Here is a 288,358-nt window from a genome sequence, read left to right as displayed (position 1 = left end):
AATTGTGCCTCCTGCATTTCAAAGAGGTTTGGTAATGATTTTTTTGTTTGCTTGTTCTAAAAACATTATTGTATTATAGCAATATTCCACCATATTCTTGCCAAGTTTCTTATTAGTATCAGCAGCTTCCAATACAATCTAACTCTCCCCTCTGCTCAGCAAGCTCTCTTCTCAGTGGATGATGAAACTTGGCATGGATAAAGAGTAAATCTTATTAGCAATGCCCAGATGTGCTGTGCAAGGACTCGTACATGATCTGTGGTGCTAGAGGGAGATGTGCAGACTGATTACAAAAGGGGATTTTGGAAAGGTTTCGCCTTTGTGGTTGCTCAGTCAGCACGGGCAAAGTTTCCACATCTCTCTTTTTAAGTGTCTTGTGATAAAATCTGCTACAGTCCATCTTGATTTCCATGCATAGGCTACAGGAATTTAGGAAAGCGGGACTTTCCTTTTTCTAGTTTTTCATTATTTGGAATACTGATGTTTAGCATTTAGAAAGTACTTTACTGTTTCAACTCACCGTCTAATTAAATATCTCTGTGAGATACTAAGTCCCCTAAAATATAGTAGTTGTTCAGACACAGTACTGCACAATGAAACCTGATGTTCTGCACTTCTGTTCTAAAAATAGGGAATTGCTGGAATTTCTCACAATATGATAGCACCAGGGAAACACTGACTTTCTGACAATAATGACATTAAGTGATACTCTTCCTGAGGTTAGGGGCCCAGTTCTTTATGATGGAGTCACTACTACTGAGCAACATGAAGAGGCTCTTATGTGTTTGAATGCTATCAGGTAGTGTCATTCCCAATTTTGCCTACTGATCCAAATTCCCCAGCTGCCTAAACTTCTTGCAGGCTCCTGAGCTCCATCTGGAACCAAATGCAGAAGTTGTTGTAAGGAGAGTCTGATCCCATTTCAGATGTGACTGTGGGCCATGCCTAGAACAGCCTCTTCTAATGTGTCCTGACAGTCCCTCCTGGTGTGGCTCAGAGCACACGTGGAATTCTGTCAGCAACAAACTGGTTGGTTTGTTTATTTGCTGGTAAACTAAATATCAGCCTTCATGTTTTATGGGGCTCTGCCATGGAATCACAACACGGCTGGATTTGGAAGTGACCTCTGGAGGACCATCTGGTTCAAACCTGTGTTCAAGCAGAGCCACTTACAGCTGACTGCCCAGGATCATGTCCAGATGGCTTTTGAATATCTCCAAGGGGGAAGACTCTACAGCCTTCCTGGGCAATGTTATCAGCTTGGTCACACTCACAGTAAAAGATTGTTTTCTGAAGCTCAGATGGAGCCTCCTGTATCTCAGTTTGTGCCCAGTGCCTTTGGTTCTGTCAGCTAAAGGTGATGGAGTAACCTGCAAGGAATCAACTAGGTGGAAGCCAATCAATGTATTTAATTCCATTTTCCAACTGAAAGTGTGTGGCACAGGACCATCCCTCACAAAATCTTGGGTTCATTTCAGGGAAAGAAAGATGTGAGTTTTGCAGCTGAGCTGTCTTCAGCTGGTGACATAAAATGTATCAGTCACCTCTGGATGCAGGGTTTGCTATCTGCCATGTCTGTTATACCAAAAGTTTAAAGTATTACCTTCGCTCAACTTGACAAGATACTTTCTTCCAAATTTAGCCTTCAAACTCAGAAGTCTCAGCAACAAGTGTGATGACACATGATGACAGCAGTAAGGCTGCAGCAAAGCCAGTGCTGCAGTGCTTTTAGTGTCACCAAGGCTGTGATATCAGAACTTGTGCAACCAGCAACACGCAGCCACAAATGCAGTATGCCACATGAGCATGGATAAACTTCCAGAAAAGCCATGGGATATGCACTGCAGTTGTAGGGTTGCTGGGCCATAAAGAGAGGAGGAGACAGAAGCAAAACCTTACGCAGGTGCAGTGCTGATAACTGCATCCACTTAAGGAGAGCATCTTGCACTCATGGGTCCAGATTTTTAACCCCCATCAAACAAAGTAGCTCTATTAAAATTAACACAATGCTGCTTCACACTGTGTGAGGATCTCCCTATTGGCATAAATCAGCCTTCAGAAATACAGGCTCTTATTTATTTTGCTGACTCCTGCCCCAAATACAACTTTTGCTTTAGCAGAGCCCTGCCTATCCCTCTGGGGAGCTGCATGGTCCTATAACCACCAAAAAGCACATGAGCAATTACTGCTGCAATGGGAAAAGAAAGATGTAAAAGAAAATTTGAAAGTTTCTACAAAACAAAAGTGCATATCCTAAACCTGCCAATTAAAGACAAACCACAACCACTATTTAAACCACCTTGCTTATAGTTAAATTACAGAACACTAATGTTTTGTCCCTGGCAAGTGTGAGAGTTCTGTACTGTGGGATTTTATGAGACATAACCAGAGTGAGGGAAATAGCTCTGCTCAATAGTTGTATAACAATAACCAAAGCAGGAAACTACCATTAATAAAATTCAGTTAGAAACACACCTCTTCCAGATTACTCAAGGTTACTGCTCTTTCCATTTTCTTGTTAATTTTTGGAAATATAGCCATCTTTTTCCAAAACTTTACACAAAGAAAACTTTTCCTCAGACCAGTTATTCTTATATTGCTCAAGACCAACATGTCTGCTCTGGTGAGATCAAATGATGTCAAGGAAGATGAAGCCAAAATTTCCAGGAGATAAATCACTCACTACACTTCAATATAGGAACAGGTTTCTGAGCATACTGTCGAAATGACTTCATTCAGAGAATGGAAGAATAATGGCACAAAATTAGACCAAAGGTTCCCCCAGTTCAGTATCCTCTGTTCAGCACTAGGAGAACATAAGTACTATTTTAGGAAGGACTACAAAAAGCAGGATAAATTCTGGATGATCTTTTTCTGAAATAATCTTGTAAACTCAAGCCAGGTAATAGCTTTAAAGGGCTGACATAAAGGGTGAAGGTAGAGCATCTTGTTCAGTAGCCACAAATGCATTTCTACTCTGATTTTGCTCAGGCTGGTTTTGACACCCATTCTGATCTTGGCCTCCTCAAAACCCTGTGGTGCAGTTTCAAAACCCTGAGTTTCAATTATGTGCTGTGGGGAAAGGTGCTGTTTTAAGCTTGTATTAAAGCAAATTTATTAGCGCTTATAAATTCACTGGGTGTCCTTTACTTCCTGTGTTGTAAGAAATAATGAATAGTCATTTCCTATTCACTTTCTGTTCTCCACATGTCTTCTATACATCCGGATAACATCTCCTGCCGTTTTTTTTTTTTTTTTTGGCCAAGCTAATGAAACTATAGAGTACTTCCTTGTGTATAAACCACTCTATACCTTAAATGACACTTGCACTCCTTCCCTGTAGTCTTTCTAGTTCTTTGCAATAGTCGAGGTTGAAAATGCACCAGGAATTTGTACTGTATTATGATGGTGGTTTCTGTCCTATTCTTTTTTTTTTTTTTTTCTGTAACTCTTAACATTGCCTTTAACCTTTTCATCTCTGTGCAACACTGAGCTGATGTTTTGTAACGTGGACAACTGGAGATTAATGCTACTATTAGACTAAATATTATGAGCAAAGGAAAAGGTGGAAGATTAGAAAGGAAAAAGAAACCACAGTAGGAAAGGTGTCAAGAGATTATTACAACAGGAAGTAACTGGAAGAACATTTTGGACAAATTGTTTACACAACAATGCATTGTTAAATACCTGCTAGTCTGACAAATTAGCTGCTGTTACTTCTGTAACAAGGTTTAAATTTTTCTTGATGCTTAATGAATGAAAAGACCTGTGAAGCATATTTTACTGGAAAAGTCCTATAGAGGCAATGCAGAGCACGAATGAACAAAATCATAATGTTTTCTAAACTACCAACACCAAGCCGTGAAATATATATTTTTAAATATTTCAGAGATGCTCATTAATCTACCAATTCCCCAGTGCACGTCTCAGAAGACAAGTTGAGAAAAAAAGGCAAAATACCAAACAAACATCCCCCCCCCCCAAAAAAAACAAACCAAAACAAAAGCAAACCAAACAACCCATGCAAAAAACAAGTATTTCAGCTTAAACATTAAGCTTTGAAGGAATACATTTCAACCACAGAGTGCTGGATCTACAACCTCACCCATGCAGATGCTGAATTTTGAAGAAGATCAGCCCTTTTCCTTACTGTCTGGAACATGCCTTCACTTTCTTGCTGGAACCTTCAAAAGTAAATGGCTTGAGGGTCTCTCTTGATCACGGCCAGTGCTCAAATTTCTCTCATATAAATCTGACACTTTCATTCTCCTTACTGTTTTGTGTAAATTTTAAAATACATCCTTAGGAATTCTGAAAATGGCCTCCCCACTGAACTGGAATACTAGAGCAGAAGAGAAGGCTATTTTGCCACAAATGTGCAATTAGCATTTACAGGCTCATAGCTATTGTATTGATAGCAGACATCTCAGAACACACATGATGTGCCACCTAGATTTAGAGGGAACACAGATGTGCACAGAAAACTGAATCTGGACTTTTTATTCTCAAGCCTGTTGGGGATGAGACAAGATGCAGCGGACAAATAGGAAGGGTTCAGGCAGAAGAACAGAAATAATGTTAGGAAAGTGCTGGAATGAGAAAGAAATGCAAACACTGACCAGTCAACTCCAAAGAGAGACTTTCCATGGACACATACAAGTTGAAGCCAAACAAACCACAGTGCTGAACTCAAACAGTTCAATTGCTGCCCAGTGCATCAGTCTAAATGAAGGAAATGCTACTTGATGGATGACAGTGGACTCCACAGCTCTTGACAGCTTTGGAGAGGAGAACTGAAATTGCAGGAAGATGTCTTTCTGAACACAAGAGTTATTATTTGCTATTGATCTTCCTTGTTTACTTTTGTAGCTGGCATTGTAGCTTCTGCATACTTAAAAATCTCTACAAATTCTTTTGCTGACTTCTAGGAATTCATCAGGTCTGAGGGAAAAGTCAGAAGTTTAAAACTTTAAATCTAGAATTAAGCAGCTACAAATGTGCAGCAAATAAAATAAATGTAGACATTGGATAAAATATTAACTAAAATTACCTACTACCTATCATTTTGTAATTATACCAGTTCTTTAGATTGTTTTAACTACAACTATTCTGTACTAAGATAGACCTTAAAATGCAAAGTGATTTCAATCCCAAACATCGTTAATTTATCTTTTGTAGCATTCCATAAAAGTTGCAGTCACCTCTGGTTTTTTTTTTTTCCTTCCAGCAGATCCTGACAGGATAGAGCATGGTCATTGGAATAATATGCCTGTCAAGTATAGCCTGATTCTCATTTAGAAGCAAAACAAAATAGCAAGCCATTGTCTTAATTTGGAATGAAACCTAAACAAATAATTTCAGAGACTCAAAAATGATTTGTCAGGCTTTCCAGTCATGTTTTATTTCAAAGTTCTTTGTTTTCTTTTCAGTGCAAAATAAGACAAAGAAATGCTGGAGCCAATCACCCTCTTCCCCCAGTAATTCTGGTCTACTTTTTCAAGACTAAGAGGAAGGGGAAAAACAGAAATCAGCCAAACTTTCAGATGCTTATATGAGTTAAACTACCAAGACTTGACAGTTTCTCCACTGTGAGAGCAGCGTGAAAGAATTTGGACTTCTCTGATATGCTCTTTCTTTGTTGTGACAAAAAGAAGCAGACAAAGATGTGGGCTATTCTTTTTTGGTTTTTTGTCAGCTTTTCTTCTTGATGTTATATTGTCTCGAAGAAAGATAAACAAAGACAAGACTAGTATGAATTTCAGGGCACTTCCTGAAGAACTTTGTGTTCAAACTTGCATCGTGTGCATCATCAAGAAACTGCTTTCCACTTCTCCATGTCTGTGTCTGTTAATCCACCCACATTGCAGTCCTGTAAGATCATACACATTTATGTCACTCAAAATTCTCCTGCTTCCAGTTCCATGTCAATCACAGTTACTCCCTGTCTACCCTGGGTGGCTGTCAATCTGTTACCAGAGCAGAATCACTTTCACCTACTCTTGAGAATTTATGCCTTTCATCACGACTGTAGAACAGATATATCCTTTGCTAATAACAGGTGTTAGCAGTGTAGTCATACAGTGGTCTGGGTTGGAAGGGTCCTTGTTCTGACACACTCAAGGGTTATTTATTTACCATTGCTTCAATTGTATTTTCTTTCTCATCATCCTCCTTTAAGCAAGTTACTTTTATCGTAGCACAGAATAAAAAAAAAGCCTTATTTCCCTGTTCAACTGCTGTCAGCAGTGCACTGATAAACCCAATCTATTTAAACAACTGGTGGCTTGCTGTAGAGTTTAAACCTTTTCTATAAATGGAGATAAACATCTCAAATACTACATGCTTGGTTACTAGTTGTGTGTGTTATCAGCCAGCACATAAGCAGAGAAAACTTGCTATCAATTTCTATTTCCACTTTTAAAAATCAAACCAACTCCTGGGGGCAGTTAGCTAGAATTCCACTTTGTGAAAACAGACAGAAATCGACTGACTTCACTGGGTCAATACCTCCTCATTTCACCCGAAGACTTGGCTTGCCATTTCAACAGAGCTAAGAGATATCAGACCTGTCTCTGCATGACTTCAGATACACTTCACTGACACGTCATGAAGCTTCCTTGTCATGTAAGAATTTCCTGATGAAAACTGCATTCCCTTCCTTAGCTACTGGAGATGCCCTGGCTGTGATCACACAGTGTCTTCTCCCACTCCAGATATGACTAGCTCTTTCATAGCCTATTACACAATAGTGCAATGCAGCTCATTTAATTTAATTCTTAAGGGCATTAACACAAAGGATATGATAAAACACAAGGCATTCATTAGAAGCACTATGAACAGCAGTAAAACTGTCAACTGGATCAAAGACAGCCATCTCAAAACAGCTTTTCAACAACAGTTATGGGAAAACATTACAAATATTCTATAGTTTTCAGAATACTTTTTTTTAAGCATGAAAGATGCTTTTTAGTTGATCTGGCCTATGAAATAAGTCCTTTTTTTTCCTTAAAGGTGATCAGAGAAGCTTGTGAGTGGTCACTGAAGGATGTTGTCTTCTTGCTCTAACAGCACAGAGGATCACCTATAGTTGCAGTAGAAGCATTGGTGATATTACTACATGCTGCAGGGAAAACATCCTACTCCTCCTGAGCCCTTGTTGCGGAGGAGAGAAAGATACAATCAACACTTTTGTCTGTGTTAAATATCTGTGTCTCATCATCTGAATTTCTCGCGGCTACACAGGCAATTATTTCCTGTCTTAAGTATTTTACAAACATTGGCACTTGGGCCAACAGGTTCATTGCACACCTATACCAGTCAAATACATTGCAATTTGCAACTACCTTGCCCTTCTTCTTCCTCTCAACACTTAAAATGGATGAAATGATATCCTCATAACAACCAGAGTGACTTGTGTATGAACATTTGTTGTGTCATTTATAATTTCTGTGCTTCTTTCTCATCCTAGCATTCAATGAAGGTGAGCAGAACACTTCCACTCTCACAATATCATCAAACTATTTTGCCAGAAGCTCTGCAGATGAAAGGCCACTGGTGGTTAACAGCGCTGTCAGTGGTGCCTGGAGCAAAGAGAACTCTTTGCTTGTCCATAGGCATCTTTTATCTTTCTATTTTCCAGCTTCTCAAGTTCACAAGCTTATCACTACATCACGTATCACAAAGCAGAGAGCAATACACTGAAGTATTGTTCATGAAACTCAGCCCCTAGAGACATCCAGTACACCATGGGGGGCATTTTCCAAAGACAATGAAGACTGGTTTGGGAAGGATGTGAAGCAGGGGAACTTTTTTGGAAGTAGACGGTCATAGGGAGAAAAGAACACAGAAAAATAGAATCAAGGACCCGAGCCAACTAACATGAAAGGGGATTTAAGGCCAGGATGCCTGAAAGGAAAATTCTTATGTTTATTGAAAATAAATTATTGTGAATATTTTTAAGATCAGTTTTGCACAGTGTTAGCATAATGGAAGCAGTCCCAGGAACTGAGTTTTCTGTATATGGATTTCTGACAGCTGACATGAGCTAAAAATATCTTTTTATGTGGGAGCAGTTCAACTTCTCCCCAATATGTTCTGTGCTCTCCTTCCTTCTACTTCACTGGGAAATCACTCATCTTCTTTGAGGACAGTCCACCTCTGCCTCCTGCTGCCTTGTCTTCTGCACTTCCAATCAAAATCCTCTGCAACATCACCATTGATGCCACCAGGAGATGGCTTTGACAATAACAGGCATGGGGTGAAAGAAGTATTTGTAGTGGGAACTAGTCAACTATCAAGAGACCAAGAACCTATTTTCATGGCAAAACGAATGCTTGTTTCCTTAGAGATGAAAAATGAGGAGGAGTCAGATGAAGGAAATCTCAGTGATTAGAAAGTGAATTGCATTTAGGATTTTTTTTATGTATTCAGTGAGATTTCAGTAACTGTTTACATTCATAATGAAGACATGAAATTGAAGATATGAAACTGAAGGCTTAGCTTAGCTGTAAATTGGTTTTAGGTATGCGTACAGGAAATGTATACAGAAGGAAAAAATCCTATTGAATTTTATTCCTTTCCTCTGACTATAAAAACAGAGGAGAATGTGTTACTATTAATTGTGCATATAAAACAGGCTGCAAATTTCTTTCCAAAAAGTCTGTGAAAAAACTGTGGGTGGAGGTGGTGGTGCTGCAATGACAAAAACGTTCATTTTTACTCCGATTAATGCAATAAGTCATCACAAAAGCTGCTGCAGTAAAAACCAGTTAAAGAACCAAAAGAATGGGAAAAGCTTAACTATACATAGCACTGCAGTCCCCTAGCATTTATCCTGAAGAGAGAAATAATCTTTCTATCATATTAGAAAGCCTTCAATAACTTGAATTGAATGCAGGAAATTGTCATTCTGTTCTATATATTGTTGCTTATCTCTGTTATTGTCAATTTGACTGTATCAGATATAGATTCCTGCCCTCACCACACAAGAAAAGCATAGAAAATAATCTAGCCAGAGGAAGGGATTCAGCATAAATAACCTAACAAATGAATAAAAAAAGAGCAGATCGCTCACAGGTCATCTGCATTAATTATACTTCTTATATATCTCACATACCCCAAATTTTATATGTTGCCATCACTTGGTATTAACTGCAAACTGAATCATCAATCTCCTATACTAGCAGTCATATTATCAGCATCTAGAAAACAAACAGCTCTACATCTCTCTGCTAGATATACACTCATTTGGCAATAAGCTCAAATCAAGACATTGTCTTCTCCAAACTGTTTGTTACTGTCTTTTTGGTGGAGATTATGACCTATACACTCGAACCTTGCAAAATAAAATATATGAGTATTTTCCACATGCTTCAGTGTGAAGCCAGCTCATTAGCTTAAAGAGGTGATGGTGTTTTGGAAAGAATTTAGCTGACGTAGGAATATCCACACTTGAAATGTGAAAAGGTGTTTTTGTGTTATAAGAAGTAGGGAGATTTTAAAATGTTTTAAAATTATTATAACTTTTTAAAGTTAGAACTTGTATTTTGACAGGTTATTATAAATTAGGCTATTGGTCTTGAGCTTCTATCCTGATCTTCACTAAACTTCTTTTCTGTACATTTTGCTCCTGATTACCACTATGGTAAAAAAAAACCCAAGCAAGAACTCTAGGAAAAAAGCTAGTGATGAGGAAAGTAATTTATTTAAATAATGACTTGTACTGTGGCAGCACTTAAAGACTCCTATGAGGTCTTCACTTTGCTATGAGCCATGATTTAAAAATCAGTCTTTGAAAAGCATTATTTTGTTTTGTGAGAAGGCAACAGGAGAGGAAGGGAGCAAGCAACACGATTTTGATTAGATTCATGAACAGCAGAATTGTCTGTGGCTGCCTGAACAGCTCTTTCCTGAGTTGCAGGCTACTGGTGAGTACCTAATTACACTGCTAGAAACAACAACAGTACAAACAAGAATACTTGTACTTCAGTCAGGTTTTCTGTGCTTACAAAATGGTGGAAAAGTAGCATTGCTCTTATTTAAAGTCATTCTAGCTTTGTGAATGCAGCCCCCAGTGCCACTTCTTGTGCAGTCTAGTAAGTGCTGTGTGTATTTCCTCACAAATGTGATCTCAGAACTTCAGCTGTATCCCTTAAGAACAGAGAAAAGGTATAGTTCAATTTTTAATAAGCAGCAGCCACCTGAAATTGGTGCAAGCTGCTTAGCTCCAGATAAAGCTACAGCAGTTAAACCACAGTTAAAACCTCAAAGAGAGAATGGCTGAGAATCAGGAGCACATCCAAAAACCCTGAACATTTAATTGACTCTCCTGATACACCATAAGCAAGGTATGACTATGGTCATAGGAAACTTAAGTAACCTTTATTTTGTTTTCTTCATCTTTCTGTTCTTTGAAAACTAAATTAATTTCATCGCTCACATTTCCCATGCTGGAGGTTTGCTACCTGCGGTGCATTGCAGTAAAATTCAAGTCTGGCCTCTTTAACAACACAAAAAAATGGGTTATAAATGAAACTGTTGTATTTCCCAGGGGTAACTTTTAAAACAGATCTAGCAGCTTACTTTTGCCTTTCTCTGGCACTGGCTGCCACTAGAAAGTCACCAGAACACAAGTTGCCCTGCCTTAAATTACCCATAGCAGAGCACTTGAATTTTACCTCTCGAATTTTAAACTGCTCTTCCCTTAAAGAAAACCCACCATGAGCACTGGAGAGAGCCCCCAGACATCATACTGAGATGGCATTTTTTGTTTGGTTATGACTAAAGCGGAGACTTCTCTGCTTCTATGTTTTCCCCAGCACCTTCAGTGGCTGCTCTGCAAAAACAGCCCTGAGTTTGCCAGCAGGCATCTCTTTGAAGGGAGGAATAGCCCTAAAGCCAGGGCCTTGGAATAGAGCTGCAGTGAGAAGTCATTCTTTCAGCTGCATTTAGAGATGCATTTTTTTTTTTTTTTTCATGTACCAGTACACTAAAGAAGTATTTCTCTGTGTAAATATCAGATTTCTACCCACTGCAAGTTGGGGGCAAGTCAGACCCTGCAGCCTTTCCTGTAATATTCTCCTCAGACTCAGCATAGGTGAACTGTGGTAGTCAGACCACTGGCCTGATCTCCCAAGCTTTCTCCTAGAACAGATAAGTTTGATGCTACAAGTGCTGCTTTCTTCAAGGTAGGCAGTGACAGTAAGATTTTTTTTTTAATCTTAAAAATGTCCAGAGCAGCTAGACTTTTCTCTGACTTAAACCAGATTCAGATACTGAAACTTGTAGTCTAAGTAAACCCACTGTCCTACCATGCTCCTTGACCTAGTTATACTCCGGGGTTCTTTTCTTATTTTAAAAGTTGCTATGGATTTGTTGAAAATTTTGGCTTTGTTGGGACATCAGTGAGATTTGAACACACATTTTTTTCTTAATTAATTTTCCCAGCCCATGAGACAAAGAAGATGCTTGAGGATGACAAGCATCAAATTCATTGACCCTTGTCTAAGATGCACCAAAGCTTCTCAGAGCCTTAGGAGCCAGAAAAAGCAACTTTGAGACACTCAGGCCCTAACTCGAACACTCCACTGCAGTAGTGCAGCAAAAAGAGAACTGCATAAAGCAAAATTATACTGCTTTTAGCTTTCCTACGTCTCCTTGCTGGCACCCAGCCTATTCTAAGATCTGTCACAATAATTTCAGAGTTAGTTTTCCTTGATGTCAGAGTAGCAGCTGAACAATTAATTCTTCTTTATTTCATTTTGAAAATGAAAAAAGATGAGTAGCAAACTCTTCAACTACATTATAGGCAGCTTTTGCAAGCAAAGAAGTCAGATCTATTTCTGTTTAGATAAAACAGAATACATTTCTTCTGAGGTAAAGAAAACAATAAATAAGTGGTTTTTAACTCCCTGACAGGGTAAGTGCAGTGAGCTGCTCTGTAACTTGTACTATGAAGCATTTAAAATAATTTCCAGGTACCTTTGAGAGACAGAACTGAAAATAACTGTCTAAACAACCGAATACTTCCATCATCAGTGTTGGGACTAAAGATGCATTTTCAGATCACATCCCCAGCACTGTGCTTCTCTGAGAAAGACTCTCCTCAGTTACACCTTTTTGTTCATAATATAAAAAAGGTCTGAAGTGACTGTTGAGCAATACTTAACAGCTAAAGACAGAGCCAAGCCTTCCTTTAATTTTAACAGATGTGTTAAGTGCAGAGATCTGCTCTGCAGAGAGCATTTGTTCAGCCTGCTGACTTCCTGTGGGTGTTTGGGGATCTGCAGCAGGGTGCGGTGCAGGGTACCAAGCCTGACACTGGGCTGCACAGACGAGCTCCTGAGGCTGCAGAACCAGCAGTGCCACATCCCCAGGTGGCTGACTCAGGGCTGAAGAGCCCTGCTCTTTCCATGCCACCTCCTAGGAACAGCTCTGTCTATTCTGGCTGCCAGCCAGGCATGAGGAAGCAATTAGAGCGGCGCATAAAATCCAAATGTGAGATTTGTCTCTGTAATCCCTGTCCTTGCTTACTGAATTCTTGCTACACAAATGGCTGACCTGACTCCTAAAATATATTTGACATCATGGATTAAGGCAAGTCACCACTAGCTAAGGATCTTGCAGTCACAGAAAGATCCTTGGACACGGATAAATCCTGTTCTCTCTTTCCTTTTTTCCACCCCCCAGTAAAAAAGGGCTGGCATTAGGGTTGCATGAACAATTTCCTCCAGTTTTTTCCACGTGCAGAACAAAAGTTTCCTTCATCTGGTCCAAACCAAGTTTCTTAAAAAAAAATAAAAAAATAATTGAAAGTTTAATTCAAACCAAAATATTTTTTCCTTTTTCTGGGCATCTTTAACCAAAATGAAAGCAAAGGAAGGGGATGACTATGAACCTTAACAAATGTGTTCACTTAAGTGTTCACGACTGAAACACAGTTCACAATATAACTACAGTTATCCCACTTCTCAGATTAGTGCCAGACAATTCACCCCTAGTTTTTGGCTTAGTGAATACTTCAATTGTCCCATGCAAAGTAGAAAAGTCAAACCAGGAAATTTCTGAAATGTATTTGTTTGCTAGTCTCATAGAGCTTCTCCCTCACATCTAGGATTCCCCTGTGGGTTTGGTAGGTCTCCTTGGGTAAGAAAAGGAATTTTCTTTTCTTAGATGATCCTGGGTAAAAATGGAAAACACTAATTCCTTCAAATTCCCTGCACAGCAAATTCAATGTTAATTCTAGAGTTGTTTTTAAAAGATAAAATGGATTACTGAAGAAAAAGTCACCAAACCTTTATCTCTGTACTCACTAGACAACAAGATGTCACCAAAGGGAAAAAGTATCCAGGAACTAACATTTGTAGCGTATACTGTCGGTAAGATTAATTTCATGACCTGTGGGAAAAGTAGTAATTTATGCCAGCAGGCATCCAGCTTTGTGTTCAAACAGTAAGACTATTGTAAGGAGTAATTTTTATTCCTGGTCACGGATAAGTGAATTGTGACAGGTTTCTCCTGCCCATCACAATACCATCTATACCTTGTGGTTGCTTTCAGCTACTGCTCCTCTCACAGGTCAGTGTATGATTCTTTCTTACCCCTGTTGATTATGGTCCCTGACTTCTGCTTCATTTGAACATGTGGATGTTAATTTTATCTTAGCACCTGTGGATGTGCACAAGACCAACCTCCAATGTTAACCACACTGTCACGAAGACTGTGTTTCTGTTCAGCTCCAAGAGGTGAACAACAGATTTGTCACTCAGAACCGGAGCCTCTTTGAGTTTCTAACCCCTTAGCTACTAGAAAGCTTTGCATCATCAGGTGGCTGATTTGGTGGGTAATTTGGGCAAGAAGCTAGTTAAGCAATCCAGGGAGTCTTGCCTTCCACCCTTATCTGTGAATAAAGACAAATTGGAAATGACTTGGACCTTTCTGTTGACACATCAGGTATCACTGAAGATTTCACTATATATATTACAATGAGGAGGGTTTGCATTTTCCTTTGTTCAGCCCAAGGCAGGCAGCTCTGGACACTTCCAAAGCTTCCAGGAGATTTTGCTGAAGCCTCCTAGCACCTGCAATAACTGCAGGGGCTGTTTGAGCATGGATCCTGCCTTTGGGGCCCACGTGGGAGCAGCGCTCAAGCAGGAGGTGATGGCAACATAGCAGTTCCAGGGAAGGAGGCAACACTGGGAGGTCTTTGCCCAGAGAAGGGAGAGCCCTGCGTGGGCAAGATGGCAGAGTGTTATTTACAGCACTTTCACACTCCTGTCTTGTGATAGACAAACAAACCTGTGCTTCTCACGAGCGGGGAGCATGTGAATGCACTCGAAAAGAGCATCTGAGGCTTCACGTGCCACGAGAGGCTGAGAGCTCTGGGTAAACCCCTGCACCCCTTCTGGCCACGGGCAGCAGGTCTTACCCAGCTCCTCCTGACACCTCTGGCTTCAGAGACCTTTTCTAGTGAGAGAGACAAAAGATGGTTTTCAGTGGGAGCTCCTGCATCCCTTTGGAACAATTTCATATTCTCTCTGTTATTTGCTTCCTGTTGTGAGAGAAGGATATTGCTTGAATACCTTCAAGTCATTAGATTTATTTTTTTTCCCTGATACCACAAAATACACCTCTCTCCTGTCTGGTTGTATACCACACATTCAGTTAAAGAGGGTATATGCTTACTTCTATAAACACTTTTTTTTTTTTTTTTTGCTTTGCTTTTACAGGCTATAATTGCTTTCCAGTGTCCCACTTTGCTGGCTTGTGCTCCTGCCTTTAACTGAAACTGAACACACTTCATTTGATAGCCCACTAATCTTCCACTGCAGCACTGTCCACCGAGTCCCAAAGAGATAATAACACTTCTTGTGTTTTTGGTTTATGCTAAATACACTTTGCCAAAATTAAATTCCTGCCAAGTAGCAGAATCTGTAAGAACTGCAGCTATTCTTCTCGAGGTAAGGTATTGTCTTGGCTTTTTTGTTTGTTTGTTTTTCATAATATAAATAGCTTTACACTTGGAGGTATTTTTGTGTGGACTCTGCCCTCTCCATTTTCTGCAGTATCTTTTCTTACAGCACTTTGAGCTTTCTTGAGAGAATGCCCAGCCTTTTCTTAGAAATGAGACACTAATTTTATAATGACCTGTTGCACACAAGAAGTGCAGCAGAGCTGTTCTTTCTCTACAGATGTGCATTTGAACCTGTCTTGGTCTCTCTCTCAACACAAATAAAATTAGCATCTCAAGGACATGATCTGTAAGCAGCTGTATGGGCTAACAAACTTCTCCTTTTAACCATTAGCTTTGTTTCTCTGATGTCTGTCTTTTTCTTGAAAAGGCCTTGAAACCTAACTACTGCCTAATTTTTCATGAAGGACATCAAGAGGTGGGCAAAAATATGGATTGCTTCCTCAAACCTCAGATGTCCCAGACTTTGCACCTTTGTGCAAATGTAATACCTTTCAGATTTCTTGTACATGGTTTCATAACTGAGTTTCACTATTTGAGCTGAAACTATTTAATACATCTAGTGCTTTAAACCCAGCTATTGTCAGAAAATAAAGATCTATTCTGATTGCCTTCCATTTCTGGCATCCATTCCTTGCAGTAACATAGTTCTGTTTAAATTCTTTCCAACTGTCATCCATAATTTTAGGAAAAAAAGAATAATCATCTTAGATGAGGCTTTTAATGGTGCCATTTTTTCATTTGTGGAATTTTTAAATTTCACTAACTCCTAGTACTATTGTCACTCAGCTGTCATTTAACATTAATACAGATCTGCTTCATGAGTCTCTGATTAGAATTGCATACCCTGAGCTGCTGCACAAGAAAAGTGACCTAATTGTTTCAGGTGGCTGGGCCAGAGTTTCTTAATTCACTAAAAAAATCAGGGCTAGAAGGCAGCAGAAAGAATGGCAGAATACTCTGCCATTTCCCCTTCTCCTGTCCACATTTTGAGTCACCCAAAACAAGTGCACTGAGCCCTAATACTTGAAGTTTGGTGCACTGATTAAAACACACCTTTTGTTCTTTTTGAGAAGATTTGCAGAAGAACAAAGTGAGTAGTAGTTAAACTCCTCCTGGTTCCCCTTTCCCCTGCAATCCCACCATGGAAGCCTAAAACTAGATGCCTAAAAATTTATAAAAAAAATTTATACAAAAGGAATAAGTATTTTCAGTAGTGCCTGGCAGTCACTGGCTCACCCTGGTGCAGTGTGAATGCCATGGTCAGCTCTGCAGTGCAGGTCTCAGGCTGTATCCCAGAGCTTTGGATACTGCAACCTGAAGTGTCCTGCACAATCCTGTCCCTTGGATATTGAGATCAAAGCACACCCTGGCTCCTTCCTGCCTGGGCTTATAAAAAGGAACCCACAGAATAATTCAGCACCCCAATTTCCAATCATCTGATATTTAATAACCTTGATATTTTCCCAATAGGCCTGTTCCCCTGCTCGCAGAAGGTGACAGCTGCCACCTCTCCCTTTGAGGACAAAGTTCAGGACAGTCTTTCACAGAAACTGTAACCACCCCTTCACACACAGTCTGCTTTTTTTTTTTTTTTTTTTTTTTCCCCCTCCCAGGAGGTTTATAGAGCTTCACAGAATTGCAGAAGCTTGTCTGATGTACATTTGCCTGCTTAACCATCTTTGCTGTTCTCTAATACCAAAGGAAATTAATGTTTGTGGGAAGGGAGAAGAATGAAGATGGAGGAGGAAAAGTGAAGGAGGCAAATTAAATGAAGGTGGATAATCAAAGCCACCTTTCCTGATATCAGATGTTCTGTAGGAAAGTTTTGGGTGGCTAGGCTGCAGGTACACTACAATGTACTAGCATAAGGACTAGAGCCCAGTGAAGAACTACAACAGAAAAAAGGATCAGCATCTGTGAGATTTCTCAGACAGAACTCTACTGTTAAGAGGTTATCCTCACCCACTTCACACCAGATTCACCCCATGTAAGAAAGCCAGAAGGCATCAGCTGGCATATATGTATTGTTACCTAACTGGAAGACCTTTGGATGTGTTTTCTGCTGAAGCTGTAATGTGCAGGTCCAGAGTGAAAACATCGACCCAAATTTAAGATGATTAAAACTTTTTTAAAATGTGTAGATTTGTACAGTTATTTCATATCTTTCCCTTACTGGAGGGATATCATTGCCTTATCTTTGTGTAAGATAGAGAACAGAGAGAATTAAAACCCTGCCTCAAATGAGATTTCTGGTAGGACATTTGCAGTTACTGTTAAAGGCCATAACATCTCTACCTTTAAATCAGTTAATTAAGCAATTCAAATTCCCCACTGTATCAACAGTTTAGTACTACAAGCAATTACTACACTGGCCTTTCTATTATCTCTGAGCTCTATTTCTTTCAGCAATATAATTATTGAAGGCAAGATTTTCTTCACTTTCACATTTTTAAATCAAGAGAGATACTTTCTTTTCCTTTTTTTTTTTTTTAATCCCTAGTCATCCTTGCTGGCTCTGCTTTGTAATCTTTAATGGGATATGTCATATCAGGCTACTGGAGAAATTGCTTACAGAGACAATCTCTGAAAAAAATCCAGCTTTCTGAAAGCAAGCTCCAGATAGCAGCACATGAAGAACAACACAGTGTGTGCCTGTAATGAAAGTAAATCAGCAATCAAGAGGAAATAGCAGCTCAGGTCTGTCCAAACCACACGCGCAGGGACTCACATGGCATCAGCTTGTGCAGCCCAGAATTGCATTACAGCTATTAGAAGAAACTCCACAGGATCACTTGTCATCTCCTGCATGACAAATTGAGCTGTCTCCCCATACAGGATAGTTTGTCGTTATTCTAAAGAGGCCTTGAATTGAATATGAGCTCTAAGTCACATGTAAATTTGGGCTTGGTTCTTCTGTAGCCAGAGCACTCCATGAACACCATCAAACTGTGCCACAGAAGATGCAACTTTGCTGTTGCAGTGATGCATAAAGTGACAGGGGATATTCTGGGTTTGGAGATGCCAGTGGAAGGTCTGAGAAACTCCTTGCATTGGGGTCTTCTGCACATCAGCCATGACAAGCCTATACCTCTTATGATACCTGTGTTGTCTCAGTCAAGAAAAAATAACTGAGAGAACCTAGTAAGGGAGAGAAGCCCCATCAACAGACTTCCTGCCATTTAAGGGAAAGGAGGAAAAAATACTACCATATGCTATATGGCTTTTGGATTTCTGCAGATGGTACCTTCTGGTGCACAGTTCAAAAAAAAAAAAAAAATGGATTTTACTCAATTTTTACACAGGTCCTATGAAATTTGCACACATCCCTTGTATGCCAAGTAGGACGAAGTATATTTACTCCTCTTTTCAATTTCCCACACTTGCCTGCATACCTACAGCTGCACATTTTGTTTTATTCTCTGTCATGGTGAGACAGCATGATGTTGTGGGGCAGCCTCTGGATTCATAGACTGCTCTTTAGTCTTTTTATGCAAGCAGCTTCCAATAATTCTTGCTCTGGGAGAGTTTTCTGTGCGGGCTGGAAATCTCTGCTACCTTCTCCACATGGCTCTGAGTTTGCTAACAATCACATTTAAGACCATTTGGTGCCAGCAGCTAACTTCCAGGGCTGCTCAGTGAGTGTGCTGTATTCAATGTGGGATGAGTGGGTGGAATGTTTTCTACTGTTTTACTTTTTAGGGGAAAATAGAACTAATCTGGTGGTTTTAACAGTTGTGCTGTCACTGGTATGGACACAGTGATGATGAACAAATTGTTCAGTCTTGACAAGACCTTCATCAGCAACAGCAAGATTGCTCATTAGATTTCACAGCATACACACTTCAACTACATTCTGTGCATCTGTGGTACTGTCAACTGATTAGGACTTTTCTCATATACACACACACACATCTTCTTTGACTTCAAGCTTTGTTGTTGGTGGCTTAGTTTATAAACAAACAGAAGCCTGAATCTTGCCATTTTACTTCATTGCTAATGCATAATACTCTGAGCTCTGTCTAGAGCTTAGTGTGTTGATGGGTATTGCTCCATTAAGAACCACAACAGAATACTCAGAAAAACTTTTTTTTTTTTTGCAGGAGGCTGAGCAAAATCAATTTTACTGGTTGATTTTAGTTTTTCATTTCCAAACTAGGATGGGTATTTGTCTACATGACAAATGTTTCTGTAAATCACCTGTATTATGATGCTTTAAAGCATTTACCATTTAACTGTTGGAAGTAAAAGGAACTACACAACTAACCAAAAGATTTCGTGCCACTCCACAGTTCATTACATCCATTAGCAAAAATATATTTTGCCCTTCCAGTAATGACAGGTCCCTTCATATATGAAAAGCCAGTGTTCAGGGCTAACTGTGGGTGGACAAAGAAGTGTGCCATTTTACAAATTCTTTCAGTGAGGGCCTTGGAATTACCTTCTCAAATGACAGAACAAACATGTGAGGCACGACATCTTCCTTAACACTGAAATATTTCTCCAAAAAGGTTTCAAGATCATTGTCTAAAGAAGCAGCAGAATACGTTTTCCTCAGGAAATAATAATAAAGCACATTCTGTCATCCCGTGGATTCATAAAAATCCTGCAATGAAGGCTTTCACCAGGAAAAACCAGCTCTGAATGACTTTCACCTTCTCCCGGGATTCAGGTGACCTAATGTCTTTAAGCCAGTTACTGACACATGGCATAAATGCCACTAAACTTGGTAAGAGAGTTATTTTTCCTGAAGTTTCTGGAAAGGTTCATTGCTCTCTTTCTGATGTAAAAAGGAATTGAATCAGCTGTTATTCCTGTTGTCTAACCAAGACTAGCAGACCTTTGTGTTTCAAAAGATCACAGGATGATGAATCAGGAAGAGATGAGAGGCCTGGGTTGAGAAGCTGCAGATTAATTTGCAGTAATTTGATCACTTTAGGTTGCTTCCTAGAGTGTTGATCATAAAACCCCACAGCAGTGACACCATGGAAGTACTTATTTTTCTCACTCTGAAATACACAAGGAAAACCTTTTTCAGCAAATCAGTCACTGCGTTGGAACACCATAATGGCAATACTGGTTCAATAGCTAATGAAAAATGATTCATAAAGAGTTATTGTTATGCAGATCCTGGATTGCAGCCCTCTGGCATCTATTTTTGGTGATAAATTGGGTTAAAATCTCACCTTTTTATTTCTTTTTCTTTTTATTTATTTTTTTTTTCCAAATGCCTTTGCAAGAAAGCTTTCTCACAGTTTTGCTGGTCAGGAACTATTAGCACCAAACAATCCTCTGATCCTATTAAAAGTTATCATCTAGGAACATCTTAATCCACTGTGAATGGATAAAATTTTCCTTATCTTGACAGTGTCATACTGATACTGAATAATAACAATCAACTCCAGTAGTTACAAAGCATTTCTAAAAAGTGTTCAAATCATAAAAAAACAATGTGTTTTTCAGGAATATTCTACCACTCCTGTTTCATAATTGTGTTTGATTTGTTTCTTACCATTCTCTCTGAGCTAGTGAGAGTTAAATAAAATTGCTAAGAGATTCCTGTCCTCTAAACTGTATTTGCAATTTTCCCATGACAAAGAAACCCTCACTGTCCTCCTGGACATAAATTTTGCACAGTTCTGTCCTGGCTCAGATGTAATGAAGCCATCAGGGTCTTCCTGACTGTAACTAAGTTACAAGAAGAAAAGCCTCCATTCTCTGTAAACACAGACCATTTAGCAGGAGAATAAGATAGTCCAAACCATGGCAACTTAGCTATCCATCTTAAATACAGCTATTTTACTGTATGTTTTTAAATTCAGTAATAAAAGAAAATCCCAGGGAGTGCTAAATCATTCTCAACTTCATCAGAATTCACTAAAAAGAGCCTTTTTAGCTGTACTGCCATGTTTCAGAAAGAAGCAAGAGTGCTGGCATGATAAAGTGCTATTGCCTTCATGTCACCCCACACTTAATTTTTCCAAATTGATTTATCTTGAGAAACTGCAACAATTACCCCAACACAATGTTTCCTGTATTGTTATGGATTGTCAAGGCATGTTGGAGAATGATGTGTCCCACTGCTGCACTAGATTATTTTTTTTTCTTTTACTTGCCTGTTTCATCAATATTACTACTTGTAGGTAACTTTTTGGCAACAGGGCTCTTTAGACTATACAGCAGACTGAATGTATTTCAAGCCTTTCCAACCTGTTGAACTGCACCATAACTAACAAGACTTACATAATTTCATTTATTAGGCAAGGAGATGGCCTTCAAGTAATTTATCTAGCTGAACTAGAAAATTTACTCTTCTAAATTTCTGAACATGTAAAGGCTTATTGCAATAGTCAATAGTATTAATTCCCCTCTCACTTTTTTCATAAATTTGCGCAAAATTCTCTATTGATATGACTGGAATTGGAATAATATATGGGGAGCAATGCTTAATTTTTATCTCATTTGGTGTATTTTACTTTCTTTCTGTGGGGTCAGTGCCATTCTGGCTAGAAGTCTGTCATGCAGTTTTATTCCAGTCGCACATTTCACATTGCACAAAAAAAAATATCTAAGTTATCTTAACATTCAACATTGCAGAAGACCAAAGAAGAGATTTTGGTCACTCAAAAGGCCACCTGGGTTCACTTAGGAGTAAGAAATGAGTCCTCAACAGTCACTGTGTGCGTAGGGGGAAGGGAGTGACATCACTGTAATATAATACAGTACCATATGGTTTATCAGCAGGTCAGGCTTTATCCTCTGATCACCCCAGTCATGATTCAACAACATTTTTTTTTTATATTTCAGACCAATCATATCAGTGAGGAAACAAGACTCTTCCGAGTTTAATATCTTAGAATTCAGAACTCATTCTGAATGCATAGAATAAGCATAAACTTAAGATTATAGCCCTGTAAACTCCATATCCTGATTAGTTAAGATAGTTTAGTGGTGAATATTTACAGATGAGACACCCCCTCTCTCCCAATTTAAATACATCAGAAGGACTGTCCTGTGAATCGCAATATTAAATCTCATTTTTCTAAGGTAATCCAGCGCCAGAATAACAAAACAGAAACTCTTTTTGATTCTTCATGTTCTATTAATGGAAAATAACCCCAGATGTAGCAATTTATGTGCAATTTGCTATAGTGATTGCAATTTGCTGTTCATTTCATTTTCCCTTAAATTATTCTAAAGAACTACTTGATGGCAGTCAGTTTTTCCCCAGTCATGGCATGGCACAGCTGGAGCAGACACTCACTGTGGGAATCTCAAATCCTCCTCCTCCAGAAATACAAAGGAATTCAACAAGATCTTCAGTTAAGATTCTTTAAAAGAGTAACCTGCCATGGCATAACAGTCCTCAAATGGTCATGTAACAGGCAAAAGAGGGGGCAAAAAGGGGTTTTGTAGTAGGAGGGAGTCACAAAAAAAGTCCTTTTGGAACCTGCACTGGGATATGCCCCGCTCATCAGAAATGATCTAGGAAAAAACCCTATCATATAATTGCAGACTTTTCTGAGAAGCATAAATTAATAAAATTGTTAGACACAAAGACTGGCCAAAAAGAGCTGCCAAAATACTGAACAGAAATGTTATAAAAAGGCAGAGGAGATATAGTGTAGGTAAAGCACCTCCCATGAGCAAAACCAAAAACTTTACAAATGCTGTGAGTAGTATTGACAATCACCCCTTTGAAGCAAGGGCTTAGTATCATAAGAGAACTGTGAACACACGAGTTCATTGCTCACCAGTGGATGGAAAGCAAATTTAATGGCATGACCAATTAGGAAAGGAATAGAGACCAAAGGGGATCATCATTTTGCACCCGTACACATTTATTGCGTGCCCACATTTTGCATTTTGCATCACGTTCTGATGTGTCATTCTCCCGGTGCCAAACTATCCCCAGAGTCATGAAACAGAACTGTGAAAGCTAGAGAGAGGCATCAGACCCCCCCAGGTAAAATAGTAAGTAAAGAATGACTTCAATACAAAAGCAAACAAGAGTGACATAAAAAAAAAAAAAACAACAAATGGTTGCCTTTTCAGTAAGGCATAGATGATGTGTGGAACTCCTTGCTAAAGGAGGTTACGGATACCAAAAGTTTACCTAGATGCAAAAAGTGATGGAGCACATGCTCCATGAGTATCACCGTATCTAAAAACATCACCTCTGTGTGAGAAAGTCCCTGAGCAGCAATGGGTCTAGCTGGTCATCAGGTTTGTCAGGTCAGATGTTCTTCTGGCACAATCCAACTTGCAGATTACATCAAAATACATTATCTTTTTTATGTTGAGACACTACACCCTGACCCACGTGATTAAAACGTCCCCCGCACCCCATCTGTGACACATTCCCTTTCTGTGACATTATTTTCATTTACTGCTTTGCAGGTGCCACTTCCTGCCCTTCAGAGACAAACCAAAGTACTTCTTAAGCAGGGGGTTTAAACAGAAAAGGAGATAATGTTGCCTCAAACCCAGCTTCCTATGTCACTCCGAATCCTCCTTCTGAGAAACAGCAAGCAAAAGAAAGACACACAACCCATCTCACTCGATCCTTGATTGGCAGTGCCAAAAGATGTCACGATTTCCATCAAAACCCACAGTCAGCAATCTCTTTCCACACAGCAGCAAAGCTTCTGTGAAGACCATCTAGCTTATTTCATTCAATGCCTCTCAATTTGTGGAAACCCTATATTGAGCAAATTCTGAAGCCAGCTCCTTCCTCTTGGGACAGTGTGCAGGCATCTGGCAAATCTCTCTATCCTTCTCCAGGGCAAGGGGAATTTACACAGTCAATGCTACATGGATTTCTTAAATCTGCCCACTCTCAGTCTGCTTCTTTGGGCCTGCTGGATGAGAATTCTCTGCTAGCTCAGCTAAGAACATTAGCCCTTCACAGTTTAGTGTCTGTTATCAGCATCACCTTTTGTGCTGTAGGCAATTCTTACTGTCACCCCAGGTGAGTACAATATTGAATATGCTAAGTTGCTTCAAGGCAGTTCAGGCTGCCCAAGGTTTAAGTAATTATTATAATTTAAATCATCATCTTTCAACAGTAGGTCTTTTCAGTAAAGGCTAAAATCTAATAATGAAAATGAGTAACAATAATCTTTAGCAGAGCATTTCAAAATCATCCAGTGCATTTGTGCACATTCACTCAGATGGTTTTAACTGTGTGCAGAGGCTCTGGCTTACCAATCACAAACCTCTTCAGTTACTGATGCTACATCAGCAGCTTCATCAGGGACACAACAAGCCCTTCCTCACCCCAGACTCCTCTGTCCTTGAGGGAACCCAAACCTTAGTTATTTCTAGACATTAAAGACTGAAAATGTTCAAAATGACAGTGTTTAGTTTGGCAAAGTGAGGGTTTTGTTAGCTGAGCTCAGGAAGTGCCTCTTGCTTTCTCCTTGCCACAGCAGAGCACCATTCACCACTAGGGACTGGCAGCAGGGCTCAGAGCACTCCTGCTGCTGGAGGAGAGGGCGCTCTGCCAGAGAAATTTTCACATCCTCCACATGGCTGTTCTGTAGCACGCAGAAAATAATTTCAGAGCATCCTAGGGAGAGTGGCCACTCTGAAGATGCTGAAAGATGCACTTTATTCCAGTAGAGAGACATTACTGCCAGCAAGAAAATTCTGTACATACCCAGAATAAAAGAGAAGCCATTACCATAAAAGTAGAGAAGCTTTTGTCTCAAACAGACTGTAAAAAAAAAAAAAAAAAAAAAAGGCATCCTGTATCATTACTGGCACTAGGAAGTACACAGTCAAAAAGCTGATATTGCTTGCTGGAAAAACCCAGTGTAACAGTTCAAATCTACAACTATCTGAAATATTTTTGAAATTAAGAAATGGATTTCTATTTAAAGTATGAATATTATTTTAATAGGCATAATATTATGATAAAAATACTTAATCTCACAAAATGATTTCATCTGATCTGCTTTCTCAAGGGAGTCAGACCAGTGCCTTGCATTGCACTATCAGCATATGACAGTGTGGCAAGGGCAGATCGCTGTCCACAAGGACTCTGTCATGTCTCCTAGTAAAAAGGAACCATAAAACTTTTCTAAAGGAGACCTCATTGCATTCCCTCACAGGCAGGGAATTATACCTGTTTCAGACATGTTCCTGCATCCCAAAGAAGAAATATTCGAGCCAGCATAATGATTAGCTAAGAGGCTGAACACATCCCCAGCTGGCCCTAGGAGGCAGAGGAAGGATATAAAGATGGTGTTCCCACTTGCACAGTAAGTCCTCAGTGTAATCTTGTCATTGGGCTGCAAGGCAGCGCTCACAGGAGTAGTGTAGGAGATAAAACTCACAGGTGGAGAGGGAGAAGAAATCATATGTGACTCCCAAAGCCAGCAGCTGCTCTGCCTGTAAATATGCACCTGGATATGGTACTGTTTAGTATGCCATGGGGTGGGTAAGCACTTTGTGGGATGTAGGTGAAGCCAACATCAAGCCTGAGACTGTGCCAAGGTCAGTATGGCACACTGTGACAAGTGAGACCATTGTGCCTAGACTTTGTGAGGATTTCTTTTTTATTTTCTGTAGGTGAATGGCTGCTCTGGGAAACAGAAAGCAAATCCTCATTAAATCTCTAGGCACTTTTGCTGACAGCAGCTCCCATTTAACTCCCAACCCTCCTTCCCCTATTCTGATACCCTCAGGCTGCCCTTAAGAGATGAATTTTCATTGCTCTTCAGTGACAGGCCCTCAATCCCACAGCTGTCACCAGCTGGTGGAGCAGCTCCCTCTGTCAAATCACACACTCCACCCTGCAGCTCACAAAACTCCATCTGATGGAGCCTGTGAGAGCTCCCTCCTTCCACCGAGAGAACAGCTCCAGGGTTTCTGCAGACTCCACTGCCAGTGTGTTGTCTAAAGCTTTTGGCATTTATAAGATATCACCCCTGTGGAAGGTATGGCTGATGAGAATTTGGCCTCCCCTCTCCCTGAACAAAAAGATACCCGAAATAAATCCAAGCAAAGCGCATTTACAGGGCAGGACATGGGGATCTAATGATACAGAAAAGATGAAGAGAGAACAAGCACAAAGATGATTATCCTGATTCTAGCCCCCTCTCTTCATTCTCTATTAAAGCAACAAGCCAGATGTGGTTGTGCAAAAAAAAAAAAAACCCCAAAAAAACAAAACAAAAAAAAAAACACCACAGCCAGACAGTTCTTCTGCAGCACACACAGTTTTCCCCTTCTCATACAAAACTACTGGCAAATATTTTTGCTCAACATTAATCTTTCTCCATGACCCAATTTCTACCTCCTCCACAATTTAGGATATTTTGGCAAATGCCTGTAATTTTTATGAATTAAAGTAAATGTCAGAAGGAAAGCTGCTCCTCCCATTCCTCTCAAAGAGCTGGAAATAAAACCCCATTTCTAAAGTTATAAAGCACAACTCTCCATTTTGGAAAATTGCTAGAACAAGTTAAATTAAAAACATTAAAAAATGTTTCCAGAAGAGTTTCTGTATTGCCTCAAACTAAATCAAAGACCAACATAATCTATATCCCAATATCATTTTTTGCAAATGTTTTTTCCCATAGCAGACTCAGTCTGCACACTCATTTTAATAGCAGTGGCTTAATATTTTATACCTTCTCAGATAGATTTGTAACCGTAGAATTCTTGAAAGAGAATTTTTAAAGTCAAACTGGTTGCAAGCTGAACTAACTGTATTGCATTGATCCCAAACCTCTAGAAGGCTAAGGAAAGAAAACGATTTCATGTTTGGAAGTACAAAACTACAGAAACAGGTACCATCCATCCCCATTCTTAGGGTTCTCATAGGGTAGAGATGGACCCTCTCTTATCAGCCCCACTTATTTTTTTTTCCTAGTTTTCCTCCAAGACAGTTATTGCTCCACAAAATGCAAGGAAAATAGCTTTCCCCAGCTGGACAAGAAGCTTATATACCTTAACTCTTTGTCCCTTACAGGCTGCAGTTTTGTCACTGTGAGTACTTTCTGAGACCCATAGCAGGCCCCTTCTGATACCTGCAAATGATTCCCTCAATCTGAATTCAGCTCCTTTTGATTAAGAGGGATAAAAGACTTATGGGGAAAAGAGAAAATGTTAAAAGACATGAATGTTTCCCCAGACAGTGTGATGGGACTGAAGCCAGAAGGGCACTGAACCAACCAAGTATTACAGCTCTGAAAGTTACTTGGGGGTTTTTCTTCCCTTCTGTCCTTAACATAGTAAACCTTATATGCATGCCTTAATTTGGAACTCTCAGAGGAACTGAGCAGTTTGGGGTCCCTCCAGACACTCTAGTGGGACAAATTATTAGAGCAATGACATATGTTTTTTCTACATAACTGTAGAACATACATAACTCTTAAATGGTTTCAAAGAACAGAGAACACATTTTGAAATACAACATATTTTGAAATTCTCATTTAACAGCGTTGGGCTACAACTTCAGGAAAAAGACCTCAGTGAGTCTGTGATACCAGATGAACATTTCTAGTCTCAAGATTAATTACATTAATGGCCTAAGCAAAACTAATCTCCTCTAACCCAGACAAATTAGTGTTTCTGTGTGGCTCATTAATCCCTGCTTCTTCATCTGAAGAGGCCATGTTACCAATATATGCAAAAGAACAGCATGCTAGGAATATCTCAGATTGGAAGTCCTGAAAACAGTAGAAGCATTACCCAGCTTTAGACATCTATGGTAGCTCTATTTTGTGCTCTTTCCACCTTTCAGTTGAAAGAAGTAATTTTCATCCATGACTCCCCCCTGCCAGTTTAAAGAAGCCTAGAGTATATCACCAAATGCTATGATCTTCTGCAATCCCATTGAGAATAGAAAAACAGGAATTTAATGAAAAGCTGTGCACTGCACATTTCATCAGAGAAAGCTGCTGACCCCATGACAAAGGAGGAATGAACCAGCACCTGTAAATCTAATGACCTTGCCACTGACATTGATTCATTAATAAGAGTTAAGGGTCATATTGTTGACAGACCTTCATGTATGGTTTCGGTAAAAGGAGACTACTGAAGAAACATTTTCTTTACCCCTTTCAGTCTTTCTTTGGAGGTTGGATTGTCCTGTCCCTGCCAGCTCACCCAGGTACAACTCCTTGAGTGAAGGAGCAGCCCAGCGCTGAACTCAGGTTCACCTCCAGCCGGCTGCTGCCTACAGCACAGTACCTTTGTACACCAAGGACATGCCTGGATTATGCCCCTCAGCCCTAAGGACCAGAGCATCAAGCATGGGACCACTCAAAGTGCTGCTGGGATGGTGCAGAAGTTACAGTATAATTAAGTCACACTCCTGGTAACTCTTGATTTAAAGTGACTTCAGTCCTCTCTCTAGGTGTTTGATCCCAGAGGCCTGAAATCCTCAGTGTGGTTGCTACTGCTAGCAAATCAATTGCTACTGTCAGATATTGTATTGATTCCTGTGGTGCAGTGCCTGTGAGCAGCAAAAGCAAAAATGCCAATTTCAATTACTAAGCAAAATAGAAGATCTCTTTGTAATTAGATGACAAGAGGAAGATCACCACTAGCGACATTCTGGGGAAGAAAAAAAATCTCCAATGTCCTTAATTTGCAAAAAGGACAGAAACCTTTAGATTTCTACACTAGGTATATCCACCTACATTGTTCATTTTTCCACATTGTTGAAATAAATGATAAATATACATATAAAGACATAAGTGTGTGTATATATATATGTATATAAATAAAATTATGCCATAACATACCCATCTGAATGAATTCAGACCAGAGAGAGAAGTGTAACAGTGTGATTTTCCCTTTAACTCCCCGATGCTGCACTAATTTTGGTGAATCAATCACATTCTTTTGATGCCCTCCATCATCTTTGTACCATCACTGGCATCATTGAATTTAGCCTGACAAAGCACTTCCACGTGGGAAGTTCTCTCACTGTATATCCTGGAGATGAGTGGAGCTGAAAGAACAGGTCCAAGAACAACACAGTCCTTTGGCAAACAGGAGAACCATGTCTAAATCCTCAGGCCTCTGATGTCACCCTATCTCAAGGGGCAACCCACACTAGAAGAATCACATCATCTCCTGGCAAAGAACTGAAAAAAAATTATTCCCCCGCCTCCCCATCATGTTTTTGGCCACCTCTCCCAGTGACATTTTTTCAGCCTTAGCTGTGCCAACACTGATGACCTTCCCTTAGGAGCCCTCTTTCCCAATGTCTGGCCTCAAAGGATTGTGTTGCACCATGCAATGAGCCAGCCCTGACGATGGCAGTGACAATGCCATCCCCAGAGCAGGGGACAGCAGCAGAGCAGACTGGAACAGAGCCTCCTTGCCTTGGCCCTGGGGACACTCTGGGGACACACTGATATGTGTGGATGGGGCACAGGGCTGCTCAGCTCCCTGTTCCTCTGGGCTGCAGCTGGGATATGACTGCTGCCCGTGCAGGGCTGGCTTCCACAGAGGTGACAGCTACCAGGACACCTGCAGGGACAGCTGTGCCTCCCTGTTCTCTTGGCAGATATTCCTGCCTGTGGTTTAATCTACCTGGGGTACACCTCTGTGGGCTGCAGCTGGGCTTCCTGCCACTGCCTGGAGAAATCTCAGCTGTGGCCCAGTGAGCAATGACACTGTGTGAGGTGGCCATGGTGGAGTCACCAGCGCCAAGGTGGTCGTGGGCAAGGAGCAGAACACAGATGCTGCAATGGGGATGTCCTCTTGTTTCTTGGCATGGGGACAGCTGCAGCCCCTGGCCTTGGCTCTCATGTCATACCACAAAACTACTCCTGCATCTAAACTGTAGGACTGTTGTGAGTGGGCTAAGCAGCAAGATCCAAGGAAGGCTGCAGGGCATTATGCAGGGAAGAAGACCCACTCAATTTCGTGTTTTCTCTTCTGCTGGAAGGGGATGTAGGGAAAGCAAGAGAAAAGCAGGCTGGATATGCATCAGCTCTTATTAAGAGAAAGAATACTCCAGGCTGCTTTCAGCAGCTTCTGATTCAGCTCAGAGCACAGCTGCAGGGGACACAAAGCAATGCTGTGAAGGGCAACATCTGAGGTAAAAGAGATACAGAATACCATCTGTACATCCCCATACTTTCTCTTACTCCACACTCCCCTAGCCCTCCTTCGCCAATTTAGTCAATATATTCCTGGCTAGAAGCTGCTGTATGAAAGGAAAATGAGGAATATTTTTCCCCTGCAGTATGGTTTCATTTTAAAAAATAACATTGCTTTTTTTGATGTAGCAACATCAACAAGGTACACTGAAAATAACATACATAGGAAAAAAACCCATTCTTTTTCATGGCATTTCAGACCCTTGTGCTGGTCCTTGCTCCACTTGTTGAAGAACTGTTGTACAGAGTTGAAGTTATTTCTGAGAATGTTAAAGCAAAAGAACATTTTCCTGAATACACTTCACAGAAATATTACATGCAGGAAATTAGTTTAGAGATCTAAGGAAATCTGCAATTAGACATTAATTTTTCCATTGAATGTAAAACTGGACTAAGGTTGTTTACAAATTCCACTACCTCTTAGGCAGAGTGCAGCAGTGCCCTGCCAAGGGAGAAGGGCTCAGCAGAGCTCCCCAAACTCACAGGCAGTGCTAGGAGAACACACAACCAGTTTGGACCCAAGTGTTCAGCTACTGGAATTTGACATTATCTGTCTGCAAAAGTGCAGCTTCAACAACTGCCAGCTCTATAAACCAAGAGGCAAGGCTTACATGGTTTGGGAACATCAATCCCTCTACCATAGCCCAGCAGCACCAGCCTAAGGAACAATTTTTGGATAAGATCTTGAAGGAGTCTTTGCTGTTTTCCAGAGTTTGCTCAGTGGAAAGCTAAGCAGGTGAGTATCAGATGCTCTGAAAAATTCTACCTTTAAGGTCTGCAGTCAGGATTACAAACATTTGAAAATGCCTTGACAAATGATTAAAAAACCCCCATTGCCTAAGCTGATCTGAAGTCATGCTTCATGTCAGTATATCATCAAGGATCCTTGGGAAAAAAAAAAAAAAAAAAAAAAAAAAATATTCTAGTCCAAGCAGCTTTTCAGATTGAGCCTGAGAAGGAAGTGTTTGCAAAATGCAAGCTGCACAGTTGATATTAGTGTTTCCTTTAATCAAAAGAGCTTTCAGTTGCCAGAAATATGGTTTGTTGGCCACATATCACACAAACAAACAATCAAGAGAATGGGCTTTGTTACTGAGGGGATTTAGAAGGCTTTAAAATTGGATGAAAAGCCAGTTAAAATCATTACCACGTAGGCATCCCCAATTCTCCAAGCTGCACACACATGTACACATGCAGTTGTGCAGTCATAAGGGCCAACTGGCTGAGAGACAGTATAAGACAGTATTCCACTTTTGCAGGAATGTTTTCTTCAGAGGCACAATATGTTCTCCTGACAAGGAAGGATTATACCACACATGATTAAGAGTACCTCATTGCAGCTCTCATAAAAATTGGTCTCTGACAACACCAGAGTTGTTTAATAGCACTTGACATATTAGAAGCACACACAGTATTAGCAAGAGTGTTAACAGTCTTTGCTAAATAATCTGTGTAGCTTTATCAACGAGCAAACACTGCAGATGCACCAAAATCTTTATATGATACGCTTCACATATGTGAGCAAGAATAATATTTTCAAATCCTCTCTCAGCTGTGACATCTTCTTGTAAGATGGATGTGCCTAATATCAGTGGAAAACACTTTTTGCCAAGGGAAAAGACTCCTTCTCTGATAAGCTTGAGTTCTAATGGAGTGAACAATGCTCATTCATAGCCTAGTCCGCACTTGTCCCATCTGTATTAGTTAAACACTTAGCTGTTAGGCAGTATGCTTTTAGGAGCTCCCACTTTCAAGGTCATATGGCTTCAAGCAAGCTCCTTTAGGGAGACATTTGCAAGGCTGAATGAATCAGAATTCTTGCCTAAAGACCGACACATTTCCTGTTTGACATGCATGCATTGGTGGGTTCAAGACATACATGATATAAAGGCAAAGTACCTTTCCACTCTTTGCTTTCCCAATGTCACTGGGAAACGCTCCATTTAGCAAGACTTGAACATATTTTCTTTAGCCTAAGGACAGCCTGAAGCCTATGTCTACCCTGGAAGATTTGGATTTATTTTCTGGGGCCACACAGCAAATATCCTCAGTGAATGATCCTTGTGATGGCCAGACTTGCTGTAGACTGTAGCACTTCATACTGATAAAATTCATATCTGCACTGGAATCCTTGAAGGACTAAGAAGCAAATTTACCCACTGGACCTAAAGCCAGCCAAAAATTAAAATATGGTGAAAGGATGTGAACAGGATACCATTCAGGCAAAGATGCAGCTTGTCAATACAAAGGCTCACTCACTAATAACTTTTCTTGGGTGAACATCATAAGTTGGAGTTCCAACTGGACAAAGATAGTATAGAATTCACAAGAAATTCAAATGTCTGTTTTAAACTTATTGCAGAGATGACTCAGAACATTCTGGCACAGGTTAAGAGATGCTCCAGTCTGAACTTAGCAACCTGGCAATTGACTAAACTGCATCAAAAACTGAATCATAGAATTTTCAACCTCTAGCTCTCTGTTGTTTCATAGCACCAACCATCTAGTAGCAAGCTGCCCCAGGATCACCACAGGAGATGTGTTGGCTCATCATTGGCTTGGAAAGGGGCACTGTTAGATGCATCAGAGATTTATACCTGATCTGCCTGGGCAGGTCAGCTGATGACACAGAAGGAAATATTACCTTGCACACCAGAAGACACACTGATACTCCTATTTGCAGTCAGATGAGCTCATTCTGGGATGGAATAACAAAGGAAAACTCCATCATGATTAGCAAGCGTGTGCCTCAACCCACTCCTACCAAGCCAGGCTGGGAGCCTCAGCACTTTACTCCCTGGTGCTACCAGTGAAGGGAAGCCTTTCCAGTTCAGATCCTAAAACTGTAAGACAGTGCCTGTACATCAAGAGAGTGAAACACTTCTGTACTTGTGGGAATCATTATCCACAGGGAGAACAAGCTGCTCACCATGTGACAGGGCACTGCCTGTGCTGTGTCACAGGAGCAAGGGCAGCAGTACTTTCTCCAAGTCCACTGAGCAGCACTATGGCTCTTGCTTTCAGATTCACCGGTCCCAGGGGTGCATTCAATGTAATTTTGCTAGTTAAGAGTCCTCTAGGTGAAAAGAAAAATCCAGTTTCTCTTTTGCCTTGCCTTGCTGGCCCCCTCTCTCCCCTGCTCAGTAATGCAGCAGGACACTCTTTGGAGGCCAGGTGCTCCTCGGCAGCCAGTGACATGATTTACATTTCTATGGCACATTTCACACTAATGGATACCAAAGGACACTTCAAAAGGTCTTTCACAGAGAAAGTCTTACACCTGGGTTATGATAAAACACTGCAGCATGTAAGTATTGCAGAGTAACTTTATGACAAGCAGCAGAGATGAGTATTACATAGCTACAAAGGCAATTCTGGAAGGATGAGTGCAGTTCCTTACAGTGGTTCTGGCCAGTACTTCAGAACCATTCTTACAAAAGGGGGCACAGAGACCTCAGTAGCTGCAAGATTTTGTCTTAGAAGATAATGTGTGATGAGCCAAAAAAAAATAATTCAGAGAAACTGGAATTAGCAATAAATCCAAAATAAATGAGTTCCACTTACTGGGTTGGTCCTCACCACAACCTATCATAAGCCTATGTCTTCCCCTCAGCACACTCTCATCAGGCCCATAATGACTTCTGGTGAGATCCCAACCCAGCTCAATGCAACGTGTCTGGAAGTAGAGGGCTAATCCTCTGCTGATGTACACAGAGGAGATGTCACTGGATGATGAAGTGGGAGCAATTTACAGCAGCTGAGAATGTGTCACATAAGGAAATCAGACTTAAAAGAAATGTGATGGCAAGGGTCCTAAACATTTTCAAAACACTGCTGTCAGAACAAATCTCAGTGTACAAAACCCTTCTTTGAGAAGTTGTCAGAGACCCAGATGGGTGACTGGCTTATTCTATCCTTCCTGGAACACTGTGCACTGTGATCCTTTTCAGTTATTATTATGCCTGTACCCTAAACCCCACTGTGAGGAGTCTCTGGTATGACATCATCCCCAACACTGAGCTTAAAATTGGCCAAATATTTGCTGAGCTTTCTTTCCCTCCCTGCCTTGGTAGGTAAAACTTTAGCTTAAAACTTTTGTTTTTCATTATGTCTGTGAAATGAAGAGTTTTAATGAAAGATGGAAAAACAACCTGTAAAAGGCAATTAATAAAACACACCAGCAGTCCCAAGACTGCTCAGAATACTTCATTCAGCGACGCATTGAGACAGAACCTCAGCAAAGCTACTAAATAGCATGACAAAGCAAAACCCAGGAAAAGGCAACTTGTGGTTTTTAGCATCTTTTATCCAAGTGCTTTGCAGCCATGTATGCATATTATATGGGGATCATTCATCTAGCTGAAATATAGCTGGCTTCACTTCAGAACTAAGTTGTATAACCACAGACAATAAAACTATATGGCAAAGTCAGAGAAAATGAAAAGCAGCTGTTCTAGTTGGATTACAGAACAACTGCCAAGTCAGCAGAATGCCACTCTCACTAAGTGAAATTCAGAAGAACATTGAGGGTTGCATTCAAACTCGTGGGGGAGATATTACGGCATCACTAACGACCCAGCCTTTGAGTTTATCTCTAAGTGAATATATAGTACCTCTGCCAACAAAACGTCTCTACTAGCATTAGAGAGGGGCCAGGTGATACCCATGAGTGATCAACATCCATTTCTGAAACACCTCATTTCCTCAAAAGTCTCCTCAAAGTTTAACATCAATCACTGCAACCTGGTGGAGCAAGAGCCAGTATGAGCATAGCCCGAGCACAAAAGTGCTTCTAACACTTCTGTTGGGCCAGGAGCACTTGGAGTTTCAGAGAGGGGCCAGTCAGGCTACAGGATGTGGTTGCTTCTACTCTTATTACTGTGGTTAATAGTGCAATGGGAATGAAGTCACTCATATTGCCAGTGTGATTACTTGGAGAAGGTGGGACTATATCCCAGCTATGGATCACATTAGTTAGTTAAGGTGCATGATCCCCTCTAGCTTCTGGAGCTTGGATATCTGCACCATGGTTGCTGACAAGCCACCACACTCATCCAAAATAATGATGGCAATTGGCATTATTCATATAGAAATTTTCTGTTGCATTCTCCATCACAAAATACATGCTACAGGCAGGAGCCTTGCTCTTAGGTGGCTCTTTGTTTTCCTCACTGCATTCAAGTGCCCAGCTCTCAAGTATTTGCATCATAACAAGTTTCATGTGTTCAAGTGGCCAGCTTTATTCAGAAACCTTTGATGATGGATGACTGGGGGAGTCAGCTTTGCTGAAAAGCCCTGATTCTGGTGATTGGCCATTTCAAGCCTCAAAGTGCATTGAGTTGTAAGTGGTTCCCGTGTAGAGGTTTTCCTTTGCAAATAAAGGTTTAAAACATTAGTGTAACATCACCCACGATACAGTAGAACCTAAATCTACTTCACAGAGCAAAGGTAATAGCCCAGCATTGGGAATTTCCTTTATCTTACAATACACTTCACTTCTAATGGCCTATCACAGCACTGAAGCCAGAACTCCTCTTACAGGTAGCCCCTTGCCTCTTTACACTTTCAGCAGGCTCAGAAGATTACAGAAACATAAGACAGCAGAAACACACAGTGCTATTCATCCTTCCTCCCAGCCAGAGGCTACCCAAGCAAGCCACTTTGCATGTCCTTTCCCCTGAGAATGTTGCATAGCAAGTGGCAAGAAGTAAATGGGATACCTGGGCTGGTGTTTCATCGCAACACTCCCATCTATTGAGGAACTGGCTCACAGTGAGGTGCAGGCTCTGCTGAAGCAATAGAGCTTTCTGCCATCTTCATCTCTGTCCTTGCCTCCTCCAGCCTCACAGCACAATTACAGGACAGCTGCAGGTATATTTGCCCTCTTTCCTTTACACAGTCTGCTTCTCTTCCTCATTCACAGATATATCAATAAGGTGACTGTTTTTTGTGGTTAAAATTATATCCCCAGACATTTTAAACCTGTAGTTAAAGTAGATTTGACTAGTCTGAACTCACCTTTGAAAAATAAATAAGAACATGGAAAGGTGCTGGAATAAAAGCAATCACAATCCAAGACTGGAGGTCTCTGCTATGTTTAGAGAGACTTTATCTGGAAATAAGAGAGCCCTTCCGATTCAAGGAAGAACAACTGCTGTGTGACTCTTTCACTGCCAAGTCCTCTTGTAATTTCTCATCTCCATGTTGGTTTTCTTGATCCTAAAAGCCATCCCTTTCCAAGCTATTTACGATGGCACACCACCCTGAACACAGAAAATACCTCCTAAACCAGGGAGCTTACTGGGACAGACATGAGTCAGTCAGCACCAACTGATAAGGAACAATTCAATACAGTCTATTCTGTACTCTCTGGCCCTGGGACACTAATCCAGAGGCTAATAAAGCAGTAATCCCTAGCTGATCCACCGGCTCTCTTTCCCACATCATTACTCCAGGTTATATCTGCTCTCACCACCCTAAATCTCCCTTTCCATCCTTCTTCCCCACCTTGCATTGTCGTCACGAGTATGACATCATTACAGCCACCTTTCAAGACCCACAAATGGAGGCACTGATACTCAGTTATTTCAGCCTTCCCTCGATAATTACTGCTAACCTAAAGCACAGGCTATTTGGTTTGCTTGTTGAGCTGGTGGGGTTTAGCTTGTCTCAGAAATACCCTGGTACCCCAGCATGGAAGCTCCTTCTGGTTCCCAGGGAACTGCTGAGAGACACAAAAAAAAAACCCCAAAAAACCCCAAACAAACAAACAAACCAACAACCAAAAAAAAAAAAAAAGTAAAAAAGTGTTCCTCTTCCAAAAAACTGCTCCCCCTGCCTTTACAGGCACCCCAACCTGCCCCTGACAAGGAGATAGATGTACAAATTATCCAACTCGAAATTCTGGTTGCAACCTTGTAATCTCCATTTATTCTGTCAGCTGCTTATTCATCCGTAACAGGAAGCTCTAAGCCTTGTCGTGGATCAGACAACCTCCAGTTCAATTCATCGCCCTGTAAACATCTCTGGCAGGCAGAAGGAAGGGAAGAAGACACGCAGCTCCCTGGCAAAGCATTGCTCTACTGTCCCAGGTCAAGCCCTTTCACACAGCTTGGTCTTCCTGTGACCACTGCCTGATGCTACAGAGAAGGTAAATGATGCAAAAGCATTGATCTGTATTAGTCTTACCAGGCTTCTTGTAAACAGGATTTGCCCAAGGATCTGAAGCATAGAGTTCAGGAGTTCAGTGTAATATCAGTAAATGTTATGTGTTCCAAAATATCTGGATTTTCTCAGTCAGCTCTCACACATCAAGCACAAATGGATCTTGCAGCGGTCTTGCTTTCAGTGGTGTGCTGGAACAGAGAGTTAGTTTTACAGCATGCTTTTACTTAGCAATGATCTGGACCTTGGTTCCAAGCTTGCCATCTTTTAATTTAATCAGATGTCCTTTGAATAAGGTGCTGTATTTTAGGCATGCCAAAGAGGCTGATATGGGGAGAGCTAAAGTGCTGCTTCTCACTTTTGGAAAAGCTCACCACTAGAATTTATCCTGAGACATAAGAGCCAAAGAACAAAGACAAGAGGAGCTTTAAAAGGACACAGGAAAAGAGATACCAAATGGTCCCAACATCCATCAATGTGTAAACACAAATTATTTGCTTTCAGCAGGAGTCTCAGGGTGTCAAACACTTTTGCTAGCAGTGAGGACAAGGGTTACAGGGTACATTACTACATTTCAGGGTAGGCTGTTCTGAACTCTTTTCCCTTGATTTTGGGGTTAAGAAAGGCTTTCAATTTTTCACATGGATTTAACTTTACTCCAATTTTTGTAAAAAAAGCAGCACTCAAAATGATCTGTGTGCTTCAAATCACAAACAAATTCATGAGACACAATAGAGCCACAGGAGTTGCTCTCATTGGTAAACTGTTATTTAAAGAGAACTGAAGCTGACTGTAGTCCTCATTTTTCCATCTGTCCCTCCTGCATCCCTTTCTTCTTCCCATCTCTCCACAAGATAAGGAAAAAGGACGCGCTATAAAAATAAACAGGTTAAGATGTTTCAGCTACTTCTTCCCTGCAAACTAAGAAGAAATAGAAATGCAAAAGTTAGTACACAAGCTATCAGCCTGTCCTTCCTGCCAATTCACCCCAGCTCTCAAACACATCGTCCCATCATCCTATGAGGGTAGGGAGACATCATATCCCTGCTGGTCCAGACCTGAACCTAGGAAGGAACCTGACGACCTGGGAGTACAGGCATCTCACACAAAGGGACATCACAACATCTTATGGCTCTTGAAATAAACAGAACAAAAATGCTGAAACACCCCCAGGTCTCAAGTTGCCACCTCTTCGATACATTCTGTGGCTGCTAACCTGCCTGCAAACACTTCAGCTTCAAAGCAGGTTGGCAATTCATCAGCCAGCTGCACCCTCCCACGTGCCTCTTTCCTCTTGTCCTGCAATGAGGAGAACTTGCCAGCTCTCTCATCTCTCTGACAAGCACATAGGACCCTCATGGCTCCAGCCACACCTCCTGGTTACCTGTTGGCCCTCAAAGTGACCTGCCTGCATTTGATGGCACTCGTGTGAGCTGAGCATGAGGAATGGGATGAAGCCATGCTGCTGCACTGATGTCTGAAGCTGTAAAAGTCAGCCAACCTCTTCTTACTCTATTGCCCATTTCTCCCTCCAAGAGACTAAACTTGTGATGGCAACACAAGTTACCTCCCCATGAACACTTTGCATCAGACCAACCACTCCTACTGAAACAGCTTCTGTCCTTTAGCACCTGACTAGCTCATTTGGGATTACAGGCACAGCCTATGTTTGCTGCATCCCTGTCTGTAAGCTCTTCATGGACCCCTGGCAGCATGAGGGTGCAGCACACAGAGATGGCAGAGGGCTGGAGAGAGGGGAAGGCTAGTAGAGTGCTGACTAGGCTGCTCTCCTGAAAGGACAATGACAACCCAGGATTCATCCACTGCAGCTGCTCCCTTTTAAATGCTTGACTATTTACAGAAGAAGAGGAGAAATAATGAAATTACCTGCTGGTTTTTTTTTGGTTTTTTGTTTGGTTTTTTTTTGTTGTTGTTGTTTTGTTTTTTGCCATCAGGTTTTCTTCTAGAGAAGAGGCCAGCCTGGCAGCACCCAGGCTGCCTCCAGCCCTCTGTTTATAGCCAGCTGGCTGAGGCACTGCAGGTTTGTGTGTACACACACATCTCACCCACCTCAATACTGCCCAGCAGAAGGCTAAGAGAGGAGGTACGAAAGTCAGAGGCTGATGAAGACACTGTTTAATACTGCATTGATTTTTCTGACGTGGCACTGACAGATCTAAACCCAAGCCCAAAGCTGTTAAACCACTGCCAAATCTCAGCCTGATGTTGAGGACTTGTGCTGACCTGGGCTGGACCCACAGCACAAATAAGCCTGAGAGGCTTGATACCTCCCCTTGGAGGATTTATCATCTGACATTTCCCTACTAGAAGGCAACCTGATGCATTAACTTAAACCCCCAGGGGTCATGCAATAAAGCTGCTTTTCCTGAACATTCACCTTCACCTCCAACATTGGCTGCAAGAGAGTCATGGCTTGGCAAGCTTCATCTCATAGCTGAGATCACAGAACCAATTAGATTGGAAAAGACCTCTAAGATTATTAAGTCCAACTGTTAATGTAGCACTGCCAAGTCTACCATTAAAACATCTCCCAGGTGCCCCCTTTACACATCTCTTAAATACCTCCAGGGATGGTGACTCAACCACTTCCCTGGGCAGCCTGTTCCAGTACTTCAGAGTCCTTTTGATGGAGAAATTTTTCCTAATTTCATATCTACCCCTTCCCCAGCACACTTGAGGCCATTTTGTCTTGTCACTTGGGAGATCAACCCCCATCTTGCTGTGGCCTTCTTTCAGGTAGTTTTAGAAAGCAGCAAGATCTCCCCTGAGCCTCCTTTTCTCCAGCCTGCTCAGATCCCACTCTAGTGCTTTCTTCCCTCAAGCAGATCAACACTCCTGCCCAGCTTGGTGTTGTCTGCAAATTGACTGAGGGAGCATTCAGTCCCCTTGTCCAGATCACTGGAGAAGATTTTAAACAGACTGGCCCCAGTACTGAGCCCAGTGGAACACTGGTGAGCAGCCACCAGCTGGAAGCAACTCCATTCACCTGGGGCTGGTCATCCAGCAAGGTTTTTACCCAGCAAAGTGAACACCCACCCAAGGCACAAGCAGCAGTTATTTGGCTTCTTGGCCTTCCCCTTGATCCTGACCCATAAACACCCAACCCTATTTTCACCAACATTAAGGTAGTTTAAATATCTTTCCACAAGTCTGATGGACTCCTGTGCAAAGATCCTTTCCCTTTTTGAATCAGGTGTACTGCATCTATCACCAGCAGGCCTGGTGTTATGTAAATTAATCCATTATCAAAATCTGAAAATTCTGCCAGCAGGAACTGCATTGATCTGCTGGCTTTCCCCATTTCTTCCCTCATCATTCTCTGCAACTAGAAGGATAAATGAGAGCACTACTTGTGCTCCTGATCCCTTAACCAGTTGCCCCCAAAGTCTCTCTTGACTGCCCTTGGGTTTGTAACTTGATTGCTGCCTTCCTGAAAAAACAATAATGGAAGAAAATACAAGGGCCACATCAGGGTAGGAAAATTTTTCTCTTCACATCTTTAACCCAGGTCCCAGGAAGGCAGCATAATTCCCTAAGTGTGTCCAGTCTGCATATGGGGTCTTCTACGATTTTTTTTTTCCCCTCAGAAGGGAGCGTCCTATGAGAATGACCAAGCCTTTCACAGAGAAGGGGTTTTGATGCAGGGTGGAGGCTGATTTAACCTGACACCTCCAAACCAGATGAACCATCATCTCTCATTATTATTTGGCTCCACATGCTGAGCCTTGTACCTACTGTGCAAGGACATCTTGAGATACAGCACAGCTGAAGCCAGACATAGCCAGGATGGATTCCCAAGAGAATCCAGTTTTCCTCATCTCAAGAAGGGGAGTAAAAAGTGTGAGAGAGCTTGTTTTACCCTTTCTTGTCTGTCTAAACCTGAACATCCCCTTGTACAGCTGTCTATTCTTCCTTGCTTTTGCAGGCTGTGCACACAGAATCACATTCCTGATCTCCAGGTTACATTTATCATCACTTTACAACCGTCCTCAAGGGGAAAGCTGAACCCCTGCTCTGCTGAGCCCTGTGGTTCGGAGTAAATGCAAGAATGTTTACTTTGCTAAGCAGTCCCACAGGTTTGTTCTGCTCTCAGCCCCATGACGTTTGGGGTTTAGAAGGGACACAGACCCCTGGAGGAACAGGGCTATCAGCTCCTCCCCAGCTTTTGAGCTAGAAAAGCATTTACCCCAAGGATATCTTCTTCTCCGTGAGAGGGTGGCAACAACTCTCCAACAGGCTAAAATACAGATCCTTCAAGCTCCCACCCTTACCTTCAGCTGACAAGAACTCTCCCTGGTCTCTAATCACCAAATTGCCCATGGGGTTTTTCCACGTTCCCCCCAAGCTGTGGAGTCCTCTGTAAGCACAGGCATTTTGGCAGGCACTGATGGATGCTGACTGTGGTGAATGCATGAAGAGAACCCCAGCAAGGCTCAGTGGCTTGGAAGAGTTTTCCTCAAGGGGACAGACTAGTACAAGCACAGGATTGTTCCTGTCAGGCAGCTCATTTTCCTTACCCCTGTCCAAGAGAGTGAGAGAGCATCTCTGCCTGCATTAAGGTGGCTGCACTGCTTATCATTTGCCAGCAGGCAGAGTTACCTTGGGGAAAAATGCAAAGCATGGCAGGGCAGGAGAGGAGAGGAGAGACTCTTTTAAAACACTCTTGTGTTTTGTTAAACAAAGTTATATGACCTCTGGAGGAAAATCTATACCTAATTAAAAGTTTAGCAAGTCCAAGGACAAAGTCAAGACTACAGAAACCAATTGGTGGAAATTTGAGACTTATTAGCCCTTAATATACTAATTCACAATACTTCTGAGAGAAGAACATGACCCAGAGCTGCACAGAGCATCTGAGATACTGCTTTTTGGAGGATCAGGTGAAAAGTTCCCAAGTTGTTGGTGATAGCAGCCATTGCTCATTCAGGAAAAAAGACAAAAAGAAGCTGTCCAGCTATTTAGCTATTTAGAAACAGACAATTGGAAGAAAACAAACAAACAGTGTCTGCCTGAATCAGTCTTAAAATCACCAAGGCTGGCCAGCCTGAGCTTCCACGGTAAGCATTCCATTCCAGGAGCTTAAAGCAAATGGTGATGGCAATTTTGATGGAGGGGTGAAGAGAAAGAAAGAGCAGGATGGGAGAGGCAGACAGGAAGGGAGGGAAGCACTTCCCACACATACAGAGCAGGCTAAGGCTGAAAGAGACACAGAGCTTTGGGCAGCTTTCAGGGAAACATGTTCCTTGTCAAAAAGGAAAGCTGCACCAAGGACAGACTGTCCTCCACTATCAATTACTTACTGAAAGAACCCCTGCACTCCTGAGCCTGTTGTTCAGGTCTGAAGGTGGAACTGGCTCTGGAAGGGTTTGGGCAATGCTGTGACACCTGTAGCAAGCACCACAAAGCAAACCCCAACAGAAGGGCTGGGAATGTAACTCAGCTGAAGGGAGACAAAGCTGCCACTCATTGAACCAAAGAGTTTCTTAGGTTGGAAAAGTTCTTTAAGATCATTGAGGTCAGCTGTTAACCCAGCACTGCCAAATACACCACAGCTAGACATCTTTTAAACCTGCTCAGCACGTCCATCCCCAAGCACAGGGCACACAAGATCACAAATGCAGAGGAGTAATTGGAGGGGTTTACTCTGGCCCCCAGTAACCCCAGAATCCACCTCTAAACCCTTCCAAGGCCAGTGGCAAAGATGGACACAAAGGATCAGCTCCCCCATCCCACTGAAACAGTCCCAGCACAGCAGTCTCATGGCCTGGTTTTGTACACACACCACTGGGAAAGAAAAAAAAACAGCCCAGTTTTCTCTGCTGCTTGAGCATCCACCCCTGAGTTACTGAGAAATGACCATCCCTTGTGCAATGGAGCTCCTCAGTAGCAGCAATAGCAGGAGGCAGACACGGCATCCCCCCCATCAGCACCCCTGCAGCACAGGCAGACACACAAACTTACCTTTCACTCCTGCCTTCACTAACTGTCTTATTGCCATAGCAACTGTAATCCTAGGTCATGCAGCTAGGAAAAAAGAATAAATATAGCACAAATGAAGATATACACTATCACCAAACACAGCCTCAGTGGTAGAATCTAATTTTCATTAGAGGCATAACAGTGGCTTTGCATAATTATACATGTATTAATGCCCAACATGCCCATCTTCAGTGGGAATTCATTAATTCAGTTTTAAACAAAAAAGATTGCTCATGGCAGGTTAATTTTTTTTTTTTAATTTTAAAGCAGAAAATATTTCTAAAAGCTCAAATCATACTCTCACAGCTTTTCCTTAATCCTGAGATTAACAGAGAAAGGAAAACACAAAGATTAAGGTGGCTCTGAAGTAAAAACATGGCAAAACACATTACAGCAAACTTTGCTGCTTTTGAAATGTGAGGAGAGAGAACAAGCAATAAAAAAATTTGGCCAGATGTTGCACTGTACCTGGAATTGAGTCCCCAAGGAAAGCATCTCACAGCCTTCGGTGCTCGTGGTGAAAGCAACACAGCAACATCATGCTGAGAAGAGCGGCCAAACACAGGTTTGGTTGGCACCAGAATTTACTACACAGCTTGAAGTCAGCATTTACAAGAGGAGGTTTTTTTTACTCTGATGGCACAGGTATGAGATAGCAGGACCAAGGGACAGCCCCAGCCAAGCGCACTGTAAAGCAGAAAAACCTCTTCCTCTTCATCTTTCCTTCTTTAATTTGCCCCTCAGGTTCCTTCATCACCGGCTAAACACAAACACCCTGAGGCAGGTACCTTATACCCCTCTTCATCACTTCTTCCAGGTGGGCCTCGTCTGAGTGATGGGGAGCCCTTGGTGCTGGTCAGACCCCACCTTTCCTGTGTATGGGGCAGTGCCTGGGGGCTGGTTATTGTCACTTCAGGTGCCTGGGACTTCACAGTGAGCTCTTTTATTGCAAGCAAGCATGTGGTTCTAAGGATGCTGCCAAAGTCCTGATCTGGTGCATGCTGGACTAAATAATAAAATAAAAGCAGTGTCCTAAGGAGATATCTTTTCTCTAACTTCATCAATAACCTAGCTAGGAGACAAGGAGAATCTGCTATTGGGTTTTGTCTCCACAGGGGCTTATTTAATTCCTCACTTGCTGAAAAGGCAAGGAGAACTAGGACAAAGGGAAGAGGAGGGCTGGGCTTGAGCAACGGGTTTGGAGGAAGGAAAAGGGGGAAGTGCAGAATAAATGGAAAGACAGAAGAAGAGACAGAGAGAGGTCTGTCCTAACAGCAACAAAAATCTCTGATGGCTGTCAGTCTCTGGTTCCTCTACCCCTTATGTTGTCATCAGTACACAGTTCAAAGCTCAGCCAGTGTGAGGGAGAAATCTCCCTTCTGACCCAACCTTCTGCAGGATGGAGAGGGAACTCAGTGCTTATCTGTCCAAGCCTGTGTCTGTCCTGGCCAGGGTCTCATTGTCCTTTCCTTTGCAGTAGTGAGCTCTCCCTGACATGAATTTTTGGGATGTGCAGCAGATCTAAATATGGCCCCTTCACTCCATACTGACAGCATCTCCTGCCCCTGTCCTGGAGGTACCTGAGCCATGGAAGCCCACCTGTCCATGATGAAAAGAGAAATAGCAGCTTGCTTCAGATGCTGCTGGTCAAAAACAGATTATTAAAAAAAAAACAAACAATTAATATACACCTCTGACACACTTGTACCTGTTATGTCTGTCCTCCTCTCTTGAGTGCCAGCCTAGACAGAAAAGGAGCTTTTTAGAGAGGAGAGATGGGGCCTGGCAGAGGGTCCTGCTGGGAATGAGCTGTGAGCTCAGTGGAGGAAAGAACCTACCTTCCCTCTGTGAAGCTGTGCTCTAGGTGTGTGGGGGCTGTTTGCCCAGGCTACCCAGGCTTTTGCCTGACCAGAAAGCAGCGTCAGTATTAAAACCTCCAGAAAAAACAGGGTAAGTGTTCAAATGTCTGTGATAAAGTTTACCTGTGGGAGCATGAGATATTGTGTCTAAACCAGAGAAAAGATTCAAAATCTTCTCTGAACTGGTGAAGAGAGCAAAACCAACCACTCTTCTGATTTTCATGGTTTTTTGCAATTACCACCTCTGGCTGCCAAAAATAGTAAGTAGGCTCTGGGATGGGGAAATGAGACAGAGAGGGACTTGCTCCACCCCTGGAATTATTCAAGGCCGGATTGGACAGGGCTTTGAGCAACCTGGTCTAAGTGGAAGGTGTCCCTTCCGGTGTAGGAAGGAATTGGGATATTCAAGAGGAACTAAAATATGACCTAGGGAGCTGGTAGAGACAAGCTTTCAGTCCCAGAAATGTTGTTGTCCCCTGCTTCCTTCCCAGTGGCTCCTGCAGGGTTGATACAAGTTTGGTCTCTCCCTAGATGTTCCTTTCCTGCAGATATCCCTGCACATACAAATCCCTTAACACAGGAAACCAAGCCCCAATGCCCCTCCTGTCCCATTTTTTACCCCTGTTACCCACTGTGACTCCACTGTGCTGTGGAGCAGCAGGGAGAGGTACAGCTCTGCTGGGAAACACAGCAGTGTGGTCCCCTCCCTGCAAACATGGTCGCTGAGACACTGAGGAAAAGCAAAGCAGTAAGGATTCAAGGGACACAATCCCTGTTCCCCTTTGGAGGGACATTTAAGCCAGCTGAAGAGGCAGAGGGGATGTGTGAGCATATCCAGCAGGATGAGCTTTATGATTTAGGCAAACAGTGTAAATGCTCAAGTACTTTCATCTAATACCATCGCTGGCACTCTCACAAATGGACTCTCCTGCCCGGCCGTGCAGAGCAGTCTCAGATGCTGTCTCACAGCAGGGACCTATGGAATTCCATCCTTCTGCCTACAGGCACACCTGGAAATCTTGCTCGTGCAGTGTGGCCCTCTCCTTCTGCCCTGCCTCCTCACCAGAGGGGACAGGCAAGTGATGTTCAGCCTGTGTCACGGTGGCTGGGGTCTGTGTGCCGTGCATGGCTCCTCGGAGGGTGGTGTCATGGGGTATAAACATGAGGCAGGGGAGCAGGGCTTTGTTCCAATGTTTCTGGTCAAACAGCAGTTCCTGACCAGACAGAGAAATAGAAGTTGTGACAAACCTGCACTTCCCAGCCCAGCGCTGAGCTGAAGCTGATGCGTGTTCATACCAGGGTAGGGGCTCTCCTACCCCTCACGGGCTGTCACATGTTCCCACAGCAGCAAGGCAATCACATTCCTCCTTCTTTTTTGTGCACACTGATTAAAATTATGCTCATCATAAGTACCTCAGATCGAGCACCCAGCCCTTTAATTGCTGCAATGAAGGATATGAATATAGGCTATTCTGAGGCCAGCAAAGCAGAAAATTAGCATTTAGCATGAAAATGATACCCCTGCATCATCACTAGTGGAAAGCAAACAACACAACCAGCCAGGCTGCCTCTTTCCCTCCCTACCTGCATTCTTGGACTCATCCAGTGCTGCAGCAGTCCCATTGCTTTCCACACGCATGGGGCCTGTCCCTCTGAGGCTGCCACCAGGAGACAGGCAGGGGTTGCAAGGTGGAACCTGCTTGCTGACTCCGAGCTTTTGATGAAGCAGGTTTCTACACTCCTGCTGAAATAATCCTCCCTCAGATGTCAAAATGCCACATTAGCTGCTGCTGCATTGATTCCTGTGGTATTTACAGTGCAGAAGAATACAGCAGCGAGCGGGGGTGAGGCTGGAGGGAAGAAACACCCCGGTGTGTCCTGTCCCTCAAGGTCAATCATCCATTGTAGACAGGAGTCAGATCTCTTCCTCTAGACCCTTAACTCTCTCCATCATTACTGCAAATTCCCCTCAGGCCCTCTCACCTCTTTATTATCTAGGCTGGTTGGACACAAATAGACATTAAAATGCTGTGTCCACAGAAGCCTAAAAGGAAAGGCTGGTTTTTTACCAGTCAGGCTGGGATGGAGCCATCATCTGGAAGATGATAACTAACCTTCCACATCTGTGAGCACCACAAGGGTGACTTCTGTGCTTTCCCAGCCCAGCCAGGGCTCTGCATGCTGGTGGTTTCTGCCACAGGGAGAGCTGCCATTTCCCTGGCCTCCCGTGTGTAGGTGCCTGAATATCCTTGCCCAAAAGGCAGAGTATTTCAACATGGATCTGTGACTTCTTTGGGTTCTGGAGCAAACCGATGATGCTGAAGTGCCAGAGCTTCAGTTCTGAATAGCAGATGGAGTAGCAATTTACGTGGCATGAGGAGGGTGGTACCCAACAGTGCAAGTGCACACACACACACACACACAGGGTGGGTCCCACAGCCCCAGGTCCCCTCATGTCCCACCATGTGATCTGCTGCAGCTCCCTGCCAACCCAATGCCCCTCTTTCCCCTGCCCACAGAGGCAGGTTGGACTAGCACAGGTTGCAGCCCAGCTGTGCCCAGCCCCTCAGGTTATCACACTTCGAGGTTACCCCCTGTCTCAGGCTCGAGGTGCATGGCTGGATGGGGCTCACTGCCCTGGGGCAAGCAGAGACCTTTGTGACTCGCTGCAGACAGCGTTGCCCAGACATTGTCTGTCTCAGTGCTGTGGGCACTGCTGGTGAGCAGTGTCTCGAGTCAGCAGTTTGGGCTGTTTACTGCTTTAATATATCCTTGAAAAAAAGAGACCAGTGGGAGATCTGTTTATAAGCCACAATCACCCTGAAACAAGTGTATGCCTACGCCCACGCACATACACAAAGCAGCAGTGACTATGGAAGCATACGAATAAATATTGAGCAGACACCGAGGGATTTTCAGAATAGTGTAGCTGTTTTTTTTAATTCAATGCCATGTTGTTTGTTGTCGGCTGCTATTTTTTTTTTTACCTTTCTGAATTATTTCCTATGCCTGGGCTTACAATAACAGCAGAAACTAATCAGTGGCCAGTGATGATTAACAGTCTCTCATGTGTTATTAACTCTACATTCGAGGTAAGGTAATTTCAAAAATCTGTGCCAAGAAATATTAACGTACAGGGAGGACTGGTCAGTTGTGTGTATGTAGAGGGTTTGTACACACAAAAGCAGATCTTTTATCCACACCACCCCGTTTACACTGCACTCAGCTTTTCTTCTTAGAAATATCTATTATTAACTAGAATATGTGTAATACATCTTTACATAGTTCATCTTGAAATGAACCCTTCATATGATTCAGATAAGGAGGTGAGAAAAGAAGTGTATAAGTGGAAAAGTAAATTAACTGTGTTGGTGAAGAAATTGAAAGGAGAAACGGGATCACCCACTTTCATTGCTATCCCAGTGATTATTAGATGCAGCTAAGGATGACAGTGGTAGTTTTAGAGGAAAGTCCACTTGGTACTTCATTCCCAAAGCTGTGATAGCTCAAAAGCAAGTCTTATACCAAGGACTTGTAGGGTAATAAAAATGCTTGCCTGTGCATGGACCATGAACTTGAGTTCGTGCGTGAGGCTTCTCCTTTTGTGTGGGTGGCTCTCTCCTAAACAGGCACTTTTCAATTTAAGAGCAAATATTGCGTTAAAGATGTTTCACTAAAAAACAGTTTCTCTTCAGACTGCCATCCACAGAGCCTGTAGTATCACTGATCACTTGTTTTGAAGCAGAATCTTAGCCTCTCCAAGTGCTTCTGAGTGAAGGAAGGGTGGCTGCCCTGCCTGCTTGTGCTGGGTCGTTGCTTTTTGACGATACTCTGCCAGACTCTGTGAAGGAACACTGCTATTCCCTTAGCAGCATAAGAAATAGAAGAACAGAAAGAAAGTTGTGGCAGCAGAACTATGAAAAATCCCACCTCACTGTGGTCAGCACAAGCAGGTAACTTACAGTACAAAAATTTCATCCAGGATGAGTCAGCTGGAGGAAAGAAAGGCAAGAGCTGCTTTGATTTCGTGGTGCACTATGTGCACCGATGCTGCCCCAGCAACCAGAAGCAGAACAGAACAAAATAACAAACCACAGCTGCAGCATCTTTCAAAGTTCTCCAAAATAATACAGATAGTTAAAGCAGCATTAGACAGAAGGTTAAAGTGCTCCAGTCTCTGAAAACATCCTTGGTAAAACAGTGCCTGTCCCCCTGCTATCATTCTGCTCTGCAGACCATGAGACAAAGGGAGAGCCGTGTCTGTCAACTTTGGTGACTACAAACAAAACCACTAAGGAAAAAGATTTGTATTCCTCTGTGTCCACAGCACTGCACAGCAAAGGGGGAGCGTGAGCTGGAGCCTGCTCTGCTTTTCATGGCAACAGCCCAGCTTCTCATGGGAGCAACTGCATGAGGTGTAGAGTCCTCCCTGCTCTTACTGATGTCATGTGCATGAAAGATGTCAGCATCAGCGCTGCTGACACGCAAAGCGAGGCTGACAAGGAACCCTGCCGTATGGCTCATCTTTGCAATCCCATCGCTGGCATAAGGGGAAGGGCAGATTATTGCTTATTGCTGCAGCTGATGTTGGAGCAAAAGCAGAGGTGTGATGCAAATCAGTGTCTGGGATGCTGGTTTTTGTGGGGGAGAGAGAGCTCCTTCCTTGTAAACTGAGCACATCTGCTCTAGAAGTGGCCAGGAGGCATAAATATTGAATAGCAGATTGCCAGCTCCAGCTCTTGTGTGACAGGATCTTAGTAAATGTAAACAGGGGCTTGGAAATATGCAGAAGAAGGAAAAAGTGCTAGAGAATAAATATGTGTATATTCATTTATTTCTTATTTCTTCTATCTCATTTTGGTATACATCTATATATATATATATATATATATATATATATATATATATATATCCACCTAAATGAGATAGAAGAAATAAGAGATAGCTGTAAGACATAATGATTTCCTTCTGGAAAACAGTCCCTAGCAAGGAACACAAATAACATGGAAAAAAAAAGAAGCAAGGCAAATCTCATGAAGTATTTGTGAAGAGCAGGGAATGAGGATACTTGGAAAGTCAGTATAGATAGACACATATAGATAAACTGAACTGAGTGGCACACATCCAGGTGCCTGACTTTGCAAGGTACCAACCTCTTCCTACAAGATGCACTGTATTCTGCACCTCAGCTAGTTAAAAAATCCACAGGGTTTAATTTTCTCCTTCTCTGTGGAATTCTTGTGATGACCCCAAGGGAACCAAAGACACTTACCTCCACATCTTCCATAATAAATGTTGAGATTTTAGTCACATTGGCAAAAAATAAATCTCTGCTTCTGATCCAGTGTTAGGGTATGCAGGGCATATTTCCTGCAGGCACCTCACTGCCTGGGGACACATCTTCAGTGCCCTGTCAGGGGGACAACTGGCCTGGGGTCTTGAGAATTCTGTCACCAGAGGCCAACCAGGCCACAATACCTTTGTGATACCCTTTGGGAGCATTTTGAATGTGAGAGCCATTTTGGTGGGAAAAGTACAAAATTCCTTGAAACACTTAAAGGTTTTCTGCTTTATGTTTCTTCTATTTGAAAAATTATTTTCTTGCTCAATAATGCTTTCAGTTCCTCCCCTCCCACCAAATCCTTCTCAGCTTGTAAGAATTTCACAGAGGGTTGGTGGTGTGCAGTCCTTTATGCCAGCCTCATAAAAACCTCCTAGACAAAACAAAAAAGAAAAAAAACCCAAAAGCCCAAATGAACCACCCTGCTACCTTTCCTTGAAAGAAAAAAGTGGCCACATTGGCAGCTGACTCCTATATACCTAGTTTCATAGAGAACTTTTGGTAGTAGTAAGGAAGACAGATGAAGATGTAGAAGACACGACAAGTATACCTAGTGGTATGCATCACTCATTTGGCTGTGCTGAGTCAGTCTCTGGGTTCAGAAAAAAAAAAAAATTCTGAATACAGGTGTGTTTTCCATGAGCACATTGGAGCAGTTGAGGATTCCACATTCAAGAGAAGGTGGGAATAACAAGGGACGAGCTGTGCTCTGCAGCTGCAATGAACAACATTAAGAGGCCCAGAGTTCACGGTGAGAGAGGAAAATTTACAGGGAGGCCTTAGGAAGAAAAAAAGACTAGAGAAATGTTTAAAATAGGTAGAGGAACTACCTGGTGAGCCAAAGTGAAAGGAATTAAATGCACCTTTTGTGTTGGAGCAGCAGCAAGAGCAGGACACAGCAGCAAGGTGTGAGCTCCAGGAGGGACTCAGCGTGGAGCAGGGAGAGGGACTGCTTCCACTGGCAGATGCGGGGGACAGCTGGGCACAGGGCTAGTGTGGCAGCAGGACAAAACAGAGCAACATGGGGATAACAACAGCAGCACCCTGGCAGGAACTGCCTGTGCGCCAGCCCCTTGTGAAGTGGGAAAGGAGTATTAGAGGCTGAATTTGCCTGGGCAAATCCTAAGATGCCCTCAGGTGTTGTCTGGGAGTGGGCGGGTGATGACAGAGGTTTATCCATGTGCCAACAGCCAGGCATAGCTGGGAAAGGCAGCTCTTGCCAGGAGAAACTGCACAACCTGAAGCGCTGCAGAAATCCCCAGCAAAACCACAAAGTTCTTGCTGGGGTTTAGTGTTCTGCCTCCTCTTTGGGAAGGATAGATGTTTTCTGCTTCTTATTGAAACAGTTAGTAAATAATTAAAAGAGAGAGAGAGAAAATATTCTTTAAGGATAACTTAGTCTTCTGTTTCCATGGCAACCTCCTTCCTAAGCCAGGAGCCTTTTGCTCCAGTCCTACAGCCGAGGGTGAAAGTCCTTCTGCAAGGAGGTGGGCCAGGTGCCATGACCCTGCTGGGAGGTGAAGGGGAGACATTCTGCAGAGCAGAAGGACTGCCATAAACCCCAAACCACAGGAGAAACAAAGATGTCACTTCCAGGGACCGCCAGGAATAAGCCCAGAGATGTCCATCCAAGGGGCTGTAGTCACCCCATGAGGTCACCACCACCATCTTTTTTACCCTTCTTCCCTCCCAGCTACGCCAAGTACAGGCCATGCTTCTCTCATGATCAAATATTGGGGTAATTTCTAGCACTCCACCAGTCTCTGATGTTTCTCCTATTGCTCAGTTGAAACATTTCACAGCCCATACAACTGCAGGACAGCTTGGAGTCCCATCTCTGTGTTCTCTTATGGCAAACTTCCAAGGAGCACTCTGTGCATTGAAGTGTCTGGAGTTTGGATGGGTTTTTGGCAAGCTCTACCTCTGGCTTCAAAGTGGCTCTGGGTTTGGGTCAAAGCCTTGTGCAACCCAAGTTCATTGTTCAGCCACTTAGGGACTGACTTCCTCCCCTGAGGATGTGAAACCACGTGTCGTTTCCCTCCTCTCTGCCCACGGGACAGCAGGCAGGGGCAACTCACCCAAAGAACCACCAGTGCAAAAAAAAGCGTTTAAAGACCCTTATTATTGCTTTAATAAATCTGTACTTGCATCCTTTCTGCAAGGACAAGGACCCAGGCTCTCCTGTCCTCTGCTCACAGGTCTGACCTCCCTGCAAGTCAGCACGCTCTTGCAATAGAGCAAATGAATGAAGTCCACACTTTTATTATCCTTTTCCTGGCTGCAGGTCCCAAGTGATGTGCTTGCTGTTTGCAACCCTGGTTTGTAAGATGCAGCAGCTGCTTTAAAGTCAGACAGGTCACCATCAAATCAGAACATCTGTCATCCTGCCCTCTTCACAATGCTGTATGCCAGCTGGGAGATGCCTGTGAGGGCTGCAGAGGCCCTCTTGGTCTGACAGAAAAAATGGGACAGGAAGCCCTGCTCCTTCTTCTCAGCTCTCTAAACAATCTCGTCTCCATTAGGCTGCTGTCATCACCCTGCTGCCCTTCCCAGTCTGTCTTCTCTGATACATGTGAGTGGAACATCCCTGGGGTGGTATATGACATCCAAAATTCTTTGTTCCACTCAGGTGGCTGGTTTTCCTACCTACTTGCAAATCTGGGACGGGTACAAAATCTTGGAGCTGCTGCAGGAGGAGATCCAGGCTGGGCCTACCAGGAAGGAGACCTGTGCAGTTGTACAGCTGGAAAAGCAAGGAGGGATGCAGCCTCTGGGAGCCTTGTTGCAACCACGGTGGGAGAGGATCATGCTGGACAGAATGCTGGATCCTGAGGCAAGTCATGGTCATTCTGCACTCACCCTCCACAATCCTCCCCACTCCCACTGCAAGGCAGAGACAAGGAGAGCTGCAGTTCTCCTTGTCCATCTCACCCACCTCTCCAGCTGGTGAGCCAGTTGGCCTGGACACAACACACATGAGCATCCTTACAATGGCATGCACGCACAAACACACACACACACACACTCTCTCCAATCACCATTCGCTGCTCTCCATGTCCATGGCTGGCTCTGATCAGGACTCTGGTCCCAGCTACACTGATGCAAACCAGGAGAATGCCAGAGGATGATGCTAGAGAGGAGACAGAACCACACCCGAGCTGAGGATGTCCTTACAGGGAATTCCCACTGGAACTTGGAACAGGGTTAGCCCTCACCCAAGGGACTGACTGTGTTTTGTGTTGTTGAAGCCCCCTTTGCTTTTATGTCTTTTTTAATATTCTAGGTTTTTTGTATTCTTTTAATATATAGCTATAGATACAAAAATAACAGATCGGTTTCTCTAGGGATAATTTTTGCACCTTTGGGCTTCTAAAATAAAATATCACAATTACTGCAAATAAAAGGGGGAAAAGTTCAATTTACTCTCCCCTTTTTACCTTCCCCTTCCCTTCCACCCTGCCTCTCCCACTCCAAATATCCCCGTGAACCTTGTAATTCTCTACCCTTTGTAGTTTTCTTTCTTTGGAAATGAAAAACCCAAACCCAACAAAACAACAACAAAAACAAGCCACGTAGCCTCCATCTCTCCTTTCACGAGCATGCCCACTGTGCTCACACATTCCCTTCAAAGCAAGGCTTTTCACCTCAAAACGTTTCCCTGTGGTCCACCGCTATTTGCTTTTCTCTGTTGCTGGGGCCAGATTTTCACCTGCTGTAAATCAGCATGAATTCACCTCAAGCCAGAACTCTGCTGCTTCACACCAACAGCAGGTTTTGCCAATTTATTCTCCCCCTGAAGATCTGGCCCACAATTTTTAACCCTGGAAATGGAAGCATGGACAATAAAGAAGTTCCCAGAAACACACCAGGCAAGCCCCAGATGCATTCTCCTTGCTGGTCACCCTGCTTCCCTTCCCTTCACCCTACCCTTATTGGTTTGGTGTAGCAGCTCCTTCAGGCCCTCCCTTTCTCTTGCTCCTCCTTAGCACTTTCTGAAATTCATAATCTCTCAGTAAAAAAAATAAATAAATCAATCTCTCTATATATGTATATGTATATAACTAAAGAGCTACCACGTAGCAGTCACCTGGCTGGAGGGTCCCGTCCCTGCCAGCCCCATGGCCTTTTCTTGTCACTGTAGTCTCTGGGGTGATGGTCCAGGTCTTGCCCTCAGGCAGGACTGCTCCCGTATTGCTTGCACTCTCCCACACCTCTGAGGTACGGTACCAGAATATTTATTTTATATATATATATGTATATATATATATATTTACGTATATATATATATTTATAAATTTTCGTTCGCCTGCTTTCCTTTCCTTGCAAATCCTTTGGAACTGCTGCCAGGGAGAAGCCAGTGAAACACGCTCCCCGTGCCAGCGGCCGAACGCTCCCTCCCTGCACCTCAGGGACCCTCATCTGTTCCTCTTGCTGACTCCATCACCCAGCTCCAGCTCGGCAGGGAGCGGGGAGCTGCGGTCCCCTGTCCCCAGTCTGCCGGGGCCATCCGGCTCCTCTCCTTCCCTGGGCGAAGGGGAGTCCTTGCAGAAGTCCGTCACCCAGGAGGGCATCGAGAGGAAGCCCCGAGGGTCCACGGTGTAGAAGGGCTTGGCGTGGTGTGCGGCGGGGCGGCGGGGCGAGGGGCTGGCGTGGAGGCTGCTGGTGCTGCTGCACTTCTTCACCGGGGTCAGCCCCGGCGGGGGCGGCGAGAAGAGCGAGGTCAGCGAGAGGCTGCTGAGCGTCTCCGAGGGCTCGCTGTTGTTGCCACCCCCTCGCAGGCTGCTGCCCGCCCCCTCCTCGTCCGAAGGGTCCATGGAGTCGTGGTGGGTGCAGCCGGGGCTGGTGCTGCCGCCGCTGCTGTGGCTGCGCTGGTGGCGGCACAGGCTCCGCAGGCTGAAGAGCCCCCGGCCCCGCAGGCTGCGGCGGCGAGAGGCGGGGGGCGAGGGGGCTGCCGGGGGTCTTTGGCTGCCTGCCGCCGGCACGGGGCACAGAGCCACCGGCAGGTCCAGGGCGCAGTGCGGAGAGTCGCTGAGGTTGAGGCTGTTGTCCTCCAGCGTGGTCTGCAGGCTGCCGGCCGAGCTGCTGCTCCGGCTGTCCAGCGACGCGGCGCTCTCGGGGCGCTGGGGAGCGGAGCACGGAAACACAGCTCTCAGCGAGGACACGGGCACTGGGCGAGAGACTTCGCCTTATCGGGTTTGGGGGTACTTCGGGGTGGGAAAATAAGCCACGATTACAGAAAGGGGGAAAACTCCGTTCCTCTCTCACTCTTCTCTGCTGGGGAAGGGAGCCGTAAACCAGCCAGTGCTACAAAGCGCCAGACATGCAGCCTGCCGCGGGGATTTCCTTATGGGTAAGGAGGATGAAAGGTTTCCATGTTTTGAGCTAATTTCATTCTGCTTCAAGATGAATCTACCCCTCCCACCTGAAGTGCTCCACCAAAGGGAAGGGATGCTGTGTCCGTGAGCCCTGCAGCACCCACCACTGCTCTGCCCCTGAGCAGTGATGGTCCAGGAGGCAGCAGAGCAAAGGTTCCCTGTGGGTCCTCACTCATGGCTTCCCTATAAATCTGCCACGCAGGGTGTGGACACGTCTATCAGCTGAACAGGAATCAAGGGACCTTTGTACAGACCTCCTGTCATTAAAAAAAATCAGCAATATCTTGGGGAAGAAAAGAAGCCCCATGCTTCTTTTGACCAGCACTAGCAGCAGCTACCCTTTCATTTAGGGTAGAAAGGTGGGGTGCCCTTCCAGCAGAAAGAGGAAACAGCCTCAATTTCCTTGTATCAGGGCTCATCTAATTAAGCTGCATTTTAGCTGTTTCTAGGAAATTGGTCTCCACTATGTGATCATCACTGGACACTACACTGGGAATGATGCATGTAGGACTGGAAGCAGTCTCCCGAAGCAGTCTCCATAGTTATAAATATACAGTCTGTGTCAAATAATCAGAAATTTACTAATTTCTCCCTTATAACAATTCAGTACTTTTGTCCCAGTGGTGTGCCAGCTCCAGGGCTCTACCTCTTTGTGTCTTAACTTAAACTGGAAGTTTCAACGCTGCAAAAGCTCAGTCTCAGACCAAGGCTAAATTTATCCTTGGTGAATTTATACACATTTATATTGTGTCAACGGTGTCTGTCATATATAGCTGGATAGCATATGATTTTATTTTTTTAGTTTGTCTGGAATAGAGTGCCTCTGTTCATGGAGTATCTTCCAAGAACAATAGCAGGGATCTCTACTGGGATTTCATCTCTGTGTATTCTGCACTTCAGAGACACCTGATCTCCCCCTCAGTGCTTTTATTCTCTTCTTTTGTTAGTGAGAAATAGCTGCCTTTTCAGAAAGAGATGGCACCTTTCTGGGACGTGAGTTAAGTGGGCAGGGCACAACAGTGAGCTTAGGGACACAATGTGTGGATGGGGCACTAAGGGATGTGGAGGATCCAGGTGGGAAGAAGGTGCATAATTTGTAGTCACGGTGTTAAGAGGACCCGAGGAGGCTGTGCCGCTGTCACCTCCCTGGCCCACACCTCGGCTGCTGTGCATGCAGGTGTCTGCAGCACACCCAGTGCCAGGGACCCAGGGGGGAGCTACAAAGTGATGTGATTTCATCTTCATGTGGGGCCCCTTGCAGCTGCCAAACTATTTGTGGATCCAAAGCAGAAGAACAAATAACTTCACGGGGTGACAGCTAGCCAACACCACTTTGTTGCACTACCCTCTCTCCGCCCCTACTCTCCTGCATTCTGCAGTCCACTCTGCTCCTCCTACAGATCCAGGTTACACAGCCTGTGACCACAGTTGCCTCCCTCCTTCCTCTGCCCTCCTCCTCATTCAGCCCCCTCTGTCTGGGTGGGATGTGAAAATTGAGTTTTCCTAGCAGACAGAACCAGAAGTTCCTCACCTGACGGAGAAGTGAGCAGTTCACACCTGGAGATCTCAGTGATGCCCACGAGCCTTGCAGAGAGATCTTAGGAGGGTTGCGTGGACACGAGACTTCCTCAGGCCCTGTTTGGGTGGCAGAGATGGCTGGGTGGAAAAATTCTGTTGGTACAGGTAACAGAGGGGAAGATGCACCTGTAGAGAAGGGGGTGGGAGGGACTGACAGAGCATCAAAAGAAAGGGGAGGAGAACAGAAATAGAAGGGAAAATAATAAAAAAGTTTAAGAATCCTCTGATTTTATATTGTGCCTTTACTGCTGTTACACAGAGCAAAGTCTCAGGTCCAGTGAATAAGGGATATAGAGGAGCATGCACCCCTGGCCAAGAAGCCTCTGTCTGGTGTTCAGACTAAGGATCTCACTTTTTGCACAAAAACCTGCACCACACCAGGAACACCTAACACAGCTCAGAGCCATAAGGTAACAGGCCAGCTCTGCTGTTGCTCTCACAGAGAAATTATGAGCTATAATGCCTTGATTCAAGTATATATCACTGCCAGAGGACATTCATCCCAGATCCTGCAAGGCAAGGGATAAAGGGAAATAAATTAAGTGGTGATGTGGGAAAGCTGGGGAACACAGGAGGCCAGGGCATGCTCAAGAGTAGAACTGGAGCACTTCCACCAGGGGCAGACACGTGTTACATGTTCCCTGAACCTTTACTTGGTCTCAGGGGCCAGCAGTGTTTTTCTGTGCTGAGAACAGTTAATCCAGCTGACATGTCAGGAGAATCTGTCCCCACTCATGTTCTCTGACCATGCATGGTGCACTGCTGCAAACGGGGATCAGCACTTTCACAATATTTCAGAGCATCATGTCTGAGGGAAGATAGAAAAACTAGCAATAAAAATGAAGGAACTGCTCCTCCCCCCATTCCTGAAGCAAATTATCAATCTGAAAGCTAATTCTTGGTTAGTGTAACCCCAAGTCACAATAACTCTCCTGGCAGAGGGAAAGCAGGGGAAAAACAGACCTGAGCCAACCCAGAGTTTCAGCAGACCTGGGGAATGAGAGCCCTGCTCACCTTTGGTACTTTCATGCTTTAGCCAAGACTGAACTGAGTTGAAAGGAGGGTTCTCCATTTCACACAGGTAACTGTCTGGGTTTGTAGAGCCATCCTCGCTGGATGATGGAAGCAGGCATTCCCCCAGATTGTCTGCCCCAGTGGAGTCAGGGTTGTCCTGGCCATCCTGCTGGAAAAAATAAGTGAGGACAAAGCCTTGTGAAGTTTAATGGAAGATGATAGAGCAGACTTTAAAGCCTCAAGAAGAACTGATTCTGATAATAACTTCAAGCTAGCTAAGAGATGCTCAATTTTCCAGCCCAAATACCTTTTGACTAATTCAGAGGAAGTTACTAACAGTAGTGAAGAGAACTTTCAAATGCATGTATTCTTTTGTTCTCCTCAAATCCTACTCCACAGTATGTCTCTATGGAGAAGCTCTTGGAAAATGATCAGAATTATATTCCTCAGCAGGGACACCTGGATGAATACAGAGCACCTGAAATGAGCAGGTGCATGAGTACAGCACATGGTGTAAGATGCCCATGGCTGTCTGAGGCTAACCTTGATCTCCTTAGGATTCAGCTGAGCAGCATTTCGATTGTCTGACTCATCTCCTAGAAGGATGGAAGAGGACTTATCTGAGTTGAGGGATAACGCTTCCATTTCAGCCAGCTGGACCTGCAGGAAGGGAAAGGAGCTGTCAGAGGTCATGCACAGAATCCACATTTCAAGCAGTCACACTGTTGATGGTGGATAAGTGAGAGCCTGTGGACCCAAGATCAATTTTAGGTTATATTCCTTGGATATATCAGGAACTGCCTAACCCAGACCTGGGCTGGGCAGGAGAATTCACTTTTTAAGAAAGGTTGAATATACGATCTGCAAGCAGGCTGCTACCAATACATGCTCCTCTAGTGCCAGAATTGAAGAAACGAGTCCTGTATCTGTCACAGTGATACAGCTGACCCAAGGCCTTGCAAGTAAAGCCAGGCAGGCAGAGGGGTCCCTCAGGCTGGGGCCAGGGCAGCCAGCTCTGCTGAGGGATGAGGAGTAGACCCCTCTTTCTGAAGGCACCGCAGACAGCCCTGCTTAAACATGAAGGTGCTTTCATTCCAGGAAAAGTCATGCCTCTTGCAGTCCATGCCAGTAACATGCTTTTCATAATCTCTTACCTTCATTAATGAAACCCTGTTTCTCTTCAGCTCTCCTGCATCTTGCCTTTCCCCTGTCCTCTAACCTACCCAAGATCTTACCTAACACCGTCTTCCATTCTGTTCTCCATCTCTAAACTCAACCCTCCCACACACCCACACTTGAGCTCTCTTGCTTTCTGAAAGCAAGTCTGACCAGTGCATCTCTCTCATTCTTGTGCTTCAGCTCTGCTCCAGTCCCATGCCTGACCTTGCTTCATTATTTTGGCCTGTTTAATACCACATGTGCCCCTCTCCCATCCTCTTTTCTCCAAGCTTTTAAATCCCCTCTGCCTGACAACTCTTTCTCACATTGCCTAAAAAGCATATTTTTCTACCAGCCTAAGCCATTACTCTGTCCCTCCTGTGATTGGATTTCCATCACTGGTCTCTAGAGTGCCAGAAGTTTGCACCACCACCAGCTAATTCTTGAGAGCTGTATTCTGGGTTGTCTCAGTCAGGACAGCTTCTGGCCGTGTGTTTGTGTTTGCAAGAGGCAGGTACAGCTCTGGCTCCATGACAGCAGGTGAAACGTTTGGAGAGATGACTTTTGAGCTGGAAGTTTAGTGGCTTGTGCCAATGCCAGAGACTGGAAGAGGTCTCCGTCTGAGGGATAATGCAGTTTAAACAAACGGAACGGAAAACCGGAGCTGGATTTAAATAAAGTGCACAAATGACATCCCTATTTGAGAAATTATTCTGATACAGGAACATGGTGCTGTTCAACCATGGAGAAAGCCAAAAACCAACAACTGCTCCTCAGAGCATGAATACACAGAGAGCCCACAGTGAATTTATGCCAGGGATGCTACGCAACCACCAGTCAGCGACAATTCCTGTAGAGAAGCACAGCCTTCATCCAGTCCCACCTAATGTGTGTACTCATCTGTTACTCTCCCAAATGCTTGCTATACCAAAACAGCCTTACATTGCTTGTAGAGACGCGAGCATGACACGTGGTAGCATCTGTGACCACCTCTGCCATCTTTAAAAAAGGATTTCAACAAAAGCCAGAACAGTCTGTTTGTCACTGAACCACTTGCTTGAAAATTCTGTCCACCCTGGGATCTACACAAAACCCACAATCAACAAAGTCATGACTAAATAAACTGCAGGTGTGGAAACGCATTTCACTGGTGCTCATTGACAAGGTCCTACTGTGGCTAAACACACTTCAGTCATCCATATACAGAAGTCTGTCAACCACCCCAAGAGTGAAAGGATAGAAATGACAAGAGAAGAGTTTAGCACCATGAAAAAAAGGAGATTTTGTTCTTTTTGTTTCCCTTAGAGTAGAATATTTTAGAATCTGCTGACTAAAGACAAGGAACAAAAGAAATATTTTAAATTCCAGTGGGGGAGAAGGGGCTGTTCACTAGACCCCAATCCATGAAGCCTGCCAGGAACATCAGCCTGAGATACCGAACCATGTGCACATATCCCTGAGAAAGTGTGCAGGTATATCTTTAAAAACAGACCCATGATTACAAAAATCCTTAACCGTACAAATAATTGGTTTGAAAATAAAGGATCAGGAGCGTAATTGGGAAAGGCGTTGAGTGCTTCTGCTCAATGCCACAAAAAGCTTAGCACACATTGATGAATTTGAGCATATGTTTAAATGTTGTGTCCATCCACCGTGCTCAGCATCTCGATGAATTAAACTACCAATGCAATTGGAGGGGACATTTTTGGTTAATGCATGATTTTTGTCAGAAGGGCAGTTGGAGGCTGACAGGGTGGACAGCAAGCATACTGGGTTTTTTTCCACTTTTTTCCATGCACTTAAGAGGAGTAGATAAATAGTTTTTGCCCATGTAACTCGCTGTCCATTGCTTCTGGGACTGTACAATTCAGTCTGTGTACGATACTCATTTGGATATGTTGATGTGCCAGAGTACATGCTAAATTAATGATTGTGTTCATTGCTGATGTTAGCTAGGACTCCATATAGTGATTTACTATTGAAATTTCCTCAGATTTTTTCTACTTTGAAATGTGAAGAGAAGGTCATGATAAGTCCTGGCTTAAAATCCTAAGGTATAGCTCTGACTCATACGATCCAAAATATGATTTGTGTTTTATACTAAACTCATTCTTGCGTAGATAATTTCTTTTCAGTTCCACATTTTAGATGCATTGAAATACCAATTGTGAAAGTAATTTATGGCTCTATAGCAGCCATTACAAAGTATGATCCAAGAATAATTCTTCAGTTGTGATAATTAGATAAAATTCTTTGCTCTGGCTGTGGGTTGCATTTGAAGATTTTGCTATCTAGTTTCTTTGCTGGAAAGGTAAGAAAATGGGTTGTTGTCTTCATTCGTGGGGATACTGACGACTATCTGTGAGGTTTTCAAACCAGCTGCAAATGACTTAACATGGGGGAAATCATTCTGGAATGCCTGAGGAGATCTCATTTGCTGAGAAAGCTGAGCACGAATTGCTCAACATAAAGACTTAAGTAAAGCAATGGAAATTGCAGTTAATTGAAAACAAGTTATTTGGTTGCATTAATGCAGAATTCATTTGTGAAATGTCTCAATAATGATAAACTACAGCAATGTTTGCATTTTGATGCTTTGAAAAGGAAGCAATGGGGGAAAGCAGACAGCTGAGAAGCTGAAAAAATACCAGAGCATCAGAACTAGGCATCTGAGACCAAACAAAATATTGCTTTCTTCAAACATGAATAGAATGATCTGCCGATAAAAGCTCTTTCCCCAAGTTTCCTTGTTTCTTTGTAAGGTATAACAACATATCAAGTCAGTCATGGGGAAGGAGAAGGTGAACTTGGCCACTGATGTACAAATTTACTGTCAGAAGACCCACACTATTGCTACAAGTCTGACCACACAAAATCAGAGCACCTACATACAGTAAAATTATTTCAGAACTAAATTAGTTCTGCTACTCACTTAACCCTTCCCAGACTATTTTGTTCCTCGAGTTTCACAACCTGAAAAGACTAATTGCTTAGAAAAGAGTTTTCCAAAGCATGTACCAGCTTTAGTAGCTCAAGCCTAAGCCATTTGTTCCTGCTCTTAGCAACAACCCATTTGTCAGCTAACCAACTTTCACAGTGGGCCCATTATTTAGTTTTTGCTCAAGCTAATTAACTGGTTTTCACCACAAACCAATCCTTGCTCACAGACATGACTCTATTCAACAAGGCAGTTAAACATGTGCTTAATTGATCGACCTCAGTAGGGAATAAGAAAGCACACGCTTAAAAACAAGGACAAAACACAAGCTTAAATCTCCCACTGCATTGCTCCTGAGTGGTCTCATTGGGGTGAGATCCTCAGAGTTCTCTGTCCAACACGAGCCTGAACCTAGACTTTTCTTGCAGAATTGAACACAATAAGAGCTGCCAGGATGCCTTCATAGTCATTTCTCCACAGGTCATTCAGTCCCTCCTGACCCGTGTCCTGTCACGTCTCACTTTTCCACCACCTCAAACATCCACGTGTGGCTGAGGAGGGCACACCTGTACTAGAGGCAGCACCAGCACTTCACAACAGAGAACAAACACAGGTCAACAAGCTCTACTGTCTACACGATCTATAGTGAGGACCACACAGGGGACGACCTGTGGGCACGTGGGTGTGGGCGTGCAGGTCTGGGGGGAAGAGTCCCCTCACACATCCTCGTACGCAGGTTACCTCTTGCTTGTCATGGTTACACTTCTCGCACATGGCCGGCGAGGAGTAATGATGGAAGACGGAGCCCGATAGGTTATCGATGATCATTAACTCCCCGTCGAAGGAGTCCTTAATAATTAAAGAGACACTGTCCAGCCATAAGTTCTCCTAGGGGACAAGAAAGGGGGGAGGATGGGAGAGATCATTTTAAGAATGTCGAGTTTTTTGCTTTCAAGTTTCACGTGAATTTGGGTCTGGGTTCTCCACCCTGACTCATCTGGAGCAGCATCTTGTTCTGCAGGTACTTGCACAGTGTCACTGGGGGGAACATTTGCTCCACAGTGTGTGTAAAGGTGTCAGAGTTCAATGGAAAAAAAAAATAAAATAAGGAGGGACAGTCTTCACTCACTTTCAGTGCTCTGCTGGATTCACTCACTCTCAATCTGCCATTTCTCCTGCACTCTTCTCCTGAGCTCCCCTCTCAAATTTGCTCCTGTCACACCTTTAGCTGATTTGTTCCAACCCTCCTCTGCTGGCCCTCAGGTTCCTACACCTTGATGACAATGAACAGGACACACTGCTGTCATAGCCTTGTCCCTACATGATCCTATGAACTCAAAAGTCTACTGCTGAAAGCAAACCTTTCATCCTGAGGTGGAAGACTCTGCTACTGCTAAGCCCTCAATCATCTGAGCTGCCCAGCTAATGCCCACAGCTCCTTGCTGCAGTCTGGTTAGTAAGTTCAAAAGTGTACTCACCTGGGCTGGAGAGTAACATCTCACGCACAGATGTCCTTCAGGATCTGTTCTACCACCACCTCCTCCTGCTCCTTTTCCCTGTCCTGAATTTGGAGAGCCTGACTTGTGGGAGCACAGCCCATGAGTAATTTCCATCTCAAGCTCAGCATCCATCTCTGCATCCTCCTGGGCCTCCTTGTTGCTGTCGTCGAGATGTTTCATGAGCACAGCTACCACCACATTGATGAGGACAAACTGGGCTGTGAGCACAAAGCTGACAAAGTACAGTGGGGAGATGAACTGCAGGTTGCTGAGACAGCTCCGGTCATCGTGGCTGCAGTCACGCAAGGTATCCTTGAGGGAGAGTTGGGATAAGGAGGGAGGAAGGGAGGAAGGAAAGGAAGGAAAGGCTAAAGTAAGAACAGAAGCTTGGCTGTTCTCTCTGTCAAAAAACACTGATGCCATTGGAAAGAACAGGGCAAACACTTCTAACACCCCATACCATTTGGCAAAATGAGGTCCCCAAAGAATCTGGGGGACTCTCTGTTCATATGCTGCTTGATTCAGAGGAAAACCATCCAAAGGCATATGAAGCAAACTTTTAGACTATGGCATGCTGCTGCCACTGTAGCCCCACACATGTGAACAAGACCAAAAACCAGAAGGCTGGTACTGCCTTCTCCCATCTATTCTCAAAAGCACCATATGCGATGAAAGAACTTTGTTTTTTCCATGTCCTCCAAAAGAAGTATTTGTTTTGTGTTTTCCTGGTAGCTCTGCATGGTGAGTGCCATGTCCAACACACGTGTCCTGTGCTCAGCTTTGATAACAGTCCTGACTACAGTGGATATTCCCTCCTAGCCTAAATGATTTTCTTGTTCCTCCCAAGGAAAATTTGCACTTTTCTCAATCAGATGTCTCTAGGACTAGATGAGCCCATGGTGTGTAAATTACCATGGTGGGGAGAGAAACTCTGGACCAAGCAGGGACCTTATCTAGCAACCCAGCTTCTGTGTTCTGTTCCCCTTCCCTTGCTAGCCCAAGCTCTGCTGAACAGACCATCAGAATTTCTCTTTCCCCACAAGCAGGAGATGCTTGACTCCAAGTCCCAGTTACCTTCATGATCCCATTCCAGTTGTCACCTGTGGACACCTGGAAAAGTGTGAGGAAGGCCATCCCAAAGTTCTCGAAGGTGGCGTGGCGGCTCATGCCCTCACAGGGATTCTCATCGTTGCACACTGAAAAAAAGGGGGAACACAACACTCAGGGGAGGACATACCACCAGCCCTGAGAACAACAACATGAACCCACAACCTGAAGACCTCAGGTAATGATTGGTATCAGCACCCTGTCCAACAGTTGGCTGTTGGCCATCAATATGGAAAAATCCCTGATGGCCCAGCCTCAGGATATCAGGCAGTGTAATTCTGTTGCTCAGGGGGATCCTCCCAGCATGTCACTGGGCTGCCTTTCTTCTTGATCAATATTCCATGGCAAGAGATGTAAATAAGCTTTCACAATTTTTTTTTTTATAATCTTGAAGGCGATGTCAGGGACAGAGTGCAGGAAAAGCAAGTGTTTAAGAATGTAAGAGAAAACAGAGACTGCTTTTATTTGTTAGGCTGTTAGGTCAACAACAGTTTAGAGGGAAATTCCTCTTATATCAATTATGCATAAGGGAGAATAAAGTCCATCAAATAACTCGGTGCCTTTATTGGAGAGTTCTGATATTGAGAAACCCCAACCAGCATGTCTGTAGCTCACACTGAAGCATGGTCTGCTTGAGACTTACCCAGTTTACCAAAGAGCTCCACTCCTAGAGCAGCGTAGATGAAAAAGAGGAGCATGAAAAGGAGTCCAAGGTTTCCCACCTGAAAGCAAATGGCATCATCAGCCTATCCCAAAGCCTATTTCATCTGTACAGAAAGTGTTTCTGCATTTCCAAGTCTGAAGAGAACAGCAGTGAAATCCCAATGTACAAATACAACCAAACCATTGCTCAACACTTGAGAAATGTTCAATGATGGCTCCAGTTGCCATCAGGGCTGGGGGAGGAACAGGTAGGTGGGAAGAGAAGGCATGGAAAAATTGAGGACTTAATGGGTTTTTTGAAACATTAAACAGATTCTGGTCTGAATGCATGTGGTCACTGGGCCTACGTTAGGATCATCACTTCAGGAATCTAATTTAGTCACTGCAACTGCTGTGCCATCCAAATTCGGGAGAGAAATAAATGATTCAGCCCACCCACTCCCCTGGACTGCCACATCCTGGCTCCCTACATACTCACTGGAAGGAATTATTTCTGATGATTAAATTAGGCACCATAGTAAATGCTGTGAAAACAGTGCTGGGTCTGTGTCTACAGGGTGTTAAGGAAAGGAAGTTAATAAAACTTAGCTAAGGACTACATTTCCAAAGGGCTATTTAAAATTAAAGCTCATTGACTACTAAGAATTGCTGCAGTGCAACAAAGACAGGAAAGGAATTGAAACAGGACAACTGGAGATGCCTTTTATGCCATTAGCAAGCCAAAATCCCTGATTTGAGTCTGTGCTCTAGGAACAAAAAGAGAAAGGTCAGGAAGAGGATAAAGTGCAAGGGAAAGGACAGCTTATTTTAAACTACTTCTTTTGGCAAAGCCAATAAATCTTGGAGAATAGTATTAGAGATAATTCAGTTGTCCCCTGAAGACCCAGTGTATAAAATATGGAGACTAGATTCATTCTTTTAATGCTGAAACGGGTGGATTTTAGACCTTTAAGTTCAGATTTTTACAAAACTGTAAGTATGGAGAGGTTTTCTTTTTTTATCCCTGCTACATAACTTTATAAAGCCAACCTATTATAGGAGGTAGCAAAAGCCAGTCAATAGGAAGTCATAGGCTTTGATGCTGGAGGGATTAAGTATTGTTATTATCTTCCAGAGAATACCTAGAGACTAAACTTTCAGACATCTGCTTGCTTTGGAGCAGGTATTACTGACCTCCAAAAGACCTGGCCTACAAACTTGGTTAGCAAAGGAGCCAACAGGTAGGCAAATGGGACACAGAAAAATCAGAAGTGATAAAGTGTGGAAAAATATACTTGTGGTTTGTGGGTAGGACCAGAAACAGAAACTCACAGGTCCCAGCTGCGCTCTTTGCCATCGTGAGCAAAACACATAACTGTCTGATGACTCAGTTTCTCTGTCTACATGACAGAGATATGAATATTTCCTCTTCTTTTATTTATTATCTATATTTTGAATCTCACCATTTAAGTGAAAATATATTGCAGAGTTCTCTTACCAACAGTTTCTGGATACTATTTCATCCAGCTCTTAATATCTGTGTGCATGTAACTGGGTTTCAGAATAAGCAAGCCACAGACATGCAGATGCTGGATCTGAAGACCTGCTCTGTCCTAGATCCTTGCCTGAGAAAAATCATCTGTTGTGGCTCCTGGAATGGAAAAGAGCAAGGTGCAAAGAAGCTGCACTGAGCCAGTCTGTAGCAGCAGAGCCAGAACTAATAAAAATTTACATTCCAGATCTGCCTGTAGTAAGAACATCCTTCATCTCTCCTCCCTTCTATTGCCCAGAGTATTTCAGCCCAAAACTATCCTGAATGATGTTGTATATCCTACACATTAATTATTAATATTGTTGTTATTACCACTATTAAAATAAACCACAAATAATTATTGTTTAACAAAAAGCGTGGAAGATCAGACAGAGCTCAGGATCCATAAAAGATTGCTGAGTTTCCTTTTCAACTTTTATGCCATCATATTCCTCTAATTCAGATTGACATTTATTGTTACCAACACCAGAAGTAAATTCCCTGAGTAACTACTCGTGCTGTTTTCAGATTGATTCCCAGCACATCATCACTCACCAGCACTGGCACATTAGCTGATAAATCAACTGACAAATGCCCATGCATTTTGGTAACACACAGTAGAGTTGCCTTCTCAGGGCCTGCCAAGGGTCTGATGTATGATCCACAGAGCCACTTGGTGCTGTTTCTCCTTGCTTAACAATTCTCCCTCAACAATCCAAAAGGAAGGGGACCAGACTCCCTGACTGCTCATCCATCACGGGGGATGCTCACAGTGGGCTTGAAGCCTGTGTAAAGCACCATGTCAGCATCTCGTTTGGGAGCAGCTGCCACTCACAGCTCATGAGATCCTTCTGTCTCCCTGTCTTGCAGCAGACTCTTAACTGCCGGCTGTGTGAGCCACAACAGAGCGTGTCACTGCTTCTCATGCATGAGACACTCAGAAACACAAAGGGATCCAGGAGGAGAAAAGAAGAAAAAGCAGGAAGGGGGAAGCACTGACTAAGGAAAGGAGAGTGCAGGCACATTCAAGGAAGGTGAGTGGTGCAGTGACAGAAAGATGTCCTTTACTCCTGAAATGGCTGCCAATCACTCTTCCCTTCTTATGGAGAGGGGAGAAAAGAGCAAAGGACTAGTTGCAAGCAGTTAGACACTAGCTAGACATGATGGGAAGAAAGCTACCCTTATCCAGGGATCAAGCTTTATTTCTTCCACATGCAGGAGAAGACAGATGTGAGGTGAGCTGTAACCCCATGAATGACATGAGAATTTGGACATGACCTTCAGGCAGCTCTCTGCACACCACAGTAGACACGACCCATAAGAATCAACCCTTTGGAAAAAGGGACAGAAGAGGAGAGTCTTTTTGGAAGATATGTTACCTGTGGCAGGGCTTGAACAACCGTATCCAGCAGCGCTCTCATTCCCGTGGCCATCTTCAGTAGCTTCAGGACTGCCACAACAAGCACAAGACAAGTGTCAGTCAGACTAAGCTCAGAGGCATCTTTTGTGTGCCTCACTAATGACAGTAGCACAAGACAGATGTCCTGTCCCTCCAATGCCCTAGAAAAAATTGACTTTCCCCTCATTCCTCTTCTTGTTTTTGATGGTACAAGTTGCTCCTTTTCCTCAAGCTCATATCCTTTTTACTAAATATTTTGTTTCTGCCCCTCATGTCTATTGGGCTGCTTCAGCCTCACCCAGACACTCCAGCCATGTACTTTTTCCCAGGAAAGTGTATCCTAATTGTCCTTTTGCTTTGATTTTTCCTTCCATCACTTTCTTTTCCTTCAGCCATCACTGTTATGCCGTCTTGGCACACCTTGGCCACCACCTTACCTGTGCAAATTTCAACATGCTTGGTGGCCTCTGCTCCCCACACCACTACAACAGTTGTCCCAAAAATGAGTAACAGAAAAAGTTCAGCGCTCACATGATCTACCCACCCTCCCAGTACTTCACCTCTCAGGGAACCAGCAAGTCTGAGCTACTAGGGTGTCCTAGAACCTAGAATCTCTGCTGGGATGTGATGAAAGACACCCCAGAGGCTCCTGGAGGGCTGGGGACAGGGCCAAACTCAGGACTTTACAGCTCCTGCTCAACGAGTCATGGAACCAAGTTGAGCTCATGGCCACATACACCCCTGGCTCTGGCCAGTCTCTCTCTCACCCCGGGCGATGCGCAGCACCCTCATGATCCGGATGATAGTGGGGTTAATTGGGAGAGCAGCATTGATTTCAATCTCTTCCAGTGTGATGCCCATAACAGACAGCAGCACAATGGCCAGATCTAGCTGGTTCCACCTTTAGAGGAAAAATTGAAGAGAACAAACGAAGATACAGTTTTTCCATTTTCCTGAGAAAGGAAAGATACTTGTCTTCACTTCATCCTAAACATTTCCTTATGTATGAGTTCAAGGCCCATTCTGAGTCAGCCTATATGAGCTTTTCCAGAGAAATAGAGATTCGCTTTTCAGACACCCTGAGAAGCCAGAGGCAAGCCAGTCAGATTTGAAAGCATGGAGCTGTGTTACTATGGCACTACACTTTGACTAATGGGCTCAGCTTTTCATGGCCTTACTGCCTTGAATCAACTTTGTTATACATGTTCTGCTTCAGCATGCTCACAGTTTGCCTCAAGAGCAGGAAAAAAATGTCTCTCTCTAACCTCATCTCCTTTGCTTTCTAGCCTAACCAACAGATTCCAACCAAAAGGCAATTTTTTGATGATTCTTGCTATTGCCTAGTCACTGCAGCTTGTGGAGGACAAGGAAAGGTCCATGCTGTGCAAAACTGGGAGGCAGTCAGAGCACTCTGCCACCACTTGAAGGTCTAGATAGGTCACCATCCCCAAACTTCTACCCTAAATCCAGCTGTCCCACAGCCATAGCTGACAACCCTCTGCTCACCTGTCTTTGAAGAATCGTCGCAGACCAAATGCCACCAGCTTGAGGACTGCTTCAAACACGAAGACAGTGGTGAACAGGTAGTTGCAGTACTTGAGGGCGGTCTCCAGGGACTGCCACAGACAGAGAGGGAAAAGAATTGAGGCAAAAGCACCATCAAGCACATAACCCACCCGTGCAGGAACTCTCCTAAATGCCAGGAATTCATCCTGGGGTGTGGAAGCTGCCTTGCGTATTCACTGTTGGGTAGGAAAGTTGTGCCACACTTCCTACCTGCCTGAATGTGGAGGTCACGTAGTTAGGGCAACCACCAGCCAGCCCCTCTGCCCCATGTTCTTCTCAGGATCAGTTACTGCTCCTTTCTCCTGTGCTGTTCAGCATAATCAGCAGGAGGAGTCTATTGCAAGAGAATCCATGAAATGCCATAAGGCTTTTCTACTGCCAGTAGCCCGTGCCACCTGAACGACACCTTGTTAATGGCACTGGCATAGCCATCAACCAGGAGTGAAGCACAGAGCTTACTCTGGTTGTGGATTCAGGTCATCTCTGACCAGAGGAAACCCTGCTGTGCCTTGGTCTGGTGCCAGCACATCATATCACTGAGCTGTTTGGTTTCTGGCTCTTTTACGTGCTGCCCCTTCACGACCACCAAGAACCAGTGTGAGTGGTGAGCAGCTTTTGGTGGCATTTTGTACTGGAAGAGTTTGAAGTGCTTTGAGAGATTGTTTAACAGAGCCTGACAACAGGCTGGCTCTGCTGGAGCTGTGCTCCAGGGAAAGGAGCTGAAGAGTAAGGAAGAGGAGTGACTTGTTGAGAAACAAAGATCTGATGTGATCATCTTTATCACCAACAGATAAAGGTTGAGAGTTCCTGAAATACAAAGCTGGGCACCATCTAGGGCAAGATGAAAGCTGGGCAGTTGGGCAAGGTGGGCAGGAAACAGAGGAACCTGGCAATATATTTGAATGAGAACAGACAGTTTGAGCTCCTGATTAAAGCCTGAGCTACCTCAGACAATCTGTTCAGATACTAGAGCTGTCACCTAAACCAAGGGTCTTCTGAAGAGAAAACTGAAATGTCACTGGGCAAATGTCATGATGTATGCTTTGTCTACATGTGGAGGCAGAAGGCTTCTTTGATATGTGCAGCATACATTTTTCCCACCGAAGGCATCTGCATCTTTGCCAGGAACAGAGAGGTATTTGGCCTGTACCCAAACAAAGTGTAAATCTTATTTGACCTCCAAGGTGCTGTATTTGGAATCACACCCTGCAGCTGTGAGAGGCTCTGCTCAGCACTTTGGCCCTGCAGCTTCTCTTGTGAAGAAAAGGTGGCTTGGTAAAGATGTCCCATCCCATGACATACTACCAGTCACTCTGGTTCTCTCAGCTGAGGCAATATGGCAGGGGAATTGGGCTGACATTTGGAAATCTGATGCAAGGCCCGAAGCTCCCAGGACACTGGCTTCCACCACTCCTATTAAGATCCAGGGGAACATAGAAAGCAGAGCAGGCAGCTAAATTTAGGTGACCCACATATCCATTTACTAGTACAAAGTGCAGAGACTTAATTGCACCATGCTTTCTAGGGCCTTGACTCTTGCTCAGATACCTTCTCTCTATTGATTTTAATGGATAACAAGTGTCTGAGTAGGAACTGCCTTTCATGAAAATCTTCACACAAATTTGCCTACTACAAAACTAATTCCTGCAAAACTTTAACCCTTAGTTTTTAGAGACACCAAAGTGCCCTACTTATGCTGGTGGGCAGTGATCACCAGAGACCTGTACCAAAATGATAGCGTCTGGAGGCAGATCTCCACGATCTCACTCACCACAGGTTGGTTGTAGTGCTCCAAGGACATAGTGACCACGTTGAGGCAGATGATGAAGGTGATGAAGATGTCCAAATAGTGGCTGGTGCAGACTGAGTGGATGAGGAGGCGTATGTGGCAGTAGGTAGCATAGTACGGCAAACGCTGCGCCTCTTCAGTGGAGAGAGGGATATGGGCAGAGACAGGAAGAAATTAGAAGAAAGAGAGAAATGGGTAAGAAACACTGAGGAGGGAGAAGGTGTAAGATTGGTTATACTGAAAGAAAATGGAATGTAGTTGGGAGACAGAAAAAAACAGAAAAGAATAGGTAAAGATAAAGAACATAGGGAGGAGGGGAAAATATGAAAAAAAAAAGAAGAAGAAGAAATGGGGAAAAATATGTAGGAAGAAAAGACAATGAACGGAATACTAGAAAGAAAATCCGTTAGTTTGTGTTTGTGGGAGTGGTGCTAAATCAGAATTTCATATCTTGACAAATTAAGATCACTTATGACAGCAGGAAGCAGATGGTTCAAGGAGAGGCCCTGGGGTGCTATAGGAAAGAAGGGGAAAACTGGAGCAGTGGAAGGGAAAGCATGCCCATAGTCTGTGAACGGAAGTCTGGGTAGTAGGGATGATTTCCAGGAGCAAGTATGCTTTAGTAATTTTTATCTAAAGGTAACACAAAACAGGACGGAAACACCAGGAATAGAAGGTTCCCTTCACCACAGAAGGTTTGGGATCCCAAGGTGTGATACTACAACACTGGGTCACTGGGACAAAACACAGGGGTCTTCCTCTTGTTTTTTTTTCCCCTCTTCTTTAAATTTGGGTTAAAACACAAAGAATGGTCTGTCCAGGTTTTTCTTCAACCACCAGCTGAGCTGCAGGAAGCCCAGGTGGGACTCTGCCCCAAGCACAGGAAGCGTATCAATGTGTGCACGCCCCATGCCAACAGTGTCTGTCAGCAAGTGCACTGGGGTGTTTTTTGGTACATTATCTCCTGAGGAGCAGGGTGCTGAAACCCTTCCCCAGTGCCTTCCCTGGAGTCCCAGCAGACCTCCTCAGCCACCCCTCTTCCCCAGACCACCCCAGTGAAGTGTGTGGTGACACAGCAGTGGTGCGGGGAGGAAGGCTGAGGGCACGACCATGAGCGATGGATTTTGGAGACCAGCCCATTGGGAAAGAAAAAGAAGAGGAAAAGGTTTTTCTCAGAAAACCTTGGCCTACGAACCAACCAAACACTTAGGCTGTGCCTTACTCCTTCTCTTCTTCTCCAAGCGTCGCAGGCGCTTCTCCTCCCGCCGGCGCGCCTCCTCAGCCTCCTGGTGCTGCCGGCACTTGTGGAAATTCTCCACCACCACCCCCACAAACATGTTGAGCACAAAGAAGCTGACGATGAGGAGAAAGGAGATGAAGTAGAGTAGCATCCAGGGGTTGTTGTTGGTCACTGGCTGGAGTGGGAGGAGAACAGAGGTAGTCATTGTTTTAGCAGTAGAGGAATGGGGATGCAGTGGGCGGCAGCCCAACAGATCCTGCTTTACAAGGTATTGAAATAACCATGTGTAGGCCAGGAGGGAGCCAGCATGCCCACAAAGACACATGGCTTTATTGCTTCTTCATTACAAATAGATAAAGGCCCACTGACACTACCACAGACACCCACAGCATAGCCACAGCTACACCTCCCTGCATGGACTAGACAAGACCATGGACCTGACCCCTTGCAAATAGGTGAGCAAAGGATTCAGAAGGGGCCTGGAAGAGATTCTTGGTTTGAGGGAGGTATCTGAAGCAGGAGGTTAAAGGGTGCTTCTGCCTTATGAGCACAAGGAAAGTGAAAAGGTGCTTTCACAAGAAAGTCCATATACCTGCTGGTCAACAGCCACAGCATCAAGTCCATTATACATAATATTGACCCAGCCATCCTTGGAAGCCAGAACAAAGAGGGACATCAGAGCCTGCAACATATAAAGCAAAGCTGATGTGGAGCAGGTGCATCTGGCAGGCAGAAAAAGAAATATTGTGGGTTTATGCTCCAACACACACGGCACTGAAATACTCTTCCTGTGTCTCTGCAAACATCAAAACCTGCTTCTTCCCTCGTGGAGGACAGGGAGGAGGTGACAGGAAGCCATGTGCAGCCAGACCCACCAGAGGAGAGAGGTTGTGAAGAACATCTGCTTTGTGGCAGGAGAAAAGAAAAAATCAAGCTCTCTGCTGCCACCACTTTTTTTCCCTGCTCATCCTGTAAGTGTCATTCTAGTACCAACCCACTAGTGACACAGCTTCTGCAGGACACCCATGACAAGTAACTGCTCCTTCTGGCCCAGGCATTGGCTTTCCAGGCACTGCATCTGTTCCCTGGGGAGGAGACAAACCCTGTGTTGGGTTCCCATCAGACAGAGGGGCTGTGGGCAAACTCACCTGTCCCAGGTTGTCGAAGTTGTACTTATGGTGCACCCACTTGTAGTTGGCTGCCACACAGTCAGACCGGTTGGTGATGTTCCTGATGTCAACCCCCAGGCAGTGATAGAACTTGCCCTTGAAAAGCTGCAGGAGGGGAATGACCCCATCAGGCTCACTTTCCCCACAGGGTTCCCCATGCTCCCTGGGATGTACAGAAGCTGCCAAGATGCTGCATGGCCTGCAAGACTGTGAGCCACATAGAGCACGGACAGGGACACCACCAACACAATGTACAGCACAGACTCAACCACTGCAAAGGAGCCTGGACCACCCTTGTAAGCTCACACGTGGCTTTTCAGCCTCCTCCATTGCCCCAGGCCAGCAGTGACTGTAAGCCCACCATCTGACAGCCTTTAAGGCAGCCTTCCTGGGTACAAAGGGAAAAAGTATCTTCTAATCAGTCTCCTAGAGTAATCTTCCCTTCCTACTTCCCAGTTACTGAGAGTGCTGATGGGAAGAGAAGATCTCATCTGAGGGTAAAGAACCAGAAAAAAACATCCTCTTCTTATCAAATGTATTTTTTCACAAAGCTGCACTGCACTGCTGTGACTCTTCTGCCCAGGGCTCCTTTCCCCATATGGAATGTACTGGATTGTGCATTTGTACAGATGCATCAGAGCAAACTAAGTATAGCGCATTCCCTGAGATGGAAGTAACGCCCACACACCCTTGCTCCTCTGCAATGCAACAGCCAAAATAAAGAGGATTAAATAAAAAAAAAATAAAGAAGTTTGTGGGTGGATTTAGGGCTCAGGGTGAAGGGGACAAAGAGAGCTGACAGGGGCCAGGGATCATGCCTGAGGCACTGAGCTGCTTGCCCTTGTGGGGTGACATGGACATGTCCAGGGAGCCCCATGCTCTCCCTATGATGCTGACCCAAACCCTGACTCAGCTGCTGCCAGGTGTGAGTGATAACTCCCGTTTCTCATGTCCAGCAACACCTGCATTTGCTGAGCACCTGTCTGTGCCATTATGGAGATGACTTGTGGAAGAGGGCAAACACAGAAGATTCACTGTCTCTCCTGCTCTGCTTGGCTCCCTGTGTCTATTATAGGACCTGTGGGTACAGGTGCCTGGGGCAACAGGGGTAGGGGTTCAAGGGCTGTTTGATGGCCAGTAACAACCTACCTGCACACCCAGGATGCCAAAGATGATGAAGAAAGCACAGCAGATGAGGACAATGTTTCCTATGGGCTTGAGGGAAGAAATGAGTGTCTCCACCACCAACTTGAGACCAGGGGCTCGACTGATGACTCTGCAAAGGAGGGAAGGGGAAGGGTGACAGAGGAACAGGGCAGGGATATTTGGTCTAAGCTAAGCATTTTCAGCAGCAGCAGACCCCTGTCTCCCTGTGGAGTGATCTCTAAGTGGAGATTTCTCCCCTGTGATCAAAAAGCCTTTTCTCTCCCATGGATTTGTTTGATCAGGTGCCTCCAGCATCAGACCTACATGGCTAAGGGGGACCTCCCTGGGGCTTATTGCTTGTTAAAGAGCACGCTTGGCCTGGCACAGCTGGATCTGACCCTGGGGCCCCTCCTGGGGATAAGCAGTGGGAAGAGGGGGGCTGAGCAGGGCTCGGTGGGGTTCTGACCGGAGGGGACGTAGGGTGCGCAGCAACCGGAGCACTCGCAGCACCCCCAGGATTTTGGCACCGCCTGCAGAGGCCACTGAGACCACAATGTCAATGAGAGACACAAAGACCAAGAAGCCATCCAAGATGTTCCAACTGCTGCGGAGATAAGCCTGGTCCCCAAAATACAGGCCTAGAGAGACCACCTGGAAGAGAGGGGAGAGAAGAGGGGGTGAAATGGCTCCTGTGTTACCTGGTAGAGGGCAACAATGGGGAGAATGGGAGGGGAGGCAATAGCTATCAACTCCTTATGACACTGAAGTGTCATCTCGTAATCTTTCCCTTTCACCTGGATGTCTGTCAAGGAAAGCACCTTTTTTCTGCCTCCCTGTGTAACATGACACTGTAGGGGACACATGGGAAACCTTTCCCTGCCATTCCAGATACTTTGAGAAAGTCTCCCGATTCAGAGATCACCTGGGAGGTAAAGTCAGGCATCAAATCCTTACTTCTGCTCTTAAAGGGGTAATCAGTTTGTCAGCAGTTCTCAAAAACAGTGGGTTCTACAGAAATTGGTGGCCACAGGGAGATATTAACATCCTGCAAATCACGGTCAAAATTCAGATATGAATTTTACAGGTTTAACTTCCAGCACACAATTTTAGGACTTTTTCCCAAACATGAGAAGGGAATAACAAGGTTTTCTGATTGTTGCAAAGTACTTTGACATCTATTGAATAACTATCTCAACTTGGAGCATGTCATTAATATTGCTTTAAGGTCCTCTGTTCTTGCTCTAGGAGAAAGGGATTGGACATTTGACACCATTACAAAATCTATACTTGAATGTCAGCTATCATTCATGAATACTAAGATCCAACTGGATCTAATGCCTACAATAAACATCTCCTCTATGTCTAACAAGGCAGGACTGAACCCCAGGCAGTGTCTGCCTTTATAAAGGTAGAGGAAAGGACTGGCACACCGAAAAGATGAACAGATTTTTAAAGGGTGCTTAGCAAACATGAACAGTGTTTGACACTGGAAAAATGCTCTGAGCTGTTTATCTCCAGTAGCTTACCTTCAGTGTCATCTCAGCTACAAAGATTGCTGTGAAAATGTAGTTGGACACAGTGAGAAAGATTCTTTCCTAGAAAAAAAACAAACAAAAACAAAAAACAAAACAGAGAAAGACCTTAAATGTATTTTGACTACTTCTTGTTACTCTGTCAGGCCCCTCTGATAATCTTGATATTTTTGCGTTCCTTGGAAGGGTCTGAAAGTTGATAAAATGAGGGAGATGCCCTGGGCAGAGGTCAGTGCTAGGCAGCTTTCAGCTCATATACCTTAGCTGGAACAGGATCCTAGGCAGCTCTGCTAGAGCATAGTGGATGGGAATTTTTTTGCATCCTGCAAATCTGGTTTCAAGGCAGCCTCTGCCATTTTTTGTCAGTGCTGCTCAGGCCTAAGCTGCTGCACTGACCTGGGACTCCTTCCTGAAGAGCTGCTGAGCACAGACTACAGATTGTGTCCAAGTGCAGCAGAGTCTGGGAGTCAGCTAAGGCAGACAAGCAGAAAAAGTAATTTCACTTGACAGCTTGAGCCACCTCCAAGATAGCTCAAGAGCAGCCTACATGAATGATGATGTGCTATCCCTACAGCATGGAAGTTACTTCTATCTTTCTGTTCCCAGTCCTTGTCCCTTTTGCCATTCATCTCTTATATGGAGGTTCCTGGAGGAGACTCTTGCTTTCCAAGACAAAAGGAATTAGGCTTTCTGTATTTTGAAGTGGGTTGCCCCATTATAAGAGCCTGCAGGGGAAGCACACGTTTATATCAATTACTAATATTTAGGTATTTGAATAGATGAGTCAGAGCTGGTGTTTAATGCTGAAGTTCTTTCAGAGATCACACCAGAACCAGGACCACTCAGGACCACTGTTAGAGGTTGTGCCAAAAAGTAGGTGACAGGTAAATTTTCTCACCGTGCTTCTGTGTTCAATCTGGGGTCTTTCCAGGGCAATTGTGATGCAGTTCAGGAAAATGAAGGCCAGAACTATGTGATCAAAGAGCTTGTGAGCAATGATGGTTTGGCAGAGGAGGCGAAACCTGCAAGAGAGTTCCAGTGGGCACCTCTGCCTTGGGCAGAACAAATTTAGCAGCAAAGATGACACAGAATTAAGCGTTCTGGCCAAATCTGGGCTCTGATATAGTAGCTTTCCTATCTCTGATACTGATGTCCCTTGAAATAGCAATAGCCCAGGGTGGTACATGGTCACACAGAGGGCCTGGAGCAGAGCAAGGGCAAAGCAATGAGCTGAACCTCTATTGATTTCCCCAGTACCAGAGTGGTTTCCTAAACACTATGACCCTGTGCCCCTCTCTTGCCTTGTAAAGAGGCTGGATTCTAGTTTTCCTCACAAACTCACACTTTGTACCACCCCACAGCAAAGAGACCACATGCTGAAAGTTCAGAAGACGCAGGTATGTTGGCAGTTGTGGGGACCACACTTCTGAAAGACACTGTGAACATTAACACAGGTGTCACACAGAGCAGAAAGCTCTCCCTCATGACCTATAAAGAAAGCCCCTTCTTTTCAAGGGGCAAGATGCACGAGTGACAATACTGTTGGCTGGGGTACATGGACATTTTCTCCTAGTAAGATCTCTTTAACAGGAAAAATTCAACTCAAATTTCCCTTTTTAGGCAAGAGGAATTCTAACTTTAACCTAAAAGGTGTGATATAACTGCTGGTAAGTTGGTACTGGCACTGTAAATTAAATGAAGATGCTATTCTAGTACCAGAGGAGAAAATATCAGTATCATGGAGTCATCAATAATACATTCTTTATCCTCTTTGTGTTAACATTAGTATTCCCTGCCTTGCTTTGCTATAAATATTTATGATTACAGAAAATAAAAATGGGATGCTCCAAAGGGAGGGAAGATCACAATGGCTATTTAGGATGCTCAACTTCCCTTTCCTTGCCAGAATCTAGGAAAAGAAATGTCGTTTGGCTGTAGAAGGGACAACGGAGGAGAAAACTACGCATTCTCAGCTAGTAAGTTTAAAGTTGCCACCTTACTAACATCAGGGGATGCAGCCAGCAGGGCAACAGAATCTGCCCCATCTTCTCAACCCTCTCATGGCAAAAATTGCACAAACCTGTTCTGTGGAGAGAAGAGATATATGGACCAGTCTTCCCGTAACTCACACCAGTCTGGCTTATAGACTTCCATCATCTTCCGGATGCGAAAGCACAGGCTCTGTAAGGATGCAGCAGAAGTAACTGACACTGGTCACCTTCCCACTTGGCTGAGAGAGACATTCTTCCTTTCACATCTGACTCAAATGCACCACTACCTGCTTTTCTTTAATCCCTCAATTGTAAAAATCAACTCAAATGCAACAAGTAATGGAAAAAAAGGTAGAAGAGGCTTTGCCAGGGCTTGTTTACCCCTTGGCATCCAGTTTCCTCCCCAAATCATGAAAACTAAAACTGCTGGCGTCCCTTCTAGAGAAGGATGACGTCCCATTATGCCTTCTTAGAGTGTTGGAGGGACTGTGTTACACGACAGCAATGTTTCCTCCCTTCCTCAGCTAAATGAGATGCCAGGACAAGAAGGTTTTTCTGTTGGTACTTGGGCTAGGCATTTCATACAGACATTTATGTCTGTTCAAATTTCTAATGACCCTCACTCCACTTTTTCTACCCTCTGATCTGCTCACAGATTACTGTTCCCTAGGCTGATACCACAAAACCTACCTGCTTTGCCTGTGGTGCCTGTGCTTCCTGCTCTGGTCTGCTGATATTCCCCATGCAAAACTCCCACTGTCACACAGCCCGACCCCTCCTATCTTGTAAAAATCACTGGCTTCACTGCTCTGAAATAACAGCCCCTGAATGAACACATGTATGTCTCACATCTGCCTTCCTCCCACCATCCACCTGCCTTGCAGGCAGCCTGACAATGTGGTGTGAACTTGTCTTTGCCTAGAAGATCCTATCTGTGTTCAGTGCTGTCCTCCAGCTTTCCTAAAGCACCTTTGCAAGCTTTCCCACCCAGGGGCGAGAAGACTCAAATTTGAGGGTGGATTTGGGGTTTCCCGGAGCACTGTGATGTAACCCCAGGCTCCTCCACCAAGTACTCACATAATCTATTTCTTCATCATCCTCTCCCCGTTCTTTGTGGTTGTTCATCTTTGGGAAGATCTCCTTGACAATACTGGGCATTTTGCCATTGCAGTCCTGGTGCTCACTGGCCCCAGGTGGTGCTCCCAGCCTATGGGTCACTCTGTGGCCAGAAGGGACAGAGGCCAACTCCAGTAGGTCCCAGGAGCCTTTGTTATCCAGAGAGAGTGTCCGGCGGTGATGGAACACCCTTCCTGTTCCATCTGGCTCCCCATCTGCCGCCTTGTGCGTTTCCCCAGACAGGAGGGACTCATGCTCAGCTGAGGGAAGTTTGTGTTTCAGGCTGTGTCCCCGGGCCAGGCTGTTCCAGCTGGAGCGACGGCTTCCCCAGGCTCCACTGCGGCTCCAGGCACCATAGTGGGAACTGCGGGAGCTGGACTGTAAGAGCGTGATGGGATGGGGACTCAATGACTCTGGGCACAGGGAAGGAGGATGTGATCCACTCTCAGGTCACAGACTTCTCCCTGAGCCCCTAAGCCAGAAGGCTGCCATTTATCAGATGTTGAACAAGTTGCATGGTGGGAATTCAGCAGCAATCTCGGTAAATATGACAATAAATTGATAATGAGTTAGCAATGGCATTGACTGATTACCTTAAGCATCATCAGTGTGCAAAGCACTTTCAGGGAAGGTAAGTAATAAAGCCAAAGGCCAGGCGCCTGGTACTGCTACTTACACCAGCAGAGAGCAAGTGTAAAGCTCTCAAAAAATCTGATTGGCAGCTTTTTACACTGTGCTGGGGTTAAGGATAACACAAGGTAGAGCGTGATGGATCATCTCACACACTGTCTTTGAGCCCACTCTCAGTAAAAGGGAGAAATGAAAGAAACAGGCTTGTTGGTTACAGTCTAGTCCAACCACATCAGCAAGGTAACACATAGTACATGGCTGCTAGCACTCCCTGTTTGGAAATAACAGGAGCATGAACCCTTGAAGCACCGAGGCACTCCCCAGAGCTGTGTATGCTAGTGGGTAGAAAGCCCAGAAGCTGATGTTACAAGGTGAACAGGTCTGAGATGCACTGGTTAGACAACCTGCAGTGCTTGGGAAAGTGTTATAGGGCAGCAGAATCTGCTATGAGGAGCTCAAAGACAAGATTTCCAGTGTTATAAAAGCCCTGATACAATCCCATCTGTAGTGGGACTTGGTGCTTCTGGCATCCCCTTTTAACTCAAGGCATCATTTTGTGTCCTTTACTCTAGGAAAACAAGGAAAAGGCAAGGTGGAAAAAGATGTTCCACTCTAAGAGGGAGACTGTCTTCTTGGTGTTCTCTCCCGCACTCAAAGGAATATAGATAACAAACCTGGAAATTCAAAAACCTAAAGATTTAGAAAAATAATGTGAACTGATCTGGTTTCTAAAGACAGGCAATGCAGCTGTGCTAGAAGCCTACAGCAGCAGGGCAGTGCTTCCCAGAAATCCCCAGATGATGGCAGAGAGCCAACAAAGTGCTTGGCCTTCAAAAGAAGGGCCTGATACACATTTATACTCCCTCACTCACCAAGGACCGCTGGTCATAAGTCATTCTCCCCAGGGACATCACGCTGCTCTTCCGGGAGCCAACAGCAACACGGATCTGGTCAAGTTGCAGTGAGTTGCGTGAAGAGTTGGTGACCCCTCCAGAAGTCACTGGTGGGTTGGAAGAGGGCAAGGATGGGTCCAGGTGCCCATTAGGTGTCACAGGAATTGCACAGAGCTTGGGATCTAAGTGGAAAGATGCAGAAAGAAGAATGAGGAAAGAAGAAGGTGGGTTCCTCACTATCCAGTGACTGCTTTGATGCCTAAGCAGTTTAGCATGTTAACAGCAGCTAACAGATTGTTAGCCCTTCAGCATCAAACAACATTGATTTCTCTGATTTAGGGTCTGGTGACAAAGGCAGTGCAAGCTGGGAAGGCCTTAAAGTAATTTCCTCAGCCTCCAAAACCGACCACATCTCTCCTTGAGGACAGAGGAGCAGAGTGGTGGCCATGCAGCCTCAGACTGACAGGCAGAGTGTGAAGGCGAGCAGGGGACGGGACAAGAGCCTGCTTCTGCATGCCAAGAGCAGACAAAAGCACCTTCAGGTCTGAACAAATTCCACCAGCTGTCAGATTGGCTACTTAAAGCAGTTAGGGCAAGACACTAAGATGTAGAAATGGCCACAGCCATCCATGTACTGAAGTCACCTTAAAATTCCTGCAATCATACTGTATACAAAAACTGCATTACAGTCTATCCTACTACACTGCCCTTCTTCAAGTGACTGATCCTCAACCTGTAAGATCCAGGACACTTTTGTGGGAAATCTTAAGTCCTGCAGATGACCATCAGCATTTTTTGAGATGCATGGAGAGGACAGGGTATTGAATTTTAATGCCTGAAAGGACCAGAGCAATAATTTTTCACTTATTGCATAATGAAGGTCACCTATCCATGTCTGCATGACAGCCATGAGTTCACTAACACCTCTGTAACCTCTTCCTCCTCTGCATCTCAGGGGTTTGACTGCCTGCATTCAGCATAAGCTCTGATATGGTGCAGTCATGTAACTCAGGATAGGGCTGTGTTGAAAAAAGCTAAGTTGCAGGAGAAAACTGTGAGCCAAAAACTGGAGCCACTGCTCCCTGCTGTGGGAGCTGCATTTATGCTCAGAAATGTGCCCATGGTGCTTGTTTGAGCTGTGCTGTGAATAGTATGCTTGTGCCTGTCCTTGTACCTCGCTGATCCTGATCTTGTCTTGCTGACTGGACTTCTTGGCTTGACCTTCCTCACCACTGTGGGCTTGCCTGGCATTTACTGAACCATTGGCAAACCCTTACTCGTATCAGTGGACGTGCTCTGCTCACCTTGTCCAAGAGTGTGCAGCATGCTCCTGCCCTCCTGCCTGGCTCTCTGTCCCCTTCAACTCCTGGCTTACCATCCATTGCAGAGTAAGCTACTCCTGCTGCTCCCTGCCACCAAGTCCTGTTTGAACTATAATACCTCTTGTAGAAAGGCTTTCAGTCTTTGAGGGATAGAGACCTTACCAGGCAGTTTGTACTCAGGTTGTTCCCAGTGTTAATTATCTCTCCTTTAAAATATATGGCTTTTTTCAGCCTGAATCTGTCTAGCTTGAGCTTCCAACCTTTACAATCTCATTATGCTTTTTTCTGCTCAATTAAAGAGCTACCTACCACCACAACTCCCTCCTTATGGTCTGCAACTACAGAGAGAGTGATCAAGTAACTTTCCTGATTTCTCTGAGCTTCATTAGTCTCTCACTATGAGGCAAGGCTTCCAGATTTGCCTGAGTCCTTTTTACCATCTTGGCGTTCCCTCTCCAAATGTGGGTTTCAGATTTGGATATAGTGTTCCTGAAATGGTGACCCTGAAGATAACCAGAGACAGCCTCACTTCTCACTTCCAGTTGCTGTTCTGGAGGTCATTCAAGAACTGCTCCACTTAGCTACCACATTCCTCAAGATGACAACATGTCTCTGTTTTTCCACAAATAACAGCACAAACTGGCATAAAGTTCAAAGTAAAAACTGGCAAGTTCTCAGAAGTGGGAGTAAATTTTCTGCAGAATCTGCTTTTAGATTTCTCACCAAACAGCAGTAGGACACAAGCAAGACTGTTTGAGCTATTGCACCTGAGCCTTCCTGGACCTCTTGGAACTGATCAAACTCCTCCATGTTTGAAGAACTCTGATCTTCATCTGAGTATGACCGGTTGGCATCACCCTGGAACACAGACATTTAGAAGTTGGAAACTCAAACAGAAAAGACCATTTGTTTTTGTCTTTGTCTTTCATTTCTGGAACAACTGCAAAATTGTCCTTGGCAGTCAGGCATCCACCGTGATCACTGGGTGTGATTTGGGATTGCTGATGGACTGCACTGCTGCTTTTGGATGGGTAAAGGGCTCACCTTTGGTTCTGTTGTGTTACACAGAACAGAAATTGTGAATCCCCTAATAAAGAGCCTCTTTCTTTGCAAGGATTAACACGGGGTTTTTTTCTTTTGTTTAATAGAGCACTACCCTAACAAGAATAATTTCATGAGAGAAATTAAAGAGGGGTGATACTTTATAAGTCCTCCAGTCCAGTATCCTCAAAGTGTCACAAAGGGCCCCTTTTTAGCACCTCTATTCTTCCTGCTGATGAAGCCTTGGTGGCAACTCACCTCAGCCTGGAATCCCTCCACAAGAATAGCCACCAGAAGATTGAAGAGTACATAATTGCCAAATGTCATGAGAGCCACAAAGTAGAGGGAAGCCCACGGTGAGGTGGAGGCCATGCCATTGTAGAGCACAACATTCCAGTCCTCCTGGGTTAGGATCTGCAGGAGAGGGCAAGAAAGTCAGATAAACACAAAGGAAGAGCATGAAGGGTATTCCCAGAAAAGGACAGTCAAAGAATACACATCAGGACCAGAGCAGGCCTCTGAACATCCCCATAACCACACACCCACTGTCACTGTGCAGCTGTGGCACTGCACCCTTAGCTGAGCAAGAAGGAACAAGAACAACCATTAGGACAGTCACGTGCTGAGGTGAGAGTGTTAAACTTGGGAGTTGCCACAACATGAGTGACCTTTGCACACTGTCTCCTAGGAAGGAAGAAGGTCCCCTCTTTGAGATATACACCAGTTGTTTGGATCCAATATGCACTTGCTCTTCCTCCACAACCTTTTCTGCTGTCAGGAGCACTCCTCAGTGAGGAAAAAGCATCTCCTGACCCTCTTCATTTTGTCCTGGCCCACCCATAGAGAGCAAAGTGGGCTCACCTGGAAGACGGTGACGATGGCCCACAGCAGGGAGTCAAAATTCTTCCGGTCAGGAACTGTATCTCCTGTGTCTGTCCTCAGGCTGAACTTGCAACCAAAGATGTGCATTCCCAGGATGCTTTGGAACAAGATTATGTCAAATATAAATGTCTCTGCCACCACATTGAACTCATCAGAGTAATTATTTTCTGAAAATCTAATGCAACATCACAGCAGCAAGGAGTATACAACAACACAGTCAGACCACTGGGAGCTACCTCTGAAGAAGGAACTCTATATTGCAACCCTGTAGGTCACCAAAAAATTTGCTTTCCATCTGTGCTGACTCACAGCTCGTATATTCCCTCCAACCTGTCAGTCAGACCTGTTGTCTGTACTGTCCTTTCTGCTCTTATATGTCTTCATCTTGCTATTAGGGCATCTATGGCATGCACAGACAAACTTTCTTGGCTGCTTCCTGCTGCTCTTCTGCCAGAGTCAGCCTCCAGACTGAACTGTTCCTGTAGCTAGTGCTGATTATCAAGAGACTTCAGCTATCCTGCAATGGGACATTATGCTCAAAGCCTGCATTTGCTGGCAGTATTTCACTGCCCCATCCAGGTCAAAATCCTCAGCTGCTGAATCCAATTTAAGGCAGGAGCAAGTTCAGCCCTTATGAAAAAATAGACATTTGTCAGTGCTGCCTCGGCCTGGAGCAATGGGCAAGACGAGTTATGCAGCCATGCTCTGAAGCTGCTGTCCCCATGAGCCACACTCCAGAAGACTGTGAGCTGACTGCCTGCTCACCTGAAGATGAAGATGAAGAGCATGAGGAGCATGCAGAAGGTGGCTACGTTGTCCATAGTCTTCATCAGCACCACAAGCTGGCGGCGCAGTGCCGGCATGAAACGCACCAGCTTCAGCACCCGGAGGAGCCGGAATGTCCTCAGCACAGAGAGTCCACCATCTGCCTGGCCAATGATCTCCCAGATGCTGTGTTCCAGAGAGGCACAGGAAGGACAAGGAACAAAAAACACAAATGAACTAACAGAAGAAAACAAGGAATAACTTTAAACCTTTGTAACATCTCCAGTTTGTGCATTTTCAAAATATTTCACAGCTAATATTTGTTGTGAACTTAACAAGGCAGTTGCAATTGCCTCCACTCTGCAGAGAAGAGAACTGAGGGATAGAAATGGTGCATGGCTTGCATAGCACAACACCAAGTATTGGGAAAAGACATCTTGGTCTCCCATTCCTTGGCCTTGTGCATTGGCCCAGCTCCTCTCAGCGTAGCTGCTAAATCCTTTTTGAAACATTTCAGCTGATCCCCAAGGCCCTTGTCACCTTATGATGACGATGATACTGTCAAAGATGTTGTAGGGGTTGCGAAGGTAATCAAAGAGACCAAAAGCAGCAAGTTTCAGGATCATCTCCAGGGCAAACATGCTTGTAAACACAACATTGCTGATCTCCAAGATGTTGGTCAATTCTTCTGGCTAGAAAGAATGCAAATTCAGAGAGTCAGAACCGAAAGAGCCCTGAAATTATGGGAAATGAAGTGTTACCCTTCCCAGGGAACAGAGTTTGTAAGGAGTTGCAAATTTCCATGGGTGAGACTAGAGTGGAGCTGGATAGTAACACTTGCATTCCACTTTCTTTGCAGATTTGCTACCTTCATCACAGATTATATCCCTAATATATATATATATTTTTTTAATTTAATTTTTTTTTTAACTAGAGGTAATCAGGACCTTCACAGCCATTCACACAGCCAAGGCTGACCAAGCACCTCCTACATCCCACCCCATATGCCATTCCCATGGCTAAAGGCTGCTTTATTTTGTGCAAAGAACTTGAGTATTTCTTGAAGAAGAGAAAAATTGGCTGATTTGCAGTCAACCTCTTCCTTCATGAATTTCTTCCTCTGAGGTTTCCACAGGTGGCTGGCACTTCTTATTTTCTTTTTTTCCCCTAAAATTTTGAAAACATTTAATTGACAGGAAAACAGTTCCTCATCTTCCTCTAAATATTACTGCCTCTTTCCCCTTTATTTTTTCGCTTCCCCATTTTTCTCTCCCCCTTTCCCCACCAAAGTCTTGGTATGCATTAGTTTCCTGGTCTTGCTCCATCACCCTTATGCCTCTGTCCTCAGAGGGGTCTCAATAATTACCCAAGAAGATACCAGAATAGACAAGACAACAGCAAGGAGGACGGCACTGCTAAAACCTACCTGTAAGGGACAGGGAGAGAAGGACAGGTGAAGAATACAGAAAAATGGACAGCAAGAGAAGAAAGACAAGTACACAAGGTGAAAAATGCAAGAATGACACAAGATGACTGTCAAAAAATAAGGAGAGTGCATCTTCCTTTGCATTGGTCTGAGCTATGCCTGGCCACCAAGCCACTCTTTTGAGCATCACATAAAATGGATGGGAATGAGAAAACTGCTAATTCCTGTTGTAGAGAGTAAGAGAGCACAGACACTCCTGGCACTGCAGAAAAAAAACAGTGAGTCCCTGCAGATCAGGGCCAATACTTTTAGCATTAAATCAGTATTAGCCCACGAGGAAGGGAAGTCATGGTCTCTTCCCATGGTCTGCAAAATTGCTGTTTTGCTGAAGAGTGGCCATGCCTGTTACTTATACAGCTGGTGGAAAGGGAAGTGAGGGAGGAATGCAGTTCTGGTTCTGGCTCTCTGCCTGTAGCTGGGGTCTGCTTTAATCTCTGCTGAGGCCTTTACGGGCCAAGAACCTTCCAGGTGAACAAATGAACTTGAAACTGCTTCTCACATCTCTGGTTTCCCATGCCCTTTGTTAATTTCTTGCACTCATCATTGTAGCTTTATATTAAAATAGTCCATATCTTTAAAATGAAAGAAGAGGAGATGGATTAATTTCCATCCATCTGAATAGCAAAACCACCCTGCAAATGATGGAGAAAGGAGTGGAGATAAGAGAAGAGAGAGAAACAGCGAGCAAGTGCATGTGGGAAGGGACAAATAAAGATCACTTCACCGAGACCCAGAGGTAACAAGAGCTGCTGAGAACATGAGGTCTATATGTTAAACTGAGATACCAATTTCAGTCTGAATCAAATCATTATGTCAGTGAAAATAAGCAATGCAAAAAAAGCAACAGGTTATGATGGTGGATTATCCTCCTCTCTGCTTTCTGTACATTCTCTCGTGCTCTTGTAGGGAGAAACTGATGTTTGAAAAACCATGCTTGCATCTTGCTTGTGGAAAAGGTCACCTGCTCCTCTGTCTCTCCTTCCCTCCTTGACATCTATTTCTCTAGTCAATCCTCACCTGTTAATCTGTTTCTAATGGACCATCTATCAGCCCCAGCAAAGCATCCTTCCTAGAGAGAGGGACAGGAAGGACAGGGCAGAGAAAGAAAGACAGGAAGAAGAGATGGGCAGAGATAAAAGCAGAAAAAGATAAATCAAAAAACTAAGCTGGAAAAAAATTAAACTCACTAGCACCCACAAGAAATAGAGAATGAAAGAGTTGTTTTAAATAGTGTAGTAAAGCAGTAAATGCTGGGAAAGGAAGAGCAACACAAAAGAAATGAACTCAGGAAAAAAAAAAGGTGACAGATAGGAGCCAGGAGAGACACTAAGGCAGAGCCAGGCTGTTTCTGGAGATACAGCTAATTTGACAGAGTGCACAGAGCCATCAGCTGGGGGCCCAGGCTGCAGGGTGGGGTTCACCAGGGATTGTGTCCTGTGAAGCAATGTCCTCGTTCCTGGGGCAGGGTGGCTGTGAGTGACCAGGGATGAGGTGGGTGTCTGGGCACAGCTGATGCAGGGGACACTTCTCTAGCCAGGGAAGCGTGAACTTGATGAAGAGGACAAGCAAGCAGGGGAAAATTGGTTCTCTCCTTTTCTTCCTACCCACACACAGGCTCTCCGACACAGTGGATGCATCTCCTTGCAATTGTGAGGTTTCCCCAGGCTCCCACAGACAGCATTCAGGCATGCAGCATCTAAACCCTTCCTCCTCCCAGGTTTACCTAGAAACTGTAAAGTGAAGCATCCCCAAGGAAAGAACTGAACTCAAGGCTACTTTAGTCCAAGACAAAAAGAGGAACACCAGAAATCTTCCCACAAGCAGTCTGTTCACATTGTCAAGACAGGACAGATTGATTTGCCCATCACACCAGAAGTGAAACTTTAACATAATTATGGGAGCTGAGTATTGGGATAAGGAGGGTGGCTTAAAGGGGCAGAGGTCTCGGGGCAAGGCATGCCCAGAGCCAGTATTTTAACTAGAATGATTAATCTATCCTGTGTATGGATCTCTTTCCCAATCCATGAAGCAATCTAATTCACATCTTTGTGGAATAAAGTCCTTCATCTCTAACAATGTAGATCAAATACCAAGAGTAAAATACATAATTCAGATTTACTTCAGAACTCCTGTCCTGTGATCAGAAACTAGAACTGGGGCAATAGAGGGCAGCAGCTCAGCTTTTTTCTCCCTTTTAACTTCTTACTAACTTTGGAGGTTTTTTTGCCAGATTTAACTGAAAATATAATTAGTCCATTATCTGGCAGCAGACAGAAACTCCTGCATCATGGGAAAGGCTAAGAAGATACAAATCACCATGAAGCCCCTACAGGAAAAGATTCTCCTAACCAGGAGTAAATTTGCAACTGTCTAGAAACTGAAGAGCAATTGATGTGACCTATACAGACCAGCCCTACTGAACCTCCACATCACTGCCTCTGTGATGAGAGCATAAAAAAGAAATATTCCATAAAGAGGTCTCTCCAGCCAATTTTTACTCACAATTTCAAAGTCACTTGGCAATAATTTGAAGAGCCATAGAAATCAGCTGTAGAACATACCAACTTTTACATAAGTTTAGCCACCACCCCACAACCAGTGCAGGATTACATGATTGTTATACTCTGGTTCTACAAGGCTGAAGTAGTGTGGTTTCATCTACCACTCCAGGGAGACTGTTCCATCCTCCCTAAATGTCAGTATGATGAGCTGGCTTGGACATTTGCTGAATGTTTCTGACAAGGAGCAAATAAAAAAGAGAAGCAAGAACTGTAAAATAGGAACTTGTAAATGCAATAAATGCTGGTATAAAGTGAAATCACACAGACTAAAAGATAGGAAGGTACTGATCCACAGGATGGGTCTAGTAAGGAAACAGGGGATCATCATCTAATCCACACAGAGAGACCTCATAAAGTACTGATCTTACGTATGAAGGAAAACTGCAAGCAGAAACTGGAGAAGATAAACCAAGTCACTCAGCAGCTGTCTAAAATGGCTGCTAATGGCAGAGAGGCTTGAGTCCAACAGGCCATTGAAGAAATACACGATGAGAAAGGCAGTCTCGGACATTCAGATGGGATAAATTTTTCATTCTCATTCTGAGAAAAGTCAGCAGCACCAGACCCACTGTGAATATTAGGAGAAAAGTAAGCTTCTTAAAAGGATTCTTCTGAACAGCCACAAGAACCTAATATTTTCTACACTGGATTTTAAAAATAGACATTTCCAAGAAGCAACAGATCTGAAGAACTGCAAAAACTATTTCAAGCAGGACAAAGTTTGAAATGATGGGGTTTGGCTTATGCAATGTTTCAGCAATGTCTGAAGGCCTAATACTGAGAATATTACATGGTATATTGCACACTGATGGATTTGAATAAACATAGCTATTTACAAAGGATATCTTGTTGTAAGATCATGGATTTAAAATTACTCATAGAAGTATGTTTTCTCCTAAAATGAGTTGATTTTCCCCACAAGAAATATATATGCAGATAGAAACTGACTTGGCCACACAATCAGGACAGGATGAAGGGCTGGATGAATATGCTAAATGAAAACAAATTCCAAGGGTGATTTAAATATGAGTAAAGTTATTTGAGTTGTTAAGGTTAAGTCTCCTGGAAGAAAAACCCCGTGAATATTAAACCTCTGAACTACAACAAACAGTTTGAATTCATGTCTTTCTGTCCCTTGGTCAAGACTGGCCAACACTAAAGCATGTGCTCTGTGCCTTGGGTTCCTGTGTTCATAAGCCTGAAACTGGTGCCTCATCCCTTAACCTGATGGTTGTGGATGCTTTGGTCAGCTTGCTGGTGAATAGCCCATGAAAATGTGGAGTGGCAAGGTGCTGACACACATGCCACGACCTGCCCAGCCAGGTATGTCCCCAGAGAGTGGCTGGGCTTGTGATATCCCATGTACCAGAAAATAAAGGCTCAAAATGTCTCTACAGGCACTAGCTCTGGGTCATAAGATGTTCATATGATGAAGCAGCTGAAGCAACAGAAGCTTCTTCAGTCATCGGGTGGTGTCACCCTGCAAATCACAGATCCTGATGGGCAGAGGGGCTTTGCTGGATTTGATTCTGTGAAAATTTGTGCTTTTGGGAGAAAAGACAACAGGTAAAAAGAGAAAGGAAGGAGAAAAATGTAGGCAATGAAGCACCAGCCTAAGATGTACTGATGGCAAAGTTTGACAAAAACTGAAGGAGACCAAAGGGAGGTACAAATGTCTGTGTGCTTCTGAGTTAACTGCTGACTGAAAAGAAACCAAAATTCATGTTATGGTCTGAATATGTTTTAGTCTTCTTGTGCCAGGAAAACAGAACTCAGTACACATTTTGAATAAACAGGCTGCACCACATTTTTCAGTTATGATCAGTTTGGCTGACAGCTCTTCTGGTAGAAACAGCATGCAGGGTCACAAGCTTTTTCCAGCTATTTATGGATAAAAAGTGATAGTACAATTTTAAGGACTATCATTAAGAACCTGCTACTAGAAACCCCAAGGCTGCAGAGGCAGATCCCACTCTGCTGCAGGCTGTACAAACACAGTAGAGGCATCCTAGAAGGGCTTAAATCTGCACATACAATAGCCAGAACATGAGAGTGAATTCTCTAACTCCAGCTCAAGTATTCTTCTGTCAAACTATTATTCACGCTGTGTCCATTAAACAAGGATGAACAATGGCTCTCCCTTCTTGGTGATCACATCTTTAAAATATCAGTGGGCAGTTTTCAAATTGTCCTGAGCTCCAGTCCTTAGTCATCTCTCTGCTATGTGATAAATACTTTGCTCTTTTTTATCTATTTCCATGAGTCAACCCCTCCAGCATCTTCTTCATTCTCCTCTATTCTGGGCTCCTGCCAGTATCTTTCTGGTACTGAAGCAGCCAGTGCAGTTTTGAATTCTGGGTACCAAATTAAGGTGTCACAGCCTTGTATCAGAAACTAGCTGGGCTTTGAAAATTCGTTTAAAGCTTGATACGTGGGTGGGATCCAGACATCTGAGGCTTCAAATACTGGCTCAGACACTGTGTTGCCTCAAAGAGGGAATTTAAGGTACTCTGGGTCTCAAGGTATCTTCATCCTGATACAGCACAGGACAAATCTGAGTGCCTCACTTGAACTGGGCTCACTGCCTGTTTCTTTGCTGCCTGAAACTGTGCTCAGGACTAGATTTTACCTTGGCTCCAGAGCTTCAATACAGTCAGCATCTCAGTAGTGCAGCAGACTCTTATTTTGTGATCTGGGCAGACAAAAGGAGTGACTCTTGGTCAGATTCAGACTGTCAGCATAGATCTGAGACATGGGTGTAGAGCATGGACCATCCAATGTGAAGTGCAGCAGAGCTACCAACCAGCAATGCAGACGCAAGGTCATGGGTGAGCTTAACCCCCCGTGAAGTTGGCACTGCACATCACAGTGTAGACACAGCCTCTGTCTCCCAGCTGTAAAATAAGGGCACACAATTCCTCTCCATCTCGCAAGTCTGTCATTACGATAAAGTGTATGGTTGACTCAGAGTTGCCTGCAAACTACTGGTGTGAAAGTCAAGCCAGTGCCCACACCTGCTGTTTGTGTCTGACCTAACATCATTTCACACTCTCAGGGCAAAGGAAAGGCTCAAGCAGCCTGAGCCCCCATAAGGACTGGAGATTAGAGGTGGTGCCTTTCCTAGCCTTCTTATATAGACAGAATGTGCTCAGACATCTCTTAATTAAGCTGGGAAAGCTAGCAAGCTGATGGATTTGAATTGAGATGCTGGTGAAGTGTCTGTGACATCCCCAGAGGGCACATTAAATTAACCAAATAGACTAAGGATTCAGTAAGCTAATGAAGAGAGAAACGAGTGAGAGAGATTGAGAAGATGGAAGAGACGAGGATGACAGAGAGAGAAGCACACAGAAAGTGGAGACAGGGCAAAAAAGAAAGCCAGTGGGATGAATTACCAGGGAAGAGGAAAAGAGAGGCATTGAAAAGAGGTGAGAGGAAAATACATGGAGAGAGAGAGAAAGCAATTAAGTACAGGTATAAGGAAGTAAGAGACCCTGCAAGATCCTGATGCTTTCTCCAAAGTCATGCTGGGACCATCTGTGCTGCAATCTGAGGTCCAAATTGCCCAATATCTGCTTCCACCAAGTTGCATCAGCTGCTTAGTAAGGCCATAACCCCCAGCAGGAGTCAGCAGCCCACGGTGCCCACCTTGTGCCCTGAGGTGCTTTACCTGCTCATGGTGCTCAATGCCCATGCTGATGGTATTCACCAGGATTGCAATCATGATCCCACGGTTGAAATACTTGCTGTCCACAATCAATCGAAGCTTGACCCTCACTTCTCGCCACATGTCACTGCAGAGCTTCAGCCGTCCTCCTTCCACCACCTCCTCCTCCTTCTCCAGTGCTGAGGCACCCTGGTCCTCTTGGCTGCCCTCTCCCTCCCCTTCACTAGCTCCTCCATCCTCCTGGTCTGAGCCAGCACTGTCCAGGACTGAGAGCCTTCTGGATGCTTTGTGCTCTGCCCTGTGGCATTGGGGGCAGCTGGTGGGGTCAGAGGTTGCTGTCACCGCGATGGGCTGGACTAAGCCCTGAGGAGGGCAGCCAAGAGAGTTGTGCTGCTGGCAAAGCCCTGGAAAGAGAAGTGGTGCTGCTTAAAGAAGAAAGATATCAAAAAGGCATTCAAAGTGGACACCTGTTTGGTTTCTGGGTATTTAGACAGGATAATTGGACTTTTTAGCTGTGAGGAAGATTAACCACTGGCACATCATCTCAAGGGCAGCAACAGAAGCTGTTGCCATTGGGGGCTCTATGCTGACAGGCTGTGTCTCCAAAACAAAACACACAGTACTGTTCAGCTTGCCTGTGATTAGCCTGAACGGGGTTCATGTCCATCAGAGAAAGAACTGCTTTGTCTCATGAAGAAATCATAACATAAGCTAGTGAGTCTCAACCTAAGTGGGACCTCAGGGAAAAAACAGTCATGAGAGTTGCTTTTGACCTGAACTGCTATAAGGTATAACTGCTATGAGGTCTCAGAACCCCCAGACTGAACCAAACTCTCTAAATTAGAGAAACTACATTAGCAAAGCATCTCAAGAAGCCAGAAGAGGTAACACAGGAACACTTCCTTCTGACAGTGTGCACTATGAATCAGAACAGGTCCCCTGACTTCAGTGAGAAATCTAAATTTGTGTTCCTTGATCCTCCATTTCAGCCTGGAATATGAAACGGACAATGAGGGAAATGAAGCAATTAATTCATTAAGACAGTGCATGAAGTCTGCAGAAACTTTTCTCCCAGCAAGCAAAGAAAATGAAAGTTTGAGTATGCAAGACACACTGAAGGAAAATGTGCCTTTTTGCTTATTAATGGGAGCATAACTTAGGAAAGGCATCAGCAGGCAGTTAATACTAACTTTATAAAACCATTTTTACTGTGACTTTTCCAGCCAGGAACCCAATTTAAATGATATCTCACGTCTAATTTTACGCAACAGCATGTGCTGCCGTCAAGAGAAATTGTCTCCATCGTCCTTGCATATCAACCAGACTTCTTCAGCATCACTCCTTAGGTTCAGGCCACACCTTATTGCAATTCAACTCTCTTTACCTCTCCCTTGAAGCAACTCGCTTTAGGAGGAGAGCTCTGGGGAACCTGTTGTACCACCAGGTCCAATCCTTTGCCCCACTTTGTTCTATCCCCTAATTCTTCTCTCTCCCAGACTGCTATCAACATCTAGCTCTATCAGACACTTTTACAAGCCTCTGTGTCTTTATCTCTTTATGGTCTCTGTATTTCAGATCTGGGTTATCCATGTTCCCTGCTGGCCATGTTCCCCTGTTTCATTCCCGTTCTTGCCCATCACCCCCACCTTGCTGTTGTGCTGGCCACAGCAACACGCTCACCGGCCAACGTTAATTCTAATTCTGTGCTTCATAGGCACAGATCCTTTGGAAAGCCAGTGCATGGAGACGCTCCCAGTTACTCTCATATTTCCACCACTGGCTTTACCCACGCAATCCTTACTGTAGCGCCTCCGGCTTTTCCTGTCCAGGCTGGGATTGGCGTGGCCGGGCTGCTGCGGGTGGCCGTGGCGCCAGCTCTGCACGCTGTTGTAGAGCCCGAGGGTGCGGCGCTTGGCCTTGCGCAGGATGTGGCAGACGTACTGGAAGATCTCCTCGTAGCAGTCTCCTGGCTCCATGTAGCTGGCCACGGTGCTGGAGGAGAGGTAGCGGGCTCTTTGCTCCTGCATCAACTGGTGCTCCCGCTGCTTGGTCTCCGAGAACTGCGTGGCAATGACCACCAGGCATAGGTTGATCATGAAGAAGGAGCCCACCTACCAGCAAATGAGAAGGGATGAACGTCAGCACGAGAAAAAGAAACATGTGGGAGTGGGAATGTAAGAGGAGAAAGGAGGGGATATCAGTCTGCATATGGAGAAGAGGTTTCAGAGGAAGCCAGGAGCACGTGATCTTTGCTTTGAGAGCTCACTCAATTACATTGAGTGAGCATTTTCGTGCAGAATTTAAAGCTATGCGTTGAAATTCAGGAAATAGGTCCAACTTTTGGCAGGTTTTGGGACTCTCAGCGAACCATTTGTAAGTTACATACAAAGGGTTTGATGAAAACTGGACTTTTTCTTTCCTTCTTCTTTGTGTTAAATAGAAGGTAGGAGACAGAGAACCAGTTGGGTTGATTTCTCTTCTGCTTATTTGTTTACCACTGTAAAAATCACGCACTATTTATAGTCTTCACCTCTTGGAAGAAATGTCAGTATTCTCAGATAATTTTAATGACATTCCAGTATACTTGGGGCATATTATTTATTTCTACCACTTACACCTTAATTCTCCATACAGGGAGACAGGACTTTCCTGAAATGAGTGAGCTTCTGAAATCAAAAAGGATTTTACAAAGTCAAACAACTTTTAGAAGGACACTGAATAGTCTGGTAAAGCCATGCTTCCTTGCTTATTTTCTATTCTTCTGATACAAGACATATATTAGCTCTTCTTTAACTTGTCCTCTGGCCTACATAGGCTTCTAATTTCAAAAACAAAAACTGTAAAAAACACACTCTCAATTTCTTAGAAAAAGCAAACAAAATGCCAAGGTTCTCCCTATTCTCCATGCAGAAGCCCAAATGTCTACCAGGCTTAATTTACAACTCGCATGTCCCATTTCAACCTCAGTTTTCCTATTTATAAAATGAAGCAAGGATTTCTTTGTGCTGAGAGTTCTGGAGGCAGAATAAGCTCACTCTGTGTTACATATCATGAAATAAGAGATTAATTTCCACTGGGAGATAGATAGATAGATAGATAGATAGATAGATAGATAGATAGATAGATAGATAATCCTGGGCTTCAATATGATGAGAATTTCATACATAAATGGGCTGGTAACTACATTCAAAATAATTTTCAAAAGCTATGGCACCTTGATTGGTGCCTATTCCCTGCAGAGCTGTGGCAATAGGGCATTGATAAAATGCAGAGCCTAAACTCTGAACAAGGACTATGCATCTGCAGTGCTCTGAAACACACTCTGTGGGGCAGCCCCTGGGAGGAGATGAAGCACCAGCTCAAGATTTCTGCTTCCCCTGGACCTGTGAGCATCCCTGCTAAGGGGCATCCTGCCTCCAGTTTCTCCTGTATTAACCCACACAGGACCCAGTCTCACCTCATTGTCACTTCCTGGCAAGCAAACAGCTCTGACAGAGAGCAGGATTCAGTCCTGCCCTTGTCTTTGCATGTCTCCTCTCCTGTAAAGCCTTTCCAGGAAAGGGGACAGAGCAAGCAGAGATGCTGATAACCTGACCCCAGCGCTTGTGAATAGAAAAAGGGTTTATTTCAGCAAGTACCTCACAGCTGGTTTTACCTGTCCAAGCAGCCTTTTCCTAAGTTCATAGCTGATACTGCCCCCCCCAGCTTGCCCTTTTGGATGACCCTTTCTTTTAGACACAGGTGCCCTTTGTCTGAAGGGGAGGTGTCCCTGCTAGCATCTCAATGGCCCTTTGAAACACAAAGCTCTTTCCAACCAGATTCAACATAAGGACAATAAAGTATCTCAAAATAAAGGGCTTTTTTTTCCCTCCCCCTCCTCCTCTCAGCACCCTTTAAAGCTGTTCTAATTCTGTTTCCCTTCATCACTGAACCGTTCTCTTCTTCTCCTTCCCCCATATTTCAGCCTATTTTCCCTTCAGCTTCTGCATGCGGCCTTGAAAATTAAAATAATGCCTCGTTCAGATTCCTTTACCTTCACCCAACATTTTCTCTAGTCTGTGATGTCTTGCATGTTTTATTTTAACTGATGGGTGTATTACTGGGAATCCAAATTCTTCTCTGATGCACTCTCCTCAGCAGCATGATACTCACCCGGGCTTTCTCTTTTGGTTGTGTCCCTCAGCTGGCACTGAGTGAGGCAGGGCAGGGAGGTGGACACCAGCTGCATGAGCATTTCTGGAATACTTCTTGTGACGCTGCCCCGTACTCTGCAACTTCCCACAACTCCCAAACAACAAGTAATTAGGGCTTGCAGCACCTTCTGTCCTGGCCACGAGGGGAAAAGCTGAGGGCTGAGATGCCCTCGGCAGGACCACACTGCCAGCTAGGGTTGAATCTGGAGCGGGGTTCAGGTTCACATCACTGAGCACTGTACTCACAGGCATTGTTTGCTGCCATCTCCCACCAGATGAACAAAAAGGGGGGGAGTGAGAGGACTGGATATGGCAACTACTCCCCAGACCTTACCCTTTTAGCTAGGAACATCAAACACAAAGCAAATTAGCTTGGCTAATCCTTAAAACCACATGCAAGTCCATAAACTCTCAGGCTCTGCTGAGGCACTGCCTCCCAGCTAGGAGAAGGACAGGAAGGGTCCCAGAAGGTTCCTAATTGAGTGATTCATCTCAGCTGGCTGAGCAGAGAGACAGAAAGTGTCAGACATGTAGTCAAAGCATTGGAGAGAAGCAGATGGAGACCCCTGATTCTGAGTCCCAGCACAGGGTCCCGTTTAGGCCTGAGACTGAGCTGTGCTTTGATAAAGCAGATCCTGCCCTCATTCAGCCCAAGGTTCAAGCCCTATCTCTGCAATATCTAACAAAACCTGACTAGTGCTGTAGATCCTGCCTTGTCAATTACTTTTGCTGCTAGCCTGGATATCCAGCTTGCCTTCTGAGGTCCGCAAGTGTAAAGCACAGAATGCTTCAAGGAGCCTCTGTGTGCTGCAATGCCAGTCTAAGAGTTCAGAAGAGCTTGCTCTAGTCCAGGAGCCACAGTAGTAGCCGACTAGCTGGAGAGGTGTCAAAGAGACAGCTGGACCTCAAGCAGGAAAACCCAAGCAAAACATTGACCCAAGAGCAGGGAACAGTCCTTCCTTCATATCATATCATATCATATTATATCATATCATATCATATCAATCATATCATATATCATATCCCTGAACTCTGGTTAAAGGGGAAGCATTTTAAAACCTGATGAATACATAAAATGCTTTTCCCAGGTTGTTCTACAAGGCCACTCAGAGTGCCACTGTCTGTCAAGCATCCTTCCCCGCAGAGAAGCACATCTATGCAGGATTTCTAACTGTGCTGGGAGTATATACTGGTGGTGGAGCTTTCTTCCTGCTGCCTTCTCCACTACCTGTGGAGCAGTAGCAGGTAGTGCCCTTATGTAGGTGTTTACAGATGACATTGTAGGAAGAAGTCATGGGTGAAAGCACAACTCTAGAGAGAAGCTAGAGAGATCCGGCCCCAGAATACTAAGTCTGAGCCAAGGCTAGAATGTGTGCAGAAAAGCAAAGAGGGCTTAAAGTACAACTAGCAGAACAATCCTGCTTAGAAAGCCAGGCTTTCCAACCATGGTGAAGGAAAGGATAAAGGCTGGAAGGACTGTACTTCATGAGGCTTAAAGAGGGATCATAATTTCTATATGAAGATTCAGACAGAAAATGCAGCCAAATGATAGCAAGTTTCCACTGCAGAATTGCTCTGTGCTGCAAAAGATGCATCATACGCCAAGAAGGCAGCAGGAAAGTTAAATACTTCCTTGGCCTAACTCCACCAAAGGTAAAGAAAATATTCCACCTAGCATATGACTTCTTTGTTCTCAGCAGTCCCCAAAGTAACCTGAGATTCATGTTCTCCTGTGTTTGACAGAAATAAACCTATATGGCTTCTGCAAATGAGGAGGGAGTGTCTAGAAATGTCAATGACACTCTGCAGTAACATCTCAGGTGGAGTGTTTAATTGAGGGTTTTTGGTGCCTGCAAATTCAGAGACAAATTTTGAATCACTGTGAATCCACATGGCGTGAGACAGCACTAGAAGAATACTTAGAAACCAAAAATATGCTGACAGAATTTATGCAGTTTGAAATGTGGGGGGAAGGGCAGTTTCTGGAACTGGCCTCCAAAAGATGAGGTATGTGTGCCCCAGTGGTTAAGCACTGACCCTGCACAGTTCTTCCTGGCTCTGTGAGAGACTGGGGCTGTGGGACAAGGAGTAAAGTCTGTGTCTAACTGCATATTCTATGAATTGGGGTACCCTGACCATGCTGCTCAAAGTCAAAATGCAGGTGAGTGCTAAATATCTATTGCATTGTGGGGTATAGGAATAAAATTCATGGGAAATGATTATTTTCTGAACTCACATAAAGCAATGGATATTCAGTTTGCCCTTGAGAACAGAGTCTGTGGAAACTCCTCCCATCACCCTATCCTGTGCAATCACATCTCTGCACTGTCTCTTTGAGACTCACCAGCATCAAAGTAAAAGCAACATTCCCTAAGGTATATTTCACCTCTACTGCCAAGGTTCATGCTTCAGCCCACAGGGAAGTACATCACATTTCTGTTTTTCTCTCCTTGTCTTTCCCTGGTGAGAACAGAAGGCCACAAGGGAGGGTGAAATCAAGCATATAGTAAGATTTTTCTAAGTTGTCTGACCGGAATGGGCCAATAGATTTTTTTGTGGGCCACCCTTCATATGTATAGTCTGCAGAATTTCTCACAGAGATGGATTAAAGTCCGCTTTATCTCAAGTCATTGCATGCCAACTTGAATGTAAACTAGATCTTGCAGTAAGTCAGTCTGTTGGTGTTTCTGGGCGACTGCTTCTAGAGATCCTATTTCTTAAAGGGCATGGCCCCATAGGACAGGTGTTGGAGGAAGATCAGAGTCCTGGCCAGGTCCATTCATCAGCCCATCCAAATGCATGTAGGCCCTGGAAATACAAACTGAGGTCCTTACTCAGTGACCTGAAACTAAATTGCATCTACCAGGTACAGATTTTATACGTCACATAATTCATCCTATGTTTTTCCATTTCACTCTTGACTTTGGTCCCCCAGGTGAGCAATGTGGAAGAGCCTTCATAAAAACAAAATCCTTCCTTGTTAGAAACAGGATATTCCCTGTATATACACTTACGCAAGGGAAGCCTGAGGAATGGGGAGGCAATGGCACCATGTTTCTCAGCCCTCATCCCCAGTACTGATAATGAATATTCTTGCAAAAGACCAACCTTCAAACTTCATCTGTATAAATCCACAGGGCTTATAAACTGCTTATTAAATTCTCATTGCTGACATACTTCTCTCTTTCCATCCTATCATCCACAAGGGATCTCACAAAGCCAGTTTATTTTGGACTGCTGACACTTTTGGAGCAGCAGCTCCTTTTTGTTCATGGTGAGGAAGTAATTCAGCATGACAGAACCTGAATCTAGCAAAATGTGAATCTGAGACACTGAACCTGATAAACCCAGGTGCTGCCAAAACTCCCCACTCAACATGGCTCAAAAATTACTCAAGAGCTTAAAATGTATGGAGATCTAGTAGAAGGGCAGAGAAAGAATTGGCTTTTAAGCCAACTGGTTTGGGGAATTTACTTTGCAAGAAGATCTGCCAGTGAGAACACTATTCTATGCTGAGCAGGTATAACTTAGAAAAACAATCTTAAGTATATTTTTGAGTGAAAGCTAATAACTTGGCTGACAACTGTATATGTGATCCTGCCTCAGACTCTTGGTGAAAATCAACTAGCTGGATTTCTAAGATTCCTAGAAGTTTGCTTCCCCAGTATTTATGTTGATCTAAGAACTGTTTTTTGTCAGCTCCCAGCTGGCATTGCACAATCATCAAACCTTATACTTACGATTATCAACAAGATAAAGTAGATAAAATTGTAGAAGGAATGGGCATCCATCACATAGTACATGATCTCCACCCACCCTTCCAGTGTGATCACCTGAAAGACAAAGAAGAGAAACAGGAGGGGTGTTCCAGAGTTCACTCCTCAGTGCATAACAAGCAGATACTGACATTTGGAACCCAAGCAAGGTGAGAAAGAACAATTCATTTCAACAAAGCCAAATTTCCATTTTGGGAAATCAGCACGGTACTGCTTGGTGACATTGGCATACTGTCAAAGCCTGTGAGATCATTCTAGTCCACAGCAGGAATATTTCATTAAAATAGTTCATTTCCCTGGATCGCAGCGGGGGAAAGCCCGCAGCAGGTTGCTGTGGCCCTTGGACTGGAAGCCACGTACAGCCAGAGGAAAAGGAAAAAGGCATGGATTTTAGTTCCCATCTGCAACATGTGCTGGGAATTAAAAAAAAAAAAAATTCATTTACTGTAGCTGTCTGGACTGGAGAGGAAACTGGTACAAGTCAGCCTGAAGAGTGGAGCTTATTTCAGCAAACGTGTTTGTGTGTGCACTGTGTCCCTCACCAGGGAGTTACAAGGCCCTTTGCTTTGCATCTCTGTCACACCCTGCACTCAAGCCCAGAAAGACTCAGTCTGAAAAACAGAAAAGTAAGCTTGAGCTTCGTAAGGAGGCTAACTCAGACTTACCTGAAATATCACAATCCAGGCATACCCAATGTTGTCAAAGTTGATGGCGCCCTTGTGCGGGTTGGCATTGCCGGTGCGGCACACGTTGTAGTACTGGTTCCAGTTCACACACATGCCACTGATATTGAACTCTTGCCGGACCGAATTGTAATAATAATAATCATCCTTGTCCAAACAACACTCATGGCCTCGCTCCTTCAGCGGGGGTATTTCATGACAGCCCATAATTCCATTGTCTCCTGACAGCGAGCAGATAAAGGGCATCTCATCATCTTCCTCTGGTTGGTAATAAGGGGGCAGGACAATGTCACCTTGTCTGCAAAAGAACCCACAGTCAAATTTCCTTGTGACAACGAGCTTCCTCTCTACCAGTGATAATGGTGGAGCTGAGAGCTCCTATTCTGACATAAGGACTGCACTGGGTAGAAGATTTCCAGGTTTATTTCCTTAGGAGAAGAGAAGGAATGACATGGCTCCTGAAAACCAGCAGATTTCTAGGGTGAGCCCCCAGTTTTCAGAGCTTTTCCTGCCATCAGATCTCCCCAAGCCAAATTACACTATCTGCTTGCATGGAGATGAAAAAAAGATGGAATGCAGAGATTTGCAGTCAGATCACTCTCCCCATTAACATCAAAATCAGATGCAATGGCATTAAGGAAGTTCATCAGGCTTTACTGTAATATGTTCATATATGTAACTGCTGATGGACATGTTTTATAACATTTGGTAGTGAGCCTTCTGTGCTTCTAAAAAAAATCCAGTTCATGCATAATTAACGTTGCACATATAAGCCTTAAAATTCGGAAATGGAAAGATAAAATTGACTTAACCTTAACTTTGACTCCTCCTTGACAGCTGGCATTATGGGTGCAATGTTCTATGACAAGTTCATGTCTTTTTTCCAAATAATGCAAGCACCTTCCAAATGCATGAATAATTAAAATCATCTACGCTTGCCTAGCTGGAGATGAGCTAATACCAGAAAAGTGAAAGGTGGAGATAAAAAAAAAAAGAAATTGATTAAACTTTATCTGGTGTATTCCTTGCAGTGCTACAATGCACAACTTTCACATTGTGCAAATGCAGACTTTTTCACTAAGTGCTATTGGAAGAGGGCAGGTATTGATGAAAAAGAAAAAGTCTCTGATTGTTAACTAAGCAGGACTAAACTACAAAGGTGTGTTGTAACTCATCCTCATCATTGGTGCATGGGCACCTTCAGAACTGATTTCCCTAGTAATAGCCAAATGTTTTCTAATATCTGTCATTGCAAAGGCTGTGGCCCCAGTTCACTTCTCAGTTACATCAACTCTGTGTGGATGTAATTACACTCATTAAAGAAGTGCTACTCCTGATTTACATAAAGGACAATCATCCTAAATATTAGTTTTCCCCCAAGGAATAAATAAACAGGAATGCCTGCTTTAAGCAGCTCCTACTCTGCAACTCCACTGCTGTTCTGTACATTGTATATTCACACTTTTTTCTCCAATTTGAGATGCTCTAAAGCTTCAGAACTGTTTAATCAGTTTAAACTGATCTACAACTCTAGGTTTTCTTTAAGCACTCTATGCTGATAGCACACTTGGGATCAGCATACGGTTTTAAGAAAACATTTTAAAGCCTGAGATCTACTAAAGCCAGAAAGTCAACAGGAGGAACTGTGCCCTGAAACTGGGTAATCGGAGAATTCATGGCAGGCAGGAGCTTTTCCATCCCACTGCCTGTGGGAGGAGTAAAGCTGTGCTCTGCAGACTCGCCCCTGAACCCCTAAATAAACCTCAGATATTTGTAATTGATCCCTGTGTGGCTTCAAGATCTCTTTGCCAGAATTGCTCCCATGTTTCCCCGCAAGTTTTTTTGTCCCATTCGAACATTCATTATCTGCTTTCAGATGCTCTCACTTCTACTAACCCAGCTGTGGGACATCCCTCCCACCAGACCTCTGTTCCTTCCCCACGGCAGATGCAATCCTAATCCTGAAGTTTTCCAGTAATTTCTCAGTGCCCCTTCAAAGGTAACGCACTATTGTCAAAACAGTGACCCCAGCCCCATTCTGGAGGTGCCAAAGATGTTCCTGGATGCATCGGGCAGCACTATGGCTTTCTGTACGACTCCTGTGAGCGCTGTTTTCTGAAGAAGGAGCAGGTTCAGGAGAAAGATAGCAAGTTTCAGAGTTTCAGTTCTTTCTGGGTGTAGGAGCACCATCCTGTACTACTGGGCACTGCTGGAGGGGGCAGCCATGCTAACCTGTGCCTTGATCACATTCAAAATAATGAACCCAGACACCTGCGGTGCAGACAGAAGAAATCCAGCTGTCTTTTCCCACCCTCCCTTTCCACTGCAAGATGTGACCAACACCCGCGCACCATCACCCTACACATGGAGTAAGTGATACACAGAGAGCCTGACAGAAGACGTGAGCAGGCAGAGGGAAAGAGAAACATCCACAGAAGAAGGGAAGGAGATGTTATCTCCTAGTCACTCACACTGTGAAGTTCTCCTCCATGAAGCAGCGGTTGCGGAGCAGCCCAGCCCACAGCTGCACCCCAATGATGCCGAAGATGAAGAAGACAAAGAAGCAGAGAAGGAGGACGTTCCCCAGCATGGGCAAGGTGTCCAGGAGCAGGTTCACAAGGATGCGCATGCCTGCAGGGGGAGAAGAGAACCAGAAGGAGCAAGTGTGAGGGACACAGGGATAGAGAAATGGAGAGAGGAAGGGAAGGAGAAGAACAGGAAAGAAGTTTACAAGATAAGCATAAAAAAGAGAGAAAAGCCCCCTGAAAACTGAAAACAAAAGCAGAGTGTCAGAAATTAACTAGTGTCCAAACCAGGCCAGATTTATGGTTATTGCCCTTTCTTGTCCTAACCCCTACTGACAGGCAGCCAGCAGAGCTGCTGTGATGCTGTGATCTCTTAACCTTAGGCCTCCATCTGCAGCAGAGAAGAAAAGAGAATGAGACTTTCGGTGCCATCAGCTATCTGACTGGCATCCCTCCCTCCCCTTTCCCTGCAGAAGAACAACAGAGTGACAACTGCCCCAAAGGGGCACGTCAGCTCAACAGTCCCATTATCCAATGGCTTGGACTGAAAGTCGTCCCAGTACAGCAACTGCATCCTGCAGCCTGTGAGACCTACATGGACAGACCAAGGCCAACCTGCTAGTGGGATGAATCTTTCCAGAACATATAAACTGGCATAGATAATTAGTTTTTTCAAGTGACAGTATCATCAAGAGACAGCCATGAAAACCGTAATTTCCTCCCCTGGCTAGTCCTCATGCCCCAGTGGGGCTGGAGCAGAAGTAGCAGGCACAGCACAAAATGTTTCCAGCACAGAATCTCTGCCCATTGCAAATGTTTAATTTTTTTTTTAACTTTCTTAATTACCTAATGAAATATTCCGGTGGTTTTATTTTCCCCTTGGCTCTTTAGCTCACAGCCACAAGTAGGGGTAAACATTGTCTCATTTCACTATGGAGCTAATGGCTTTTCCTCTGCTCTCCAGGGATGGTGAAAGTCTAGAAGTTCTTCTGAGCATCACAGTACTGCCTTCATCCCTGTGCACACCTCATGAGGTTGTCTCTCCTTGTCTCCACAGAGGTCCCTCCCCCAGGTACCCAGAGAGTTCCTTTATTGAAGATGTTCTATGTAGGCCAGCAAGTAATTAGCTAATTAGGTATTTATAACCAATTCATTACTTCAGATGGCAGTGGAAGGGGAAAGAGGGGAAAGTAAGATTAGGATTCTCTGCCAGCTCTTTGAGGCACAAGATAATCCCCCCTGTGTACCCAGCCCCAAGTAATTACCACATGATACTATACATTATGCTCCATGTCTATTCCCCGGACTGCTCACCCCACAGAGAGGGGAGGGAAGAGGCACCAGTGGTGGGGCAGGCAGGCCTGGAATTCACAAACACCGAAGGAACAGGGAGAAGTGTGCCTGCTGTGGAACAGCAGATTGGTTTAGATTAGTAGAGAATGCTTTGGAGATAGAGTGGAGTGGAAGAGACAGGAGTGGTGTTTACAGGTACGTGACACGTAGGAAGGAGATGTTTATGCATGGGATCAAGAAAGATAAGGGATGGTGGCTCTAGCTCTAAGACTAGGCTTTAGAACAGTAGTTAAGCCTTGCTGCATGACTGTCTAGCTGTGTCACCAGTCACCACGTAAGGAAGCTTCTACACAAGTGCATCCGTAACTCAGCAGTGCAGACACACAGCTCCAGCCATTCGCTGGGATCACAGCCATGCCCTGAGTCACTGACAGCTCTCAGCACACCAAATCCAACAGCACAGCCACTGTGACCTGCTGGGCCCTGGGGAAATGCTCAGGACAGCCCTGGGACTTCAAGACAGTGCACCCTCACTGTAGTGCTGCGTGTTCCCAGCATTAACATTGTGTCACAGAACGAGCTCAGTAGCTCCCATTAACTGTTCTGGTCAGTACATTAGGGAGAGCCAAGGGACATGGGAAGTGATGTTTTTCAGATCAATTGATACTAGCTCCATTTCAGAGCTGCGTAATGGGAGAGATGAGGCTGCCCTGACGTTGAAATGCAGAACAGACATCACCACCAGAATCTTACAGACAGCATGCTTGTTGGGTCAGAATTTGCAAAAATTGATTTTGTCTGTGTTCCAAGAAAAAGCAAGTGACGTGCAAAACTTGTCTGTCTTTTTCTTGGAAACATCCTGCCTGCCAATACATTCACCATCCTGACTCTCAGAGGGATTGCTGATGGTAAAAGATTACGCTCTCCACAGCTCCAAGATCACAGCTACTGCCCTCATCTTAGGCCCTCTGGGGTAAGTGGAGCCATGACCCAAGAACTGTCAGGTTGTCCCACCACCTGGCATCTTTTCCACATCACAAAGAATTTCAGCATTAACAGGTTCTAAGTCCAAATGAAACCCCCTTTTTTTTTAAATTTCACAGTTAGATTAATCTTTCTCTTCCCATTGATGTTGACTGTAGATATGAGATTGGCTCTTCAAAAGCAGTAATGCTGAATCTACACCCATCCAAACGCTCAAACATGCAGCTGCAATTGCAGGAGAAAGAGGGAGAAAGGTTGAACAGCCTCAGGACAACAGGTGATGATTTACTGTACAAGCTGGTGGCCAAAATAATGATGTCTCTAAAGCAACTGCCCAAAAGTGCAAATAGGAAATGCAGCTTTGGGAGTGTTTTGGTTTGGGGAACTGGGATGTCTCCCTTTTCCAAAGGGCCCTCACTGGACAAGCTGCCATCTACAGCAACACCTGTGCAGCTTGAATGACAAATTCTTAAAGGTGCTGGAAAGCCACTTCATCAAAATCCTGCTGCTGCCTCTACCTGCTGCTTGGCCATTCTTTTCTTGCTCTGCCTACCACTCCTCTCTGCCTCTGTGCTGCTCCTCAGCTTACGTCCACACTTTTCCTGGCCTCCCTCCTCACTGCTGCCTTTCCCCACATCCCCATTTGTCCTTTACCATTGGTAAAGCAGAAGCCATGCTGGTTCACAGTAAGGAGGGGATATGAAAAGGACAGTGACCTTTCCTGAAGCATCTCATATTAAAAAGGAAACGCTGTTCAAGAAGAGAAAGGATTGGGCAGTCTGGAGGAAAAGCGAGGAGGGAGAGCATTGATGAAACAATATTCAGCAACCAAACAGCTTTCCAGGGCATCAAACATGAAAAGGTTTTGCTCTTCAAGGGAAATAAAAGCTAGAAACATTAAATATTCATGAGTGCCAGGGCTCGGAAAAGTCTTTTCTCCACTCACTCTGACCAGGAGACTAGGGGAAGGGAGGAAATGAAATGGCCTTGTCTGTGGGCATCCAAGGAAGGGAAAAATGCTCACATAATGGTTCCCTGCCGCTCACCCATGCCCTTGAGCAAGGGGTAGAGAAGGGTGCTCGATGGTACCTCGAGGGCAGGGCTGCTTCTGGTAAGATATCCCGCAGGAGCAAAGCCACAGGTGCGTTCACCACTCCAACACGGCAGGAGATGGGGGCAAAGTATGGTGCAGGGATGAGAAATGGTGGGAAGGTGAGAGAAGCACCTGGAAGTGACCATCAGAAAAAAGCACAGGGCTGAGCAGTCTCTGCGCTCCCTCCGTGGTTCGGATCAAGTAAATCGTCTGTCTCACCCTGGTGGCACCCAGAGGCCCTTCCTGACAAATTGGGAAAACAGTACAATGAACCTATCTCCCTCCAGACACTTGCCATCAACCCTGATTAGCCTGGCTATCGAAGCTAAGCGGACTCGCCCGCCGCGGGGAGAGCGCAGCGGCGGAGCCGAGCTGGGCAGGAGGTGAGAGGAGCCCCGAGCCCTGGGCAGGAGGTGAGAGGAGCCCCAAACCCTGGGCAGGAGGTGAGAGGAGCCCCGAGCCCTGGGCAGGAGGTGAGAGGAGCCCCGTACCCTGGGCAGGCGAGCCCGCTGTGGCGGTACAGGGATAGGGACAGGGTGAGCCCCGGGGCAGCTGTGCGGGACAGGGATAGGGACAGGGACAGGGTGAGCCCCGGGGCAGCTGTGCGGGACAGGGATAGGGACAGGGACAGGGTGAGCCCCGGGGCAGCTGTGCGGGACAGGGATAGGGACAGGGACAGGGTGAGCCCCGGGGCAGCTGTGCGGGACAGGGATAGGGACAGGGATAGGGACAGGGATAGGGACAGGGATAGGGACAGGGATAGGGACAGGGATAGGGTGAGCCCCGGGGCAGCTGCGCCGTGACCGCCACCCCGCCCCGCTCAGCAGCTCTGTCACTTCGCCCTCTCTCCTTCTGCCTCCTCCCAGGCGCCGGGACAGCTGAGCTGATGCACTGCCTTGTGCTAATCACCCTGTGACACCAGCGGGGCACTGCCTTAGGAGGGGGTGACAAACCCTGTTCTTTCTGGTTTCTTGTGTCTCACTCATCTCTGAGGCTTTCAATTCGCCCCAGCTATAGCGCGAGGGACAAAGCCAATGCACGTGGAGTCTAAAGGGGAGAGGTCTTTGAGGCAATCATTCCCTCGCTTGGGGTAAAGCAGATGGAGGAGAGCATAATTTTCAGCACCCATCTCACCTGCATCGTGGACCAAGCTACCACTTGTCATTTTTTAACTGGAACAAAACCAAATCTCCTTCCCCTCAGCACTTGTGACTAGCTGGCAGGACATTTTGCAGAACATGAAGTGTCATTATGTCCCTCAGCCAGGCTGCTTGTCCAAGCGTGCCTTCTTTCCTTCCTCCCCTGCCCCAGGACACATGGCAATCCATCCAGCTAGCATGAGGTTGGCAGGATTTTCCTGTGCGTGCTCCTTTATGGAAATTTTCAGAACTGAGGAACCATTCCATCAGATAGACTGTGCAGAAAGCACACAGAGAGAGATACATGCACTTTTCTTTTCAATTTTAGTTCCAAGCCCTGTAGTTAAAATAATCTGTTTGTGTGCACAGTGCAAGCTGGTGCTCCAACTTGTGACTGTCCTCACAGATCTGCTGACCTGAGGCTTAGCTGTCATTTCACACATTGCATTCATAAACATCAGCTCAAACTTGGGCCAAACTACTACCAAGAGATAGCAATCAGCTGTGGGTCCAACAGCAGACACACTGCCAAGCTGACTGATGCTATAACCCACAGCTTCCCACTCCACACAGATCTTTTCTCTTTGATGCATTCCTCTTAACTGAAGCCCCTTCTGCAGACAACATGTGCAAGCTAAAGGAGTTCAGCTGGAAGAGCAGCTCCAGATGCTTTGTCCTCAAGCTGCAAAGCCAGCCTCACTCACATTGCAAACCCACTTTGCACCAAGGCAAGAGAGAGCATGTTCAGATGGATGGCCAGACCCAAATTAACTCTGTGGAAAGACAGGTCCAGTAGACACTATGAGGTACTGAGAGACCTTAAGCCAGTTCTCCTGCTAAGGAAAAACTGCCCCAGACACACTGGCCTCATTCAGAGAAAAGCAAAGTCTTCCCATCAGTCTCTTTGTCAGGTTCTGGGTGCATTTGCAGGATACATTTAGAGCTGGGGGTTTAGCACTTGCAGATGATCAGCATGATCCATAGCTCAGGATCACTGTTCAGTTCCTCACCAAATCCTTACTCTTGCCTTACTGACAAGCAAAGCCTTTTAGCATCCCTGACTGGTTCAAACATCTCATTCTACACAGCATGTTGATGACATAACCTCAAATTATCTTTGTCATTCCCCAGTGTAACCACAGAAGATATCCAAACATGACATTTCCAGCACTTACAAAGCTTCAGCCAGTACAGAGAGCTGTTGTTCATTTTCTCAGTAGCATGGGCATACCAAACCTCATCTTCATACGACTTTCCCTTAGAATACTAAAGTTTAAACATTAAATTCCCCTAGTCTTTACCTTCAAGGTACTTCTCGGCTTAAGCCTGAGGTAGCCAAAAGAGAGACTAAAACTCCAGAGAGAAAGATGTTGGCCAGAGCTTCACCCTGCTGGAACAGAGTTTTCCAGCGTAGCTTTAGAGTACACTCATGTAAGAGAAAAAAACACCTCTCTTTAAGCTTGCTCCAAGGCTCTAGAAACAACTCCCTTGTGATCCAGATACTAACACAAGCCTCACCTCTTTCCAGTCAGAGAGCAAGACACAGACCAGGTCAGATCATGAGCATGAGAAGAAAAGTAAGAAGGGAGGAAAAATGCACCACTTAAAACACTTCCCAACAGACATTCAGCTAAAACAACCACTGAAAAGAGAGTGCAAATGAAACCAGAGATAAGCTGTTTTCCTTGGAGGATAAGAGGAGCAAATAAACACACAGGCACTGTGGAGCCACAGTGCTCAGCAAGCTGCCAAAGGGGGCTCAGGTGGTGCTGCCAGGTGATGTGAAGAAGCAAGCTCAGAAATGAAGCCTCCTAATTGCAGTGGCCTCAAGAAAGAGAGCAAATTCCAGAGCATTTACCTTGACGCCTAAATGCTGACATTTCTGGAAAAAGAGTGGCCACAGTCCAAGCTCTTCTGTCGTCCTAAAAGAAGGAGGCACCCAAGCTCTGCAGCAGTCTGCACCTTATGGATGCTGTAAGCCCAGCTAGGGTTCACAGATAACAACAGAAAACTCCTCTTCCACGAGCAGTCACATTCTCAGTATGTGCCACCATAGCATGGTTGGTAACCACATAATCTGCGACATGAGCAGAAATGGATGCAGGCAAAGGTCCCAGTCAGTAGTCCCCTTCTTCACTGTCTTGCCATTCTCCCCTTGCAAGCTTTGGACTGTTAAGCAACCTTGTCTTAGAGAGTGATGACAGATGTCAGATTATTTCTTAGAGAGGTGTCTCTCTGGGGGATTTCTGTCATTCTGTTCTTTTTTGTAATACTGAACATCTAATAAGCAACACCTACTACCACCTGCTAGAGCAGTTCATTCACTGATCAGCTCATTTTTTTCCCCATTTATCACTGCAGTGATGACTGCATTCACTTTTGGTGAAGAGTCTATTAAAAACATACAGTGCCAGCTTGTCTTTTGGAATTGCAGGAGCCACCCAACACCAGGGACAAAAGTCAACTCCAGCGCTGTGGCTGCAAGCCGCTTGCCTCCATTGTATAAGTATCCTTAAGTTCTTTACACAGCTCTAGTGCTAAGCAGGACAGAATAATGCAGAATATTATGTAAAACAACATTAATGCAACTTCTGGGTAAGATTTAACAGGGCTAATTTCCTCTAGCTGTCACTAGCAGGAATGATGTTTCTTTCTACTGCAGGCAGTGACATGACATTACGTGAAATGAGTGTGAACAGGAGAATCGGTCCTAAAATACACAAAGATAGAGAAATTTAAGGCTATGATTGTAAATTGCCTTGCCCACACACACAAAGTTTAATTTGCATTAGTGTAATATGACAGTATCATTCACCCCATAATACACTGTCATTATTGCTCACATTTCCATGGTATCCATTGCTTGATAGGTCCCATGGGACAGATTTTGCAAAACAGCTCAGCTCCCATTTAGGCAGCAAAATACATGGCTGGGCTTTCGTGAGCTCTGTGTACACTGGAGGCTGAGCTTGTTTGAACAGGCAGCAGAATTGTCACAATGGGAGCTGTGAGGTACTAAGCATTTTTTAAAATTCTGGCTCTGCAAGTTCCCCTACAGGAGAAAGGAGAAATAAAGATTCCATTAAAGGTCTTTCTATGACTGGTTTCTGTAACATTTTGGTTTGTTTTTTTTCCAGGCTTGCTTTACTTTCAGTAACACAAAATCTGAAGTGCTGTTACAGACTCCTGTGATTTTTATCATCAGTCTCAGGATGCAAGGCAGAAACCTTCAGGAGTGAAATCTTGCTGTAACTTGAAAATCTCAGATTACAGAGGAAAAAAAAAAGAGAGAGAGAGAGAGAAGTTTTTATTCCCCACTACTATGGGTGAAAAAAAAAAAGATATGACTCATAGGTCTAAGGTCTGAAATCCACAGGAAATAATAAATGTAATCTGTGATTGTTTTTCCCTTTGCTTTTTCAAATCTCATGGCTTTAAAGCCATCCGAAAAACCCATAGGGGCACAATTTGTGACCTTTGAATACTTGCTAATTTCAGTGAAATTAAGTGGACTGGTTCAGAGAACAAAATATTACTTTCTCACGTGATCTGTGAGTACAAAAAATAGAAACTAAGCAATGCATCATACAAAGTAAAGCAGTTCCAGGTCTCTATTTCCTGCATTTCAGTGTTTCCCAGCTCCTTGCCATGAGGCTACACTAACAAAGGAATACAATTTTCATTACATTTTGGGATTTTTCTCCAAAATTTACTTTGATTACCCAGCTAAACACCTGGCAAAAACACACCACACACTTGGAACCTACATGAAAAACAGCACTGATATCAGACAACAAGTAAATAAAATTGGAGCCCATCTTCAGTGACTGAAGCCTTAAGTTAAGTACAGGAAAAAATTGTTTACTGCAAGTTGTGAGGCACTGGAACATCCAGAGAAACAGTGGATGGCTCATCCTTGGAAGTGTTCAAGGCCAGGCTGAATGGGGCTCTGAGGAGGAGCCTGCTCTAGTGGAAAGTATCCCTGCCTGCAGCTGGGGGGTTGGAACGAGATGAGCTTTAAGGTCCTTTCCAACCCAAACCACTGTAGGCTTCTGTGAAGGTTTCCTCCAGCACTGCAAAATGTGGCTCTGGTTACAGACCAGTTGGTTTGTTAAAAAGCTTCAGAGAAGCATTGATTTTCAAACCCATCTAGCATATTTGTGAGTCAATAGATCTTCTTCATATTGTGCTTCACTCTGTATCAGTTTTGATTTCCTCCACACCACTTCTCTGTATTACCCTACACAGAGGTGCATGTTCTTTGTGTGCTGTCCTGGCAAACCCTACCACTCACCTCCTGTGCATTTCTCTTTCCAGCTCCCCTTCTTCTCCATTCTCATCTTTGTTGCTCTGCATTCTGCTCTGCTCCCCTTCACATGGTTTCCCTTTATTCTGAGCATGCTCATCTAATTTAGGGCTTGACTGACTTGATATAGAGCTGCACATAGAGGCTAGTGCAGCTCTGAGTACATTTCCATCTCTGATCTGTCCCCCTCTTGGAGGAGAAGCATCCTCTAATGACATGCTCCAGGCATAAATTGCATTGCTCGATTCAGTGCTTTGCTCCATTTGGTTGGGAAGTGAGGACATAGACTGAACTTCACCCAGTTGGTCAAGTCCATTTCCTGTCGGCTTTTCTCCATCCTTTCCTTGCTCACCTGTCTGGGACAGAGCCTGCAGAAAGCTGGCAGCTTCACCTTTAAATACATTTCAGACATGCAGCCTGATCAGGGAATGAACAGGGCTTTGTGACCTCTTTCTTGTATGGGTACTGCAGGAGAACACCACTCCTGTGCCCTTTCCAATCTGCTCAGGCTGTATGTGGATGAATCTGTGTGTATTCACATTTGCACATGGTTGAGAGTGTGGTTTGTTTTATTTATTATTATCGCTGTGGTGTGATAATAAGTATTTACAGAGTACCTCGTACAAAGAACTGTGACTTGGGCACGTTTAAATATTTGGAAAAATCAACAGTATCTGAGTTTCAGCTATTGCTTCGCAAATAAAGCTGAGAGGGGGAAAAAACATGCTTCCAAAAGAGTCATTTGGAAGAGTACATTTTTGAAAGGGAATCAGCGTTGGAAGAGAACAAGCAAGTCCTCTTGCAAAAACACTGAAGCAAAGACCCCACAGGGGGGGCCCTTAGAAGAGGAATTTCATAATCAATTTGCATTTCCAACTGCTAGGGCAGGACTGTGCCTGTCAAATGTGCTTGGTTTTTTTGTCTGATCTAGCTGTAAATGAGACTGTTTTACAGCCTAATATATCTCAGTCAGAAGCTCATTTCACACACGCTCATCAGTGAAATTAGTTCTTCAAAAACACATTTAGAGAAGTAAATGTCATCACTTTTCCCCCATGCCAAGTGCGGGGTTCGTAGCCAGCTTACTCTGATTTAGGCACTGTCACAGTGCCAAGCACAGGTACCTTGGTGTGGAATGCAGATTTAAAGCAGGCATATACAGGTTAAACATCTGCTTTTCTCATTTCAGCACTCAGATAGTTCCGATTATTTTTATAACGGTGCTTTGGTCCAGTGAGATGAGTGCAGAGCTGAGAGTTGGGAGATGTCAGTTGTATTCCTGAGTCTGCTGGTGACACTCACTGAGTCCCACTAACCTCATAAGGATAAGAAAGACTAAAAATAACAAGCCACGGTTTAAATCTTTGAGATCTGTAGAAGAAAAGGAGAAAACTTCAGTCTATTGAGACCCATGGAGCTACTATAATTACAATCATTAATAAAGAAAAATGGAACTAGATCATGATTTTTATACACAGAACTTGTACTCGGGAAAAAAAATGGTATTTGACTGAAATAAAAATAATGCAATAGTTATTAAAATATTTAGCAAAAAGAAAAGGACAAGAAGACAGGAAAGCATTCTTATACTAGAAGAGCATGATTAAGGATTTCTGATTTTTAGACTTTTTGTCAGCACCCAGTATAGGAAAAAATCATTAAATGAAACAAACCATCTAAAATTAGGCAGCATGACACGGTACTAAAATGGATGGGAAAAGATTATTTTTGTTCTGACTTAAAAAAAACACATTTAGAAAAAGCAGAACTTCCCACAAATCTGAAATTTTATTTCCTGCACACCGAGTAATAAGGATATAATGTTATTTTTCTAATACCTCTAACTCCACATAAATATTACTGTACTTACAGACAGAGTATTAACACATATATACACTTTCTACTCTGTAAAGTTGCTTTGCAACAGATTCCTTCACTTCTATACAGTTTACTCAGCTGAAGAAATCTGCTTCCAAATTATGAATCAGCTACTAAATTGTAAGTGGGAACTGGAAGACATTAAACAGTGCAAGGTCTCTTCTTTGTATATGAGTAATGCGACAAGAAAGAGTAAAATGAAGAAGAATTTCCTTCTACAATGTCAAAAAAAAACTTAATAAAAGAAGAGCAAGAAATTCAAATTATCAGAAATGATCAGAAGAGATTCACTGCTCAAAAGCTGGCAAAAATAAAACGAGCCTCCATCCCTCCCCCCAAAGCTTGTGCTTTGCCGTGAGAAGAAGCAACAAAAAAGAGCCAGCACAAAGGGCAATATTTCACCCAGCAACCTGCCACACAATCACAAAAGGATAACAACAGATGGATGTGGAATTTCACCCCAAGACCAGGACACAGACATGCTCCGAGCAGAAAGCAACTACCTCTGACAGAAACCTGGAGGGTATTTTTTACTCTTTACACCTTTTCAGAGACTTGCAGGGCTTGTCACACCAACTCATTGCCATGGAGTTGAATCACATGGCAATACGACCAGACCAATCTCTGATTTTCATTTCCTGCATTTTCAAACATGACCCCAAAAAGCAGAGTTCCTGGGGTTGTAGTCCAGTATGCAAGAGATAAGAGGAAATGTTAATGAAAGTGTGATACATATTACAAGACCAGGGTGCTTCATGTTTTCTTTAACACACTCCACAGAAGGCATGAGAGTGGAGGAATGATCAGGCAGGGCAGAATCCCAGACTGCTTCAGACAGGAAATCTGAAATGGTCACTAGCACATCCTGCTGAGAGCTGCAATCAATTATTGATAACTGGCAGCCAAAGATCAGCTCTAACCCCAAAGGAGGTTTGAAATCTAGAAGTGTCTCCGTGTGAGTTCCCATAGAATGGTTTGGTTTGGAAGGGACATTGAAGATCATCTACTTCCAACGTCCATGCCATGTACAAGAACACCTTCCACCAGTCCAGTTCCCCAAAGCCCCATTTAAACTGACCTTGACCACTTCCAGGCATAGGGCATCCCTTGAAAAAATCCCATTTTCCTTCTTTACTTGCACAATGCCACTTCCTGTGGCAGTGAGTTTTACAGCCTACCTACAAAACTGGGTAGAAACTGTCATTCTTAATGGACGTTCACCACCTTTTGATTACACTGGTCGTCCCTTTCTTCTTCTGTCATGATTCAGAGAGACTTTACACCCTTACATGAATCCTGGATGCCATAGATAATGAGTACAGCACGGGCAAATAGAATTTGCCAGTTCCTTGTGGGATATCATTTCAAAGCCTCAGGAGTGTCACTGTGAGGAAGGGCTTTCAGTAGCATGTAACAAATGAGCACATGTAAGCAGAATTTAGACATATCCAATTTGGGAATTTGGGCATTTAAATTTCAGCCTTGTCCACTTAACAAGAATATAAAATAAGTTTATTTAGCTTTTTCCTCTGCCATGTTGTTACTATTTCCTTAGAAAGTCCTTCTGAATTTCCTCTCTTCTAATTTTCTGTTATCACCTCTTTTTTTCGCCCTTCATGTAGTATGAAATTTCTCTCAAACTTCTCCAGAAATTTCTCACCTAAGTGTGTGGACTTTTCAAACACTGGCAGATTAGTAGAGTTCTTTGGATGCTAAATAATCTGACAGACCACTTGAGCACTCTTCCACTCATGTTCTAATCAGTCAGGCTCCTAATTATTTTTCCTCTTTCCTGACAGTAAATTGTTGTTATTCAGTCCAAACAGCCAGACTCCCCTGTGAAAAATCAGTCTCTACCTGGGTGTCCAGGTGGAAACCTTTGAAATGTCCAAGGTGATCATTGGGCCCCCCTGTCCCATCACAGCCTTTTGGACTTCAGGATTAACCACCCCCCAACTCCTTACCTCTCCCCAGACATCTCACACTCACAACCATGACCTCAAACTCCCTCTAGCTCCTGTTGTCCTATTTCCCACTTTCTTTGGCAGCACCTACAACACCTCCAGCTTGGTATCATCAGTACATCTTGCTAATAGACTTTCCTCTTGCTTCAGATTAGTAATGAAGAACTTTAAAAAGACATTAAAAAAAGATTTGTGGCCAAAGGTCCCATTAATTATGTTTATTGTAGCCCACTAGGCACCTTCTAATGCAGCTCGTTCCCATTTATCACAAGCCTTTGTTTACAGCCTCTTTGCTAGTTTTCAGCCCTCAAGTCAATTCTCCCAGGGAATCCAGTTTCTTTCCTTTTATTTTTTTTTTGTTTTAATTAATGGCAGGATGTCTTTCTTCCAAAACATTCTCTGCATATAACCAAAGACTTATGTAGCAAGAAAAATACATAATTTCCACTCTGTGGTTAAACCTTTTAAACAGCATCAATTTCATACAGGTATAGCTCTATATAGATGAAAAGAGCAAACAGGCAGTGTCAGGGCAGGGATAGCCAGGAGAAATTCAATGGCATCTGCTCTGCAAAGGTCAGGAATGATGATGGAAAGCACCTCTGGTGCCTCTGCATGGATGGAGCAGATCCCTGGTGGGTCAGTTTAGACATGGCTTATATTGTTCCTTCCTGGGGCAGCTCCGGCTGTTCCAGGAGATAAACAGGAGTAACAGAAAGCCTTAAGTTTCTGCCAGGCAAGCTCTCCTCCTGACCACCTTTGTCCAGCAATTACAATGGCAGACACCTGTAAGAATTAATTGGATGCCATTCCAGATATTTCCATTTGTCCCCAAGGTTAAGTCTACCCTGATAACAGGGATCAGTCTCCCAAAGCAGTCTTTGAGCACAAATCCATGGCATGGCTGATGAAGCAGGGAGGAAAAGGAGGCTGCACAACATGAGGATGGTGCTGTTCTCACATAGCTGCCCATATTTTCCTGGAAGGGGTGAGCCTGCCATGCACAGCCTCCAGGACACCCCCTCACAGAAAGTCCTACCCTGATGCCTTAAGTTTTAACTTTTGTATTTTCCAGATTCTGTACTGCATTGGTATATAACTCTGAATTTCATATAAAGTGTTAGCAAGTTCTCTTTACCGTTTAGTTAGACAAAAGAATCCTTCTCCAGCCCAAGAACCAAGGACACCATGGCAGCTTCAGGCCCAAAAAGTGCAAACAACAGCAAATTGAGGAGAGCAATCTGGGAGGATGGGCCTTCATAACCTGAAGCTGTAATTGGACAATTAACCCCAACATGTAAATGGACCAAAACTTATAAAAGTGTGAAAACTCACTACCAGCATGCATCTTGGGTGGAGCTACAGCCAGGCTCTTGTACTGCCCAAGGTGTGTCCTTTGAACAATAAAGGACACACCTTTTTAATAAATACCTACTTTATTCCTTTAACACTGTCCAGCCTCTGTTCTGGGGAGCCTCTCAAGGCATCAACCCCAGGATCAGGGCTGGCTCCCAGCCCTCTCCTCTCTGGAGAAGGACCAGAGAGATGGAGACAGACTGGGGGAGTTGTTTTGCTGACAGTGAATAGCCAAAAGTTTCTCATGAACCTCATCTTTATCATCCCATGATGGACCTGTTACATTCCTGGCTGTTCTCTCAGTGCCCCAACCAGTGGCTCTTTTGCCTGGTCTTCTCGTGCCATGCTGGGCACACAGGACTGTGCCTCAGTATCTCTTTCACACCTTTCAGCACATTCTGTTCAGGGCTATTGCTCAAAGATAAAAGTACATCAAAGAAGAGGGACAAGATCCTTTTATAGAAGGGCTTTGCATGAAGCCAGAATCTCTGAAATCCAGCTCCACAGCATGTTCAATAAATATGTGACATAATGAAAATTACTTTGTCACAAGGGAAAACATATGATGCAGACTAGGAGGTCAACTGGGCAGGTCTAGAAAAGAAAAAGGAGTATCTGAGTTTGAAAGAAGGATTAGGAGACCTCTGGCAAGGTCTCAGCCACTGCAGACAGTCTGCTCAGGGAGATCATGGAGAAGAGCAATGAGACTTCCTGCCATTCTGTAAGACTGGAAAACTTACAGAGGAAATGCCTGAAGCCTCCCAGGGCTGACAAACCCAGGCTTGGGCACAGCCCTGGCAGCCCCAGGCCTGGCTCATACACACACAGCAGCTCACAGAGGAGATAGCTGGCACAAAAGAGAGAATACAAAGCACAAGGTGAGGAGGAAAGAAAAATGAGTCGGTGCTACATGCCCCTAACCTGTAAAAACATGAAAATTTTTCAGAGGATGGTCTTGTGAAAGCCTAAGCAAACTAATTCTTGCTGCTTCCTGAAGCTCATCCTTCTCCAGACCTCACAAACAGGCCTTTTTGAGGCTACAGACAACATAAAACCTCTGATGTCTTTCAGTAACATAAAGAAAAAACCACTTTCATTTACTGCACACTGTTCACCTGCAGTTCCTGAAGTTCCACTGACATGACCACGCACAAAGGGTGACCAGGGCAGATATCCTGGGAGACTGTTGTTTTCCTGCCCATCCAACAGCCCCTCTTGGCCCTGTGATGGGGAAGAGCCTGCACACACCCTACAGAAGCCTCTATTCATTTTGTCCCTCAACCCTGCTGGGACAACACCACCACAGGCAGCCTTTATTGATGACGTCCTCCCCAGAAGCCCAGGTGAGAGGTGAGAGAGGGAGGCACGACTTACTGGGCACACGGTTGATAGCTTTCAGGGGTCTCAGGACACGGACAGTACGGATTGCAGACAAGTTAATGTTTTGGAGATCCAGGGAGTATTCCACCATCCTGCAGAAAGGGAAAGAGGGGGGAGAGAGAAAGAAAAGAGAGAAAAAGAAAGTTTAAAAGAATCCAGAATTTTGGCTTGAGCCACGAGTTTATCAATTCTTCATTGAAGAGTTTCTGGAAGTTATGAGGATGAAGCCTGAGCTTCATCCTGGCACTCCTTGTGGGGTGGCCACTGCACACGAGGCCAGCAGGACAGGAACTGTGTGGCCAGTTTTGTTGGGCAAAACAGTGGGGTGCAGCACAGTGGGGTGCTCCCTGTGTTCTCCTCATCTCCCACTGCAGGGCACGGTCTTGGGAGGCAGCTTCAGCTAAACCTACTTTATCTCACACAGAAATAACCCCTCTTATTTAAAGTACTAACTTCTCTGACTAGGTGAAAAGGCTTCCCCCATGGCTGTGAATCACACCTTTTTGACACCAACCAAAAGGAGAAAAGCCTAATTTTAGGACATATGCTAGACCTTAGCTTTCCTAACCCAATAACATGTGCTGTAAATAACTTCAAAGTGCAAATAGGTGTGACTCATGCATTGGCTTTGCTGCAAGAGCAGCAGGTGCAGGTGACAAAAAGTGACCTGGCCCAGCAATCTTTAGCCCAGCATTCTCTCCTCACCCAGTATGGTAAATGTCCTGTCTCTTTGAAAGCATGGTGGGAAACTATTATAATCGTAATTTATCCTGGCCAGCAATTTCCACCTGAGGACCTCAAAGTACCTTTCATGTTTTCATGAACAGAGGTGCACAAGGCCTCCAGGAAGACATGGGCTGTTGTCACCAGCTCCCCTTGGGTAACTCTGATCTGCACATGGGATCAAGAGGGTGACAAAATTGGCAGGTGAAATAGCAGCAGTCAAGACAGGAACTGCTTCTACTGAATTTCTTCTTGGACATGAATAACAAAATTACAAAAAGTTCCCTTTTCCTTGGCCTTTTAACAAGACTCAAGAGACAGGAAGGTATTGGGGGGACAGCCTTTTGTTACTGCACCCTTTTCTCAGAACAAAAATGTTATCATTAAGACAGAAAGACCCACAAGTCAACCTGAAGCTTACCCAAATCCCCCTGACCAGGAATCACTGAGAATTAAATGAGGGAGATAAAGTGAGACATTGAGAGGGAAATGGGGTACAGCCAGTCTGTAAAAAATAATCAGGGAGAGGCATGGAGTGAAATGGAGCTGTGGACTGATCCTTCTATTGATTACCCTCCATTCAAGAGGACCTTGAAGAGCTAATACCTGGTTATCTGTCTACACCTTTCACAAAGGGGACTTATCAGAGTGATAGATTTTCAAACATGATGGGGTAAACCTGTCGAAGTGTTGTGATTATCCTCTCTCATGCTCTTCTTTCTTTCCCTTATTCCTTTCAGTCTGTTCTCTCATGCACTTTTAGGGTAATTGCATGAAATAATTCTTTCTCTGAAATGCAGTGGCATTCATTTACCTCCCTGGAGCTGTCAGTTCCACATATACCAAGTGCAGAAGAAGAGACAAGGGATTTCATGCAGGTAATCAAAGTATTCCTAACCCCCCCCAAAAAAAATCCTCGACCCCAAACCAAGCAAAAATCTTTAGCCAGCCTACAGAAAGAATTAGTGATAGAGGCCTAGGATCTGGTCAGATGAAATTGGGAAGCAGGTATGAAAGGAGGAGGACAGACACAGAGATATAAACGTGTGGACACGACTGCAGGACATCCCTGTGTGGTGCAAAGGCACACAGTGAAAGAGCCTTGAGTAAGCACTAACCAACCTTGCTCCAAATAAAGCAAGATTGTCCCATCAGCATGCTGTTGCTCCAGAATTAGACAGACCTGCTGAAATTTTGGAATTACAGTTACAGGTAAAGCACACTACAGACAGAGTTGTGCTGCTCCCAGGACATGAGCTAAGAGCTCTCTCTTCACAGAGAGCTGACACACAGAAGCAGCTTCCTGACTGAAGGAACCCCCCAGCACTGCAGTCTCTTTGGGGGTATGTATATGCACAGAAACATAAAGGCCTCAAGCTTGGTGAAGTCTCACTGAAGTTCCTTTCCTCTCCTAAAAACACTCATCTTGTAAGAAAAGTGGGTTTCCTCTGATGGGGAAAAAAAAATAAAAAAAAAAAAATTGAGAATTAGCAGAGCAGCCCAAAATAGAATCAAATGCCAAGTAAGCTGTTGGCCCAAAATACACCAAAAGTATTATTTCAAAGAATATTCAAAAGTATTTTTTTCTGAACTGCAAGGACCTAAATGAGAAGTCCTAAATAATACTACGGCCCTCAGAGAAACTAAGCACAGGGGAAAAGCACAGGACTAGGGGTGACATCTTTTCTTAGCCTTAACCACACAAAATTAGTTTTAAAATGTTTTCTAACCATTTGGGTTTTGTCCTCTTGTGGCAGCAGCCTGTGAGTAACCTTAACCAGGGGCACATCACTGCCTTCTCCTCGCTGGAATGAGTTTGCCACCTATGTAGAACTGTCCCTGTGTCACTAAAAAATTATCAATCATCTAAGTAGTGACCGTGGGTCCTTTCAGCACAAGACAAATGCTGCCTTAACTCAACTCTGTGGTTCATTCAGCAGCAAGCCAGCCTCCTGCAGCCCTCAGTGGCCACAGAGTCACAGATTTACTGCCATCATGTTCCAGTGTACCCAGACACAAAAAAAAGCTGAACAGACAATCACACTGCCAGGGAAAGCAGCAGGCTTGTCCCAGGCATGGGCTAGAAAAGGGCAACTACTAAATCTTTTAGAGAGCAACTTGTAACAAAAATGAACTCAGCCCTAGGAGCCCCAGGGCTTCAGCCCAGTTAACAGACCCCTTTTGCCCACAGTCCTTCCTCAGGCCTCCTGGTCTTGGCTGTGATAACAGAGAAATCCAGGATGCTTAAATCCCTGCAGATGAGATATGACTAATGTAGTCATGTAGATTGCATCCAAACAACTTCAATGCACCCGGTGTAATTTTGCATTAGGGCCTCTCATTTTCACCTTTTCACTTCTAGTCACCACTTCAGCATCACCTTATGTTCACGCTTCTCTTTGTGCAATGGTAGCATGCCCACACAATGCAGATGACCAAGGTGCAGTGAAACTCCACTGATTACCTAAATCCCACCCATCCTCTGTGTGAAAATGATAAATGCAAATGTTGTCTCCATTCTCTGATGAAATAGGAGCTCTAAGTGACTCTGCTGGAGTTTCCAGGCATCTGCAGCATTTCAGGGATTGCTAGCCCAGGTCTTTTTGTTGTTATTATCATTCTCTAGCCAGCCCTGCTCCCCACAGCCTGTGGACACTTAACCTGCTCTAGGTTTGGGCTGTACCCCATCTCCTAATGCCATACGTGGAGGTGATGTATGGCATTAGGAGATGTCAAAAGGAGGACAGTCAAAAAGACTCATCACAAAAAGTGATCAGTCAGAAGCTGGCAGCCGGTTTACGTCAGCAGGTTCACATTTTCTGTGTCTAGAGAGCTTGTGATTGTGGACCAGGTGTACTGTGCTCATTTGGACTCTCAGGCAGGTGGGTTTTGGATCCTTATCACACCAGCAACCTGCAGGACCCGGTGTTTGCTGGGTGTTTGTAAACCAAGGTAATGTTACAGCTGGTACAAAATGGTTGCCGCCTATTGAACTCCAGGAGACTCCCAGGCTCCTTGTCTTTGCTTTGTAGCAGCTCAGTGCCATGAGCAAGTGTAGCCCCCGTGACCTGACTACCCTTCAATCTTGTTCTCTCTCTCTTGGCTGCTTAAAGCATGTCTTGTTAGTAAACACCGTACATTCTTTAAGGTCTGGGGCACTCAGACAAAGTCTAGGATGTGGGAAGGGGAGGAAAGGAAAAAAAAAACCCAACTGGTTTTGAGTCCTTTCTGTTCATCATGAGGGAACAGGGTGAAATGCATCTCTTCTGAGGGAAACAGCAGCTCATTTCTGGCAGCACTAAAGTATTTTGTGGCCTCTTGCATGAGTGGGTGAGTGGAGGGACAAGTTCAGAAGCTTAAACTATGCTAAATCAGACAAACTTCTCATCTGTGATGGAATTTGAACACCAAGCTGCCAAGATAATTGAATATTTACAGTAATTCTTCTTCCCTTGCTAGAGGTTTTCTTTTTCAAAACCTTCCACATGAAACTCTTCTGGAAGGAGCTGGGATTGGCACAGGCAGTGCTCTCACACCACACAGCTGAAGTCTGACGCCTGTTGGGGACACTGTCAGAGTGGGAAATGGGACAGGGGCACTGGCTGCATGCATGGGGTTCATCCTGCAGAAGCAGGGAGATGCCTGGCAGGGAACACCTCTCCACTTGAGCTTTGCCTCCCTCCCCACTCTCAAGGCATCCCACCTGCTCCCTGCCTCTTTACATCTCTCTGACACACGCCTGCCTCCAACATGTCCACCTCTCATTTTAATCTTTCTTCTTAATTCCCACTTTTTCCATTTGCCCCTTGACTTTCCTCTGTATTTTTCCATTTAGGTAAATCTGCTCAGCTGAACACACAAAGGACCTGGAGTTAAACAGAGATGAGACCAAGCTACTGCAGGGAACAAGTGAGCAATTTGTTAGCACGCTGACCCTGTGCAGAATGTGCCTGGTCTCATGTACCTCTGTCCTGTGTCACGCCACTGGAGCAGACAGGGAATACACAGGGACAAGGGGGCATGGAAACCTTCAGTGCTCCTGAGGCCTCGACAGCACCACAATAGCTTCATCAGCTACAGCCTGGCACTTGTTTTGTCCTCTGCACCTGTGAGCTCCAGAGTGGGCTTGGACCTGCCTTGGCACTCACCAGAAATGCACGGCCCGCGTGGCACTGTGCCAGGCACAGGAGAGCAGACTGACCAGCAGCATGGAGGAATAAAGCTAAGGCCATCTAAAACAGACAGAGTGACAATACAAAAGCCGTGTAAAGAGTCCAGAAAATCCAGACTTTATCTGCTGCACGTGTGACTTGAGATAATATACTTATGCAATGCCTGGCTAGCTGCTACCTTGCAGTTACATTCAATGAAATCCATTATTAAAACAGTTCAAACATTACCATTTACCTCTTCATATTTACATCTCCTTATACCTTTATTAAACAGTTATTAACTTTCTTAATCTTGGCTTCTGAACTTCTGTTTGCTGAAAACTAGCAGCCAAGAAATGGTATTTAAAACCCATTCTGAAATCATTCATGAAGAATACCGAGGCAGTATTTTTCTTATGACACAAAGCCAATATGTTTTTGTCAAATTCAAAAGCTGCCTAATTCCCCTTCCCTGATAGAAGTTTTCAATTGAAATCTAATTAGCTACAGTCTAATCAATTCATATTTTTTTTGCCAAATAAATTTAGTTTTCCCACTGAAGCCAAAAACTTCATGCCTGTGACTTTCTAGCTGTAACTTCAGACTAGCTATAGGTCTCTGTGGGAAGTGAAGCTTTTTCTGCCTGTGGACTTTTATTTGATCCCTACACCTATGAGCACCTGATATGACCAGGTCAGAAGACTTGGATTGATCTCTGCTCTGAATTCCTTCAGCTTCTCAGTTCTGTCAGGACTCAGAGACTGGTATCTACCTATACCAAGGCTAGATGGGATTTAATCAATGTCTTCTCTGTACAGGAATATGCCTTTCTGTCCTCGGCTCTTTGATTTGGCAATCAAATTTTACAAACTGGAATTTCTACCACTTTGAAGATCTAGAACACAGGAGCCCATAGGAAAAAACATGAGACAGTCAGTTTTCCCTGACTGAAATTTTCAGATATCCAAAACTTGGAGCTGACATCTTTCCATTTACCAAAATGTCTAGTGCTTGATATATGAGTCATCCCACAGCTCAAATCTTCCACCTGATGTTTGTGGGGTGGTGGGAGACCAATTTACCCCTAAATTCTTCTGCTTTAGTCATATACACACGGATAAGAATGAGGTTTCACTGCCTCTGTTGGCTTCAAAGACTGTGGCTGCAATACAAAGAAGGAGAAAAGCTGGTATTTGCACTGGACAATGTACTCCAGTGGTCCCACATCTCCCCTCTTTCATTATAGTGCCATCCTGGGGGAAGGAAGATTAAAAAAAAAAAAGGCACGTACATCACTGGAGCCACACAGCCCTGGTCCTCTGTGGCCAGAGGTGTAGAAATGGGCAGGGAACATGGAGGGCTGGCCTAGCTGCCCCAGAAACTCCATCAGCTGAATCTGTGCTGTGGAAAGGGAAGGCAAGCAGTAAAATCCACTTACTGGGGGGGTCCATAACTGCCAGGATAGTGGGGACCAGCACTGGAGTAACACAATGAGGCAAGAGAAAGAGTGCTGCACAGACAGGCAGGAAAAAGAACACACAAAGAAAGGTCTAGAGCATGGGGCACGTGGCAACCAAGACACCTCCTGTCATGCCTTGCTAACGCTGGACCTGCCTGAGCTTGTGCTCAAAGAGAGCTGGAAGATTAATCCAATCTGTTGTAAATCCATCTGGACGTATTAGAAGCAGAGGCAGATGATTCTGATGAGGCTGACCAGACACTGGGCGAGAGTGGAGGGCTACTGCTTCCACTCAGAGTCTGCAGCCACAGGGTGCACACAAACCAGCTGATGTAGACAGACTACTTGCCAGCCTAGCTCCCAGCCAGGACCTATTTTTTTAAGATTTCTGTCTCACGCCCACCGTTTTGCTCTACAGCTGGACCCACATCCTTATTTTCCCCAAAGGTTCAGAAGGCTATAGCAAAAGTTAAAGACTCTTTCATTATTTGGACCTGATACTTTGCTCTATGAACATCGTGGTGCATAGAGCTGCCAGGCAGATCCCAGCACTGACTCTCCTATTAGCTCACTTGGGATATATCAATATGTCTATATAGATATAGATACCCAAAGAACAAACTGTGCATTTGTACCCATTTTGCTCAGTTTGGTGCCTCTGGGGCCAGGCTTGAACGTTTACCCTAAACAGATGATCCAAAATCCTTTCAGCATCTACCACAGAAGAAGTGGAATAACACAGTCAGCCTCCAAATTGCTCTGCAAAGCACAGTGTACTAAGCTAAGTAGTGCTGCTTATCTCGTTTAAATTTAGAGCTCATTATGCTGCAAAAAGACAACTCTCTGCTGACAGAAAAACTGAAAGATAGAAGCAAAAAAAAAACCAAAAAAACAAAAAGCCTTGCTAGTAAAACAAGAAATGCAAAAATTACACTCTTTTCCCCCCATTTATAAAATATAATAATAATAAAGAGTCCATAATTCTGTTAGTAAAAAGACATTTCCTCAGGGAGTGAGAGATCAGTTACTAATTACACAGTCAGCTCCTGAGCTGTGATGCTTTGTATTCTTAAAAAAATAACCTGCAACTCTCCCCCCTCCAGTACGAAGTATTTTTTTACCTTTTTTTTTAATATATTGCTGTGCAAGCAAAAGCCGCTGAAAGCTTCCAGAGCCTGTGAGACTGGTCCCTTGCTGCCTGGAATGTGATTATTTCACACCCTGGAACACTCAGATTTCTCTCCAAACTGTGTACTAAGAGAAAATGTCAGAGTTTCTTAATAGTTTCAGAGACATGATACGAAAGGACATAAGCAGGTTTTCACACTGTGATAAGAAAGCCAGAAGGACTTGCCAAGCTCAGATGACTGAATGCGAGTGATGGGGCCACACTTTTAAAAACCAAGAGCCAGAAAACAGGCTCTGAGCTCTGTATTTCACTGTTTAAGGGGTGGGGGGGAAAAGAAAATAAAAAAATAATGCCTGCATTTTGGTCCTGTAAGCCCCCTGGTTTTACCTTTTTTGGGGGTTTGTGAGTTGATTTTTTTTTTTAAAGAGACCTAACATTCACATGGCATGGAATTAGCTTTCAGGAAGGCAAAAAATCAGAGGCAATAATTGAGAGCTACACGTTACACAGGCAGGGTAGCGCTGCCTCCTTGTTTTGATTCTTCTCTGGTGTGATTCATTTCGTTTTGATGACTGCTTTCACTTCAATATGTTGCACATCTAGGGATAGTTTTACTGGGAGAAAGCAAATGAAATAATTAGTATCATTAGGGAGGAAAAAACGAGTGCATGTTTGAGGGGAGGGCTGTGCTGCTGCTATTTCTACCTTTGGTTAAGATGCTATTTAGCCTGCTACTTGCTGGTTTCCATCTTTTCCTGATCACTACTTGAAACACCTAATTGCTATATTTATTACAATTTTCTTTAACTTGCCATGATTTTATAGAGACTTCTATTTGGCATCGAACATTAGCTAACTAGGATTTTCTGAGCATTCTGCTGTTTACCCTGCTGCTAATAAGTATTTAATGATCTGAGATTTTAAAGTCATAACTATGCAAATTCTGGCCAGGTCCCTGAAGGACCGCAGTTAATTAAAAGCAAAGAAAAAGCAGAAGATTGGCAACACTTCCCCATATTGTGAGATTAAGGCCAGTTGGAGTGTTTCAGGCTAAGAGGCATCTTCCAGTGTGGAAGGGCACCATGCAGTGATGGATTTGTTTCCTGGAAACAGGTGGGCATTTGAGGATGGGGGGCTGGTACCTCACATCCTTCAGAGAGCTGCCAGTTCCTTTTCCTAGGCTAAAATTTAGAGGGATGAACTTAGGGCCATAAGTGCTTCCCACATAAGGAGAAAGTTGGTATTCAGTGATGCTGCACACGTTTGAAAAGAGCTTGGATGGATGAATTTGTGAAGCATCATCACTCCAAGTTTTTGGAAAGGATGCCATATCTAGGGAATTATGGGGAACAGAACTCAAGGACAGCAGATAACTACCGGAAAGAAAATGTAAAAGTAATATCTCAGTTAACAGAAATACTTTCCAGACTCCCAGTGTGGAAGCTGCATAAAGCACTCCTGAAGATGCAACTAACCAAAAGGCACAGGGAGAGTAAGAAGAAATGTTCTGCTCAGCTTAAGGGGCTGTCAGGCTTCCCTGAGAAGAGATCTTCAGCTGTACAAAGGCTGCATAACTGCTTGGAAAGAAAAAGTTGCTTTGGAAAAGAAACGGAGATACCAGGAGAGATGTGCTGCCATGTTATAGGTGAAACTAAAAAGCAAATTTAGGAAGGCTTTCAGATTTCAAGGAGACTATTTACCCATAATGATGTGTTTTGAAACTAATTGTTTTCCTTATCATGGTAGATACACCACATATTATAGATCTGTATTTGTGTCCATCTCTGAAGAAGCTGGACAAGAAATATTCAGCTGAACTCCTTAGTGGCACATTCTAGCCAACAGGCAAAAAGGTGATGGAGGAATCTGCTAACAAAGTGCTGGCTTGGCCAGCCACATAGAGTAAGAAACTGGCAGAGAACTGGGGTAGACTTGTCCAGAAATATTAACCAGCATTTCATTAGAAGAAAAAGTAGGTTTTAGAGAACTGAAAGACCAGTCCTAAGATTAAATAAAAGACCAAAGGGAAAAGTGATAAAACTAGGAAAAGAGTTAATTCTTACAGAACCTCCATGTCAAGAACAAGACTAATCAAGGCACTAAAAGATGTAAAGAGGAGAAAAATAGTGTCGCCTCTACACCTGTGCCAGGGGCCTGAGTAATAAAGAGAACAAGAATTGTTCATTTTATGAACATAATGCCTAAATGACATTAGGAAGGCCTGGTGGGAAAATCTGCATGAAAGGAATATTAAGATCAAGGATTTTAACTTAGTAGGGAGGCTCAAGTGGACAGAAAGAGAGAGGGAGTAACATACACTGTCAAAAATGGCATTTTCTTGTACTGAATCAGTGACAAAACACAGATTAATTTTCTACCATCCAGAGAATTCCTCCTGGCTAGAGAAATGAGCTGACAAGAGCCTCACAAAATTCAACAGATGAATGCAAGGTCCTGCATTTGGGCTGGACTGATGGACAGTGGCACTGCTGAAAAGGAGCTGCCAGTCCTAGGGGACGTGCCCATGCAGGAAGGACAGTGACATACCAAGCTGCAGCAGTTGCATTGCAGCTGGTGGATGAGGGAGGGGTTGTGCCCCTTTACTTTGCACTCAGTAGACCATGTCTAAAACAGCACATTCACTTCTGGCCCTCCAATTAAAGAAGGTGTTGATAAGTTGTTCAAGGGAGGGTCACCAAGATGCTCAGGGTTGGAGCATCTGTCCTGGGAGGAGAGGCTGAAGGATGTGGGCTTGTTCAATTTGGAAAGGAGATGATTTTGGGTGGGACCTAATGGCAATTCCTTGATACTTACAATGCATCAGTGAGATTAAGCCAGAATCTTCACAGTGCCACATGGCAGGAGAGCAAGACACAACCAACAGAAAACCAGGGAGGAAAGGGAGGTTCAGACCAATTACAGAGATATGTCAGCACTGGGGCTGGGATGGTGAGATGGTGCCCTCTCCATCTGTGGTGATTGTCAAGATTTGACTGGAACACCTTAACTGGAGTTTGCTGTTGACCCTCCTTTGAGCAGCAAGATTGGAGTGAAGACCCCACAAGGCCCTCTCCAACCCAGATTATCTATGATCCTATGAACGTGATTAGGTATGTCCAGATCACACCAGAATACAGGCTTGACTAGCTCTCTTGATAAAAGCACTCACCAAATTCACCTTTAAGAATTAAATTTGAGCAATCCGCTGGTGTACCTAAATCTCTTTGGAAGTTCCCAGCCTTAAAAATCACAGAAAATTGTATTCAAGAATGGAAGACAGAGATATTGACTATCAAGTTCTATCAAAAAAATCATAGACCTTGATTTCATGTGTTATGTCCAGCTCATGTAAGGTCATCAACAGCACCAGATATATCTGGTGGATTTGAGAGGCCATATTCATGAATTTGAAACCTCACAGAAACAGCCATAGAATCATAAAATCATTTAGATTGGAAAACACCTTTAACATCATTGAGTCCAACTCAGCCTAGCCAAGTCCACCACTAAGGCCTGTCCTTAAGCACCAGTCACATCTACGTGACTTTAAAATAGCTCCAAGTGTCAAACTAGTCAGACTTCAATTCATGAGCTGTGGAGTACAGTCAAGTGGTGTTTAGGAATGTTTATCAGGTATCCAAGAACCTTCAGTACAGACAAGCAAGGTGAACAGGCTAAAAAGACGGTACAACATGAGTGAAAACAAAAGCAGCAGTGTAATAGCAGGAGAGGGGAAGGTGATCGCCATTAATATAAATTAGGAGACGGACTTGTAGAAAATGTGTAAGATAACTGAAAGAGCACATAAAATGGTCTAAGTTTTGGAACAAGAAAACAGAGTTGTCACTAACAGTGTAAAAAAGGCAGGAAATATCAGTTAAAAAAAAGTCCTCTGGGGAAGGTCAGATGATGTATGTGCACCATTGATCATAATGAGCTAATTTCAGCTCCAGCTGTGATCAAGTATTTCAGGCTGTGCCTAAATAGGGATTTTCTAAGATAAGCAAGCCTGGACAATTTTTATGCAAGAGTTTTAAAAGAGACAGCCAGAAAAGATCTGGACCAGTACTGATAATTTTTGATTAGACTCAGAAAACTGGGCAAGAATCCAAGGGTCAGAGGAATTCTGATGTTGTGCCAGTACACAGTGATCTCAATGACGGGAGTGATGCTAGTGACTGGACAGCAATAAAATCATCAATATGCATCTTGGATGGATTATGGATTAAAAGTGGATAGCAAAATTAACCACACCCAATACAAGTTTAAGGAAAAATAGACATCATCAAATTAATGTGCTATAATCTCTTTAGAGATTACAAGTCTGGTTCACGCAAGTAATTAGGTTGATATGGCTGGAATGATATGTAATCATCATGACATACATTAGCTGGAGAAAAACTGTCTAAGTAATAAACTTCACATGCAACACTAAATGGGGATTCATTTGTGAGCAGATGTACTTCTGTAATGCACAATTCTTGCCACTCTGTTCTTTATTTATTTATCACAACCTGACAGAGAACTAAAAAAGTCACTGATGGATTTTGCAGTTGAGGCATATTTTTGGGAGAACAGAAAAGAAACGAAAATGACAAGTCAGGGATAGAACAGCATGAACTGCTTTGGAAATGCAAATAATATGTATTCCAGTATTCCAGTGTGAAAAAATGGAACCAACATACATCTGTGAACAAAGTTTACTGTTCCTACTAATAGGAAGGGGTTTTCTCTCTTCAGAAGAGATGGGGGGGAAAAAAAACCCAACCAATCAAGCTTGTAGGCAATGAAGAAAGCAGCTGAATGAATTGATAGCGAGGTGCTGCGATTGAATGGGCAGGCTACTGCAGTATGTGGCTATAGGAAACAGGAAATTTCACGCAGGAATAGTAAGACAATATTGCAACCAACAGCACTGAAGCAGACTGAAGCACTGACAGAATGCTATGTCTTGCTCTGTAATGTACCACTTTTAAAAGCTGCTTAAGAACAACACGAGAATGTCTCAAAATGCCAAAATATCCAAAATGCCATTCCTCACACCAAAGGTAAGGACAGGATGGAATTTGACCACAGTTTGAGATCTACAGACAGACCCTCTCCTCAGCCAATGGATATCAAGCGACAAGTAGTTAGAGAAAGATTTTGGATGTATTTTTGGGGACACAAGAGTAATCACAATACCCCTCCTCCCCTCCCACCACGTAGTGAAGCCTCTGCACCTTAATTTGCCTAACATGTCCCAGGGATGCCACAGAAGGGGGCAAAGACAGACAAAACTCCCACCACAGATGGTTAATCACAGCACTTGGCTCATGAGAGGCAGAACAACAACTCCCTATATGGAATCATGTCCCCGAGGTCAGGGAGAGCCCCAGGTCAGATGTATAAAGGGATGGTATCCCCTTTTCTAGAGCGACAGTGGTATCATCTCCAACCACACGTGAGTGCTACTGATTCACAGAATAGGGCGAGCAGGGGAAATTTTTCACTCTTGTATTGTAAGAGAACTTCCTGGCTTAAAAAGTTGATGAGTATGAGCCCAGAAACAAATGACTCTTCCCCTAAATTCACACACACATAAAGACTCTGGCTGACATTTCCAATCTGATTAGCTTTCTCATTATCTCAACTTTCAAACCATCATAGGCTCTCAACTTGGGGAAGCTGCCCTCTGAAGTCACCTCAGTTCAAGCTCTCGGAGCACACCCATCACTGTGGGAAACAAATGACGACAGACGAGACCTAATCACAAATGGAAGGGAAGAGGGACTCCCACCAGGACAGCTGGTGGTGACGAGCACAGTCTGCTTGAAACGTCTGGGAACTTGCAACCTCCTGTCACCAGCAAGCAGTTGGTGAACGGGAGCATTGACAAGCTGAATCTACAGCCCTGGTTGTTTCTTCAAACAGAATTGCTTCTTATGATTTTTGGAGTTCTGAGGAGAACAATGAGGGAGAGCATTAACTTATTGCTGTTGTTTTGGGTTTTTTCCTAGGCCTTTCAGAAAAAAAGCCACAAAGGTGGTTAGGGGAGGGAGTGTTCAAGAGGGGAGAAAGTTCTGGTGATGTCAGCTCCTATTGCCATGGAAACGGATCATTTTTAGTGACAATGGAGCCTTCCTCCTTGAGCTGCTGGGTTGCAGGGGCAAGCAGGGCAAGGGCACATGAGGGAATTCAGCTAACTAAAACTATAGCTTCTGGCTTTCCAAGGAAGTGAGGAAATAACTACGAATGATTGCCTGAATAAATGGTTTATGTAACCAAAACACCGTCTGGGGCCATAGCAGCAAATATTCATTTTGCTCTTTGATGAAACATGTTGTCGTGCCACAAGCCAGATGGAGACAGCTCAGATGCCCAGGAATGCCCCATGGAATGAGCCGCCACTGCACCTCACTTTTCCATGCTACTGTCTATTCTTTGCAACCTTTGCTGCCTTGCTGGTGTTTATTTGGAAAGGGAGAAGGGAGGAGAAAAGGCTGGGAAGTACAGTCCATATTCTTGAAGCTGCATGGACTCTAGGCTGGGCATTGCTCCCCAACATCAGGGGTGTTCCTTAGGAGCCAAGTTTATGACCTCCCTTACAGAAAACAGGAATCCAGGATGATAAAAAGGAGAAGGATCTTCGGAAAAACTGATTAGCCTCTGATCAGGATCTAACTCCCTGGCATGGAGAAAATGTGCAAGACCTATTGCTAGGCGTCCTCCCTAAGTCAGAATGCTAAGGCAGCATCTGGAAAATGTTCCAGGTGTGGAATCAATAAGGATAAAGATTGGAGCTTACATTTGAGGTTGAGCAAAAGCCTGCAGTATGTAAGGACAAGTTAAAGCCCTGGATTTGATTTAAACAGTGCAGAAAATTTTAATGAATTTCAAAGAATAATGAATTAATAACCACAAGCTTTTATAACTCGAAATACATTATATAGTCATTAGTTCTATACAACTAAATGGAAAAATCTTTCTTTAGCAGAAGTCCTTTGAGATCAGGTATTCTAATGAGATTACTATCATTTCATTCTGACACCTCATGAGGACAATGGAATAGAAATCAGGAAAAAAATTTCTTTCTGTTTTGGACCCAAAATAAAAAATCCTCCACATAGATTATTTCATATCTAAGGGGTTGATTCCAAGTCTCCTTGGCAATAAAAGAAGTTCAGAAATGAGCTTTTTTTTCCCCCCTGGTACCGCTATCAGATGCACAAAAGACACTGCCTCTCCTCAAATTTCTGCCAGCAATGGTGACAGAAGGAAATATGGAAGGGAGTTTGCTTCCTTCTTGTCTAGGTAGTGTGGGTTTCACCTGTTTTGTGCATGAAGTGTTTGAGCTCTCCCTCTTTCCTTTAGTATTGCCCCACTGATTTCACCATCTCTTCAGATTGCTCCACTCACATACCATGCTTGCAGGGATCCCAAGCAGAGCAAGACCCCCAATTCCCAAGCCTTTTTACCTCATATACTGGTTTTCCTGTGCTCGCCTGGAGCAGACTCTTTCTCCCAGCATACTGCAGCCTATCACCTGCAGAGAGGATCACCATAAGCCCAAGGTCCCCTTTTGAAACCTACTCAGCTTTTCCTTCCTCAAAGGCTGCTGTGCTAGGGTCTTGCTTTCCCTGCATCCAGTCTCCAGCAATTTTGCCACCAGGAGCTCAGGCTCAGGCTAGAACATACAATGATCTGGCTTTCCTCAGCACCATGTCTCAGGGGCTTTAACTGGTACTCCTCATGTCAGGCCATTTTAAATCAGACGTTAATCTCAGCAGGTTCAGCTACAAGAAAGGTCTTCCCATCTCACACATATTGTGTTAATTTAGAAAAGCCCACAGCTTTCATCTGCCTGTCCTCCTTTCATACACAACCTGGTTGAGAATCAGCCTTCCAATTTTTACAGTTGCACTGAGTGTGAAAATCTCTGCTCCTCCCAGAAGCAAACAATTATCTGCTTCTCCAGAGGGATTGACTTTCAAGTCTTGCTCTAGAAGAACTCTGTCAAAAGCAAATATAAAGATGGTGCTGCTCCACACCATGGGGGAAAACTCTGCAAAGTGAGCTCAAACTCGCTGCTAGCTCAATCACTAATACGTGCACTTCCAGGTAGCAGTGGAGCTGGTAATTCCTGGCTAAAGAAAAATAAAATTGAGGTCTTCTATCTGGAAAGATGTTCACTTTTTTCTGTGAGAAGAGCAATAGAACACATTTATTTCTGATTTGTTTTTATTATCTCACAAGGCATTCTAATTGAAAATTAGAATTCTGGGGGAAAAAAGCACATCCCACTGGTATCAGAAATGGACATTTTGCTGTGATTTAACAGGCAAATTCTGGTAGACTTTCCACTTGATGCATGCAGAGGGGAAAATCAAAGCTTCACCATAGCAACTTTGTTGTAAAAAACCCTCAAATGTCAACTTGTCCCAATAGTGCTGCGGGTGATGCTGGTGCAATACAAAACCAAAAAACCCTGAATTAAAAAAAACACATTTCTACCCTTGAAACACAGTTGCTGGAAACAAATGCAAGCTTTAGTTTTGATTCTGGTAAAGGTTATGCCTCTTCTACTCAGACATTTTAAAAACACAAAAACCCAGAAATGTTTCTGGTCAAGCTCTTCCACTGGTACAAATTAATACCCTCTACTGAAGTTGTGCTAGATAGATGGCTGCACATCAGCTGAGGAGTTAAGCTACCTTGTGTTCTCCTTCTTCCATTGGCTGCTAACCCCAGCATGCCCAATTCCAGCTTGACAACTGCACCAGAGAAACACCAGAGTGGAAATTTTCTCCTCAGTTACATCATTCCTGTTCCATACAGGACTCTAGTAAGCCCAGAATAAACAAATACAGAAATTATCAACCTACCCAGCCATGACAATGAAGAAATCCAGGCGGTTCCAGGTATCTCCAAGGTAACACTTCTTGCCAAAGATCCCCAGGGCCACCATCTTCAAGACCATTTCCATGGCAAAGAAGATGAAGATGAAATCATCAAACACCTGCCAAACAGAAACCCAAGAGCATATTTGACAAGCATTCTCAGCCTTGAACTTTAAAACACAGAATATGAGAAAAATACCATTTTCAGCATACACCTGAAAATGAGATAGAGGCAGGACTGGAAAAGTTTCTTTCATGTAGCCCTGGCATCACACTTTCTTGCTTCTCACGTTCAGTGGGGGCTTTTATAGGTTTTTTTCACCCATAGGTGAAGTAACTGATGCAGACTCAGACTCCTTACATGGACTTGAAAAGTGGTGTTGGTTCAGCACCAGCAGATCTAAACCTGGCCAGGAAAACACTGCTTTTCCAAGATCCCCCCAGGAGGGACTGCTCATCACATCGCTGCAAATGGCTCAGCTGAGGCCATAGTGCAGCTTCCCACACAGTTTGGGCAGCATGCACCCATCACAGAGTGCAGCTTCAGACACCTGAAGGCCTTAGCTACAACAACACAAGGGTGGATGACACCCTTTGCTATCACCTTCTCTTTGGGGAAACATCAAGCACAGCTGGTGTGTTTACAGCCTGGATGTACTCATGGCCTTGCTAAGCATTCCTTTTATTTCCTCTCCCTTTGGGCATCCTGAATGTCACAGTATCTGTTGAATCAGTAATAGTCTTGCACATCACCAGACTAGCAAATGCATTGGAGGCTGCTACTCCCTCCTGCCTGGATCATGTAACCTTAGTTATTTCTCCCTGGCTTAACCCTGACCTTTGTGTCTTGTAGGTGCCTGTGCCAGGAAATCCCTGCTTACGTGCAAGTTCAGGAACATTAGCAAGTGTTCAGTGTTGCACAGTCACAAGTCAAGTTCATTCATTCTCTCTCTTGTCCTATTGCCCTCCTCAAAGCAAGCCCTTGCCATTTTACAACAGGATATCTCACTGCCAGGGACAGCCTTGCCAGCCTCTCCAGGAAGATATCGCCCACACGCTGAAGGAAAGCATGCATGAAAATCTGTGACTTGGACTGAAGCACCATCACAACAAGAAGGAAATCTACTTACCTGCAAGATTTTACACCTGTCCGAAAGGCAGTCCATATCCTCACATGGCTGGTACATTCCCAGGGTAACACAGTTTAGCAAAATCACCATCATGCTGACACACTCGAACCAGGTGCAAAAGAGTCAAGGAAAACTTCTGCAAAAGCATCGTGGCTGAGATAAGCTTGCTCTAGGCTTGAAGTATCACAATAGGAAGATTAAGGGAAAGAAGTGCTGGTAAGCCTGATTTATTAGACTGCCACATTCTCCATACTCAGTTCATCACTACTCCATTTCTTGATTAAGCCAAAAGTCTTTCGTAAAAGGGAAAGTAGAGGTAGCACAAAAGGCCTGAAGCACTCACACAAGTCAAACGACTGCCATAGGCAAACACATGCTTGCTCCTTTCCTGTTGGTTTGCTGAGTCCCTTCCCCCACTGATTTACTGAATCTTCCAAACATTTGGAAGACACTTTCTAAGGAAGCCTATACCTGAATGTATCAGAGATCTCCAGGGTCTAGGGATCTAATCAAAATGGGCAGATTGATGTCTACACAATTATTGCCCTTCTGGGAAGGGGGTACAAGATGAGGCTAGAACTCTCTCTTGTGCCCTCCCAGAGAAACTTGTGGGTAAAGAAGTGCCACTGGCCTGTCTAATCTGTTACTGTGCTTTCAGCAGCGACCCACGCTGTATAAAACTCCACCATGTGCCCAGGTTATTCAGTAACTATGAGGAAAAACTGTGTTTCTGACCCCAGCTGGTGATCTGTTTATGCCCTAAAGCATGAGGATTGATAGTCCTTATAATTGTTTTCTCAGCTACACTGCTGTCCCTGCAGATGCTTTGCTTATTCATTTGAATCCTTTGTTGACAATCTTGCTAAAATATCTGCTTCGGTAATAGTTGGCAGCCCTGAGCTACACTGCCTAATTATACTTTACATTAAAAACTGTTCCCTCCTATTTATTATTAATTTGTTGTCTTATAATTTCATCAAGTGCCACTTCATTTATGTATTAGAGAAGTGGATAAAAATGGTGTATTTGTGTGACCTTTGTACTCTACATACTCTAGCTGCCCCCTCTCACCATCCCTCTCCTCAAGCCTGATACACGCTCATCCAAGAACTCATTTACAGTATTTTAGCTCTACAAGTGAGTGCATTTGTGCAGTACTTTCCAGTGTTCCCATTGCAAAGCAGTGATGAGGAGTGAGTAGACCTCCAGCCTCTGGCAGAAACATTCTTGGGCATTTTCAACACCTCACAACAACATATCTGCCCAGTTTCCACTGTCAGACAATTTTATCTTTTTCAAGTAGAAGAGGCACAAAATTATCTACTTAAAATACAACCCACTGAGTGCATCCATTTTCAGTCCTTTCAGTATTGAATCTAAAAGAGTGGCCTGTATCTCTGATCACTTCTGAAAGACATTCAGCTTCTGTGGTTTGTTCTGAGCAGCTCTTCCATGCTCATTCTCTGACAGTGATTTATGACTAAACTACACAATCTGATCTAGAAGATTATTAATTGTCTCTCTTCTCCCCCACCTGGTTTGTGGTGAGCTACCTTCAGTTGCAAAATCAGACAGGAGCAGGGCACTAGTTCTACTGCTGCAATTATGCTCTAAGGTGATTTCAAGAATGCATTATCACTATCCCTCACAAAGTTAATCCCATCTGCTTTACAAAGTAATGCACACAAAGCCCACCAAAACTAGGGCCCTTTCCTGAGAGGAATGTACCAAAAAGGCACAAAGAAAGTATTTTCACCCAGGGTCTACGCAACACAACTTCAACTTCCCACCTTTCTCTCTCTTGCACATTTCTTTAATGATCTGATCTGAAGCCCAGAAAAGCAATTTGAGACATTTCCATTAGCTCACACAGGGTTTTCAGATAAGACTGCAGTTCTTTTCTGGACTCCTCAAAATCTGCTTGGTGTCACCATTCCATTACAAAACCACAGAATGGTTGATGTTGGTAGGACCTCTGGAGGTCATCTTCTCCACCTTCCCTGTTCAAAGCAGCATCAACTACAGCAGATTGCTCAGGGTTGCATCCACGTGGGGTTTGAATATCTTCAGGTATAGAGGCACCAACCTGTTCCAGCATCTGACTATTTACACAGAAGTAACATAGAAGTACATACCCCACTTTTCAGGCTGTGACCATTACCTCTTGGCCTGTCACTGGGCATCACTGAGCAGTCTGTGTCCTTTACTCCTCCCATCAGGTATTGATACACATGGATAAGAGCTCCCTAAACCATCTTTCCTGCAGGCTGAGCAGCCCCAGCTCTCTCAGCCTTTTCCATTTGGCAACAGGTGGTTTGACAATTACTAGAAAGGCAGCACCAGTGAAGCCCTGACAGAGGGATCAGTGCTGAATGACATTTCTCAAGGGGCAAAAACAGATTTTGAGCAGCCTGAGACAATGCTTGCAAAAGTCCTTCTCCCTGGACATAAGGGGGTCAAAAGATATGTGGGCAAAACCAGGGCCTCAAATGCTCCTGGGATGACAAACAAAAAGCAGAAATTATTTTAAAAGCCAGTTGGTCTGTTGTTTTATTTTTCCAGAAAGCATGACACGAGAGAGCTGGAGAGACTACTCTGACTACAGCCAAACTCAGGAGTTTTTATTTAACACAGACCTACACTTCTGCTCCCTGCCCTTGCAGTGATCCCAACAAGGCCATGCAGACCATGGCAGGGTGAGGTCAGCAGGTGAGACCCTGAAGCACAAGACCTGACAAGCCATGGCAAATGCTCCCAAAAAAGCATGAAACTTGGGCCAGACCTGCAATCTCATCTCATCTTCCTGTTCAAAATGCTATGGCCAGTTGCAGGTTATTTTTTTCTCCCTGTTTTTTAGGTATCAGCTCTCAAAGTTTGCCAGCATTTTCCAGGTTTCCCAAGAATATTACAGAACTGCTGGTCATTCCTAGGATGCTGCAGTGACATTAGAAAAAGCCACTGCCCCATGGTTTTCCTTTCAGAGCAGTTGGAAACACTGCAAAATCACATCAAACCTTCAGCAGAAAGGAAGAAAGTGCAAGAAGAAAACCAGAGCATATCCTACCCCGAGTCAGGAGGGGTTGCTGCCTGCTTGGGTCGGTGGAGGGGGTAATTAGGACTATCTGCTGCCTTCAATGTGTCACCATTGTCAACCACAGCTACTGCCTTCTGTCACCACAGCAACAGCCTGCAGCCAGGTTTATCATCTTTCTTTCGGCAATGCCTTCCCTCTCCCACATCCCTTACCCCCCTCCTTTTCCCTGTGCCTGAGCCTGTAATTAATTGCAGCTGCTGACAAAGCCAGTCTTCATAATCTGCATCATTCAGTCAGAAGTTTCATTATTAATTAACTTCTTTCAAAGTTTAAATCTCCTAATTACAAGCAAACCCGTGCACATGTTCTCCCCGCCCCACTCCAGCCCTTCTTCGCTGCTTCTCTCCCTTCCCACAGCCTCACTCCCAGTGTTTTTCCCCATGAGTTTTGGGGCCTGCAAATGGTTTGAAAAACTAAAAGCATACCCCCCCCCCCCCCCTCCAATTTCTGTCCATGGCCACCTTCTCTCCTTGGCCACCACAAGGTGCTTCAGAGGAAGGTACCATAAAATTCACAGAAATCCACTTTGTAAAAGCTTGCCCTTAAAGGGAGGGTTCCCCCCCTCCTGACAGTTCACAGTTGATTCAAACCCTTTCAGATAAAAGGACCATGGCCCTCATTCAAAAAAAAAGAAATACAGCAAAAAATAATTATCTCCTGAGCTAATCACAATATTCTCAGTTGGGAGGCTCCACAAGGATTGAGTAACCATGGGCTGGTATTATTATCCGCATAAGTCTCTCCTCCTTAAAAAAGTTTTCTTCATTTCATGCCTGTCTGGGGACATCAAGATCCATATCTAGACTAACTATATTTTGCCTAAAAAAACTTGCACTGGTCCTATACCTGTGGCAGCAAGACTTTTCTTTGCTGCTGGGTGCCAGCCCTGTCCTTCCGCACCCTGAGCAGGGTCTGGCCAGGTGCTGGCCAGAGACAGCCACTGTGAATCTACTGACACTCCATCCTATGGACAGGGCACCTCTGGGGTGAGGGTATGTTCAGCAGGGACATGCATCACCAGCACACACCAGGAGAGACCTGTCACTCACCCCAAACCATCTGGGATGCACTGAAAGCCATAAGCTACAGGATAGTTTAGGAGATACATAGATGTTTCTGGGACACCTTTTGTGGTAGTGCTTGATAACGTGGCTGTGAATAATGAAAGATGATGTTAGAAACAGGTCACGGGAGACAGGCAAAGTTTTTGGGCTCATTTCTGAATGACAAATAGCAGAAGAAATATCTACTGTGCTGGAGCTGTTAATACCTTGCACCTAAAAAGCTGAGCACCACTTAAGATTATTGGGATTGACCTTAACCTCCATTTTCTATCACTGACAAAAACACAACAGAGCAAAATAAAACAGTGCTTTCAGGTCCCCTCTCCTCTTCCTCCATCATCAGCTGCAGAGGCACAGGTAGATCCCCAGAGGCTGGCACTCCTAAGAGCACAGAAAATATATAAGCTTTATAAGCATGACAATCCCTCAGTGTTTCCTGCTGCTATTTCCAAACTACTCCTAGGGTATTCCTTGTGTCAATTAAAGTCCTGAACATCTTAGACCTGTTTAACGTGCAGAGAAATGCCTGACTACAAAGCATTTTCAGCAAGGTGGAAAAGCCTGCCAGCTGTGTGGTATAGCTGGTCATGGCAGAACCTGTTCCTGCCCCAAAATGGACAGAAGAGCAGCTCAGTGACTCAAGTGGAAACATGGAGCCCCATGCAATGCATCCTGAACACCAGCCACCCCTCGCACAACTCCTTGTGGCTTCCCATCTCTGAAGTGCTGCCAGGCAGACTCAGATGAGGACACTGCATCACATCTGCATGAATCACTCCTCTCTGCTTCCCCTTTGGGCTCCCCCCCACTCCCCACTCATCCCACCAGCTAAGTGGCTTCACGCTGCCATTCCAGTCTGCAGTCACATTTTCTTTCCCTCCTTTTGAAACAAGCTAAGGACAGAGCCGTGTTCCTTGCCTATTTTCCTCCCCTGTGATTGTCCTGCAAGAAGCCAGTAGGATGCTGTACTGGAAGCAGGACAGTTAATATTCCATTTATAATGGAAGGAGAGATTTGTTGTAAAGGTCACAGAATGCAACAGCCCCAAGGAAAAAAAATACTCATCTTCTCTACCTCATTGCTGCTGTCTTTTGAAAATGTTCTCACAGGCAAGTTTCACTCTTTGCTCCCTCCCACTTTTTCTTATCACCACTCAGCTTTTGTGTTTTTTTTTTCCTTCTGTGTTGATACATGTGAGTTCAGTCTTTTCCTACAAAACAGGCTGGCAGAACCAACAGAGTTCTTTCTCTTCAGCCTCAGTCTGCTGAGATAACTCACTAGAAGAAGCTGAATGTAACATCGTTCACGTGAAGGAAAATACCTCTCAAAATGTGTTTGGGTTCAAATAGATCAAAACAGTCAAAACATTTTTGAAAACAAGAAACTTAAAAACATCCTACTTGCTGAAGAGACTGAAGCGCTTCTTCTGTGTCTTTTTTAGTGCAAAGAAAAATTTCAACAAAACAGTAAAAAAAAGTTGGGTTTTTTTTGACCCAACATAGAACACCCTGGTTTTGAGTTCTGGAAATCAAATGCCAACACCCAGCATTGCAGTGTTGGGATTTCATGATGGCCAAGCCACAATGACAATTGATAAAGCTTTTTTGCAAGCACTCAAGGTCTGGGTGCTCTGGGTGTTCCCATGTCATGCAATTTTTGTACGTTTGCTTTCATCACACCATCATTTATACAATTTTCTTGTGAAAGAGGAACATCTGAACTTCAGGCACCTGACATAAACATTGATTTCTAAGGTCTTCAAGCCTTCAATAGCACTGATGCCATCAAATTTGGCTGCAGTACAGCCAAAGGCAGTGAAACTGTTCCGTTGATTTGAGAGGCACTGGGGAAAACTTAACTTGTGCTGGTGTTACTGGGAGGCAGGACAAGAAGCTGCAGAAGAGGGATGCAGTAAAGAAATTTTAAATGTTTGGCAATGCTTCTATGTTTGTGCCCTTTGGAAGGGATGTTCTATCAAGAACAGATTCATTACAAAAGACAAAGACTCAGTTGTTCCCATGTTAAATCAGATGAACACCAAAAAAAAAAAAACACAAAAAAACTAAGCACCACAGGTCAGATTCTCTGGTCTTACTTCTAAGGGCTGCTCAGAAACTGGGTCCTCTATGAGGCTACACAGGCTTTTGGCTGCATAACTCAGTTTTCATTAGGTTTTAAGTTAAATTTCAATTTAAGTCAGTTGTTTCTCAAGCACCACACCATATTCCCCCTCAGAGTTTGGCAAAGATTGAGAAGACGGCTTTTGAAAAATTTTGTTAGGTATGCTTTTATCATTACAGAAACAAAATGAAGCAAATATCTCCTTTCTTAAAACTCATTCCATAATAATTTATTCAGATCTTCTAAATGCATCCATTAAACTCTCAAGTCCACTAAAACCAAATTTCTGTCAGGGAAAACACAGAGTGAAGATTAAGAGGCTAAGAAGGAGCCTGAAGAAAAGAGAGGTATTAACACAATGAGACAAGTCTTCAGATACTCCAGAAGTAGGGAGAGAACAGGACCTGGTGCAGGGTCCCTAATCAAACAGGAGGCTTCAGGGAAAAATCAAGGCTTCTTTAAGATAGCCTTCAGCACCATCACTCACTGGTACTAAAGCTAGCATGAGCTACACCAAGAATCCTGGCTGGCTGTCACACCATTCACATGGATACACATTGGTCTTGTAAGGCAGCCTTGGTGCTTTCTCCAGGAGAGGCATGCAGAGCCCACTGCTAATTATTCAAATATCTCACAAATACCATGCATCTTCATCAATGCTGCTGCACAGCCCTGCTATTAATGATTACCTCCTGCCTGTAGCAGCTGAGCCCCAGAGTTTCTTGACTGATAATGACCCACCTTCAAATTGCATCTATCTTTCAGGGTGCAACAGAGCACCTGTTTAACAGTGTGCAGCATTCCTACAAAGCTGTTTGCTACAGAAAGCATGAAAAAATACTGTACCTAGGAAAAAATCCACCTGAGAATATATATATATATATATATTTTTTAGGTCAGATGAAAGTAATTACCCAAGTTTAAACTTAAGCAGGGTATTAGAGATAATGACTGTTCCTGGAGAAAGAGCTTTTTAATATCCTCAGAGGGCTGGGGTTATGGTTGCCTGTCTTTCTTGCCAGGAAAGCAATATTCCACCATGCTGTGGAACCAGTTCAAGACTGACTTGAGGAATCACACCTCCTGCTGACTTCCAAATGGTGCCTCCTGCAGCATTCTGGCTCTGCCTTGGAAACTGCCATCCAAAATCTGACCTGGCTTCACGTTAGGAGCTTCAACAAGGTCACAGCATGAGGCTATAGGACTGCAGCTTGGAACATTATTATGCTGTATGACAGGTGAAAGAATTTTGCTCCAAAATCTCCTGGTCAGAGTGGCAGGTTCAGCAGTTGCTTCCTGCTGCAAATAGAGTCATAGGAGTAACAGACACCAGAGAAGGATCAGCAAGAAAACCCCCTGAACCACAAAACTGAGGTCCAAATTTTCAAGTTCTTCTTGTTTACTGATATTTCACATGGCACAAGTAACTCCTTATTGACACCAGTGGCAAAGTAGGGACCTTGGAAGAGTCTTTGATCTTGGACTTACTTGGACCTCTGTTCCAGAGAAGAGCTGAACTTGGCAGGCCACAACAGGAAGGTATTTGTAGTCCAGAAGTGATTTTAATTAGTAATGTGCCCCATCATTCGCAACCCCAGGAAGTGACATGATCAGAGAGACTGGTGGAGTCACCATTCTCTAACCAGAGCCTGAGCCACCTTTTATCAGATTTAATCTGGCTGGGTCAAGCTTATTTGGTGGAAATTTCCTTCTAAAGTATCAAAATGCTGTTTTGTTAGGGGAAAGGAAAAAATCTCCCAATCCTCCCTCTGCTTCTGTGCTTCATTGCCCCATCACCCAGCAGTTTCATCCAAAGTCGTGTAAGTGTTCCTCAGCACCTGTCAAACTGATGCAACAGTCCTGCCATGTGTGGTAGAGCTCCAGTCCCTTCTTTTACTTTCATATCATGATAGGTTTGAAGAGGGTCCTCATCTTGGGTGGGCCCACTTGACATAACCACTGAATAAACACAGCATACATAAACCACCACAGCAGTGTTTGTGTGACTCAGTATCAAGGAAGGAAGAGGAAAGAACAAGCGATGACAGATTTCAAAGGGCAGGGAAGAGAAATCGAGGAAAGGAAAGCCTTACTTTTATGTTCCCTTACTGCTCCTAATGTTGTCAGGTTTGTTTATGGTTGGGGGTGTAGGGCATGTCCTCTTGTTGTGGGTTTTAGGTTCTGCGGCCCCTGGGAAACCAAGTGGGGCATGAAGAGGATATTCCAGTGAACCTCCTGAAGCAGGTGCTGCTATGCAGCTGCCAGTCACTGCCCAGGTTTGAGCTGGGAGTCACCACTCCCAGACTGGGGGCACAGACACATGAAGGACAGAGAGATTTGGGTCCTGGGTGCTGAACTTCACAGCAAATACAAAGGAAAGATGGATTGTCTTTGAATAAGAAGCCATTTCCCTGGAGAAGAAATAGAGTAGGAGAAACTTCACCAGCACCAAAGGGCTAAAAGCCCACCAAACAATAACTGTGCTCCTCTTTCTTTTCCTTGCACTGGTTTCTTTGTTCAGCATTGCTGTCTTTCTACTCTATAGTAGCTTTTAGATGGTAAAGACTACTTTTTCCATTTTCTGCAGCTTCTCACCTATCCCTGTCAAAGGCCACACAAGTTCAAGCTGAGCTTAGAGGCATGTACAACACAAATATGTCTGAAGGGAGTGCAAGTCAACTTTAATGAAAGGTCATCCTGCCTTGCAGGAATGTAAAGATGACAATGAAAATACAAAAGGCAGATTAAGAACCTTCTCACCATTTTAAAAGGTGTGTATGCCCTTCTGCACAGGGGATCTTCTCTCTGCAGATTTCAGGGCAGTATCATGTACCCCAGCACATCACCTGGTGAAGGATGTGGAAGTGAGCACCTTGCTCCTCCAGACAGCCAGTTTCTAAGGCTAAATTATCTTAGAGGGGACTCTGCCTCTAGTAGAAGTCCTAGATTAGAGGGGCAGAAGGAAAAACAGAGTGGCTTTATCCTTTCTCTCTTCTCCCAGCAGCATGAAGCTTTCAGTGGCTGGAGCATCACTAAATCCTATGCTTGGTTCTTAGCTTAGCAGGCTTTTCTGACGAGTGCTTCAGTAGAGAAAAAAAAAAAAAGACATGTGGTGACAAAGCTTTGCGGCAAAGTAAATAAAGATTAATTCAGAAGTGTAGGGAGTGCTCGGGTAAGGTCACTCAGAAGAGACTGCATACAGTCTATGCAAAATACAAGGCAGTAACAGAGCGCTGGATATGAGCTCCTGTTGTTTGTTTCATTATTGGCTGTAATTAAAACATAATTTTCAGAGTTTAAGTTTTCAGCTCCCTCTATTTTGAACACACCTTTTCCTTCTCACAGCTTTAAATTCTATTGAAGGTTCGTAGCTGGTCACTCTACCCTGGTACCCAAAGAGTATTCTGGAAGATTTGGCAACGTTATCCTGCAGGACACGTGCTTGGAGAAAAGACTGCAAATGACTGAGCCAATCTGTCTCAGCAGATAACTGGAAGCTAGGAGATTGATCCAGCAAACAGGCTCACAGCATCTGCTGGAACCTCCTCGAAGACACAAGTGGGCTATGCACACACTCCTCGAAAGGAAGGTCCTGGTGTGTCTGTGTGACAAAGGATGGGAAAGATTCTCCATATTTAAGCTTCTCATCTGAGAAGGAAAAGAGACCCTATGATGGGTGAGCAGATGTGTCAGCACTCTCCTAGTACATCTGCTCTCTTTTCCATCTCTCCTCTTACATCCTGCAACAAAGAGCAGTCAGTGAAAATGAGATTATATAAATCATCTACTACTTTCCTTCAAGACACCATGTGAACTTGCACTAAATTCCACATCTACCTCTAAAAGTACATAAATCCTTCCCCTTTGTTACTGATAAGAAAGCAAGCAGAAGAGGAGCAGGGTTTTTTTTTTAAGCGTCCCCTAGTTTGGGTTTTCCAGTGCTTGAGCTTCTTAGAGACTGGTTTTCTCACACAGGAGTGTGTAATACTTGTAATTTCTAACACAGAAAAGCCCTGTGAGCCTCTGGCTCCTACTATCTCAAGTCAGGTGGCCAAAGACCAGAATTCACTCTATAAAACAAAACAAAACAAAACAAAACAAAACAAAACAAACAACATTACCCAGCAATGACACAGTAAGTTACTGCCAGGGCTGCATTAAGATCCAGGTGTTCCTGACACCCAGTACATGTTCACTGAAGGCCTCAGCATTCTGGCTACTTGACAGATTGCACCATGCCAGGGAAAGGAGCCAACATGACTCATGCTCAATCACTGAGATGTCGACAGTGCTGAGTGCTGTTTTAGGGGGAGATTAAATGCTATGAATGTGCTAAGCATTAACAATATTAAAATATTATTAGTATTATTTATGAGGTATCTCCACGTGTCCTAGATGATGCTAGCCAAGATCAAATTATGCAAAATGTTACATAAACATGCGGTAGAACATGCTGCCTGCTCCAAAGTGTTTTTAATCTAACTGAACAGGACAGGCTAACGATGCATTATGATTTCTGCTTTGCACACAAGAAGCAAGAGCAAAGAGAAATGAATGCATTTACCCAAGGGCAGACAGGAGACACAGGGCACAGCTGGGAAATGGGCAAGAGTCTCCCAAATTGCTCTCCAGCATCTTTGACCTAAGAGCTTTCTCTGTCTCAACTGCTACTGCATTTGTAGAGGACAGTACACACAGGGAAAAGGATTTCCCCAAAAATCTTTCCTGAGAACAATGGGAGAAGTGTCCAAGTTCCACTTGTGGAGGCAACTAATGTACTGCATATAGATTATCATAAATGCATAAAACCTCTCTGCATTCAGCCAGGTTTCTGGCTGTTCAGGTGTGCAGGATAAACAGGCAAGAGCCAGAAGACACACACACTCTACCTCCATCTTCCACTGATACCTCCACTGGGTCCTCAAGAAAAGATTCAGCCCATAGTTGTGATAGTGTAACACTAAAACCAGTCTAACACCCACGCATCTCTCTCTCTTCCAATCTGCCAAAGAATTTGCTACCTTCCAAGGGCACTCCAGGTTCTTTTAATAGAAGCACACTACATAAGCACAAGTTACCAACACAATTGACTGCAGAGCAACCATCTCTGAGAAAGGCAGCTCCTACACAGCGTGCTGCTAATAGGGCAGGCTAGCTTAAGCCTTCATCAGACCAGAACAGCACAGCTCTACTGTCTCTTTGATGTCTTTCTGCCTGTTGTCTTCACCGCCTCTATTCAGATTTAGGACTGGTACCACATTTGTATTCCTGTGACCTATTTGTTTTCATATAGATTCAACTTCACACTCTATTTATTCTAGAGTTTTTGACAGCCTCTGGAAATACATGTTCCTTCCTCTTATTTACAGTCTAACTTATTTTTCCCCATACTGTTTCCAGTCAGAAATTTTGGTTGTGCATAAATCTTACTTCATTTTGGACACGCAGGTGACAGCCTAGTCCATTACCCCATCCTTCCTTTCTAGCCATGCCAAGTATTTCCTTTTCTCTTTTCAGAGTCTCTTATGAGCCTTTTAGTTTTAGCTTTTAACAGCCATTCCCCATTCTGTATGACTCTGTAGGAGCTGCTTCTTTATTGGATTACTCTTCAGTACCTCATAGACATCCATCTTCTGTCACACCAATTTCTGAGCACTGAGGGATCGTGTGCATTTTCTCTGTCCCATGCAGAGAAATGGGACATTTCTCTCACATTCCTGCCTCCTCTCCATAGTGCACACTGATTCAATACTGCCACTGCAAAGGTGTCCCTGCCCATGGCAGGGAATTTGGAACAAGATGATCTTTAAAGCCCCTTTCAACCCGAAATATTGTATGGTTCTGCTGAGGGTGGGGAGGCACTGAAAATGGTTCCCTAAAGAAGCAGACCCTTTTCCTAGGAGTGTTCAAAACCAGATTGAATGGGCTCTGAGGAACCTGCTCCTGTGAAAGGTGTCCCTGCCCTTGGCAGAGAAGTTGGAATAAGTAAGGTCTCTTCCAACTCAAAACATCCCTTGATACTTAACTACATCACTTCCACAACTTCCCTTCTGCTGTTCACAGTTAAGTGACTTTACTATGAGGATGGAATCAAGATGACTGCTTAGCTGGGACATAGCTAATACGAAATGTTGATGAGCAGAGTACAAAACCCAACCATCTTCCTCCAACCAGAGGGCAGGGCTCCAGTAGAGTCTCAGCAGCCTGCAAAGGGCCACTGCAGGGAAGGATGCATCATGATGCAGACATTTCAGCCCCTGGATCAGCAGATTTCCAAGACAAAGAGTCACCAAATTACTGGTAACCTGCCCAGCTCAGCAAGATGAGACACTGTCAATGGGAATCACCAGTGACCAGATACATGTGATAAATTAGTTTTTGGTGGACTAGCATGGCTGCTTCCTGCCCTGTACAGCCCCATCAAAGGATCCATCAGGAGCAGTAGCTTCATGCACTGCTGAGATAACATAGCATCTCCTGCTAGACTCTGGTCCTACAGCTGAAAGACCCATCAACTTCTGCAGATTTATTTTTCAAACCCTACGTGGAATATCCTTTTCCAAACACACCTAGCAGTGACTTAATCACACTCATCTTTTCATTCATCTGAAAATGATTCTTCCTGCCCAGTTACAATCACACAGAATCAGAGGTCTAGGGAAAACTACCACAGACGATTTAGGCTCTTTACTCATAATCTATCCTTATATTTCAAGGCTTACTTCCTACAGATTCTTATATGCCTGACAATGACCTGTGCCCCAAGAACACATCCATTTTGTTGCCAGGATGTACACTGCTTCAAGTGCCCATTCCCATGGAATGCTGTGCAGGAAGGATGTTTGGTTTGGTCTAAGGGTCAAAAATATTTTCTCTCAAGCAGTTCATTTAAATAGTCACCATTTATCAGCGAGGAAAAGAAGGGACAGCCCTGTCAAAACACCTCTTTGAAAAAGGAAACACACCCCCCCTCCCCCAGCACTATTTTCTCTATTTTTTGGCGGGATTTTTTAGTGGAAGAGGAGCTGCCATACCTGTTTGTGTGGTGGGAGACATCAACACCTGCACAGCATGCACAGTACGCACAGCACAGCCTCCTCCCCTGCACACTTTGAGCACCCACTTCACTGTCTTTAAAGAGCTTGCACATTATTTATGACAGTGAGTGGAAGGAAAAGAAAAACCAGAGCATAGGTCAGGATAGCAAAGACAGACCTGGCACACCGTGAGGAGACAGCCACTGTGGACCCACGGTAAATCTCAAAAGTGACTGCAAAAGAGCTCCCATCTTTCACAGAAAGAAAAGCCTGTCTCTAAGGCCAGCTCCACTCCCCACCCCTCTGGCTTCAGGGAGGATGACAAATCTCCAGCTAACAGCAAGGTGGCTGAGGTTGTGCAGCCCCATGGGCACCCTTGGCAGGCAGCACTGGGGGTCAGGGCAGGCACAGTGTGCCAGGTCTGGAGCCAGACACCCACTCAAACCCCTGCATGCTGCACCACGTTGATAAAGCACCTTCCCCCACACCACCCTCCCTCACTCTGCACTCTTCCCACCCACCTGCCACTAAAACTGGGGAGAAGGGTACAAAGAAAAATCAAATTTGCACTAATGCTTTGCGCGCAGTGACCCACAGTTAAATTTTTTCTTTGTTTAAGTTTAGCTTCATTTCTCCAGGATAATTAGTTTTCAGCAACGCTTCAAAAAAAACTTTTCAGCCTCACAGAACCACAAGTTTCCAAATGACAATTGCCAGATCAGGCTGCACTGTCATGTACAAAGCTTTTAATGGTCCTGTCTACCTCCATGCTTTAAGACTATTTCCTCAGATACTCCAAAGACACACCTGATCCTTTCCCCTCCTCTTAGTAGTCACACTTTTCCCCTCGCTCTCTTCCCTTCAGCTTCCTGATGCTGCCTGACAGGATTTTGTTTGAAGGGGGATAAAAAAGAAATTATAGACTAATGTTGGCCCCATTTACTGGTTGCTTTTCCAAGCAAGTATGTCTACACATATGTAACATACACCAGGATATGGGCCACATCCATAGGGCAATCATCAGCTGGTCCAGGTCTCTCTGGGAAGACACGTGCTTTCAGGTGATTTGATAGGCTGTCAAGTGATTTGTTTCTTCACATAGAATGTCCAGGTTTTTTGATGAATGCATTTGATGAAAGTATTTTTAAATTATCAAAGTCTTCTATTTTAAACCATTCATAGCTATTTGAAAACCTAATCTCTTTTGAGACGGCCTTTTCTTCTCATTTTTGAGAACTGTCCAATTTTTTTCAATTAGCCCTAATTTAAAAGAAACTGAGAAATAAGAAATTATTTTTTTCTCTCCTCCTTGCACTGAAACCCTCTGCTCTGCATAAGGAATTGCTGTGATCCTTTAGCACCGTCTCTTGTAACTACCACCATTAAGGTCCAAAACAAAGCCACAGAAGCCAGGAAATCCCTCCATCCTCACAGAAAGGGTCCTGAGTTAAGCAGCCACCTGTCAGCACAGAGCTCCAAACTCAGGTAAGACCCTGACACCTCGAGTTAGGGTTAGACACCCACCTCCCCTTCCCAGACCCCATCTAATATTGGCTATTTCACCTCTAATCTCAATAACACTTAACTGGGAATCCATGCTTATTTTCTTACATATTGCATCAAGAGGGAGCAGTCTGGATATGCACGTGCAGGTTTGTCTGCTTGTTGAGGCAAGAGTAGCAATAACATTCCCTTTCCATCCAGGTACTGTGACCACTCTCTGGCTGAGGTTTTTCTTCTCATTTCACACCCCAGAGTTCATTGACCATTCCACCAGCAGGCTGACGAGACACAGCACAAAACTGGGATAAAGCAACCAAGGCAGAGGAGAGCAGGAACCCATGAAACACATGGCATTCCTATGGAAACACAACCAGTTTTGTACCTGATCCAGGGAGAATCACCCGTACATAGGAAGGAGCCTCCCACATTCTAGCAATTCTCCTGCTTCCCTTCTACTCGTGAAATGGCTCAAAAAAGTGGGAGGGGGAAAAAAAAAGGCAGTTTAGCAATAGGGGAGTTTATCATGGGCTATCTTTTAGAAACAGAGATGGTTCTTTCCAGCCCTAGCAGATGGAAACTAATGGCACATTATGCACCTAACCCTGGCAGGGACAGAAAAACAGCTGCAGGAAAGCAGATCTGAATTCCCCAAGCCCTTGACAATGCAGCCGCTTTTTAATGTGCTTCAGAGCATGTGGTGGCGTAATGGAAAGGTTTTATTAACACAGAACCTGCATAACTCAATTGTACGTTTTAACCCTGTACAAATCACGTCAGTAAAGTCTGTCTGCCTAATCCCCATCCTACAGCTGGAATAGTAGAGGATGATGGCTCAGCTGAAGGAAATACAAATTGGGACAACTCCAGTGCTTACCACACAATGGCTTTTCAGAAGGGTCCTATATTTGTACATTGGGCAGGAATAGCCTGTAACTCCATCAGTCTGTGGACCTCTACAGCTATTCAACACAACAGAGAATTATATCTTAGCTCATTAGTTAATTTGGAAGGGACCTTAAAATCCTCTCGTTCCAACCACTGTGGCAGGGATACCACCCACTAGGTTCAGGTTGCTCCGGGCCTCATCCAGTCTGGCCTTAAACCATGGGAACAGAAGACAGAAACTGCTTCAGTCTTGTCAGGGTGACCCAACACTGCCTGTGGGACAGGACCACACAATTGCAGTCAAAAGCAGAGCACAAATCTGTTACAGCTGATTTATGAGACCACTTGCACATATCCAATCACGTTTTTCTGCGATGCAGAGATAGAGCTGAGCACACTCAGCCTGATTTTAAGACACTCACTGAAAACTGCAGAAAAAACTTCCTGACAGAAAGGCTTGGATAAAGATATCTCACCCATGGGAGCTTGGCTCCTCAGGAACGTGGAAGTGGAAGTAGAGAGACACCCAGCACACATTGTCTATTAGGAAAGTCTGAAAGACTGGTCTCAAATCTAACATGGAAGACAGCGAGAGACAGGGGTTTTATCAGTTACTACAGCAAAAGACAGACTGATTTGGGGCTTGTGACAGAATGATGAAGAATGAAGCTAAAATCCAGGGCAGGGCTTGCTTGACCAAATTCAATCACTCAGCTCTATCGCTTCTGATTTCAGATTAAAACTTCCTATAGCAGCACCTCCAGTTTGCCTCACCTTACACACAGGTTAGTGAAACATTTAACCACAGTTTTAAGTTCAAGCCTTGGAAAAAGCTCTACATGCTGCCAGGCTCCCTTTCCTGGTGCTCTGTGGACAGGGTCTCTGTTCAAGCATTCCGGCTTTCTTTGCTGTGAGGTTACTCTGTTTCTAGAAAACACAATTACATCATCCAGGTTCTCAACAGTAAAGTACCCTTTATTTGAGGATGACAAATCTAGAGGGAAAAAAATGCAGATCCCTGTTATGTTGCTGGATGTGTAGGGAGAGAGGAATTGTTTATTCTTCACTGACCCTTTAAAACAAATATTTTCCTGTCTGGATTAGAAAACATGCCTCATCTGAGCAAAATTTAGCTCAAATCTCCTTTCTGTTCTTCTGTTGCTTTTCAAACAAGGAATTTCAGAGACTGCTTCACTGATGAGAAAAAAAATGGATTTGGTTTATTTCAGGAGCAGAGGTTGTGCCTTGGTTCTCTCAGATATATGAAACAACCCTTGATTGTGCAAATGCATCTTGATGGTGTCTTTGTGTTCTTGTCGCTCCTGATTTATGGGGGCCTCTTCTACACTCAGAAAAAGAATTTGCATTTCAATCTCCATTACTTGTTTCTCTCCTTGCAGCACTCCAGCTCTGGAAGGGAGCTTGTATTCTGGTTCCCTCCAGCTGTCCCACATTGCTCTGGCATCAGGGAGGATTCAGGAATAGGGGTACTACAGGCTCTGCTCTATAGGAACAAGGCTCATGCTGCCAGGACCTCTGGTGAGATATACCTTTCCTTATGCCCAGCAAGGACCCCTGGCATGTTTGGTCCTGTCTCTCAGCCCTTCCTCCACATTCTGATGAAGGGGGAAGGCAGCAGCCCTGGCTCCTGCCTGGTTCCCAACACAGGCCCTTGCTTGCACCCCTGTTCTGAGAAACAGCAGCCAACAAAAGAGCAAGGAGGACTAGGAATGCTCACCCCTCTTCTCCACCCTTGCAGGGATGGCAGGAGGACAAGCAGGAAGCCTTGGGGACTCGTCCCTTCCTTGTTTCCTGCAGGGTTGTGCTTGTTCTAAGGCGAGCTTGGAAGCAGACTCCTACCCAAAACCACCTGAAAACATAACACATGTCTCAGACAGGTGGGTTGCACAGGGATCCAAAAACCACTATCCCCCCTAGGCTTCATCTTCACCCCTCCTGCAAACCGTGGTGACCTCAAGTAAGTTCCTGTGCCAGCCCAGGCACGGCTCTCTCAGCCCTGGGCTGCCTCTTCTCGTTTGTGCAGTCTGGATGGGCTGTCACAGGCAGCCTGAGCACGCTACAAACCCTCCCAGCCTGCACAAGGGGTGGGCTTCCAGCCAGCAGTGTGTGGGAAACCACATGGGCTGCATTGCAGACCCCACCATCCATCTCACAGCTAAACTGGGGCTGTGATAGATGTAGTTCATGTCTACCTAGGAAACATTAGAAGTTTTGCAAGGGAAAAAAAAAAAAAGAAAGATAAAAGATAGCTTCAGAAACGGGGGAGGAGTTGCCAGGACACATCAAGCTTTAAAGATGTGAGTTGCAGAAATACATTAAGGCTGGTTGTTCAGAGCTGTCAGCCCCACAGCCGTTATCAAAACTGAACTCAGTTAAAAATAAGAGAAGCAAACTGAATGTTACTGAGCATTTGTTTGGACATTAAGGCCCCAGATTCCTAATAGGTTGTTGGATGTCAAACGTCATGAGCCATAAGCCTATGTCATCTTAATTTGCAATGGCCTGAAACAATGTATTCAAGAATGCATTTTGCTTTGATTTGTTTGAAGTACATTTGTTTTGACCTAGGGGTTTTGACTACCATCATTACCATGTTGACTTTTACATTAACATATAAAGCCAAAGGAAATGTGTTGAGCTGATTAAAACATGCACATCATTTCCAGGGGGCGGAAGGGTGACAATAAATTTGTGCTGACTTCACTGAATCAGCAATTTCCAACTGAACCCAGTTCCAGGGCAAAATCCTCCAGAAGCACCATTGGGAGTCATGATGTCCCCAGTGTTCATCTGAGACACTACGCATGTCTGGACGGGTTCAGACATCCAATTTTGGCCCCTTTTTCTCCACTGGGTTCCCTTTTTTGACTTTCAAGTGTTTGTACAGAGTGCTGAAAGCCATTATGTTCAGCAGTATCTGCCCTACTTATCCAGCTCCCAGCTGGCTGCAGAGTAGCTTTCATCAGTGGGTCTGAACTCACAAATGCTGACACAGATTATCTGTCCTGTGAAGAACAGTTTAACCAGATTAATCTGTGGGAGGTCCCCTCAACCTCTTCCCTGCAGAGCCCTACAGCCAAGAATTGGCATAATCCATGACTGGCATAATCATAAAATAGCTCTCAGAGCCTATGGCGTATGCTGTCCCCCAGAGGAAGCTACCTGATTCCCCAGGATGTCCAATCCCATTTCCCAAACTGGGTTTAGCTGCTTTGCAGTGTCTGAAGAACAGTGGTGGGGTGGGGCAGGAGGTTGCATTCATTTTCCATAGCCTGGAGCTGGCAGCCCTGCACCCAGCACAGTATATTATGGTAGCAGAGACACAGAGCAAAGCCCCATAGCCCTCAACCCCTTAAACCTACCAGGTTTACACAGCAGGGTGAAGTAAGGGGAATTACTAACATTCCTTTCTCACCTGCTGACTCCAATTTGCTTGGTTTCATTACAGCAAATAAAGAAACAAACCATTTAGTCAGCAAATCCAAGCCCAGAAATCAATCACATTCCCTCAGCAATTCTTGCATTGTCAGAGGAGACAGAAGCAGGAAAGACCTATCAAATAACACCTTACCCAGACTTAAATAAGGAAGGAAGCTTTGACATTACCATTTCTTCAACTACTTTCTTTTTTCTCCCCTCTCTCCCCTTCAAGCCCAGCTTTAAACATCTCAAAACAGGCTGATTTTAAGGTGAGCTAGATATCCTGGCAATAGCTGATGACTAATACACTATGAATGACAGAAACTTGGTGGAACACTATAAAGCAAATGAGATGTTATAATACCTGGAAGCAAGTTATACAGAAAAGTGGGTTCAAGCCAAAGGGTTGAAGGAATAATGCAGTATTTTTAATACCTCGGTGGAGTTAATTCAGAAAACCTTAAAACTCTTAAGGGGGAAAAAATACGTGCAGAAGATCATACCATCAACTCTGCATGAATTCACAACCCCAGGAGCTGCAATACATTTATAATCCCATACTGCACATCTATCATAAGGGCTGGAGCTAAAGACAGCTGGGTATGCAGTTTTGAAAGAACACACAATTTATAGAAAATTAAGATGGGGGAATTCACCTGTAAGCTGGCACAAAAAACACAACAGCTCCTCAAACAATTGTTTCTTGGAACAGCTAATTCAAGCATCCACAAGTAAAACCAGCAACTCCTGACTTAATTTTCATCCACATGCAGGAACTAAATCAAGAAGTGTCAGTATCTGAGCCCTTAAGTTATAGGGCTCACAATGTAATTAAGTTCAGCGTGCTAGGAGGAGGTAGTGATTCGAGATACACAAATGACACTAGATTTTAGAAGACTGTTTAGAGCACCACAGGAGTCATTCAGAAAGACATTAATTCAGTGTAAAGGAAGCAAGTGCTGTACAGATGGTTTAAATAATATATAAATGATGTGGGAAGAGAGCTCGTGGTGGGGTCACAGAGTCTGCAGAGGATGCAGGTTATTTTGAGGAGTTCAAAACAGCCTTTCAAGACCAGAGAGAATTCTTGGGTGTTGGATTGAGACTTAACCAAAGCAAGGCAGATGGCCAACATAATGATAAGTGACACTGCCAATTAAAACCAACTGATTATCCTGGAAAACCCACATTGAAGCTACTCCAAGTCCTCTCACAGGATTTTGAGAAGCAAGTGCACAGGAGCTGGGGTCCCTGCACCCAACTCAGCACTGCCCAGGCAAGCACAGTGTCATCAGAAAAGGTGCCCAGCTGCAAAAGGACCAGAAGGAGGAGGGAAAACAGATAATAAGCAGGACTGGCTTTCTCAGGTTGGAAGTTTTTGCAGAACCTGAGGGGTTCAGAGAACAGTTGCAGAAGTGATGGAAAGCCTGGGAACACTGTTGTCTCCAAGGAGGAGAAACTTTGGGTTGGTTTCTCGTCCCTTTTACCAAGGAAATCCTCTTCCCTACTACAAGCACCAACTGCATTAGCAACACCCTTGATTCCTGCCAGGCAGGACTGTCACCACAGTATATTACTGTCAGATTTTTGATCTGCTATTGCATTGGTCCTACATCTGCTGTAAAGCACACAAAAATATTTCACAGCCTTTGATGTGTGAGGGTACATTTTTGGCAGCTCATTCTGGACTTAGCACAGGGACTCATGATTGCAGGGTGCCTGATAAGGGAACTCCAGCCATCCCTTTTGGTCCCGAGCTCATCTGAACAGAAAAAAATATAGAAGTGCATGAAATAATAAAACTAATAACTGGCAAAATTCTGCGCTCCCAGCACAGGGCCAAAATGATACAGAGTCATTAGAAGATGGCAAATCCAACCTGGCAGAAATGAAATACTGCTCTGCTCTCACTCTCCTCCTCCCAATTTCAATAAAGGATTAAACAGCAGGACTCTGCCACAGAAGGCAGCAAGACCAGGATTGCCACATCACTCAATAATACAGAACCAATCAATTCATAGGAAAATAAATCCATAGGCAGAGTTATCAGTACTAGAGCCTCAAGGCCCCATCACTTACACCCATCTCGAACCCATACACAGGGGATAAATCCACACTTGCCCACAGCAAAGTCTGGACACCTTTTTGTGAGGTGCTCCCTGCTGTGGTTAATCACCAGTAGTTTATGTACTACAGCAGCTCAGCCATTCCTCTTTCATCCAAGCTGGATGACATTTATAATCAAGGCAATCACATTTACTGCTTGATTTTTTGAAGTGCCTAAGCATATTGGAGTCATATGCAGAAAAGCAACATCTGACCCAGAGAATGAGGCAAGTAAAGGGCAGCTACGAGTCACAGCAGATAAAGTGGGCATCAGCATTAACTTCTATGATGCTCATTAGAATGTTTTTCTGCTTCCTGGATCAGTTTCCTCTCATCATTTTGAGTCAGACCTTCACATACCAGGCCAAGCAAACCCTGCTTAACACCCTATTTTCGATTTATAGGCACAGTTCTTTGCATTAGTACAACTGCTATGATTCCCGTGCTAGTTAATGGCCCAGAAGGTAGAAACACCTTTCAGGCACCAGTCAGGCACTTGTCACCTTCGCCACCAGTCACTGTCAGAGAGAGGTCAGACCTGTATATCAGACTCAGTCCAGCACCACACATGCCCAGCATCCTTATCCCCCTCCACATCAGCTTTTTCTGTAAGAAAAACAGGCAGAGGAATGTTTGCTTAGCTCTGTATCCAAGGAAAATGCAGCTACAAGATAGTATTGCACTGAGAACTGCTGAAATTACACTAGCCAGTTTCATGATAAGCAGATTGCTTTGCCAGCCAATTTTTTTTTTTTTTTTGCATTGCTTTATCTAGTTCAGTTAGCCTGACTGCCAAAAGCCCAACTCTTCTCTGAGCTTCCAGCTCCTTTTCAGCCATGGCACTCGACCATCTTTTCTTTGTGGATTGCCAGGCAAGGAGAACAATGCCCCCAATTCCTAATTAATTTGATAGTCATTTCCTTATCATTGAAAAGGTGTATGCATGCAGGACTGAAGCTTACACACACTATTATGAGCAGCTAGAGCATGTTGCTTCCTTTCAATATAAGATTAGTCTAAATCTCAATAACGTTGCTCCCTGCCTGCTGCTGCTCCCAGGATATTATTTATTCCTTCTCACATCCCTCAGGGTATTCCTCATCATTTTCCTCTTGCATCACTTCCCACTTCTTCCACCCCCTCCTACTTCCCTGTCCCACTGTAAAAATTCCAAATTCCATCTCTTCCATTACTCTTCTGCCACCTTACTAGATGTCAGTACTTTTATTCCTGCATATTTCACCTTTGCCCTAACATTCTCACTTTGCAGCCCTCCCTCTTCTCAGGAAAGCAGAGTGGGGAGGGAAACACTGCCTCTCATTTTTATACACAGCATAAATCCAGCCTGTTTCTAGATCAGGCTCTGACAGAGTCAGAGCACTGGAACTGCCTGGGATAGCTAACGATCTCTTCTGCAAAGCAAACCATGAGCTTTTCTCTTGGCTCATTTTCTTTGACATCAGCACAGTTTCATATGTTGAGCTCCTCCACCCTCCTGGAATTCACCACTGGCATCTCCTGTTCCTGCCCAGCTTCCCCTCATTTGTGACACACCTGCTTGAGGGGTTGGGCTAGAGCCAAGGATACAATGATAGGGCTTCCAGTCTGACTGACTAGTAATTGGCATATTCCCTCTTAATTTTGTGCTTGAGCTGGTGCTTCTCTCCCTAGAAATCACAGAATGTTCCGAGTGGGAAGGGACCCACAGGGATCCTCAAGTCCAACCCTTAAAGGAGTAGCTGTACTGAGGACCAAACCCACGACCTTGTTATTAGCACCATGCTCTAACCAGCTGAGCTCATCTCAGCACCAGGATGCAAGTCAGCAGTGTCAGAGATGTGCAGCAGCCAGGACCTTTCCCCTGAAGGATGCTAGCAGCACAGTTTCCAGTGCCTTGGAGTTGGCTTGCCACCACGAGGCACTCCTCAGCCTAACACCTTCACGTGCACAAAGCTCTTTTGAATACTCAAAGTATCTTGTCCCTTTCCTCCTCTAAAAGCCTCCAGCATTTCTACAGCTTTAAAGTAAATCCCTCCTCATTCCTGGGACAGAAACTTTTCCTATTGTTGTAAATTCCTTCCAGGCTTCCCCTTGACTTGTTGCTAAGCTGAACAATAATTGGAACTTTTAATTCTTTCCTGCTAGAAACAGAAAAAACAAAAAAAAAAACAAAACAAAACAAAAAAAAAAAAAAAAACCAAAAAAACCAAACAAAAAAAAAAAAAAAAACCCCACACCTGTCCAGATCTCCTGCTTTTCCTAATTTTCTCTTCCCAAAATCCCTTCCAGAACCTAGACATGTGACAACAACAATCACAGGAAAAAGGAGGACTACATGCCATCTCTCAATGTGATTTATTGCTCTGCACCTAAACAAACTCTTTAAAGCAGGGACCATTTTTGCTTCCTATGTTTACACAAGGTCTACCACAGCCAGGTCCTGATCCTCCCACATAACAGTAAGAGCAAGATGCTCTGAACTGCAGAACTAAAGCTTCTGTAAGTTTGTCTCTAACCTCCAGAAGTCCCCATTTTCAGGAACAGGTCTCTGTGCCCATGCTCCCCAGGATGACCCCTCCTACAAACATGAGGCATTCTTTTTTCTCCTTCTCACAAAACTCATCCCTTCATCCTCTCTGGCTTTTCCCAGCTACCAGCACATCTCAGGTCAAATTCTCCTACAACCCTACGTGCTCTGCATCACACCACAATGTTTTACTTCCTCCTTATGTTCCCAATATCTCCTCAAGAGTTTGCCTCCACACCTAGCAGGTCCCTTCCTTGTTCCCACCAGTGCACCCTGCTCAGCACAAGATGCCCTGCCAGCATGGCAAGTGTTGGCAGCCACCACGGCTGCTCCTGTTCTGCACGGGTGCTGTTTTGGCCATCTGGCACAGCAGGCTGCCTGCACAGGTCATGGCCTTTCAGCAGCTGGTGGATCAAGCAAAACAGACAACATCTCTGCTCTGCCCATCCTTCTTTGGCTGAGGACATTAGTAGGTCTGCTGTCCACCATCCACCCACCTGAGACTGAAATCAGTCAAAAAGTTCTTACAGAGAGGCTTTGATCACCTCCATTTCCTTAAGAAACAGAGCTAAAAATAACAGTAGTAATTGCATTAACAGCACAGTTCAAAATGGCAATGAACTTCTTTTCTGATGCTTTTATTTGTAACTCCATATCTAATTTACTTACCTTTATTACCTGTAGGACTCTCCAAAGGTGCACTGTACATCTGAATGGCTTTCAGATGTACAGATGGGGACAGTTATTTAGGGAGAAGCCTAATTAACCATCATTACAGTTTTCCTGAGTCTCCCTACACTGCAACCTTCATCCACTCTTTCATTTCCTCTTACCCTGACCCATTTCCCTATTTTGCCTCAAGTCCCACTTCACTCGACCATGCCCCCAATATCACTCTTATTGTTCACGTTGTCCAAGAAAAAGCTATCATCTTTCCTTCTCTTGAATAGATTCATTAATCTCCAATTTGTTTAGAAGAAACTAGTTTAAATTTCCCCTTTTAAAATTTTAAAAAAGAGGTCTCTGGCCTCTTTTCCATCCTTTTCTGCACTAAAAGTGAAACAAACTGCTGCAGGCTGAGGGGCCAGGACGAGGAACAGCTCAGGAACAAACCAACACAGTAAAACCCAAAAGCTTCTACTCCCAAATATTACACCAATGATCTTAAAATAACTTGCAGTATGAGGCAATTCTATCACCAAAAAAAAAAAAATCAGTAACATAAACCAAATTGGGGAATTAGCAGGCCACACTTTGCATTTGAAAAGCATCTTAGAAACCTCTATACCATTTCAAGTTAGGCCTCACAACCAGTATAAAATAATCTTTAAAAACCTAGTATCTAAACACCTGGAAGAATATGCTGTGACAAATGATTTTTTTTTTAATACACTAAAGAAAATACTGTCTTACCACTCTCTGAATATTTCAAATGTGACAAGCTAGTAAATGAATAAAATCAGTCAACGTTTGTATGGCATCAGCACTAATATCCTTACTATGGCAGTGAATTTTCTGAGAGATAAAGACTCATTTCTAGGCTGTGTCACATTTTACTTGAATACACTTAGCTGGACATGAGAACACACAGCAAGTGACAAAATTGCAGACAACACCAAGTTATTTGAGGTAGCCAAGACCAAAAGGAACAGTGAAGAACCTGAGTGAGACCTAAGCAAATAGACTGCGATAATAAGTTATATTCAATGTTGCTAAATGCAAATAATACCTCTAAAAAGGAGAAAACTGCATATTATTCACACATCTTTCAAATTTATGAAATAACTCTTACCAAAGAAAGGAATCTAGATGGTAATAGGAGCAGCTGAATGCTGAGCTCAGCTTACTGTGCAGCTGTGGCAAAAAAAAAAAAAAAAAAAAAAAAAAAAAAGGAAAACAACCACAATGTCAGAACACAGGAGGAACAGGATGAAGCAATACAAAGACTGTGCTGAGCCCTGTATAATTCAGGGCTGGAATCACACTCAGATCACTATATGCAGTTCTGATCACCATCTCGAAGAGGGGGAAAAATGGGTAAAAAAATAAAATGGGGAGGGCGAGTAAAATAAAGCTATGACCACGATCCCTCTGTGCAATTTAGGAGAAGATACACTGACAGCTCTTGCAGATGGAGTACCCATCTATCCTGAGGCCATTACCTGTGCCCCTGTCTTCTCCACTGCATTTCAGGAAAAACAGACAACTGGATTTCCCCCTGTGTCCCTCCCTATCCAGGTGTTCCAATTGTTTCATGACTGGCCCACAAAAACCAATCTTGCATTGACTTTAACTCCTGTGTATGTTAAAGCTCATAGCTGTAAACATCTCCTGGTTTGCTGTTTTTTGGTTTGGTTTTTTTTTTTCAGTGGTTCACTTCTCCCTTCCCTCTACTGTTGCTATTATTGAATCCCCTACTTCTGTTATGTAAAGTAATTTGTGCTATTGTGTTCAGAGAATACAGCTAGCACAGTAGACAGCCCGCAAAATAAGATGATATCGTATCACTTATCTGAAAATCCGTGCTTAAAGCAGAGGAGAAAGGAGGAGAGAGGGTGCCTGCAGGAGCAGGAGGTGGGGGTCTGTGAGGGGTACAGCAATGAGGTGCATGCATGGCACTGCAGGTGCACTCAGCAGCCAGGGGACATGGCACGTGTGTATTGCAGATCCTCGGTCCCCAGGAGCAGGAACATGGAGCAAAGGGGTCCTTCCATCCCTCTCTCCATCCCTGTGCCAGGGAAACAGCCGGCAGCAGCGCAGGCTCCTGGCAGCTCGGAGGGCTGCCCAGCTACTGGGTTGTGTTTTGTGCATCTCAAAGAGGAGCTGTGGCAGATATCATAAAATTCTCCTCCTTTTGGATGAAGGAGAGGATTTCGTAGCACACGGGTTTGCTTTGGCTAATTAAAAGCACGAGGCCATGCAAGAAAAGCAGCACTTTAATAGCTGAAAATAGCTGGAATTAAAGCTAATCATGAGCATTTAGCTCCAGATAAAGATGTTTGAAAGTGTTTTAGCCAGAGGCCCGTGGGCTGCCTCTGCACAGCAGCAGGATAAAAGGTACAGAGTCCCTCATTGATAGAACATCACATCCACCTTTATGCCCGAGTGCTTTGCCACCTTCCCTGGGGGCTTAAGGGCCCTACCAAGGGGCACTGAAATTGCCAAGGCTTCACTCCTCAAGGACTAAATCTTGACACAAAGGCACTTCAATCCTGGATAAGGGAATCTTCAGACTACGCATCGAACCAGACATGGAGTGGGTATCTTCTTTGCCACATGGACAACCTCCAGGCTCCTACAGCAACCAGCCACGTGAAACAGCCAAGAGCCACCAGGTACCTCACATTGCTGAGGGAGAATGTCTAATTCACCCCAATCCACCTCCCACCCCAGCCTGAACTCACGACTTGTGCAGCAGCTGTTTCATCCTCCAAACCCTGCTCTGACATAGACCCAAAATGGAAAATCACTTGAAGCACATGAATGCTCATTTTTCATGGGCCACTGGTTGAAACAGCTGATGCATTACTGGGGCCTCTCCTCTTACAGCATTAAGTCCTTGGCTCCATTGAAGATTTCCCCAGGTGTGGACAGAGCACATGCTTGAAGCAAGGGGTATTTTTATTAAATTTGATGTTACATCAGGACAGTGCACTCTCTCCAGCTTCCTAGAAGTTTCCTACATCCCCATTTTCTAGCATCCTCCTACAGACCCTAATCATGAATGATTTATAACAAAATTCAAAAGAAAGGGGGATTCAGCTTACGGTTCTGAATGGCTTCTCCCTACAAATTCTCTGTTATTCCTTTTGCTGATTTTCTACCATATTTCTGAATATTCAAATTGCTTCAGAAATGCCCTTTAATTCATAAATATTATATTTCAGCTACTGAGATGCAAAGATGTACAAGTGAATGATTCTAGCCCATAATCACACAGTCAAAACCAGCACTGGAAGTAAAAGAGCTTTTGAGCTGGCTATATTTTCATGAACCTGCAGCTCAGTGGTCACACCAAGCCATGCAGGTGAGGACACCTGCTTGCACAAAGACAAGCCTCCACTGCATGAAGTGCATAGATCTGTCACACCACAATGGGACTCAGAATTCACAGTACACATCAGAGCCTGGATCAGTGGAGCATCACTTTTGCAGGCATGCTCTCTGCCCTTAACAACACTCAGCAAGGCCTAAGACTGCAGGAGGACTGAAATGATTTCAACTGCCCTCCTGTGTGATAGATGGATAGCATAACAGTTACCCTGCAGAACTGAACAAGATTTCAGTGTTTCAGCAGCACCTGGCAGCAAATGTTCAGCCATAGGAGTACCTGGCCATAGAAAATCAAAGTGCTTTGCTTCTAATTGGTCTGATTTAATTTTACTAAATGATAGAAGCCAGAATGCCACTATTTCCCAATGAATAAGAGAAGTGGGGAGTTTTGTTTGCTTCTCCCTAAAAGAGGCAAGTTTTTTCTTATACAAGCACCCACTTCCTTTGTAATATCTTCCACCCAGTATCAAATCATCCCTTTATTTCTGATGACAAGGTTAGCAGCTCCACCTTACCTTCAGAGCCCTTACCACTCCCAGCAGACTGTCTCTCCCACATGCCAAATTCACAGCAGAAATGATGAGCCGTATCCTTTTCCTTTAGGGCCTGGATGGGTGACAATCAGCTGTCAAGCAGGGTGATCCCCACTCCGATACCACACTGGCCACATCAGACAGCTTGCTTTAAAGCAAGGAAAGGTTCAGGAGCACATGTTCTGCCCAGCAGCAGAGGCAGATAACAAAGAGCATATAAGACTGCATGCACAGGACTTTCACCAGTAGGTTAAGGAAAGTGTTTATTTCCCTTCATACTGAACTTTCTAGACCACACATTGTTCAGCTCTGGATCTGTCAGCACAAGAAAGATGTTGACAAATTGGATCAGGTTCAGTCTAGGGCCACCAAGGGCCTCAAGAGGCTGAAGGGCTTGTCTGACAAGGAGAGGCTGAGAGACTGGGGCTTGTTCAGCCTGGAGAGATTTGAGAGCATTAGCAGCCCTCTATCCAGTACAAAGAAGAGATGGAGCCAGGCTTTTTGCTGCAGTACCTACGAGGATAAAAGGAAGCAATAGTTTTTAAATGAAATGGAAGCAAAAGAGTCTTCCCTACTTAGATAGCGCAGCTATTGCAGCCATTGCCCAGAGGGGTGGTGCAGACCCCACACTCTGAGATTTTCAAAACCCAATTGGACAAAGCCCTGAGCAGCCCAGCCCAAGTTCAATGCTGACCTGGCTTTGAGCAGATTAGATTCCTGAAGGATGCACTGAGGATCCTTCCAGTCTGAAGGATTCAATGATTATTTTTTTCCCCTCAAAACTACAGCACCAATTTCCTTAACTTTTAATCCATTCCAACATTCAGATATAGTGGACATCTCAATGTCCTAAAATGAAACAGGACAGCTCTGAAAAATTAAACCTGTTCCTTAATCTCACACAGACATAACAATCAAGATATCTCTTCATCTTACACAAGGGCAATGTCCCTCTGCCCTCTACAGAGAGCACCTTTTCCTGAGGACAGATGCACCATTTGATCTTTCACTCTTGTTTGTTGTGTTAGAGCTCTACAGCTACCCTTACTCTATGATTTGACAGCCTTGTTCTCTTGGCAGAGAAGGAAGAAGTTTCTCTGCTATGACATGAAGAGATGTCACTTTTTTATTCCTGCCATTTTCCCCAGATGCACATCACTCTCCCAGACTCTGAGGCAATGTGCATATTCATACAAAGTTGGAAACAAATATGCCTGAATCAGCCCCTAGACTGGGCATGCATACATAGCCTTGTGCTAACACACCCACCCACTCAAAGATTAACTAAATTTTGACCTGATTGCATCCAATTAACCTGAATTTCTCACTTTCTTGCAAAGCAGTTTCCTTCGCAAGCCCGTTGGCCTTTACCTTGTGGCTATATTGTAAGTGTGATGCCCTAGAAAAATGCAATGCAATGAGAGAGAAAAATAAAGCAGAGAGCATAAATGGAAGGAAAATGAGAAGAAGCAGGAAGATGTGTAAATAAAACAAAGAAAAAGGAAAAAAGATGTGACAAGACATCAAAGCTAAATAAGGCACAGAAGCAAAGTATTTAAATCTAGTAAAAGTCATGGGGGTACAGTGGATCAAAAAAGAGTAACAGAAATATATTTGGACCAAGAGGAAAAGGCTCCAGTCTGGGGTGCAGGGGAGAACAACACAAAGCCAAACCCACAGAGATAATTAGAAGACATATTAGAGAAAGTTAGGAGCTACAGTCAACACAGACCGAGTTGCTGGAGCCCATCACTCCCCAGTGCTTCCCAGAGAGCTGCCAGTCCCCTTCATTGCAGGTGCATCTCTGGCACAGCAGACCCAGCACGAGCTGGAGCATCACCATCCCATGGTGACATAGCAGAAAGAATGGGGGCAGATGAAGGTGGAAACAGAGCAAAGCAGAAATGGCATTAATGAGACCAAGCCCATTTATTGAACAAAGCAGGAAAGAAATAAGGGCTTATTTTTGGATAGTGCTTCTGAAGTGAGCAACCCTGCCCCCTCCCTGCTTGGTCCTCTAGCCCACCTCCCTCCCTCAGTTCACTGCTCTATTTCGGGTATAATTACACACTGTGCACAGGGACAGAACACACCAAGATCTTCCCTGGTGCAGAATTTAAACTCTATTTTACCTTTCCCCTTTTTCATTCCACACAAGCTTTTTAAAACTAGGAAAAGAAAATAATTTTGTTTCTCAAATTAACCAGAAAAACCATTTGCTTTTTATCCCCCCTCAATCAGGCCTCTGTGCCAAGGCAGCTCTGTCAATCATGAGCAAAGGTGTTATGAGGTCATTTTTTAAGCTCCTTTTAAAAGAGAACATAGAAAGGGGAAAAATGTAAACAACTGTAAAGTTAAAAAAAAAAAAAAAAAAGGAACCACTAAGACAAGAAGACAGAAATGATGTATTGAATCTTTCTGCAATAAAACAAAGGATCTCACCCAGAAACTAGAAACCTTTTCTGCTGCTCTGGGCACGTCCCCCCAGTACCACAGAAGTCCAGCTGACAAGGTCAGGTCATCACTCTTGGTGCAACAGCAATGTGTGCCAGGTCTGGTGCACATCCTTGGTCACTGAGATGGGAGGTGGCAGCAGGGAGAGACCTGCAGGCAGTGACAGGCCAGAGTACATGGGGCTAGAGGAGCCCATCCCATAGAGTCACCACCTCACATCAAGAGACCAGCATCCCCCCTACAGCCCTGGGCTGCCCCTGCAAGAGGTGCAAAGCTCATTTGGAGACACCCCAATGAGGAGAGGAGAGCACCAGTTTTGGGGACAGCACACAGCAAAGACTATGAGCAGGCTAAAATAAATTGGCTCCCACCAAGTCACAGGTCAGAAGTGCCAAGAGCCCACACAAGATTAAAGAGAAGCTGGCACCACCACGAAAATCTGTGCTGATGGTACCCAGTACAGACTCACAGTTTTTACTTCTTGTCGCAAAATAAAGCTTTTCTTTGCCCAGTCACCCAGCCCCAAAATGTCCCTGTTCTGCCTGAATCCTTGCAATTAACACTACTAATTGTTTGCACTACTGCAGTTGCTTATGTGCCCTGGTCTAGTCAGTGCCCATATGCTACACAATAGAAAAAAAAAGAGAGATGATGCCTTCCCTCCATCACAAACCACCAAGCAAATCTCAGCAGCAATATGAAATTGGGGTGGAGGGGGTGGGTGTTCCTCTGTGACCTTTATGAGCAGGCAATGCAGTCCCTCCTTGCAGCAGGCTCCCAGCAAAGCAGACATGCACAGCTTTCACATGAAGGGAAGGATGACAAAAGAGGGCAGAGGGCACAGACAGATGTCAAGGCAAGGAGCCTCTTTTGTGCAGAGAGGTACTGCTGTGGGACCTGACCCCTTTATTCTTCATCAATGGAAAGATGAATCAGTAAATGCATATGAGAGACTTAAAACTCAAATATGTCAGTTTGAGGAAATATGGTTCTTTAGTGAAGAGATTAGGCTCACATGCAGAATATAAAAGGACTGAGCAAGTCACAGACTCATGTGGAAAGCTGATTTAACCTTAACCCAAGCCACAGAGATTTTGAAAAAAAACTGTGAAATGCAAATTCATTTCACAATTAAATGCAAATTCAGGCTCGAGACAGCAGAAGCAGCTATTCCAGGTGACAACACTCAGAAAAGAGACAAAGAAATCCCCAGAGCCAAAAGATACAGAAAACTAAAGCAATCACAGATCATCAAACTAGAAGTACAAAGGGCCAACTCCACACCTCATCACAGCCAAAAATAATCCTCTGCTGCAGCTGTAACAAGCTTTACACAAACAGGAATATAAAACCAGAAAACGCTTAGCATTTAATCAATTACATCATCAGTGCTTACACACAAGAAATGCTTTCTCAAAGTTACATTACAGCTATAGTCAAAACTTCCTGCATGCTTGGGCAGCACAGGGATAGTAATCCACGTGTTTTGGTAACTGCAGTGACCACAGCACAAACTGCTTCAGGAGCTGGACTTCCACAGTCCTTGTGGAGCTGGTCCCTTCCAGCTCAGGATATTCTATGATTGTGTGATTGCACCTACAGCTGAACAGAGCCAGGACTCTATCTTATAATGCCAGACACTTGTGCTCAGAGCAGTATTAATCACCAAAAACAAATAGCATATCTAAGGAAAATGCACAGAAACCGTAAGGCAAGGTGTGCTGCTTAATCAGGACTTGAAGTACAAGTGCAAATAACTATTTCCACCCTGTTAACAGAGGGAAAAAAAATAGCAGTAGCACTTGGTGACAACTTTCCACGCAGTGCACACAGATCGATGTGTTTTATCTGGACACCTGCTTCACTGCAGTGCCAGATACAGGGCTATGGGATGCAGGTCTCTTCTGGTGCAGCGTGCCAGTCTGCAAGGCTCAGCACAGAAACACAGGGCTCCTCTGTGGAGTCGCCCTCCCTTTATGAACTGCATTAAGATGGAGGGTAATCACCACTGAGTCACTCAGATGGGATTGGGAAACAAACTCCAAGCAGGAGGAAGAGGAGGTGGAAGCAGCCTTCAGGCTGGAGGTCAGCTGTCAGATGCATTTCAGAGGCAGAGCCTCCAGAAAAAGCAGTCTTTAAAAATAAATTTGAAGAAAATCTCACCTCTGTTGTGGACAAATATTCATCCTCCAAGCTGCCTGGATAGCAGAGGGATGACTGCTTCCCCTCTGCTGACATTAAAGCAGAGGAGTAGCAGACTCCCAAGGCACAGGAGCTCTGCAGGGAGCAGGGGCTCCCTTGCATGCATGTGTTCCAAGGCTGAACAGCCACGTGGAGTCCCTGCTGTCTGAAAAACTGAGTGCAAACAGCAGGATTTCCATGCAAAGACCTTTGTGTCGTCTTTCAAATCCACGTGACCTCCTTGAATTAGCTTTGCTTTGATGCCTCTGCTTCTCTGCCAACAGGGACTTAGGTAGGACCAAAGGATTCAAGATATGGATGGTACAAATACCTAGGCACTTTCCTTAAGGAGGCAGGGCTAAAATTTTTATTTCTCCCAGCATGCAAAAACCGTAGTGGTATAGAAAGTCTGAAGAGCAGTAGAAAAAGCAAAGCTTTCTGTAAAGCCAGTTTATGACTGTTACTGAAAGTGTCTGAGAAAACCCAGTACTGAAGAGAAAAGCCAAGATCCCAAAAGACACAGGAGATGATATATTCAGGTACATACAAGCACTTCAGCAAAAAGCAAGGATTAAGCTTAAATTAATGATTGTGCACGTTGTTCGGATGTCATACAAGAGCTCTCTAACTGGCTTTAAATCTCCTCTTCAGGTCCTGCAAAGACTAACTACTTAGATCATTACAGAATTACAAATTAGCACATTTTAATTATTAAATAATGGATTTCTAATTAGGGTAATCCATTAAAGGAACAATTAGAGAACAGGGCCTAATTCTCCCTGTTTTATTCCACTCCTCTTGGATTCTGCCATGAACATGACATAAGTGCTGAAGAGCACCCTACAGACAAGCTTTGCTACTAATACACATGCATTAACTACTAAATGTATTAAAAGCACTCTTATAATATAAAAAAAAAAGCATTTGCTCTCCACAGCTGAAGTTCATGAGATGACACAGCTTTCAGCAAGCCACACAACAGCTCAACTCCAAACCACATCACAGGTTTCCCAAGACAAGACTCCTGCTGTTCTCCAAGGTCATTCAACCCCACCTTTATAGATAAAGGTCATAGATGTTAAAGTATTCTGCCACAGTACAAATCTCAGTGGCTTTTGTTTATCACGCTTCACTTTTTTTATGTATCTTCAAACTACAGGGTGGCAAAAATTTTCTGGTATCAAGAGGTGCTAAACCTTTACTTGTTGAGGGGGAAAGGATTACAAGGAAAAACTGGATGGCCACTCACAGGTCTCATTGAATGCTGAGAACCTCAGCATGCTGGCATAGGTACTCTCTGATGCTGCAATAGTCACATTTTAAGTCTTGCCATGTCTTCAACTCAAGCAATCTACACACAAAATCCATAGGCTATGGATTGATCACAGCTGCACTCATCTGTGCAAGAAACAAAGAGATGCATCTTCCACATGATAAACTTGTGTGCAGGGTTTGTATGTATACATGAAAGCGACCTTATTTCCTGGCTACATGTGCACAGAAAAATTAATATGAATGGACATGTATTTATATGCAAAGCTTTAAGCATGCATTTCACATCTGCTGGAGCATCCAGCAGTACTTTGGTTCAGAAAACAATATGGACATTGCTTCGTGCTGTTCTCTGCAGGACAAACAGTTCATCTGTGCACATAAATGACAATTCATCTTCATTTTAAAAGCCTCAGCTAAGGACCAACACACACACACACACACATTCCTGATGAAATACAGGCAAATATCACAGAGGAGAATTCTTTACCTATGCCCAGGTAGGAGCCAAGCAACAGCCAAGCTTTAGATCATCCCCCTTTTATAGAAAATTTGACTTGCTGTGAAAAAAGATAGCTTAAAGCAAAATAAAGGCTATGGAAGATACAGCCATACCATAACCTACACCACAAAGACTTTGAACGTGATAAAAACTGAATGAAAAAAAACGCAAATCTACTATTAAACAATAAAACCACTCTAGAAAAGTGTTGGAGCATGGCTTGCCTCTAGCAACTGGTTTGAGGGATATAGAACAGTTAAACACACTGGTCAACAGGTTAGCAGTAAACTGTAATTTAAATAAGTCAGCTGTAATGCCAGCACCATCTATCCCCTTCCCTCCCCGCTCCAAAAAAACCCCCAAAGGTTCAGAAGGCATTTTGTTCCCTCAAGAGCAGCAGCCAGCTGCATTTGGATTGCAAACTCGATGTAGAGCTAACAGAAAACACATCCAGGTGTTTTGTAACCTTGCTTTGAAACATAGTATTATATACCAGAGAGATATTTAACTGGCTGAAAACCTTTTGAAAGGTTGTATGCCCTTTAGCTTAGTTTATTTTATGCTTACCTTTTAATACAGAATAATAAACTCCCTGATCTAAAATTACAATCTCATAAATATCAAACAGATGGCTGTGAGCTCCTCTTAAGAGCATGCTTTGGAGCAGCACCTAGACTACAATATACGATGCCAAGGCTGAAAAGATGATGGAGCTTGTTTCACCTAACAGATCCACTTTGCTTTTCTAAAAGCAACTATGTAGTGATGCATGGGGGATAAAAAAAAATTGCCCTTTATTTCCAGGTGGAATACAAACAGAGAAACCTCCACAGCAAGGGAGGTGATTGTCCTCCTCTGCCCTGCTGTCATGAGAAACCCCTGGAGTTCTGTGTCCAGCTCTGGGCCCCCCAACACTGGAACATGGACCTGTTGGAGAAAGTCCAGAGGAGGACACAAAGGTGATCAGAAGGCTGGAGCACCTCTCCTGTTAGGAAAGGCTGGGAGAGCTGGGATTGTTCAGCGTGGAGAGGAGAAGGCTCTGGGGGGATCACATTGCAGCCCTTCAGTACTTGAGAGGGGGGCTTAGAAGAGAGCTGGAGATGGACTTTTCACAAGGGCGAATGGCTGCAAACTGAAAGAAGACAGATTTCGATTACATAATAGAAGAAAGTCTGTACTATGAGGGTAGTGAAAAGACACCGGCACAGGTTGTCCAAAGAGCTGGTGGATAGCTGATTCCTGGAAATGGTCAAAGCCAGGCTGGATGGGGCTCTGAGCAACCTGGTCTAGTGGAAGGTGTCCATGCACATGACAGGAGGGTTGGAGCTAAGCATTCTTTAAAGTCCCTTCCAAGCCAAGCCATTCTGTGTTTTTATGAAAAAGCTGAGCACGCCCACATCAGCAATTGCTTCAGAGCAATTGTCAGTATTGAGGTAATAGCAGACCAGCTGCTCCCACAGGCAGAGCAAAAGCACTTTCCCACCAACACTTGGACTTGGATTTCTCATGCAAGTGTTACAACTGGCTGTCTCAGCTTTCATTAGAAAATCTGCCTCAAAGGAAGTCTCTCGCCCAAGCAATTTCAGCAAGGAGTATTGAAAACTGGCACCATTATAACAAAAGAACAAGAATTGCAAATTTGTCCTTCAAAGCTAAAGGTGTTTTTTAGTGTTTATTGCTTGGGTGTGTGCATAACACTACTCAGAGATGACAGAACTCACATAAGCAGGTTTTCACAGCTTTGGGGAAGACCAAAACCTGCCCTGGCTTTGTTATTGCTCGGTTCTAAGACATTTCATGCAGAAGCCATGCACACACCATGCACAGCAAGCAATGCACACTCCACACCTGTGCTCAGAAGCAGTAGGAAGCTGTGACCACACCAGCACAGCACCAAGCACAGGGAAAGACTCAGCATGCTTTATTGTAGTGCCACAGGCAGTGCCAGTTCAGAGCGCAGGTGATCGGAGTTTGTGGTACATCTAAAGGAGGGCAGTCACAGCCTTGGGAAAGCAGCTCTCTCTCCACATCCAGATGTGCAGTTTTCAAGACAAATGACAAAGAGATGCCTTGTTTTGCATAAGCAGTGATTAGAAGTTTGCCAAAGGGGGCTTGCAGCAGAGGCAAACTGGGATGACGTTGTCCACCGACAGAGGAGGTAGCCAGATGACTTCATTTTACAATGGGAAGAAAAGCTCAAACAGCATACTAGATCATTTACTGCAAACAGAAACACAGGAGACCAATTCTCAGCTGTAGTTTTCTAATTACACTAAACAACACATTCCACCTTTTCTCATCAAGGTGCACATAGAGAACCAGACATCCCACTGGACAGCAAACACATACGACTAAAAGAAACTAAAATTGACTATAAAGAGCTATACCTATCTCTGTTGGATCCTAGAAACACACCAATGGAAATATTAGATTTCTTATCACAGATGCCAACAAGTAGACAAACAAGTACTTTTATCCCCCACAAGATATCAGTTATCCAAATCCAAGCAAACCCCAGACTTGCAAACACAGCTGGGCTAGAGGCAAAATAAATCAAAATTTTACTATGACATAAAAAACCATCATTTAGACAATCAACCAGTATGGCTGAGATCAAGCACTTACAGCTGGAAGTCAAAAAGCAAAGCTGCTAGCCCTGCTAGCTATGCAATTATGCACTGCAGAGGGCAGCAGGTCAGAAAATCTTTGCTTTTGACATTAAATCAAAATACTGATTACAGAAAAAAAATTACCACTTGAATTCTGAAATCTGGCTCCATGAGGCTCCTATCCACTCGTTCAGCATTCGGACTTCTCCCTGTATTCTGTCCTTGTTAGTAGCACTTTTGTAAAGCAGGGCAGCTATTTTGGCAGCCAGGAGCAGCAAATCCTGGCAGCCAGGCATCATCTAAAACAGGTGTCTGGCTGCTGTCATACCCTGCAGATGACCTGCTCTGTTATGAGCCAGAACCTACTGCAGAGCCTGGATACTCCTCGGGGCTTACAGCAATCACTGCAGGCCCTATGGTGTTGTGCCCGTTTCCCCACATCATCTTTTTCTCTGAAATGAGACTCTTTTCATGACAAAGCTTCCATGAAATTGAGAAGACTACTTTCTGCTGAAAGATAGTTGTGATGAGAAGCTCTCTGAAAGAGATCAAAATACAAAGGCACAAAAGAGCAAATAACTAATATTTACCTGAAACACCCAAGGCAAAGCAGACAGAAGTTCAAACAGGTACATAAAACAAAATGGGATTCCTTCAGTGGAACTGTATTTCCCACGTGGGAAATTTCCCAACTGTTCCTCGTAGAGAAAAGCAGAACCCCTATATCCCTGCTTACAAAACTGACAAGGCTTTAACACAGGTGTTTGGCTCCAAAACAATAATTGATGGATGCTCCCACCAAGTGCCAAGGCAAAATCCCAGTGATCAGCTGTCCCTGCCCTGCTGAAATTCAGCAAGAGCTGCACAGCCAAGGGTCTTCACCACTGTAATCCGAGGGGGCAGCTGCTTTGGCACCACATGATCCCAGTGTGGTGTGAAGCATCAAGGATGGTTAAGCATTGGAACAGGCTGCCCAGGGAAGTGGTGGAACAACCATCCCTGGAAGTGCCCAAGAAGTAACTGGAACTGAGTGCTGTTGTTTAATCGACACAATGGCAGTTTGGTCAAAGGTTGGACTTGAAGAAATTGGAGGTCTTTTTCAAATTAAATGATTCTATGATTCTAAGATCAGTCATTTCAAGCATGAGGTCACTAATTCTGTTATTTTCATTATGCAGTGCAGACCAAAAATCCCAAGTAGAGCTTGGGGGATGACTGACAGCTCACTTCTGCATTTAAGGCACTCTGAATATAGCAAGTGCTACACTCCATAGACTCTGAAAATTACTAATCCCATGTACTTCTAATTAGGATTTCTAAATTACAGAATGCTTCTGATTTCAATCTGTGCCCACTTCCATCTCCTCTGTACATGCTGAGAGCCAAGAAAAGCCCTTTCCTCCCCGGAGCATTGTAAAGATAAATTAATGTTTGTGAAGCACTTGGGTTCTATAGCGATGAGCACTCAGATACCACCGTGATAAAAAAAAATAAAAAGGACTATGAGGAAATCAATAATCCTATCTCCAGAGCAGGACTTACACAGTGTGTTGTCAATAAGGCCCAGAGCCACGCACTGAACAAACACAGGAAAACAAAGTGTAATCTGGCTGCTCATTAAGTGAACACCATCCTTCAAGCACCTGACAGAAGTAGGAGAACAATGGGAAGAAACACAGTCTGTAAAAACATAAGAAAAGGCACCAGCCAACTTATTTAATTCTGCCCCTTTGAACAGCAGAGGACTTGGTTCTATAACAGTTTCTTGCATTTCCATCCTCCTCTCCTTCTATTCCTAAAGGAGACCTTAACTAGACACCAAGCGATAAAGCACAATTATTTTTATTTTCAGGTGAGCAAGAAATATAGACAGAAATACACCAAAAGTCAAACCTCAGAGAGGAAGGCAAAGCTTGGGTCATTTCAGCCTTAAATTTTCATGGCAGCACAGCTATCGTGGTTTTGGCTGGAATAGAGTTAATTTGCTTCCAAGTAGCTGATACAGTGCTCTTTTGGATTTAGCACAAGAATCCTGTTGATAACACACCAATGTTTCAGTGCTAGGTATTGTCCCACCCTAAGTAAAGGACTTTGCTGTTTCGTGTGCTCTGCCAGTGAGGAGCTTCACAAGAAGGTGGAAGGTAACATGGCCAGGACAGCTGATCTGACTGGACAAAGCAATATTCCATGCCATGCCACAGAACACCCTGTCCAGTATATAAACTGCAGGGAGCTCTTTAGAAGCCACCAGTTACTGGTCAGGAGCAGCTGAGCCATAGGTCAGAAGGTGATGAGCAACTGTATTGTGCATCCCTTTTTTCTGTCAGGTGTTATTCCTCCCTCTCCTCCTCATTACAACTACTATTATAATTAGCAGTATTAGTACTGTTTTTCTACTTTGTTTCAATTATTACACTGTTCTTATCTCTGCCCACAAGTTCTCTCTCTTCCCACTGGAGCTGGGGCAAAATGACTGAGCAGCTACAGTTGCCAGGTGGGATTAAACCAAAACAGCAGCTCATGCTCTAGCCAGATTATTGACTAAAAGACCAGGCTTGAGGACACAAAAACTGTAATGACAATGCTTTCTGCATCCCTATTCAGGCAAAAAGGGAATAGTGTACAAACATTAATACTGACATTCTAGTAACTGTTATATGAGAATGAACAGCTGAGCACCCATTGTTGTTTTTTTTCCTGTGGAAAACAATCCCTATAGCAGCTTCAAGTGGCATTTCCAGACAAAACTGGAGCCATAAATCCAGTGCTCAATTCCAGTGAACCCAAAATTTAGTCTTGTGACCCTTGCTTAAGACGAATGGACACACCTGGAAAGTTTTGCTCCCTGGAAAGAGTAGTCCAGGTTTTGCTGGAATTCTATTGCTTCAACCAGAGTTTTTTTTTTATATAATGAATAAAATTCAGAGGATAAAACCAAAAAAAAGGAAAGGATACTTCCTCTTGTCCTAAGATTAAAGAGCAAGCACTCTCAATAGAGTTAAATTAAAGCAAGTCTGTACATGCCATGGGATAGCTATTCACCAAGGAGAACAGCAAATTAGAAGAGTGCCAACAGCCACCACACATTGGATTAATGACAAGAAACAACATCTTTATATAATAAGATCCAGTGTGTCTAGCACTGTAAACTGCAAGGAAAAATTGAAACATGTACAAAAAAGCTGAAACACTTCCAATTTTTCTTGCATTTTTTTAAACCTTGTGCACACTGGGACACCTCTTCCTGCCAAGGCAAAGAACAGAGAGGATCTGGGGAGTGAAGGCAGAGTAAAGGCAACAGCAGAAAGAGCTCAGGAGCTAGAGAAAGTTCCTCGTGTCCCTACACCTGAGGAGCAGCCACACATTCACACACACTCAGCTTCACTGACAGCCTCATCACCTCCTAGAAACCAGCACCAGGGAACAAAGCCAGACTGCCAGCACTCAAAATGCCAGTCTCATCCCTGATGAGAGTACCCCATGAGGACAGGATGCCATTACTGATGAGCACAGAGATGGTGCACTCTGGCTGATAGCAGTCCAGGAGAGCAGGACAACAAGCAAACAATACATGTTCATTATACATAATGGGATAATGGCAGATAGCTCTCTCTCACACACACACAATTCAGATTCCCCTCACGTCCCTTCAGCCAGGGGGCAGGGAACCCATGGGAATGTAGGGATGCAGTTTAAGCTGGCAAATCAGGCTCTCATTCTAGTCATTGGTGGGGTACTGGCATCTCCATGGGCCTTGACCTCCCCATCTCACCCCCAGAGAAAAGCCTGCCTGAAACTGAGAAATCAGCTCTCAGACAAATAAGCCCACTCTGAGGAGATCAGGCTTTCTGAAGTGACTTGGGTCTACCAGCACAGTGCTCACCGAGTCCAAGAGCCACTGCAATGCCAAGGTCCTTTGGATACACACTAAAGCCTGCAGATGCTCCACCATGAGGTTGTAGCTGACCACAGCCCCTTTGTTATCCAAGCAGCTCTTGTTAGCAGTTCTCCTGGGGAATTCTCCCATGCAGGTCTGCACAGGCTGAAGACATCTAGGGCTCTCTGCCTCTCAGTTGAGCTGGCTAATCACACAGGTAAACTCCGCTGAAAGTGGATAGAAAACCATCTTGCAGAGCAGCAGCATCATCAGCCCTCCTGCCAGTTTCACATCCTTCTGGCCAGTTCCCTGTCACACCATTTAGGAAATATGGATTTGTCCCCAGGCCCCAAACAGCTTTAATCCACGCTTATTCAGGTTGCTTTATCTTCTGCTTGCATCATCAATCCCTCTCTCCATTTGCCATACAAAATTTTCCTATCCCTCAGCTGCCCCCCCCAAGACCTGGAGGATGAGATGCATGGGAAGACCCAGTACAGGAGCAAAAGGCTCACTACTGGAATGTCTCTGAGCATCACCTGCCACATTGGGGAAAGTTTCTAATCCCCATCAATTCCCTCCCTGCGTGAACATGGAGCCAAGGTTTTCAAGACTGGTTTTTCTATGCCACCAAAGGCCAGAGCTGACTTAAGTTACATAGGGAGCCTGGAGGGACCAGTTCCCAAGCCAGGGAACACCAGATGTTCAGCTTCCCCAGGGTACTACAGCTGCACTCTGTACACTTTGAATTCCTTTCCGGTATCCACCAAGCAGTGCTTCTCACCACTGCTCCAAGGGAAAGCAGAAATGTCAACTGCGGTTGCAATGCATCAGTGAGGGGTGGGAAAAAATAGCATCAGGTAAAGGAGAACTGTAAGAGACAAAGGAGAAAGCACCCTGGAGAGGTGATGTGAAGAGATTAGAGAGATAGAAGCAGACATACTTAATAAGGCAAGAACTATCAAGGTGATAAAACATTAGATAGGGACCAAGGTGTCTAAAACATAAAACAGATGGAGAGAGTGGTTTGGGAAGAAGGCAAACACATTTATATTCTACTACAGGAGACTTCAAGGTAATGTTGCATATACACTTGAGTGCTTTGCCTACAAACCCCCATCTCTGAAGAGCACAACATTCATTCTTCCTCCTCTTTTAATCAGGGCTCTTTCACAAGAGTCTCATCTTGTCTCCTGCCCAGACAGGGATAACCCACAAGGGAGAGCTTGGCCAGATGATAAATAAATGAATCAGTGTATCCCTTCCCCTCTGCCCATCAGGCTGTGCCACCCGCTGACAAGTGAGCACCTCTCAAACTCCCTCCGTGTTGTCAAGCTGCTGAACAATCGTTTTCACCTTCTAAACTCTAGCTCAGTGCTAGGCAGAATTATTACAAATTGTCATTTTCTTTAAGCAGCCTCTTAGGCAAATTAGGCACTTTATCCAATTTGAATTAATCCCTCCCTTCTACATCTGTCCTGCCCTCAACCTAAACTCTCTTCAAAACTGCTAATATCAGCTGTACCCAAACACTTTTTTCATTTTCCCTTTTGACTTATTTAGGTGTACAGGATGCTTCTACTAAAAAGTGGGAGTGGGTTTGCTGATGATCCACCCCTCCCAATCCTTGATCACCTTTGTCTCCATTAGCACTGGTCTGTTACTCTCAGTATAACACCTGTGAACGAGGACCAGCTCCTGGGGTTTGAAAGCAGGCTTTACCAAGCAGATAGCATTTGTTTGTCATTCTCATTTAGAAGTTAAATAAGTCTCCTCCCTGACCCTGAGTACTTTGCTATCATTTCTTGGATACCCATCAAAACTTGTGTTCATTCATCCCATTGCCTTCCTTCCAGACTGCATCATGCTTGCTGTGTTTTATTAGGTGTAGTCCTAAATAGACTTCAGAAAACAGCTTAGTAGGACTTAAAACCTGGAATTATGTTGAGTCTAAAGAAAGAGTCTTGAGAACAGCACCCACAGCTAAATCCATTATAAAAGAAACATTGGGTTGGGAGGATAGAAGGACAACTTCATATAAAATAACACAAGATACTTCGAATACGATTTTAAAGAAAAGTCAGAAATAAGTGATTCTCTCACACAAACACCCATCCAACAGCTAAAGAAAACCAGTTCCATTTAAATCACCTGCATCTCTTGCTGGCATATATTGGTGCTATGACTAAATCATAACTCTAATGTGTGGGAGCTCATTGTGAGAGTTGTTGTGAGAGTACAGAAAATACTGCAGATCTGGTTTAAAGCTACAAATGGGAAAAGCAATAGTTATGCAACAGGTCTGTGCTGCCTTTGTGCTATGGAACAAAAACTTCTGCCCAGCCAGTGCTTTCCTTTAGCAGCCTCAGGCTGCTGGATCGCCTGTGTGCTGGATTGCTGTGCTACAAATTTGTCCTCAAATGAGCTTCAAGACTTGGCTGAGCCTCCAACAAGTAAATAAAAGTTGGTCTAGATCTTTCTTTATAATCATGGACTGTAACTATCACAGTCCAGAAGGAAAAGGTGACCATAATTAAATGTTTAGACCAAAGGCTCACATACACTCAAAAAAGAGAGGGAGATGACAAATGAAGAAAGCCTTGAAGTATAATTCAGTGTACGGGTTAATCACAGCCAGGCTAATGTGTCCAGCCAAGGGTCCCCCACTTGGAGGGCATTCCATCCTCTCAAAGCAAGCAGTTCATCTCTATGTTGAATTTATTTTCCCTACAGATGAGAGTCAGAGCCTATATTTACCTCCCTCTTGTGGGAGATCTCTACTCCCAAATCTGTGTTCAGCAGGAGGGATGGAGGATGAGACACCACAGAGCCTGGACAGGGACACTTGTCCAGCCTGTTCCCTCAGTGCCCTAGGCAGCAGGTAAAAACATGGGGTGGGCACCACCAGGTGCTGAGACTGTGGTCTCTAACCCCACACACTCACTGATCATGAGCAAGAAATCCCCACCAAGGGGTGTTGAGTAGAGCAGACCTTGTTTGCTCCAGAGCTGGAGGTCCCATGTCCCCCTAAATGAGAGCACACTTCAAAAGGACAACTGTCTTGAAAGAAAGGGGAAGGGGGGATGGCAGATGGTAATAAGAATTAAGCAGAAAGGATGCTTAAAAACAAAACAAAAACCACAATTGACCTAATAGTTCACAGACCCCCAGTCTACACAAGTCAGGGAGCAGTCAGAATAATATAAGAAAGACAACTAAAAATGAGCATCTCAAGTGGGACCAAACATCTGTCCAGACTGGGCAGCAACACAGCTGCCCAGAGAAGTGTGTAGAAATGGGATGAGCAGACACAATACTTCCCTTAGGCACTCTTCCAGCTGCCAACCACTCTCAGCTCAAGGACTTCCTAAGCCAAATCAGGTTTCTATATTTTTCACTTCTCCTTCATGGATTCCTCCTAATGAGGGAGGATTGGGAACAGAGAATAACAGAGAATAACAACATTTGAGGAGAGCTAAGGTAATGCTCAGTAGCAGTCTTGATAGAGGATTACAGAGAGACAGAATCAACATGCAGGCTTCCCATGCATAATTTAGTCAGATATGAACTTCCATACTGCTCTTGCAAATTCAGCTACATGTTTCATATCTTTGGAAGAAATCAGACGAAATGCTGCTGTCTTGTACTATGGCTGTTATCAATAGCGTTAACCATGTATTTCAGTACCTAGGAACATTTACAAAAATGATGGGGGTAAAATCCAAAAGGTTTTCTGAACATTTTCTCTCTGTGAATACCAAAGGGTGGAAAAAAAATAGCTCAGGTTTATTGGAAGCCATCAATCCTAGGTAGGGATGCTAGTTCATTATGAAAGCCTGTCATTTTGTCGCCTGAGATAACATTTACTTTTTGTTCACTCCTTCACATTTATTAACTCATGCTGGTATCGACCTGTAGCACATCATGCCTTTAAATACAGTAGCAATTGTCTGTGTCCTGTGATATTTTCTGATGCCAGACAGAGCAATCAAGAAAACCTGGAAACCAGTCCCAGGCTCACTTCCTTCATGAACCACATCAAATGTACTTCACATCCTTCCTTCCATTATTGCCCCACTCAAAAAACAAAAACAAACAAACAAAAAAAAAAAAAAAAAAAAAAAAAAAAAAAAAAAAAAAAAAAAAAAACAAGCCCAAAAACTAACACGGACTTGCTTACCTGTTGCCTGCAGACCTCAGCTGAATCAGCAGCAGGAACAGGCAATTCCACCATCTTAGAAAAAAATCAGGCATGGTTCACAGGGACAGGGAGGCAGCAAAGAATGGTCAGGGCACACCATGCACAGGAAGATCACAAAAGAAATATGCAGTATCTGAAACCCCTAAATGAGGTCTCCAGAGCTGAAACATTCAGAATTAAGTCTGGACTCCTTTCTATATTTAAAAACAACATCTACTACAGGTCCCGAGATTTTTTTTTAACGTAACCAAAGCCTGATCTAAATTACCTAAGTGAATTTAAAGCTGGATTTGCAGGGCATGGGGAAGGAACTTAGTAGTTACTTGCTGTCTTTTTTAACTTAATGGGCATGGTTTTCTCTCCCTTCTAGATTCTGTTCCCAAACTAGGTCATGGTGATTACACATATACAGTCTAAAGGCAACAGCTCTCTCTGCTCTTATGGAGGGAAGGGAAGCAGGAAAAGCAAAGGGTGATGGCACTGCATAATGGTATTTGTATATAGGCAGAATGCAGGATACAGTGGTCCAAAACCTCAAGAGCTAAGACAGCTGAGCTTTCTGATTTCTCTTGGGCTCTGCCATTGCCTGGATCCTCCAACACCCTGTGACATTCATTTCACTTCAAGAGTTTTGCCTTTGCCAGCCAAGGTGGGATAAAGTCAGAGAAATGCTTGTGGATAGATTTACAACCAGATTCTGTTCCTGCATTAACTCAGTTGAGCTCCAGGCTTCACTGAACTGATGGAGGTGAAGTCATCCCACTCCCATAGCAGATGTCAAAAGGACCAGGCACCAAGTGGAGGATGAAAAGGGCTTGAGAGGGTCAAGAAGACACATTGGTGTCTAAAGGGGATAGAGCCACACCCCACCCCAGCAGCAGGAGAGGAGAGCAAGACTCAGCTGGAATGAAGTTGGTCACTGTGTAACAGGTACTGTGAGTTTAGGGAACAGGGAAAAGAGGAAGAATGCATGGAAATATGAAACAAAAGCAAGCTAAAGCCTCAGAGGTTGAAGAAACCTGTCCTTGTGTCAAGTCCAGCACAACTACAATCTCACATCTGGAGAAAGTAAGATCCTGGAATGACTTGAGATAGAAGATCATCTGGTTCCAATTTCCCTCCTTCCCTCACTCCCACTAGATCAGGCTGCCCAGGGCACTAGAGATAAGAGGAGAGAGGTAAAGAAAAGTTACATGTTGTCAGATTTTTTTTTTTAATTTCTTTTTATCAGCCAAATTTTTCTTGTCCCTTCTACCCAGAATCTCACCACCATTGAGAAAATGGCTTGACAGAGCATCTTAAATATTTCATGGAGCCATCAGGATTGCAATCCTTCGCTCCCCATCTGCTTCAGCCTGGCCCTGCTACCTTCTCAGCAGGCCCATGGCAGACTGCCTAGGCAAGGGCTCCTTTGACCCTCCTTTCTCTCCATCCACATCTCTGTCCTCTCTTGCCCTATTAAGACTTAGATTTTTTTTTTTCCTTCTCTCCACCCTGCCTCCAGAGAAATCAAGTCCCAAACTGAATTTCTTCCTCCCTTTTTTCACACTTCACCCTCACAATTCCCTTTGCATCAGTTTTCAGCCTCTTCATTTCCTCTTCTATTAATTTTCAGTTTTATTTTCATTAATGAGATACTGCCTTAGGTCAGGATTAATAACCCAAATTTCAGACACCATCAATCCATCAGTAATCAGGTGTGGGCATGAGGAGCCTGGCAGTTCATTGTGAAGGAGAAAGACCCACTGGCAAAGCTGCAAGGGGGCCTGGGGAGCCACAGAGCTGAAGGAGGGACAGACAACCAAGGGGAGAAGAGCCTGGGGCAAGAGAGCAGTAGGGTTCCCTAAACAGGGCTCCCCTGGGGTACCTCACCTGTAACAAGACTCAAGTCCAGTTTTCCCAAGAATAGGGTGTTTGCACTGAACCCTGACAACAGAGGGTTTCTTCTCACTCCAGGTGCCTCTGGCTAACACAGGAGTATTTTTGGCTGTTGTGAAAAGGGAGCTGACATGGGACAGCGAACCTCTCCATGGAGAAGCAGCTGCTTATTAAAGCAAGGAGACATTCAGCAAGCTGCACTCTGAGAAACAGGATTGTTTCTTCACCATTTTGGAGCTCCATCCCTGAGCAGGGGTTTTGCTCACTGAGGAGCCCCTGCAGCAGTTCCATCCCACATCACCTGAACTGCTCAAGAACTATAAAGTGGTCAACCCCACGTAGAGGAACATCCTAACCTCTTCTCCCTCTGCTACCACTGCTCCTTTTTTAGACATTATTTCCCCCACATTAGATGCTGAGGGAACAGTGATTCAACTATTGTCTCCCCATCAAACAAGGGGAGTCAAAGGAGAAAAGTGATATTGCAGATAGAGGATGATTGTAGGCACAGACAAGTGAGGGTCACTCCAGCTGCACAGGGGCTCCTGTGTCACAGCAATTCTTAGAGAGGAAAAGACCACGGCAGGTAGTAGGGCAAGACACTGGACCACAATCAGAGAACTGGAAGGAGCAAGATGTGGAGGGGCAAAGGGTGAAGACAGTGAGATTTGGTAAGGCTGGTCCCCAGCACCCTGCAATGGAACAGTGTGGCTTACCCAGCTGAGGGGCCAAGGCAGGGACAGCAAAGGCACCAGAAGGTAGGAGGTCTAGAAACAGTCAGATCACAGGGCAATGTGAGGTGGACAATGGTAAGAAAATCTTATGGAAGAGACAGAGCTAAACGAGATGAACAGGGTTAAAGTAGCATCCTGTATCTTTTCCTTGCTAGAAATCTTTCTAGGTCACATTACCTGTGATATCTTGTAATCAAGGATCTTTTGACATTTCTGCTACAGGACTATTAACACACTCAGAAACAGCTGAAGAGGAAGCTGATTAACACCAGACCAGCACAAACCCAGTTCTGTTCCCATTTTTCTTAATGGAAGTACTGCCATCGGTTCTGCTGCCTTCAGTCCTACACCCCCACTCCTGGCTTCCCAGAAAGTTCTCTCTCTCTCTGCTTCGTTGTTCAGGCAGAAGCTGTGACAGGTGTTCTGCCAGGCTCCCACAACTTGGGAAAGCAACACATTATCCTGGGGCAGCAGGTAGCAGGGAAGCTGTTTCAGCCATCCCCTGTGGGGGACTGAGCTGCGGAGAGGCCCAGGTGGTGAAGGGTGCAGGAGCCAAGGAAAGAACACAACAGCAGGAGACAGAGCTCCTTTGCTCTGCATTGTTTTTAATCCCCTCGCCACTCTTCTTTGCCTGAATGGAATTAGAGAAGCAACGAGGGAGCTTTACTCTCAGGCACACCATGGCAACACATCAGCTTTAAAGGCATACCAGCTCCTAGGAGCACCAACACATTGCTTCCTCTCATCCCCCAGATCCTCTTTCCCATGCTGTCTCCACGCTCCAGGCTGCCTGGCCATCCCAGGAGGTTCTCCCTAGCAGTTCTCCCTCAGACAGCTACACAGAGGACCAGTGAAGTACCCAAACTGGGAACCTTCACAATGCTTAGACTGTTGCCTCTTCTCAGGGACCTTCTTCTTCTTTCCTTCCAGCAAGACCTGCCACATGAGCATCCCCATGGAGCAGCAGCATCTCACCCATGCACAGCCAGCAGCTAGGCACCAGCTCCTCTGGGAGCTCAGCTCCCTGCCTGCAACTAGAGGAGAAGGCAAATTATGTTCTGCTTTGTCTCCTCTTCCCACTGTGCCTTTGTGAAAGCAGAGAAATGACAACAGCTGCCTCCCTGTCTGGGGGATGGGGTGGGAGGTACGAGCATTTGGGGGAAAAGAGAATTAATCTGAACAAAGCACAAGCCAACTGAAGCCAAAACTCAAACTCAACTTGCCAGCTCAGATTTAATTTTGTTTCAGGAAACACCTGGTTTGAACCAGGTGCAGCAACCAGCACAGACACAAAGGTTGTTCTTTACAGTATACTCACCCTGACCAAAACAAGAAAGGTGGCCAAAGTTCTGCAAGAGAGGGCCTATTCTCTGTTCTAAAATTTACACCCCAGTTTGAGAAACCCAAGGGGCCTTGCACTGGGCTTAGCAAAGAGAACTCTGAGTCAGTGGAGTGGTGTGAGCTCATTAACCACAGCACATATGACTCAGATGTTTGAGCACCTGCCTGCACTAAACCCAGCACCTTTGGAGGCTCAACACACCTTGCATGCAGCCAGCAGGCTCGTGCCCCCCTCTGCCAAAACAAGGCTCTCTCATTACCAGCCCATTTCCTGTGTAAAATCTCCCGTCCCTACAGCACCCTACCCCATTTTTTAACCAAATCACACCTCTAATCTTCACTGGCTGCCTGGATGTGGCATCCCACAGGTAGGTGCCCAGAAAGAGTTTGGAGGACTTCACTCCCACCATCAGCACAGTTTCTTGCACTGGTGATTTACACTGGGATTTCAACACACTTGAAGAACATTTGTGAGCTCACTGATTTTAACTGTCTCATGCCTTTCAGTGCCTACCCTTACAATCAGTGACTCCAGATGGCCCACTAGATTTCCAACACCATGACCTAATATCTCCAGACTTCCCTCTACCACTTGATCAGTAAAAACATATTTAAACCTTCACCTTCCCCTGAAAACCTTTTCACTTCCCCCAGGATCTTAAACACCAGGGAAAGCCCCCCCCCCCCCCTTCTCCCTGTATCCCTCTGGCATCACCCAGACTGATACATAGGGAAAGGCACAGCAAACCTCTCCAAGGGATAATTGCAGAGGAATTTACCAGTAGGTCAAATATTTACCCAAGACTCATCAATGCAAATGTTTCTAATCCTGCATCTTCCAGGGATGGCAAAGGATTGGTGAGTACACCTCTGATTTATACAGATGCATACAAATTAGAGTAATAAAGGACTCCGATGATTTATTATGTAGTAATTGTATCACTTAGTCAAATACCTTTGTTGTGTGTGTGCATCAATATAGGAGTTAATAGTATAAAAGCAATACATAGATTGCACTAACAGTTCCTTTACTTTCTTCTGGCCAACTGTCCGTGCATTTTGGTGTTCTGACTGCTGCTTGTCCACATTTCAGAGACCCACTCTGGCTCCATGAGGTGCATGAGGCCTTCCCACAGTTTCCAAGCACAAGCTTGTAGCTACGTGCCTTAGGGCATCAGGCACAAGCAGCACACTTGGTGGGGAAAGGGTGCAGAGATAAGTCTATAAATACAAACCTACTTGGGGAAGCAGCAGTGTCAGTGTCACAGAAGAGGTCATTCAGTGGGATGACATAATCCCAGGTGTAACTATTAAACCCAGCAACTAAAGACTTGGCATCAGATCCTCTACTGGGAATGCCTTTGTGTTCCTAAAAAGCTGCCTGAGTGAGACCCACAAAAACATCAATCACCAGAAAAGAAAAATCCTGAGTCCAGTGGGGAGAGTTGTCACAGCAATGGATGAGGAAATCCTTCACGCATGCAAGCAAGAATGGAAATGCCATAGGTACAAGACAAAGTCTCAAGTGCACAACACTAATCAGCTTAATCGTGCTCGAGATGTACCCAGAGAAGTCAAGTGTCTGGGGAAGGAAATAATTACTTTTGTGCTCTCCTGCTAGATCTGTCTAACCTGTCACCTTTGCTTCCACTGATGGGATCACAGACACCCTCAGTCTGGTGGGGGACATTCCAGGTCATTCACCCACCCATCCCCTCGCTTCCATGCAGGAGAAGTGCCTCCATGTCTATGTTCCCAGTGCTATCCCGCACCTTCCTGCTTTCCCAGCTCAGTGCCAGCTTCCCCAGGGCTGCGCTCCTCAGTCCCTAGGAAACCATGCCCAGAAATGCCTGGACACCAGTGTACGGGGTGCTCAAACACACCAGCAGTGAGGACACTGATTGCTACCACAGCCAAATAATTCTCGGGCATTTTTACTGCCCAGAAACTCAGGAGTGTGTCTCTCTCGGGTTGTGCACAAGAGGGGTGTGCCAAGTGCCACAGGCAATCTTTTGAAATGTAAAGCTGGAAGGCTCGATCCTAGCATGACAAAACAGGGACTGCTGGTGGATTTAACTACTCTGTAAGAGACACCTGGTATTTATCCCCACTGCATCTGTCTCAGTGGAGGGACGATGTTGGCACAGGCATTAGCTTCAGGGGCTTGCAGCAGTTTCTCTGCTCAGCTCCCTCCCCTTCCCCTGATATTGCAGGGAAAAAAACAGGGCACAAACCACAAGCACAGTGCTCAGTCTGGGAACAGGAAAGAAAACGCAGGGACAGCTCACGACAGCACAAGGACAAGGGGACACAAAGCCACGTTCAGACAGAGCAGAGAGGAAGGAGTCAGAACAGAAACACAGATCTGCAAACAGATCTGCAGACAGAGATTGTTGGCCAACACAGATGATGAATTTCCTTCTGTCTGTCCATAAACCACAACCATGCAATGGTGGCCTGGCACATCTGAAGTGATTGCAGCCCTGGCATTTATGACTCCTCTCCAAGAGTCAAATTCAGCACCACAAAATCCTGAAGTGCCAGCTCACTTCAGGAACCTGGGTCACAAGTATCAGGAGTTTCCTTAAGGTGTGAATAACCTGAAAGCTGCCACCTGTCTCCTCCTCATAGAGCAAAGTCCAAGCACAGACAATGTTACTTCTGCGTGCCTAGAGCCTGCTGAAGAGTCCCATGGAGCAGGATATCCTAGAGCAGACCTCCCCATCCTTTTGAGCCACCTTGTAGCCCTCAGAGGATGTTCTTCAATGGGAAGTCCCCCTTCAGCCAGGGAAGAGAGCACATCATTCCTTGTGCAGTTTGTGTATGATCTGGATTCATGTCTCACACCCAGATAGAGAATCCCTGATGTGACAGCTCAGGAAAATCAAATGAAGTGTCAACCCTCTTTCATTTTCCAGTAAAATAACCCCCATATGGGAGAAAACACAGTTTCCCCAGACATCTGCCACACGCTCCAGAAAAATGCATTACAGACATGCCACTAAGTGTGAAATAGATTTTTAAAAGTTAAAAAGCTACTGGATATTTAAAGGATGTGTGACATATCACAATATGCTGTAAATGCATTTTAAAGAAATAACAGCACCTCAAAGATACTGTGTAAGGACGCAATTAATTCTGTGCTTTGAAAAAAAAAATCCTGGGTTATGGTTTTCTGGAGGAGGAATTTTTTTTTTAAGTACTTACTTTAATAGTTAATTATTGCATTGTAGGGAAACTTGAGGCTTCAGAGAGAGCTGACCTATATGGTAGAAGGCTGCATGCAGCTACACTGATAACACTAATTTTAATTAATCCCACTACAAACTCTTCTGCCTTCCAACACCCTGTCTCATTTGCTTAGAGCTTCATTTGATTGGCAGCTTGAGCTGAAACTTAGATAGGAGGCATGACTGCTACAAGGAAAAACTTAAGTTGAATGTCAATGACTACAAATAAAAAAAAGTTATTTTGTCTGTTCCTAAGTATCCCAGATGCTTGGGGGTTTTTTTTGCCCAGCACTTTCTGCTGGATGCTCTGAAACACTGCTTCCATACTGGGCAGCAGGGTAACCTAAGAGCTCTTTCACTCATCCTCTAACAACCATCCAAATGGAGATAAATTAGCAACTGCCATAGCAAAAAAAATACAAAATAAAAAAAAAATTTATAAAATTGTGCTTTGAATATGCTCAGGAGAGACTGTTTGACATGACTCAAGCCAATAAATTAAGACAGAATTAAGGATGAATGTGGAATCGCAGTTTCTCCCTCTCCACACCACCTTCACAACACAACCTTTCATTACATGTTCAGGTCTGCCCCCCAGGATCCCTGCACCTACAGGCAGGGATGGCATCAGTGAAGACAGCAGCTTACAGGAGTTTGCTGGCAGCAGGCAATCAGAAATATTCAGGAATGCAAAGCATGCAGGCTCTAGGGTAGGGACAGACCCCACTCCTGGAGCTCTCCCATCTCACCCCTTCTTGCTGCAGCCCTGCCTCCACTTGGGCTCCCTGCCCTTCTCAGCCAGCTTCTGCCATCCAGACCTCCTCCTCACCCAGCCCAACCAGTCCACTCTCCAGGCTGCTCCCTCACGCCATTGCTGCCCAGTCCCCCACTCTGGAGGCACATACCTGGTGGATCAACTTTTCACTTCAGATCCCTGCTGGCTGCCTGACCCAGTGGCCTTATCTTCCTCCTGGGCTCAGTCCTCCAGTATCCTTCCCCAGAGTTTTTCCTGGTGCCTGCCTCCCAAACCTCAAATTAAGGTTTTATTAATGGATAAAAGACTGTTACAATGGAAAAGGTGGACAGCTTTTGAAAACCATGTTACTAACTCATGTAACAATGGAAACCATGTCATCCATTTCTTCTGTTCTATCTGTGTTCTGGCCCTTGTATGAACTGTGTGAGATTCTTCAGAAATCCTGCTGGGCAGGAAAAGAAGGGAAAACATTACTCAGCACCCAGCAAGAAAGGAAACATAATGTAAGGAGTTTGTCCCCACAGGGAAAGATACAGAAAAAAGAAAATTGGGGAACTGTAGCATGGGTTGAAAAAAATGCTGCAAGTAAGCAGAAGACTGCCATCTCCAAAGGATTTTCCTGTGGAAAACAAGTGGGATAACATCTAGAGCCTCATCACTCACTAAAATCCCAATTCCAGAGAAGGGTCCAGATGGGAAGATAAGAGCAGTTGCCAGCACAGAGGCTGCTAAATAGTAGGTCAACAAGTACAGAGAAGAGAGGTGCAAACTCCAAAGCTGAGAAGGATCTTCTTCCATCAAGAAAATTAATCAGAAAGGAGCCACAGGGAAAGAAAAAGGCAAGAAAAAAATTGCCTTCAGGGAAAAAAATTCCTTCATTAAGAAATATCACAGTTGGCCAGTGGCACTGAACATCAGGCAGTACCAAAGGCAATATATTATTACTGTTGCACTTCTATAAGCCTGTCTTTTTTAATATAACTCACTCTTGACAAATATTTTCAGGGTCTGGCCTGAATCTTACATGTGGACAAAGCAGAGCCTGCCAGAATCACCTAGAAACCCAAGAGACTTACTCAAAGCAAAAATTACATCACAAGTTGTTTAGTATGTGGACAAAAACAATTACATAGAAACTGCAATACATCATAAACCTACTTTTCTCAACTATGTTTTAGCTTGCTTATTGTCAACAATTCTTGTTAACATCTGCTAGCTGGCTGGTAAATGATCTGTAGAACATTTTGTAGAAAATAAGGACACGGTACTCTTAGGGGAACAGTAAAGTGAGGCGTTCTTGGCTGCAAAGCAAGATGCAGGATACAGGTAAAGACAGGGAGCATTCCTTTTGGGGTATGTGAATGATGGGAGACAAGGCAGATTGGCCAAGTACTGATGTTTCAGTACTCTTCCAGATAATAAACAGGGTTTAAAAGATGAGCAGATATTTTGGATCTTTGATGTGAGAAACTATCAACCTCTGCATGGAAAAAAAACTACTTCTCCACCCTCAAATCTTGAGCTCCTACATCTTTCATGCCATGAAAGAGAACAGCTGCTGTTTGTTGCAAACTGCCTGTTCCAATAGAGAGGTTAATATTTTACCATGTGTTTTCTTTCCTTCCTTCCCTTCTTGCCTGTTGAGGCAAATCTCAGAGCTAGCATTACAAGCACTGGATTCAGCAGCTTTCTCCTGGATGAATTTATACTGATGTTAGCCTTTTTAATTCGTTACTCTTTGAGAAGAGAAATCCCCCAAGAGGTACATTTGGTTCACTCTACCTCTCACAGCATCCAGCTCCTACAAGAAGTCTTAAAGCCCTTATAGTAATTCAGCTTTTTTTTTTTTTTTTTTTTTTTTGCTATCCTGGGGAGACAGTGATAAACAGTACCAAGTTAGTAAAGATGAAACAGCCCTCCCAAATGTCCAGGGGTCAGGAACAAGGCTGAGACAGCACTGTTGGTTCAACTTTTGTAAGCAAATCCTTGAGTACCTTGCCCAGCTTCCAAGCTGGGGCACAGGGCCAGGAGATTGCAGCCACCCAGCTCCCAGCCAGCATGCTGAGCTCACATCTGCCTGTGCCAGCCCATGAGAGCCAGACCTGGTTAGCAGGGCTTAGCAGAGCACCAGCTACATTCCAGAGAAGGTCAGGGCCAGCTGATCCAGCAGCAGGTGTCACCCAGGCTGGCTCAGGAGGTGGTCACCTCCCAGCAGCCTGTCCCTGCTCCCAGGTAGGTGCAGCCCTTGGGCTCTGCTGCTCAGAAACGAGCTCGGTGCTCCAGCACGCTCACGGTTTGGGATGGGGATGTCAGAGAGCATAGGAAGATAGCAGCTGACCTGGGCTTGGTATGCTCTAAAGGGAGATGGCAGCAGCCTATGAGTACAAGGAAGAAGCAATCCCACCCTGCCATGTAGAAATCCCCTCCAGCTGTTTTTCACAGGTAAACTCACACCCCTGCAGAGCCCTGGCCTTCTTCCTCATTCTAAATAAGCCAATGAATGATGTCCTCTGTTTAAATCCCACCTCCAGGTCTCCCCTGTAGGCCCTGACCTTTCACCTCAGGAAGCCTAGTGTCCACAAATACTAGCCAAAAGAGGCACTTAGCAGAGGGAGCCAATTCAAGGGCAGGAACAGTCAGTGAAGACAGGCTGCTAGCAGCAAAACCCAGCAATGACAGCAAGGGAAATAATAAAAGAGAAGGAAAATGACAGACTGCCACAGAGAGAGAGGAAAAGGGATAGACAGGGTGGCTAGTCACAGGGGAGTCAGCTAGAGGAGTGCAGGGACTCAGAAGCATCAAATCACTCGAGGAGGGGGAGCAATGGCTTCTTTTATAGACTGAAGCACAGTAGGTGATGACAAGGGGAGACTGGGGGAGAGAAAACTAAAGGAAGAAAGGATAAGCAGAGAGTGTGATGTATCATTAGCCAGGACAGATTTATCTTTCCTCTCAGATGAATTGCAGTATGTAAGTGCAAATGGCACCATTGTCTCAGGGGGACAGATGGTCCCCTCATCACAGCTTTGCTCATCCCCCATCCCGCCTGAGGGAGCTGCTCCCCTCCCCAGTCTGCACTGATGCAATGGGCACAGAGAAAGCTGGAGAAGGGAAAGGCAGGGAGGCCAAGCCAAGCTTTCCATCTCCATCCCCACATGCTGACCTTGCAGTCAGGAGGGGCAGGTGAAAGCTGGTGCTGTTCCAGCCACAGCACTGCACACAAAGTCTATCCCTCAGGCCAGCCAAGCCATCCAAACACCAATGCAGGTTCTCTAGCACAAGGCTTACATTGCCATCACACCACCTTCTTCTCCAGTCCTTGATGGCAGGCAGAGATCAAGCACTCGCGCTGAGTGTCTCAGATCTACCAGCTGCCTTCAATACCATTGATTTCAAGGCTTTGCTGAGATGCCTGCCAAAGTCAGCAGGGAATTGCATCACCTGTCCCCAACCTAGATAACCTCCATTATAACCCCCTAATGTACCATTCCTCATCAGTCTTACATCTTCACCATCACACTCCATCTTCCATTTTACAAGTCCAGCTGCACTCTCATCTGCCTTCCTTTCCCATCTCAGCCTCATTCCCTGGAGACTGGTCACAGCTCTGATGTCTTCTTGACCCAGAATAAAAATCCATCCCCCTCAGCTAGTCTGTCTCCTCCTCCAAAGCATTTACTGCGATGGTTCCTTCTCATTTCCACAGCTGAGCCCAGAGAACCCCTCCAAGGAGGGAATGCAGGCAGGGCAGCAGTCCTTTCCTGGTGGGGGAGCACAGCTGACAGGAGGTAGCCCAGCACAAACTAACAGCCCAAGGAGCAGCAGTGACAAAGGGCAGGGCAAACCCCAATCCACCACCAGATCTGTCCCTCTGAACAGACAGCCCCAGCTGGTGGCCCTTCCCTTCCTACCACTCTCACCCTCATCCCATCTCCCCCCACCAGCCAGAGGCTGTAAAACCCCATTTAAGAGAAGCACTTGTCAAACAGGACCTCCTTCAGTCCTACCCTCAGCAGACAGGAAGCACAGGAGAGGCAGGGGCACAGAGATACACCAGGCACTCCAGAAAGGGGCTGACCAAGGTGCTCCAGGCCAGTCAAGACCAGTGGGCAAAGCAAGCACAGGACAGAACTGGGTGCAAGCTTGAGCCTGGTCCATCCTGTACCAGAGCAGAGCCTTCCTACACCAAAAGAGAATGCCTATCCAGAGAGAGTGTTTCTCCAGGACCATAAAGATCTTTCCAGGTTAGAGGCTGACAGCTAGACAGACCCTTTGCTCCTGTTCTCTCCATAGGTCTGTAATGGGCCAAGTTTTTCATAGTCTCATTTTAGCCACCAGCATGCCATTTGCTGCAGAGAAGCTTACCTGAAGCAGCTCCTGTGGAGTATTATGCTCACAACCCACAGCTACAGGCCCTTCCCCATGGTCTAAGGTGGGAAGGGTGTCAAGTCCTAAAATAAGCAGAGGGTCAATTTGTTAGTGGTTAATTTCATTAACTCACATTGTTATAACAAGACATGCAGTTAGAGGTCTGGTCAGAGTATTTTCTGGGTCTTGAACTCAAAACGAGCCTTTTTATTGCCCTTTCTATTCCTACAAGAGCCCCTTTGGCACTCTAACACACCCTGCTCCAGTGTTCACAAAGGCTGAAAAAGGCCAACCAACCATTTTTCAAAGAATAAACGGTTCTCATCTCCAAGGCAAAATATATTCCAGTGAATAAGCACAATACGCTCCAGAAAGGTTTTTTAGCATTTGTTTCAGTTCAACAATGCACTCCTCAGAGGGATGGGGATGTCCCCCAGCACAGGCACTGCTACCATCCCTGCACCCCAACTGAGCACACCATCCCTCTCTTTTGGCCTAGCACTACCAGGTATCCCCAGAATGCCAGAAATACACAGTGCTGTATGACAAGCTCCCCAACCTCACCTGAAGAGCAATGGCTGGTACATACAGGTCTGTTCTTACTAGGTATAACAGAATAATGCTGATTTATACCAGACAATTATATGACTTATCGTCTATGCCCTCTTCCCTGCACCTTCCACATTCATTGGCCATAAACCCAGGGACCGTATTAAGGCACTTCATCAAAAGCTGTTGCAGTAAGGGTCCTAAGCCCTGCTTTCCCCTAAAGCATCAAGGCAAGGAGGCCTACAAGGTCTTTTCTTGGGTTTGAAACATATTAGGGAAACAGGGCATTATAAACACACAGCAGAAATACCCCTCTCCTAAACCACAGGCTCCTCTGTGCTTTGCAGTTAGCCCTTCCTCCAACAACAGAAATCTATCCTTCGATAACAGAGCTTTGAATGAAGACAGTAAGGATGCACCACGAATTTTCAGCTTTATTTCCAATTTTGTTAGACCCTACAAACATTAACTCTTCAGCTGGAGCCCTGGTTTTGTACATGCTGCTGTCCTGCTTCCTTTCCAAACCATGGTCTGTGAGCTCTCGCTGTAAAGAAAAGCCTCCAGGGAATGAGCTAAAGGGATGGAAGGCAGGAATTTATTCTGTTTCAACATTTGCGCTTAGATACACAGGGCCATCTTGCAAGCCAGCCAAATTTAGACCTCATCCCTTTGCATCTGCCCACTTGCCTGAAGTTGCATACATCTCACATACACACAACCCAGCCAATTTCTTACAGATCTCAAGCATGCAAATCCCCTCCAAACAGATCCATCCCTTGTGTGCTACTAATGACAATGCACGAGTTTAAATTCCATTTGCACCACATCTGACTGTGCAAATGGTTCCTCTAAACTTCCCCTCCTAAATTTGCACATCAAATGACCCGCAAAAATGGCACTCCCTTGTCACTAGTTTTGTGGAGACAACTTATTTCCCAGTTACTTGTGAAGGCCCTAAGCTCTATCATGCTTCCCCTGTCACCTTCCTACAAACCACAATCAGGAAATGGCTATACTAAGAAAAAGCTGGAATTCAGAGAACTACTTTTCCCCAATCCAGAGTCCAGGCAGATGGGGTGATTCTTTTCCCACAAAACTAAGATTACCTAATATTTCATTATGGAAACATTAAAATGTTCAGACTGTGAAATTTCCAAAACTAAACCAGTTCCTTATCTTTGCCTTCTTTTAGAGCATCTGGGAAACCAAACAGCATAGCAATCCTAAATGCAAACCCTACAGCCTGGTATCCAGAAACTACTTTTTTGCTAAAGGAAGAACAGGAACTGCCAGAGATCTGCTTTACCCTCCAAAGAGAGGAGTCCAGTTAAGCACACTCAATTCCCTGCTGCAGTCTGTCAAATATGTACAGAGACCTTGGATGGTTTCCAGACAGGTAGAGTTAGATGGGGTAAAGCCTATCAGCTTTCCAAGGGGACAATTAACAGGGAAATTAAGGGTCAGTTCACAAGGGTAGGACATGTCTGCTTTAAGGCACATGGCTAACACCAAAGGGGAGGAGAGCACTTGATGACAGATTGATCCACTGCATTCAGTGCCTTCAAATATTAATCAAGATAATGGACAATTGACTTATTAGAAGTCACCCTTATTTGCTAATAGCAAGCTTCATTACAGCAGGGAGGCTGGCAGAGTGGCAGAAAACTCAGCAGAACCTAAAGCAGTCTTGTTCCCTCGTAAAGCTTGAAAAGCATCTGGCACATGCCCATGGGAAGGAACATCAATGCCCCCAACACTGCACACCCACAGGTGAGCTCTGGCCAGCTCAGTTTCCCATGCAACAGGAGCAACTGCAAAGTTGACTTCAAATGTTGTGGAGTACAGAGGGGTTAGATAATCTCTTACAGAAAAAAAATTTAAAAATTGTGTACTTGATGGGGCTTGGGTTTACAGATATTCCTTCTTGGCTGGAAGGAGGGCACAGCAGCAACATCTGCCTGGTTACCCAGAATGATACAAAGCTGCCAAAAGTCCTCAAACAAATGCCAGACACATCTTCATGTGTCTTCTGAGAGAGACTTTTTAAGAGAGGCAGGAAAGCTGCCTTTAAAATGGAGACACATGAACAATGTATACATTTTACTGTTTTTCAAATATGCACATAAAAGCTGATACTGATGACCTCAAGAGCAGAAAGCCATGATCCTTAGGTCCTCGAGAATGATGAATGCTGCTTAAAATTCATAAGCCACTCAATTTATGTATTACTATACTTTCTGGTCACATTTCCAATCTTCTTTCTACCTACTCGAGACACAGAAAACCATTATTTATATATATATATATATACACATACACATATAAAAAGAAAAGCAAAACTCAGATGATTACAGGAACCCCAGCCTCAAGACAGTCATCAATTACTATGAGAGTTGCAATAAATTTGCAGATTATGCTTGTTTATTATATAGCTACATCCAGTTATTATGAATACTGTGTCCAGAATTTGAGAGTGTAGAAAGTTTAGGCAGAAACAAGTACAACTTACTACAGAATCTGCACACAGAACTTCACTGGACATGGGCAAATTGCCCAAACTGGTATTTGACATGAGTATATTTTACACATACAACACATATTCACCCAAAGCTTAATGGGCATCAGATTTGTTGTCCCCTTAACCACACAGCACCCAAAAAGCAGTGATTCTGGCAAGCCCCGAGTCCCCAGGCACCCTGGCACCACCTGCCACTGTCACTGAGAAAAATACCAATCCACACACACATATTTTTTCTCCTCCAACATTTGATTTTTGCACTCAGCTCTCAGAGGGCAGTGCCAGCATGAAACACCTCTATTGCCATCACCAGCCATCCCATACTCCACTGACTCATACATAAATGATGCCTAGGGCACCAGGCAGGAAAGAGGTGGGGAATAAATGCAGAGGTTGCCTGTTTCCAACCAAAATGCTCAAGGCCAGTTCTGTTTCTTTGTGCACACAGTCCAAGCTGACAATGCTGTCAGTAAAAGCTACAGGAAAGGTACCTCCAGCAGCAAGGCAGGATTTTTAGCAGCAGGTTCAATGGCAAAGCTCCTGTTCAGTGGATTTTAAAGCTAATGAACTACAAGGCAGCTCCTCACTACACACAGTCGTATCAGACTTTAAGAAGTCACCCTGCTCAATACTCTGTAAAACACAGTTCCCAGCAATAAAAATTAAGTGTGCATATAAGCTTTTGCTCATCTGGGACCTGACCTGCTGCTCCACACCACTGAAATCAGCTGGAAATGCAACACTTCACTGCTTGAGAGCAAAACAGAAGCCCAAATAGCCAACAGCTTCACCATTACATAAAAAGCAAGAAAATGACAGAGTATTGAGAACTGCAGAGCCTCTCATGAGGATCCATTTGTAGGGTGCCACGTGGCATACCCATTAGTTAGTCCCAAATATTTTATAAGCTCATAAGATAAATGCTATGCAGTTGATTTGGAAACATATTTTTATGCTTTTCATCCTATTCCCCATCCAAGCTTGACTTCAAATCCTCTACAACAGAGTTTAGGTTTTATTAAAAAAAAAAAAAATCTTCCAGCCATTCTTATGGCCATATCTCAAATACTGACTGTATTAACATTGTAGCTGCAACAGCTCCATGATCTACAACTCCAAGAGGCCCAGTCTTCAGTTATCAAAACACAAATTAACCTAAACAACCCAGCTGGCTGGTTGCTCATGTGTGCTGCATCACAACCTCCTTTCTAATCAGGAGACAAGCCAGGCTCCAGGTGAAGCCCTGTGTTGCATTGCATTTCATACCCAGCTGATACAGCACTTACCTGTCTCTAATAAGGTATAGTAGGAATTAAAAAAAAAAAAAAAACCTGCTTCCCAATAAACAGAGGTCATTCAAGCATTCATTTGTGCCGTATGTAAATCCGTCAAAAAAAAAAAAAAAAAAAAGGCAAATTACCAAACTTGAAAGCATCAGGCTCCTTTTCACCACACACTACAACAGCAAAAAGTGCAGCAAATATTCCCTTTGGGGACAAACACCCAGACTTTCACAGAGATCATAGTCCTCTTCTTAAAAGGGAGTTAGGATCTACAACTTTTGCAATGACATCATCACACATCTCTACACAAATATGCTTCCAGAAGCAATTTTAAAGCAAAGAAATAAGTGTTTCTTTCTCCTATTACTGCACTGCAGCAAAGCAATATGGCAGCTGTTTAATAGCACATAACAAAATTACAGGACTGCTCACAAAAAGAAAAATAATCTTCAGGAGAGGGGGATTTAAGCAGTTAGAATGCTATTACCTAAATTGAAATTTGGTGGTTAATGACCTCGTGCTTAAAAAATTGTTACATAGTCCTTAACTATCAGAGCTTCCATTTTAAATCTCATTGACAGTACTTCCAATAACAGCAATCAGGAAGCTCTAGCCTAGTAAAAAATTCCACAAGAAGATTAATAGGCCTTTAATTAATGTCCCAATCTTTTGGCTGAATCTTCATGAAAGGCCAGGTGTTGACCTATGACAGTGATTCTTCTTGCCCCTGCTTAGCTTAAGCACATTGGAGATCCAATAGCTCAGTATAACAAGGATGAAAAGCAAGCAAGCAAATCAATTCCTAGAAGACATGATTTGATTTTCATAGAAGTATCACTAATGAAGGGTCTGATTCCCAGCCAGGCATCTGCCACCAGGACATGCAAATGTATCCTTTTCTATGGTGCTGTTAAAAAAGGCCTTCAGGGTGCAGAAACAACCCCTCATTTGAGAAAAAAAAAATAATAATTATTCATTGCATGAGCCTTTCAAAAAGGGGAGCACAGTGGGTTGAAAGGAAATGAGAGGAGAGGTTGAATCCTCACCTCTCAGTCTCCACTAGTCATGCAATCTCCCAACTTCACACAGCTGAGCTGAAAGCTCAAGTTTGACACAACCCTTCCAAAAGGCTACCAGCAGCTCCACCATTGCCCTTCAGTCCCTGGTGGCACTTGTAGCCACATGTAAGTTCCTCAACAGGTGATTGGATGAGACTTTTTCCTTCTTTGTCTAGTTTCTAACATGAAGAAGTCCTTTTCTAAGTCAAAGAGCACATTTGTCTACAGATTAGGAAAAAAACAACACTTAAAAACTAAAATAGCCCAATTTCCTGAATAATATTTCCAACAACTTAAAGAAAACTCCTTACTATATACCAAATTGGAGGGATTATTTTGAGTGACTTTTTAACCAGCAATAAAGACAGGCTCTTGTCTTCTTCCCCAACAACCTCCTTCCTTCATTCAAAAGCAAGCCTCCATCACAAACCCATGCTGTTTCTCTTCTTTCACTTCCCAAATCTAGCCTTTTATCGTGACACAAACGTCTCGTGCTTTACGCTGAGTCTTACTCTGAGTTCTGCTCTACCACATGCTGGGACAAGATTCCCAGAACATAATAACTAGCACAGGCACACAGTGATAGAAAGCAATGCATAATTCAATACAAAGTTCTAAAATTTTATAGAGCAGCCAGTAGAAAGGAAAGCAGAATATCTAAATCTCCAGTGTGTTCTCAGCCAAAACCTGTGTTAGAGACTGCAACGTCTCTTCGATGGCTTTTGAACTTTAAGACAAGAACTCAAACACAAACCTTTGCCTACACTTGAAATTAAAATAAATCTCATCCATTTAAGGTCAGCAGTTACTGCTAACACTACTTCAAGTCCTCACCCGGGGTTTGTCTCTTAAAGCTGAAAATACACTCTTGGAAACCATTTGCTAGTCTCCACTGTACGTCCAGACATTCAGATTTAATCTAGAAGCCTGTACAGCACAACCAGAACACACATCTTTATAGATAATACCCACCTAACTAGGAACTAAGAAACTTCCAGGTAGAAAGTGCTGCCAGAGATTTCCAGCTAGAAATATGTTCACATAAAATCTCAGACCAACCTCTCTGATGACTCATCATCTTCTCCATTTCCTCCACACCATCAGGGATCCCACAATTCAAGGAACAAAAGCTCTTCTCTACCTAGTTTTTATTCCAAATCCAGCTCAGGAGCCACAGAGCCCAGCTGGTGATGAGCTGTGCAGGTGGCCATCACGTGCACTGATGGGCTGCAGGGACCCTCTTGCCATCAAGGCACTGAGTGTGATGGATAACACGTGTGTGATTGCTGACCATGGAAAGGAGGACATGCCTGTGTCCCAGAGATCTCTCCCAGGGTGTCTGGAGCACACCTCTCCTATTCATTCCTGGATTCCCATTTTCTCTCCATTCATTCCTCCCATTCCATCACAACGAGACACTGGCAGGACAGTGACATGTACCAAATGGAAAGGCAAGGGGTCACTTCGGTTTCCCCACAATCAGGATGCAGGAGGAGAGACGGTTCCCTCATTAAGGGCAAGGTAAGCTCTCAGTAAAGCCTGTATTTTCAGACACCTCCATCATTCATGGCAGTCTGACAAGTTCCTGGGTTTTTCCTTGCCTGTCCCAGGCAAAAAAGGAGCTGAAAAGGGGAAGAACAGACCTTTCTAATGTACCTCTCCCCACTCTCAGACGCTGTGCCTGGAACTGTCAGCAGCTCTTTCTCAAGTCCCTTCTTTCATAAACAATTTATTTTGATCACACACCAAAACAGCAAAGGTTTTGCTTAAACACAAGCAATAAACAAAGAAGGTTGTTTAATGTGTAGTAAAAGTTATTCCTTACTTGCAAGGCACCACAGAAGGGCAGGATCAGGGGAGGATGGGGCAGGAGGGAGCCAGAGGCAGGGAGGGAGAAGGGGCAGCTCAAAGGATATGGGTTGCACACCATTTTGATGCACCAGCTCCGTGGGCTGGTGGTCTGCTTCAAGCAGAAGAAGACAACTGGTGCCAAGTCTGGGTAGGGGATGTCAGGATCCGGAGGAGAGGTGACTTCTTCATCCTCCCCCAGCTCCAGGGAAGATGGTGGCTGCTCCGGTGGCGTTTGTTGCTCTGAGATCCCCAGATCCACAGGCTCCAGTGGGCAGATGGCTGAAGTGTGAGGGGGCTGTGGGCCTGCGGGCCAGGTGGAGGGAGGCTGGGGAACGTATTCTGCCATGCCAGCCACAAGTCAGAACCCCTGGAGAGAAAGCACAGAAGAGAAATTAAATCCCACAAGAAGTCGGCAGCAAAAGCACAGCACATCTGTGCTCTCCTAGCAAGCCCAGAGCAGGGGAGAGGTGCAGGACTGACAGCTCTGACAAAAGATAAAACACTTGGTGCTGAAGTAGTTTCAAGCTCCTTTCTGCCAGTCACTCTCTCCACCACCATTTAAACCATCCCTGTAACCCCCGTCAGAGTGCTGAACCATCTCAGAGGATGGTACCAGCTCTTTTGGAGGCAGCCTGAACACCATAACAGAGCATAATGTTTTGAACAGTACAGGCCCATCCTGACACAACAGAGCCATCCTGCTCTTGCAGTCCCTTACAGAGTCCTGCCAACTCCAGGTTCAGCTTTGTTGGCCCAGCTTTCCCACCCAAAGGCACTCTGGGCTGGCCCTGTGTCACACCATTGCATAGACTCCATCAGACTGACCCTGACAAATGCATGTCAAACCCATCCACAACAGTCACTCATTCAAACAGCGAGCTGTAACACAAGCCAGAAGTGAGATTAAACATTAAGCACCTTTTACTTGAGCTTGTTGAGCTATTCTACGCTGGAGGAGTGAAAACACCATGAACACGAGCTGCAAAAGTTATTTTACTAAACAGAATGGTCAGAGAGCATGGGTGAGCATGAGAAGAACAGGTCTCAAGGCTCTCACTGGCAGCCTGTGCTGGTTTTGGCTGAGGAAGGGTTAATTTTCTACACAGTATTTGGAGTAGGGCTGTGTTTTGGATTTGTACTGGAAACATTCTTGATAACACCAATGATGTAGTTACTGCTGAGCAGGGCTCACACAGCACCAAGGCATTTTCTGTTTCTCACATCACCCCACAAGCAAGTTGGCTGGGGATGCACAAGAAACTGGGAGGGTTCACAGCCAGGACAGCTGACCCCAACTAACCCAAGAAATATTCCATATCATAGGACATCATTCTCAGCACATACAGCTGGAGGAAGAAGGAAGGAAGGGGGACAGCTAGAGTGATAGAGTTTGTATTCCCAAGTCAGTGTTATGTATGATGGAGCCCTGCTTTCCTGGAGATGGCTAAACACCTGCCTGCCCACGAGAAGACGTGAATAAATTCCTTTTTTTGTTTTACTTGAGTGCACAACTTGTGCATTACCTATCAAACTGCCTTCTTCTCACCTTTGTGCCTTTTTCTCCCTTTTACTCTTTTGATTGTCCTACCATTCCAGCTGGAGGGCAGTGAGCAAGTAGCTGTGTGTGGCCTGGCTGCCAGCCAGGGTTGAACCACAACACTCCTGCACACTGCAGAGCACTAAACTTTTGCTAAAAGACATCACTTTGCTGCCTGGGTGTTGTCCATTCAACAGCAGAGTGGAAGTGGCTTGTCGAACTGAGGGAAATTAAACTCCAAGGCTTGGCTTTGGAATGTGTTACATGGACACTCTTAGGAAAGAGAGCTTGGGTAATAACTGCCCATTTTCTTCTCCTCACCCTGTTGGCATGGTCAATCATCTGGAATACCCATGCTGCAAGCACGGATTTAAAAGCCACACAAGAACCCTCAGACACACTGCAGTACAGAAAGGGATGATGAGCAGCAGGAAAGGATGTGTCTGTCCAGACCTCATCTCCTCACGTGCTGGCCATAGGTTATCCTCCCTGGCACGTGCCTCAGTTCACTTTAGTATCACAAAGCCCGTGAGCAGCTCTGTTGACACTGCTCTGCCTTGGCAATGCACCCTTGATATTCCAGCCCGTGACCCTTTTGATGCTCACACCGCTGGATCATCTCCAATGCTCTCCACACCACTCATCTGTCAGGCTTGCCAACCACTCCACCTTTGGTTGCAGTGCCCCATCATTCCCAGATGAGACCCTGAAACCTCTGCCTACCCATCCTGTTTTCTTAGTCTCCTGCTTCCAACACACACTTTGATTCAAAGCTTTGCTTGCTCTTCAAGGCTTGGTATTTGTCAGAATAAAGAGCAGCAAGTGCAGGGGTTTAGAAAGCAGACACAGTGTCCCTTAGGGGATAGCAGAGAGACTCTTTGAATTCATTATCCCAAAGGCCTGCAGCCATTGGAAAGAACAGGTACCATCTCTCCTGGCTGGCTTTGGGATGCTGTTCATAATTTTTTAAGCCCTGTGAAAAAATTGCCAGTGTATCCTCCTCACCATCTATCACTGCTGTTTTCAGAAAAACTTTCAGCAGATTTTTGACTCTAGGCACCCATGTAACTACTTGTACCACCTTTTCCATTCCCTATTCCCACCAGCACCCCATTGCCTGCTCTGAGCTGGCTCCCTTGCAGGCTATTAACATGCAGTGGCTGAACCCAACTTCCCTCCCATTACAGCACAGAGGAGAAAGATTAGGAGAGACAGCCAGGAGGAATTACTTATTATGGTGCTCAGAGCATGCACACTGATGAGGGCATGACAGTTCCAAACTGCAGCGTACAAAGCTTCATAATTACCAGTACAACTGAGAAAAGGAATGGGAGAAACAACCTCATCAGCATTTCCCTGCTTTCCTTCCAGCAAGCATCCAGGTCCTCTTTTCCATCTCACCACTGCCAGATGCAGCTGGAACTGAGGGATGCTGCTCTGCTCATGTGAAACACACATGCACAAACTAGGTAGTGTGTATATGACAGAGTTCATCACACTAATTTGTGCAGCTCATATTGATTCATTAGGGCTCATACGGACACAGGGCCAGGTGAATCCCTTTGGAAGTCTTGAAACTAAATACAGCCCTTGAATGACAGCTGCCCCACTGGAGATGTGAGTAATATCGGTTACCTTCCTAAGATTAAATCCTGTTCTGCCTCCCAAGGCTGTGATCAAAACGTATTTCCTACATTAAGCAGGATTAATATTCCATGTCAAAAGAGAGAGAGGGGAAAATCAAGCAGTGGGGCACTTTTGAGCTATTCACACAGTCAAGTCCTCCCACTTCAACTTCAAAGAAGAATAAAGGGGTTTTTCTGCCAGAGATAGGTCCAGGATTGTCTCCGCTACCATTTCAGATGTGGAGGTTGGAATCAGCTATTTCCACTAATTTGGTCAGGCTGCAACTAATGCAATACTGCTCTTTTCTCTTGGCTTGCCATCACCAGCCTTCCCTTGATGTAGCTTTGCTCTGTAACTCGGAGTCAGCCTGCTACAGTATTTCAACCCAGGGGAGCCCTATTTAAATCCAAATGAGGAATGAGTTTGGCAAATGCATGCATCTGCATACACAGAAAAATGTTCATCAGTTGAGAGGGCTCCTATCCAGACAAAAGGCAGTTATAGTATGACTCAACAGAATTATAAATCTCCAGAATTTGTATTTGAGATGGCCCTGACCTCCCCTTTGTGCAAGTGCAGCTTACTGTGAAAAGGGCAATACAGGAGGACAAGAATACAAGGCACTGGTTATGGGGTGGCCAGATGCATGCTCTTCTCACTCAGTCTTTTGCTCAGGCCAGCGTAACCCCAGCTGGTGCATCAGGCCAGACCCATCTGAAAAAAAATCAAATCCTCCCCACCCTGGACTTATCTGGCCAAATGTCCCCCAAATACACAAAAACATTCTGCTGCAAAAGTCGCGTACCACTGGAGGAGTGATGCTACACCAGCTGCACTTCCCTCCCAGGGGAAGGGAAGTTATTTGTGAGCTGGCAGCTCCTCCTGCTTCTCTCCCTGCACAGCCTGTGCCAAACCCTTCTGTGGAGCCAGGTCTTAAGTCTGCACTGTCCGTGCCCAAGGACCATTTAAAACCACCACCATCCTGAGCTGAGCACCCACTGGTGCTGTATCCGGCACGCACACCTGCCCTGGACACGTGTGCTGGCAGGGAGCTCATTGCCTTGGCAAGCACAAGAGAAGCTGACAGCCTCTGGCTCAACCCTTCCCCAGAAGCACCTGGTCCTGCCAGACTACTGAGGAGGAAGGGAGAAGGATGCTCTGAAATAGCAAGAGAAGTTGTAGAGTTAATGAGAAGTGGAAATTGGTCAGGAATAAAAGGAGAAACTACCACAATGCAGGACAAATGCTACAAATTAGGGGTGTCTGTCCAAAAAGGCCAGTGTCACCTCCTAGCAAGCACTGCAGAGCTTTCTGCTCAGCCACACTCCCCCTTTAGGACTGCAGCCAGCTCAGGGCTGTCAGTCCCATGACCTGCCACAAGCAAGCCAGCCCACAGTATCCTGCAGGCACCAGACTCCAGCCAAACCAGCCTCCCAGCTCCTCACTGCCCCCTTGGCAGAGGGGCCAACAGGGGCCATGCAGGGGTGAGGGAGGGCTGATAGGACCTTTACAAGGCTCATACAGCCCCTTCCTGGGCTATTTCAGCTTGGCAATGAAAGGGCCTTTTGCAGCCAGCCAGGAGAGGGAAATACCGGAGAGAGGTTTCCAGAGCACTAACCCAGTGCTGGAGGGGATCCACCCAGAATCCAGCAGGACACAACTCCACTCTCATGTGGGACCATCCTCAGAGTTCATCTTCCCCAACCTTGTATCCCTTGCCAGCCCACACTGCCTCAGAGCAGTTCCTTCCTGCCCACACACTGCTCACACAGAGAACACTGCAGTCCACATCAAAAATGAAAGTGCAAAGTGTATTTCCTTTAAGAGTAGCTCAATGTACACACAGCACCTCCCATTCTGAAGGCACACAAGTCCTTTCCAACCCATCCATCACCATCAGTCACCTGTTACTCAGAAGCAGCAGGAAGCACAGCAGCCATTCTGTCCTGCTAACACCCTTGCAGAAGAGGGACAAAAATTACAACTTCCAGCTGATGTTGCAGGGGAGAGCAAGATGGTCCCATCAGCTGGAGCAGCACCTGAGGCACACATTTATTTATCATCTCCAAACATCCATCCAAAAGATGACAAGCATGAGAGGGCACGGATTTTGCAGCCAGCTTCGTACAGGCCCAGACTTACTTAAGGAGGTCTCCGGCTGTGTGACATATTTAGGAATGTGGGTGGGTGACCCCATTCAGGAGCTGTGTGAGCCTCCCGGGATGCTCTGCTGAGCACGGCGGTGAGCCCGTGTTTGTTTGTTGCTATAACTGGCAAGCCTTACCTTTGATGCATGTGTCTGGCTGCAGGGATGTGTTAGTCATACAGGTTTCACATTTGGAGCGTTTGTCGTGCTACAATATAATTAGTGGTACCCAGCTCCCTCTGTGTTTGTGTTCATCTGGCACTGGCATGTTTCTCTGCCTGTTCATGTGAGACAGCCCCTGTTCTCACCTGCTTGCATGTGCATAGGGTTTTACGAGTGCCAGTAAGGAACAGGGTCAATTTTCTTAACACTGAATTTGAAACAGGAGCTTGTACCTCATCTCAGCACATCCAAATGCAATGGGATGTGGCAGAAACCCAGCAGGAAGTGTTTCAAATGGTGCCCAAATCCCTTGCTCACAGATGCTGGTGTTCCCACACCCCCTTGAAGCACAACATCCACGGCCTGCACCAGAGCCAAGGTCTCCCAACTTCCCTGCCCTGGTCAAATGCCCATGATCTGTTGTCTTTCAGCTGCATGCTGATTGATTGCTGTGCCTTCTTTCCATACATACTCTTATCCTCTGCTAGATTTGCTTGAGTGCTTGGCAGCCTCACCCTTTTTACCCTGGTCATTTTGCACCCCTCCTCCTGTTCAGGACAGGAAGCAGAAGGAATGCCTGCATCCCACTGAGCAGGGGAAGGAGCAGTCCAGCCAGCACAGGACAAAATAAGCAAACTGTCTGTCCTGAAGCCTCAACAATACCCTGCCTTCAACCTGTACCGCAGACAGCACTCCACAACTGTGGAAAGAGCAAACCCTGATCTCCTGGACACTCCCACCCTCATCATCACAGTCAATGTCCAATGTATCATTTTCCTGTTGTGTGTCTGGTCCCTGCCCCTGGCACAGCAAAGCAGGGATCTGCTTCCATTGCTAAGGAGCCTTTGGCCAAGTCAAAGGAGATGTTATGGAGAACAGTAAAAAAAATTTGCTGGAGAGACGGAGGGAAAAAAAGCCAACAACGAGAGAAGAAAAGGCATAGGAGTAATATGGTCACTGTGGGTGTAGGCAATACAGAGGAGAAAGTTTTCCACTGGAAAAATCATTACCTAACCTTAACTATGTGTTAAATGGTTGAGACCCAGAGGTGAGTGCTGCTGAACACCCTAACTATATCCCACTAGCTTCCCAGAGAATATGCATACTTTGTTTTCAAAAAAAAAAAAAAAAAAAAAAAAAAAAAAAAAAAAAAAAATCATTGTAGGTGTTCCAAGTGAACAGGCTCTAAAAATCTCCTTCTGGGGACGACTCCATACTGTAACAGACCCATCTGTGTGGAGACTCTGCCCCAGAGTCAGAGTTTTCCCTTTCAAACCCGCCCCACTCTCCCCGTGCGCTGCTTTGCCCTGCACAGCTCCCTCCCCGCGATTCCCTCCTCCTCCTCCTCTGCGCACGGACACCTTCCAAGTGAGAGGATTCCCGTCGAGCCCTCTCACTTAAAACCTCCTCTTAGCCAAGCCGCACATCTTCAGCGCTTCATCCTTGCTCGTGACTTTATCCCCTTAGCCCCGCGGCGGTTCCGTGCGGGTGTCGCTGGAAGCCGCCCCTCGCCTGGCAGCGCTGTGCCCGCACTGATGTGCCCAGTGTCGCCGGGCTGCCAGCCTCGTGGCTCTTGCTGGCCCTGTCACGCTGCCAGTCCGTGACTGATTTGCCATCTACCATCATATCTAGGTCTTGTGGCATGGGCAGTCCCTTCCTTGCCCCTCACCAGGTCCTCAGATTTCAGATTTTTGATTGCCTCCAGATGCATTAGCTCGCATTTTTTCCTAAGATTAACCTCATTAAGTTATTTTCTGCCTGTGTTTTTGACCTCCCTAATACCCTTCGTGCTATTTTACTGCATCTCCACTGGCAGGCGAAAACCTGGTTTATCATCAACCGGGGAAGTCATTAATGTGCTGTTTACTCCCTCCTTCAGGTCAGCAATGAACATAGAAATTAAGACTGTCAAATGAGGATGATGAAGAGGAAGACAGTGTTGTCATAGGCTACCAGCCATGATGGCTTTGATGCCATCCTCACACACTCAGCCCCTGATCCAGATCCTGAAGTGCTATCAGGAAAGACAAAATGTGCAAATACCTCAACTGTGCCTCCCAGAGAAGCCCACCCTGGGACAACAGAGCACCATCACAAGGGCAGGTGCCCAGTGCTGCAGCTGCCAGCACTGCACCTGTACAAGTGGATGGAAAAGGGCAACCTGGGGCTGCTCCAACACAGGCTAAGCCAACAATGAGAAGCTCAGCTGTTCCACAACATCCTTCCTGGATCAACCCCCATTCCCTTTTTGTCTCAATCCCAGTGCCCAGTCCAACCCAGTGTCCCCTCAGGACCTGTTGGAGTGAGAAGGAGCAGGAAAACAGCAGCATACAAGGAGTGGGGAGACCCCAGGAGACTCCCTGGTTCCTGTCACAGCACAACACTGAATACTACTTCCCACTTCTACGCAAGCATCCTCATTCCACCTCCAGACTTTTTCCCAGCTGACTGCCACCACTCACATCTGGAGAGGAGATTCCCTGGGGCAAAAATGGAAATGGGGAGGTAGAGACAGTAAGCAGCACATCTAAGGGAAGAGCTTTGGGGAGCATCAAGAGTTACATCTACAACTTCTCTCCTCCCTCAAAATTACTGCTCCCCCTCAATCCCTCCAAAGGAGATGATCTGCATAAAAACAGCTACGAATTTGGAGCAAACTAACTCCTGGCAAAAACAAAAACAGGAAGGGAACTGAAGCTATGTGGAGTGTGATGATGCCCCAGGCTCTGCCTCCAGAAAGGAGAGAGGATATGGGAAAGAAATGTAGCTATGAAGATGGGAATCTTATAGAAGCAGAGACAGTATTGCTAGCTCTTCTGCAAAGGCCTACAGACTGTTCAATCTCAGGTCAATAGATGGACCAGGACTTTGTGATAGCTCCCCTGCATCCCACATGATTTTATTACTGACACTGCTACTCGCTTACATGAGCTTAAAAGTCCCCTTCTCTGCCTGCTGTCACCAGGGGGGAAAAAAAGCAAAGCTGGGACAGTTGCTTGAATAGCAATCCCTGAAAAGCAGCAAAGACACCAATGCAAGCATATCTGACCACAGACCTGAAATGGACCCCTACAGTCCAAGCCAAATCCTCGCAGCCTTGCCATAAAACCCAGCCTTATAGAAGTCCATAATGAGTTACTGTGACTCCTACCTCCACCGGCCCCCACTGCCAAACTCAGAGTGGGTTTAAAGGCAAAATAAAGAAAAAAAATGCCCAAGGGAGACAAGGAATTGAGGGCATCAACACTGCCCAAAGTCCCCGCTTAGAGAGGAGATGCAAGATAGTGCTGGGCACACTGCACACTTGTATACACATGCACACATTTACACACACATGCAGCAGCAAAACAAAAAAAAAAAAAATATCCCACCCATTTCCAGACAGTCTGACCTGCAGGAATCCAAAATGGTTAGGAATGGATTCCTAACCTCTGTTCTGGAAAGCAACTTAATTGAGCCTATCAGACAGACACACTAAGCCAACACCTGAGAAAAGTTTGACACCATTAACCCCACCTGTGCTCTCTGTACAGGAGTGTTTTTATAGCCACAGCCCAACTCTGACACTTCAGAGAAAGGAAATACAAACCTTCCCTACCTTCTGCCCCCCTATCCCAATGATCATACCAAACAAGCACCTTCAGCAGTCACATCATAGCAGCAAAATCCATAGCACTTGTCACTTCACCAGCTACCAACAACACAGGTCAGCACCTCCTTTCCAACCTGTTCAACCCCACAGCCATAGCCCCAAATCCAGTAGCTTCACAGGGTTATGCCTTTTGCTTGTCCTCCAGGGATGCCTCCATGGAGCTTTACATCAAGGCACAACGGAGCAGGATGTGATGCTCACGCTGCAGGTGATAGTTATGTCAGAGGAAAGTACCAGCAGTACCGTTGGTACTGGGGTTTGTTTGTTTTTTTTAAACAGACACCCATATTTGATAAAAGGGCAACAACCTTTGCTTTTGAACGTGCCTTTGCCTTGATCAAACAGACAGGGCTTCTTCACTGCATTCTGCAGGTGTTGGGAAGCACAAGCTACTGCAGAAAACACCAACAAGCAGGATTCCACAATAGGATCCCACAGCACACCCATTCACCCACAGGCTGCAAGGACTGGTGTGAATCTGCAAAGCTCCTGGTGACTGAGCCTGGTTTGGCCCAGAGACCACCTCCCTCCTGCACCACCACAGCATCACACACCTCCCCCTTCAAGGCAAGAGAGAAGGCATTTTCTGACATCTTCTCATTGCAATTAGTCCCTGATACACTGGGCTGATTGCTCTTCAGGGCACACTGCGGTGCTTCAAACACCAGGGCCTGACAAGTACCGGGAGAGCGAGTATATTACAAAGCTACTGGGTTGATTTATGCCATTTGAGTTATGATTAGAGGGTTTAAATAAATTTCATATCTGTACAAGACATTTTTCAAACCACTAGGTGATTTGTAAGAGCTTCAAGGTATGCATTTCAGACACAGATGAATAAACTAAGTAAGCTGCCTATAGTAGGTCATTATAAACAACAATGGACCTCTGCATAACTAACAATAAATTTCTACTTTCCAAGAGCAGTTTGGGGTTTCACAGATCTTGAACACTCCTCAAATCAGTCCTGCATTATCCCATCTAATAAATTTTCTAAAATACAACTAAGAAGTGGTACTGCATGATCTTGCAGATCCACCTGTACCACTTGATTTCTGAGCTCATCTATGGACTCAGAGGTCCTAGTAAGGCTCTGGGCAACTGCAAAAATTCACCTGCTTGCTTGAATGTGCAGGACTGGGACTTTGATTTAATAAAAGTTTAAAAGAGTGGGGCACTGATTTAAAGTGAATTTAAAGACTCCTGACACTGTGTGCTCTTTTCATGAGTTTCCAGCTGTAGACACTTGTTCTCTTTGAGAGAAATGAATAAAATTTAGTTTCAAAATTCTTTTTTAACCAGGAAAAAAAAGCTGACCAAGCATGTGGCTTCTTTGCAGCACAGCCTAGAATTGAAGGCTTTTCCAAAATCCGAGGTGGCCAGGGCTCAGCATAAGCCACCCTGGTGTGGGACACCCTCCTAGTGTGCCTCAACGTCAACGGGACAGGGCAGGGCTCTCACATTAAACGGGGCATCATGTCACACTGGGCATGGACTCAGCAAGCAAGCCCAGGACTACAGGAGATGGCAAAACTGAAGTCTGGGGAATTATTGGCACTTTGAGGACTGGACCCAACAAGGAAGGTGCTGCTTTTGGTGGGGGCAAGAGGGAAGGCCCAGGAAAGCTCACCCAGCATTGCAGGTGCACAGTGATAGGCTCCAGGAAGCCCAGCAGGTCTCCTCATACCCCAGCCAAGGCCACCATGCCTACCCAGAAACACCCACAGGCAAGCACTGAGCTCCTTGTGAGACAGCATCCCCCTCACGTAACGCTTCCACTGCCTTCCTTGATTACTGTGGATGTCCTGGCCCTGCATCAGCCAGATCCACAGCCTGAAAACACTCCCAAGGCAGCAACAAGGGAAGATTTCAAAAGATAAAACATGAGACAGGTTGGCAAAACCCCCTTTATAACAGGCACTGTCATATTGTTTGAGGCTTCACAAGGCAAACCCCTTAGATGTGGCAGATCAAAGCTGCTTCTTTGTCCCCTTGAATCTCCTCTGAGATATTCACTACCAGATCTCCTAGCAAGGCACGTGTGCATCTTCTGGTGCATCGAGGTGGCCAGTGTTTAGACACAGCTTTCCCAGTGAGATCTTCAGGGAAGCTGCTTTTCCCCACCTTCCTGCTGCAGTCGGGGCCAAGGCTTTCCCAAACAGGTACTTCACCCTTGCCCAGCCAGCCTGGTGCAAGCAGCCTGGCAGTGGGCAGGAAATCCAGTGTGATGCCCAGACTCCATCCTTGCCTGACTCCAAGCTTGCCTGGCAGAGGATCATGACACTAGACCTTCACTGACAGCCATGTACTACTGCCTTTCTGAGGGAGCTCACATCCAGTGCCCATGCCATGAAACTATTTTGTTATTTAATGAAGAGAGGAATAAATGCTCTCAGTCCCTTGCAGGCGGCTGCCTCCTGCCTGAGGCTGTGTGCCTGCCCAGACCTCAGGGAGCGGGCTGTGTGCTGGCTAGGGGAGAGATGCTCAGAAGGTGTCCCTAAAACATAAAGGGGAAGGGGGGCAGAAATGAGGCTCATGGGTTCCCTTCGCAGTGCTCTCAATTAAAAGTTTCTTTGCAGGTAGGGTGCTGAGAAAAGAACACACTTGAGAATTTCTTTCCACTGATAGAGAAGCTTACGTGTCAGAGTTAAAACACTGGGGGGGTAAGAGATGGAGGGTCAGCAGACCCCTTCCTTCTTTGAGATAATAAATCTCCAATCACCAGACCAAATTTAAAACCAGGAGCTCTGCAATAGCACACAGAATCAAATGACAATTTACACAGCAGTCTTCTAAGCGACAGGGACACGAAACCAGTAGCAACCCCCAGATCAATGAGAAAAACACTTCCTAATAGCAGAGAGAAAATGCACAAGTTCTGCTTTAGATGTTTACCATTTTTCTCAGCAATAATTTGCAGGGAAATTATACATATTGGGTTTTTTTTTTTCCTTTCTGGCTTTTTATTTTTTAAAGCCACTGGTACTTTTCACAAAGCTGCTGTTACCAAGAAGCAAAAGGTAACCATCAAGAAGATTATGAAAATCAGTACTGGTAGAAAATATGCCTGATAATTGTCAGTCAACAATATCTTACATTATTTCTATTTCTCTTCTTTTTTAATTCTTCTGTTTCCATCCCCCTCCACCCCCAGACTCCAGCCAACAGCTTCCAGTGATGTACAGAAGATGATGCATTTTGCTATATTAAAGTACATCCTATTCTATATCCCTTTTCAGGATGTTGCACACGCAATTGAAATGTAATAACAACCATAAACAAAACAAGAAAAGCCAATTTATGAAACCTGAATCCAAGACTGAACTCTTGCTTTGGAAAAAAACAAACAAACAATACCCCAAACCCAAGAAGACCCTAAACAGCGAGAAGGTTTTAGGAAAAGTTATATATTTACAAGTCTCAGGCAGTTACCTCTCCAGGGAAGAGATTTTGTAACCCTCCCTCTTTCCCACCATCCTTGCCCATCATAACAGAACAAACTAACCAGGGCTAAATTTGTAATTCCTGGAATTATTCACACTCCTTGTATCATTTATAGTCATGTATAAAGAGCTGCAGATTATCTGTGAGATATACATTCCCTGCTGCAATTGCTCGTGGACATGAACTACTGGACACACAGTTGTTCCCTTTCTGCCACCACCACTGCCCAAAACACGCAACAAAATCAATTATTGCTACTTGTTGGGTAAACAGAGGCAGTCTCACATACATGGGCACTGCACTTGGACATGCACATAGAAACAACTTTCCTCTCTGGAAAGATAGAATTATTCACATTACAGACATGTCTACCCTCAGCTTTTACTTCTGATGGAGAGGAAACAGGTATGAAACAGAACAGGAATGATGCAGGTACATGGGTGGGCACAAGTTTTCCATTAAAAGGACAGCAAAACGAGACAGACACAAGGTTAGACAGGTGTGCATGCATCTCACCTACCTTTGCATGGAAAAGAAATCTCCAAGGGAGAAGTCTCCAAGTCAGAGAAGCAAAATAAAATAATAATGAAAATGCTTGAAAAAATTCCCCCACCAAGAAAAAAAAAAAAGCCCCCCCACCTCCCCCCTGCCTTGCACAACACAGGCACACTCACACACAGACACACACACACCTCGGTGCCCAGGGTGGGGAGAATAGGAGGAAAAAAATCAGGATCAGCTGAGTGATGGGGAGCAAAGAACCTGCCGGCGAGAAGCAGGGAGTTGTGTTAGATCCGTGCCTGCAAGGACTGAGCGTGTGCAGGAAGGAGATGGTTTAAAAGGAGAATACATGGTAAGGAATTGTGGCTGCTCAGGCTGGAGTCTGATGCTCTGGAGTTAGAGCAAGCAAAAAGAGGTTAAAAAAAATAAAAAAAAAAAAAAAAGGACTTCTTCCTTCACAGGAGGGCTTGGGTGGTTTTGCCTCTGTGTGTGTTTCCAGGCAGGTGGTGTTAAGACGTGACAGAAGCTTCCTTCCAAAAAAGACCAAAGAGAGGGTCAAATAATTGCAGGACGCTGAGAGGTGATGGAGGTGTGGGTGGGGGCAAGGTTAGCTATTCCATGGTGGGAAAGTGAGGAGGAAGAGCTGGTGTGTGGTTTCTGTCTCGCTCTCTCTCTGTCTCATGGTATGTTCACCAACAGCTTATGGAGTGAACTGCACAGAGAGAGAGAGAATAACTGTACAGGCAGAGAGGGAGAGTGAAACACCGTCCTTACAGTGACACCAAATGTCTTTAGGGGAACCTACAATTAGAGGCATAGAATGCAGGCATTCTAACAACACAGGAGGAAAGGAAGAAATCTCCTTGCACACCATCACACACCTGCATCCACAGTGGGGTCTCAGGACAGCTGGTTTGCCACTGCCTTCAGCCCACTCATCCTTCCTTTTCTGGTGGATACTTGCTTCAGCATGCTTGCCTTGAACTTTTAAGGATGTGTTCCCTCCACAAGCCACAGATCAAGCAGGTTAGAGAATTATCTTTTGGGAAGAGTTAAAAAAAAACAAACTAAACAACCCTTCCCCAAAAGTCCTCCTCTCAAAACCAATCCCTCCTCTCCACCCCATCCTACTCCCAGATTTGTTACTGGAACTCAGAGGGTGGGAACAAGTCACTGCAAATTAGTTTCCCATGGCATTTTGTGGAGCCAGGGGAAAATGGGAGGGGTGGATAATGTGCAGGAATCCCACCTTGCAATGGCTAGAACAAAGTACAGCCTCCCCAAGCCTCATCCAATGGAGGGCCAGCACAGCCATCTGTCCCTGCTGGTCCCATTCTGTGGCTGAGCAGCCCTACCCCAAGTCAGCACAGGCCCCCTCATTCTTGAAGCATCAACCTTCAGTTTTCCTACTGGGGATCTCAAGTCAGCTCTGGGAAAGAGACACTACAGGAAGCCACAACAGTCCTCAACACTTTTCATGGGTTTTTCCTGTTCAGACCAATGCAATTCCTCTTGTTAAGAGACAGAGACATTCTTGCTTCTACCGTGGGCATATCGTGTAAATAAGAAGCTAAAAAAAAATGCCCAGTTGCCAGCTAGGGTATGATACAAGATATACTGCAGCCCTGAAGCTCCTCTTCTTCCTTGCAGGGCTCCACAAAGCCTCTCCAAACCCTCGTCACCAAGACAAGTCCACTCCAGCTGTCAGAGACTTTGCAGTATGTGGCTAGAATAGCTGGGTTAAGGTGATTAACACATCTAAACAAGAAATGGCTGGGAAACCAGGTACTTTCATCATACTGAGAAACAGGTCCTTGGATGTTAACTCTTCACAGGAAGGCAATGGAGCAAACCCAGCTTCTGGTGAAGTCAGGACCACTCTGGTTTTACCTTAAGGTAGCTCAGACATGTTCACTACCTAGGGTGAAAAACGTCCTGTAAATATCCTCTCCATTTCATCTCCATGTGGCTTGGTTTTGCCGTGCCAGGGACTTGAGGGAGGTCAAGGAGCCTCTAGCCACTTACATCACATAAGCCAGGCTCCTTGGAGTTTAAGCAATGTGGTTGGCACCATCACTGTCTCTCACGAGGCCCTTAAAAGGCTTTTGAACAAAGACAATGGCTGCTGTCTGCTTTTAACACAACACTTTTGTGTTTTTTAAAGTGTCTAATCTTGTTACCTCCCCTGAAAAGTAAACTCATCCCTTAGAGGATCCTCAGGCTGCTCCAGAAGTGCTAAAAAAAGAAAAGAGAGCAGTGTTATAAACAACAGGAATGTCATGAGCATCAAAAGTTACCTGATTAACAGCTTCCATGAAAAACAGGTCTTCCTCAGACAAGTCCAGCCTGTCTTTTTCCATAGCTTCTGTCCAGGGCTGCAGCTCCATGGTGTACCCATGCATCTTGCACAAGCTGGAAAGATAATTTTTTCCAGGATAATAGTTTCCTGTGGTGGTCAGACCTCGCCCTGCCCAGGGTCAGAGCCCATTTGTATGGGAGCTGTGCAAGACACCATCTCTGGTCACTGTCAGTCCCAAAAATGGTTGTGGTTACCCTCAGTTCATTGTCCACATGAACTGGAAGGCTCCCATCAGGAGCAGGGAGCCCATCCACAACAGGAAGCCCTTGAAAGTGAAGGATTTTTGACATACCAACCTCAGTTTCTCAGTGTGATGGGGATGTGGTGCTGGGCACAACCACAGACCCACAGTAGAGTTCGGGCTAATACCAGAACTGTGTAAGTGTCCCAAAAGTTGGCTGAGGCACATGCCCAAACAGATCTCTAGACAATCTCTCTAGCTACTCAGGTGTCAGGCTGCTTCTTCCTCAACCAGTTCTGGGCAGGCCCCTAAGGGATTTACTCCTTCTAAGGGCCCCACCAGCACCACACAGTAAACATGCAGCAATCCCAGGCACTCTCACATTCCACACACACCTACCTATGCCTTCCCCATTCCTGCAAACAGAGAAGGGGCTGGCTGACCTTTTAATCCCCTCTGCTAGCAGGTCCACTCTGTGCTGCCAAGGTTAATCTCCTTGGCTTCTTCCTCACCAGCCACAAGACACCCACCACTCCCTCTCCTCATAAAAATCATCTATTATTCCTTCCCAAGAAATAGAAGGGCTTCAATTCTGTCCCAGAAATGATAAATTTGAGCATTATATGATTTCAGATGCCTGTAATTCACCAACAAGCCCCTTCAGGGGAAACAGGGGAAAATGCAATTGGATTTATTCATGCATGAATATCAAATGAGAAAAAGAAAATGAGGAGGAAGAGGGCAGGAGAGAGAAAGGGTGAGACAGGGTGGAGAAACAGGGCAGTAAGGAGAGGCAAAAGGAGGACAGAGGCACATAAACACACACTCAGGACAATCTGTGGGTCATCTCTCATGTCTTCATCCCAGGATCATGTCTGTTTGCCTTCCAGCACATCCACAGCCCAGGCATAAAGAGACATTTGAACTCTCACTCAGACAAACCCTCCAAACTGACAAAAACATTCAACAAGCCTGGAAGGAAGGGAGAGAGAAAGGAGCTGGGTGGGGAAATGGAGTCATGCCATTCAACACATCACAGATTTGGAGCTGGTGAAAAGAACAAGTCTGGGGCAGCTCATGCTCCAGAGCAGAGCCTATCCATCCCCACACCCCTCTCCATCTGTACATTCTGGGTAGGATTTCTATGGGCTTGCTGGTGCATACACCACAAACATCCCTCCAGAGCGGCAATTCCAAACCTTGGGCTGGGAAGTTGTTGCCCTCCCTGAGCAGGGCCCTCCTCTCCACCATGCACAAGGGAAGAGACTGGAGATGGTCTCCTTGTCCTGCAGCTCACAGTAATGACAGGGCTCCATCTTCAACCCCCAATGCACTTTCAGAGAGTTTTTGCTCTGAGTGATAGGGGTGGGCTCACTTGGGAGTGACCTGGGAATAGATCACACCAGAAGTGAGCAAGCCACAAACTGGTCCTACTGTTTCTTCCAGAGCATTCGCAAAGGTCCCCCCTCTGTCCTCTCTGTAATTTTTGAGAGGAACAAGAAAGTCCACATTGTTCCTGTCACTACCTGAGCCAGTAGCACAGACTGGTGAGTTAGTAAGGAAAATATGCGATTCACTGCAGCTACTCAAGAAGGTGGACCAGGGAACAGGGAAAAAGCAGGAAAAGGGGAGCCATATCAAAGAAGAGACAGCAGAGAGAGCTCAGGGAGATGCAGCCCTTCCCTCTGCAGGTAGATGTGGGCTGAGGCCACCAGGCAACAACCTGCACTGGATTTAAAGGCATCATCTTGCCTCCTGCCAGGCTGACCCAGCCCCAGCCCTTCTTCGACAGCCCTGACCACAGATCCTGCTCCCCTGCATGGCACATGGGAGTCAAACATTAAGAATCCTGTTGCTGTGGCCCCAGGAAGGGCTGTGCAGCCCTTCCTTCCTCCAGCTCATCTGCACAGTGCACAAAACCCCTTGGAGCTGGGTCCACTGCACGCCCAGATTAGCCATGGCTGCATGCTGTCTAAGCTCATCCCCAGGCACACAGCAAGGAAGAGGAGCAGTCAGACAGAAAGCAATATTTGTCACAGTGCTCCCAGGTAGGACATCAGGTCCTGCATCTGTTGCTGTTGTGGGTTTGTGTTTGCTGCTTCCAGGAGACAGTGCCCATCTTTTCCCACACCCTTCAAAATAGAAAGGGAAAAATAAAATGAGAGAGAGAGTGTAAGCTCTGACGTGAACCTAACTTTAGATCCAAGGGCTGATGACTCACTCTGCTGGGGGAGAAGTGGCTGAGCTGGCTGTAGGTTTCTGTTTATATACCTCACTGAGCTAAATATACAGACTGAGAAGTTCTTCTGTTCTGGCCCAACAACTTCAATCTGCATTTTATCTGTCTAAATCTTAATGTTCCCTTCCCTACTAAATCTCTCTTTCTTTTTGCCCAGCATTGCCTTCCTAATCCTCTTTATGCTTGCTTTGTGGTAGGAAATTGAAGAAACACATGTCCCCACCTTCCACTCTGGTGTTTATGGTTAGACTGACAGGGGATTTCTGGGAAATGATTCAGTGTTGTGGCACTTAAGCACAGCTCCCCACACAGATCTGCCAATGCATTTCAGACCTGGCCCAGTGCTCCCAGCCACCGTGCTGGCAATCAGATGCCATGTTGTCTCCTGATCCCCTGGTCCTGGTAGCTATCCAGCCCTCAGGATGTGCACCAGTTCCCTCCTAGGGATCTCTTGTCCCATTGCTCCAGCATGAAGCTCCACTCCTGACCCCACCCAAGCTCCATGAGGAAGGGCTGACAGCTATTGTCCACTTCTGAGACCAGAAAACAGATTTTGTCATCAGCAGAAGGCAGCTCTGTGAGACCTGCACAAACCTTTTCACTTGCCAGAGCACGGCTGGCACTCTCAGTACTGTCCCTTACACCTGCACTCGTACTTGGCAAATCTATGGCACGATGGTGCCATGGTCACTCCCCCCTTTGCCAATCATCATGTTTCAGACACAATCTGCAAACTGTCCATCACCTGCACAGGAGGTCACTGCAGATCTGTAACATCTTCAAGTCGGAATATCCCCTCACCTCACCCCTCCTTATCGGAAACAGCAAAGAAGGGGGTGGTAAAGAACAAAGAACTCAGAAAAAGACAAGAGGGAAATTATAAATTAATCCCTCCAGCAGAGAAGAGAAAAAGAGTGTGCAAGAGGAGAAGGAATCTCTGCCCCCAAAGGGCAGCTCTGAACTATGGTGGCAGACAAATTTCTAGATAAGAAACAAAGACCAGTTATGAAAAGGTGGTTTTATGAAAAGTAACGGCAGTGAAGAAAAGCATAATGAGAGAGTGTGTATTTGACAGAGGTCTCCAAGGGATGAAATTCAATTTAACACAGCAGCTCAGTCCAGGAAAGGAAGATCACCTTTTCAGTTTGCTAAGCAGTCGCTGGGAAGAGGAACATTGCATTCAAAAGCCCTCTATGAATCTTCTCTAGATCTAAGTCTGTGGGAGCAGTGGTGAAACCTGAGGTTCCCCGCAAGGCATCCTTTGGGTTTGGACCTCGGCTGTGATATGTCTGTAAGGGACAGTATCATACAGTACCTATTTGTCATCTTGCTCCAAACCTTCTCATCTCCACTCAAAATATTAGAGAGTTGGTTTCTCAACAAGTATCAAAGCTGAGCCATTCTGACCTGCTTCACCCCACTGATCATCCAAAGGACAGCATGGACAGTCTGCACCATCTCCATGCAAGAAGAACCAGGGCTTTATTTGGAGAGCATAAGCAATCTAACAACTGTGTTTGCAAAATGCCTGTTGCAGAAGGACAGAGACTGTTTAGGCTGAGGCCAGCAGCATCCAAGAGATCCAATACCCTCTTGGCTCAGCTGTGCTCCTTTGCTCTGTCAGGCAGCCCCTGTCTGCCCTCACACACTCAGAGGGAGGCCAGAACAGGCAAGAGGCATCCTCTGATCTGCATCTACTCCAGGAAGCAGAGAAAAAGGCAGCAAGGGCTAAGGAGCACCCCAGGGCAGAATACAGTCTCCTCTTAGGCATGTTCACTGCTTTTAAAAAAAAAAAAAAAAAATCTGTTCCTCAAGTAACATAGTCCTTCTCACCACCCATCCATCCCTTTGGCCTTAACTCTTTGAGACTCTGTGCCATGTTCTGCACAGCTGCTTGCTCTCCTGGCTTTGGAGCCAGGGCAAATATCTGCACTTAGCTGTGTGGCAGGGAGCAGCAATGGGCTAGAAACCAGGAGGACTGACGGGGCCAGGAAGAGTAGAGGAAGAAGATTTAAAAAGGCAAAATAAAAAGAAAGGCAATCTTGTGGTGCCACCTCATGATGAGTTTGCACAATGTAGCCTGGGCCATGAAGTCCTGGGACCAAGAGCAGAAGTGGAAAAGCACTGAGGTGGAAGTCTATATGATTTAAGATCAACAAAAAGTGAGACCCTTTCACGTGTGTTACAGCTCAGGAAAGGGATGACCTTGACTGAGACATTGCTTTTCCTGAGAGCAACAAAAGCTTAGGGAAGGCAGTAGATAACTCCCAGCACAAATGATTGAGGACACCTAAAACACTGATGGATTCAACCTTTTTCCATCATATTGTACCCTCTGGCAGAGAAGCCATGGACTAAAGGAACAAAACAATATAGGAATGAAAAGAAATATGTGCTTTTTATTGTAGGACTCACCACTGCAGTGGAGGGGTAGCTGCAAAGATGCCTTTTGCTGAATCAAAAGCATAAACTGGCACAACATGAAAGGTTTGAGACTCACCTGCTCTCCAACATAAGTGAAAATTTATTTCATCCAATGATCCTTATTCTGGGCTCTGGAGCAGGAAGAAACAAGATCAAATCCCCAGGATATAAGCCTAGAGGAACCTTTCCCATTGGGGTGATTCTCTCCCCAACAGTAGCTCTTTCCAGCTCTATCTGAAGCATGGTGCATACTGATTTCTCCCTCATCAAGGGGAATATGCCCTTCCAGGTACTTGATGCTACCAGTAAGGAATCTTCCAAGTCTGGAGATTGCAGATATACTTTCTCTTCTGTTGTTGAAGTGCAAAACAAGGCATGTCCTCCAGCATTTTTCAGCTGGAGAAATGTTACCTAAGCACTTAGTTCTCATCTTTGTCTCTAAGATACTGAGGTCCAGAGCAAGAAGGTGATCCATTCAAGATCACCCTACAGAACAGATGTAAATCCAGGTCTGCCCAGTCCCAGCTCTACACCCACAGAGTGGATCATCCACTACCAGCAGCCAACTGGGAGATCCTCTGGATACCAAATATCATCAAATGGAAAACTAATCTGACATTTCAAGGTGTGCAGTGTCGTGGGGAGGGTGAGGAAGGTGTTTCCTGCCAAACTTTCCATCACACAGCTCTGTTTTTCATGGGGATGGGCAGTTTAATTATTCTGTGAAGGGAGAGTATCGGCAGAAATAAAGATCTTGGAACAGATCAGCTGATCCAATGTGGCATACCCTCTTCCCAAGTCCCACAGTCATCTTGAGTATATTTTCTAAATAAGAAAGGAAATAGAGATGGAAAGATATAAACATTGGTGGCTAAATTTGAGCTACAGCAGTGCCTGAGGGAGAAAAAAAAAATAAACAAAAAAAATAGAATCAGACAACAGTTTATCAGATGGTTAGGAAGGGACAGGGGTTATGGTGAATAATAAGCCAGTTTGCCGTTCTGCTCCCAGGCTAGAGCCCAGTCTCTCACTCCCCTCCTCCCCATCGCTCACTCTTTCTGCTCCATCACTTCACGTCAGGCTGGGGAGTTGATGTGAGGCTCCTGCCTCATCCCATGGCCTCACAGCACTGACCCAGCATCAGCACAGGCACACACTGCTCCCTGGGCTCACTGATCTGCCTGCCAACCCTCACCACAGGCTGGGAAGGAGTGCTCAGAGTGCACCAGATTTGGAAGGAAGAGCTCTGCACTCATCACATGCACATCATTCTGATGATGATGCAGCAAGGAGAATGGTCTGTCAGAGCACCCAGGGCTGCACAGGACAGCCACAGCTGAAGGACATGCACAGAAGCACCATGGTCAGACAAACCAGTCTGGCCTGCTGATACAGCTGCTCCAGTGCTGGTACCCAGGTAGTACCTGTATGGCACTGCAGTGTGCCATGTGTACACCCAAGGGCTGCTCAGGAGGCCTGGGAAAGGACAGCAGGGTTTATTTCAGCTTGCAGCACAAGCACACCTCTTGTCACCCTTATTCTGCCCTCTTTGCTGTGCAGACTTTGAGGGGAAAAGCTTTCTCCTACTCTGAAGCCCACTGGGACACAAGGTCAGACCCAGCAATGTGCAGAGTAGGCAAGTGCTAGAGGGTTGGACAGGAAGGAAAGGACTCAGCATTTTAAACTGTGACATGAGGAATAGGAAGAGTTCCATGTGAAAGAGCTCCACAATACACCAAGAAGACACCAACAAAATATTTTGCCTGCGTGAGGACAGAAAAAAATACATGGCTTCTTGTCTCCATCAGAGCCAGCTTCAGAGCCAGCATTTCAAAGAGAAGATTCCTTGGTGTCAGCTGGGCAGCAGGGCAAGGGCCCCAAACTGGCCATGAGCATTTCAGAAATGCTTACTCTCAACTGCAAACCAACAGAGCACAACACCATCCTCCCTAGCAAAAAGGCTGCCACACAGCTCCAGGGAAAAGGCTACTCGTCTAAGACCCATGGCTACTAATTGGCCTGTCTATCCAACTAATTAACTGGGACACTCCAAGCCAAATACAGAGCTCCCAGGAGCCAGCCCAGGTGGGATAGAGACCTTGTTAGCCAGAAAATTGCTGTGGCATAGCAGGCATGGACTCTATCTTCCACTCCCAGCCTCCCTGCTGTCATCAGTTCCTGGTGATCCTCTTCATTCCCCTTCCCTGGCCACCATGAGTCTGAAAATAGCCAGGCAGAGAGCTCACATGCTGTGAAAGCCACCAGGGCCAGGAGGCCTCTCTATGCCTAGAAATGCCCTCCAGCACTCACATGTCTGCCTACATGTCTGCCTACATGTATGCACAAGCACAGCCAGAAGACGGTCAGCCTGTGCCCACACAGGGGTATTTCCACTATTTCCACATGCATAGACATCACCAGTGGCAGGACATCTCTCATGCAAGTGCATCCAGAGACAGGCAGCACTGCTTACCCAAGGGGAAGCATCAGGCAGGGCTTAGGCTACCTGCATCTTCCTCCCAGCTTGGGCACAGGCTGGGCATCCCTCTATGGGTCACCTTCCCCCTCTGTGCAGAGGGAAATACCTCAAATCATTTTGCTGAAATGTGTTGGAGCCCAAGACTGAAACGCAGCCTGTAGGAGCCAAGTGCTTATTATATGTCCTGAGCACACGCGTACTGCTTCTGCATGCATCACTGCATGTGAGCTGAATTTCCAGCAGCAAGGGAATAAAGAAGGGAGGGACAGAGGACAGGTGACATTTCAGCTGCATGCAGCAGGAGCAGAAGTGCTAAAAGAGGTGCAGGCAGGTGGCTACCAAAACACAAGGGGGCTAGGGCTCCCACAGCCACAAGGAAGAAACCAGCATAAAGAAAAGCAAGCAGGGAAGAAATAATTTTCAAAGCTGGGAACTACTACTAGCATAAGGGAAACAAGACCAAGGTTGAGGAGAAGACTTCAGCCATGGCAGGTAGGCAGAACCTACATCCATAAGTACTGGAATACTGTGTTTGGGTCTGAGGCCCCTAGCATAAGGAAGGCTTGAATCTGCTCAAGCAGGTCCACAAGAAAGCCACAAAGATGATCCAAGGGCTATAGTAGGGGCTCCTCTCCTCTGTGAGGAAAGGCTGAGTGAGTTGTTCAGCCTACAGCAAAAGGCTCCAGAAAGAACTTACATCAACCTTCCAATACTTCAAAAGGTCCTGCAAAGATGGGGAGGGGCTCTTTACCAGAGCAATAGGACAAAGGGTAAATGGCTTTAAACATAAAGAGGATAGATTTAGATTAGATATTAGGAAGAAATTCTTTATTGTGAGGGTGGTGAGGTACTGAAACAGGTTGCTCAGAGAAGCTGTGAACTGCTTACATCCCTGTGAGTGTTGAAGGCCAGGCTGGATGGGTCTCTTGGCAAGCTGGGCTAGTGGAAGGTCTCCCCTCCCAAAGAACTAGGTGATCTTCAAGGCCCTTCCAACCCAAACCATTCTATAATTCCATGATTCTCTAAGTGGGCAGAAAGAGGATGAAGGTAAAGAGAGGTGCTTGAAGCAAATGAGACATCAGAGGAGAATGAGTTTCTGCTAGCCCATTGAACACACAGGGAGGATTAAAAACTCTGGGGATAAAAGACTCTGCAAGGGTGAGATTGGCAGAATCTCACTGTGTCATTTTCATGTGCTCTTTTGCATCCTGGACAGAAGAAACAATCACAGCCATGCAGCTATGTTGGCTGAGGGGACCAAAAGGCTGATTTTGAAGGCAGCCACCCAGGGAAAGCTCATCTGTTTACTGACTGCCAAACTCCCCAAGCAGTAGAGTTGGTTTCCACTGAGATGTTTTCCAAGCAGCATGGGAGTTACACAGAATGAATTGAAAGGTTCTCCACCCCTTAGATCAACAGTACAGACACTTTCAAAAGGAGACACACACACACACATAAAATCAGTTTTCCTTTAGACACCTTTTTGGCTCACATCTAAGCCAAGACTTAGCTAGAATTAATTGCCTTAGTGAACAGCAGTGCACTCCAATCCAAGCCTTGTGAGGCAAATCTGATTAATGACTTTGGTTATCTCAGAAAATGACATGCAGTCAAAGTTGTATTTGAGAAGTGAAGGATAGCATGCCTCTCCATAAGGACTTACAGCTCTGCATGTGATGGACAGGTTTTCTTCCATCATCTTGAGAGTGATGGGGGAAGAGAGCACTCCTCCAAATAGCTGGGAGAATCATGCCACCATGAGCAGAGATGCAGAAAGCATGACCTACCAGAAAGGTACTGAGCAAAATAAAGCTGTTTAGACTACAGAAGGTTGAGAAGGGGCATGATAGCCATCTTCAAATGCATACAGGCTTGTTAAAAAAGGAGAAGATTTCTCAGTTCTTAGTGTCCACAGTGGAGAGAAGTAACAACAGGCTTACATTGCAGTACAGGGCATTTAGTGGTAGGGAGGGCAAGGTGTACAGTGCTCAGACTGCAGCATGCCTGAGGATCATTCTGCACTTTAGGGCTTTGAAATCAGGCCAGCCCAAACCTCTTGGGAACAATGCATGCATTGAATATCCTGAGATGAATATGAAGTCAGTGACATCCTGAGGACACAGCCAGACCTGTCTTCTGTGGGTGTCTAATCCCAAATGGCCTGTGGCCACCACCACGATCAAGTGCTGTTATTGTGGTGCTTGTCATGGAGAAACAGCAGCTGTTTCTCCCCTAGCCATTTCTTCCTGAGCAATACCCATTCATTTTTGTCTTCCTGAGAGTCTCACAGAGCCCAGCATGTGTTTGCAACACTTTGTGAATAATAACACTCATATCTCCAGCAAAATAAAAAACTGGGTCAGCTAAGGCATATGCCTGTGTATACAAGGAGCAGCCAATGCATCTGCCAGTGAGCCCCACAGTGCTGCAAAATCCAACCCACCAGGCCCACAGGGGTAATAAGGCAGCGTGCCTCCAAAGGGGAAAGAGGGGAGAGTTCATCTATAACTGGGAACACACAACCACTTTAGTGACATTTCACAGGTGAAATCATGAATAAAACAGGACCTGAGAGAGGATTCTAACAAGTTGCTCATACTAATATCCTGGCCACTGGAAGAGAGGGAGTGAATGTGCAATTACCCCAGCTCCAGACACTGCCTCCAGTGTTTCTGATTTGTGTGTATGCATATCAGAAAGGGCTAGGTGCAAATAAAACGAGAGACACATACCTACCTACTGTAGTGTGCAGGAAGGGGGCTAAAGAAGAACATTCAGAAGGAAAAAATGAGTCAGGAATGTTGGGGAAGAACAGAGACAAGACAAGAACACAGCACACTGCAATACAGAGACTTTCTTAACTTGGAGGAATTTCAAAAGAAACCAGAGCCCTGGCTCACAAGCTGGAGCAGGCTATACACAAGTAGTCAGAAGGTCACAGCCCCCTGAACCCATATGTTCTCCACTGGCTGCAGCCCTTGTACGTAGATGCCAAAGAAACTACACCGCATTAGAGAGAGGCTGAGCTTGAGATGCTTGCCAAAAAGTCAAAATGAGGAATCTTCAACCTATCCCTCCTCAGTGGGCAGGACCTTCAGCTACCTCATGTACACGAGTGCAAACAGTTATCCCTCTTTGGCCAAAACCCAGGCTGAGGTCACTGTTAGAGACAAAGATATTTGCTGAAGCAAGACAGCCAAAATGGAAAGAAAAAAGTCTCAGCAATGGGAGTCATGGGTATGAGCTGCCCAGCTGGCCATTTTTCTTCACATATTTTACAGAGCCCTGGTGACCAGCAGTGGATTCCCTGAAAATGTTGTGCTGTATCATCTCAGCATGACCCCACGTCCTGCACATTAAGGTACAGCCTCCAGAAGACAGAGAGCTGTGTGATGTTACCCATCGCCCCTCAATCATCCCTGATCACCTCAGTGAAACTGGCTTAGGCTAGTCCCCTCCCCAAGACATGGATGGCAGACAGGAGAGGGCAATTACCAATTTTAATGCGTCCAGCAATAATCAGGATGGCAAGGATGTACAGAGCACAAAATCAAGCAGCAGGAGTACACAGGCAGGGAGCCGGAAATAATTACCATGATACTGTAACCAGAAAACACAAGGCCAAGCTATTTACCATACTAATTAGTGTTTATCCCTGTTTATGGCTCCACATGGCAATGGGATTGGAGGCATAAATGCTTAAAGGAACAAGCTCTGGATATTAGAATTAGACACCAGGTCAAGGAAGAATTTCTGCCAAGCAGAGGACAGGGAGAACTAAGCTGCACATCCCTCTCTTCCTCTACCAGAGTGTTGGAGTTGCTGAAAGGAAGACCCAGATGGTCCTTCCAGAGCACAGTTATGGGGAAGTGCCCAGAGACTGCTACATACTATTTATCTGCTAATGCATCTCCATATCTTCATTTCCCTCAGGTCTTTTTCTCCTACACTGTTTCTCTTGGACGCTGCAACCAGATTAAAGATTTCCCTGAAGTGTTCCTTAATGTTTCTCCTTCTAAACTGAGTCTGTTTCAACAAAATAAGACAATTTTCCCTATATTACAGCAGAGCCTTTTTCTAAGGCAGTTTTCCCACATCTTCCCCCCTTCAACATCTTTTTTATTTCTGAACAGATTCAGAGTAGGTGCACAGGAGAAAGGGAGATCTGCCACAGTTTGCCTGGTTGCCACTGACAAAGGTGAGTGCTAGGATGAAGATTCAGGAGCTTATAGCAGGACCCCTGCTCCAAACGCTGGCCCACCACTCCTTTCTGTAGGATCTCCCACAGGAATGTTCTGCCCAGCAGCAGCCAGTCAGCCTCTGCTGCCTGTCCTCACCACTGCCTGCAACAAAGCTGCCTTGACAACAGCAATAGGTAGCTGAAATACTTCCCTAACCATTTTTTAACTTGTTTAATACTGTAGGCTATCTCACAGGGAAATAAGTCTCTGGAGGTGCTGCTCACACTAAGGAAAAGACTGTGTGTTCAGGCACTGGGCACTGCTGATCTTTCCAAGCCTGGGTCTATCACTCCATCCTGCAGGGGCTGATTCACCCTTCCCTTGCACAGCTCATCACCCACAGAGTCTTCCCCCATAGAAGCCCTGCAGCTGGTCTTGTGTCTGCCCCTTGCACTTTATTCTTCAGCTCAAGGATTAAATATGCCTGCCTCTGTCCTGTGAAGCTTTCTCCCAAAATAAAAAAAAAAAAAAGCAATGTTGGCCCCAATCTGTCCCTCTATCTTCCCTCCATGGTACATTACCAGATGCTCTCAAGGAGCTTGGCACATCCCATTTGCTTCCATCGAGGATGTGATATCTGAAAACCCCTGGGAAACAATGGCTTTCCAGTCTGGAGAATTTGCCTCCCCCTCTGCATCAGATGTGTCAGAGCAGCATTTCATTTACCTTTTTCAGTGATTTTTATCAGACTGGTTATAAATGAGGAAGTTTAACCCACTCCTGTGCATATCCCTAGAAGTCAAACAAGTTACAGCAAGGGGGAACCACTGTGAGGGAAACAGTCTTAAAGCAAGACAGGCTCCAAGCAGGCACTGACCCTTTGGTGCACAAGGAATGATCCTGCCTCATCTGATTCTGCCCCCTGCACAGAGGGGATACCTTGCCTGCCACCAGCATGGGTGGCTATGCACTACAGCCATGTCACCCTCCCTAGCTCTCCCAGTTATCAGCACCCTGCACTGCTGTGCTGAGAAGCCATGGCAACCATGGCCACCTCAACACAGCTTCTAAACACACCCATGGCCAAATCATCAGTGCCTATCTGGAAAAGACATTTAATTTCCCAGATAAAAAATAACTCACAAAATCCATTTCAGTCTGTTTGTCTGATGATCTGCTTCTTTCATCTATCCTCTTCCTCTGGGATAATATCCTTATTTGCCCAGTGCCCAGGCTTTCACCCTTCTCACCCTTATTTTCCCCACCATCATCATTCTACCAAAGGATTCCACTACACACCCTTCACAGTCCAAACACGTGAGAAACTGCCATTATGAAAGGAGCATCTTCTCAAGGGGAAAAACTGACTACATCAAAACCTCACTCTCATCCTTCAAAGAGGGCTGCCGTAAGCGGTCCGAATTCCAAACCTCCCCTCCTCCATCCTCTTGTCACTTTGACAGATGCAGACATACCTTTATGCTTCCTCTACACCACTGCCCTTCCAACCAGTGCTCCCATAATACCAGAAGATACCACAAGTGCATCTGCATTTACATTTTGGCCACAGGTGAGGGGAACGCAGAGCTGCTCACACAGTGTTTACCCTGGCTCTTGTACAGCTGCATGAGGGAGCTGAGCACCTCCTCCATTGCCACCAGTCTGTACATAACACACCCTGACACACAGCAGCTGCTGGCCCCATGGACCATGGCAGAAATTTGCACACCCATATGTCAGCAGCTCAAGCAGTACAGACTCCCACCTTGGCTTGCAGGATGCAAGGGGCAGCTCTTCAACTCTCCCAGAGCACACACACTCCTGGATATCCCTGTCCTACTGCTGCACCAGAGGTGCTTAGTGACATTTGTTCCCAGTGCCTGTGTGCATCTCACAGCCTCAGTACAGTTGGTTTAATTGTGAATTTCTGCTGGGAGGCAGCTAAGGGAGGAGAGGGAGGGAGAAAGAGAGAAGTGAGGGGGGAAGCAAGCAAAACAAAAAGACAGCAACGTAAGTAGGAACCCATAAAATAGAACAACACTGCCAGGCAGAGCAGCAGCTGAATTGTCTGTGACAGGCAGACCCTCTCTGCATCTGGGATTCACACAGAAGCTTATTTTCCTGGTTTCTTTGAGAGACAATGAGTCCTGACTACCTGTCAATGTGTACCCAGGAGATGTCACCAGCAGAAAAGGGGCCCCAGCTGCTCCTGACCCACATGGCTGACACAGTTATGAAGAGAGAGGTCACTGGTTATATTTCTCAGAGACAAGAAGTGAGGAGCTTCAAGGGAAAAGAAGAAACTGAGCAACAGCAGAAACCACAGATCCTCAACAATGCATCTGTCATGACTCCTGGAGTTCCCAGAGGATTCAGGATAGCTTTGCCTGCTGAACACCTCCTATTCTGCTCACCTGAGGGGCAGGGGAATAGTTAAGCAATGTGTGCCTTCACACAGACATACTTCTTCCCCAAGCCCCAGCAGGTGCACAAGTGAAGACACTACTATCTTTCCTCAGCTTGCCGAGAGGCCATAAAGGACATATTCCCAGAGAACACCACAAACAGCTGTTCATGTTCATCCATAAGGAACCAATAGAGGATCTCCTGAAGATGACCAGTTTCACCCTACAGCATAGCTCCACTTCCCAGGGCTGGCAGCTGGTGGGCAACCCCAAAGTGAGGAGCCACCAGATAGCATTTTTAGCCTCCCTTCTTGGGAAGGAGCAGAGCAGGTCATGCCACATCTCCTGGTGGGACACCCAGCCACTCCTGCGCCCTCTCACGTGTCCACACAAAGGTTGTACCTGTGACTCAGCATCTCCCCCTGCCTCCTCCTTCTCCCCATCAAACCACCTGCACACCCTTCACTGCTGCAACAGACCAAATAGCTGCTTCTAATTAAAAGCTGCTGTTTTCACCAGCTTTTTTTATAAGAAAAAAGTAATTGAAATTTAATTTAGTCAATGACCAAGCAACAGGGTGTGAAAATGAGCCAGCGTTGGCTCAGGTTCTATTAGGAATGAGCTTGAACCAAGAGCTGTGGGAGGGGATGGGGGAGTTGCCTGGGATAGCTGAGGGGGATCTGTGCAGGAGGTTTTGAATCAGGGTCTCTTGAATCACCACATCTGTCAACCAGATTTCTTCCCTAGCCCACCCCTAGCATTACGTGTAAAGCCTCCACACTCCAGTAAAAACTTCCCATCCCATCCATCCCCACAGCCTGCAAGCAGTGCCTCTTTCCATCTCTTTCCTGCACTGCTGCAACTAGAGCCCCATCAGAGTTGGCAGCCACAGGCCAACCAACACAAACTGCTGGCTGAGAGAAAGGGAGAGAAGCAGAGGAATCTTGGGGGCCCGAGAACAAGGCAGGACTCGTGAGTCATCCCCTGTGCACCCACAGCCCCCGCTGGCTACAGATGAGTTCCAGGAAGATGCTGAATATTCCATGAAGGGTTTGGTTTTTTTGGGTTTTTTTTTAGAGCTGCTGAAAATGGCAAGGGAAACTCCACTGACAATTTTTTAAAAAATAAAAAAGAGAAAGATCACAATCTCATCCCCACAGCCAGTCTTACACCTTCCCTGAGGATATGTTAGAACAGCCAGGTGTGTGAGAAGAAAGCAGCCTGTGGTGATCTGTTTCTGGCAGGCTCAGGGAAGAGTGAACGGCTGTTCAGTGAGGGTTCAGTGTTGCCAACCCCACCAGTCTGGATAGGTGCAGGTGCATGAGCAGCCTGGGTTTGCAGGTAAAGGGGCAGAGCACATGCTGAGGGAAGGCATTACCTGGCTCTGACACCTCTGCCAGAGATTTCAGCATCTGCCCTGGTTTCCACTAGAAAAACTCATTTGGGAAAGATAAGGTTAATCACAATATTTTGCAATGCCAACCTGTACAGCAAGGACAAGGCTCACTGGTGGTTTTCACGCAATGTCACATGAATTGCTACAGAAGTGTGGGGTGACAAGGGACTACATGGGGTCAGTGAGTCTGTCTGCTCTTCCCCAAATCAGTGGGGCAAAATCCACCTCCTGGCTCATGTTAGCAAAGTAGACATCTACTCTTCATCTTAGAAAGCTCCTTCACATCAGGCAGCACAGGGTTAAATCTTCCCAGTCAGTAAAACTTCAGCCCAGCCAGAACGGAAGCTTCTGTGCACCTTGGTGTGCCTGTCAGAGGGAGATGTGGCACAAACACTCTGTTCTAAAGCAGAGTGTTTGGCTGGGGACATGGAGGGGAGAGTGGGAATCAGGAATTGCAGGCAGGGATGTGGAGCAGAGGTCCTGGGCTGAAGCCCCTCAGCTCATCATCAGAGCAAACTGAGTGCCACCAAGATGGGGCCAGGGGAAGTACTCAGTGCAGTTTAGGAAGGGGAGATACTTGTGTGAAGGAACAGGATGCAGAGATTTACAGAAATTACAGAAATTTTCTCTTCTCCCACTCCCCTCCACCCTGTCATTTTCTCTTCTCTGCTTTTCTTCTGGTCTCTGTCTCACCTTCTGTCTTTCCCTCTGTAATCACTTGTTGGCAAATCTTCTCCAAAACACAGTTATTTTAAATGTATGTTTCTCTACATCCCTTACAATATTTTCTTTCTCATTCTCAGTAGCTTCCTTGCTGGTGAAGCTGATCAGTGTAATGATGATAATATTGAACATGGTGAAATGGTTTCTTTCACACCAAAACCAATTATTCATTGCTCTGCTTTCAGGTACCAGCCACTTTCATGCCTCTCCTTGTCACTTCAGATACAGACACTCAAATACCACCTTTTTTTATTCTACTCTACCATCGTCTTCTCTTGGTAGGGAAGGACATTCTCCATCATATATTTTTAATCTGCTCCTTGAGAAAGCCTGAGATGTAAAATGGACTATTTTAGTCCTATCCCTCATTCCCAGTCAGATGCCATTCTTGGGAAAGCCAATCTCCTCAAGTTAATGGCTTGTCTAGTGTGGAAGTAGCAAGTGCTCTATTCCTTGTCCTCCTGACATCCAGACCTTTGCCCAGACCCCGTCCCCATCACTTTCGTGCTTAGTGCACAGACATAATTCCTCCAGTGCAGAAGCTGATGGTCCACAGTAGGGTCATGCTTTTTCCAGTAAGAGAAGCCAACAGATTATTTCTGCTTGTGATTCATCCTAGCAGAGAGAACAGTGTGGGCTCCCCACTTCACTGTGCGTCACAGAACCTGCCCCCAGTGGGAGCTCACAGAACAACTGCTGTCAAAAGGTATCTCAGGAGGCCTCTAGTCCTAACCCCTGTTCAAAACAAGGCTGACTTCAAGGCCACAGCAGGTAGCTCAGCACCTTGTCCGCTTGAGTTTTGAGTATCTCAAAGGATGCAGATGCCAAGACACCTCTGGGTCACTCTCACATTGGATCCACCCTCATATTTATGGTTTTCCTTCATACAGAGTCAGAATTTTGCAAGCTGCAACTTGTCGCTGTTGCCTATTGCCCCTGTTGCGCACCTCTGAGATGAGTTTCTCTACACACATCCCCCCTTGTCTCATCAGTCAGATCTCCCTTAAATTGCTTTCCTCCAGGCTAAACAAAGCCAGCACTCTCAGCATATCCTTACATGTTATGTGCTACAACTCCTTAGTCATCTTCATGGCCCTCACTAAACCCACTCCAGTTTGCCACTCTGTCTCATAGAGAAGAGGCAGTACCTGAGTCTTATCTCTCCTTGCTTGGGATCTCCCTAGGTTGAACTAAACCCTGCTCTCAATGTTTCCTCCTTATTTTACTGTTAAATGGATGATAACCAGCCTCAGGCTATCCAAGTCAACTATATTCAATAGAAACTGCAGTTTAGATCACTGGGTTCATAAGACTGTATCTAGATTTTACTACCAGCAAATCAGATTGCCAGTGCACAGGAAAAAAATTCTCCTGACAAAACCAGGATGAAGTATCAGGTGATTTTGCAAATCTCTTATCAGGGATGGGGAGCCAGAAAACAGACCTAGTCTTGTCTTTCCTGCCCAGCTGTCACTGTGGTTTGGGAATTAACTCACCATGCTTTATTTATCATCAAACTTTTCAGTCAACAGCCAAATTAGAAAGGCACATTTTTTCCTCTGTAAAACGTACTCAGCCATGCTTCAATCCCTCTCAGCACTCACTTCCACCCAGCACCCTTAAACCCCTTCACTTGATTCTTAAATAGGAAGGAGACAAGCTTCAGGAGTTCCAGCTGTACTTGGTAAAAGGAGGAGGAAGATACAGATTCACACCATCTTGACATAAAAACAAACAGAGAAAGGAGCAGGGCCCTGAGACAGAGGCATGGGGAAGACTCTACTCATCCTGCACCAAGGATGATTGGCATGGGGAACTCACTGCTGGAGGACATTGTCAGTGCAGGCAGCTTGAGTGGGTGTTTAACTGGAGGCGAGTCGGTTTAAAAGCATAGATGGCATATAAACTTTCCAATAACCGTGGCAGCATCTAAGGGCTTCCAAATGGACATTTGTGAAGTCATTAGGGATCTTTTCTTCCTTCTTTCCTGCAATACACCTCAAAAGAAGCATCACATGGGGGCATCAAATGGGAAGGATTCACTTCCTTCTGAAAGACCTGTGCAATAGCTCTTCCACTTTGGTGGAAGATGATGACCCACACACATTTGCCCTGCTAGAACAACTCTGTGAAGAACTTCAGTGGTGCCTCAAATTATCCAGGGGGGAAGTGCCACAATTCCTGGCAAAGGGCACTGTATTTCAATTATGTGGAGATATTTGAGAGTGATTTTGAGTGAGATGCACAGTCCCACCTATTCCAATTCCCCTCCCTCAAGCTCCTGTTTCCATGGCAATGGTACTGACAATTCCAGCGCATAAACCCAAATTTGCATTTTAATGGAACATAATTAGAATGCTGAGATAAACGATTCTTCCTCGATAAAAGGTAACAAACTCCACATCTCACAAATATGCTCTACCAACAAGGACTGCACACATACACCCAGAGCCTATACATCACTGGACTGTGGGAGCTGGGAAGTTGCTTTCAGGTCCTTCATGCCTAGCTGGGAAGTTTTAAATCCACCACAAAACCCCACCGTTTCCAGAATAAAACATTAGTTACCAGACATTTGCTGCACACTGAATATCACCTTGTGACTGCTGTCCTCCCAGGTCCCAGCAAGGTCAGCCCATATCTGCTGTCCCAACACTGGACCCTGAGATACTCTCTGTATGCTGACAGCTCCCAGGGTCTTAGTAGCTTCTAAGATATCCCTGAAATTATATCCCAGGGATTATTAAAAACCTCTCCCTCTCCAACTGTCCTAATATTTATTTTCATTTTTTTTTAGCTTGATTTGTTGTGAGACATGCTCTCACTTGGTTTTCTGCAGCACTGGGATCAGGAAAGGAGTACTTTGTTAGCACCTATCCCACACTGTCAGCCAAGAGGTCAAATAGCTACAAGAGGGTGGAAGGAGATTTTAAAAAGAAAAAAAATTGCCAAGACATCTTACTTCAGCAAAAGGCAGGGAAAGGGAATGGGGGTGGGGGAGAAGCTACTCTGCACCAAATATGAAATCAGAAAATTAATTTAATTTCCCCTGCCCTTGAAATAAACTAAATTCCAAGCAGGCAGCTGGAAGGAATAAATACAGATGGAAGAAAGAAAAAAATAAATAAAAAAATAAGAGAACAGAAGAAAAGCAAAGAAGTAAATCAGAAAAACTACAAACTGCCTGAAAATTTCATTTGGCTTTTCAATTGGTAAGTGAAATGATGCATACTTTGGTAGGGACAATCACACCTGGGAGAGGCTTAAAGTAGCAGCAGCCTAAAGCCAGCTTCTCCTGACCTGGCTGAATCCCACTGGGCCACCCGGCCTTCAGGCAGCTCTGTGAAGAAGGGGATGGCACAGGAGTCACCTCTGCTGTGAGGCAGAGTCCATCTGCCTCGTCTCACCCACCTGGGCTGTGAAAGCAAAGCCACACATCCTGCTGAGCAGCACTGACAGCGTGCCACTGACACTGAGTTGCTATCTGCCAATGCACCGAGTTAATGACACAAAAGTTGCTTCTCAGAACTCTGTGGCCTGGATCTGTCCATTTCCTGCAGAGAGCTTTCCAAGGGGTCTGCTTCAAGTTCTGCACCTTCTATCAGCACTGGCTAACCAGCCATGTCCCCTCTATTACATCTGTACAATTAGGGCCTAGAGGGTTCAAGCAACTCACTGCTCCTCCATCATCCCACATAGTAGTCAGCCTGGTGGAATCCTGATTTCTCCTCCAAGTAAGTCTTTTAGTCCTATTCCTCTGGGCTGCACAAAAAAAGAGCATGCCTGCCCTTCCACCACTCCCACCATCCCAGCTAGCAACCCCATTTAATCTCTCTGCCCTCCTTCAGTTGCCAGAATCAAATATTAATTGGGCTGCACTGTGATAAAGTGACTGTTAATGTGCTTTGGCACGTGAACAAGCGGAGCTGGATTCAACCTCCAGCGCAGCATGCAGCTGGAAGAGCAGGGCAAGGTGAGCCCAGTGGGGAAGTCTCTGGGGCTCCCCACCAATTTGGCAGGCCACAAAGGCTGCAGGTCCTGGCAGTTAGGATCCAGTTTCTTTCATGTCCTCTCTAGCACTGATGCACGTGGAACTGCACATAGCCAGGCTGCACACACACACACAGTCACCTACAGCCGTGGGAACCATACCCAGTGAACTGGCTGTACAAAACCAGCTGAGGAGTTCATACACTGTACCTGCCATGGCACTGCCTCCTTTTGTGTAAGTACACCCAGGTAAAACTCATGTGGGTACTAACACATACAGGGGGTGTGCTCTTACCCCAGTGTGAATGATGGTGTACCCAGTGAGACAAGAGGCTGCACAGCTACACCAGACCAAAACGCTACCCTGGAGCCAATGGCTTTCCACATAACCCCTGTTCCCTTGGCTGGACTCACAGTGGAGTAACTTAAAAATAAAACAAATTACCTCTCCTAAATACCATCTTTGTCACTGATATAGAGGTTCATGGGACATTTAGTAGTTAACTACTCTCCCTTAGGATGCTGTTCATAGGTTCTGCATAACAGGTGCTGCAGCAAACCTCACATTAGGGATAGAGATGAGCCAAGACACAGACTCTTATTGAACAACATAAAAAGGCTCCCAGTTTATCCTTCTTTACAGCTCTGCCATCCTGACTCTGACTACAGTGAACTCCTACTGTAGGGTCCAACTGTAGACTCTGATTGCTGGCTATTTCCTGCTAGACTATGACTGCAAGTATTGGTTTGCAGACTCTGAACACAGTTCTCACCTAACTCAGGCACGATGGCCTGCTCCAACAGCAGGGTCTGACTCCTTCAGACCCAGACTGACCTCACAGTAGACCTTTACAGTAGCAACCCTCTTTCTTTGGGTTTGTCTGGATCCTTACCTTCTTCCTCTGGGTCCCTCTACCTCTCCAGTGTCCTCTTTCTCGAGGTGGTCTTCCTCAAGGATCCCCCTAACTAGCCAACCCACTCCTCTTATCACACTTATCTTTATTAATCTCAGCTGCAACCCATTAAGAGCAAGGCTGTTCCTCTTCTTTGGTAATTAGCACAACTGTGACTTACCAGAGGCGAGGTTGCCTATAATCCCTTCTTCTACACCTACAAGTATGGACTTCTCAAAGGTTGCAGCCATGATCTAATTTGCAAAGTTTTAGGATCAAAAAGCAGAGTAAGGGAAATAAGAAAAGAAAGAGATGGTCTTTTGATTTAGAGAAACTTAGGTGCTGGGAGTCAAGATCAAGAGATAAAAGGCCCACCTTGCACTCATGCCCCACATCTTCAGCAACAGGGGCCCATGACTGGATTGCCTCCCGTCCTCTGGCTTCCTTAGCAAGAGAAAAGACCAGCCCCTGGCAAGTCTTCCTCCACCACTCACCCTCACTCTCTTTGGGTGCCTCCCAGCAGCCTCTCCACAGCAGTCAGAGAGGCAGCACCATGGCCACTTGGAGTACAAAGGTGCTGGGGCCAGGGTTACATATTGGTGCTAATGGGACAGTAAACAGTGATCTAGGACTGAGTTCTAATTAGCAAATTATTAGCAATTAGCACTAATTGCTGCCAAACCGGTATGGTGACCAACAGGAGACCAACAGGACTCAGACCGAAGTCACCTTAATGCCCTGATGACTGTCAGACAGGATGGGTGCTTAAAGGCAGTGGTATGGATTTGCACTCCAAAGCCCCCGTGCATCTTGCTGGTTCTGCTCCCAAAACTTGTCAGGGATGGGTAAAACCTACAGAAACTCCATGTTTATACTGAAAACCTCTTCCGTGCCTTCCCCTGGCTTCTGGCAGGGCCTTCCTAAAACTCATCACCCAACTCTGGTCTCTCCTGGCTGCGGTGCTCGTGGCAGGCAAAACTCAACCTCACAGTGACATCTAGTGAGAAAGAGTCCTAGTGGCACCATGCACCCGTTCAAGGAATGGCAGCAGCCTCCTCGCCTGCTGGCATTCGTTCCCTGGACTTCGGGGGACAGAGGCAGAGCAGGAGATGTGGTCCTGGAAAAGGCAACCTGGCTGACAGGGGTCTCAAGTCTCAGTGTATGGGTGTCTGGTACCCAGCACCTCCAGGACTGCCCCTGCACCCCAAGAGAGTGAGAATGCCCAAGTACCTGCCAGTGGATTCTCAGTGCTTTCTAAAAGAGTGTTTCCTACACTGTGCTGAAGAGAGAGGAGAGGAGAGGAGAGGAGAGGAGAGGAGAGGAGAGGAGAGGAGAGGAGAGGAGAGGAGAGGAGAGGAGAGGAGAGGAGAGGAGAGGAGAGGAGAGGAGAGGAGAGGAGAGGAGAGGAGAGGAGAGGAGAGGCGAGGCAAACATATAATTTAGAGAGACTCAGCTGCTGGGAGTCAAGAACAAATAGTAAAAAGTCAGGTTTAACTGTCATGCTCCCGCAGCCTGAGTAATTGTGGATCCTGTTTGGAGAAGCAAAAGCAGTGAAGAGAGATGGCAGTCAAGGAAGCAGGGAATAAGACAACGAAAGACAAAATACAGATATTAGAAAGAGAATGAGAGAGAGAGAGCAAAGGAAGGAAAGGGGGAAAAATAGAGAAAAAAATTGCAAAAGCAGAGTGTAGAGAGAGAGACTTGGCACTACACTGATGAATGCAGCATGCCAGCCACTGGACAGAATCTTTGCCCTTGATCTGAGAAACCTCACAAATTATTCTGTGCAGTTCTGAGCAATTCTGAAAAAAAAAAATCCCAGATATTAGGAAACCACAGCGTATATTGCAACTATAAACATCCAGCCCCTCCAATCTGAAGGGAATGGGGAACAGGAGGGGAGATGTTCCAACTGAAGCAGGGACAGGCACATGCAGCTGCAGCCCTGGGAAGATCAGGCTGTGCCAGCAGAGGACAGAGCAGACAGGAGCTGCAGCAGCAGCAGGCAATGCTGCCCCAGCTCCCCTGGCTCTGCCGTGCACCAAGCAGCACAGACATCCTCTAACAAGGCCTGCCTAAGGCAGCAAAACCCGTGATGGCCCCAGCCCACCTCCTGTCTGTCTCCAAACCCTTAATAATTGATGACAAGCATAACTAGCTAAACTTTGCTGCGTTCTGAGCCAGCTCTGGGGCTTGTAAACATTTTAAGGAGCTGAGAGGCTGGAACAAAACACAGAGCCTTCCACCTCATTGTCACTGCTTTGAAAGCAGCCATATTCAGCAGCCACTGACATTCCCCAATTTCACATCAATGCAGCACAAGGACACATAAGCTCTCAGCTCTAATGCAACCTCTTCTCTGGGTATTTCCAAGCTCTTTACATGACAAATCATTAATTCCACTATAACTGGGATGAAATACATCCTTCTTGGAAGAAACAAGACTTTATTTCATCAAAGGCCACAATGCTTCCAGAACAGAGAACCACTACTGCCTTTTTTCAAATCCCTCTAGTTAAACAATGTTATACACGGAACCTTGCCCCAAAATCCTCATTTCAGTTTCTGTCCATTTTCTCTGTATTCAGTGGGGAACTTTTTTGGGATGAATTTCTCATATTCTTATATGGAAGATGTGTTTCTGACTAAAACACAGAAGAAAGCTACAAAACAGGAAACTAACAATGTAAGTAAGGAATAAAGAGTAAATGGAAAGCCAAAAGTGAAACAGAAGAAGGCCAGGTGTCAACCAGGGAGATCAGTCTGCAATTTAAAAAGGAAAGATAATTCTAGAAGCACAAAAGGAAAAAAAAAAAAAAGATAGGCTGAAGTCCAGAGGCAAAAAAACCAAACAAACAAAAACAAAACAAAACAAAACAAAAAAGTCAGCAGGTAACAGTTCAGTGGCTTGAAGCTGATTTAAAAGGAAAAGAAAGGTCCTGGTAAACTTGGAGACTCAGATGCTGATGTAAGTCTTATCAAACCACACTAACTGTAAGTTCCAAAATAACAAGGGAAGATGCCCTGGAAGAGTCTGTAAAGACTTCCATGAAGCAGCTCTAAACTTCTGATCCAACAGTGCCAGTGACACAAAACCATACAACTTAACAAGTTTATTATCCCCCAATAAGCAAGATAGGGTCCTAAATCTCTCAAGTTTTCAGTAGTTCCCAATGTGTACATAAGGCAGTAAGTGTTGTCCACAATTTACTCAACTTTCTACAATGCTTTTCATTCAGCCTGAAAATCTACAAAGCAAACTTGTACTCTCTCCAAGCCCCTCCTGTGTTTGCTATCTGTTACACCTGTTCTCCAGCATTTATCAGCTCCTGGTCCACAGCTCCCCTGTATTTTGTTCATTCATGCCCATCCCTGTTCCAAAGGATCTTTATTATCTTCTCCTAGGTTCTAAAGGAAAAACTACAGCAAGATAGGGTTTGGTCTTTTAAACCAAGGGAAAACCAGTGAGGTCTGCCACTTTCTCCCAGAGCCAATGCTGCAAGAATGAAGTAGGTGGAGAAGACAGGAAGAAGGCCCAGAAACCATGTCCATGGCCCACAGAAGGAACAGTGAAAAGTCAATCACTCTGAGCCTGGGATTCTTCTACTCCTTCGTCCTTTTGACATTTAAGGATAGCAGTGGGAAACAGAGAGAGAAATTGTTCCCCTCAGCTGCAGAACTGCTTTGCCTGCTCCACTCTAGGTGTGAGAGACCAACAGTTGCTCTTCTGAAGAGAATCTTCCCTTCAGGGAAAAATAGAAAGTATGAAGGCACTGGCCTTTAAAGCATTTTTGAGTCTGGATGCCAAAACCCATTTTTCTGGCCACAAAAACCTTGTGACACCAGCTCTGTATTATACACAAATTATTACTATCAAACTGCTTTCTTCTGGTATTTTAGGCCCTGAAGAAGGGTTTGTTTGTTTGTTTGTTTGTTTGTTTGTTTGTTTGTTTGTTTTTTCCAAATACAACATTTTATGTACTTAAAAATATTTCCTCTATCTACAAAGTGAGTTCTTACAGTACCAGCAGAACTACTAATGCTTGTTGTCTTTGCACTTGCAGCAAAAGAAAACAACAGGTAGAGGACAAGGATGTTGAGAGTTGCTTGGGATCTAATATTTGCTTCCTTATCTCCTCTGTATAGGATGTCTCATTCAGGGGCAGAGTTCATTTCTTGCCACAGCATCTTATACAGTGGGAAGCTGATTTAATCTTAATCTGCTCCAACATTATCCACAGAACCTGTGAAAGGCAAAGCCAGATTCTTGGTGAACTGGAATAGGTCACTGAAAATACAGAACATGGGAAGTGGTAAAACTGGACAGCTGCTTAGAGCAAAGCACATTCCCTATCCACACTTGAAGAAACATGCTGAGGTGAAAATCTGCTATAAATCAGCTTGAAAATCAGTCTGATTCATTTGGAAGAGACAGTACAGATATATGTGTCAGTGTGGACCATACCAAATGTTCAGACATCAGGATCCCATTTCCCAAAATCACAAAACTGTTGGTTTGTTTTTTTTTTTGTTTTTTTCAAAAAGCCCTAAACTAAATAAATGTTTGTGACTGTAATATTTTACTTCTAATACTGCCCTTAGCTTCTGTTTCCTCACATCCTTCACAACATTCCTTCAGACTGAGATTCCTACATAACCCTCTGAATCCAGAAGCTGGAACATAAAGTAGGAGCAGACAGCTGTTATGAACTGCCACAGACAGCAGTATGATTAGACATTAATATCAGGTACATCTTTGTTAGCATGTAATACAGAATAATAAGGTGGAACAAGCTAAATCAGATGTCTTCCAAAGCCCAGAATATTAGGGAAATAATAGTTGTTCCAAGATGAACCAGGAATTTTAGCTGCATATTCAAGCAGGAAAAATTACTATTTTTCAGTGCCATAAGAAAGCAAGCAGAAAGTGAACTGATAATATTCACATATGGAAGTTACTTAAAACTCCAACTGATCTGTAGGCTGGGTTTTTTAGTACTTGAAAAGCCAGCTACCCACTGAGACATGGGATTTAAAGAAAGCTATAAAACATGAACATTAGTTTCAGGAAGCTTTCGAAGACATCTTAAATCTCAGAAAGAAAGGCATTCTCAATCTGAAATGCAGCACCTGTGGTTTCTGCCATCCAAACTCAGATTATTCAGGCACTAAGACAGTGATTTATTTGGATGTTATATACTTAAATGAAGACCATTTGGCATTCATTCTGTCCCCAAAGTGCCTCAAAGAGCTAACTGAACTGATTTTTGAGGGATTGCAAAGTGATTAAATTTTAATTTTATTCATCTTGGATGAAATTTTAATTTGAATAGAGGTCTTAAAACAGTATAATGAAATACTGGGGTTTTTTTTATACTGACATAGAAAAAGTCTCATAACATTAAGTTTTTAATAGTACATACTAGTATGGAAAATGCAATTTGTAGGGTCTGCTCAGCTGTTTTCAACAGCGTCTGAGTAAAAGAAAGGCATAGTTATCATGACAACACAAGGAGCATATCACCACTGAGAGACTGATAAAGCCATGGAAGCTCCTGTAAAGAGAAATACAGCATTTCATATGCTGTGCCCAGCATAAAGAAGATTTATCAGGAACAGGTAGTTGACTTAATCTACGGTCAGCAGAGGATATTTTACAGTTTAAAACATTGAGAAAACCTTATTTGATCCAAATGCCTGCATTCTACAGCTACAGAAGAAATAACATTTATGACACAGGCAAAATCCAGTCCATATTAAGAGATGATTTCACATTGCCAATATAAACCAATGAATTAATTGTGTTTAGCAGTGCAGGGAAAAGATATGAGCATAATTCTCTATTAAGGCCAAAGAGCAAGGGAGGACTCTGCACCTCTGTCTGCAGGAGTGTGGCAGGTGTTGGTTGTACCAGAGCCACCCAGCAGAAACAGGACAGATGCTGTAATCACCATGTCTGGTAAGACCAAGCACAGCTGCTGCCAGAACACAGTCAGGAGAAAGAGCAGTGATCATGCCCTGAGAAAAGCTGCCAGATCCTGTTAAAAGGAGACAAAGAATTGTAATGTATTAATAATAGGTAGGTGATTTCACAAAGTGTTTAAAACCCCCACAGCCTGTGTTAGACCATGATCTTTGTCAACAGATCCAAACCTGGGGAATATGTCAAACCACAAAGTGTGCATCCATTTAACTTCTTGGTGAACTAACCAGTTTCAAGAGCCTGACTCTTAGGCAGGAGACTGTGAATGCAGTTAAAGAAAGTGCCTTGCCTTCCCTCTTCAGCAAAGTGACCCCTGTGCGCTCATTAAATTTTATTCTGCAGGTAATTGCTGACTAAAATCACAGCAAGTGTGCACCCAGCCTTGCTGGTCAAAGGAGGAGTTGCCTGTATTATGGATCGTTGCTACTGAAGGTATTTAATAAGAAGGGAGTCAGATTTTCTGAGACACATAACTGGGAGTGTTATTAATTGGCACAACAAAAATGGAAATGAGATGGTAATGGTTTACTTTTGAGGTAGAAAAGGGGGCATGTGTTCCATGAACAGGATGATAAATCAGTGCCGCTTCTATCACACTGATTTGTTAAACATGTTTTGCACTGTTGGAAACAAAGATGTTTTTGCATCAGATGCCTGCATAAGGCATTTAAGAGGTTGCACCGTTCTGACACAAAGCATGTGTAACATTGTATTAGATGTCCCTAACAAATGATACAAATATCGTGTTTAATCAGGGGAATAAGATGCCTTGAATATACTGAGCAATATGAAACCAGAAGCAGATTACACAGAACCTGTAAATTGTATTTTAGGGGCTAAAAGAAAGTGTTTGATGAAGCATTTTTGAAAATACTTTTCCCATGGCATTGGCTGCTATCATTTATCTCACTCTGATCAAGATGAAGATGATATGAGTACACAAGCAGTAACAACTTTTCTGCTGACTATAATATTCTTTATTGTTTTCTGCAATGTCAGCAATAGGCTATTAACCCATGGTTTCTTCAGCGTCTTCACAAGGCTGCAATGACCTCTTTGTAACTTTGTGAGCTTTGACACAATTGGAAGGACAAATCTGGCAAGGAATGAGAGCTGAGTAGGTTCAATTTTCCATCACCTATTAACAGAAAATAAAAAAATGATGAAGTGCTCTGTGTTACATATCCATTGGCTGTCCCTCCAAATCAATTTTTAAAATAAAGGGAATTAAAAGGAAAACTAAGAGTGAGAAGCAACACACTGAACAAGCAGTAAATGGTTAATGTTCTCCAGCTCTGAAGCCAGGAATAGGCACCACATAAGTCTTGTCTAGAAAAATGTCTTATCAGCTTTAGCAGAAACTGACACATGATGCTGGTATCCATCCAGGGAGGGATTCAGAAGAGAAGGAACAATAAAAGACAGGCATTGAGTTGACATCTGCAGGGGCTGGAGAACAATTTCCAGAGAATGACTGTCTTTTAATACACAGAGGTTTAAGTGTTATTGGTCCCTGTTAGAGATCATTACTATGAAAAACAATGAGAGCCATTTGTATCCCTTTCTCCCTGCAGGACATGTCTGAGGAAGAATAAACCTCTTTCCTCCTCCAGTGTCAGCTTGTTACTGGCAGCATTGGCTATAATTGAATAAGCTTTATTCAAATGATAGCTAAATTTAGCAGGTATTAGCATGAGGTCTCTAGAGGGGTGAAAACTGGAGAAGAAAGCTTTAAACAAATAGACTAAAGTAACCCTGAATAATAGATGCAATTTATGGCAGAGTCAACCTCTCTGCCTGATGAGTCTAGCACAGTTAAATCTGGATTTTCGGGCCTTGCTGAGACAAAACATGACACTATTCCCTTTGCACCTGGCCTGTGATGGCAGAACCCCTTGCGTTGTCCACAAAATCAGATTTATTACCTGGCGTGCAACAAGCCAATAACTACATACTTACGAGAGACTTGATTATTTATCTCAAAGTTGCGAGAGCCCTGGTGCTCAGTGACATTCGCCAAACCAAGCACACCCACCAGACTTTCCACACCATCATTTAAAAGCAGAAGTTCAGGGTCTGTAACTTTCCAATTACAGCCCCCGTGTAGTGATGAGTTAGAAGGAGTAATTACATAACCCCAGTTAATTTCTGTGCAGGCTCAGGGGAAGGGCCTTCACCTGGGAAGGGGTCTTTTTGATCTTTAGGCATGACTTTTAGTATTGTAGAGAAAATGGACTTTGATTGGGGTTTTTTGTCAAATTAGCAATGTATACATAGACATACATCAGCATCTTGATTTGCTACCTCCTTAAAGGTTGTTAGTTCCAGGATATGGTTGAGCAAGGAATACTAAGTGCTATGTGTTCTGTTGACACAGAACATCTTGATTTACTAACTCCTTGAAGTTTGTCAGCTCCTGGATGTCCTTGACTGAAGGATGCTGCCTGTTCCACCGATCAAGTGTTTTTTCTTACTGATTAGCATTGACAGTATTCAAAGATTTTGCATCAAAGAACATCCTGACTTAAGACAGTCTTGATATTCACATAATCTAGAGCAGATGACACTGGAACGTGTCCAGATAATTTTGAATGTCTCCAGAGAGACGGAGACTCCCCGACCTCCCTGAGCAACCTGTTCCAGCGCTCTGCCTCCTTGAACCGCGGAGAAGTTCTGCCCCTCGTTCTGAGGCGAAAATCGCTTTGTTTTAGCTCACGGCCGCTGCTGTGTATCCTGCGGGAGGGGGACACCGGCAGGAGCCTTGTCCGTCCCCACGCTGCCGGCCCTGCTCGGCCGGGCGGGCGCGGCCGGTGCCGCCTCCCCTCACGGCCGGGTGCGGGGGCTCCGTGGGGCCGGGCGGGGGCGCCGTGGGGCCGGTTCCGGGCGCGGTGCCGCCATGTCGGCAGCGCTGCTCCGCCGCGGCCTGGAGCTGCTGGAGCCGCCGGGTGAGCCCCGGGGCCGATGTGCGGGCGGGCAGAGGGGCTCCCCGGCAGGGCTGCAGTGACTCCGTCTCTCTCCTCCCGTTGCAAGGCCGGGCGAAGGCGCCGCCGGGATTCCAGCGAGGCCGGGTCGGCCCCAGGGCGGCGGGCGCGGCGAGGCGGAGGAAGAGGGGACCGGAGCTCGGCAGGAACAAGGCCACGGTCAAGGGCAGAGTCGTGAAGTCGGCGATCGGTGAGTCCCGACCCCTCCACAGCCCTCGCTCCGGGGACTCTCGTGGTGTCCCGCAGCCAGGGTGCCGGTGGCTGTTTCCATCCCATCCCATCCCATCCCATCCATGCCCTCGTGGTGTCGCTCACTTCTAACACAGCCTCATCTGTGAGCGCACCCCTATCCCTGAGCGATAGCGGTGTCTTTTTTCCAAGGACTTTGCTGATCCTCCTATGTCTTTCCTTTTGAGCTGCCTGGATGAGCAGCTGATGTGTTTTGTCCCTTTCCTCTTTGCCCCAGAGGAGTACCATAAGAAGAAGCCTGTGAATCACTTGAGAGAAAACCTGCAGTACATGTTAAAGGGACGACTGGTTGCAGACAGAGCTGTCACAGAACAAGTAAGACTGTAATTTCTGTTGGGGGACAGGGTCTGTTTCCACTGAGGAACGCTGAATGGGAATCATCACTGCATCTTTCAGATTTATACCTTGTACAAGAGAGTCAAGTTAAGTTTCTCTCTACAAATGGCCTTGAGGAATTTCTGTGTTCACTGGCAAAATAACTTTCTAAGCTTTCAACTGTTGTTGATATGTTACCCCCTATGATGGTCTCTAATACTAGTCAAAAATCATAGAATCATATAATGGTTTGGGTGGAAAGGGACCTTAAAAGATCATCCATGGGCAGGAGTGCCACCCACTACAGGTTCCTCACAATATCCTGACAGCTGTTGGTTGGCTTTCCTTAATTACCAAAGTTATTTCATAGTTTCAGCTGGCAGACATGCCCTGGTTCAGGGCATTGGCCCTCTCTGTAGCTGGAGGCTGATTAACAGGGAACCAGATGTGCTGCTGGCTCATGTAATAGGAATTACTCAGCCTCTTAAATGGTGTTTCTCATAACTTGAGAATTTCTGGAATGATCTTCCCCAAAAGGTAGTCTCATGCCAGGATTTGAAGAGAAAAACAGCTGACAGTGCTAAAATCTTGGGGTGTTTTCGTAAGATACAGGCTGTTAACTTAGATAAACAAAGAAAATGTTTTAGGCCAGTGTTCCTCAGGCTGGAGATTGTGACAGGAGGTGACAGTGTATTAGAAAATGCTGAGGGAATTCCACCAGCTTGTTGGTTTTTTGCTTTGTGTCATGGAGAGAGGGGATAAAAAAGAAGGTCCTAGTTTCAGAAATTTCTGAATTGAAATCAATGTTCTTACCTCTGGACAATTAATAGAAAAGTTTTCATGTTTGACTCTAATTTACAAGTTGGTATCGGCTGTTGTCCTAGTGATCTGTTTTGGTTAACATCTGTGGTTTGCCTCCCACTTTCCTTTGGAGGCACTCTGGAGAATACCAGGGTTCTTGTATAACAGCAGGGATGCTGCAGGTGAGCTTGAAAATCACTGTTTTGTAGTTTGGTCTGGATAACAATGACTGTGTTTTTTTCTCCATTTCTGTATTGTCTGAAGGTTCTTGCTCAGAACAGAGGCAGGAAGTCCAAAGATCAGCCTCCAGAGAAGAAAGAAAAGAAGAAGCCAGAAGACACTGTGTTTACTGAGGAAGATTTCCGTAAATTTGAGAGGGAATACTTTGGGGTCCCATAAACATCATGGCAGGGATTCTTGCAGCTCCAGTCTTTCTGCAGCTTCTCCACTCTGGCTCGCAGGCCTGGGCATTTCCTTGGTGTGTTTGAGCTGGCACATGGGGGATGTGCCTCTGCCACTGAGTGCCTCTGTGTGAGACTTGCAGAGCTGCTCTGCTTCTGGGCAGAGCTTGTTACTGGCCAGCTAAAGCCACAGAGGTGCTCTTGGCTCTGAGGTGTGTTCTCCTTATAATTACCTTCTGCAGCCAGCAGGTCTTGCATTCTTGATGTAGAAGGGTGGACCAAGCTGAATAAAAATCTTTTTTCTCTTCATCATAATATAAGGCTCCTGTTACTTGTGTTATTTCGCAGGGAGCATTGAAAGTATTGTATCTGAATGGAGAAATGTTTTGGAGCAGCGTTAAGAAGGGAAGGATGCTTTGTAAGACTGTTAAACTTGAGTGACCCTGCAGCTTGGGCTCTTATTACAGCCCCTGTCAGTCATTGCATAAACTTTTTATATGTCATTTGATTAAATAATTGTTGCAGACACTGTCTCTCCTTGCCTTTGTAGTAGTGATTATTATGACAGGTGATGAAGACAAACCATGTCACTGCTGTGATCCAAGCATTCCTCTCTTTAGGATGACTCAGTTGTGTGAATGGCCTCTCTGATTCACGTTAGCACATACATTAAATCATCTCTTTGACATGCTTGGGCCTTCAAAGAGTTGGAATGGAGATGACTCCTCCATTTTGGTTACTCACAATCCCTCTCTCCAAGAGAGCTCTCACTTGGAGAAAGTTGTCCTTTGAATGTTTATAGCAGAGTGTCCCACCGATTTTTAGCCACGCCAGCAGGGCACATCTGCTGCCATGTTGCCAGGTCCTGCAGCCAGGAGTGCTTGTCACCCAGATGTTAGTCTCAGCATCAAATTAAAATCTGAGCCTGGGCTTGTCCTGGGTAGAAGGGAAGTTGTTTTCTCTCACACTACCACTCAGTTCCCTGCTGTAACAAACAGAAGGCCCAGCAGGTGGAAGTGTTGTTCCAGAAACTTCCTCACTAAACCACCCTAACTGTGCTTCTGGGGAGCTCTGCCTTTTCCTGCCCCTTACCTAAGAAGACGGGAAATGTGTTCCCTTGGAGAAAAAAAAAAGGCAAAGGAGAAGGATTATTGCCAAGTTTTGGTTAAGCTCAGGAGTTGATTACAAGGGACCTATCTGACCTGAGCAGCAGCTGCTTGATGCCACCACAGACAGGAATTCACTTATCCTTTCCCTGCCCTCTGATTATAGTTCCTGGTGCTATCCCTCTGAAGTCTGTGCTTTCTCTGTTGAGTGCTTTTCCCCTTGTCTGCAGCAGAGGAAAGGTCACTTGGACGTATGAGATCCAGATGGGAAATTGTGACTCTACTGAAGTGTGCCTACTGGAAATTCAGTAACAGCACGTGGGAGGGGATTTCTTGTAATAGGATCAGGTTTAACTATTTGCAGCCAGAAGTGGTAAATATAGAACAGTTCAAAGAACAATTCCCCTTTTTTTGTTTGTTCTTTTGTTCTTGCTTCCAAAACTAAAAAAAAAAAAAAAGAAGGCTTCTTAAAAGAGTGGAAGCACTATTTTTTGAAAAAAATAATTTAGTTAGTTGAGTAAAATGTGTATTCAGCACGTCTCCCTTAAACTTCTGCACTGTGTGCCTGCTGCAGTGCATGTGAGCTGGCCTAACAAGCAGCACTCTGTGGAACTGTCATGAGGATAATTAACTGTGTGAAAAAACTGGCTGTGACACAGCTTGACTGAAAGAGGTACATTTCTGTGGTGCTACTTTGTTTTAAGCCTTATTCTGCATTATTTGGCACTTCCTATGACCCTATAGGAGTCCTTTATGTCCTCTCCTGCTCCTCCTCTATCCATTCCTCCTACACACCCTTGTTTCTGTGGTTGTTCAGCTCCTGGGCCCTTTTCCTGCAGGCTGAAGGAAGCAAAACCATCCTTCCTTGCTCCAGAAAAGGGCAGGAGGGTAATGCAATTCACTCTCTTTGCACAAAGCCCAGCCTGTTTGTTTGCAAATGTAAGCAACAGGAAAGCTCTAATTTCAAAGTTAATGAGGAACTTTAAAGTGGGGCCCAGAGCAGTTCTCCACGGGGATAATAACACCCAGATCAGTGGAGTTTCAAAACTGGGTGGCAGCTCTCATTACTGGTTGGAAAGACTATTAGGGCCAACACAACTAATCAATGTGCTTCTTCAGGCATTATGTTGTCAAGGAGGGTAAAGCTACCTGACAGACTGAATTTTGCCATTTGAAACTAAACTTGATTCAACAGTATCCTTAAATAAATTAAACTTTATTTTGTGAGAGGAAGGAAAAAGAAGCAGAAGTGAATGGTGGCTCCAGAGATACCATCTGCAAGGGCAAAGATCTGACATGTTGCAGCCCTGACTTTCCCCCCTCTGGCAGGGTATGAGCTCCTAGGAAAGAAGAGCAATACCACCTGAATACTGGATAAGTAAGGACAGGTGCTGCCCCATGAGGGGAATGTCTTCAAAGGAGAGGGAAGAACAGGTTCCAGCCTGTTGCATGTGCCTGGTGTAAAGCTGAAGCCAGGCACCTTCTCGTACTCCCAGCTGCCTGTCTAGCCATGCCCAGAGGATACCAGCTCTTTGGCTGTGCTGGAACCCCAGGAGATGGTAACCTTGGAGAAACCTGCCCCATCCCTGTAAGTGTTTGAGGCCAGGCAGGATGGGGCTTTGAGCAACCTGCTCTAGAGGAAAGTGTCCCTGGCAGGGGGGCTGGAACAAGATGATCTCTAAGGCCCCTTCCAACCCAAACCATTCTGTGATTCCATGATTTCTGTTCTTTGCAGCCAGACTTCTCAGCCTGATGGAAGAGACAAGAAGGGGTTAGGGAAGAATCAGCTGCCATATCTGCTTTTTCCTAGTTGGCCTCCAAGGTGTTTCCCATGCTGGAAGCTGACAGGCTGCAGGCCACAACAACCTTCGGACCTGCTGGACAACATTTCATCTGCGAGCGGCGGCGCAGGAACATGTCCCACTGCTGCCGGGCCAACGCCGCGTGCTCGCTGAGCTCATCGGGCTGCTGGCTCTCTTCCCAGCTCTGCGACACCAGCTGAGCATCCTGCAGCAGAAAATAGAGGGAGCTGAGCTAGGGAACGGGGAGGGTGCCATCTTACAGGGCATCTCCACCCACACACAGCAGGGAGTCAGAATGGGCAGCAGTAGCTGCTTTAATATGAATGCAAGTAAAAGCTCTGGAGTGTTATTAGTGTGGTAGAACCTTTACAGGGAAACTGTTTAGAATAGTTCCCAGATGCTCAGCCTTGAGCTAGCTTAGTGTGAATAAGATTCATCAAGCCTCTTAATGGCCTATTGCTCCCTTGTAATGAGAATGGAAAGCAAAGAAAGGAAATTTGTTCCAGTGGGTACAAACTAATGTAAGCTCACAGCCTCTGCTGGATCAGCAAGTCTCTGCTTCCTCAACACAGAAAGCAACAACAGCTACTACCAGCACTATGTGTGTGTCAGAGAGGGGAGGACTGCAAAAGTAAACCAAGAAAACGCGTTTGTTCAGGACATCAACTTCTTGCATCTGAAATGACATAGTAATAAACCTGGCTGCCAATGAACTTGCTCAAGCAATTGAGATTGAAAACATTGAAAAAGCTGTAGGGGAAAATCAAGGGGTAGGGGAGGGTCCTAGAAACCTTAGCCAATCTTACCCTCTGGGGTTTTTTTCCATGGCTGCCTTACATTTCAGTCTTGCTGATGATCAACACAGCATCAGCACCTACAGCACTCACAGGCTCCTTAACACCTCAGGAAGGGGACTGGTTGTTGTAAAAAGGGTGCAGAGCAGCAGGGCCCTGAATAACTCAGAAAAATTACAGCGAAAGGAAGTTCCTCATTTTGAGACGTACAGACCCATCAAGTCAAGTTGAAATTAGTAAAGTCGAAAGAAGACACACTGCCTACTGTCTGCTTACAGCTCAAAATCTGGAACTCCAGCCAAGGCAGGCTGAAGGGTTGGTAAGCTGGAGAGGGATTAAAGGTTTTGTATATCTGCAGTTACGTTAAATAGGATTAACAGGGCCAACCACTAACTGGTGGGGGCAGGGGACACAAAAAGCATGAAGGTTGCTGTGCAGCTGTCTACAGGGTTACACACAACTTTTTCTGAAGGAATAAGCTGTTGGCAGGGCTAAGCAGTAACGTAGCCAAGCTGGTCTGTCCTGAGCTGCACCATTTGCATGCCAGTAAGACCATTTATCTCCTTTAATGGGAGGCAAAGACCAGGGCTCTTTCTCCACCTGCCCACATACTGCAATGGAGATGCAGAGGAGTTTCAGGACTAGGAAATTCTCTGCCCTGTATAAATTAAGTTGACACATGTTCTGTGCCTGGAACTTGCTCCTGCCATTCCTTAAAAGGGTGTGTGCGTGCAAAAGAGAGGAAGAGAGCAGCTGAAGGAGAAATGAGAGGCGGCTGGCCATCACTTGGAGAGCATGCACCTCTGTAATAGGGAAACTGGAGCTTGTGGGTGCAGCCAGCTTCCTTCATTCAGTGACTTCATTCACTTATGACACTGCATGAGTGCACTGCAAGTCATGCAAAGGCAGCATACCTGGGATATCTGAGCAGCCAAAATAGTATTGCCTAGGTCAGGGGACTGGATTCCTCTGTTAACTCACAGGGCCTGAAGCATTTCAGTGGGAAAGTCTGCAAAGGTAAGCACTTCTGCTAAGACCCCAAAATGGCCTTTGCACTGGAAATGAAATGTAACAAGAGTTCATGTGCAGCATTGCATGGCAAGGCTGTTAATACAGCAGGACAAAGGAAGGTAGGATATCCCCAGAGGCTACTGAGAAATAAATAGTATACAAAAGATGGAAATTATGCCTATAGAAAGGATAATAGTCTGTTTGTTTGGGGTTTTTTTTGTTGTTTTTGGGGTTTTTTTGTTTTTGTTTTCTGAAGGCCTAAGTTTATGGGAAGATAAATAAAACTGGTATTCTTCAGGCCAAAAATGTATAGATTTCCCATCCCCCCGAAAAAGCTATGAATGGATTACCACTGTGTGAAACTGTTTGTATCAGACTAAGCCACCTTTTCTTTCTACAGTCCAGCTTGGGAGCACTGGAGGAGCATTCATCTCCAAAAGGACAGCCTGTCCTTGCAGCTATTTCTGGGCTTTCTGCCAGGGCAAAAGCTATTTGCAAGATTTTATCATCATTCTTTCTTCATTCCTCAACACTGCAGCTGTGGATTTATTTTTGTAAGTGTGCTGCAAAGGTGCATCTGATTCTCCACACAGGCATGTGAAGAAATTGTCAGCAGTGGTGGTTTCCCCTTTTCCTTTTGAAAGAGAAGTGCATGCACCTGGGTCTCTCTAAAGGCAGGATGAAGAAGGTAGTTATAAATATTGTGATAACAGCAAAAACAAGCTTGTGAGAAGGGGCTTTGCAAGCAGTGAACTGTAAGAGTTTGTTTAGTTATGTGGGGGAATATTGGACTCCTGTTTACCATGAAGCACAAAATTGGCTGAGGGACTGGAGCCTGAGGGTTATGCACACTGTGCGTGTGAAGTCTACTTTGCTGCCCTTAATTCAGAGGAAGAATAACTGAGACAGAAATCTCATCACCTGTGCCAACTTAGATTCAAACAGCTTTTATATAATGCAGATTAGGGGAGTTCTGCTGTTTCCAAGGATGTAGAAAAGCTAGGCTCCTCCAGGGACAGGTAAAGCTGGCATTTCATGCATTACAATCTAATTCTGGACATGGCATCATGCTCTATGCAAAGCTGCAAGGAATCAGTTGAAGCACATTAGTTCTGTGAGGCTGTGAGAAAAAGAACTCCTGCAGTTTTCAAAATATAAGAAGAGTTATTAATATAAAATCAGTTATTAGGCAGGTGGCTCTCGGACTGTTTACACTTGTGGGCTGGAGTTTGTGACAATTTCCTGGGTGTTCCTTGGCTCCTGCTGCAGGCTGGACAAGCTGCTGGGCTGCAGAGCCAAGTGTTGCAATGCTTGCTGTGCCTAACTGAAGCCTGGAGGAAAAGTCTAGATAAAAAATGCAGAGGAAGAGTCAGCCCTGATCTCCAGCCCCTGTAAAATCTTAAGTAAGTTACTAAGTATGGAAACACAGCATCATTTCAGCAGGCGTTGCATGAGATTGCCATATGGGCTGCCTCTGCAAAGCCACAGGCTCAGAGGCTCAGCAAGCACTGGCAGTGCTGACAGCTCTTAAAGGGCAGGTTTCTGACTCTCCTGCAAGGAGCTCTATAAAGCACACACATGGCTGCAGAGAACAAAGCAGCATGGATGCATCATGCAATCCTTCTTGCCTCTTCCAGCTCTGATCTTCCTTCCCTGGAGTGAGTGTAACTTGGTAAATTGGACCTGTATACCCTCTGCAGGGCTGGAGAAACCAGAATCATGTATTTGCTGGCCAGCTCAGGCACGGCCTCGTCCACACACGGAGCACGAATGCAAAGAAAAGTTGGTTTTAGCCACAAGTGTCTCACAGACAGCCCTGCCAGGGGGTGGGGAGGGGATAAGTAAGTTGTGCTGACAATTTTTCCAGACTTCAGGAGAACTGGCTAAGGGCAGCAGAACACAGGAGGTGCTCCCTCAGCCCTGGCTGCTGCCAGGTGTAAGCAGGAGTTACTATGGCTCTAAGGGAAGAGGAGGTGGTTGCCCTGTGGTGGGAAAGGGGCATCAGTATGAGAAGAGGAGGGCTTTCCCCCACACAGGGAAGCCACCAGCTCACAGACTCATAGCAGTTACTATGTTTTCTGTGGCTCAACTGAGACTAAGCACAGTTTGCACCTCAGGTGCAAATTTGACCAAAATCTTGGGGCTTTTCTGCCTCTAATTATCCCCATCCCAAGCCTGTCTCATGCAGCCGATTTGAAGGAAACCTATTACATTGGTCTACGTCCTAAACCACAACAGAGTCCCTTGTCCCTGCTTGCAGTCTCCACTTTGCAGGGCATCTCATTCATACAGTACATGGTCACCAGTGCCCTTACCCAGGAGGTTTGCAACTACTCAAATTGTCTCATGATACCAAGGTGTGTTATCCATCCCCACCTCAGTGTGGCATGAGCCCCTCTTGCTGTAATTTAAATAGCACCCAGGCACAGCTGTAAGCACTGGCAGCTGCCACTGATGGCCGAGCCCACTCAGCCCTCCACGGCAGCAACCAGCTCCTGCTGCCAGCAGCCACCTGAACCGTCCATGGGCTGGAGTAGCCCTCACACACCAGCTCACAGCTGTTACCCCACATCAGGTAATGGCTTGGGCAAGGAGCAGGCATGAGGGACTGCAGCCCTAACTTGAGACCAGGATCGCCAGCAGGCTGCAGCTGGAGAAACCACTCTCCAAGGCTCCCTGAAAGACCTTTTCCATCCCCACTTCTGCACAGATGCAGTGCGTGTGTGTGCCTGGATGTCCAGCCACCTGAGGCCAGCAGCTCGGGGAGCCATGCTAGTGGCAAAGGAGAAGGAATCAACTCTTCAGAAAGGATGTGCGTGTCCACACGCCAAAGGGATTAAGCACTGTTAAATGGGGGTATCAGTGGCAAAACAAAACAAATTGAGCACGCATGAAGTAGTTAAAAACAGCACATCCCAAATCGTAAACCCCAATACCCCCACACAAACACAGGTCCAGCACAGTAGCACCTTCCCTACACAACTGAGGCAGGACTAGAGCGGAACCAGTTTTACAGGAACAACTCAGCTACAGCCTTGGTAGAACAGTCAAATTTATATTCCCAGTTTAAAATTTGACTAATTAGGGGCTGGGTGAAGAAACAGACTTTTACACTGGTACTATGACCCATCAATAAGAGCACTACAGTAACCACAGCCACCCGGCCCAGTTTGCACCAGTTTGACAGGGCCAGGCTCGGGAGACCCACAGGAACACGAGGAACCCAAGTGTAGCTAGCACTGGTGCCTGCTCTGGACCCATCTGCTAGCAAGCTCTTTGTTTTACCACTGTTCCTAACTTGTTATTTCACCCCCAGACCCTTCAGAGAAATAACCAAGTCTAAAAATAAGCACCACATGGTAGTACTAACCTTGTGACTCTCCAATCTCACTTGTTTCCATAGGCTTACAAATTCGCTGAGAACCAAGGCACCCCAATATGATCCCCATGTAAATTATACAAGGGGAAAGTCAATTTATGGGTTGGAGTTTGTGACAGCATCCTGGGTGTTCCTTGGCTCCTGGTACTTGACACACAACTCCAGGTCAAAGCACTCTGCACTTGCATTGCATCCACCACCCACAAGCAGCAGCACAGGTGACACACGGCACTCTCTGGACACAGCATAGCTTGTTGTGCTTGTACTTACAGGTGTGTTCAAGTTTCAAGTCGTGCTGGTTTTACAGGTATCACTCATCACACACTATCATTGCACATTTACTACAAAATTATTTATTAAGACAGCAATACACAGCTTTAGCAGGAAGCTTATATACATGCACACAACACTGCTGACTAGCCTATTCAGGGACTCTAGTTCTTTTGCCCTTGGCCTTGCGGACCTCTTCAATCAGATCTTTTAAGTACTGAATTTCCTTACTAAGGGAATCTGCTTTCTCCTTCAGGGCCTGGTTCTTCTGCTCCAACTCTCTGCACTCCCCAGACAGCGCCTCCTGTTCCGCCCTCTTCTTCTGCCGGTAACGCGTGGCAGCTGTCTTATTCTGCTCCATCTTTTTTAGTTTCTTATCCATTTTTTTTTCTCCTTTCACCTTTGCTGACACTACCTTCTCCGCAGGATGATCATATGGTTTGGACCGCACAGAGCCACAAGGGGCATCTGCAGGGAACTGGTTGTCATTGGGGGATCCAACTGAATGGGTAGGGCTGTGTTGGGGGGTTCCCAGGTAGGAGTCTGGGCTCATGCATATTCCACTATCGTCAGAGTGGTTCTCCTCCTCTTTCTCAGACTTTGTGATCACCACCACAACAGTGGGGAACTCCCGCTTTCTTTCTCCTTCCAGAACATCCACTTCACTACCTAGTTCTAAGCTAAATGAGTGATCTGGAGTGGAAGTCAGAGACCCTGGGCAGAGGGGAAAAGACCAAAGGGAACTCAGTGGAGCCATTGGATCGGCTGCAACTGGGGATTCAGGGACATGGGTGATTATGTTATTCATCAGTGGAAGTTCTTTGTTGTGAAATTCCTGGATGGTAGCATTAAATAGATCACACGTGTCTTCCAACGTGGCCATCAGCTCGTCTGGTGAGACGGTGGCTTCCAGATGTTCCATACCTAACAGGGCATCAAAATCAAATTCCTTCAGATCCATCTTCTCCACCATCCACTCCATGCCAGAGAAGGCATCCTCTGCACAACACAAAAAGCAAATTGCCACTTCAATGAACCATCACAGTGCAACTCAAGCTTATGAAAACAATCTAGCAGATGAGAATTTCTCTCTCATGTATTAGCACAGAGAGTAAACCATCAAAAAAAAATATTATTTCACTGAAGTCCTAAAAGCTGCAGGGTACAATATAAGCAGCTCTTGTGGCATTCCAACCCTCTTATTTAAAGCTCAGAAAAATTCAGGGACATTTGAGGCATACAATCGTGCTCTTCTTGTTGCTAACCTCTGCCAAGAGACAGTACCACTGACAGCAGCTGTTTTATTTCAAGGCCAACACAAGTGGCGCTTTACCATAACCAGCAATTGCGCTGCGAGTAAGCAGCGCAGCACACACTCTTTCCAAGTCCAGGTAACGCATGCGAGATTGCCTTCAGATTCACGAAAACCTAGCAGTTTGTTTTCAACTGAAATGTTGTGGTACTATGTAATTGATGCCCTTTATGAAAATAAGTAATACCTTACCCTGACTGCTATCTATGGTGTTGCCTATACTGTCCACAGCAAGCCAGTTGGAGGAGACTGCCTTAGCCTTGTCGCTGGAGAACCCATGCGAACCGAGGGGCTCGGCCACCTCCAGGTAGTCATCTAGGAGTCCCAGACTTTCCTCAGCCACCGAACACGGCTGGCTGAAGGGGGATATTGTATCCCCCAACAGCATCTCGTTGTTCAAGAAGCTCATTTCCGTCAGCTTTTAACGCTTTGACGTCGAAGGATGCAGACAAGCAGAAGGTTTTGTCGTTGACTACAGCAATGCTGCTGTGCGGTGCCGTGAAAAACCTGCGAACGGAACTTACACCCATCAGTATTCGGTCTGACCAACATTGCAAACTTTTTTTCAACAGCGGCACACCAGAGAGTAGGGCAGAACTGCACAGATTTCTCTCAAGTCTTCTATTTCTGCGCCGCTGCGCGTCCCCCGCCTCCCTCGGGGCCGGCCCCGCCCACCCGCCGCCATTTCGCGGTCCCGCCGCCATTTTGTGTCCTGCCACGTTTTCACCGCACAGGGCTCGCAGCCCGATGCCCAGGGCAGGCTTAACGCTGCGATACCACGGTATTTAGCATTAGCACTGGCGCCAGATGAGTAACAAACCCCCTTCGTCTATCTGCGATTATACCACGTGGTCCTTGCATTCAAAACCCTAAAACCTCTAATGCCCCATTTTCCCCTACGTACAGGAGCACTCTCCCTCGCAAGAGCAGAAAAAACCCTCCCTGAGAATATTCCTTTACTCCCATGAAAATCCCAGAAAAAAAAAATGCTATTAAAATCCCAGATTTCTCGAACCATAGGTAACATAGGCGTTCCTCGTAAATTCCTCGAAATGGCATTTCCTGCTATTTCTGACACTCGCCGTACCCGGAGATACTGAGCTTTTTCAGGATCTCCCCACCACGCACCCATTTCGGGGTAGCTAGGTTAATTTATTCTAATTTTAGGTATAGCGAGGCGTCTCCTCCCGCCCCCCGTGAGATACCAACTAACACCACACGTGTAATAAACCCACCCCAGAAGCTCACTTCAACAGGGTAAGGGGGCGCCTACCAACACACAAGAAAGGGAGCAGCCGTCCCTCACACACGGTACTTACGCCATGGTTGCAGATGCCGGGGATGTGCTGAGGCCGCCGCCGCTGCTGCTGCGCCTGCTGCACTGGCCGATGCCGCCGCTGGCCCTGCCGCCTTAAAGAGCCATGGCGGCCAGGGGAGGGGGGCTGCTCGTATCCGCGCCGCGCGGGAGGTGCTGCGCACACTGACACGGACACCTACACAACCTCTCCTCTCAGCGACAGGAAACAATGAGGTGGCACCGCCGGCGCTCCCTTCTTATATATGAGGGCGTTCAAACAGGATGCGGTGGACAGGTATCCTTCCGCCGAGCGTCACCTGCCTGTCACCAGCGCACCTAGCGGCCTGGGGGCTGTCATCCTCGGCTTCTCTCCTGATCTTCTGCTACGAGTTAAACACAGGAGCCGCCGACAAGACGCCACAGATCCACGGCGAGACGGTCAAGAAGGGACTATGTTATGTATACATGCGCGCCTGGCGCGCCCCCCCCCTTCGGGCGCGGCTGTGCCACGTGACCGGAGCGACTGAGGACGCTCCCGCCGCAGGTGGGGGGAGGGGGGGGAAGCGTTGGGGGGGAATTTTACCCGCCAACAAAGACGCGGAGCTCGCGCGGAAAACGTCACTCACCTCGCCACGTGGGAAAGGCGGCGCTCATTGGCTACGGGCGAGTGGTTCACGTGCATCGTGAGCTGTCATTGGCCAGGGCTCGGAGGAGACCAATGCGGAGGGGGGGGGGAAGGAGCAGCGGGGCGGGGCAGTGGTGGCTGGACTGGGGGGGGAAGAATAAGGATGAATCGGGAGAGGGGCGAGCAGGAGTCGCCGTGGAGGGAAGTGGTTCCCGATCGTGGCAGTCCTGGGTTTTCAGTGAAATGGTCCTCTCGAAGCAGTGTGTGCTTCCCCACTTTGATTTCCAGCAGCCGCTTTTGTTCCCCACACAAAGCCCCGCTGAGGTCAGCGGGGAGCTGGCGGCTGCGGCCCATGCTGAGGCAGTGGCACGGCGCCCCTCCGGCGGCAGCTCGCCATGGTGTCCCGCTCCCTTAGATAACGCGCTGCCTTCCATCCCTGCCTGTCCCACACATGGAGCGCGTAGATTACGGGCTCTGCGGGGCTGTGTGTTTGTGTGCGTGCACACAGGAGGGTGTCTGCACGCAGCCAGCCGCCCTCACAGAGCGGCCATGGCGCCGCACCGGCGCTGAGAGCCATCTGGGGAGCCCGGCTGCAGAGCCGGGCAGCCGAGAGTATCAGTCTAACTAGTGCCTTCAACCCGTGCAAGGGCTGAAAATTCCCCAGCTGAGGAATGAGAATGTCCTCTCCTGCCATGCAGTGTCATGCTGGTGCATTTTCTTCTCTGTTCTCTGTGCAGACACGACTAGTGTGAGCATTAATGGATCGCCTCTAGAGCATCGCGGCTACAAAGGGCAGTGTCACCTTGGGTAGCTTTCAAAATGCAGTTTGGCACTGAGTTTTAGCTGATCCAAATTAACTTGCTTCTGGGAAAGAAGTTAGACCTCTTCCCCCACCCTGTTCCTGCTGAACAGTTCCACCAGCTGGCCTGGCCCTCTCTTGAGACAACTCACAGCAGGAAACTCACAGGGATCAACAGTTTTCGTCAGGCTTCAGTTCCTTCATCATCCTTTCAGTCGGGTCACACAAGCACAGGACAGTTCCGGTGAGCTGGGAGGCTTCAATACCCGTGTCAGAGTTATCCAGATCCAAAAGGCCTCGCAGCACTATCAGCTCTGAGAGCTGCAGTGGGACCTTGCTTGTTCAAACATCATCATCCTGCAGTTCAACTTGCTCTCAGCTACTTCTGCAAAAGGCTCCACTATTTTCCAGTTAAGGTCTCAGCAGGAGTTGAGTAAAGCCATAGCCTTCACCTTGTTTGCTCAGGTCTAACTGCCTGGAATGTCTTGACTGATGATTTGCAAGGATGGAGTGTGACCCAATTTCTACTTTTAGCAGTATGGTCTTAGCACTGTCACTACAAAGCAGAGTATGTCACTCCACATCTGTAACACGAATGCTCGCTGCTGAATTAAAAAGGGCAATTTTCCCTACATGTTGGTTTGTTGCTGTTTTATCTTGGTTGGTTGGTTTTGGTTCTTTCTTTGCAAGCACAGAACTTGAAATGACTCATTAAAATCGAGGAGGCAGAGAAAAATGTCCTCCAATGCCAAAAAAACACCACCGTAGCAGTTGAGATAACTGTTCTGATAAATACATTAAGGAGGAGGCAGATCTTGCTTCAAAGGAAAATTGAGAGGATGTGGCAGCTTTTAAAGAAGCTGAGTGGGTGATTGGCTGTATGGATGGGTGGACAGCACTTCCATGTTCTCACTGGCTAAGGGAGAGCTCTCACATCCACTGCTGTGCCTGCCTTCCCTCCTTTAAGTGAAAAGGGTGATTGTATGACCATAATAGCAGCTAAACAAACAGAAGTGCACCCAATATATGTGCACCCAATCCTTCATCATGAAAAGATAATTATAGATTTCTCTGAAAGGACTCTGGGAATGTGTGCGCAAGAATCACGTAAGCAAAAATGAAGTATGCAATGAGGAACTTAACCCAGATCTGCCTGTTTCCTAGCTGCCTGCTTTGCCTTCTGTGTGTGAACTGATGTGGAAATTTGTCTGTATTATGAGTTCCAGACAGACTTTCTCTAACAATCTCCAATCCACAAAGTGAAATCAAGTAACCAGAAGCCAGCCATTTAGAGAAAAGCATATTTTTCTGTGTTTGCTGCAGAGTAACTGTTGTTAAATCATTTCATGACCTACAACCGCAATTCCTTCATAAATTATCTTTCTTCTTTTGCAGATACCATGTCAGAGATATCACCACTGTGGCTAGATTTTTAAACCAAGGTAGAAGTCACTTTTTTAAGCACAAATAACAATTTTTGGGAATTTTTGTACAAAAGAAGTTACAAGTATTTTCTAAGCACAGGACTACTAGCTATTCTTTACTAACTCAAAAGTGCCTCAAAAATAGTTTCTTTCCAGTATTACATAATATATTTGTGGCTCAGAGACTGAGCAGCTCTGAAGAAAATTCAATATCCAGCACAAAAAGATGGCTTCTGAGAGAACGCCAATTTGTGTGCATGGTGAGTGAGGTCCTGCTGTCACACTAACAGCTTTATCACTGTGGATGTTATTTTCCTGTCATTGGCACCTCAGCATAGGGAAGTCCTGGGATAATTAAGATCCATCCTGACACTGAAACGAGAGGCCAGCTGCAGGAGAAAGGAGCTGCTCTTCCAGAGCTCACTGCAGGGGAGAGGCCAAGGGCTTGGCTGGGAAGCAAGGAAGTGCTCTGATAAATCCAGCACTGCAGAGAGCCACCTCCAGCCAAACAGCATCACCAGGAGGTAGAAAATGAATACTTCTCCATTCACCCTCCTCATCCTTAGGATGGAAGGTCAATATATGGGCTCTTTGGTTTTTGTTGATTTTTTTTTGTGTGTGTGTGTGGGGGGGGTTATTGTTATTATTATTATTTAAAGGAGTTTTATTTCTTGCAAAGGAAAAGAGGTTTTCTTCTTCCACCAGCAAGAATACAGGAGACAAACGTGCTGAACGCTGTCAGTAAGCACACCCAAGAGCGAGAGGACGTAAATGTTTCCATAGTAACATCCATCACACCGTCTGGGCCGGCTGCCGTAGGATGCTCTCGGGGACCGTCAGTGCCAGCGCTGCTGTAGCAGGGGAGCAAGGGTGGTGGCAGGAGTGGGTATGGCCGGGGCCAGCAGGGGAACCAGCAAAAGTAACAGACAGAGGTGTCCGCTCTTGTCCGGAGTGCTGGGAAAACTGCAGCCAGGGGGAAGCTGGGCTGGCGCTGCGCTGGGAGAGTGCATGATGGCCACGGTGGCACCGGGCAGGCAGCTTTGGGTCCCCACTGAGCCTCAGTGCCCCGCAGAAGGAGCAGATGGGCTTTCTGCTGGCCCCGGGCTCTGCTGGGGTGGCTGGGGAGGAGGGAGCACAGCCTGCTTTGCAGAAAGAAGGGTGAGTGAATCCCCAAGGGGATTCTTGTAAGGGATGACTTGAGTCCTTTGAGACTTCCATCAGGACAGACAGGAAGCTTTACCCCACACTTCAATTAACAAAGCATTTCCAGAGACTAGCAGGAATTTTTTTCTTCCTGGAGACAGAGTGTTGAGGGAAACACAAGGGAGAAATGAGGCAAAGCAGAGAAACATTTTGAGGGAGAACTACCTACAACCTCTATGGCACAGACTAATTCACTGTGCTTGCTTGCTTCTTTCCTCATGTGGTACAAACAGATTTCTGAAAGATCTTTTCTGCCAGATTCTCATTGTAAACTCTTTAGGAATTGCTTTATAGATCTTCCATTTTAAAACTAGATCAAAAAGCAATTATATATGATTAAAGATCAGGCTGGGAGGTATTAACATCCATCTTTTGTTACATACAAAATAAGTTATCCATATGCTCTGCCTCGTTTGTTTTGGACTACTACACCAAATGGAATTTCTAATAAATCATTCACTGCTTACCCACCCCCTCACTGTCTTCTGTTTCCATCCTGCTACATAAATATCCCTGACATTAGAAATGAGACTAATTAAAAAAAAGGATTAAATCTACAATTTATATTTGCAACTTACAGTTCAATTACTTCACACAGTTATAGAAACAACCCTGGTTGTCCACCTACATTTTTCTTACTGAACAAACTTGGGCATGCCAAGCACATGCTGATAGCTCACAAAATAAATGTCTCCAGTGGCTTAGCTACTCAGAATCAGCCAGGCTGTGGCCAGCTGCCACAAGTAAAAACATTGTGCAGATCTGGTAAGAGGGAGATGAGTTGTAACTTGCCCAAGCATGAGTTTCCTAAGCAAAGCTACAACTGGCTGAAAGTGATGTTTAGCAAAAAATATGCATGAAGGAGGGAGAGGAGGGGGTGCTGATTTTTGTTCAGACCATCGGGGGATATTTTTAGTTGTCTCATTGCCCAGCCTCATTTTATTATGATGAAAGGACTTGGGGGTCAAGAATAATCCTTCATGTGCATTAGCACATACGGGCTCAGTTTAGAACACAGACAAAATCCTTCCAGTTATCCAAGCAATAACAGAACAGAAACATGTTTAATGTCCACTACTGATCTTCATGAGGCCAGAGGGAGAGAGAGACTGTGCACAGGTGTACCCTATGAGTGGAATAAAACAGAGTTCTAAGGATCTTTTGTGTATATGAGAGATCTCTCCTGATGCTGGCAGGCAGCTTCAGCAAGAACACTGACACAAGTAGTTCAGATGAAGCTCTGAAACTCATTTGAGGATAAGTGACTGTTGAGGCTGTAGCTGCCCAGGTCCCTGGGGAGGAATGCTGCAGCCATTATTCAGTAATAATTTTCCACTCTCCATAGGCAGCAGCTGCTCAGTGATTTACCAGAAGACTTTGTACTGTTTTAACAGTATATATTTGCTTACAGAGGAGAGAAAAAATCCGGATGTTGACACAATTGTGATACCATTTTATAGCTTTTTCCTGAAGGAAAATAATTTTCCCTCCCAAGATTCCTGTGTTAGGGGATTTGGCAAATTATGTCAGAAAGATTCTTCCACAAGACTTTGAGCCTGTTCTGCTCCCTGCAGAATGTACATGGACTGACAGGTGGCTTCGGCAGAGCCTCCTCAGGTGTGTTACAGGCAGACTGGCCATGGGCAGGCTGGATAATAGTCCCCAAAGAAGACTTTGCAGCCAAAGTACCATATTGAGTTGGTGCTGTGGCTCCTCAACCCACCTGCCCTCTTACTGCCATTGCTGTGGTGCCTGGTGAGGGAGGTTTGCAGTTCTCTTAATGGGAGGAAGTTTCTGTATTTGACTGCTGAGAGAACTGGTTTGAGACTAAACCCAGGTGTGTCAGGAGCCAGCCACAGCACCTCAGCTCTGCTGGGGAGGTACAGCTGGCCTGCTCTTCTGGCACTCAGAGGGTGAGACTATGGAGGCCATGTCCTGCCTTCAAGAGGAGGCATCTCTGGGTTTGGGGCAATGCTGGTGCTATTCAGGAAGGTAACACTCAAGCCATTCACCTCAGTCATGCAGTTTCAGTCATGCAGTTTTCAGAGACACATTTGGATGCTGAGCACTACAGGTCTCCCCTAGTCAGGGCAGGCTTACAAAAGGGTAAGTCTGTCCTAGGGCACAAGGCTTGGGAGTCACCAGTCTGCTGGTGACACCAAGCAGTGCAAAGTGATGGACTGAAGGTGTATTATTCTTCATTCGTTATCTTGTTTAACATTAAAAAAAAAAAAAGAAAAAAAGAGAGAGAGGAGAAAGGTCCCTTGCCTCAGCAGAAAGCAGCTTCCCTGTGAATGCCAGAGAGCTGGGCCCCTGCCAGCGTGCTCTCTAACAAGCACCATGGGAGCTGCAGCTCTGCAGCCTCTGGGAATGCTGTGCCTTGTACTACCTTGGCTCCACCACACCTCGGGGCCTCTGACAGCGCTTCACTGCTGCTGCAAACAAGCAGCAGCTAAATATGATTCACATCTTATTATCCATAAAGTGTTGGTATTTACTGTCTCCAAGTCTCCTGTGCTAAATAAATTCAATAATCTGAAGGCAAAAATGTAATTCTGCCATACTGCTTCCAGGAACAATTGCTTCTTGCCTTTCAAGGGAACTTTCAAGTTGTGAAGTAATGCCCATTGTGGGAGAGGTAAAAAGCCAACAAACCCCATCATTTGCCACCTGTGCCCTCGTGTCTGTTCCCTCTGAGGCTTGTGCTTTGCAATGTTGATCAGAATGAGACAAGAGGGTTGTATAGGACCGGGGTCATTGTAGTGGGATGCCTTATGGAACAGTATCACCTCTGTACTTCTGCAGAACAGGGACAATTCTACCACAGAGAGAGGAAGGGGAAGGGTGGAATTGCACTGAAGCCAGGGAATTGTTGCCTAACAAAAGAAAATCCTAAACAAAACAAGTAACACAAGTGAGCAACTTTTGCCCATTATTTGTATGGAGAAGGCTTTTCATGAAGAACGTGGTAGAATTTATACATATATATATATATATATATATATATATATATATATATATATATATATATTTCCCCTGAGAAACTTAGTACAGTACTGAGTGTTAATAGACAGATCAAAGAGCTACTTAGCCACAGGAGCCAGGGAAATTGAACCAGAGCAGCAAAATATAAATCAATCCGACTTTTAGTGTGTTTAATGTGATTTTGTTCAGAACTGACTTCTGCATGAGTATTTAGGAAAGCTTAAGATCATGAGGAGTTTGAGTTCCTTGAGCCAAACTGTGTCCCGCTCTCTTTGCTTTTTGTAAAATGACAGGAACATTTCTTATCTACAGAATGGTTTCAGATCTTCCCTGCCTTGCCCATTGGTCTTATTACCCTCTTTTACCTTATTGTTTGCAAGATTATTCCACAGGATCACATACTGTAAAGAAAGGAATAATAGCCTGCACCAGCACATTTCTGGGTCCTTGACTTGTGAGTAATGCTGTCCTTCTCAAAGTATGCCAGTAAAAATTTTATCCTTGATTGTGTAAGGGACACAGTTGTTAAATGAAAGCTATTCTAAGAAGGTGTTGCATCTTTAAAACAAGAAATGCATAAAAGGGAGGAGGAGGATATTTCTTGAATCCCTCAGATTGTAAACTCAGATAATAACTCAGCCTGACAAGAATAAAGAAGATAAAATCCAGGTATCTCAAAGAGCTCCCTGATTGACTGGACTGCAGCAGTTCTCCCAGGGCTGGAAGCCAATACTGGGTGTCACTGGTAGGAGGTAGAATTTCCCATTTCTTCCTTGCTACATCTGTGGGCACAGCCCCACATTTCAAGATCCAGTCCCAAATTCAGTGAGAGCCATGGTAGAACCATTAAATAGTGCAGGTAGTGAGCAAACATATCTTATCTGGAAGGGAAATTCCTCACCTGGAAGAGGGTCCTCTTTTTTTTTTTTTCCTATGTGACTAAATTTAAAAAACAGCAGCTGTCTGCAGTTTTACAAAGTTTAGAATATTAAGCTAAACCTTAAAAAGCCATGGATGCAACTAAGCATTTGGGAACAAAAAAAGAAACATTATTAATGCAGTTCAACAGTTCATCATGATAATCTCAAGTTTGGGGTTCAGTCATCCTTTCTTCCCCAGTTTAAGGTTAGATACAAAATAGACTAGAATTTATGTATTTATTTTTAAAATTAAGAGATGAAAAAGTAAGTAAGTATAATGTAAACTCAGCTATATTAATATTCAGGACAGGACTGTGGTTATATAACAAAATGGGCAAAATATTTTGCTTTTTTCCAAAATTCACTTTCCTCCTAAGCTGTTTGTTCCTTAGGGTAGGAACAAAAGAGATTCAAAGTCTTTGCAGCCTAGAAAATTACTTGTGCTCTTCTTTATAGCAATTTTTTCCATACTTGCAATAATCATCATCACTCCCCTCAATTACTTCTTCTTTACATTGAACAGACATTTATCTTTTGATCTTTCCTCCCTATTCATGCCAGGACAGCTTTTATGCAAAGATGCAAACCGCTGTATATATTAACTGTTCATTGCAGGTTCTAGGCATTCCAGGGGCTTTAACTTGAGGGGGTAATACCTGTCACAGATTCCACAGAGCAGCTTTTTTTAGCTGCTCCTGTAAGACTCTGTATGGCATGAAATGCGCTTGATCTCATCTGATCTGTTTCTACCACAGGACAGATTAAAAGAAAAAAATTAAAGCAACACAGGCAAGGGATATTAGGAAAAAAGTCAGAGATGTAGACTCCATTTGTATCATAAAATACCCTCCAAAAAATTAATACAGAGTCCTCATTAAGACAAGTCTTACAGGACAATGTTGCCACTGTAGCATGTCTTCCAAGAATTAAGCAGCCCGGAATCCATCAAAAGCAGCACGACTTCACACTTTATTTGACATTCAACATTTCCACTCCACCTTCCCAAGCAGGCATATAAAACTGGGTCTGACTGTAAACAACTTCAGACATAGGCCCCTGGCAAAGCAGCTTCCTCGCCGCCTCAAGGCTGATGCCTGGATAAGAGGAGTGCATTTGGGAAGGGAGAGGCCTGGCACACAAAAACCAAGATGTGACTGAACAAGGGTGGGGAAGCCCACACAGTAAAGTTTAATATTCCAGAGGCATGGAAGCCTCTGAAGTCTGGGGAGCCACATGAAAAGCAGGTGCCTGTCTGGGCATGAGGACTATGGGAGAGAGAGGATGAGAGGCTCAGTGCCACAATTACGCATCATCTTGTGACTGGTGTGAAAGCTGCCAGGAGCTAGGATGCTGCTGAGTCCGAGCTGATTGCTCCCTTGAGACAAGCTGTAAAGTGCTGAGTGCCCACAGCTGCAAAGGGAAAGCAAGTGAATCACCAAGGGGCAAGTCAGTCCCCAAACACTGGTGTGCTGCGGAATTATATCAGCATGAAGATGATGCACTGAGATGAAAGCAGAGAGAGATGTTCCTTTGTTTGTAAACACGCCAGAGACAACCGGGTTACTGTGGAAAGTAATTTTATTTCAGAATTCCACACACTCTGTCATAGATCATGCACTTGGACTTTCCCCTTTGCAAATCCACAGCCGCCAGGCCTGGGAGAGATGAGGCATCATCTCTTCACTTCTCACTGCGCCCACATGCTAAGAATGAGGGCCTTGATGGCAGCTTGCCAGGGGGCAGAAAGCAGCCTCTTGTTTCCATAATTGCTTTTAAACACGGGAAGAGAAATCCATCTGATGTGAAAGATGAGCAGTGGAGCTCAGCAGCAGTGAACCCCACAGCTGAGCAAATTGGTCCTCACCCTGTAGTAACAGGGAATAAGACAACAATCTCATGGGAAGCTTGTGTGAGCTAAACTACAGCAGAACACACGGAGACATTCTTGGAGCTGAGGCAGCCACTAGCCCAATGGACGCCCTGGGCCTCTTACAATCAATCTCTGAGCCACTCTGCCAGGAAGGTGGCTGGGAGCTGCCCTTTTCACATTCAGCTTTAGGTTCTCCTGCTCTGTGCTACACATTTGACCAGGAGGTAGCCTACCTGTAGGTAGGAAAGCCCTCCAGGCTGTACATCAACACATGTACTGCATTTAATACTGAAAGGTGCCGGTTTGAAAGACTCTGCAAAATTCAATGTGACCCGCAGGCTGGGTGCAGCATTACTGCAGCTTTTCTGCATACTGACCCTACACCTTCTTCCCTGCTTCTATTGCCCCTTATACCTGACCCTGCTTTTAAAATATTCCTAGTTGCAGTGTCCCTGTGACCCATCACATCTTTGGCCTCTGTCAAGACTGCCACTGCCAGGGCAGCTATTGCCTGCTGTGGTGGCTGCCTGCTCCTGAAACAGCCTCGTGGCTAGCTCAAAGGAGGGCAAAACTGAAGGGAAGAAATTATGGAAACGGTTGATGGAAGTGAAGTGGAGCAGAGTCTACAGAAAAGGCAAAAAGGCAGCTTCAGTCTCCATTTGATACACAAACTGAGCTTGATAGCAGCAAAAAAATGGCCATAAAATATTAATTCATTAGGTTGCCAGGAAGAAGTAAAAGCATTCACATAAAAAAATTATATATACAGATATGTATGTGACAACTGTTCTCAAGTCGTATTTCACCCTTTTTTATATATCTAGAGTTTCAATCATTTCCAACCACGTTGTTAAAATGTGAAGACCACAGTACTGAGTCAGCACCAAGTGAGGGGTGACATCACACTGAAGAAATGAGCTTTGGGGGAACTCCTGACAACCCAGATATTTTAATATTTTTTTGACCTTCAAGTAATTAAAAACAAGGGGAATTCCCCCAAATAGCCTATAGGCTCCAAGTCTCATCTGTCTGCTTTTAGGGTAGGAAGGCTGACATCAAAAAGGCAGTGGGGGGAAAAGGGAAGGAAGAGGGGAAAAAATCTGAGAACCAGAGTGAAGAGCAATCAACAGTTGACCAACACTGACTGCTGCAAAACTTACAAAACACGAAGTCATACAAATGGGATTCCTGTTAACCTTTGATAGACTATAGACTTTATATATATACACACACACACTTCAAAGTACACATCTGGCAGTCTAGAAAATACCAGTAGCCTAAGGATTAAATAATTTAAAATGCAATGTTGTGTTATCACTGTATACAGAATGCTATCTGACATATTGGCTAAAATGGACAGATTGTCCAAGAAAGATGCTCTCTCCCTCACCTCACCAGCACTGCCTCTAGAAAGAACCTAGGGTGAAAGACTTCCCTCCATGGTTCCACTCCTGAAATTCATCTTGAAACTTCTCTGTCAAAGATGGGGGAAGTCCTGAAAGGAATGGAGGAGAAAAGGAGAAGAGGATTCCTGCTCCCTCCAAACTCTGCTGCTGCAGTACTCCTCTCCACTAAGGAGGTTGGACAGCAAGGGTGAAAAAAGCTGCTAAAGCAGGGAAAAGGCAAATGTGTTTCTGAAACAATAATTATGCTGGTCTTTTGAGATACAGAGCTCCAGACTCAGGGGGACACCTTCTCTCCTACTTTTTGAAGACAGGAGGTGGCTTAATGCAGAGTATAGAGTCTAACAGCCTGAGAGCAGCCATAGACAGGAGTGGGCAGAACTGCACTGCCACCAGGTCCAGAGAGATGGAATGGGAAGGTGGCCCTCACCAGCTTTCTCAGAGTATTTGTATAATGGGAGCACTGGTAAGTCAGCACATTGGAATGAGGAAAAGGATGGACAGCCTCAGTTCTGGGGAGGAGACTAAAGCACACAGAGCAGGTGGCAAAGCGAATATATCCCTAAATGCCAGCTTTGTATATGTACCCTAATACCAGTGTATGGAACAGAACTTTGCTGATGACACCAGTTCAGTTCTGTCACCATAACAGCCTTTAGAGCTGGTGAGAATCTGGCTTATGTGTGCTTATTCCAAAGCCCTTTGAGGCACGCAGTCTTGTTTTCACGTCGAGTAAACCAGAATAGCCATAAACTCTTGGGGAAAAGATGAAAAAAAAACAATCCCCATTCCCATGTGTGTCTCCCACCCCTCCCCTATAATCTTTCTTCCTCCAGGCCAGAGACAACTAAAGAGCTGCCTTGTTCTCCACTCCTGATGCCAATCCCAGCAGATCTGGCTAGGCAGGAACAGCAAGCTCTGCTTCTTCAGCCTCATCAGAGACCACAGACCACAAAGGTTCCTTCCTCCCCTGTGACAGCTTCAACAAGAACTGCCCATACAGGAGGTTGCATTGCAGCAGACTGGACAAATTTTGGCCCTTAATCCTGTACCCAACTTGCCAAGGATGAGAAAGCTCCACGGGAGCAGGAGCTGTGGAAATTCTCCATTTTCAAGCTCTACAGCCCTAAATATTGCCAGAGTGTAATCATTATCCACTTAGAAATACAAAAAGAACCCTATCCAAAATACCTCACTCAGTCTGCCTGGCATGACTGGACCAAAAGGTCATAAAAGAAAGTGAGACAGTATGGGACAGCAGAGAAAAAGAAACATAGGGCAAGTCAGGCTGGAGGAAATTAAACGTCAGTGCAAGTCTGCTAAAATCATCACTGGATTTACCAGCCCAGTTCCACCTTCTTCAGACCAAAAAGGGTTTGCTGCAATAAGTGTACTCCAGAAGAAAGAAGTGCATAGTTTGGTTTATTTTTTGGTAGACACTTAAAACTCAGCAGGATTTATGTGAAGATCTCAGAGCTGCAGTTTTAGCCTCTCTTCCCTAGCCAATAGGTACCTGTTGGGGCAGAGAGATGGTGGAAATGGACCAGTAGCACCAAGAAATTCAGTGGGAGCACCAACTCCACAGCAGGAATTACTAATGAACCAAAAGGGGGGAGTGGTGAAGAGAGAGAGAGGGAGATAGGGAGAAGTGGAGGAGACATAATTCGCAGTAATCAAAGTCTGCATTGGCTAAACCCTATCAACACTTCCCTAGGTAAGGCCCCATTACGTCTGCAGCAAGACCTCTGGCTCCGACAGAGAGCTGTAGAGGGTGTAGCCCAACTCATCCACTTCTTCAGGGGTGAGCTCTGAAAACAAGTTCACCTTGGGGTTCAGGGCACTAGGGAGGACACCTGCCTCCAAGTAGCGGATTAGCCCCTTCAGTGCCTGCAAGAAGCGATCAGCCAGCATGTCCTGGGACCAGTCAGACTCCTCCTGGGAGAGGTGCAGGATGACATTGGTGAGCTGGCTGGCAGTGAGGTGGCCAAGAGCTGGGTTCAACTTGCATACTGCTTTGAAGATCTTGAGGCACAAGCAGCGGCAACCAGAATCACCCTGGTCCAGGGCGTGGAGGCGAGCTGTTTCTGCCGGCCGCAGGCTCAGGCGCCACAAGTTGTCATTCTGGGCCAGTCGGTGAGGTTTGGCAACGAGGACGATGTCCCCCAGTGTCACGGATGGTAGAAAGTCAATAAAAAGATGCCGATCTGCATCATACTGGACTTCCAGTGTCAAATCTGCAGGGGGAGCTGCGGGACGGATCACGTAGTCCAAGAGGCTCCCAATTGCTGGCCAGTTGATGGACCCAGCTACAACTTTCTCAAAGGTATCTGCTACAGTTTTGGGGGAAAGGTAACCTCCCACCACACAGCGGTCCCAGTAGCTGCTCCCGCGAGGAAAGTACTCCAGGTTTTCTCGACGCACCAAGCAGAAGCCAGGAATGTTCATGATGGTGTCCTCCCCCGGGATACATGACCACAGGTTCTGCTCCAGCATGAGAGGGACAATGAGCTGGATGTGGTCAGCTGTCACTACCTTTCATAAGAGAGAAAAGTCAGTAAGAATAAGCTTTCTCTCTCCACATTCATTTTATTCACCACCTTTAGATAGCCTTCAGTCCAAAGGAACCTGGAATAAGGATTCAGCTGTCTCACGCTCCTCTCTGCGTGGGATTCTCAGCCTCCCTTTGTTAAAAGACATTCTGAAGGACTATTTCCAACTATCAGTGGGATAATTTCAAGGTATAGCCAAAGCTAGTGCTTACGTGGTATGTGCTATTTAGAGACCTGACATGGACTGCATATAGATGAATCATTCTGCCTCATACTGCTCTAACTCTGCTCCTTGACTGTGAGATGCAGCTGGCCTAGGGCATGGCAACACCACATGACAGTTTAAACAGGAGACAGAGTATTCAGTTTCTTGACTGAAGCTTCCATTGCCATGGTTTAATAATCCAATGCTACAGCTAGGTACACTGCCCTCACCTGGTCTGCCACATTGTTTGGAAAAGGGTCGTTAAAGATCCCTTTTCACCAATGCCATTAAGACCCCAGGTCTAAGTTTCACTGGAAATTCCATGCTCCATTCCGGAGTTCTGACTCAAACAAAGAAGTGTGCCTCTGAATCACTCACTATAGCCATGGGCATCTTGCCATCAGGGAGATATTGCAGCAGGGACTGCTGTCCAATCCAGGTCTGTCATGCATTAAAAAAAAAAAAAAAAGGTAGGAAAGAACTACATGAATAAAAGGGAGTTCTGTATTTGGATGTTTACAGAGGGATACAGAGAAAACAGAGAAACAACAAGAAAAACAACTAAAAGGAGAGACAGAAGGCAAGCAAAGAAGGACCGAGATATTTTTGGAGAAATAAAGCAGCAAAAAGCAAATGCTTTGCAGACAATGACAGAGCAGCCCGGTCATGCCTGTGGAAATCAACGCCTGGCTCCACAGTGGGAAAGGCAACACCAGGAGCCTTATTACTGAGGAATGCTGTGCTGTGAAGGAAGCCTGAAACGCCCCTGCGTGGTCAGCCTCCTGAACAAGGAGCGTGGTGCTGCGTGCCCAGGAGTTACCTGCAGGCCATCGTAGAGGCTGCCGCTGAGGTACATGTCGCGCAGGGGCATGTCGGGCAGCTTGGCCCGCAGGAAGCTGCGCAGCTCCGTGCAGATATCCACAGCTGCCTGCTTGGCACGAGCCTGCTCGTCCGCCGGGATCGCCACCCGCCGCCGGTAGTACGCCAACAGCTTCTCCTGCAGGGACAGGCGAAGGCGGGACTTCTTCAGCTCCACCTGACTCCTCTTGGCAGATGGCTTGGGCTTTGTGGGTCGAAAAACGTCTGCAAGATAGAAGGAAAACTGTTGAGGTCGCAGCCGATTTCGCTGTGAAGTGTTCCCGCAGAACGGAATCTGCAGCGCGGAACTGCGGTCTCCCACATCTCAAAAAGCCCTCGGCAGACATTTTACTCCAAAGAGGCGTGCTGAGGAACTTCAAAACATACTGCTAAGAGCATCAAAAGGGATGAAAACAAGATACTAGATTCGAAATTTAGCCAGACTAATGTTGTGTACAAGGATGTAATTTTAATGGCTACGTGGGCAGGATCTCAGCTCAATTTCATCAAAAATTCAGTGCTGTTACCAGTTCAAAAGTTTTCAGTGTGATGCCAGACCAGTGAATGAAACACTTTTGAACAACCATCATGATCTCTTTGAGTTTTTAACACTGAAACAGATTATTACAAATCACCAGCGAAACCCAGTCCTGACTAGCATATCAGAGAAGACTGTGCCACCTGGAAATTAAATAGTTGTTGGGAGTCTGATCAGCACAGTTACTAAGATGATCAGCCAACAGATTCTGGGGCTGTCCCAGCTTAGGCCATCATAGTTCCAGTGATACACCCCCACCCCGAAACCTTCACTGGAAAAATACTCAGAGGCACAATGCAACAACACAAGGCTTACATTGCCATCTGCATTACTAAACAATGTCTGACCTTCACAGATTCTCTGAGCCCCTTTTTTACTGGCTGGTTTCCCCAAGAAATAAATCAATGCTTCCCACCCATTTCAGATTTCTCTTAACATGGACAAAGAGTTAACAATGAGAATTAACAAGGAAATACAGACCTGAGAGAACTTTGGAAGGGCTGTGATACCTAAGGAGAAGTGCAGGAGAAGTCCCCAAATCAGTGGCCCTATTAAAGCAATTGCCTGTTGCAGATTTATTTGGTGATAGGCATTTGGCCACACAGTACATGAGGAATGGCTGACCAAGCTGTACACAAACCCATCCAGCCCAGCCTCAGCAGCTGTTGCCTCTTGTCCCACTGGGTTCTTTTGGACAGATTTGAGCTTTTTATGTGCAAAGGAAATAATGCACAAAACCATAGGGAACTGGATTTCATTGCCTATTTATGAAAAAAAAAATACATTTCCACACTGAGTTTTAACTTACTTCTAACTGAAGAATTTAAGGCAACATTACCAACGTTTTTATTACTCAGTCCATATGCCTGGGGACTCCAATCAAATGATCTAGACTCCATTTAACACAGCCGTCTAGTTTTTAATGTTTCCTTGGCAGAAAACCTATTGCCATCCTAAAGATAACTTCCTTTAAAATAATCTGGAAATCAAGTTAATAGCTTGATTCTGATTTTTAGTCTAAATCTCCAAGTGTAAATCTCCTGAAATGAGTCACCACAGATAGGAAGTAAAACCACTGAAAACAAAGAACAAACCACATGTAAAAAAACATGGTTGGATTCTCAGTTACTGATTATCCCACCCAGAAAGAAAAACACAGGACACTTTCTACAGACTATTGAAGACAAACACAGTGATAAGCAGCACTAAACAGGGAAACATCAGTCCAGAAATTATTAGGAAAATGGCAGCAATAATACAGGAAATACTGTTATAAATTGCTAGTACATTCACAACTCCAATACTCCCCACTTAAAAAGATGCAAGCAAACTGGAATGACCCAAAGAAAGGCAACAGAGTCCTTGAAACGAACGGAACAGCTTTCTATCAGGAAAGATTAGATACTCAGAATAAAAGAGGAAAAACGAAGGAAAATAAAGCTTAACACCCTGAAGTCATGAGAAGAATGAAGAGTGCAAACAGATGACCATTACTGTTTTACTTTTAAAACCATTACTAGTTCCCAATGTCAGTTCTGATTCCTGAAGTTACCAGTGGACCTGCTTAAATGAAAAACATAAAAAACCCAGGCTAGAGAACGTATTTCCTTCCCTGCATTCCTTTAAACAAATACAGGGTTTATAGGCCTGGATGACTCCATGACGCAGGAGGACGGCCGTGCCTCTTACCTGCGTCTGCAGGTGAAGGATCAGTGGGAAGGGTCTGCAGGGAACGGCTGAGGCTGGTCTTCATGTCCTGGGTCAGCAGCCGCGAGGAGGAGCCCAGCCAGTTTGGCTCTTCCCAGCTTCTCTTTCCCGACTGGCTCAAGCGAGTGGGGCTGCTGGGAGCGCTGATGGCCCGGTCGTACATCTAAACCAGGAAGAGTCTCAATCACCGAGGGCCCAACGCTTGCATTTGACCCAAGCCACTGCCAGCACCCTGGATCTTTCCACTGTCCCTCCCCGGTGACAGCCCTGGCACTCACCCTCTTGACAGCCAGCGTGGCGATGCCCAGCATGGCGGCGCCGCCCACGCCCAGCACCAGCCGCGCGTTGGCCAGCACGAAGTCGATGGCGGTGCCGATGCCGTTGTCATCCTTCTTCCCTTTGCGCTGCCCAGCGCCCGCCATCTTACCTGCGAGGAGCGGGAACGTTACGTGCACGGGACAAAACGCACGGCCCTGATGGTTCACCCCCTTCTCCCACACCTCACACCCACCGCTCCTGGGTTCCGCCCCAGCAAGGGACCACCCAACCCTGCACCCTCTCTAATTATTGTTCCCTCAAAAAGCTGCTTGTTCCCAGCAGTGTCAGGACAGTACTGACCAAACAATGTCCAGAAAGTGAGGGAACACATCCAAATTTGATGTTGGGTTCCTAATAATTGAATAGGCTTAATGAAAGAAAGTAGAATTTACTTCTGCGGTGTTTTGCAATAATATCCTGCATATTAAGCAAAACCCTATAACTATGCAGATATTTTTCTTACAATATGGTGCTTCTCAACCAAAGCACAGCCAATTTATTTTCTAATTTCTAATGTAACAAGTGTGATTTTGCTCACAGACAAGGCAATACAGGGTTGGTCAACTGTCTGGAATAAAGTGCAATCTTCCCAAAGAACTGACATGCAGTCTCAGAGCTTCCATTCACAGATTAATTTCTAAACAGTGTCCAATCCCAGATACTTCAAAGACACCCAAGAATCAAAGAATCAGAGACTGCAACACATCATAAAAGGAACAGCTCCCCTGCCTTCATTTGATGTTGATTCCTGCCCTCAAGGCTGGTGGGTTTGACTCTCAGACAAATCATGCAAAACACGGACATGACTATTTTCTTATACGTGTACTTCTGTTTCCATTTAACCTGACCTTGAGATTTAAATTTAAAGTCTCTCTGGCCAACATGGCCACAATCTATGCCAGGGAAGACTCAGGCTGGACATCAGGAGGAACTTCTTCACAGAATGGGTGATTAGACATTGGATTGGGCTGCTCAGCAAAGTGATGGAGTCACCATCTCCCAGGGTGTTTCACCTGGACGTGATACACAGTGCCACATTCTAGTTACTTGGTGATCATCAGTCAGTGATAAGACTCAGTGATCTCAGAGGCCTTTCTCAACCTGAATGATTCTGTGGTCCTGTAAAACACATTTTACCATCGCTGTACCCATAGGTGGGTCCTCAGTGAACCTACACGAAAACAAGAAACTCATACACTGTGACTTTAGGTCTGTTTTCTGAGTCAGTGTCCAAGGCTCTGAACCTGCCTGCCTGCCTGAGGTGGTTTAAAACCGCCCTTTGTTTTTTATATAACCAAGCCAGGGGGAATGTTCCTGCCTGGACGAACCAAGAGTACATTCACTTGTCATCCCCATGCAGAAAGAACCCGGCACTTTCGCAAAGCTCATTGTAACAGCAGCACATTGTATATGACCTACCTGTGACCTAATGCATTTGTGAAGAGAACAGGAGAGCCCTCCTGGTGTGCCTGCGGTGGCACCTTCAGGACTTCTTTCAAGAAAGTGGTGGGTAGTGAGTGTTAATCATCTCTTCTGGCTGGCGAGAGGATTTTGGAAAGAAGAGGAAGGCAAGTGGGACCAGTGGGAGCTACAGGGACTCTTTAAACCAGGCCCCCAAGCCTGCTCTGCAGGAAAGCCTGCCCCTTCTCCAGCTGCCGTTCCTTGTCCTCCAGCCGCTGCAGCCCCTGGTTCCGGCGGAACTCGCGGCGGATGGAGGCGAGGTAGAAATCCCGGTCGGTGTAGCGCAGGCCGCGGCCGCGGCGCAGCAGAGCCCGGTACAGACTCAGCACCGCCTCCCGGGACCACGCGGCCATGGGGAACAAGTGTGCGGCGCGAGCGGGCGACCTGCAGAGGAGTGGCCGAGCGCGGGATCCGGGTCAGCTTCTCCCTTCCCGAGGGACCCGCCGGCCTCCGCCTGCCGCCCGGTGCCGGGGCCGCCCGTCCAACGGCGCGGGGTAAAGGCCGGGCCGGAGCGCGTGGCGAGCGCGGGCGGGGCGCGGGGGCCGCTGCAGGCGCGCGGGAGGAGCGCGGCCGCCCCGCTCTTGCCGAGCCGCGCGCACGGGGCCGCTCCGGGACCGTTCCCGGGGTCACCCGGCAGCGCCGCGCTTCCGCTTCCGGGCCGCGTCCGGGGCGCTTCCGGGCCGCTTCCCGCCAATGGCAGCGCCAGCGCCGCGGGCAGCGAGGCGCAGAGGCCTGAGGCGGCGGCGGCGCGGCGCTACCGCCCCCTGGCGGCCGGGAGGGATGCTGCCCGCGCCCCGCCCACCTCGGCATTCCGGGATGCTCCCGGCCGGGAAGGGCCCGGGGGCCGCACGGCACCGTGCGCTGCGCGGGGCTCCGTGCGCGGCTCCGTGTGCCGTGTGCCGTGTGCCGTGTGCCGTGTGCGGCTCCGTGTGCCGTAGCGCAGCGAGCTGGGCTGCCGGCCCCGAGAGACAGCCTGTCTGCCGTGCGCCACGGTCACGGAATCGGGGATTTCCTTAAGGTGGAGAAGACCTCTGAGGTCACGGAGACCACCGAACACCACCATGTCAACCACACCATGGCACTGAGTGCCACGTCAGGTCTTTCCTTAGACACCTCTAGGGACGGTGACCCCACCCATCCCAATGTCTAATCACTTTCTGAGAAAGAATTCCTCCTGATCTCCAACCTGACCCTTCCCTTGAAGAGAGCAGTGGGTCAGTGCTACATCTCAAGGTACTTCTGACTCCAGGGATGGTTTTTCCAGGCTAAATTATCAAATTCAAGCTCCTTATCTTTATCTCCAAGGAATCCCCAGAGACCAGGGCTTGGTGTGGAAGCCTCAAGGCTCCAGGACAAGGGCAGAGCTGGCAGCCTCTCTGGGATCTGCCTGAACTGATGGAAGGAGACTCCCAAAGCCAGAACTTTTTGCTCCACTGTTCAGGTGCAAATCCCACATTTCCATTCTCACCTTCTCTTACTGTGAGGCATCTCTGGGGCATACATATTTCTCCTTAGCCATCCTCTCCTCCCCAGGTCCTACCTAAATATAAAACATAATGTGCTGTGCCTCCCCTGGAGGGGAGGGTGAGAGAAAGAGCAAATGGTGTGTGACAGAGGAGAGACACATCACTTCACACAATTCTCAGCCACACCAGATATGACAGTGATAGAACTGAACAGGAAGAAACGCAGAAGCTCTGGACTGCCTTACACTGTGCCAATCTCCTCTTGTTCATTTCCTTTCTGAGATAAACAACCCCAATCGTTTTGATCTCTCTGTGAACGAATTTGCCATGCCCCTAATCAGCCCTTTCTGAGAAGGGCTTACTTGAACTGCAGACAGTATTCCCAGAGAGGCCGCACTGGTGATTTACATAATAGCATTATCATATTTTCCATATTATTCCCTCCTTCTTCCTTCTGCATGCTAATATTTTGTGTGTGCTTTTTTTTTTAACCTGCAGCTACTCTCAGAGCCAGGGTTTGTGTGACATCCGTATTATTTCTTGGGTTGCTAGAGAACATCTGGATCTTTGTAATTTTTATGTGCAATTGGTTTTCCCTCTTCTGACTTTGCACATACCCAGTTAATCCTTGGCAAATATGTGGTGGTCCCCATTTGCCACATTGGCATTTTACTCAGTCCTTTTTGATCTCCTCAAGAGTCAATAGCTTTGATTCATCTTTTAAAAATGTTCACTATATTCTCATCTTTGTTTCCAGATCATTAGTTCATACACTGGGCTATCCAAGACCGCAGAGCCAACATTCATATTCCCTACTCTTTACCTGCTGTCAGAATGAAAATCGATCTTTGAACCTTCCTCCCGGCTTCCTGCCTCCTCCTTGGGTTCTTAATCCTCAGAAATACTTCCCTTCTCACAAGTGGGCTCTGTCACCCCTGGGCACATGTGCTGATGAACCTAGTCCCCAAAACTCCCAACTCTGGATCAAAACTTGAGCAGCCACACGTGGCAAATACCTGGCGCACAGTCAATGGGGTCTGCTGGGTCAGGTCGAGCAGAGATGGACTTTACTGCTGCCCTCCTGCCATGGCAGCCAAGGACTGCTTGGCCACCCCCATAAGCGTGCCCTCCCCAGCCTGGCCCCCTTGGGTTATGCCTGTTTTGGTGTTTCTGTCTGTGCTTTCCCCCCCAGGCTGGCTGCCAGCCCCCGGGCCCGTCGCCAGCAGCTGCATGTGTGTTTTGTGAGCTCCTCCACCCACGCTGTGCCGTGTCTCCAAAGTGTCCCAGCCCCTGCTGAGACCTTGCTTGCTGTGCCCCCTGCCCCAGGGGGGCTGCCCACGCCTGCACGGTGTGGGCAGGAGCCTCAACCTGCCCCTTCTCTCTTGCAAAGAGGAGGGCGAGTGCCAGGGCCGGCAGCCATGACTGATCCCGCTCCAGCTGCCGTGCGAGTGCCTGACCTCTGGTGACATGCTGGGGGTTGTAAGTTTGAACTCTGCCTTGAGACCATCCCCCCTGTCTCCAGGGTTCCCCAAACTCTGTTGACCCCCTGCACATAGCTGGTGGGACCCACCCAGCACCCCCAAAGACTTCTGCTGCCCCAAAGGCCCCAGCGCTCTGTTGCCTGCAGAACCTGTTGCCTGGTGGCTTCTTTGCCCATGAAGTCATTGGGTATGGGGTTGCTCCTGTGACTCCAGCCTGTGTCTCTATAAAAAAGGGAATTTACTTGCCCTGGCAGGCCAGGTGCAGGGAGAAAAGAGGGAGCACACCTTTGCTGCGCTCCTGTAGAACATTAACAACCTTTGTTTCTCGAAATGACCAAGAGAGCTTGAAATATCAAAGGCACCATGTGTGTCAGGGCACAATAACCCGTGCTGTTACCTGGAGTAAGACTGAGACATGCCCCCCTGTCCCCTGCCTCCTGGGGAGTCTCTGGAGCCGCCACTCCTCTGCTGGTCTTTTCATGATTGCAGCAAGTCCAGCAGCCACTGCCACAGGCTTTGATGGCCACTAAAATCAGCAAATGGCTTGCCCCTGAGCCTGGCTTGCAGCCTCTGCTCCTGGGAGCCAAGTGCCATGCCCAGGGCTTCCTACCACCCATTCTGCAAGGGCAGGACCATTCCCATCCAGGGAGACATCCCTGTGCTGCCTGTCACCAGCCAGCAAACCCTCCCTGGGCAGCAGGGAATTGAATGTGAGCCTCAGAGCTGCAAATGGCATCTTGAAGGGGCTCTGCAGGGATGGGGAACAAACTGTGCTTGGAAGCAGAAGGCTGGTCTCTTAGAGGAGCCAGGAAGCACTTCTAAAATGCGAGGGGGAAAAAGGATAGTGACCCACCAATGGTATCTGAGCTTCAGCTTAATATCCTTAGTACCTTCTAGTAAATGGACCTCGTAGGAGGCCTTTTGGCGGTCTCAGCTCCGTTCAACAGCTGTCTCTTTAATTGCAGCCCCATTTCTTTACTTTTCTTGAGCAATTGCAAGGATTAATGGCATTTGGGCTCCTGCTCTCCAGCTGTGACGAGCCAGGAGGGGCGGAGGCACAAGGATGGAACACCTGGTTTCATTCCCTGAGGCCCCAGCAGTTTTGATGTTGAGTGCACGTGGGAAGGCAGACAGGTGGTGAGGAAGGAGAGACCACTGGTACATAGCCACCTTTCAAGGAGCATTCCTGATCTAGAGCCAAGACCCACGTTTTAGTAGGGACAGTAAATATCTGATCTGGGCAGCCACACTCAGGCTATATTTTTGACAGGGGGAAGAAGGGAAAGGTCCCAGCTTTGTTGCAGCTGAAGTGGGGCTTTTAAGATCCTCAGGCTTCCATCCCTGCAGTGGAGGGGGCTGCAAACACTGTCAGCAACTAGCAGTCTCCTGTGTGAAGCAGAGCTGCTGTCCCTGTGACAGGCTGCACTGACACTCTTTGAGGAGGCTCAATTTTATTACCTAACACATTGAAATTGCATCTGTAGCACTTTTACAATCGGTCTGTGCCCACCTTCACTCCCACTGCAACTCATGTTTCTTCAAACAAATTTCCCTGTGGCTGGGTCTGTTGGGGACTTTTCTCATTATTCCTGGACCAGTAAGATTCCATCCCCTGGCCTCCCCCACCACATTTTTCACTTTGCACCAGCTGCATGCTGCAGGAGGTTTACAGAGTCATTCACAGACCCTGCTTTTGTGAGTGCTGTTGTCCTTGCAGTCTTGCATCCCTACAACAGCCCCTGTTTTCTGCAGGGGAAGTGTCAGCAGGGAGCAGAGGGCGTGCAGCTGGTGGTACCACCTGCCTGAGCTGAACTGCACATGCTGACCTCAGGCTTTCTTGTGCTTCTTCTTCACCTGCTGTGTGCTGGGATGAGGCCCTCTCGGCATGAACATGGGATTTTGGTTTGTGTAAGGGTTATCTGGACTCCAGCATTAGGTGTGGTTTGGTCCTATGTATGTATAGACCACCTGAGGAGGACGTGGCTGCTGTATCCTTGCTCCATTAAGTCATGGGCCCTTAGATTTATTTCTGTCCCATTTACCTGGTTTTGGTTTTGCCGTGATCTGACATTCACTTCTGGCTAACAGTTTGAGACAAATGCTTTAAAAACACTGCAAAGCAAAAATAAGTGGGTAGATGTTTTCTACATTCTTTTATTTTTGTGTGTATGCCTGGTTCTTAGTAAGTATCTGAGGGGGAAAAAGAAATATATATATATCACTGGTGATTTGTTGCTCTCTCGTTGGAAAAAGTGCAGACTGTAGAACAGGGCTGAAATGCCAGGAAAGAGTTTGCTGCATAGAAGCAGGCTTATGTTATTTTATTTTATGCATTCCTTGGATAACATATTTTCTTTAATTTCAGATCCTGGAGAAGTCATTTTAGATCTTTATTCAGCACAGTTTATTTGCTCTTCTTCTGAGTTTTCCTTATTTTTAGAAAGGTGAAGTGTGTTCCCAAATTAAATTGTTACTGGGATGGACTTCAGCCAAGAGGATCCATGGTTCAAGCCGTAAGGCACAGGAAACACAAGAGTAAAACAATAAAGTCCTATATTGTGTTTCATTTGGCAGGGTGAGGAGAGATATGGCCTTGAAAGATTTGTATTCTTACATAGCTGTAATATATCTAAAAAGACAGTAAGAACTATTTTCACTTCTCACTTTGCTTAAAAAAATAAGCACACACAGAATTGCTGAAAATGTTGTGATTGCCAGATTCTCCTTAGTTCCAAGTAAAGGTTCATGTCTGGGGATCTCAAAGATGCTTACAGTAACATCCCAAACATTAGCTGAAGAGGGCTGATCCTTTACCTGTTTGCTGATATGCTTGTCCCTGCTGCAGCTTCCAAAGGCAGAGCTTGCAGCAGCCTGGCCCCAAGCCAAGCTCCTCAACGAAGCATCCACGGGTTATATTCCTTATGTCAGCCTCTCACTTCAGTGATCTGGAGCCCCTTCTCTAGAGGGGACAGTTTTGCAGTGACAGACCAAAGCCCTGCAAAGCCCATGCCCAGGGGAAGGTTTGCCTTCAGTGTGCCCAGGAGCCTCAGGAACACGTGCCACTGTCAGGAAACAAGAACATGCCTCCCTTCTGCCATGGCTGTGGCCAAATCCTCTCTGTGGCAGTGCTCTGGAAAGCAGGGCAGCCACTGCCTGCAGCTGTGGGCACGTGAGCATGAAGCCATTTGCTGGTGATGCTCTCCAGGGCTGGGGTGACTTTCCCTGGCTGCTCCACGGGCTGCCTGCCAGCCAGCTAAGACCTCACTGCTTCCCCAGCTGAGCCACTAAAGCTGTGAGATTTAGAAGCACAATATACAATTGGATTAATACTTAAAAATTAACTGTCCCTGCTAAGCAGCACATTAAAATGTGTCCTTACACAGGGAAGAAATGTATCCCAGCAACAAAAACAAACAGCTGGCAAAATGGGGTCTGGTATCCCCTTTCCAGTTTTCTGAAAGGTGTATTGAGTTTATAATGAAGTCAGTTTGTTTCCAAGCATCCTGGTGTTTGGAAACAGCATGTCCATCCCTTCTTTATCAGCTGCCCTGATAGGCATCAATAAGGAATCCACTGGAGCCAGCCCCTCTGTGAGCCAGAGACACAGAGTCCCTTGCAGCTTCCCCACCAAGCAGTCTCGTGAGCACCAGACATCCATGACAGAGAGCAAGAGCTTGGGAGAAACACCGCTGATTTCCAGGCAGGTCATGCCAGAGCTCCTCCAAGATGCACCACTCCATCTAACACCTGCTGGGGTACTGAAATTCTGCAAAACATGCAGGATTGCTTGGTATTAGCCCTGGAGGCTCCTGATTCCATATGGTGCTTAAGGCTCCATATCCATACCCAGGGATGCATGCTGCATATACCAAGATCTCTCTTGGTGTGTTGAGGGACCCTCTGACATGGTAAAAAGGGGCTTGTGGCAGGGCCACATGCTCCCTGCTGCTTCTACAAATGAAGGTCTCCACCCCACACTGGTGCATCCAATTCCTCTCACTCACAGAGGCACTTGAAGCTCCTGCAGCAAAAGCTCATGCTTTCTGAGGAAAAAGGTCTTTTAAAACCTCACAACAACAAAAGAAATGCCATTTATGTTACTTTTAAAAATAATATAAATGTCAGCAAAGATTTTGTGTTAGAGGCAAGAAAAATAGTGTGGGAGAACCTTTGACCTAGTCACCTCTCATTTCATAAACTGTCTCACTACATTGCCATTGGTCTATGGTTACAGACTTACACTTCCCCTCTCGAAAAACTGAAATTTCAAGCATGCTAGTCATCACTTATTTTTAGATTAAGCCCCTGTTCAGGCTCAAAAATATGGTGATCATTAAGAATGCTAAAAATTCTAAAAAAGAAAACTTTAATTGTTAATTTTGAGTGGCAGGTTTCTTCCATGCCCTTTGTTCCAGAGACTGAAACAGCAGAATTGCATTCAGCAGTGCACAACACAAGCCTCTAGTTTGAGACCCTTCCACAAGAGGAGAATTGAGAACATTAGACTGGTATGGATGAAAGAAAGATGAGGGAATTCACTGGAGTTAATAATTATGAGGAAAACAACCTATGATGCTTACAGTCACGATCTGTAAATGGAATCAGGACTGAACGTGAAGCATGAGACACAAAGGTAAAAAATTAAATAGCTGTGCATGGCACATGAGCCTGCAAAAGGCCCTTGCCAAAAGCCCTACAGAGGCCAGATGGTTAGGAGGATTTAGAGCAAGACCAGGCTTTGATATCAAGTAGTGGGAACAGCCAAAACTACAGCAGACAGGTTTAAAAATAAACCAAAACAAAGAGGTCAGGTTCTCTCATGCACTCTGCCAAAAGACAGCCAGCAGAGAGGCATTTCTGCACTGGGGACTTGAATTTGGGTCTCCAGGGCTTTACTTGGAAAAATGGATGCATCCAAAAGACCAAAGATTGTATCAAGGGACCATTTTATGAGAGGATGCTGGTTCCCACAGCCACCAGCTCTTCTGAAAGCCACATAGCCATCATCATTCCCCACTCACATGCCTTCACATGTTCATACTCACCTAACATGCAGATTAGGTCTGACCTGTGCCTACAAAAACAGGAATAAGTCTCTAGACCAGCTAGGCTCCCCCTTCAATCTCCCTTCCTGGGAACAGTATTCTGCCAAGATAGGAAGCTCCCTCATTCCATTTTCCAGCAGCCCCCCCTTGGTCAGGCAATCAGAAATAAAAGCTGTCACACACATCTTTGTTTCCTTTCATACTTTGTAAATTTTTTTTTAATTTTTATTATTATCACCTCCTTTTAAGCATCCCTTTAAGGGTGAAATGAAATCCAACCATTTACAGAGAAAATGATTTCAGAATGTACATTTGATTTATCCTTACAAAAAGTTCATTATTACTTGCTGTTTATAAATTACAGAGTTGAAAGGAGCTTTGCAGATGCTCTTATTTTTTCTTTTCTTTTTAGTTTTTGGCAAGTCTGCACATTGTTTTTCCAAAGCAGGGTGTCCTGGAGCTCCTCCAGGAGCAACACCAGCAGTAGGTCCAGGTGGACTCCAGGCTCAGAAGTGCTGCTGGACCTCCTCCAGGATGATACTGCATCATCATCCACACAGGCAGGAAAAAACAGTGGTTTGAATTCCTAGTCTCAAGAGCATTTCAGATCCCTTCTTAATCCATTACCTGTAGTGCCCAAAGCTTTAAAATGTCAGTGTATTGCATTAGAAACACTTTCTCAATGCTGGATCTGAGCCCCTTCTGCCACCCCCCCTTGCCCTCCAGCTCCCCTTCCCTTTCCATAACAGGAGTGAGTTTGTCCAATGTCTCAGAATTCAGAAAGGAGGGGTTTAGGGAGGGCAGGGAGAACACAATGATGGAGGGATACAGGATCCATTCTCCCACTCACTTCCCTCCTTTCTTGCCAAGGTTAGAGGTCAGCGAAGGCAGGACAAG

At 45.1% G+C, this 288,358-nt stretch overlaps 5 protein-coding genes across 5 annotated transcripts; 1 reads left to right on the top strand and 4 right to left on the bottom strand.

The window, feature by feature from the left end:
- Positions 1-54,875: 54,875 nt before the first annotated feature.
- CACNA1I (calcium voltage-gated channel subunit alpha1 I) lies at positions 54,876-202,911 on the bottom strand. The gene is made up of 36 exons (XM_062491357.1): positions 202,631-202,911; positions 137,539-137,650; positions 136,394-136,527; positions 120,062-120,159; positions 104,621-104,780; positions 102,132-102,447; positions 101,431-101,523; positions 95,299-95,608; positions 93,501-93,901; positions 86,324-86,475; positions 85,784-85,969; positions 84,998-85,115; positions 84,395-84,550; positions 83,863-83,953; positions 81,753-81,955; positions 80,212-80,628; positions 79,224-79,324; positions 78,042-78,165; positions 77,138-77,206; positions 76,078-76,262; positions 75,615-75,741; positions 74,445-74,570; positions 73,889-73,978; positions 73,279-73,471; positions 72,039-72,190; positions 70,208-70,317; positions 69,469-69,602; positions 68,682-68,752; positions 65,773-65,851; positions 65,097-65,218; positions 64,002-64,334; positions 63,265-63,411; positions 58,971-59,087; positions 58,428-58,596; positions 57,367-57,563; positions 54,876-55,580 (listed from the first exon to the last, which is right to left on the bottom strand). The coding sequence occupies exons 1-36, from the start codon at positions 202,909-202,911 to the stop codon at positions 54,876-54,878; spliced, it is 6,579 nt and encodes a 2,192-aa protein (XP_062347341.1).
- Positions 202,912-247,756: 44,845 nt separating this feature from the next.
- On the top strand, positions 247,757-250,157 carry RPS19BP1 (ribosomal protein S19 binding protein 1). Its single transcript, XM_062491356.1, has 4 exons — positions 247,757-247,831; positions 247,917-248,057; positions 248,334-248,431; positions 249,497-250,157. Exons 1-4 carry the CDS (start codon positions 247,783-247,785, stop codon positions 249,629-249,631), a joined length of 423 nt encoding a protein of 140 aa, XP_062347340.1. The 5' UTR covers positions 247,757-247,782; the 3' UTR covers positions 249,632-250,157.
- Positions 250,158-258,055: 7,898 nt separating this feature from the next.
- ATF4 (activating transcription factor 4) lies at positions 258,056-261,123 on the bottom strand. Its single transcript, XM_062492189.1, has 3 exons — positions 260,627-261,123; positions 259,500-259,814; positions 258,056-258,994 (listed from the first exon to the last, which is right to left on the bottom strand). Exons 2-3 carry the CDS (start codon positions 259,714-259,716, stop codon positions 258,147-258,149), a joined length of 1,065 nt encoding a protein of 354 aa, XP_062348173.1. The 5' UTR covers positions 259,717-259,814; positions 260,627-261,123; the 3' UTR covers positions 258,056-258,146.
- Positions 261,124-273,238: 12,115 nt separating this feature from the next.
- On the bottom strand, positions 273,239-279,571 carry MIEF1 (mitochondrial elongation factor 1). The gene is made up of 5 exons (XM_062492186.1): positions 279,428-279,571; positions 277,969-278,117; positions 277,673-277,853; positions 275,408-275,670; positions 273,239-274,365 (listed from the first exon to the last, which is right to left on the bottom strand). Exons 2-5 carry the CDS (start codon positions 278,110-278,112, stop codon positions 273,559-273,561), a joined length of 1,395 nt encoding a protein of 464 aa, XP_062348170.1. The 5' UTR covers positions 278,113-278,117; positions 279,428-279,571; the 3' UTR covers positions 273,239-273,558.
- A 9-nt stretch (positions 279,572-279,580) lies between these two features.
- Positions 279,581-279,915, bottom strand: LOC134043622 (mitochondrial ribosome and complex I assembly factor AltMIEF1). The gene has a single exon (XM_062492187.1). It carries the CDS (start codon positions 279,820-279,822, stop codon positions 279,610-279,612), a length of 213 nt encoding a protein of 70 aa, XP_062348171.1. The 5' UTR covers positions 279,823-279,915; the 3' UTR covers positions 279,581-279,609.
- Positions 279,916-288,358: the final 8,443 nt, after the last annotated feature.

The sequence above is a fragment of the Cinclus cinclus genome, chromosome 4, assembly GCF_963662255.1.
Source record: "Cinclus cinclus chromosome 4, bCinCin1.1, whole genome shotgun sequence".
In the NCBI taxonomy this organism is placed as follows: Eukaryota; Metazoa; Chordata; class Aves; order Passeriformes; family Cinclidae; genus Cinclus; species Cinclus cinclus.
This window is presented reverse-complemented; position numbering and strand designations above follow the sequence as displayed.

What these genes read in the sequence shown, in the direction of transcription:
- ATF4 (XM_062492189.1), bottom strand. Translation starts at nt 259,716, where the DNA reads ATGAGCTTCTTGAACAACGAGATGCTGTTGGGGGATACAATATCCCCC. An exon ending in CACCATAGATAGCAGTCAGG is followed by an intron (nt 258,995 to 259,499) that starts GTAAGGTATTAC and finishes TGTGTTGTGCAG; the next exon opens with AGGATGCCTTCTCTGGCATG.
- LOC134043622 (XM_062492187.1), bottom strand. Translation starts at nt 279,822, where the DNA reads ATGGCCGCGTGGTCCCGGGAGGCGGTGCTGAGTCTGTACCGGGCTCTG.
- RPS19BP1 (XM_062491356.1), top strand. Translation starts at nt 247,783, where the DNA reads ATGTCGGCAGCGCTGCTCCGCCGCGGCCTGGAGCTGCTGGAGCCGCCG. An exon ending in GGAGCTGCTGGAGCCGCCGG is followed by an intron (nt 247,832 to 247,916) that starts GTGAGCCCCGGG and finishes TCCCGTTGCAAG; the next exon opens with GCCGGGCGAAGGCGCCGCCG. An exon ending in ACAGAGCTGTCACAGAACAA is followed by an intron (nt 248,432 to 249,496) that starts GTAAGACTGTAA and finishes TATTGTCTGAAG; the next exon opens with GTTCTTGCTCAGAACAGAGG.
- CACNA1I (XM_062491357.1), bottom strand. Translation starts at nt 202,911, where the DNA reads ATGGCAGAATACGTTCCCCAGCCTCCCTCCACCTGGCCCGCAGGCCCA. An exon ending in TAGCTGAGATGACACTGAAG is followed by an intron (nt 76,263 to 77,137) that starts GTAAGCTACTGG and finishes CCTCTCTTCCAG; the next exon opens with GTGGTCTCTCTAGGCCTGTA. An exon ending in GGAGCTCTTTGGTAAACTGG is followed by an intron (nt 65,219 to 65,772) that starts GTAAGTCTCAAG and finishes CCTTTTTTTCAG; the next exon opens with TGTGCAACGATGAGAATCCC.
- MIEF1 (XM_062492186.1), bottom strand. Translation starts at nt 278,112, where the DNA reads ATGGCGGGCGCTGGGCAGCGCAAAGGGAAGAAGGATGACAACGGCATC. An exon ending in TCCTTCACCTGCAGACGCAG is followed by an intron (nt 275,671 to 277,672) that starts GTAAGAGGCACG and finishes TCTATCTTGCAG; the next exon opens with ACGTTTTTCGACCCACAAAG. An exon ending in GCCTCTACGATGGCCTGCAG is followed by an intron (nt 274,366 to 275,407) that starts GTAACTCCTGGG and finishes CTCTTATGAAAG; the next exon opens with GTAGTGACAGCTGACCACAT.